We start from the raw sequence: 279,859 nt of genomic DNA, 5'->3' as shown, positions 1-279,859 counted from the left end.
TTTTTGAGATCAGTGCTCTAAAACTTTCGGTGAAGAATGCTACGTTGATTTGCCAACTTTTTGAACAAAACGCCTTTTTAGGCGTTCAAGAGGAAAAATTACCGGAACACCAATACGTTCCGGCGCAAATTTGAGGAACGCTAATTTCAAAACTGGCGTTGAACTCATATTTTCTTCCAATTACACATGACTTCCAAGTTCACCCGTTACAATTCATAAATTGGAATATTTGCCGTAAAGCATTTAGTTTAAAAGCTTACTAGCAGGCTTTTTTAGCTACTAATATTCGAATTTTGATTTCTTTACTGCGAGTAATATCACCTCTGAGGCTAACTAGGCTCAAGAAGTAGAATCGCGATGTTTATTCAAGTTTGTAGATTCCCATTTCATTTGTGCAATGTAATAAGCAACCCGCATAAGCCCTTGTGTACTCAGCCTGGCAGTTCTAATCATTGTACAGAAAAATACAAAAGCCATAGTTTCATGGGGGAATTATGATGCATGCCACGGGGGATCTCCTTTAATTCCGTTCACAATAGAAGCATATACGGGGTGTCCCTACTACCATGCAACAAGATGTAAAGATATGCAAATGCCTCGTAGCTAGACAGAATCAATGTAATGTTGTTTGCAGTCGCTTGGAAATGCTCAGATTATTTTATTGCAATCCGCCAAATTAGGTGGCCTTACTTAATCAACTTCTCTAAAATAATTACATTAAAATTGGGAATGAGAAAACTGCAGAGCAACGTGAAAAACTCCCGATACAGTTTTCTGCTGCTGAGTACGGGCTACATAAAAATAATCGAGTCCCACGCACAGTGGGAATCGATGTAAGCGAGGCTTCATATGTTGTTTGCTATGATTGACGATAATTAGCGGTGATGTTGGCGGCGAATGTGTAATTTCTTCAGCGTTTAATTCAATACGACAGTGGTTAGTTCACATTAAACGTTACATTGCGTGCCCCATTGCGCTTTGTCTGCGTAGTCCACAGTACAAATGGGGAGACGTGTTTGCTTGAGGCGTTGTTGTGCGTCATTGTTCATGATCACTGAGAGTTGAGCATTATCATCGCGTCACTTGGCACATCGCATCGTGGCAGAAGCGTTAAATTTTTTTTTTAATTATGGCGCTATACGTGATTCGCTTGTTTAACATAACATTCTATGTGTACACATAAGCGGTCCGCACCACGTTTTGCTGCGTATCGAAGACCCTCATGTTCCGCACGACGCTTTTTGTCGGGCCTGGGTGTCCTCGACGCTGAGTGTACGCTATGGAGCCATTTTGCTGGCACGCGTTTACGCTCTCCTGCATGCGTGACCAGCACGCTGTTGAGAGGCCAGCTCCCAGCATTCTCTTCACGCTATGTACGATTGTAAGGTTCACCATATCAGAGCCCAGCGTGCGACTTCCACCGCCCAGCACATGCATTCCTCTCGCATAGAAAAGCAAGCACAGCACGTGCCATACGCTCGAACTACGCATCCCGAGCCGCGGCGGCACCGGCCGGGATGCATGGAGGCGAGCGCCATCTGGTGGTGTTGCGAGAAACCCAGCGGCGCGCGCAGTGAGGGCATCGCAGCAGGGCCCGGAATGTCGGGAGAAGAGGCAAAGAAAGTTTCGCTTTAAATGTGTTTTTCTGAGCATGAAAGAAGCGCGCGAAAAGACTTCGAGCGTCGCACCTCGAGCGGCCAGTCGCGCGGCAACTCAGCGGCAGTGCTAATATTGTTTACTGCATGTGTAATCCGGGCCAGTGATCTCTGTCAGAGTGGCACAGTAGAATGGCGCGCTGTTAACGAGGAATCGGGATGGCGCTGCCAATATTGGAACCACGCTATTAGGCCGTCATTTGGGCCAGGCATTCCCAATCAGTTTCGAACACTGACCCGAGCTGATGTGCCGCCTCGGTCTGTTTAACCTGTTCTACGCTGGCCAGTTTTCTGCTGTACTCGTACTTTACAATATGGAGAGCTGAGCCGCACCAACCGAAGGCCGGTGTCAAACTTTGCGGCTGCTCCTAGTGTACGCCACGTCCGCCAGATCCAGGAGACGGAGGCAGACATCGCCAGTTCGCCACCAGGGGGTGGCACCTCCACAAACAACGACTACTTTCGCTACAGTCATCATATAGCAAAGGTTTCATTCTCCCGCTGGTATTCGCCTTTGAGAGTGATAAATAAGAAGCTGCGTCTTTATTCTAGCACAAGTTTTTAGTCAAGCAGTAAGAAATCAACGACATCGAAATTGGCGCGCATGTCATAGCGCCATGACGAACAGCACTCGTTCATCAACAACAGTGGGTTGACCAAGAGGCTATTAAATGTGTGCTATGCAATATTTTACAGCGAAGCTATATATGGCTAGTCGATTCGTTCGTCCATCCATGTGCCGCCTGTACGCAGAAAACTCCTCCTGCGCGACCGCATGCGCATGCGCGAAAGAAAAAAAGAAAGAGAGCCACGCGATTGGCTGCGCCAGAAGTGACGCTTGTGGGATTGGGTCTTAACGAATCAATTCTCTTGTTTAAATTCGAGAGCACATACTTTCGTACGGGGTCAGTCGCGATCTGCCCTAGATCTTACGTTTGCTACCTCGAGCATGTCTGTCACCTCCTGGAAGACTGTAGACTCCGGAACTAACAGTGATCACCTCCCTATAATTTTTGAACTGCTTACCCCGTTAACTAGTTTAGATAGTAATGTGCGCACTTTTGTTAATTACGAAAAATTTAAAAATGCACTAAAATCAGCTTTACACGCTCAGGAGGGCATGGAGAGGGATATCAAAGCAATGAGCCTATGTTCCATTCTAAAACAGTCATCAAAAAAAGCTCAGTTTGTTGTGCAATCCACTAAGGGTGGATCATATTGTCCCTGGTGGAATTCTGACTGCGAACGAGATTTCAGACGTAGAAAAGCAGCGTGGAAGAAACTTTTATTCAACCAAAGTCCTGTTAATTGGGCTGATTATACATATATAGCTACTACATGTAAACGAACAGTCTCAAAAGCTAAGGAGGATTATGATTCCAAGCACTACACAGACCTTTCAAAGTCTTGCAATAAAAAGGCCCTGTTTAAATTTCTTAGATCTCGTAAAGTTATACCGGCGCCCGTCAATGTCGATTCTGTCGTTTTAACTACAAAAGAAGTATCGGAATCACTTGAACAAATTGCTCAAGGACTTGCGCAACGTTTCAAACATAAATTTCCCTAAACCTAAAGAAACCTCCCTTGGCAGACGACTTTGAGATAATAACAGCGACAGAGATAGAACGCATTATTAGTTCGCTGCCAGCGTCATCCCCCGGTCCAGATGGAATTACAACAGGAATGCTAAAAGTCTTATTTGATAATGCACCTCAGGACCTCCTAAACATAATAAATTTCTCTCTCAAGAATGCATGGGTTCCAAGAGAGTGGAGAGTAGCTAAAGTTATTCCACTATTAAAGAAAAAATCAGCTGGACTTGACTTAGACAACATACGACCAATTTCTCTTACTTCCAATGTCGTCAAATTAATAGAAAGAGTTCTTCACGGCCGTATAACAAATTTTATGGAGAATGACACCCTTCTCAGTCCTTGCCAAATCGGATTTCGTCCCGGCCACTCCATATGGTGCGCCCATGTAGACTTAGAGAGCCGCGTTAAACTGGCTCGCCGCAAACGAGAGTACGCAGCTTTGGTGACGCTAGATGTAGCAAAAGCATACGACTCTGTAGAACATTGTATTCTATTCGATAAACTTCAGTCTACGAATATCCCAAAATATATAACCGCTTGGATCTATGAATTTATAAGAGATAGAGAGTTTTATTGTTACCAACGCGGTATTTCGACGTCCAAACACAAGCAGACAAGAGGTGTACCACAGGGTTCCGTTCTTTCCCCTATATTATTTAATATTTTGCTAAGCACAATTGCTTTGTGTCCGGAAGTACATGTTTATGTTTACGCGGACGATATCGCATTTTTTACGTCGGCAAATAATATACATTCACTACAACAGTCGTTGCAGAATTACTTAGGAATGCTGGAGACATGGCTAGAGGGGTTATGCATGTCGTTAAATATTAGCAAAAGTGCAGTAGTGGCATTCCCATTAACTGCACAGATGCAAATTACTTTACAATACCGACAGGAAATCATTCCTCAAGTTGACGAAGTCAAGTACCTTGGTGTCATTTACGATGGCAAACTCACCTGGCGCAGTCACATTGAACATATTAAAACAAAGGCAGAACGAGCCGTAGCTATGCTCCGCCGGCTCAGCCACCGTCGCTCTGGACTACGCATGGATACCTTACTGATGATCTATAAAATGTATGTTCGGCCCATATTAGAATTCGGCTGCGTGATACTTTCCGGTGGCCCCGCCTACAAAATTAAACCTCTCATACTTTTGGAAAGAGAAGCACTACGGTCATGCCTCGGGCTTCCTAGATTTGTTGCCAATGCTGTTTTATATCAGGAAGCTCATATACCCACCCTAGATTGCAGATTCCGCATGCTTACGGTTCAGACATTTTTAAAAATTTATGAGTTTTCAAAAAGACGTACGCAATATGCCTTTATCACTGAACCTGCTGAGTTTTTCCAAGTATCGTGGTCGAGATTGCACAGCCCTCAGATAGTATTCGTACAAGCACAGTTACAAAAACTGGATGTATCCATACGCCAAGTTTACCATTCAAATGATGCCTTTACAGATCTCAAAATTGAGTTCGAGGACATATTTCCTAATCATGCAAAACTATTACCAAGGCAATGTTTAATTAATATCTTACACGGCCACCTGCACCAGCTAACCACTGACAACGTAGTAGCTACTGACGCTTCTGTTTGCAATGAGAAGGCAGGAGTGGGGATCTTCTCTGAATCTCTTCAATGGTCCTACTCCCTTCGCCTTCCCGACTTCACACCTATATTTCAGGCAGAACTATTAGCGATTATATTAGCATTACGAAAACTCCCCCAAAAAGACCCATTAGCTGTTATCATGACCGACTCGCTATCTGTATGCACCGCACTAACTGCATCATTAAATTCAGCAATTCAAAGAACATTTCGTTCCATGATACCTCCGTACTTACGAAAAGTACGTTTGCTTTGGGTACCGGGACATCGTGGGTTGCACTTGAATGAAATGGCAGATTCACTCGCACGAGCATCCCTTAACGGCCCTATCATACCTGTTTTGCCGACATCAGCTTATGTCACCGCGGCAAGGTACAGAAATTTCGCTATATCTCAAAATTCTGCAATATCCATGCTAACACCGTGTTCTGAATTCCACCATCTTGGCTTCCCATGGAATATTAATTGGTGTCCTTCAAGGCAATTGGAAGTATCTTTTACAAAATTGAGATGCCGTATACCTCCTCTAAATTTTTACTTACACAGGTCTGGTCTCGCGACGTCCCCTCTATGTTCTTATTGCAGTGCACCTGAAACTATCGAACATTATTTTCTCTCATGCCGCCGCTTTCTAAGACAAAGAAGAATATTAGAATACTCATTTACCAAACTTGGCCTATCACTAACCTCGACAAACATTCTTTCTTTTGGGGCAACTTCACTGGGAACCAGCCACAGGGATGCTTTTCTTGCTGTTTACAATTTTATTAGAGAGACAAAAAGAGTACCTTGCTGATTTTCTACAATTATCCATAGTTTCTATTACTTAATTCCTTTACGTTAAATTATTTTAGCAAAATTCTTACCAGTACTTTCATTGCAAGTCTAAATTACAGTTCTATCGTCTCACGCTCCACTATTCAAATCTAGTTTCTCTATACTTCTAACCTTACGGAAAACCGCCTGCTTCTTGGCCAATCCCCCATAGTGGGTACGCGCCACTGTCTGGGACACAAGACAAGACAAGACAAGTGACATCGTTGCGCTCCGTCGCACCCCAGCGAAATTTGTGCAGAGCGCGCAGATTTTGGCTCCGAAGTGGGTAGCCCACGCTTCATACATACTCCTGAGGAACAGGCAGTTTTCGATCAGCAAGGCCGCGAGTAGAACCGGGAACGAGCTCGTCTACGCGACGCTGATGCTGCAGCCCGGGCACAAGAACAGGCCCGTGCAGCCTTGTGCAAGCAGAAACTGCGTACCGAGGATGCGGCAGCTTGCCAAGCCGTCGTTTAATGAACCGTCGGGATTAACCCAGTTATAAACACCGGGAGCGCACGTTTCAGCTTCGTTGGTTGGCCATCTGTACGGAGTGCTTGGGCAGTGATGTTTTATTATGCCAGCGGAAAAAACTACAGGAGCCGGTGCAAATACGATCATCATCATTTATTATTATTTCCTTAAACGCCCCTGCTTGGGGTATTATCAGGGGGGGGGGGGGGGTACATTAATGTAATACACTAAAATTGGTCAGTAATACAAGATGGGGGAATACGTGAGAAGTCATTGAATAAATAAAAATCAGTCAAAAAAGGACAGAATACACATGGTCAAACTGGGACCACTAAGACATGCTAGAGGACGTACTACATATTACAACATACTTAAGCCATTTGCGAAAATTTATCTTTCACCAGTTCACGTTCGTCGTTTCTTGCTGCCGCCTGGAAGTCGCCCACGCTTGCCTGTTCCGCGTAAGTTTCAACGACTTGTTCAGCAAGCTGTTTTTGAAGTATTCGTGGTCGAAATTCTGTATGTCTATGTAAAATTTTAAGAAATCATCACGGGTTAGCAAGGTCGTTCCTGTGCTTTATATCTTTAGCTATGCTTTGACACACACCAAACGGGGTTGGTTTCATTGCAACGGCTCCCTCCAGTTGAACCTCACGGCATCTATCGCACAATATTGAAATCTTCAGTTTACCAAAGCCGCTAACGAGTACGTAGATGTATACTCCTTATTTTTTGAAGTGTCAGCTGGCCATTCCAAGACGCATCTGAGTGACCTTTAATTCTTTTTTTCTGCGAGTGTACGCAATGGCTGGTTGACCTGTGTTTTAAATAATTTGCACAATCTTGAAGCGTTAAGAAGAATTACAGTACGCTAATCACCTAGATATTATACCAATTCGTCGCTATTGTCCTTGCGCTTACACATGACGTATTTCAACAATCAGCGCGATTACTTTAGTGTCGGTCTCGACAGACTGCCTCCGCTTCTAAAGGAGATCTTATTCAACATTCGCTGGAAGACCATAAATGTTCCATATGCGAACTCTATGCAAACCTTCCATAAGAACCAAACGCAATTTCACAAAGCTAGAGCGTGAGAAGAAATCACTGCAGCAGTGCAAGTACGCCTAGTGTGCGACTTTCTATTCCATAACATAGCGTCTCGCTACTTCATTCCTTTAGCCTTTGAATGTGTCAATGAGTAAAACAGCGACACCTATCAGTCACGATGAAAAGCGAAGAATATGGGATACGCCGTTTTACAAGACCTCTTCGGCGATTCCAAAACGCCGCATTTCCACTTCTGTTCCACGTTTCTGTTCTTCCTTCGCGTCATCTGTGACTTCGTCTGCGTGTCCAGTAGCTCACATAGGCATGCGCACAGGGGTTCGCGTTCACTCCACAACATGACGGCCGGAACACGATTCTTTCACGGACCTTTCAAATGTTCTTTAGCGTGCAGCGGGCTTTTCTAACTCTCTGCCTTCTTGAGCATTCTCGAGCGCTATTCCTTTTTGGTGACTTCCTTCTTGAGGCCGTGCTTGCTGGGTGAGACGCCGGTCTTCGTTGAGGGCTCTCGCTGGGCTTTGCTCCGTGACTTCGCGGCGAGGTGTCCACCTCTCTGCGCTGCGGTAGTGGAGGGCTTCGCTCGGAGAGACGGCCTTCCCAGGTCCAAACGGGAGGCCAGCCTGTCCGAGCTCTTCGGTCCAGCCTTGAATGCGGCGACGATGTGCCCGTTCACCAACTGCATGCCAGGAGTGAGAAGAAAGTTGAAGGGGCGGCGGGTGGGTGGGTGACGACTGACCAGAGAAGTGCCGAGCATAGTGCGTAAGAATATCTCGTAAGGATTCGTGGGCGTAACGTTGTCTTCCCATTGCATATCTATGTACCGCTGAGCTCATGAATGGGTGCTAACACGTTTTTCAACAGCGAAAAAGACCTACAGATGGAGCAACTGCAAGCCCGGGCTCCCAAACTAACTCCGTCTCTAGCAAACACCTTTACCCACCAAGCAGCGACGGTTAGCAACCATACCCCTCTCCAATCATGTTCGTTTCAAGATAATGCCTCGAAATTGAACTTCCTAGAAAAAATAACTCCTAAACCGCAACAAAATCATCAACCGCATTCTTGTCATCCATATCCCTTCCACGACGACGTCTCGATAGAGAAACTGAATGAAAATAACACTTATTAGGTGCAAAAAGTAGCACTCATACCTTTCAAAAGGGTGTTTGGTGGACCGCATTAAAAAAAAAGGTAAAGCCACATTAAAGAATCCTTGAATTTTATTGTGACCATAGTCACAGTGACAGTGTGACAATAATGACAATGTGTCATTATCGCAGTAAAATTGTGACAATGACAGTATCACACGCTAGCGTGTGATAGGGGCTTGTTTAATTCTCGCGCCAGCCGAACAAAGCACGCCCGAATGCCGCCGGCCAAGATGGCTGCGCCAGGACGGCAGACTGTGGAGCGTGCACTTTTCGCCGGCGTAACGTAACCAGTGACTTTAGGCTTATGGTGATGATTTATTGGCATGCTCTTTGGAACGGGGTGGTGACAGATGGTCACCTAGCCTGCTTGAGTTAATCAGGTATCCTATACATACTTTTCGTTCTGGCTGTTTTGTGTACGTCTCCTTAATATTTTTTCTCTTTATCAAAACGTCACATCTGCTTGTACCGCTGCCTATGCCTTTAACAAATACCGTCATTTTGTTTCATTTCATTTCATTTTATTTCGGCATTATCGTGAATTTATAGCAGGCATGAAATGATATGGGGCACAGGCTAAAAGCCAAGAAAGGCTTGGTGGGGTCTCTACCCGATAATTGCACTTTGACAGGGTTATAAGAAAATGTTCGTATCTGACAAGCATAGAATGAAAGAACTATACATCTGAAATATAATACTAAAGGTCCAACATTAAGAAGAAAGCACTTTACTTTTCTTATGGCGTCAAAAGGTATCAAAAGTTATAAGATCACAAGAAGCAATAAACTTCAATCAACTTCAGCAATCAATCAAGAAATTCCTCAAAAGGAAGCAATCAATCTATCTCTTCGCTGCCTTTTTTGCACCAATACTTTAAATGTCTCTTATCTCGGTGGCTGACCGAGTGATGCTTCTGTCCACTTTAAATTCTAGTGCTTCTGGAAGGTGTACGTTACCTACGGGTCTCACTGCGTGAATACCTTCGCAATCTATTAGCATGGGCTCAGTAGTCTCCGCATATTTGCTCCAGCACACACATGCCTGTTCTTGTAGCAAATATTTGCTCGTATGTTTTTATCCTTAGGCAACTAGCCCGAACTTCAAATAGCAAGGCACTGTCCTTTATCTTACCGCACAAATTTTCTCTTCTAATTTTTTTCTCCCCTTCTTGACCGTGGTCCTTTTTTCTATTCTTTACATTCACTGTCTCGGTTTCTCTCACTTTCTTTTTGATGACTTCTAGTTGTCTACTTACACTTTTTTTGCCAACTTTCTCGACCTCTTCCTCCATTCTGTGTCATCGCTTTTAAAGTACAAATACTTGTGCGCTTGTGCCGGCCATTTATTTTTATGCATGTTCCTGAGTCTTTTTTTAAGGCTGATTTGGCTCTGCGCTTCTCAAACTTCATCATCATCATCATCATCATCATCATCATCATCAGCCTGGTTATGCTCAAACTTCAAAAGAGACCCAACTCCATGTCACTGCACTGCCTCATTTGTGGCTTTACCGTGGGCTCCCAAAGCCAACTGGCTTACCGATCTTTGGTTAACTACCAACCTCGAAAATATCTCTCATTTAAGCTCAGAATGGCATTCGCGAACGTTGGCGGTGGTACCGTTACTCATTTCCTCGTTCTACGCACCATCTCATATGTATTGTAGCCCCAAAGTGCTGTATAGTTATTTGCTGATGGATTCCGCTTCCCCTTTATTTTCAAGTTTCTGATACCAGGTAGTTACTCGTCTCTTCATTAAAGATCACAATTCCTGGCATCTCTGTGGCTAGATTTGTTGCTATGTTGACACAAATATTTGCATGTACAAGCGTAACTACGTAACTCTGACGCGCGTGGTGGACGTTCACATTACGCCGGACTATATCCTCTCCTTAAGAGACTGAAAAACAGCTGAGCAGACTGGAGAGCCAATGGGTATAGCCAATGTTCCAGTTCACATTACGAGAAAGAAATGGGGCTAGGCAGGCCATGTAATGCGTAGGGCCCATAACTGGTTCTCTATCAGAGTTACAGAATAGGTGCCAAGAGAAGAAAAGTGCAGTCAAGGACGGCTCATAATTACGAAACTTCAACGTAGAAGGTGGCGTTATCTGGCGCAAGACAAGGGTAACTGTACATCGCTGGGACGAGTCGTCGTCCTGGCAATGTACATATGATAGTGACGACCTTAACGAGGATTCGAAGCGCACATGTGCTTCGTTGTGTATTGTACATCCTGACCACGATGGTAGCGACATTGCAAGGCGCTTTTTAAGTGTCAGTTAGAGGCAGTACTCACAGCAAAAAGCTTGCCCCAAGCCTCCACAGTGGGTGGCGTCATCAGCTTCTCTTCTTTAGACTTCAAGACATCGACGATGACGTGGCCGAAATCCTCAAAGTGCTTGGGCGCGACGCCGGCGATCCTGGTGTGGAACTCGGCGTTCTTATTCACCAGCATGAGGAGGTTGTCCGGGTGCTCCACAGACTCTACCATATTGTTCAGTTGCATGCCAATGGTCACGCCATGTTCCCTGTGACACAATACTGTTTAGTTAGGTACATTGGTAAAGCGACCCTAAAAAGCATCCTAATATGAGTTTGCACTTAAGGATTTCTTTTTTTCCCTCCTAGGGCTTCAGAAAAAGTACTATTAACATTAAAAATTGAGTCGAACTTTCTTTTTGTTTAATAACACGCCCATACCGCTGCACTAATGGTGCCAACCAGACATCACAGAGTTCACACTATTTTCGCGCATATGAGTTATTCCGTCGGGCGAAAATTCGAAAATGTTCTGAGACTGAGCATTTGCTTTCAATCGCAATGCAGCTCTCGTTTTTTGCGATAGCAATTATGCAGGCACTCGAGATACGTTTTCACCGTCGCAGTCATCGATCCCCACCGGCCGTTCTGTCCAGAATGCGAGGTTCACGCGGCCCAGCACGATGACCGCACCTGGTCCGCGCGTCCTGTGATCGAAGTTGCGCGAACGTTTCGGGTACGGTACGACGCAGCAAGCGAGGCATGCGCAACTATCAGTCGTCTCAAAATCTCCAACGCTGGCCCGATGAGGAACAACGGCAGTGACGCTACGGGCGTCTCACCTACATGATGTGCCAGATGTGACTGATGGAAAACCCTTGGTGTTTTCGAGCACCCAATGAAAGGATTAGATAGTCCGATTAGACTGTCCGTTGCGATCAGACCATCAGTGTGGCGTGCTTCCTTTTCAGCGCACGCAACGTATCGTGTAATAGGTTCGCATGTGCTGCATATGCCCAAATATAAGTGCCTACTGATACGGAAATAAAACCAAAGTACGCAGTGGCTTAACGCTCTCAGCTTACGATGGCTGGCTGGGTGAAGTCGCGTCACCTCCTCGTCTTCTTCCCTGATAATTTAAGCAGTGTCTGAGACGTTCGTTGCTGTGTACCAATCTGTGTGCTCCGGCAACGTGACGTTGCACTATTAAGCCTTCATCACTCTCACACATAAACTTCATGTTATTGCCTACGAAAGGAGGCAACCACGTGACATGGTTGGACAGAATCGCTCTTGTCAGCGCTGCGGGTGCATATCCCGCACTTTGCCTTCTAATTTTCATTCCTTCCAAGCACTTGGTCTACATGATAACGCTGACACATTGGTTGATGCACTTGAGCGAATCCTAAAACTATGCATAGATAATTTTGTTCCCCTCACGCCTAAAACGAGAAATCCTCGTGCTCATTGTTTGCGGCGACTGAAAAAAGGCATGTAATCCTGACAGTATTGTTCGCTTTAGAACTGCTAAGGAAGAACTGCGTATCAAAATGCAAGCAGCTAAAACTTTTATTTTAGTGTTGAACTACCAAAATTATGACAATCTAACCCGCAGAATTCTGGACTTCTATCACACCAAGCAAAACTTCTGCTGCTTCTTTCATATTGGATGAGACAGCTATTTCAGACCCCACTGAAATAGCTCATGCTTTAGTGCCTACTTCTACTCAGTGTTCTCGCATGACAGCAACTTTTTGGCACTATTCGCAAGGGCTGATTCTGAGCTCTCTAACGGCCATGTGGTAATCAGTGAAAACGGCTTCCTAAACTTAATTCTCAATTTAGGTACAAGGAAGTGCACTGGCCCTGACAATATTCCGAACAGCTTTCTGGCCCGGCACTCTCTCTCTGGTGTACACGTTATTTGGCGGTCATTTTTCACAAATCCTTGACTTCAGGTATCGTCCCCCAGTCTTGTAAGCCAGCCTAGCCTCTCCGTAAATCTGGTGGAAAGCAACTTTTTCTATCTATAGGCCTATATCGCTTACCTCCGATTCCGGTAAGCTACTGGACCATATCATACACAAGCATATAACAGAATACCTTCTCTCTAACATACAACGTGGATTCCATCGTGCTTTCAGCACAATACAACTGGTGCCATTTTCACACGACATTACTAACAAACTTCATATTGTCAAACAAAAAAAAAAAGGAGGCTTGATTTGTAGACTTTTCTGAAGCCTTCGACATTGTTATACGCATCTAATTGGACTACATACTCGACTGCAAATGTAACAGAAAGCGTTCCGCAGGGCTCTCTTCTGGGACGCTTGCTACTTTTAATATTCATAAATCACCTTCCCAGTAATACTAAGTCAGAAGTCCATCTTTATGCGGATGACTGCGTCCTATACCAGGTAACTTCTCCTAGTGATAGCACCTTAATTCAGGATTCCTAGACCATATTTTGCACCTGGTGTACTGATTGGCAGATACGCACTAACTTTCGAAAAACAGCAGTAGTGTCATTTACTAACATCTATTTTCCTTCACAGCATGTGTACACTTTCATCAACACAATAGTTCCCCTTGGCATAGGTGTACAAATACCTTGCAAGTATCTTCACCCACAACATGCAGTGGTTACAGCATATTGATCACATTACATCTGAAACACTAAAGCTAATGCAGAAACTCCGCTGCCGTTGTCTAAGTATGCCTAAGCATACACCCAATCTTAAGATGGCTAATGCCCGAATTTCAAGTTGGCCCACCCAAATTTAAGCTGGCCCACCCCCAAATTTAAGTTGGCCCACCACTAAATTTCAAGTTGACCCATCCCCAAATTCCAAGTTGACCCATCCCCAAATTCCAAGTTGACCCAGCTCCAAACTTTAGTTCGCCCAATTCCAAATTTTCAGTTCACCCAACCCCAATCACTACCAATTTCTAGTTGACCCACCCACATATTTAAACAGGCCCAGCCCTACTCTAAGCTTCCCTATGCATTTTCTAAGGAACCCTACGCATCTGGCGCTATGGGTATTTCGTTTTTATTTATTTATTGCTCTAAATTGTTCCTTATCGCTTATAAAGTTACTGGTCACCTTCACTTGCAGTATTATAATTGTTAAATTCTTAACTTTGCAAGTTACATATTTACGTGCAGCTACAAGGCGTTACATTTTTCGCGTGACGGGCCTGGGGTACTCGCCAAAAAATTCGTACGCATTAAAGAAGGAAAATACTTACGACGAACGTTATACAAGTCGCCAAAATATACAAGATCGCTCATGTATAAAACACTTTTTCACCGTGCATTACAGTAGGCTTGATGTGTCTGGAACCCATATAAAGTGTGCGATATAAACATAATTGAACCTTTACAAAGGAAGGTAGTTTATGTGATTTGCCATCACTGCGATCGGGATTGTTCGCCCTGGCCCACAATGAATTCGTCGAATTGATCTATCCTGTGCACCAAGTCGCATGCCGATTCTATGTCACTATTACACTCAGTTGTTCACTCGTCTTGCGGACGATCCGCTGATGATTACATCGCGTGTGCCAGTGCTTTTTCCGACTAGACGTTGTCACAGCCTCGAACTAAAGCCTTCCTTTGGCGTACTAACATTTTCAGACAGCGTTATTTCCGGAGAATTGTCGACTGCTTTAGCGAGTTACTCTGTTCTGTTCGTGAATTGGCGCTGTCACATTTTGTAGAACCACTTCAGGGATAAGTTTACTGTCTTTTTTAATAAGTTTTGCTGTCTTTTTGTCTGCTTCTGGTATCTGCTGTACACCACTCCGGCATTGGCCCTGAATGGGGCTGAAGTATTTGGAAGTCAATCAATAAATAAATGACGCGGTGTTGAGTACACCGCTTTCGCTGGTACCTGAACTTGGCGTCCTGGCGAAGCGCCTCGAGGTCCTTGCCCTTGAACTTGTTGAATAACGTCAGGTATTCTGGGTGGGCCGTGAACAGTGCGTCGAACAGCAGGACGCCGTAGTCGCTGTTGGCATTGGTGAATGTGCGCCACGAATGGAGCACTAGCTGCTTCTGCCGTTCCGTCATGCCGGTGGCCTTGTCGACCTTGTCTTTATTGTGGCCCTGACCCATGGCTGCGACGGCGGCGAGCTCAACTTCTACGACGAGCACATCCGGACACCGAGCTGATGATGACGATGGCGACCGAAACCATGGCCGATACCCACAACTGAAAGCCGATTGTTGCAGTAAAGAAATTTTTTAATGCGAGGGTAAATACCTCGGGGCATACAGGGGTATGGGATGCGGGCGAATAAGGACGATTAAATTAATGAAAAAAGATTTTCGGATCTAATGAAGTCCAAGAGCGGTCGATGATGTGGTCCCTGCGAATCATTATTTTTGGGTTCGGTATGATGGTGGCGATGGTGATGACATCTTACGAGCTGGCGCATATCCAGTAAAAATGATAGATCGTGAACCTGCCGGCGTTGATCGAAAGTGTTGTTGATGATTGCTGCAAAAAACTGGCAGTTTTGCCTAAAGGTCGCAATCATTGACAGTGGCATCAAGGCTTACCGTTGCTCTTAAACTCCACAGACGGCGTTCAATCTATATGCAGGTGCGATGTGTTGGCGCGAAACATACTGCTACAATTTGTCAGAAATGTTTAGGACTACTTACATGCGGGAATGCGAAAGCATTATAGTCCCGTTGGTGAATTTTTCTGAACACGTTCCTTGGCCACACCAAGGAGGTTTTTCATCTGCGCAAGCTCTCGCCTGCGTTCTAACTGCGCCTCGGTAAGGCCAAATCAAAACGCGCCAAGCGCCCTCTCCCCCCCCCTCCCTCCTGGCACGCGTACATCTCCTCGCTCTATAGTTCGCTGTACCCCGCTCCCTCCCCTTGCGCGCGTGCTACCCTTTCATTATTGCCGTTTGCTGTAGGATTCGTCAACCTTGCCCGCTATGTCCTTATGCATTAGAAATCCTATCCCTTATGGCTTCATATCTGGGAGTCACGTGGCCATTAGTCAGCCCTGTATAAGCCTCACCAGTTTTTCTCACCTCACTACGGCCAATAATATCGCACACAATGCCTGATAGTTCCTCAGAGAGTCCTGCTAGGTTAGCTTCTCTCGAGAGGGTTCGTGTGTTGAACGTTGCCAGGTTCAGTTTCCAGTTACTGAAGTACTAAAGCGCCAAACAGACGACACAAGAAGAGACACGGACGTTGTCTCTTCTTGTGTCGTCTGTTTGGCGCTTTAGTACTTCAGTAACATGCACCAACTAGCCCTACAAAAAGTTCTCAGTTTCCAGTGGCGGCCTGTCCGGGCTCGGAGATTCTTAGCACCCTGTGCGGCGCTGCAGGCCTGACCGTTGTCACGTGCTCCGCAGCTGCTGGCGACTGACGGCCATGGGTTGATTGAAGGAGTCAGGAGTAAATGTTATGGAGCGCCTAAGACACTGGAATTTAGTTTTCGTTAGCATTAGGCCCTCTTGCTCAAATACCTGGCAGCCGTTTTGAGATTTCAAAACAATGGATATCATTTGGTTGTTTTCTGGCCACGGTTCAGTCAATAAGTCTTTAACGTGTAGATTTTGGTTGTTCGCGTGCTTGCTTGAATGCTTGTGTTCTTGTTGGCCGCTTTTTTGTTTGCTTGTCTGTTTGTTTGTTTGCTTGCTTTTTTGTTTCTTTGGTAGCAATAAAGCATGCTTGGTTGTTAGCATTGCCATCACTCTGGCGTGACACTCGAACTTGCGTTGTGGACGGCAACACCTGGGACTGTTCGCCCAGAGCCTTTGCCGATTGCTTGCAGGAGCTCTAATAAATGTATCCTTAAAGTTTGCTTGATCGTTTGCTTGCGTGCAGCAGGTGGTGTCCAAATCGCGTCTTCCAGCCACGGCTCCTTTCGAGTAACGGAAGCCGCTCTGCAAGGCCTCGCTGTTGTTTACCTCAGGTACCAGGAGCGACTGGAGAAGCTCTAAACACGGTACGGTGGCCACGCTGTGCAATTTTATTGCGATGTCAATTATATAGACACTCCAGACGAATTTTCGCCACCGGCGTTACTCTCATGTTCCATATGAAGTTCGAGTGCAATAACACCGTCGCTGCGTGCCGTATGCTGTATGTGCGAGTGAAAGCGCGCGAGGGTGAGCCGGCGATGGTGGCTCAATCTTGTGCGCGCAAGGGAGGAAAGCGGGAGGAAGCGCGCCGTCTTCCTCCGCGCGCAATGCACCAGGGAAGGGGGGGGGGGGGGACGTTCTGCGCATATGGCGGCCGTGCGCGGCCACACAGGTTTTATTTTGAAGGTGATCAGCTCGAGGGACAGATAACGCGGAGTGGTGATCGTTTCGTGTGCGCTATGTTCTCGCCGCTTAGTTCGCGTTCTAGCGAAAGGCAGGACGACGATCAATTCGCTCGCCGCTGCTGCTGCGCTTCCTCTCTGTAGCGTTTTGACAGCGAGTGAGCTATGTTCATGCTTGCTTGTGCGCACGTGACACCATGCTTGTTTAGTTAGTAATCGAATATTTACAAGCTCATACGGCCGATAAAACTACTATCCTTACTTCGTATGGCTGTCTATTAATTTACTATCGCAATCGATGCTGTACACGGGGGCCAGATAAACTCATTTCATTCTCATTGCTGAGCTAATTGTTGCATGCGTGCATCCACAGAGTCCGGACATACACCTATCGCGTGAGTGGAGAAAAAAGTTAAAATTGTAATAATATTCCTCTTTATCAGAGCTGGCACTCCCCGAGGGAGTGGAAGTAGCAAGGAATAGAAATGGTGCCTAGAAAGGCGTAGAAGTTAGCCGGAGGTAGTTCCTGTTGGCTACCTTGCACGGGTGGAAGGAGTAGGGGGATAAGAAGACAGAAGTAGCAAGCTGGTGCGCAGCTCATCGGCCGTGGTTCGGAAGACTGAACTGACAGGGTTAGTTCCGATACGTGAAGCCAAAACAAGCGACGATAGGCCCAATAAGCGCAGCCATCTTTCATCAGACGTCATGCCGCTAACAGCGCAAGTCATTTCTTTTTGAACAATGCATCCAGCGAAAGGACGCTGGTTGCGGCAATCAGTAATAGCGATGGCTACAACGCGAGCTTCGTGAGATACGCGGTCCTGCCAACAAGCTGACCTTGCAACACAAATTCGCTTCTCTTTGCCTTTAGGGCACGGGATGCGCATCACAATTTTTTTTTGTTTCCCGCCACAACGAGACGCCTGGTCACATCTCGAGCAAATAAATTTAATGAAATCGACTTTTCCATGCGCAGAAACAATTTGAAGAAGTGGGCCAACAGATGGAGTTGCGCCGTGCAGTATGAAGTTACGAACAGGGATAAGGTGCCTCGGAAATCTTACGTTTCCATAGGTGGGCCAATCTTTGACAAAGGCCTATTTTGGACAAAGATATGCCCGCTGATACAAAAGTACGCCAGCCTTTCTGAGGCACCCTATGTCTTTACGTAACTTTTATAACACAATGCATGAAAACAGGTTATATATTTACAACTTTGCTTGCGCACTGTTGATGTGCTTGCAATACAACAAATAGGTAAGCGAATACGCATGCGCGAAAATAGAAAGAGCGAAGCAGCAAAACAGAACGGCTTCAGCCACGCTCGGAAGCTGACAGTCTGCTTCAGGCAAAGTGGCGCGCCGGGCGACGATGCGTCGTACCAGGCATACCGAATTCCATTGCCTTAGCGAGCAAAGGCCACACAGGCGCGTTTGATCTCAACGCGTGAGATCGGCTCTGCGAGCGGGGCCGCCTACATTGGCAGCGACGCTGCAGTTCATTGTTTACGCACTCCTGCAGTCCCGATACATCAATCCGGTGCCAAAAGCGTCTGTCGGCGCAGCTGTTCCCTTGACGTAGCAGGCCGCGCATTGCTTCGTATAGTTTTCACTTCATCTACGCTTCGAATGCGCGCTCCCTCCTCACGTCGAGGCTTCTGGAGAACGCTCTGGGGAGCCAGTAGCAGCAAGCTTGTTTGCATTGGGTGACCTTATCGCTGACGCAGCGACTCCCCTGAGCACTCGCGGAAACGTGGTGCGGATAAAGACACGTTATATGCTTATCGGCGTGTGTAGCAAGCGTTTTGTGTGCACCGAAGCTGCAGCGTGTCGCGGACCTCTTGTCGAGAGAGTTTTTGAGGACAACTAACATGTCGCGCCACGATGTCAAAATATCGATGCGTCGTCTCTTCTCCTGCGCAGTCCTCAAGCCTCAACTATAGAAATGAGAGTCGCCTTGTCAGCGTGCCAGATGATTGCTGCTCTCATCATCTCGACTCGTAGTCAATCGCGGGCATAGCGCAAACAGCGATAACTGGATTCCAAACGAAGTGGAAGACATGGTTTGATCTCGGTGGATGAGTCATTCACTCTCCTGCAGACAGTGGTCACAGACCCTTCACGATAAGTACGTAATCACTTTGTCGCTGCGCCTAGTGATTACAAATCGCAGTTTAGGCGTGCCAGTCCATTCGGGAGCAACAGGCAAGGACGCTAATGAAACCGTTACCATGGGACTACGATACTCTATCAGTGAAGCCTACGCCGCTCCTGCATAGCGTAGCCGCCCAAGCACAACGGAAAGACAAACGCGGCACCTTATCTTCTACGCATTGATTAAGAGTCGATAACACCCTTCGGAGAATCTCTGGCGAAGTCCTCGGAGGAGCCCCCGGTGGCACTGAGCTCATCGGAACGTCGCTGCAAACGTCGCTCGCCGAGACGATGGCACCTCGGAGCTCCTACACGCTGCGCGGGTACTCGCGAGAGCTCGACTGGAGGCCCACGCGGTTCGTGGGTCCCGTGCCCTCGGTCCGGGTGTGCAGCCTGTGCGGCCTCATACCGGACGCGACGGTGCAGCTGCCCTGCGCACACGTGCTCTGCGGCCTGTGCTTCGACGGTTGTCTCCGCCAAGGGGGCGTGTGCCCCATCGACGGCCAGGGCTTTGCTCGTGAAGACGCCGAATGGATATCGCTGTCGCTCGAGAGCTTCATGCGGAGGAAGGTGAGCTCTTAGGCCTTTTCCTCTTGCGCGGACCTGTTTAACGACAGTGCGAAGTGAGAGACAAAATTTCGGTTTCAAAGCCGGGAGAGTGGGTTAACCAAAGGATAAGGCGCGCTCGTCGGCCGGTAACTGCACGACAATGTAACACGGACACAGGGCCTGATAGGGGAAAGTGCGGGTGGGCGAGGGGCGATGACGAAGTAACTCAATCAGCTACCCACATGCTTCTCGACGCATTACGCGCCCAGTGTCCTTGAAAGGTACATGTCACCTATGCATGCTAGTTTAAGTAGTATACATAGTCTGTAACTGTATATCGCATGGACGTATGTAATTGTACGCAACTCTATAACTGCACTTATTTAACTATGTGTATATAGCTGCATTTCTAGCGAGAGATACAAGTGATCAGCTGCTTGTAAACAAAGGAATCGTTGGGCCAGAGTGAATGCCACAGAAATAAATAAAGTAATTACTTATAAGGGGCCTTGTCTTGTCGGGCTCTAGCTGGATGTATGCCATGTAAATTGTGCATGCACACTATAAATATAAAAGCTCGAATATACACAACCTCCTTGCACAAACTGTAGGAGCACGACACCAGTGCACCAGTTACGCGAAAACGTAGAGTATAGCTTCCTCCTTGTTCAGGTCAATTCTACAATTTTCCAGTGCTTGCCCAATGTTCACTAACGCGTAACTGTGTGTGTGCGACCACTGCGTTTGCTTTATAAACACTGAGGGAGCAGAAAAAAATTACAAAAATAAAATACGCATGTCCGCATTATGACTCATCACATTCATCAATAAAGCTTTCACGTAATGAGCCTACAATGTCTTTTGTTCCGCACAGGCCATGCCCGGTGGATGTCATACAATGCAAGTTTTCTTCCAAGTCGATGACCTCACAATAAGCCGCTCCTTGAAAGTTACGTACCTTCAAAGGCGGAGACGATTGGGAGCTCACTGACTCACAAGATGTTATATACAATTTGATGTAAAAATAAGAAAGCTATGCTACATATGCAAATGTTGCTTCCATTTGCACAAGCCGATCCTTGGCAGACATTGGGTGCGCGAAGCAATTGTATAATCAAAAGCATGAACTATTAAAGTTCGAAATTAGCTATCTTATTAACAAGCTTATGAAAAGCGCGTTAACTGCAAAGCTGAAGCCAGGAAGTGCATATTGGATACTCATTACTCACAACCTATAAATCCTGCACCTAGCACCAATGTTGAGAAATATGCCTTCTCAAAAAGTAAGCCAAAAGGTTGCACCTAACACTCATCAAAACTGCTGTACTAAAATTATTTTTCCTTGTGAATGTTTTAACTGGAGCCCCCATGGGTTTCACTGCCAACTTTTAAACCATTTTTAAGCAGTCTGCTCCTAGCTTGAAAGTATCTGGAGACGGGATATGGTCTTGCCGGCTTTTTACTGCGTATCCAAATGGGCTACTTGACTTGCTGCGCGAAAAGGGATTTACAAACGGCTATGTGCAGCGTTTAGTGTTCCCATGACTGCACCAGTTCGTTAGACGAAGAAACAATGCTCTTCCAGCTTGTGCTTGCTCAGGACGTTGTACTTACACACGCTTGTCGATGAACCTTATTCGACGAAAGAGTTGCTACAGAGGCTTCGACTACCAGGCTACAAAACCGGCCTACTGCTACATCACTCCTACCACGACCTACTAAATGGGCGTGCCTGGTACACTAAACGACTTCAAATTTGCATTAGGCGTATGAATTCTAGGACCCTATAACGTAAAACTATTCCAGTCTGTTATTATTCCTATCTGCTGACGTCAAATCGGCGTAACTACCAACGCAAGCATCGGTTGGTGACCAGCAGGGTTTTTTGAACAGCCCAATAAAACATTCTCCTCGTTTATAGATCCCTTTAGTTTGCTTTCAACGTTAATAGCATAGCCTATCTTGAGACATATTTTTGTCTAATTGGCTGAGAAGAGGCGAGGAGCACGCAGCAGTGGAGAGGATATCGGTAGGGTCGCCCTAGCGCAGCGAAAGCACACAAACAAATGACGAGGGGGGTGTCGGTGTCTGCGATTGGCCCGCTTCCCCTTGCTTAGCTTGCTGTAGCTCGTCAAAAACAGCGGCGTCGTACAACGGCAGGTTAGAGGTGCCCCTAAAACGAATCCTCAGCGATGGAGTGTCAACAGTGCAGTGTTGTATACGTGTCGAAAGGCCTCAATAACGTTCTACTGCCACGCACGAATTTTTATCATACGCAAATAAATTCGTTCTCTCCGGCAGTTCCGAGTCGACAGTGCCATACAAATACCCATGGGCGTGCAGCTGACTTCTGTTCCTTTCGGCACAGGGCAATCTGCGGCTATTCGGAAACAAGCTCAGTTTTGTTCAGCACATTACTGGATATTTAATGCGCACACGCACCTTCGACGGGATGAGTTTTCGCGGTTTGGTGACGTCGCATCACAGAAAGGCGAAGTTACCAATAATCTGGCCAATAAAGTGACTGAAAAGCGATGTTGACCAATAGAGGAGGGCCAATGGCGAAAAAGGTGTGAAATCAGAAATAACTATTTTCTTTTGTTCGGCATGTCAGTGCATCTTTAACGCGTGCACGTCACTTTTACGTGGCGAGTTTTCACGGTCAAATTACGACGTGTAACAGACATGTGGCGTGGGCGCAGCCAGGAAACTCTGGACCAATACCGGAGGGCTAATGCCGAAAAGGCGTAGAATCGGATATAATAATTTTTATATTGTTTGGTCTAATCAGGCATAATTAGTCTTTACATTTCATTTCGGATGGTGAATTTTTGTAGTTTTCATGACGTCACGTGACCGACAGGTGAAGTAGGGGTGGCTCGAAAAAGCTTGACAAATCGTGGAGGACTTATCGCAGAAATGGAATAGAAACATTTTGGAATGCATTTATCTTATAGCGCCCCTAATGTAATTAATGAAGAAATAGCCAATCTTATTTACCGCTGTGCTTGATGAGTTCACCTGTTCGAGCACATTATGCTCGACAAGGAGCATGATATACCTATCAAAGCAGCATTTGCGTAACATCCATTTTTTTCTTAATTACAATTCGAAGAAACGAAACATTGGAGATACAGCACAGGCGATGAATTTCATTCTGTTTCCAAAAAATTCCGCCAGGTTTCAACAACACCGATTAGCCACCTCACCCGTCGTATCGACTGAAGGTTCGATTTGAAACTAATTAACATCGAGAGGCCATTACAATTTCATGTCGTTACTATACCTCGGTCCCCACTGGTGCGATTCTGAACCAACGTAAACAGGTGTATGCGCCTCTGTCATCAGCTGCGCTGCACAACGTATCGGACACCGATTTGATTTGACATTCATTTCGATTCCATTCAATACCGATATTGTATCCGTTTTGCCCGCAGGTGCGATGCTGGAATGACGTAAATGGTTGCGACGCCGTCGTCGAAGTTTCCAAGATTGCAGACCACTTCAGCAACGAGTGTGCCTTCCACGCCACTTCCTGCTCAAGGTGCGGCTTCACGGTTCTTCACAGGGACGTCGTTGAACACCTCAAGTCCGGATGCCGCTCCGCCGTCGTGCCGGGCACGACGGTCCCGGTTATGACGGACGCCCAGAGCCAGTGCAGCGAAGTCGTCGAGCACCTCAAGTCCGAATGCCTGGCGACCGCCGTGCAGGACATGACTGTTCCGGCTACGTGTGACGCCCAAATCCAGTGCAACGAATGGAGCGTCACGAACATGAGTGGACAGACCGACAAAGCCTTGGCACAGGCCACCGCGGCGCTGGAGCTCGCGTCTACGCAGAAGGAATCTCTGGAAGCAGACCTGAAGGAGCTGAAGGAACTCCTGGCGCAAAGCTTCGCTGTTCTGAAGGCCATGGAGAAAAGTTCGGTGGAGGCCCGGAGTGAGAGTTCAGATAGGAGCGGCAAACGGCGATCCTTGAGACACCGAGAGGGTAATGGCAGGTATTCGATTGTGCACATCAAGATTGTCCAGTGCTTGCAGTTTTTGAAAGCGAAGTTTTCTTTGCCTCTTCCTTCGACTTTCCCACTGCTGCTGATGTGAGCTGCTGCGGCTGCCGCTGTCCGGTAGGCCGCTAACGCCGGCCACGTCAAGACGTAGTCGAGACAAACGCCACTAACGCCGGCCGAGTCGGGACGTGGTCGAGACGTGGCCATGCCACAAAAACGTAAAAGGCATGCGCTGTCGGTATTTTGTTTCATGATATTCGTTTATGAGCTGTCATTCTCAAAATCTCGAGGAATAAATTTGTAAAGAATGTAAGAGGAAGTATGTGCAACGTGGAAGGCATGCGCTGTTGTGGTTCAGAATGATTATTTGCCAAGCGACGTCCGCGGCGTCGACACCGGGTTTTCTGCGACATGGGGTCCTTAACGACATTGTTTTAGTACATAACAGGAGTGTGGCACGAAGGAAAGGCGACCAGAGAAGCTCGCGTCAAGATTTACGCCGCGTCGCACCTGCACAATGCCCTCAGGACGCCTAACTAGGCGTGACCCCTCACAAATGCTGTGCAGGAGCTGCCGCGCTTGTCTCCATGCTCACCCGCAACAGCAACGGTAGTTGAGGGACGAGGTGGGGAAAATGTTAGCGAAGGAATAGAGAGAGAGAGAGTAAGAGGAGGAGGAGGAGGCAGTTTTGTGAGCTACAATTAACGCTGCAACCCAGAACGGCGCCGAAGCGTGCACTTAGTGCCGACGAGACGAAGGCTCACATAAAGCGCCGAACGGAGCAAGAACAATGAACGCAAGCGGAGCAGGCAAGGTAACATTTCACATCCCGTCGTGACTGCCGTATGCTGCCTATATATCACCGCCAAATAACGTCAACGAACGCAAACAGCAGACAAAGCTTCGCATACATCGATTGCCACAGTGCGTGGGATCTGCACATTCTTTTTTTTTTTGTCTGGCATGCAGCCTTCAACGTGACGCACCTACACCTACTTTTCGTTTCGCTCTATTCAGGACACTCAAGAAGTGACAATATGTGTAAAATATTCCATTTAGTTACTCTGAGGTATAGGTTAAGAGAAACGCTGAGGTTTAACATATTGAAGCTACTTAAGAGCTCTGATAGATGCAGTAGTGTCGGGAACCGGCTTGTTGTAGACCGCGAAGTGATCTTCATTAATGTTCCCTCCAACGAAATCACGCTAAAACAGCGTTCTTGCTCTCCTCTCCCATAAGAATGCGGCCATCGATGCCGCGATTTGAACCCATGTCCTCGATTTTGAAGTGTAGTGCAGTAAGTGGCGAAGCTGAAATGCTTGTTAGGCCCGATATCTGCGCAAGCAGAGCGGCAGGTAAAAAAAATCGAAGAAAAACTTGCATTTAATCAACGAATCACTGATGACATATTTGACGTTATCCTCTGCCCACCCTGGAAGAGTGTACATGTCCTGTCCTGTGTAACTCAACTCGTGAGTAAGCTGTCACGGCACGTCATGGGCAGAGATGGATTTCTGTCGTCACTGTTGCTTGAACACGAATGAGCATGTGCTTTAACTAGCAAAGTTCAACGCGTAGGTCTTTGTAAGCGGGTGGTGGCAACCATACGGCGCATGAAATCTCTGGACCACCGTAGATTTCGGCGGGAAACTTTGCTCGGGCTATGTTATTGTTCAGAATGCAGCAGGTCACAGTGCACACTCAAAACAAAATGATGTTTTGAGAGCCGTACGGATGACTTGTCCACAAAAGAAACCCGGCAAGGCAGAGGGTTCCAGAACTGTGCGTCGTACGATTAAGACTATTTAAGAGCCTTCTACCTGGTCAGCTTTCCATTGTTAACTTGGTATCACCACGAATCTCCAAACATGAGTTTGTTTGCAGTATAATTAATTACTTGCTGCATTCCTAACAAGGCCCACTAAGCATAACTTTGTCGGAACGCCTCATTGCATCGCGTAGCATAATAGCTCAAACAAATTATTTTGTGCCTCCTGTAGCATGTGACATCCCTCACATTGCCAGCTGCCCCAGTTTTAAGGGGTTTCAGAGTACTTTGTTCCATGGCAGCGCATCGCAGGGCATACATGGGAAAGCGTTCACTGCATGCGTTTCTTACGTGTGCGCTTTAAATGTGAGGGCTTGCATATCTGTTTTGGGCACATCGGTGTAGCGGGCGAGCGAAAGCATTATTTGTTTTATAGGATTTGAAAAATTTTGCCTGGCCTGCGCTGTGTTCGCCTCCTCGTACTGCTTTAGGTGAGAACTCAGATACCTTAAACAACACATTTATACAGAATACACACGAGGAGTGGCATTTATACATAATACACACAAGCACGCAGAGTAATGAGCAACTGTCTCGATCAGCTGAGCGTTCCGGAAGAAGACAGAGCACCATCCTAGTACGCAAAGCACTACCAGGGCTGCTCCTTAAGCGAAGAGCATGGTGGCTGTCAAACGGGCTGCCAGGTAAAATTGAAGCAGGTTTGTGGGTACCTTTTGCAGAAAAGCCTGTGCAGAACTCACAAAACATAACTCATTGCTCAGCAGTGGCCGTTTTATGTAGTAATCAGCCACGCAAATTCGTGCTTTATTTTTGTTTACTCACGAAATGCCCTCTCTTCGCAGCTCGGTCAAGCAGCTTCGGGAAGGCATCGGTGAAGTACTGAGGGCGTGGAAAGACTATCAGGCCAGGAGTCTGAACGCGCATCGCAGCGATTCGAGCGAGAGTTGCAGCGACAGGTCCGAGCCATCCGCGGCTACGCCGGGTCCTGTCGCTTGCAGCGTCTGTCACGACTGGTGTGTCGGAAGCTACGCGGCGCTCAAAGAAGTCGCGCTCAGGGACGGCACAGTGGACGTGCCCAGTAGTTCGGGCTACTTCTTCGGCTACCGCATCGAGCCCATGATCCGCTTCAAAACGCATGGCAGCAGCCTCAGGATGCACTTCGGGCTACAGGTGAGTCACATTCCAACGATCAAGAGGAGGCCTTAGTTTCTTACCAAACATTACTGTCGATATCCCAATGCACGTTTGAATGAATGAATGAATGAATTAATGAATGAATGAATTAATGAATGAATGAATTAATGAATGAATGAATGAATGAATTAATGAATGAATGAATAAATCTTCGTTATTATCGCCCGATTTCAGTTCACTGCATGGCTATGGACTCTCTAAGGCACCTTGGGCCTGCCAAAACTATCTAAAAACTGTTAATTCTGTTTCTCTTTTCTTTATTTCTTTTCTTCTATTTTGTTTGTTCCTGCTCGACGTTTAGATCTTCTTTTTTAATGTTCCTAACTCCTTCATATATTATTTGCATTGTACACATGCCACTTGAACTTTTTCGTCCCCCCCCCCCCCCCCTATGTTATGCCCTAACGGGCCCTCAGGGTACTCAAATGAATGAATGAATAAATAAATATCTCCGTCCAGTCTACTGCCACCCTCGCCAGCGCTTTTCTCCCCGCGGCAGAGGTTCTGTTATTCTCAAAGACAAGTTGTCATAGCAGGTTGTTTTAAAGCTGCCGTCTGTGTGGCGAGACTCTTTTCGTACGGCAATCTTCTAACGCCATTGTTAGCGTTTGTCGCGACGGTGCCTGCGAACCATACGCTGCGAATACGACTCTAACAGTCGCGGGTGCGAGATTCTATAAATAAGCTAGCATACCATCGGCGACTTTCTTCATAGTGACGCAGAACGGCGGAAAGCAATCGTCATATTCTCTTGTCTGGCGACCGACCTTTTCACGAACTAATTATTCCTGGGTGCCTTGAACGACGCTCGAAGTGCGCCGCGTGAAACGAGGAGAGTCGTGACATTTCTAGCAAAGAGCGATCTCGGCCTCAGGTTCACGCACCGCGTTACAAGTGTCTATGTAACCTAACCTAACCTAACCTCATTCCTGCCAACTAGCGTCACCGAGCAATCAATGGTCTAATGGGTACAGCATCGTGCTGCTGTGCTAACGGAAACGAGTTTAAAACGAACTGTCGAACCAACATGGGTCATTGAGTATGTAACAATGGACATGAGCCACTCATCAATGAGCATGTTTCACATCAACTAGAGTCATTGGATAAGTGCCGCTCTCAAGGAAGCTCCTTGAAGCCAACTTCCGTCAAATGGTATACGTGCGACTGGGTACATGTCACTCTTCAAAAACCTGTGTTGACGCGATATTGGGTCACTGGGTCTGTCACTTGTCTTTATTATTATTTATTTATTTTCAATACTGCCAGTCCCATTAGGGACCATAGCATGTGGACATACAAAAATTAAATACGTGGTAATAAACATGTTTTTCCGCTTCATCCTTGCGCAGACTGTAGCTCTTAAACCGCCTGTCCAATTATTAATCATTAAACCACAAAGCATAAGATCACCAATTGTCGCACGCCCATCACAAGACAGATTGCTAATCGCCTTAACGCCGCCAATCATATCCATAAGATGGGTGCGCCGCCATTTTTTTCCTCCTCCCTTACGCGTAATCCAGAGAGGCCGACGCTTACCTCCTTCCAACGTCAAGGTTCTATTTCTCTAATTAGCTCTTCAGATACCTGCGCTGCTCGGTCCAACACTAACCGCGCGCTGCGCACGGTCGAACACTGAACTCATTGCGATGTTGCGTTCAGACTGAGGTTTCAAGTAGCAGTTCCTCGTAAGTAAGGAAGATTACGCTGTGAATGCGTTAACGCCCTCTACAATATCGCGGGAATGACTGTCTCTATTTTTTTTTTCACCCGACAGGTGCTGCGGGGCGAAAATGACCAGCAACTCATGTGGCCGTTCCACCACTACGTACGGCTCTGGCTGGTGGTGCCGTCTGGCAATGCGAGCAGCGGCTTGCCGCTGGAGATCATGCCGGAGACGGTCGACGGCCCGCTCTACGCCAGGCCCGCCGAAGGCTCGCGCGGCAACGGACCCTGCTTGAGCGCAGCCTCGGTCGACCTCAGGGCTCTCGAATCTGGCGGTTACATTGAGCAGGACAAGCTGCGGCTGCGCTTTGAAGTGCTACCGTGACGCGCGACGTGAGGTACCGGCAATCAGCGCGCACAATGTCGATCAGCGGAGTCGGTGATAGAAGGATAGTTTGTTCACGTGAAAGCTAGAGTTGTTGTTCCGAACTGGAGTGCCTGAGAGTGCTGCAGTTCACCAGAAGGAGGAAATGGTAGCAGAGGAAGTGATCTATGATGATCATGGTGGTGTTGAGAAGGAGGAGAAAGACGAGAGAGTGCGTATGTATAAGTACAGTGGGGAGGTTGTCAACAGTGCTCGACAATATGCGCTGGCACTCAGAAAGTATAATAGGTACAGTTTTAAAATCGGCAGCTATTTAGAGTAAGGGTTCGCGAGAAAGTTCCGCCATGACACTCCTGCAGCAATCGTTCATTGAGGGACTGTTTTCCCGCTTCATTCTTGCACAGACTGTAGCTCTTAAACCGCCCGTCCAATCGCTTGATTTACAAAAAATTTCCTACTTGACACTCGATGCCATTCTTCCAGCTACATGATCACGCAGTGGGCCTAAGACGGTGGTACAAGGCGATAATTTAGTAAAAAAAAAATTTCAATAACGTGCCTCCACGAGCGAGGCAAGAACGTATAGTAGCGCTTCAGTTAGCAGTGGTAGTCGATGCCTAAAATGAGGATAGTCGAACATGTGATACCTGAGAATCTTTGCTTCTTCAAGTTTCAGCTGACATGCCCATCAGGCATTCTAGACTCGCGCATAGCCTGCAATGAATATAGTCGTGGTTGCATCACTGCCAATCTCTACATTGTTAGACTGTGCCTTACTCATATATTTTATATCGCCCTGAAAGGCACCTTCGTATACTTACCTGCTCATCGTATCTGAGTTTGCACAAGCCACTGGACTGCGGTACAGTCGCTCATGTTTTGCCTTTCTTCAACAAGGCGTCAGGGGACATTAACGAGGTGCCCGCCGAGGCATATACCTGTACATTGTCCACACCATCCGCTTTTCAAGAAGTTCATTCAAAGATAGTCAACACATGCAATCCTTTCATACGCCTCCCAACCCGTATATATCACTGTACATCAAATATTTGCCGTACTCATGAGTCAATAAAGAAAAACGTAGACGTTTGTCGAGTAATACTTTATACTACGTACCGCTCGACAACAAACTCGTTGTCGGCTTCGCGTCGTCTGGCATAGCATAGAAACCACTAACAATCCTTTTCTGTGGTCTCCTTTCAGTGCACGCCGATTGACCAAATAATGTGTGATCATGGTCTTACGTGACAAAACTATACCTTGGCTGCAAGGTGCACTACAGAACGGGTGGTTCAGGATAAATTTTGGTCTTCTTTAACTTATTTAACGCGCACCCAAAGAGCGGTACACATGCGCATTTGCATTTCCATGGCAACGCGATCTCTGCAACCGAGAATAGAGCCCGCTACTTCGTTCTGAGCGTTGTGTACAGTATGACACAACCAGCAGAAAAAGTAGCGAAAATGCCAGGAACGCCGGTTCGTTTCCAACAACAGAACCCCCACTTTCACTGATCCACTGAGGCTGGTCGAGTGACTGAACGAGTTGTAGTGCTAGTTACTGTAAGCGAAATAAATATGTATGCTAAAGAAGAAGCCGACAACCCCATGCTACTAGCAAGATGTCATAAAAAAAATATATGCTGGTTCCACGCGAACAAAGCGCCACTGGTCAGTAAAACCTGGTCGTGGTTTGAGATAAAACCTGGGGCCCTCGTTTGACCAGGCCAGTGAGCCTACGCTATCCTAACTAGAAGCCTCGCAGTTATCAGAACGGTGGCGCCTTGTTCGGCGGCCATACCATGCTCGATGTGCCAGCTGTCGCCTGATTATCGAAGCCGAGCAGTGTTGTGCTTGGTTTCTGCTCGAGAGAGAGACCACCAGCTAGCGCCGACAGCTGATGGTTCCTCTGGTGCAGCGGGAATGCGCAGGTGCCCGACTTTAATAAGAGGACCATGATCCACTTCCATACCAGGAAGTGTATCTTCCTCTCAAACTCTGTCCGCTCGTTTGCGAAAGAAGCCTCACCATGGGTAGACTGGCAGAGATAAAATTAACGATTTCATTCTATGCTGCAAGGAGGTATGCATCTCAGCCGGCAAGTGAACAACTGCGTAATGGGTAAGCATCAGACGGACGGCCCATAGCAAGCGTACATCACGTGGTTATGTCATTCGTGCTACGTTCCCTTTTTATAGGCTGTTTACCAATTACGTATACGTATGCCGCAATACAGCACATTGGTTCGTACTTAAGTACACTTATATTCTGACATGCAACCAAGAACTCAATCTCGAACAAAACGTCAGCATCTGGAACCATTTTTATAAACTTGTCACGAACTCAACATTGGAATTGGTCTCCACGACAAAGTTTCCCATTGTTTGCGCGTCAATGAAATATAAACCACGGTATTTCTATCCAAATATTGCAGCACGTTACAGGCGTGCAGTGTATCTAGTGAGCAACTTGACCTCTGTCATGCCTCATTGTAAAAGGTACTTTATACTTTCTTTCATGCACGGCCTTCTAGCTGAGATATCCTGTAAACCATAAGTTCCTGACCCAACTAAATAACGGTGTGCAGTGCTTACCCCTTTCTCACTCGGAGTTCAGTTTCTGAAAGTAGGTTTCTAACAGTAGGTTTCTAACAACAAGCTATGCACATGTATCGGGTTCGAGGGCCAGCGCTGCGCAGTAGACATTGTATGTCGAGCGAATGGTTAAATTCAACACATATTTGCTGTTCACACAGTTTCTTCAGTGGAAAGCACTCAGTGAATGTGCTATCACATTCTACGAACATATTCGGGTTATTTCGCGTATACTCAAGGAATGAGCGACGTAATGTTGACTTTACAGTAAAAAATGTTCAACTTCACGTCGTGCTACAATTTCATTCTATAAGAAAATACACACAACTTCATCGATCGCGTCCAATTACATTATATCACACTCTAAAGATAAAGCTATGCCCACAGTTTTTTTTTCTTATCGTGTCCTCGAATGGTCCACAGGTCCACCCCACCCAAGACAATGCGTCAGTCATCGTAACGATACCTAATCTCTGGATCGTATTGCGCGGGTTTGTATCGACGCTACAGCCCTTTCCGGATCCTATCGTCGCCTAGGGCCTCGTTCCAAATGCCCTGGTGCCACAATGCTCTGCGCAGAGTGGTTAGTGCAAACGTGCTCCGGAGATGAAAGAAGATCCACCACCCACCGTCGACGAAAGAGTAGGCCTCTGACTCGCGCCATGCCACGCGACTGCCGAAATCCACGTGACCCAAGCCGACCGCTACAGCCAGCTGACCCGTGACGTAAGCCGCCTCTGACCAACGGGACCAAGGAGGTAGCCGCCGCGAAGCACGGAGCAAGTCGATCAGGATGGGCAGATTCATGATGATGACGCGTCCCATGCAGAAGCTGTGTACCAGCGAAAGAGCGGATACGTCTTCCTGGAGTCCAAACACATTGCTCCAGAGCGGTGCCACTCTGTTCCCGGTGGCTGTGGCCATGACGGCACAGTGGAGCAAGCGTCCTCGCGGTTCCACATTGCTAATCAAGTACTCGGACAGCACGAATGGCTCGATCATGACGTCGTCGTCCACCTTGATGACGTAGAGAGCGCGGGCGCAGTGCTGGCGAATCCACTGCATTCCGAGCAGCAGCTTTCCGGGTGTAGATTCCCGTCCTACGCGAAGGATCAGCAAGACGTCTCCCGTCACCTGGGCTTCTAGAGCTGTCCAGGAGCCATCTGCAGTGTCCCCCGGGGGATGATCCACAACAAACAGTCCTGTCCAGTTGAAGAAGCCCCTTGGCCTTCTCTTCGAACAGCGAGTCGCGTATGGCCGCGCGGCGTCTCCAGTTCTGCGGCTTCGAGTAGATGAAGAACACCACCTCCTGAGCGTATAGGCACTCGCGACGCACTGCCCAGCCACCCAGCGTCGGCAAAGTGTCGAGGCGAGTACCCGCGCCGAACGCCAGGTCGCTGTCGGCCTCTTCCGTGGTTTTTGCGGTGTTCGCTCCTGCGTCTTTGTTGCTCATGTAGCAGCTCACAGAAGCGAGCAGAAAGAGACCGGCGAAGCAGCGCTTCCGCGCTCTGTTGGCTGCCATCTTCGTCTTGCTTGTTTCTCGTCGTACGGTGATGATGATGCTCGTCAACTACTGCGCGAGCCCATAAGTGTGATAGGCCAAAAAATCGGGCCGCGGTAGGAAAATTAAAATGTATAATTGCTCCAACATAATTACTCAAAATGCAAAAAGACTAATTAGGCTGTCGTACAAACTGAAGAAAGATAATTAAAATGCATTGAAAAAACATAAAAGCGATAATAGATCATTTTGAGAATACAATAATTTCAATGAAACGTCAATAAGCACAGAAGAAGAAAACAAAAAAAAACAAATTTAACTGATTACCGACACCTCCTATTTCCTTGAAGTAGAAAGTTCTGCCGACCTAGAATAGTTGGTCATGTTTACCGATTTCCGGTGTCAAATAGCTACGTTAAACGATTATTTGCATCGACCTGTTCTGGTGCTGTCATCCTTATGCTCATATTGGGGTAAGGATGATATAATAAAAGACTTCTTGTCGGGTCGCTGCTTTTTATCATTTAAGAAAACATACTTTAGAAGGACAATTTCATGGGGCTGAGCTGAATCTAGCCAAGCCCAATATTCTATCTTTGGGAGCCTCTTCTGTATGACATAATCATTCGGATGTTGTGCCGCTGTTTCGAGGTTTATAAATGAATCATCCGTTTCCTTGGTAAGTCCTTAAATTTTTTACCTGACTTCATTCTTTTTTAAGTTTTAAGCAAACACAGAGCTAATATTGTAGTAACCAAGTGTATTCTACTTCGCTGCCGGTGCAAATTTTGTGGCCGCGGCGTAAACGCGTTTCTTCTGAAAATATGCACCAGCAGCAAAGTAATATACGCTTGGTTACTTCAATATTAACTGTGTTGGTCTAGTTGGGCTCCACGCCACCAGGTGGCAGCACCGGGCAGGCGGTTCACGTCTGCACCTACGCTCATCCGGTAAAACGCCGAGTCCGATTACGTTTTTCCGAATACCGGACACGCTAAAATTCTCTCTTGGTGGAGCCGGCTCCAGTGTAGACGCCAGCGCATTGACACAACGACGTACCACTCCATCGCTAACGGCATGGTGGACTGTTTTCCACCCCCACTGTAACAAGGCCTGTGCTCCGAGGAGCGCGGGCGGCGCGTTCAAGAAACGTTTGGTTACGCCAAGCCCAGCCGCAAGGGGCAACAGGTCTTGGTGGCGGATTTGGCCGGTCTTTCTGCGTCTTCAGTAGCAGCGTCCTCCTCGCGCGCGTCACTGTTGTGTTTATTCAAAACTGTCGGGCTGAAATTCATTTTTAGCAGCTATAGAAACATTTTGCACACCTGTCATTGCCATTTAGTGAGTTCTGAGATGGACTGCGCCCTCGAAAACATTCCTTTTGGCCTTTCTCGTGCTGGTGCAGACTGTAGTTTGCATTGATCTTAATGTTTTGAGCTGGAGCTTCGGGCAAACACTGCTTTTAAATAATCGCGTGATGCTTTCGAAGCTCCTTTATTTTGTGGCGACTTCTGACTGCCGGCATTTTGTATTCTTGAATGTCAGCGAGTGTGTTCTTTATTTGTGAATGACGGCAAAGCAAACAAGGGATACACATTGAAAAAGTGAATTCAGAGCTCTTGTTTTTGATACCACTTTTGCAAGACAGACCAGGGGCACCTTTGGTATTGTCTTGCAAACTTCCACGCAGGTAGTTTGCTGTCATGCATAACAGATCTAACCGGAGGGAGAGAGGATCGCGGAGGCCTCGCTTAGTTTAGCTGTTTCCGAGGCAAGTCCCTTGGTCCTGCAGCCTGAGGTTGCTGTTAAGACCAACTTAAGGAGTTCATAAAAATCGTCGCAACTACTCCTGCAAGACATACTTGACGCATCGTACTTGCTAGCCCGATGTTCGCCATCGTGTTCAGCAGTCCACGTCTTCATCAAAAAATGAGGACAGAAGTGCTTTTCGCGGACACAGTGCGTTGGTTCTTGGTTCAAGTATGGCCTTTTTTCCATAGCTGCAGCCAGTTCCTTCTTTTTATGGGCTCAGAAAATTTAAAATCTTATCGCAGGAAGCGTACAGCCGCTGTTATACGGCCACAAAGCACTTCTTTCCCACGTGGGTGCGAAGTCGTCACAGACATAACATGTCTGTATGGGTGTGCTGTGTGACCACCCGGTCGTTTTTGCCATTTTTCTCAATAACGGAAAAGCAACGCTTTAATTCCTCGCCCAACACTTCTTCACGAGGGACGGAGCCACATCATGTTCAAAATCAAATTTGTATTGAAATGTTCACTCAAATCTGCACAGATATGAGATGAGAGATACAGAGAAAAAAGAGAAACACGACAAATTTGATCAAAATGCGTAAATCGCCTACCAGACAACCATGCAGAGCACTGGCACCCATAATCGATACCGAGAGTGCAGTCAATGTCACAAAAGATCACATCAGCAGGCCTGAACGAGGCAAGCAGTGCGGCGGGACGAGCATTCGCGCGTGAAATCTGCGTGCTGCCTGCTTGAGGGGACGACAGAAGCCACGGTGGCGGACAAAATTAGCTGGCGACGGAGGAAACGAACAAGAACTTGCACACTCGTAATGTGCGTCTTTTATAGAAGCTCGCAAAAATTCATCTGGAGATCAAAGCTCGTAACGAATACTTCCCAGCTCGTCATTGCCGCGCAAATTTCCCATTGAAACCCCAGCAAAACCAAACGAAGCGACAGGCCACTAAAAGGGGTGCTCCGCCTAGCGACGGCGAACATTCACACGACATCCGCTTCCCATTGCAGCAATGCACGGTTGAAGCGCCTTCCTTCGCGCACTGTGCGTGGTTTCCACTGCTCGCTGAAAGGCCCCTCTCGGTCATCTGGGTCAACAACTGATCACGGCGACTATATGTGGCGGAAGAAAACACGCTTGACGCCCGACTGGACGGTCCCGATATTTGGTTATTCATCAGCCGTTGTCAACGCGCCTGCGTCCGTGTCCAAGCCGACTCCCTCAATAAACATGGCCGATCGTCTCCTCTCAGCCACCACAAGTCGAGCAATTCTATTTCACCGTTCTTCTTTGCCCATGGCATGTGGGTGCGCCTTATTCAGTTCATACTGTACGGTCACTTTCGGACCACCTTTATGCGGCTGAAATGAACACAATCTGGAGCAATTACTAAAAAAGCGAAATTCCTCACGCGGTGAATATACGGCACGTTATGCTTTGACAAGACGTGTCAGGCCACTGTTGTTGATCCACGCACAACGAGGAATAGGCGCTGTGTCAGTGCGTGAGAACAGGCTTCCCACTTCGAAGACGTCGTTTTCTTTATGGGATCGGCTGCTGGCGAACATTGCAGTTCAGGCTCTTGGAAAACTTGAGACGATGTAACGTGGGACTAGTCAGGCAACAGAATTGTGCGACAAGCAGTGTCCCACTTTTCACAACTGCACTCGTAAGGAAAGATGCCGATTTCATTTCACAATTGTAATCCGGCAATAATGACATTTTACACTGAAAAAAAAAAGAAAACAGTCTACAGCAATGTCTCGTGCACCCACCTCTAAGCACCGTGCGACATTTCGCCACTTCATATTGTAAAAATTTTATTTCCGATGTTGGCTTGATTCTTCTTTTGAGCCTGCGATGGCTTCAGCAGCACAGCTGCAAGGCTGACGGATAAGCAACATATTACGCTGTGGTGCATGACAGTTATCTAGCTTATGCAAATAAGGTGAATGTTGAGTGTTTCAAGGGAGCAGCACATTGAAGTACTTCGTGAAAACTATGAATATGACACGAAAAGTCATCACCGGCGGTAGCGAAGGGCAAGTGGAAAGCGCCATGCAAGAGGCGGTAGACGTCACAGAGCAGTACCTGCTACCCACCGGACTCAGATGTTCCCCGACCAAATCTGAGCTTCTCCTTTATAGAAAAGAAAAAGGCCGCAGACCCAAGGGCTGGAAACCGGTCTCAGAAAGTGACATTCACCTGTTCACTCGGAGCGGTGACCCGATACCCAGGGTCGACACCATCAGAGTCCTGGGTATGTTCATAGAATCACGCGGCGGCAACGGCACTGCGTTACGCAAGATAATTGCGAAAACCGACAATGCTTTTCGCCTCGTCCGAAGGGTCACGAACAGACATCGTGGCCTCAAGGAGGACAACCTGCTTCGGCTCATCAACGCCTTTGTGCTGTGTCACTTTACCTACACGGTGGCCATGCACAACTGGCTCAGAGCCGAGCGGGAAAAGCTTAATGCCCTCATTAGAAAATTCTTCAAGAGAGCCCTCGGGCTGCCCGTCAGAACGCATACAGAGGACCTCCTTCGGCTCGGCATACACAACACCATGGAGGAGATGGCCGAGGCTCAGGAACGGGCCCAGCTAACTCGGCTGTCCACCACGCCAGCCGGCAGGCGTATCCTCGAGGAGATCGGACTCGCACCAACCAAGAACTTGGCTGAAGACACCCAAATCCCCAGAGAAATAGGGGAGAAGATCGTGGTCACCCCTTTGCCCCGCAACGTTCATCCCGTTCACAACGCAGGTCGTCGCAAGGCAAGAGCACTTAATATACTAAAGCAAATAAACAAAGACAAAATCACAGCAAGCTTCGTGGACGCAGCTGCATACCGAGACGGCAAGGCTTTTGCGGTTTCCGTCATTGACACGCTGGGCAAAGTCATCAACTGTGCTTCCGTCCGGACGACGAACCCAGAGGTGGCCGAGCAAGTGGCCATTGCACTCGCCATGCAAGACGGTCGGAGAGACAGGGTGTATAGCGATTCGAAAGCCGCCATCAGGGCATTCCAGAAAGGCCGGGTAGCCCGGCAGGTAGTTCGCATTCTGAAAGGCGCCAAACAGGGCAACACCTCCATGCACTCGATCCTTTGGTTCCCTGCACATGTCGGGGCGATTGAGGGGGTTCCTCTGAACCTCAACGAGTCTGCCCACGAGGCTGCGCGTGGCTTTACCGACCGCGCTGCCCTCGGATCGGGTGACTCTCTCCCCGGACACAGAGACGCTCCTCTCACACACAACGAAATCACGAAATTCTTTTACTTAGAGAGAAGGGTTTTCCCCCCGCCTCACTCCAAGCTAAGCAGGCCGCAGGCGGTCACACTAAGACTTCTACAAACGAACGCGTACCCAAATCCGGCGTCCCTTAATAGCATATATCCAGAGATTTATCCAAATTGTTCTTGCGTGGCCTGTGGTGAGGTAGCTACGTTGCCTCATATGCTCTGGGAGTGCGGGTCGCTGGGCCCGACGTTCACCAAGGAAGAGTGGGACGCGCTCCTGCGAAGTCCTGTCTTTGAGGATCAAATCCTGGCCGTCCAGCGCGCCCGCGATCGGGCCGGCAGACTAGATCTGTCAGTCCCGTCGTGGGATTAGCCGGGTGCGCGTTTTATCGCGCTTTGCTGGACCAAATAAAAGTTTATTCACTCACTCACTCACTCACGAAAAGTTTAATTCAAGAAGTGATGCTCGCTCCAAACTCGCACCGAACGCAACACTCACTGATGAGACTAGATGTTGAAAAAAGGACGTTACCTAGCACATATGTTCCAAAACGCATTCCATGCGAAATCGTTCATGAAACACACATTTTGTGCTCCCTTTCACATTGCTCAAAGGTGTGCGGGCAATGCTGGGTTTTAACTGGCTAGAACGTTTGTTATATTTTCTGTACCTTCACTCTAAGCAGGTAGAAGTAGGAATATCACACAATAAGGCAACGTAATCCACACATGGCGTAGACGGAAAACCACAGCCTGAAGAAACCAGAGCTTCCAGAAGCTTCGATAAGGGTGTATGTCTTCATAAGAGACTCAGGCTTCCTTTATCAAAACGTTGGCTCCAGGCTGAGTCTACGCCTCTTCACCCACTGTTCATAAATTTGTCTACATTTTTATGTGACCCTTTTATTGTGTTAATACAATAAAACAACAAAGTAATACATGTTCGACGAACTAAAGTATCCTGCGCAGCTATTTCAACGTAGTTGAGGACAACTCCAACCAAACTTTAAGCCACCTGTCTGCTAAACAGGGAGCCAAAGTCGCTTAAGTAAAATAATGTTGGCGAACGTTTCCACAATTTTTCGTTCATTCTCATGAAAGAACAGACTGTTTGTAGCACATGTTCATAGGATTCCACAAGAACGCTTTGATAAGCATGTTAAGTTGTATAGTTATAATAATATAAAGCCTGAAGAGCAGTCGCATGATGATAGTTATAGCAATAGTGACAGTTAAAAAAATCAACAGCGAGCATTCATTTGGTGGTGCTACGCTTCACCGTAAGAAACAGCACTGTAACTACACGCAGATTTCATTCCATAACAGATTTGTGCATTATATGCAAACACACAGACCTCGTACCTCAAACCTTATGCGCAGTGAAAGTTAAACTCGATAACGGTGCTATTTGTAACCCTCTTGCAGGGGCACTTGTAATCCCTCCCCTAATTTGCCGAACATTTAAATGCTTCTCCGAAGGTTTCGGAACGAACATGCAAAGGCTCCTTCGCAAACATAGAGATTCGAGCAAGTTTGCTATTTTTACTTCTAAGAAGTTCTATCGGCTCATAATGAAGCCACAGAAAGAAGCACGAAAAGATCGTTTCGTGTGAGGCGCTTTATCTGTTCGCTGCATCCGTTTCAGCGTTCTTAAATGCCGCAATATTGTCCTTCAGTTTCGAACAGTGCGCAAGAAAGCGTTTCAGAGGCACCCCAACCTATCGCGAAAGCAAAACAAAAACATTGAACACGAATCCATATCGCCGCACCATGTGGCTCTAATGGTGCTCGCCAACGCAGCGTCACAGCTGAACTGTTGCCACACCACGCAAATATGGGCTAGTTGCGTGTTTCCGAAGACGAGGCGTCTTCGGAAACTCTCGTAGCGCAAGCACAAACGAACACAGAGGGTACAAGGTACAAAGCACAGGGCTTAATTTCAAGAACTTAAGGGGCATTTGTGCACTGTACAAAAGCGCGCACGTGCCCGATGACGTATAATGGTACTATAAGTATGGCAGTGAAAACTGAAATGAATGCGTTGTTGGAGGTTAGTTCTGTGTGTGGTCATGCATGCAGTACGGTCCGCTCTTAAAGAGAACAGTTATCATTTCACTGCTTTCTACAGCAGTAATGTGGCACGAAGACAGGCCGATTACTTTTGAAGCATACATGTCAACTTCATTCGTCTCCTGAGCCAGATGTTTCCCTCGATAAAGTCTGTGTGCTGGAGTTTTTATGGATTTATCATCAACTAAGTCAGGATGAATGTACAGAGCACGAAAACAAGCAGGAAACACAACAGGTCTAAAGCTCACTAACAAAAGTTATTGCAAAAATCACGTCTTATCATCATCAGCCTGTTTTTATGTCCACTGATGGACGAAGGCATCTCTCATCGATCTCCCGTTACCTCGCTCTCGCGCCGCCTGGTAACACTCTTTGCCTTCAAATTTCCTAATTCCATTACATCACCCCGTCCTCTGTCACCCTTCACCACACTTCCCTTCCTCTGGCACCCATTCCGGGACTGTAAATGTCGGTCGGTGGTCCGCCCTACGCCTTACATGGCCTGCTCAACTCCATCTCATTTTAGTGTGAACTGGAATATCAGTTGCCACTCTTCATTCCCATTTCTGTCATCCTGTCTCTTAAAGTTGAGCCTAGTTCTTTTTTTTTTGTTTATTGTTCACTAAAATCATCAATCTTTTGTTCGGGCTCATTTGCAGCACTGCTGAACAGAGTAAGGTTATCCACAAACCGCAGGTTGCCGAGATGTTCCCCGTTCAACCTCACACGTAATCGTTCCCATTCTAGCAGCTTGAATATTTCAAAGCATGCAGTGAACGGCATTGAAGAAATTCTTATTGCCTCTGCTTGCTTGACTTCCTTCTTAATCAGTAATGTCCCGTTCTTTATGTGAACCATGAAGGAAGTTGTGGAATCTTTATACATAAATGCTAAGGCATTCACGAATACCTCCGGTATTTGTTGACTGAGTAACCCCTCGATGACTTCTGGTATCTCTGTTGAATGGAATCTTTTCCTAATCTATGAAAGCAATATAGAGAACTTAGTTATGCGCCTCATATTTCTCGATTACATGATTGCTTACATGAATAGGATTCTTTGTTATATACCCCTTCCTAAAGCAATCCTGTTGTCTGGTTTAAGTGGAGTGAAGCATTGCCCTGATCCCGCATTGCGAATAAACAGTCGCAATCTTTTCGAGTATAATGTCCCCTCTACTCTTCGTCTAACCAACTGTTATTCCATTTTTTCCTACCAGTTTTCCATTGGATATAACTTGCAAGAATTTTCTAACTTTATCGCTACTTGCACGTCGAACTTCTGTACGCCGTTCCAAACTACGTGTGCAATCAAGAGTACGTGACTGCCCGGGCTAATGTACAGTTCAGTATATAGACATCATCTGCTGCTTTTGCTATATCACCGAAATTGCTCATGGCATCGTCCTGCTTATCTTTCACTGCATCGATTTTTTTCGCATATTATAGTCATATTTTGTTCTTCCAAGCGTTACGCTAAGGGTGACGGGGCTTAGATACGAGCCGGCGTGTTTGACATACCTTTATATGACACGATGTTTTCAATAATATTTTCAGTTCTCAGTGAACGCTGGTTGTGTCGTTTACATCTTGCTCTGGTCATTTTGTCGCTCTTTGTACGTTCGTCCTGAAAGAAAGCCAACTTGCCCAGACTGCTGTCCTACTGCCAGCTAGGTGTTTTCTTTAACAGTGGACCGTACCGTATCATCCACAATCGTGTCTTTCTGCCACCAAACAGCCCATCTAGACACTCTTGTCGACAGGGCAGCACGTTTCTGTCTTTCACATCGGGTCCGACACGGACCGGTCGTAGCGAATGCAGGGCCTCAGTCGCTTCTCGCTACCCTGGGCCTCTTTCGGCACGTTGTCCTCGGACGACGTCCTGCTGGGAAGGCCAGAGACCTGCACGCTGGGCACCTCCAAGAGCGGCTCCATGAGCAGGTGCCTTCCCACCAGTGGTCGGTAGGTGGTGTCGTAGGCGCCGGAAATGCCCGATCCCGCGCTGTGAACCGACTGGGAGCTCGTGGTGCGGGACAAGTCCTGCGCACACCAACGGCAAAGAGTGAAGAATAGCAGCTAAAGCCCCTACAGTCACAGATTATGGCCATCTGTTCGTAATGACTACAAGTTTATATGTATATGTAAGGATGGGATATTATTCTCATGATTAATAAAAATCAGGTCCCTCGGTTAACGGCCTTTCTTCTCGCTCAGTGTATATATAATATATATATATATATATATATATATATATATATATATATACTGAATCAGTAGAAAGGGTGTTAACCGCGGGGCCTGATTTTTATTAAGCATATACTAAGAATTTATCCTTTATGTAATTAGTAAGCACAAGTAACTTCCCATTTGTTGTCCTTGGCGCCAGTCTTTGTTGACTTCTTCTGATATGATTATAATATATATATATATATATATATATATATATATATATATATATATATATATATATATATATATAGAGATAGCAACGATAATAAAGCGGGTTAATGGAGGGACCCGATTTTCATTAGGCATATCATAAGCAGCCCAAAAACATTGACACCAACGACAACATAGGGGAAGTTACTTGTACTTACTAAATCAATAAAGAAATGATAAATTAATGGAAATGAGTGGAAATAGTGGTTTTGTGAGTGGTGGCGCTGGCTAACACTTCCAGGGTTCTAGTAAAAAACACAAATACCCAAGAAAGTGGATGGGATTTTGGCGCCGCGGTAGCTCAATTGGTACAGCATCGCACGCGTAATGCGAACACGTGGAATCGTTCCCCACCTGCGGCAAGTTGTGTTTCACTTCCATTAATTTATTAATTGCTTTAATTCATTTACTAACTACAAGTAACTTCCGCTATGTTTTCCTTGGTGTCAGGGTTTGTTGGCTTCTCATGATAAATGCACTGATTGCCAATATTGAGCTCTTGTGGATGATGTGCTACATCAGGAACAGAACCGAAATAGTAGTTGCAAATATACGCGCTGCTTACTAGTGAGCTTAGGCCTCCGTGTAGGAAAATAATCACTGTCTCGCCCAAAAGGCGAGCCGTGGATATAGACAGCAAATTTTTAAACTACACGGGTACTCACAGCTTTAGTTGCTGCATAAATTGCAGTGAACATTGCCAGTGAACTTTGGTCACACTGCTTGTCAGTATCGTAGCCATCGGGTCTCGCTAATAATCTGTTAACTTTGAACACTCGAGTAGCCTGAAACCACGCGAAACTTAGGTCGGACTACACGTGCACTTGCCAGCGCCCGCTCACTCCTGGCCGCTTCTGGCTAGACCCCTTGGTAGACTTCGCATCGTATCGAGCGTCGCATTGCACAAAATACGCAATTTGTATGTGTCTACTCTCCGTCGGCCAAGCTGGTGCAGGACAAAGTTATTCCTCACCACGTAGCAACGTCGAAGTGGAGCCCATGAGCGTGAGCGCACACTCCAGCCCTGTCGCGCGTATAGTCAGCATGTAGCTGACTATACGTTGCATACTGTTGCATGTAGCTGCATCTGCAGCGTAGTGTAGATATCGCGGCCGTCCCGGAGGTGCCGTTCATTGAGCTCGCTGCGGCTAGCTGAAGACAACAGCGTGCTCTGATTCGAGTCTGCGGGTGACCTGATTCGAGGGCTAACGTCTGACCAAAAGGTCGTCTGCTTCCCGAGTTGCACACCCTCGAGGTGTGTCGCCATGATGGTAAAAGCCATTATCATGGTAACGTTCTACCATCATGGTAGAACGTTAGGAATCCGTCTAACGCGTGTCCGGAGTGCGGCGTCCGTCGTTAAGCCGATGTGTGCGCTGCTGACGTACTCGCCCGAGCGAACGACAGGATGAAGTTTGGTCGGCCCTCGGAAATCGCGTGATTGTCGTGGAGATAAGTGCGACAGGAAACGTGCTACTCATGTCAGTCGTTGCGAGGACATCACCGTGTAGCTTTCTAGTAAACTGTGGCACAGCAGAAAGATGAGACGCCCTGAACTCAACCGTAAACGCTGAGCGATAACCACCGAGTTTGTCGCGTCGTAGGTGCCAAAATCGCAAATGGCTGCGTCTGTGCGAGCATACAAAATCAAATTTGAACAGCGCGTTTAGTAGGCGGAGTGCTGTGAATCTCACCTCGCTGCACCGTAGCCTTCTAAGTACCGGGAGCACCGCGAGTTGGGATCAAAGACGATCTCTGATTGGCAAAAACGCTGCTTCTACTGAACGCATTGAAGTGCTTTTTGCTGCGAAGCATTTCTAAAATAGTCTATTTTACCGCCAGATACATTTTACGACTTCAAGAAAAGTCGTTCAGCATCCGTTTGGAAGCAAACCTAATGAAGACAACTGGGCTGATCAGTGGATTTTCGAAGCCTTTTACAAAATTAAGCTCGTGCAATGATACCAGAAGATAAAAAAAGAAACAAGTCATAACACTAACTTCGACTGGTGTTTGCTGATCACACAGCGCAAAGTTCATACATTGCAGACCTGCAATGGACAAACATCATAACTGAGGCACAGTTCTGAAATATACAAGGTGTCAGTCAAGGCATGCTGAATTTCACCAGCAAGACAGTGACATGATGTCTCCCTGGAGAATCCAATGCCATCTATATATATATATATAATATGTGTGTGTGTTGTGTTTGTTAGTTTGTTTGTTTGTGTGTGTGTCCTACAGTTTAGAATGCGCTCGTTTGATTGTTTTTTTTTTCACCAGTTGCCATGCTGCGACTTCAGCCGGTGCACTTACGTGTGGTCCCCCTCGAGCACGCTTCCTGATGTAGGCCACTAACGTGAAGATGAGTACAACCACCGTGATTCCAGCGGCGACGGTCACGGCCACTGCCAGGGTCTTCGACACTGCGGTAAAGGTACGTAGAGGCACGACTCTTTAGAGAGTCAAAATATGCAACACACCGCGGAATCTGCGTAACACCTACATTTATATAGTTCGCGAGAAAAAATAAAAATTGCATTTGAACTGTACTATTTCGTGTCAGAAAGGGCTGTAAAGACTGCAGAAGGAGCTGTAGCTGAGTGACCTGGTTACTTCCATCGTGAATAAAAGCCGCGAGAAATAGGCAATACGGAAGGTCTTGTTCCTCACCCCTTGGCATTTAGTCGTTCGCACTGCCCATTTTTTTAACGGGGCTTAAAGGAGCGAACAAGCCTAATAAAAAGGTCACCTAAGAGGAACTGATTAAAGGTGTCGTGATGTACAGACAGACTAGGGCATAGACCCTACAAATATTTCATTAAGGACAAGTTATGCAGGCCCATTTTGGACCTTCGTTACGAAGAAGACCTGCATATATCCAGGTATAACATGCCGTGTCGAAACCAATATGCAGAAAAAAATGGCGGATCCCACGCACTATGCGAATGAGTGTAATTGAAAATTCAAGCTTTGGATGCTGTTTGCTGTGATTGACGATAATTATCGGTGGTGTTGGCGGCGAATGTTTACTTTCTTCAGTGTTTCGTTCAATAAGCTAGTGGTGAGTTGATGTTAGACGTTACCTTGCGTGAACTACTGCGGTTTGTCTGTGTTGTCCAGAGAACACACCAGGAGAAGTGTTTCCTAGAGCCGTTCTTGTCCGTGATTATTCATAATCTTTGAGAGGGTTGAGCATTATGCAACACGTTTCGCTGAAAAGCGCAGACGCTCCTGTTCCGCGCAAGGCTTCTTCCGGGCCTGGGTTTCCTCGACACTGAATGCAGGTTTTGGAGCTATTTTGCTGGCGCATGCTTACGTGCTCCTTCTACATATGTGGCCAGCACGCTGTTGAGACGACAGCTCCAAGCGCTCTCTTCACGCTGTGGACGATTGCGATGTTTACGCTATCACACCCCAGCACGCTACTTCCACAGCCCAGCAGCTGCATTTCTGTCGCATAGGAAAGCAAGCACAGCACGTGCCACGCGTACAAACTGTGAAACGCTGCCGCGGCGGCGCCGGTCAGAATGCGTGGAGGCGAGCGCCATCTGGTGGTGTTGCAAGAAACCCAGCAGCGCGCGCGAGGAAACCTACAGCAGCAGCGCAGGGAAAGTCAGGAGAAGCGGGAACTAAAGATTCGCTTTAATAGGACATGCATACAACTAGTTGGCAAGCAAGGCATGTCAAACCGTCTGCATGCTTGAGCGTGCCTTCCCAACAATATCAAACCATTATAGGCTTGTTTAATATTAATGATATTTTCTTAGTGAAAGCTTAAGACTAGCTACTCCCTTGACCGAGCGGCACTTAATGACGATCTTGGACCGTGTTGAGGTCAATTACTCGAGTTTTATTGTTGTCTTTGTTGACCTAGTGAGTAATTTTCAATTCTGTGGCGGCGAGCCACTCGCCAAAGACAACTCACTGCAATTCTCGTCACTCAGGTCACCGCAGTTGTTCTCGTTGTTGCAAGTGAGTTCGCGCCAGATGCAGAATTTGTTGCCGCACTGGTATTCGCCCTTGTAGCAGCCGTCGAAGTGCAGGCCTGCATGCGTACAAGGGAACTAGGATCAGTACTTCATGAGCTAACATATCAATCATGAGCTGGTGCCATAAAATGGGTACTAATGACGTTGACTTTGATATTACCTATGGATATCTGCGAGTGTGATAAAATTGTACCTAGTACATTTCTACATTGCTAATTATTGTTATCAGCGCTAAAGTTGAAAGCGCCTAAATGTACCTATACTTGTATTTGCACTGGCGCTCCTTTAAAATTGCATCCTCTATCGCTACTCTCCGCTCTATTCCGCGCTGTGTGAACTTGTCTAAACGTGTCGCATATCAGTCAGGTAAACAGCAGTCTTTCCCCGAGACTTAAATACTTACTACGGCGTACCAAAATACTAAATAAATGAATTGTACTGTGTAGGAGACGAATAAAAATTGCGTCCGAACTTTACCTGACAACTGTTGTTGACCTCGTAGGAACAAATATGGTTGCGCTTTGCTTTACAGTGAGCAATCGGTCAGAAGACAGTTTCCCACCACATGCGGACTTCTTCAACATTACATCACGGACGTACGGCCAATTGCAAATGTGTGTCTGCGTTTTCAGCGTGAAAAAAATAGAAGAAATGCAGAAGGGTGAAAGATCCTCGTTCGAAAATACGTAGGGCCTGCATCAGCATCTGCATCATTGTTCGGTGCAACGAGTCGTTTGAAGCAGTCTGGGCGTGAGTTTGTGGCTCGTTGATCACTGTTCCGATAGGTTTAGTTTGTGATATGCAAATAACGGTAGATAGGGGTAATAGAATATCGCTAGGAGAAGCATTAGTTCCGGCAATGAACCCAACGTAGGCTCATGAGGATGATGATAATGATCATTTTGGTGTTATTCTCGACTGAGCATGCTAATGTTCTACAAGGCCTTTGAAAGCTACTACTGGACAGTATTGCACGGCTTATTTTCACTGATAGTGAACACTACTGAACGCTGGCCGTGATGCATTTACTTTTATCGAAGTATTAAAATTTCTAACGAGACCTAGGTACCACCCCAGGTGGGCAAAATCAATCCGGAGTCCCCAACAACGGCGTCCCTAGAGCCCATGTGTGCTTGGAGGCTGAAAACCTAATTAATCATCGAATAGCACGTATCAGGATCAAAAGAAGCGAATACGATTGCTAGCCACGTAGTATACAAGGCCCTGCACTAACCCCTATTAACGCCTTCGCGCCGGGCACCTCTGCCAGGCTGTCGCGAAGCTGGCGTTTGTACTGGAAACGCTTGTTATGGAAACGCTTTCGAACTCTCTTCACCGCCTCGTGCAAAATTTTAAATCGTCCCTGAGAAGCCATCCTCCTACTACAGTCTCGTGTACCTGCATCCCTGTATAGCCCAACTTTCAGTTGTATTCCGACAGCACGTTATTGCCCAACAGATCACCGGTTTCCCGTGTGACGCAGTGACGCACACTGTAAAATTTACGCAAGAGCCCCCGGGTTTGTCTGTCTTAACATGTCCATTCACGATGAAGGTGCGTGGCGGGAGCGCTCTTACAGCACTTAAAGCTTGTCTTGTCAATAAAGAACTAGTTGCACGTAATCGATTACTGAGTGAGTGAGTGAGTGAGTGAGTGAGTGAGTGAGTGAGTGAGTGAGTGAGTGAGTGAGTGAGTGAGTGAGTGAGTGAGTGAGTGAGTGAGTGAGTGAGTGAGTGAGTGAGTGAGTGAGTGAGTGAGTGAGTGAGTGAGTGAGTGAGTGAGTGAGTGAGTGAGTGAGTGAGTGAGTGAGTGAGTGAGTGAGTGAGTGAGTGAGTGAGTGAGTGAGTGAGTGAGTGAGTGAGTGAGTGAGTGAGTGAGTGAGTGAGTGAGTGAGTGAGTGAGTGAGTGAAAACGTCACCTGGCTAGGGCCCACTCGGGGACCATCAGATGAAACCTGACGACCCTCTCGCGGGCCTTCTGGACTGCCAGGATTTGAGAAGTCTGGTCCTGGGCCCTAATAAGCTTCATCATTTCCTCTTGGGGGAAAAAAGTAATTGAATTACACTGAGCGTTACTGAGCAAAAATTGTGATCAATTAGTTACAAATCTATCAAGATAACGTAATTGATTACAAGTCATTGATTACGGGTAATTCGTTACGTAGAAGTCTGGAAGCATTGGAAGGTTTCTTTTTTTGCCCACGAGAACGGTTCTGCTGTGAAAAAAAACCTGTTCGAAATTAGTGACGTCACCATGATCTACCGCCGTTGTATATGCGCAATTTTCTCCGCTAGTAATGAATGTTTCTCCACTGGAAAAATTAAAAATATTGTCATGAAAAACTAGCTTCATCAGTTTAAACTGATTTAGAGTTCGCCTTCACTCTCCCTATAAGGTCAGTTAGAAAGGCAGAACACTTACTACAAAAAATAGGTTAAAACGTGACCCCTATGTAGTGTCAGTGGGGGTACTCAAGAAAGGTTGGTCTTCGTTTTCTCCAGTAACAATAAAATATTTTCTCTACGTTTGCTACGTTAGCTTCATGTACTCCTTTTTTATATCTTCTGAAGCGACTCAGCAGTAGAGTGCAACTCCGTAGCTGAGATATAAGCGCACTCGCCGGCATAATGCGACCACCGACTCGCTTCGCACCGCGCCGCAGCGATAGGTCTCGGAGGACTCACTTACTCTGCCGGTACGACGTGAGCACGATCTCGAAGGCCTTGCGCTCGTAGTTCCAGTCGTGGCGCGAGGTGACCAGCTGGACCAGCAGCTGCGGCGCGGTCACCCAGTGGGCCTCCTTGCCACGCGGGTCGTCCACGTTGCGGCAGAAGCGCTGCGCGTCCCGGCGGTCCGCCCACAACTGCACTGGACGCAAGGCCCCGAAGCGGCCCCTTATGTGCGCAATGGTTGCCACCGAGGCACAAGGGCAGAGTGCGAGAGTGACGGAAGTTTACAATGCAGTCATATAGGCGGCGGTAAGATTAGATTAAATTAGACAGACAGACAGACAGACGGATAGACGGATAGACGGATAGATAGATAGATAGATAGATAGATAGATAGATAGATAGATAGATAGATAGATAGATAGATAGATAGATAGATAGACAGACAGACAGACAGACAGACAGACAGACAGACAGACAGACAGACAGACAGACAGACAGACAGACAGACAGACAGACAGACAGACAGACAGACAGACAGACAGACAGACAGACAGACAGACAGACAGACAGACAGACAGACAGACAGACAGACAGACAGACAGACAGACAGACAGACAGACAGACAGACAGACAGACAGACAGACAGACAGACAGACAGACAGACAGACAGACAGACAGACAGACAGACAGACAGACAGACAGACAGACAGACAGACAGACAGACAGACAGACAGACAGACAGACAGACAGACAGACAGACAGACAGACAGACAGACAGACAGACAGACAGACAGACAGACAGACAGACAGACAGACAGACAGACAGACAGACAGACAGACAGACAGACAGACAGACAGACAGACAGACAGACAGACAGACAGATAGACAGATAGATAGATAGATAGATAGATAGATAGATAGATAGATAGATAGATAGATAGATAGATAGATAGATAGATAGATAGATAGATAGATAGATAGATAGATAGATTAATTACCTGGGAGGCGCTCTTTACAAAGGATGAAAAAATCAAGATAATTAACCAAGACACACTATCCGTTTCTATTGACGGGGAAGCTATTGTGGTCCCTTTGTCCTAAAAGGACTTAGTACTTATCGCTGGTAATGGAACTCCTCTTGCTACTAAGCAATGCTCCGCATGTCGGAAGACTCACTCCAGCATTGATCCAATTTTTCCGCAGAACTGCGCGCGATATTGTTCTAGTTTTTGAAGCAATGTATTTCTTCCCTGTGGCGCTCTTTGGCCATACCTGGCGCTTGCGCCACTAAACAACGCGCATTAATTCATTCATTTCCACCCTGCCTTGTTACACCTCATCGAAGCTTCCCATATTCCCCGAACGTAGAATTATACGCAGCGGTGGCTCAGTGGCAATAATTTTCTGCCGCTGAGCAGGAGCTCACGGGCTCGAATCCCAGTGGCAGAAACGCTCTTCTATGCAGGCTTAGGTGAACGTTGAGGAATCACAGGTAGGCCTAAATTAATCCGTAGTTTTTCACTAGGGCGTCCCTCGTACACTACGGTTGAACTGTTACGTTAAACCGCATCAATCAATCGACCGATCGCTCGATCGAAGGAGAGGTGTACGCGAATACCTCCAGGTAGGAAAGACAAGTCATGGGCAAGTCCAGGAACGAGATGCTGTACAGCAGGCTCCGGTCCACCCTCGTGGTCACGTTCACCGTGCAGTTGAAGCCATGGTCGATGTGGTGCTTGGTGGCACGAAGCACCACCGCCGACTCGAGGCCTGCCACTCCCACCGTGATGGCAGCCGTATGCGACGACCCGCATAGGTCATCCATGTAGTCTGCGTCACGGATTATGCGAGCCACGTTACCTTTGCAAGCGATGGTATTTCTCCGACTGCTCTACCCTCCTTTGGTAGTGTCTATGTCACCTCGATTGCAACGGCCGTGTAAGAACAGCTAATGAAATGCAGCCCCTATGAAGAAACAAACATGGACTCGCGGTATGGCAAGAAGCACCTATGGTCGGCGTCACGTCTACTGTTGAGAACAGGGACGGAGTACGTGCGACAGTAGACAACACCTCCTAGATAGCACAATACGTGTGCAATCCAATCTATGACGTAATGCTTCCTGGCCCGACTGTCATAGAATCTTCTGGGGATGTTCCCGAGCAAACGGCGGTGATTTTGACTTGATGGCTTTTGTCACGCCGGGCTTGTCCATAGAAATCACAGGCCTAACAGCATGGTGTCATAAGTAGAGTGCACAGGCCTTGAGCGATCTAGCTTGTGTTGCAGTAACGCGGAAGAGCATTGTCACCGTTGTGCTATGGCGATATCGACGTGCATGCGCGGTTGGCGTGTGGAAACTTAGAAGGCCCCCAGAGATGCTCAGTTCAGTACGTTTGGCTGCAAAAGCGTCGAAGCCAAACGCACACGCCTTTACCCTCCAATCATTTCGCTACAATGGAAGTTGAATAAAGAATGTATGCTGTGCGAATGAAGGCTCTCGCACAACTTGGATAATCATCGTAGATGGGTTCTGCCGGATTCCTTTTTATCAAGTAAACAGATTTGCTGAAGAAGATTCTTGTATCACATATTACATTGCAGTGTCAATTCAGAGTAACAACTGATTTATCGATTGAAAGATTACTTTATTCATTAATTGATACTCAAAAATCTGGTAATATTGCAGCAACCATTTAGTTAGGCCCACTAACTTATACGTCGTCTCATAGAAAATTAATTATTCCTGTAGTTCCGACAACACGGAAACAAATCTACAGAACACGACATTACACAGAAGGTGCGAATCTTTGCAGACAGTCATGGGCTTGCTCTTCATTGATGACGTCATAGGCGGGTGAGTTGCGCAAAATTTCAGTATGCAGTGTCAGAGATTATCAGGCTACACGCGCTTGCAACAGCTCGCACTCTCTTCCTGTTGATGTGCTCCCTTCGTTTTCTGACATTCACTCACTAATATCAAGTGATAGAGGTGCCTTACAGTGGCGAAGCGAGTACAACTAATTTCAATCAAGCCCTTCCACAACACTGTATTTACTTTATTCAAGAACGTCGTCTTTGATAATGGTCATTACCACTGCCACTGATTCAGATGAACAACTGAGAATTCGTGGAACGCGTGCTTGAATCGGTGTTAGTTATTTCGTTTACGAATGCCAGAAATAAGCTGCAAGCGGTGCTGAAGTAAACAGTCCCTCCAGTGTGCAGCGTAAACTGGCTTGCTTTGGGCACTTCATTTTTAAAGCGAAGCTGTATTTGCCTCTTCTCTCACGACTTTCCGGGCGCTACTCCGATGGTCTTGTTGCGCGTGCCGCTGGGTTCCTTGCAACAACACCAGATGGCACTCGCCTCCGCGCATCTCAGCCGGCACCGTCGCGGCAGCGTTTTACAGTCTGTGCATACAGCACCTGCTCGTCTTGCTTTCCTAAACCACAATATTGCAGGTGCTGGGCTGTGGAGGACTCGTGCTGGGCTGGTGATGGTGTAAGCATTACAATCGTCCATAGCCTGAAGTAAGTGCTTGGAGCTGGCGTCCCAACAGTGGGCTGGCCACGTATGTAGAAGGAGCACGTAAGCATGTGCCATCAAAATGACTCCAAAGCATGCACTCTGGGTCGAGGTCAGCCAAGCCCGAAAGAAGCGTGGCGCGGAACGGGAGCGTCTGCGTTATGCTGCGAAGCGTGGTGCATACCACGGTTGTAGATGTACATTGTATACATGCACTTATAATATTTAATTCAAATACCATAATTCAATTAAAGTTTAAGACTTCTGCCACGATTCGATGTGCTATGTGGGGTGATGATAATGCTCTACCCTCTCTGACATTATGAACAATGACGCACTACAAAGCCTCTAGCAAGCACGTCTCCCTCTGTGTTCTGTGAACTGTGTAGACAAGTAGCAGTCGTGCACGCAAGGTAACGTTTAACGTCAACTCACCACTGTCGCTTTGGACTAAACGCCAAATAAATTACTCATTCGCCGCCAACACCAACGCAAATTATTGTCAATCAAAGCAAACACCATACAAAACTTCGCTCAGTTCGATTCCCACAGGGCGTGGGCTCCGCCACTTTTGTTTTCTGCGTATTGGTTTCCACATGGCGTGTTATACCTAGATAGATGGGTGCAAGCCTTCTTCGTAAAGTATCTCCGTAACGGGCCTGCCCAATTTTTTTTTATTTGTTTATCCTATCACCTATTATTCCCTTTACGCTTTTCCCCAGCACAGGGTAGCAAGCCGATAAACTTACACTGGCTAACCTTCCTGTCTTTCCTCCCTTTCTCTCTCTCTCTCTCTCTCTCTCTCTCTCTCTCTCTCTCTCTCTCTCGGCACACCACAAACAAACGCAAACAAACTTGGTTCAACTACCGCAGTACTCTGAAACTACCGCAGTACTCTGACACTGCGTGCCGTTTATTTCTCCTTTACAATGACGTGGGCAAGAGCACTGTATCTCCCATATTTCAGTGCCATCAGCACATTTCTCGTATTTTTTTATCGCTCCTTTGACATACTCAAACACGTGCCGCACGCTGCTCGGTAAACAGCGAGAACCGAATGACGTAAAGAGCTGAGGCCTCATTCGAGGGAAAACGGCACTGCGGAATGGTGCGAGGGACGGGTTTGGGGTGAAGGCGTGCATTTGCTTACGAAGGAGAATCTGTGCCACTGCGGTAACTGCTGTGGCCTGTGACTTGTGAGACGTATACGGTTTTTTTTTTTTTTTCACTGGCCATCTCAGGAGAGCGACCTAGTTAGCTTACACCTCGCATTATAAATAATAAGACACGTATTTGCACCTACTCAGCCGTATTGATTTCTTATTCAGTTTTTTTCAGCCTAACGTACAAATGTTCAGCAATATCCCCTTAGAGCTGAAATCAGACATTCCTTTAAACACTGTTGGTTTTCTTTTCCGTCCCTGCCACCATTAACAAAGTTGCCTAAGATGTCGGTGTAGATGAAAAAAGGCTTCTTATTTTTGTTCATTCCCTCATTTTTGGCGTCAGGTAGTGGCATAGCTTGTTTATAACCAGCATGACTGAATATATAAGCACTAATAGAGGCTGTCCGAATCTAAATTCGTGAAAATAATTCAACAGAAGTACGTTAAAGAGTAAACGTGAATTAGTAAAGGACTCAGAAAAAAAAAAGACTGCTATAGCACTATTGTTGATCATTTGTACAGAGTGGATATGCATCTTAGAAGAAAAAATAACTACCATGCCTTAAGTGTTCCATGCTATGCACGCGGCAATCCGAAAGTAATGAAACAAACTTGAACTGAGAGCTCGGAGAACAAACGATAGATTTCGAAGTTTAATTCGTCCGTACGACGATAAGTATAAGCAGCTCCATTTCGACGTATCAAAGCTTTAGTCTTACTAGTTTTCTATGGCAACAATTTGTAATGAATATGTCAGTCTTGAAACGGATCGAAACAGTATGCCACGCCCAAGCCATTCCTCTCTTGACAGCCAAGATCGAACGCCGTAAGGTGTCCGGAAAAACACTCAACCAAACCGGAAGCCGAAATCGCGGAGACCTGTCAACTTGCCACGATTACGCGCGCGCGTGTTGGCATTAGCGCACGCGGTCAAAAAAACTAGGTAAACAGCGCGACCAACAGTCCCTCAATACGAAACGACAGAAACTGCGTAGTTATACTCACAGACTGTTGACTTTGTAGGTCGGTCCGCCTTTACTGCGCTAAGTAAAAACGTTGCTAGCAGAAGCATGGGGAAGCAGCGCCAGCGGCAACAGACGACGGCGCAACAAGAGGATGGCGCCATCTTCTTTTTTATCGTCTGCTTATGTGCCCTTATGCCTTCTGGACAGCGTCAGACAGCACTCCCGGCAAACGACGCCGTACTATCTTGCCCTCGAACTCGGTGGAGGCCCCCTTCCCCCTCCGCCCCCCCCCCTCTCTTCGCGATAACGCAGATGACGGTAACTCCCCTTCACGCAATCACGTAGACCCTCTCTCTCCACTATGCGTGGCATTGCCTGGTTGAAAAATGCTTACCTCTTTGATATGAAGTACCGTCGCCGAGAGAGGCGAATGTGTGGCGTACCGCTTGGAAAGGGACGCCGTCTTGCGTCTTGTGTTTCTTGTGTCATTCGCGGCCCCTGTCGAGAGCTACTGAAAGAAAGGATATTGTTCGGGGACGGTAGAACCGTTGACCTAGCGCCGTTGCTCGCACAGTCGTGAACATGAAACCCAGGGTGGGACTCTCGAGGTGATCACCACTGTCGGGGATAGGATCATCATTCGGCGAGATTTCCCGTGACTCGGCACCATGTACTTCGGCGTGTCCAGGTGCTGAGTCAGTCGAAATCTCGCGAAAGTTGACCGGATCCCCGAAAGTGATCGCTTCAGAATACCGCCCCTGATCTCCTAGCGTAATTAAAATAAGATATCTGACTAGATGGAGTGATGAGAAACGTAAATTTGAAGGCATATAATGCATTCAGCAGACGTACTGCTGAAGCACTTCGAAGATATCTGGGGACATGCCTACGTTCTGCAGTGCACGTATATCGGATGATTAAGATGATGATTACAATCATCACTAATACGATGATCACGATCTTGCAGAGAAGCGTCATATACGACTGCGTTCATGAATCAGAAGCCTCCTCGTGTTTACACCTTCGCCAGATTAAGTGACCTGTATGCTCAAAATGCATTTTGCAGCCTTCTGTGGCAAAACAACATTGGTGCTTCAGCAGTTGGCTCATACTTCATGCCCTGCTTGTGCCTTCTTCTGTACTGATCTCTTTTAAACATATTTGCGATCACAACGAGCTCAAGCCACTGGAGCCTGCCTATGCTGTATGTGCTTCTTTGCCAATGTATTCGGTATTCGCATGTATTTGCAAGCATTTCTCAATGGTGTTATCTCTAGAATGTGGTAGCCCAGCCCCGGGTAGGTGAATGCTGGGGTACATATGTCTCGGATAACATTCACTCAGACTTCCAAACTGACCGTTGTCTTGGAAATCGAGATTAAGTACAGCCGGGGTCATTCCACTGTAACAGTAGAAGCCTATAATCGGCGACTGCTTCAAGAATGACAGAAAACGCAGGCGAAGCCACCTTCCCCCCCAGAAAAAGCAATCTCCCCAGGCCGCAAGTAAACGCGAAAGCCAGTGCAAACCAGGTAGAACCGAGATATAAACTTTATCCTGAAACTCTCCTCCCATAGCTATGAATTCTCGCCCTGGCATCAGGTGCCGTCGAGAGCTATGTGGCGATATTGGTGGCCACGACGCGCTCTGTAAACCGTTTGTTGCCGTTGTTGTTGAGCCATTAAAGAAGTGGCCCATACCCAGCAGGAGAATGAACCACGCAGAACTGAGAACCTAAAACTGTCCATCGAGTGACAGTCTTTTAAAAAGCCAGGAGAAGCGAAACTGAATCGGATCGCGATAAAAAAAGTAACAAACAAATTCGAAAGAGTAAAAAAAATTGACGTGAAGCGACGTTTTTGTAGGCCCCCAGTAATAATATACTATATAACCTATTTCAAGGAGTGCAACTGTGTTTCTGTTCATCCTATGCAACGTCTAACCCCATAGAGTGTTTATGTATGTGCAACACATATACAACACAAATGTACTAAATTTTATGCCATGGGATTTTATATTCTGCACTGTACTATTGTTGTGGTGTCACAGTTGCCTATACCCAATATGGATAGGATTACCCATGAATTGCAACAAACCCACTGGTGCATGCCCAATTTAATATATTTAGAACAATCATAGATACCACTGAACATCTTGCACTGTTCCCTTAAGCTATCTGTGTTTTTAGCGTTACCTATCAGCCAATACTGTATAGGTATTATGCCGTGACATAACGGTTGATTAAGCAGAACAATTAAGGGACGCTGGCTGGCACAATTTTATCAGTTAATGTGTAACGCTGTTAAGCCAGTTTTCGATAGTAGGGGTGCTATAACGTAAAGCTATTCCAAACTTTTCTATTCGGATTCTGCAATCAGTCCTCCACGATTGGTTAAAAAATGTTCAGGCCACCCCCACTTCGCCTGGCTGTCACACGACGTCATGAAAACCGCGAAAACTCACCCCGTCAAAGTTGCATTATTATGCCTAACTAAACTGATTTTTTTTCTTAATAGCGAGAGACTGCCCCGTTCCGAAAGGAATAGAAGATGGCTGCCCACCGATCGCCCCGGCACGGGCTAGTCGCACCTACCGGAGAGCATGGATTTATTTGCGTATAACACACCTTGTGCGGCAGTATAACGTTATCGAGCCCTTTCGGCACGTATACGGCACCCCTCTGCCAACTCCTCCTCACTGAGGATCCGTTTTAGCGACATTCTCAACCTTCCGTTACATGTCATCGCAGTTTTCGACAGGCTACCGCAAGCTAAGTAAGGGGAAGCCGACCAATCGCAGACACCGGACCGGCACTACCCTCCTCATCTGGTTATCTATATTCACTGCGCTGGCTCGGCCCCATCAAAACCCTCTCCACTTGAGCGTGCTCCACGCCTTTTTTCAGCCAATTAGAAAAGAAAAACCGCTAAATGTAGGCAATTTTATTCGTTTTGAAAGCAAACAAAAGTGACGTCCTGTAATCTAAGCGAGCGTTTCATCGGGCAACGGCGCGGGTCACCGCCCGATGCTTGCGTCGGCGGTTACGTAAATTTGACATCAGGAGATTGGAATAAAAGCAGACTAGAATAGCTTTACGTTATATAGGGCTCCAGGGCCCGCGTGCATATCAGGCGAGAAACCGACGACCGATAACAGCCCACCGAGGACGCAACGTCCGTCCACTCTAAGTTAGGCAAACAATGTCTCGGCTTTGAAAGACAGATATTGCCTGTTTACGCATACCTCTCCACTCTCGGCACCTCAACAATAAGCTACAACGCGCTATACGTGCTTTGTCCCTCAGAACAGTAGCATACTGAATTTTTTATTCTGCCGCTCATTGCAGTCTTCTCGGCATCCTTTCAAGCTGACCTATGTGACGCAGTGTGTGCAGAACTGTAACGTGTGGAATAGCCACATAACTTATGTAAAATCTCCATGCATACGAAAGTAACTCTGTCGTGCTTCAGCGGGCCATCTTCTAGAATTATGCGTGGCTCCTACAGCAGATCTTTTTTCCGTGCAAGCATGTTATCTTTCGTCATCGAATTTTGGTAGTTAGGTGAGTGAGTGAGAAAACTTTATTTCAAATCAGAACGATTCTCGTCCGGCGAGTTAGTGGACTGGGGCACCCGCCGAGGTTACAGCCAAGTGTTCTTGCCTCTCGGCGGCTTCCTTGGCCCGCTGGACTGCCCAGAGTTGGTCTTCTAGGTTTGAGCTGAGCAGCTCGGCTGCCATCGCGCGCGTAGGCTGTCACTGGAGGCTGCGCTCGCATTGTCCTGTATTAGTTCCTGGCATTTCCATAGCATGTGTTGTAGCGTGTCTCTGGTGCCACACACTTTGCATCTATCTGTTGTGTATATTTCTGGATAAATTGCGTGCATTAGTATCGGGCTCTTGTAGGATTTGGTTTGTAGTTGTCGCCACTGGACAGCTTGCGATCTAGTGATTTGTGGATGGGGTGGAGGATAAGTGCATCTTTGCATCTTGTAATGGTTGGTGATGTCGCTGAACCTGGTCAATCTGTCTTCCCATTTCCATACTTCGGAGGGCCCTGTCGAGTGGTCTATGTTCATCGCAGCTCGGAAAGTCAGTCCTCGAGCTACGTTGTGTGCCGCCGCGTTAGGGTTGTCCTCTCCCGTTGAGTCGGTGGTGTGGGCTGGTATCCATAGGATTTGGGCGCACCTGTCTTCCCTTGTTGGTTTGCCTTTTATGAGTATGTTTAGCGCCTCACCTGAGATCCGGCCGTTCACGAAGTTGCGTACTGCCGTCTGGGAGTCGCTGATTATATAGTATGCGTTGGTTTCGGTTATGGCTAACGCTATAGCCGCTTCATCCGCTGTTTTGATGCGTGTCATGTTTATAGTCTAGCTTGTGCAGCATTGTCTGTTGTGGTTAAGTGCTGTTGCGACAAAGCTGCGTTTGTGTTTGGTAGCGAGGATTCTGGAAAGAAAACATAATATTCCAGATTTATACGTTCCGCAGTGACTCTTCGGTTATTGCGTTTTCCTGCCGCTGAAGAAGAGGACGCCGGTTCGATCCACTCCTTCGGCGGTCGCATTCCAAAAACGCTTCTGTTGGGAGCACGAGAGTTTTGCATTTAGGTCCTCATGCACGTTCTAAAACCGCACGCGTGGTTAAACTAATCCAGACTTCCCCCCAATAGCGTCCCTTTCAGCTTACAATGCAGCTTCGCGAGTGAATACTCTCCTCAAATTTTTTATTATTATTATAGCAACGGGCACTGCGGCTGCACTGGCATCGTCGTTGACGTAATGTATCGGCCAGTTTCAGCCCACTTCCAGCGGCAAAAGAGAACGCAGCCCGCCCCGACCCCTCTCCCCTCCCCCCACACACTGGCATTCCGCATAAACCACACACGCCTTTCATGTGTACTGTCCTGTCAACGCAAGAACACAAAAAAATATGCAGCATGGACAATGCTTCAAGAGATCCTGGCTATGGTATATCTTATAGTAAAACCATGGGTGCGACAAAAATGAATAAATCAGCCCGTCTTTCGTCTTGTGTCGTTGGGAGGCTCAAGGCTACCTACCGGATGCATTCCGACATGTCCATACGTCGCAGTACCCATAACTCTTCCCCCCCCCCTTCACCTCTCCGTAGCGTACACCATGCAATAAATACTTGTCAACGTCATTGCACTTGCTTTGCTGAAGAACGTCTAAAGCATACACAGACGTTTCGCCATTTATGCGCGTGGTAAATCCCTACACAAATGGTTTATTAGAGCAAATACGCCCAATTTATCTACGAAGCAGCCGCAAGCATGAAGGAGGGACCCACGGTCACGATTGCAGGCCGACCGATCACGAAGGATGAACCATGATTGGACAAAGGTTCCAGGCCCCCATTGCTGCTGCTAGATTATAGGACCATTTGTGTGCTGACGATGCCACTCACATAGGTGACAAGACGCCTGCTTTCTTTCTTTCTGTTTTTTAATATTGTTCAATAACACAAGTGCAACGACGTTGACAAGTGTGAGTTCGCCTCATGTTTGGAACATATTTTTCTAGAGTAGAGCTGACCAATAATTGTTCCATCAGCATATTATCTCCGGAGATTTACTGGGGAGTTATCACCTGACTTGAAAACCATCCTCCGGTAGTTTCTTCTTAGTTACTTTCTCAAAGTTCGGTCTCCGTTTTTTCTCTGTAGTGCTCATTCAACCCCGCTACATGCAGTAAGACTGCAGGGAGAAAATAGGCAGCTGGCCTAGTGCTCTTATTGCATGGCTGCCTGCAAGAGTTCCAGATTCGGCTCGGTGACAGATACACAAGAGGTTTCAGTGCAGTTTGCATGTGGACCCCGTGGTCGACTGGATGGTCAGCGTGCGCACACTCTTTCACTTCTCGATATACAAAAACACTTCGGGCGTAGCCGTCACAATGTTCTCGGCCAGCTCATCCACGCTCATCTTTACGTGGCCCATGGAGACACTGAACTACAGGTCCTGCACGCGGCGTCACAAAAGCAGTGTCATGAACTATACTCTGCAGAAGAAAATAGGGTAATATTCAAGTGCGACCAAATGCTTCAATGTCAAGCCAGTTTTATTCGTCACCAGTGCATTGCTGAACCCTTAAATTCGCCCGAATAATTTGACAAACTGGGTGACTGTGGATTGCCTGTTCCGCTGGCTGCAATTTACTTTGACCTAATTTGAGATTCCTGTTTGTTGTCATTTGTCGCTAATGCTGCTCCGGTTTAACTCTGGTCTTGCATTCTTACTTTGCCGATTTTTTTTTCTTATTTACTTACTCCTACTTCACGGCTCAACAGGGCTGAAGTATGTTTAAGTTCATAAGTAGACATTGATTATAGTGCTCGCAAAATATTTTTGAAAAATACGCTATCACATAGAGATAACCGTGAAATAAGTGACGCAACGTGAATACGTCAGAGACACGGAGCGTCGATGGTCAAAACATCCCAATACCTCTTTCGATACGGTTTACTTAGCAGGCACATACGCGAAGACATGTTGAAAACACTTACAGTACAAAGCGCCACCTTGTGATGCCCTTCTCGGAAACCCCTCATACGAGAACTTATATCTGTACGCGCGTGTATGTCGGCGAGTGTGTGAACGCTTCATACGAGAACTTATATCTGCGTGTGCGTATGTGTGACTGCGAGTGTGCGCGCGTGTGTGTGTGCCTGCGCATGTGCGTGTGTGCGTGTGTCTGTCTGTGTTTGCGTTGTGTTCCTCTTTCTGTCCTTTTTGTTTTTCTTTTCTGCTAGCAAACGTGAATTTGACTTACCCTCGTCATCCACAGCGTAGCTCTGTTTCTGAGCTCGCCGACTCTGAGAAGTACCGGTCTCTGGCAAAAGTAATTCGTCATGTTCAATTGAGCTTCAACAGACATTCCACAGAAGGCAACATGAAGTCAATATAAACACAACATTATCTCAATGGTTGTTTTTATAACGGCCGGAACGGTCGGCTCCGCCAGCAGGATGAACTTCTGTTTCTTATAGAAATTGAGTCGCAGGATTACCTTTCGCCACGTGACCATGGGCCCCAGGAAGGCGTCGCACCTCACCGCTGCAGATAAGATGTACGGTTGCACAGTGTTAACTGAGGGAACCACCCACCGGCCAACCTATCAGGTTTTGCGCTACGAAACTGCTATGCCAGTTACGTAAAAGTAAGATACCCCTCCCCCCCCCCCCCCAAGATGAGACTGTATACTACTTTAGAGTGACTATTTGTAAGTTTGATGCCAAACTGTCGATAATACCCGCAAATTAAAAAAAAAGTAATGCAATGAAAGCAAAAGTGGAATCAGAGAAATGACCTGAAGGAAATGTGCGTGCGTAGACATTTGAATAGGCCCGCACAACAATAGCTCACCTTATCTTTCTTTTATTGAAATAAATATTAGGAGAGGTTGGCGCCATTATGGTGGCACCAGCTACTCCTTGTCACTTGGCAAAGGAACCAAATTTGCATAAAAAGGGAGAATAGCGACACGAAATATGGCACTCAGTAGAACACTGGATGAATAAAAAATATACAATCCAACAGTACATGAGTCGCAAAGTTCTGTGCATTAGTTCAGTCCACGTTCGCTTATATAAAGTCAGATGTTTTGAACAGCCAAAACACACAAGACATGTAATGTACTGCAAGTACAGAACAGAATTATACATATTGCGTAAAAGGTGCGATCACCATATAAACCAATTATGAACCACGAACAATGTTTGTGTTACTCATTTAGCGTATTCGGATCATCTGATACCTAATATTTTCCCAAAATGTTGGTGTCCTCTAAAAACTTTTTCAGAGCAAGAAACGCTTTTTTTTGAAGGCCCGCAGTTGGCCATGGGCCAGGTATATCTTGTGGAGTGAATGATCTTCTGTCTAATATAAACAAATTAGCTTGCAGTACCATTCTTTGTGTATCGCATTTCGTGCACTCGAGAAGAAGATGATGCGCATCTTCGTCTGGATGGCCACAAGAACACTGTGGACTAGAGACACGTTTTATCCTGTAAAGAAGAGAGAGAGAGAGAAGTTTAATGATACGAAATGCCGAGAGGTCGGCCTGAGGTATAGTGTTTCGGAAATGCAGTACCAAGACGCAGGCGGTGTACCAATGTTTCAAGTTTTCTGTTGGCTCTTATATTTTCCGGCATTGATAAGTTTATAATGGGTCTATAAAGTATAACTCCGAGTTTTTAGTTTGCTGATCAAACCAGGTAGTTTTGCTGAGGCGACAAGAAAGCTGTCCCAGGAGCAGACGGACTTCACTACGCAATAAATGAAGATTGGTTGTCTCCACGTTATTGTGCGCCCGATTCGCAGCTGCGTCCGCTGCAGTATTACCAGGAATATTGCAGGGCCCAGGTATCCATTGGAATGCAATTACGTGGTTCATTGCGCTTACTTTTGTAAGTTCATTGAGTGTCTCATACAACAGCAAAGTGTTCAAAGAATTTTTCTTATTGCTCTGTAGTAATGTGAGAGCGGCTTGCGAATCGCTAAAGATAACCCATTTTTGCTAATGTTTTTCTGATGTTATGAAACGCAAAGCACACAGGATTGCAAACAGTTCTGCCACGGTGTAAGATGTCTCTCGGGATAAGTTGAATGTTTGCTCTAGCGCTAAATGTGGAATGACGAATGCTGAAGTAGAAGAATTTTTATGACACGAACCATCTGTATAAACGTGGATGTACTTAATTTATTGCCACAGAAAGCATCAAAACTACTATACTGTGTTTTGAGGAAGGACATTTTTGCAGATAGGTATCTGATTTATACTTTGCTCTCTTCTTTTTTTGCATTTCTTTTATCATGCACGTTACATTAGACACGATAGTTCCATTATTTAACCGGTACTGAGGAGTGGCAAATAACAGCGTTGTACCTTCAGCACAAGGAACATTAGGTTGCAGTTTACAAAAAGCATTATAAAAGTGCTGTTATGTTTCTCTTGACTTCCTGTTACATTCAATAAAATGTATGTTGAGATGTCATTGAATATAGTGCATTATTTCTGTAAGGGTGCTCGGCGTCTGTCGTTTCCTCAAGTTTAGTTCAGCATCACTTCCCGTAAAATGCAAGAGCAGATATCAAAAAGTCCTGGTTTTTGCTGCAGCCTCCAAGCATTTCATTCACTTTAACCCCAAAGAGACCACTGTCAAATCGCCAAGCTCCGAAGTACCGCCCCTGATCAAGACCAACAACCCGCACTCGTGATCCAGTTTTCGTCCTGCCTGCCTCGTCCTAGATAATGTCTTCACACCCGATAAGCACGCAGAGTATTTGTCGAGAGCTTCGTCTCGGCGACCGATAGGATGCGTCGCCAAGCCTGCTCGCTCGGGTTCAGTGATGCGCGTGGTTTTTCTAAGCGCAGGACAGTAAACAACTCCATATTCCTTTTAAAGCAGTACTAACACGATGGTATTAATTTTTTTTTTCATAAGATGATCCTGGACTTAGAGATACTAAGTACGTTGTTACAGTAGCTTTTCTTTAAAGTGTGTGAATCTTAAGAAGCGGCGATCAAGAACTCGCAAAGAAAACGTGCGGTCGCCCGCTCGTTCACTGGGTTGTTTAGTCATCGCTTGTTCAGTTGTTTGCTCGTTCGTTTAGTCGTCCGCTTGTTCGTTCGTTCAACTGTTGCGTCGTACGGCCACTACGTCTCTCGTACGGTCGCTATGCTTTTGTCTGAGGCAGTGAAGAGCTGTTGCTGCGCTCCCGCTTCATGAACCAATGATAAAAAAAAAACTTATTTAATTTTCCATGTACGCAGAGTACCTGAGCACCTACTCGATGATCAGCCGGCCGTATTTCTGTCGACTTTGAGGCACGAGAAACGTAATAGCACCAGTGCCCATCTCGGTTCCTTTGCGCGTGCTTAGAAGATTGGCAAGCACGCACGTTGGCGGCACTCTAGATGGTAATACCAACGGGTGGACAATGGGGCTAGTTTGTTTCACTGGTAGCCAAAGGAAAAACTAGCAACTTTTGCATATGTAGGTGTAACTTTTCAACCTACACAGTAATAAATTAAAGTAATGCAATTATGTTATAAATATAGTGTGTTTTCGGCTATTGTATTTTAGGCGTCCTATATTTTTATTTAGTCGCCTCAATTCCTGTGCCATGCGGTGGCGCTGTCTCTCTTATCGTTTCGGCAGACATTTTGTTCGTCTGCTCTTGCAGCTTTCTATGCACGTTGCACGTTTTTCGTATGCCCTGCAGGTAAACATTTTCTTTCTCTGCCCGCGAACGTTCCGGCAATGTTGTAAAAGCTGACGAAAGGGCACAAGGCGTGCTGCGCGGCTGTGTGGTTCGGCAACTCGGGGAGGAACACAAGGGCTCAATTGTTTCGGTTCCCAGCGGACGAGAGGTAAGCACACCTTTTCTGCAATCGTTATAAAGAAACAAGCGCTGTTCTTATGAAGATAGAAGTATGAAGAAACGAAGCATCTTCCGCGGTTGCTTTCTAGGGATTTTTTTTTTGCGTGGCGCATTTTCTGCGCTGTTGTGAAAAACTGAAGCTACAAGTTTATGGTTGCTCATGAGGGAGCCGATTGATGCTAGCTGACGCAGAGACGGAAATTTCGCTTCCATGTATGTTAGCAGTTGCTCTTCATTACTTTCACGAGTAGAAAGTTTGTCATTTATATTTCCAAAGCTATTTGAAGGCTTTCTGCACAAACCGGTTAAGCTGGCGAGCATTCCGATGACACGTTTTTTGTTGTGATATTAACAATTTCAATGTTCATGAACGCGGCTGAAACAAAAAGAAAAAAAGAAGATAAGTTACGTAGCAGTCACCATTTGCGTTTCGAATTACATGAAGTTCGAATTACTTGCGGGACGACCGAGGTTCGCTTCCCTTTCGAACCTGTGCCTAGAATGACATAATTTTGGGTTGCTTCTTCGTACTCTCAACATTGGTTTCGCTCTTAGGTGTTCTTTAACCGTGACCACGCATTATTTTGCCCGTTTTCCAGGCGTGACATGTGGTGAAATAAGGCTCACTGATAGGTCCTGGCAGGGTCGACACGGGGGGCAGATGTAATACAACGGCTACCCCCTCTGCTCGGACCACTTCACCCCCCGCCCAAAAAAAAAGGGACTACGCCGACCTGACCGAAACAACATACTGTTGTGGTCGGCCATGCAGGCTGTGGGAGCAGAAGGGCGGTCCCTGTCCGACGAAGGTGAGGAAAAGAAAATGCTTGAGGATATATGCATCTGCGATTCACGATTTTCGTACGGAAACAAATCGACCGGGCACGGCCCAAGTGCCACGAGCACGGCGAGAGCTGTCTTTTCCACGTCGTCCGATACAGCACCGGGTTCCATGTCCCGTCGCGCAGCAAAACTTTGTTCTGCGTGCGCCGAGGAACCGCGTGCTTTCCAGTTTCTCGTGATCGCTTGCTCATCCGCGGTGCGTGATGTTCCCGATTGTTGGCTAAACTAAAACCGAACCGTTAGAGTTTTATATTGCAACGCACTCTACGAAGGCAACTTTATCAATGTACTAAGAACAATTAAGCTCTTCCTGTACGGAGACTGCATTGGAGCCAATGTAAGCAGGAGCCGTACAGGTAAGCAGTATTGAAAAGCCTCCTCTCTTGCTCTGCGTAGTTCTTAAGTGTAATGTGCATATCTAATTAACATCGCAGGTGAACTTAACGTCCACATTTTTTTAAGAACCTCTTTGAGATTGTTTCATGCCCTTTAAGGTAACGCTTCCGAAAATCAAAGCAAAAATTTGTGCGAATCCAACCCACATGTTGGAACCTATGTGAAACGAAGCTTCATTAAGGTGCTCAATTATTCGATTCAATTCACCCTATTTCTTATACCAGAAACAGGAGCATGGAATAACGCCCATGTGGCCTGACAGGCTCTCGCTCCGGTTCCCGTTCGGCATTCACATGTATTTTATCTTTGACACAAATATGTTTACGTGCACTGCGGACACACTTCCTGACATACTTTCTTCATGCACGTTGCACAAAAAAAATAATTCACATGAATTGTGCATATCTTAAACTTGAAAGCCAAGACAAAACGGCACATATACATAAATCACTTTTTTTTTCTGCAAGGGTTACAGCGCGGTGAGCATATCCCGGGTGCCCCATTTAATTGGACCAAGATTTTTGAAAAGCAAGAGCTCTCGAGAAATAGTACCGACTGCATAGTAGCCGTAGTCGTGTGTACTTACAGCCAGTATTTTTTTCATAACGAGCAAATAATTAATTGCTTTTAATTATAAAACTATTTAGTTATTGCTTGAATCGGAAACATATCAATTACACAGTTGTAGCGGATGTCAAATAACCTCCGAATCAAGCATATTTGTTTCGTGCTCAGCTTTGCCTCGTTGGTTTTTGCGAGAACAAAACAAAATCGAGCGAAACATCCAAAATACGAAACATATACGCGCTCGCGCGCCCCTACTCAAGCGCTCCCAAGCGAAAAGCCACTGATAAACGGCTTTACTAGCGGCGGCAGCTTGATACAGGGCTTCACGCTATGTGATGGTCGTGGCATCATGAGAACACGCAACTGACCCATTGATAAGCGTAGAGGAGCCGTAGGGGGGAGGGAGGGGGATGGAGATTTCGAAGCCGGGAAACAGTGACAGCGCACTTGGGACTAATTTTGTGCACTCATATCTTATCCTGTAGATAGGCGCGCCCGGAACGTATGCTCCATTTGTTCCCTTTATCAACAGAAACAAGCCTTGCGCAGGCCATGTCCATGTAGTGCGTTTTGGCGAATTTGTGCGCCAAACATATGCTGTTGTTGATTACGTAAATCATTTTTGCTTGACGTGTCAGTGCGTAGGTGATAACGGGAGATCTCTGCGGTACTGCGCCAGTGACCTGCTCTTCAAGAAGACAGTCTTGCCCTTCGCGAGTGATCACAAGGCCAAAATGATCCTGGCTCTGGGGTCGGCGCACCTCATTACTTGACGCTCCGACGAATCATTTCACAAAAAGCCGCACCTTGTTTGATGCCTACTGTCCTGTTTTGGGTCAAACCTTAGTGGCGACACATTCCGACTACGAGGGCAGTACAGCTATTGTTCACCGGAGCCCATATCACGCGTTTTCGAGCGAGCACCCAATCATACAAGATTCCGGAGCCTATATGCTTCGACGACGACGGTGATGATGCTGATGATGATGCCATATTTAAAGGCACAATCCTACTGTGGGGGATAGGCCACGAACCGGGTGGTAACATGGTAAAAAAAACACGGAATAATATTAAATAATCGGAGATGTGAAAGAAACCGATGCTTCGACGGAACATCATATTAACTGCAATATCTTCGTTTTCCTTTTCTTTTCTTGCAAAGCGAAACGTGGCGATCTATTTTTTCTTTGACTATCATACGCTCACAAAATCATTCACCGAGACATTTACCCCGTGCCTCCCCAATGACGACACAACAGACTCTACAGGAGGCCGAATATTTTTTCAGGCGGAGCCTTCGCTCCGGCTTTCGTCAAGTTTAAGCGTGCGCGTCTGACAAAACCAAAGCCGGCTTTGCCATAATTCGTGGACTGCACGAGTTTTCATGTAGTGCTTTCCGAACTTTGCAGCATTCTTGCCACTTTCGAAAGAACTTCAGCTAAACATGAACTGTGATTTTTTTAAGCAAGAGAGAGAGAGAGAGAGAGAGAAAGCAAGGACAGGAAAGACAGGGAGGTCAACCAGACGAGCACCCGGTTTGCTACCCTACACTAGGGGTGGAGGGGAAGGGGAATAGAGGAAAAGAGGGAGAAAGTGAGCACTGAATGAGTGTGGGAGGATGCATTACAGCAAACCTATATCTAAGTTCAGGGCATCTAGCCAGTCTAGCGGCAGGTGAATCATTTGAGTGGTGCCGGATGGCACAAAAAACGATCGTAGTACCGCGCTTTGGGCACAAATATAATCTAGGGCTTTCCACTTCGGCGTTCCTCTTAGTGCAACATTGCAGCATCGGGACGTTAAGTCGCACAATTTGTTTTCAACGTTAATTCATCGTTTCGGGCATTGAAAACAGCGCAGACAAATCGTGCGGGTGGTCTAATACTCTTTATTGCATGGCTGCCAGCAAGGCGTCGTGCTCGGGCGACTCCGTGACAGACACGCCCATGTCGATCAGTAGAGTTTGCAAGGTGGTCCCATGGAGGACTTGATGCTGAGCGCATCCACGTGCTCCCATCCTTTCTTGAGTTTCTCCAGGACTCGGGTCACGGTCGTCATGACGTTCTCGGTCAGCTCGTCAGCGCTCATCTTCACGTGACCCACGGAGATGCCGAACGCCTGCTCCTGCGCGTGACGTCACACAGAAAAAAAAAAGAGGCAATTAATAGTAGTAGTAGAAAATCCTATTTGTTATTTTGTAAAGAAGTCCCAGAGGGCGGAGCTCCCTGTCCAGAGCCCAATTTGCTGCTGCCATCCGACTGGCCCTGTCAGTCAGGTATCACTGCTCGTCCAAGGCTGTTCTGGAAAGAGCGGCTTCCCACTGGGAGGGGGACTAACTGCACCGATAGAATACGTGCATGGCACACGTGCCGAAATTCGAGGCCAGTTTTATCTGGCAGATGCCCTTTGCAAAACTCATTTAATTTCAGTAAATTCAGGAGCCAAGTGACTGTGAGTTGTTTATACACATGGCTACGAGCTAGCTAGATCCATTTTCTTTGTTCATTACTGTTTTTTTCTTGTACGTAATTATTTTTCACCGCTACTTATGTATAATTTGCCCTGCAGGCATTTTTCTTCTTAATACCTTAGCTATACAGTATCCATGAATCCGGCTTTATTATTATCATATAGGGAACTAAATGAATGCTCATCGCAAACAGCACGAAAGGTCACTTCTAAATACACTGTTTTCGATATACCAGAGAAGCGGCAGAGAACGCAACGTCACGACGACAGCTGAAAACATAAACATGCCATCATCTGACAACATGTTCCGACACTGTATTTTGGGCAAAAGAGAAACGTCAGCGACAACGCGAGGAAAAAGCATTAAAGGACAAAGTCCCAATCTCGTGTCATTCTACCCCGAACCTCACCATCATCACGCTCTCTCTCTGTCATTGCTTTCTTTTACAGCGAAGCACTCTTTGCGAACAATCCCAGGCTCTCCTGGCCATGGCTGCTGCGTGCTGCTACTGTCTTTACGAAAAGCGCATACGTTAAAAACGGAATTACGTGTCCAATGGTGGGATCGAACTTCAGTGCCCAAGCACAGGGGTCCGATGCTCTAACCATTAGGCCCCAGTCGCACGTGTACTTCTATCGTGCAACATGCTGCTTGAGATGATCGCCGCATGTGTCACACTGCAGCGCATGGTTACGCGAGGGCCCATGCTCACACGTCAGTTTGCTTATACGCCATAGACGCCGCAATGGAACGGGCAAATTTATAGCGTTGTATTAACAGCTTCAATTAGGCTTACTTTCAATATGTGTGTCTGTGGGGGGCGGGGGCGTGCGCGTGCGTGTTTAGGAGAGGTGAACATACCCTTCTCGCGAAGGCTTAGTTTCACGCAGATTCCAAGATGTTTGTATGCGCTGCCTAATTTCTTCTTGTGTGTGTGTGTGTGTGTGCGTGAGAGAGAGAAAGAGAGAAAGTGTGTGGGGGGAGAGGTGAACTTACCCTTCTCACCCACAGCCTGGTGCTGGTCCTGAGCTCCTTCACCTTCATGTCCAATGGTACGTGCTGTGGAACCGGCGTGATGCACTTCCTCTGCTTTGTGAAATTTTGTGCCAGGAGCTTGTTGAGTAGATTCGTTAGCGTCACGTCGGCCAGGAAGGCATCGTACCTCGCCGCTGCAGCAGCGACGACAACACTTGAATAACGACCCACCAACTGTGTCAGATTTCACGTTACAAAAGAACTACGGCAGTTACTGCTGTAAATTAACTATGCGGAAGACCGCTAAGTGGAGGAAGGTTCGTAAAAAGTAAACTTGCTATCCCGCCCGACTGCAGCGGCAACTTCGATTACAGCTCACCCGTCTACAGCTTCGTGCTATTCCCTGCACTCGTGTGAACAACTTCTTTGAGTATTCATTGCACGATAGTAAGATAGACAAGATGATGAAGTACGATTTCCTAAAATGGCTAACCTGACATTGATATATGGTGCTAAATTTTGCGCAAAATAGAGAAGCACTGAAAACGACAAAGAAAGTAAAAAGACACATCCGCTAAAGGCACACCCATAAACCATCTAATATCACAGGAACCAAAGTATCATTTTACAGCGAAGCTGTTTATGGCTTGGGTTCCATGCATTTCCTGTGTCCATCAACAAATCTGTGAGCAATAACTATCATCATCAGCAATGGCTCGTGCCACTGCTCACGCGTTCGTCGTCATCGTCTTCCACAGCTGGCTCCGTTGCCGCTCATCATGCCAGCCTTCCCGCTCATCGTGCCAGCATTCCCATACTGCCCCTCTCTCTGCGAAGGCATTGACGGCACTGGCCCACTGCCAGTCGGTGCGGTGTCAAATCCTTTGCCTCAGTATATCGCGAAATGAAAGCGCGAATGTATAACATGAACGAAAGCGAATGTATAAAAATATATGTTTGTGCGTGCCTTTCATCGCGATGACCACCAATCAAGACGACAAATGTGTTGGTACCTTTGTTCAAAATTCTGTGTCACCTCTTTGTCGTGTGCTATACAGCTTCGCTGGTCATCCGCCTTCACAGAGTAGAATGGCTCATGATTTTTTGGTAAGCTGAGTTTGATATCCTCAAGACTGATTTAAGTGGGTGAAACTGAACGCAAAGCCAATAGTAGTTTTTGATAGGCAGTAACGAACTTTCACTTGCGGTTTGGTAAACATGCAAAGGGCTAGTTAATTACAGCACTAATTATTTTACTCAAAAAGTATGTATTACCTTATTTGCACAGATGTACCCTCCAACCCAAAAAAGCAAAGGTGAGCTAGTTCCTGTAATTTTCTTGATGTGTTATGGCGTTGAGGGTTTCAGGACAAATGTATGCATGCATTACACAATACACCTTCTAAATGTTATCGACAGTGCTCGACACCCACATAACTGTTTTAATCTGGCGCTTTGCTTTGAGGGAGATCATAGTGTAATATTATAAGTTAATTTCCGCAGCAACGTTTGTTCATTTATTGCTTGGTTTATTCTTCTCGTAAAGGTGATTGAAAAGTGATTGAAACGTGATTGAAACAGTGATTGAAACGCGATAATCTGGCCGCGTGGCAGCGTGCACTTTTTGCTGACCCGGAGAGCGCTCGGTAGTCACTGATCTTCCAAATTCAATCATAAGACTCCCTAACAATCTCTCACTTCCATTGTGTACGAAAATATATCAGCTCGGTATCCGCAGCGGCCACAAGTGGCGCAAGTAGCGCCGGCAGACACGAACCCCGAGTATCGCGTTTGAATTGCGTAGCACACCTTACGTGACTGTAAGCCGTGCATTGCGCCACCGCTGATTCGCTAATAACACCTTTGCACCTTCGGAACGTACATCAGCCCCTTATTTGTGACTCATGTTATCGCAAGTTAAGATCAGTGACACTTCCCGTAATAAGCGCGAAAAGGGTACAAAAAAAAACGAGATTTCAGTTCTTGCCTTCAATCGTTTGAGCACGTTTTCTAAAGCGAGATCATCAAACCGTATCGAACTCTACGGCACAGCCATTAAAAGAGGCCGGCGATATACTTTTAATCTAATTCTCATCACTCAATAATCGCGCAAGTTCATGTGTTCTCACCGAATAAGTTACTCGTACAGTCTTTTGTCAAGAGCTTCGCTTAGCGATAGTTAAGAAGTCACCGGACCGAGACGCATAGGTTCAGTGGCACGCTTGGCGTTTCGAAATTTACAACAGCGAGAAACGCCAGTCCTCTTGAAGGGTGCCGCTCCCGAGCCGCGGAAATTCAACGAACGGGCCCCACTACGCCATTCCCTCCAAACGACCGCTCGCACACTAAGCATTTTTGAAACTAACAGCCCTGTGCAAGATTGGGAGATTGCGCAAGCTGGTAATTTATGCTAAGGAAGTGCTAGTGTTCCCTTCTTTTCCGCATTGTCCCCTGCAATGTGCACATACGTCCCAACAGGGGCAACAGCGCGTATCCTGCACAACGGTGTTTCACCAGCCTTCTGTGCTCACTGCCTCCTTGACCGGCTTACAGAGTCTTCGGTGACCTTCTTAGGCGGAGTTTCTGTTTTCATGGAAAAATTGCGTTCTGCGTACAAGTGACACTGCCGGTGCAATAAAAGTTAACAGAATCTTACATTACAATAACGCATTAGAAGCTTCAGATGTTAATCTCGCTTCAAAATTATTAGGAAGGATTGCTTTTACTATATACCGTGTTCCGTTCAAGTCTAGTTCCATTGTTTCGTTTCACCTAATTTGACTCTAATTAATATAAAACAACACAGCCTCATAGTCATAGGTTGTCACAAATGCCTCACAAGCCGTTTCGCTCGAAGTTCAGCCGGAAGGTGTTCATTATTGCCGCGTCTCCTAAAGTCGCTCACTGCTAGCACTTCGAACTACCCCTGAGATCCCTGGTGTTACTCCGCGGAGCACCATTTCCAAAAAGAAACAGTGCTAACCTTGACATCACAACACGTTCATTCAAAAGCTGTTGGAAGCAATCATCTCAACAGCAAAGTTTGAGGCATATTTTCCTTGCGTTAGAAAACTTTAGCTTAAAGGACGCGAATTAATGATAAACAAATTTATCGTTCGATTTTTTTATTGATGTTGCTGAATTTGATCATTCGACCTGCGTACGATAGTTGCAGACTAACCGGAGCACGCGCAGAGTCTTTTCAATATAGCATAACTTAACCGCCTGTAAGCATCCGCTCCATTGACGGTGACTGCTCTTACTGCCTCGAACTATAAAACGATTTCTGGGTATGCTATACAGGAAACTGCGAGCTTGGTGCACGCCCTGGTTTCGAGCTCTTTTGCACTATGGTATTTGACAACTAGTAAACAATGACAGTGGGGAATCCGCGAGGAGAAAAAGAATCAAGGAACCAACTCTAGCTGACATCAACGTAATGCGACGTTACGTAGATGCCACTGTGTAGGTGTTTGTTATTGTGGTACCCACTGACCCATGTTGCCATCAAAGAGGTTCATTGAAAATCGACACATACTCATTAGCCCCTGGGACATGTGCCACTGGCTATATGCTACTGGGGCCACTGGGTATGTCCTACTATATATGTGCCCCAACGGCTACCGGGTATGCGCAACTGGGCCCCTGGGTATTTGCTATTGGACATGGGCCGCTTTTCAATGACATTCCACAATATAGAAAATCCGAGTGCGGAGCAGTGGGAGAGCGTGCTCTCCAGCGGCGACCCTAGCCTCCAACGGAGGCTGGTGTATCATGCCCGACGAGCAGCCACGCTCAGTGGTGCCCTGGAATAGGGGCGCCAACCATGCAGGCCGAAGATCATCATCAACCAATAAAAGATGAAGACATACGGCCCGGCCGCTGAATTACTCTTTCTAGAGCAATAAAGTTTGCTTCCTCCTCCTCCTCCTCAATGAGCCTCCTTGACGCTAAGTTGGATACGTGCCACTGGGTATGTTCCAGTGGGGTCATTGGGTATGCACCACTAAGCACTCTCCAACGCCCCATCCCATTTGCACATCCCCACTGGACTTTCTTCGGAACAAGCCCATAAAAACGAGCAGATACACACTGAAACAAACTGGATTGACAAGGAAGAATGATTCGCATTAAATAAGTTGCCCTACGAAATTGTTGGTAGCAAATAACACGTACCGAGCTTTTTAATCGCCGTCGGTCGCCCCTTCAACAGCATGACTTCCTCAATACTCATGAAATCCAGGTTGCAGGCCCTGGCTTCTTTTCTATCTATTTTGTAGCCGATCATGCAGCCCCGGAAGTGGGGCTTTACAACGTGCGGCAGCCTGTCCAGGGAGACAAGAAAAAAATGTCGTTAACTGACTTGGGTTACATCGTAGCCTCCGAGACTGGGAGGCAAAACGCGTGTGTGAACTCAGCGGATATGCTAGTACACGTGCAGCTTTCCTTCAGCTGGTCCCCAGTCACGGCAGTAAGACCCAATGAAAAGAGTAGAGTGACTTCTAAATGACTTCTGAAGCGCAGTCTCAATGTACTAATAGCAAATGCTTCAGAGCTAAAGCTTGTGCTGCCAGTAACACACAGGCCAACTCTTAGGGGTGTTCGTCAGATGATGTCGGTCACACTGTTTATGCGATAACGACAATCTTAATAACTTTGCTCTGGCTGCACACTCTTTTCTGGACCTGCACGTACGCGTTCTATTACTGAGTTAACTTCAGATGCAATGCACAAACTGTGACACATTCGCAACATGCGGAGACTGACAAGCAACACATTTTTTTAAGTTTGACCGACTTTTCCAGCGACTTCGTTATCGCGTGCAATGTCCTACTTCGGCATATAAAAATTACACCACAGTCTGGCTAGGTTGGCACGTGGCGGTGTCTTAAACTGCGTTTGCGATGAATGGTGGCCTATTACTTGTGTAAGTTGACGTCGGAAGAAAGAAAGCAGTCAATTTGTGTTCCTGCTCTCGACGTCGTGATACGAGCTTCCCGTTGCATTCCCCACGTATGTGCTTATTAACCACGTGTGCGGAAACAATAAATGGGACAAGAAACAGTCATAACGCTCCAGAGCACTTGCATACGTAATTTTTTGCAAAGGTCGTAATTAAGTCCACACACTTTAAGCTTTTCTTGCACATTACCTATTAAGCTACGCCTTATTTTCGGCAAATATAAGCGAAATGCATAATCTAGTTCGCCGACTACACCGGAGAAGCCAACTAAGGATGTCGGATGACATATGAAGGAGGTAAAAAAAGAGTATTTAGTTAGTATTTCCAACACATTTGGGCCAAGAGAGAAATTTCGTCGCACGTTAGATTCGCTATTTCCCTTATTTTTACCTAAATTGTAGTTGGTATCTTGCGCAGTCACTTTAGAAGTGTGGGAAACGTTGCGAGAAACGGCATTTTGGCAGTCTGAAATGCTCCAATAAGTAACTTTCTACAAATGTAATTAATCTAGACGCATTAGACAATTATTGCTTGTCAATCGCAGCATGCTTCACATCTTCAACGAAATATAAGCACTGTAGTTCGAAAAGTTCACCGAGAAAACCAAGTAAAAGCGAGTACGTGTCTCGTATACGGCATAAAAATTGGACAAAGGCGTGTATTTAGTAATTATTTTCAAAGCGCATAACTAACCTAAAGACTTCAAGCTTACGCTACACACAGACTTATGCAAGATAGTACTTCAAAAATTTATTGAGCATAAATAACTTACTATTCTGCAGAAAAGTACTTTTGTAGCTTACGAAATAGTTTGGAAAAGCATTTGAGTATAGTACTACATGTTCATAAAAGGTATTTTGTTACTTTGAAGATGCTTCCATGATACGCTTCATTATGAAGTTAGAAAGGAAGCACAACAAAATGGTGTACTGCCAAAAATCTTAAATGGCGTGCAAGATGTATTGCTTTTCGAAGTTTTCGTCGGACAACTTGCCTCTGTTCTTAATATACGACTCCCTATTCTGAAAGGGTTCTCAACAGATGTGATCGACGGGACGGCGGCATTGTGTCGCAGGAAGAGCTCATGAAGCGCAGGGTACACTTCAATACAACTCTGACTTCCTCTGACTCATTTCCACACAGGTACGCAGACTACACGTCCGCAGTTGAAAGGTCGTTGTCACCTACAGGTGTCTCGTGCCTCGTATTGAAAAGCTTGTTTGTTTGTCGCTTTCATATTTTGCACTGCATCCGGTCGAAACTGGTAGTCAGAAGGTTCGAACCTTTGTCACCTGGCGTTTATGGACACGTCTAAGATGAGTACTGCCCTGTAGAGTTATGTTCGGCGACTAAAAGTGGAAGCTGCACAAATGAGATTTGGCCGTGACAGCTTCATGGCCACCCCGCGACAGCTCCAGCCCGCTTCAACTTCATTAGCCCACAACCCACCAGGTTGGGCCTATACCCTCACCAACATTATTGCACAAATTAAAATTAAATGTAACTGTTTCTCCCCGTCTTACTGCGACGCTCACTCGACTTCTCACATTCTATAGCCGCAGCCAGAGATGGCACATTATGGCCGCTATTTCGACGTCACTGATGAAAGTTTCCTTTAGAAATGAGAATGCTCGTGCTACAGACACTCGAGAAACATTCCCGCCACGCGGTCCAGATTTGGCGGTGAAATTGCAGCAATCTGCTCAGGACTGCCTGTGAGCTATGCTCGGCAACGCTGCCACAATACCGTTTAGCTTTGTCACCGAAATTTTAACCATAATCTGCTACCCTGCAAAAAACCTTCATTGCTTGTTGCTGAGCTCGAAAACCACGCTCGGTACAAGGTCTCCTGCCCACCACGACGCAGGCACCTCTGCAGTCGCACATTTTTGCACCTGCGCTATCAAGCGGGCCATATGGCATGCACAAGTGTCGGGACGCGACAACGAGGAAGGAAAACCTAGGCTGGCACTTAAAAAAAAATAAGGAGCGGTGGTGGGGATTAATAACTTTATCCTCTCATGAAACTTTATCCTTTCATAAAAAAAAATTCTTGCGTGCGTCCCATCGTGGGCCTGACGGCTCGGTGAAAGAAGTTTGTGTGTACGTAGCTTACAGCCCGCTTGTTTTGAACAAAGGTATCCTGCCTGTAACGGCCAGGTGGATTGGCCTTGTGCTCTCTCGCTAAAGGGATTGACTTTTGCTTCTAAATACTTGAAGTAATTAGTGCAAGATACCCTGAAATGTATTGAAGCTGCAACGCAAATACTTCTCTTTCAATGTACCTTTAAGATACGAAAATACTCTGACAAGTACTTAAGATAGAGTAAGTTGAGTACATCATTTAAGATATGAACAAGTCTGGGTACATGTCGCCCATAAAGTGGCTCCTATTTTCCCAAAATATGAAATCTCTGCTGTTTTTGGTCCTTTGGGAGAAACGGAGAAACTTTTGGAGCGTTTCACATAATCCATCTAAACGGGCCGAAAACTAGGGTTCAGTACATTTTCACTTAGCCCCTAAATGACACACACACAAGACTCCAAAATCTGCCTACTTCCTGAAATGAAAATCGAAATCTGCCAAAATCGAAATCTTCCTGCCGTAGAACCTAACATTCTTCACATTTTCTCAAAGTATATGCTTCGTGAGTGATCTTGCTTTTTTGTTCTGAAAACTGCGAAATCTGGCATACAACGTTTTCGATCGCTTCTGGTGCTCTGGTGTCGCATTCACAGCTTCGCTTTAAAGCTACGAAGACACCTCAAGACACATTGAACACATTGTCTTGTCGTCATTGTTTTCCACAACTCGCTTTCGACCCCGCGAATTGGTGGAACGTTAAACATCACTTGGGAGTCAAGAATGGTGCTTTGGCACGTGAAACCCCAGGATTCATTCAACGCACTTTTGACGAGAGGATGAGGTGTGGTCGTTTGCCATAGGATTCTCTTCAAAAAGCCGTTGGTGAATAGCATTATGCCCTCAAAACAACCAGCTTACATGCTGTGGGTTAGATTGTTGTTACCGTTCCCATGCGCTAGCAATATATGTTGTCTCGTCTTGGTATGTGCGTGCTCGCATTAGCGTTATGCTTTGGCCTGGAGTGCCCATCGCGAAGGTTCATGTGACAGTCGGCCAGGTGATCGATGTTAGACTCGAGATACGTTTTAAAATGCGTGGGTACGGCATCCAACGTAGAGTTGCTTACCTGATGATGCCGTTAAGACGCTTGTACCTCTGGAAGTTGTAGTCCTTGAGCCAGACCAGTAGGTCGACCGTCTCCAAAAATCTGCGGCGCCTCTTGGCCGCAGCGCTGAGCACATCGTTGACGCATTGGTACACCTCCTGCTTGCTGACCCTTCGCAGAAAACTGGGCACACAAGGGATCGCAAATAATTTGATTTGACGCGTCAAAGCGACTTCGTTGAAAGTACGCTAACGGAATATTCGGGTGGTTCTTTCAGAATGATCTAGCCCTGCTGCGAGCGTGGTGAAGACAGCTTTAGAGCTGTATTACGAGAACAACCAAGTATGGAAGTGATGTTTCTGCTTCCTTATCACCAGTACAATCCGCTTGTGCTAGAACGAATGCTGCGTATACGCTTTACGTGCACATTACAGCGCTGCCAGAGCACTCGGCAGCGATCAGGTAAATATACCTGGTTTCGAAGCCGCCATGGAAGCCCGAATGTTCAAAACATGGCAGGTCATCGGCGGAGGGATAGACGGATGTTATGAGCTTCCCTTTTGGAACGGGGTGGTGGGTTGCGCCACCAAGCTCTTGTTATTTTATTGCCTAATGTCCTACATATGTTAAAGAAGAAAAAAAGAAAGGGGGAAAAGCCCACCATGAATTTTCATAACCAAAGTTTCTGAACCCCTATTGTGAACTTTGTTTCTGTACGCGTCCGTTGTTTGTCGTTTCCCTACTTTTTTTCCACCAATCTTCCCATCGCCTCTTACTATTCTCTATTGCGGATATGCTTACTTTCCCCCCTGCTCTCGCTGAACACAAAGACTTGAAAGAGGCCTGTTATGCCTAAGATATCTTCACATTCTAATCAAACATGTTCCATCGTTTCTCTAACTTTACCACGGCAAGCACAGGCTTCTTCCTTCTTATATTTCGCTTTATAAGTTTGTGTTCTAAGGCATCCTGATGTCGTTTCGAAAAGTAATCAGCTTCCCTCTAAGTTATCATAAATTGTTTCTTTCCTGATTTCGTTTTTTTCCTCTTAAGTAATTACTCATGGTAGGTTTCTTTTCCATTGCCGCCACCCATGAGATTATCTCAGCCTCTCATACTTTTCGCTTGACGTTCTTTGTTGCTGTGTTGCTCACCATACAGGCTGCATACTTGGTGGTAAGCTTCCTAGTTGTTTTCGTCCATTGTGAATCAGCGTTTTTCATGTACAAATACCTGAACACTCTCCCAGCCCATTTACTTTCTTCCATATTCCTCAGTCGTTCCTCATAATCAATTTTACTGTGAGCTTCCTTCACTTCAAAACTTGTCCAGCCCATATCACCGTGCACAGCTTCATTTGTAGTCTTCCTGTGAGCCCCCAACGCGAGGCGTCCCACTGACCTTTGGTTGCCGTTCATGGGGCTTAGCGCCATCTGTGTGAGGAGGGAACGCTTCCAGCGGAAGAAAGAATAATGTGGCGCCTCATCCGTTAAAAACAGAAGTGTCGTAATTTTGTTCTCAAAAGCGCGAAATTTGTTTTGGTGGCCTGCCATGAGCTGCATATTCAAATGCCCCACCATTCGACTTGATGAAAGCTTAGAGCTTTCAGCGTGGAAAGCGATACAGCAAAGGGTCAGCCGTACGGGTGTCGAAATCGTACCCCTGCACAGAGCATACTTTCTTTGGAGGCCGACAAAAGCTTTGGGGGTAGAGTGCTGGTCCCATCTCAGGACGCCAAGCCCGTCAGCCAGCCCACTCGCATGAAAACAGCTCAAGTAACCAAGCACCTGGTGGTCGTAGCTCACTGCTTTTGACTGAACAGGTTAAGAAACGATGAAACTACCCGCGCCATCAAATTCAGACAAACGTCGACGAGCAAAACAACACAATGTCTGAGGGGGGAGGCGTATTGTAACTGGTGAACTTCACCAGCGCGCCTTTCTGCACACTTCAAGAGATGCATCCGATTACAAGTGACAGCGGCGTGAACGTGCACTTATGGTGGCCACGGAAAAATGATATTTATTGATAATTATAAAGTAAAATAGAGCTGCCTTTTCTTTTATCGTCCCGCGCAGTTAAGCTTGAATGGGAATTTTATTTTCTTTGAATAAATTCAATTCTGTCTCGTTTTAATAAAAAAAACGCATTTTTCTTTCCCAGTGTTTGTTCCCTCCTCACACAGTCGCACTTTTATCACTGCTCCCATAACCAGCCTTGCCTATTGCAGGGTAGCCAACCGGAACAACCTCTGGTTAACTTCCCTGCCTTTCTCTGCATAATTTTCTTCCTCTCTCGGTGACAATTTGTTCTGAAGCGCTTTGTGCCCGAAGCTTCGCGACTTATTTGTATCGACCTTGGCGACCCCTCGAATATGCCACAAATAGCGCATTCAGATAACGGATGAATTCGCGGACGGACTGTCGGCCCGTGCACGGCCACCTAGAGCTAAAGAAGGCCTCTGCATGACCTCCTCTCCGCAGCAGCTACAGACTGCTCCTAGCTTTCACTCTGTTTCGGTTTTTGATAAGACAGGCGCATAAGTGGCTGGTCGATGCACAAGCGCTATTATTATTGCCCGCACTCCCTATAACCGGCGTGTCTCCGAGGGCTAGAATGAGTCTTCGTAATTGGGCGGCCAATGTGCCTGTGTTTTACACCTTGAGACAGCATGAACGAGTGACCTGCGCGCGAGAGAGCGTGTTCTAGGTCGCGTCGATGCTATCTAATGCAACACGAGTGCGCGCTGTTGGTTCAGCCGGTTCGGTCCGACTCAGCTTGGCCGCGGAAGCGGCACAATGCATCCTCGCTAGCCGCAATGGATCTTCGCTCGCCGCAGGCGGCCATCTGCACGAAGCAAACGCCAGCGCCGTTATCTGTGGTTCACTTCGCTGCTTGGTCGCACCACGTGATCGGGCTTTACGTGATGAAACATCACGGAGTCGTGCTGCGCACATCTCGTTTGCGAATTTTAAATAAGCTGCCGTTGTCATGGCTCTTAATCGTGTGAAAAGTCATTATTCTTGATTTAGCTACGAATGCCGCAAACAACAACGCGAAAAGGGCCATAAAGTTTGTAAGGTTCAAGTAATATTATTTTAAATAAACACTACTTCTAGAAGAGATGATCGCTTTGACACACAAATTTCAACAGCGTCCAAGAGCTTTGCAAACTATATGAGAGCGAATCATAAACAAAGTAATTTAATGGCCCCGAAATATGGAGAAAATGCGGTGATACGCGCAAGCTTCCAAGCTGCATTTGCACATGACCGCTAATTAGCATCACCCGCGCGGCTCGTCGCAACAAAACTTGGACGGAGACTCTCTGACGGCTCAGCACAACGTCACGCGACATCAAAACGACGTTGACAAAACGGTCCTTCCTCTGACGGTACTCAAGTGGTTATTCCTTTAGTTAGCGTATAAAGAAGTTCACAGAGCGACTGTCTCATAATGTCAAAATGTATCCGCGAAACTGCGAGTGCATTGTAGGGGTTCCTCTTCGAGACCGTCCAATTTCTTTTAACCTCTAACATCACAATATTGTTGTCGAGGACCAGAAAAAAAAAAGTTGCCCTCGAGAAAGCCTACAGCACCACGTGACGTTTCATCCTAATGGAAGCATCGAAACGTTCTTATGAAAAGCCTCCAGTTTTCATCACGAATTTCAAAAAAACAAGAAGCGTGACTTGTAAACAGCAAATTATACAGCCAACATGACGAAATTTGTAGAAAACACCCACAGCAGTGATCCAGTACGGGTGACCATATGTACTGTGGCCTCTCGAACTATAAGCACAGAAGGTTTCTCGGACACACTATAAACTACCGCGTCGCGGTTCGAAATACTCTATAGACCCATATGAACGACACAGACCTTGCTTTGAACGCCAGCAGCTCTTCGTGAGCACAGGTAACTAACACAGTCGTGCTAGTGGCAAAACCTGGTCCTAAATTTTATAGTATTGGCCTCGAGCTCCACCACTGGAAAAGCTGGCGCCACCGTCGGCGTGACGTGCTAGGAGGGATCACGTGGACATAGCGGCCGCGTCGGCTGCTTCGGGAGCGCCGAAGCGAGCTGAAAACGAGTTTAAATTCCCTGGTACGCTGTGGTCCTCATTTAGTGGCGAAATTTTCCCGCTTCGAGTGTCTCCTTTACAACACTTGAAAGCACTACAATAGGTAGTGGCTGCCTTTGAAAGCGCGCAACATGGTAGGCTACTGTTCGGTGCCGCAGGGCCGGACGCACGTAACGGAGGCCGGTGTCAGCCTTAGTCACACGTAGCCGCAGGACAAGAAGCTGCGTGAAGCTTGGCTCGCGAAACATAAAACCGGCAAACAGTCATCGGCTACAACTCGGGTATGCAGCAAGCACAGACGCGAGGAAGATTTCTGCTACGGCGCCACGTCTGCGATGTTCTGAAAACGCGCACTAGACGCTCGCCCGAGTCCGCTGTCCGACTAATGTCATGATGGTTTGGTCTATGAACTTGTCGATGCTATAGATACTGGCAAGTTCAGTGGAGTGGAAAGGCAGCGGTAAGAAGCACATTTAAACAAAGCATGGCATATGGTCATGTTTGTGTTATGAATTAATGCACTGGATTGCAAAAAAGGAGCAGCGGGAAATTGCACGCTGAGAACACCCATAAACATACAGTGCGACGCAACTCGAGAAATAATATTGAAAGGTCCAAGAATTTAGAAGAAAAAAAAAGATTGAATCGTCGCGACGGCACATCACAGTCCCCGTAGGCGCCGAAGTCTCTACAATGAAATTATTTTTGAACAGCTCTGATAGCGCCCACGCAACAATGGTTGCTTGTATACTGTCAAATGCTCATATTCTGCAGCCTAAAGCTCATGGCACGGTGCGAAAACGCGCGCGCGGAGAAATCGAAACAGTGCGCGGACAAGCATGCAGACGCGCAGTCGGTCGCTGCGAATCTGCGCGATCGCTGCATTGAGGCTTCATTCTGTTACGCTCCATTTAGTAATACAAACACTATAAGAACATATTTCACATAGTTTGCTCTCAGCGTTTACCTACCTTTCACGCAAGAATCCGGTTCGAGAGACTCCATCGCGGCGACCGCACGCAGTGGCGTTCACTGTACGTATTCGGTAAGGAGATAGCGTCTGTAAACGATTGTGTGCTTTCAGTTTGCCCAAGATTATTATTTAGACAGTAAAAAACTTCTCTCGTTTCGAAAGTACTTACAGAAATGTCCGGGAGAGCTCGCGTGTGGCGTTTTCAGTGAGCGCTGACAGCAAAACCTATGAGGAGCGCGCCACGTGATCCCTCATACTACGCCAGCGAGCCGCTTCCGATAGATGGCGACTCCGTAACTCCTCGCGGCCAATATGCAAATGTGTCCCAGCTAATTTTTGCCAAGGTTTCAGATTATGCCAAAGCATACTAGTAGGAAACGCTGTCACTCCAGGATTGTGAACGTTGCTTTGATTGACATTATCCCTGTATAAAGAAAGTGTCTCGACTACGTCGGTTGCGGATTAGGTGATGCCATCAATGTATAATGATTGCGGAGTGTAATCTGTAAAGCCAGTTTACGTCAGCGCTGTTTCTTGTATTTATTCTCACATGTTCTTTTTTTCTCTCGCGTTTTATTTGTTTCAATTTTCGTTCTTTATTGCACTAAAGTTTGTCTTAGCCTTCGAACACATTTAACATACGAGAGGAGCGTGTCCCGATCCCGCAAGAAAGTTTGGAACGCTGCCCCTTTTGCGTCTTTGTGCTTCTATCCACGACTCACATCGAGTACGACGGCGTAGGTGGCTCTCGTTCCGGTTGAGGCGATGTCGCACGGGATGTTGGCTCTTCCTGACTCGCCTCAGCCACGTAGACACTGCATCGTGAGGGAAGCGGTGGAGTACAACGGAAAAGCAAGGGCAGTTGAGGCACATGAATAAGCGTTAGCAGCTGGGGCGTCAAACCGTAACTTAACCGGTGCATTGCGATTCATTTCATTCCGAAGCGAAACCGTGACGAAAAAAGTAATAAGGCAGATCCGACGCGCATGTTCAATACTTATGTGAAGCGAAGCTATGGCGAAGGGGCCAAACACTGTAAAGCTAAATTTGATGCATAGAATATTCTTGAGCGCAAACAACACAAAGAACGGAATCAGCTTTCTTGGACATCAGTCTAGTTAACGTGAGCGCCGCTACGTGGCGTATTGACCTTAATGTTTTCGGACTTCCTGTGGTGACGCAGGGATGACGCCCAGGAAAAAAATATTATAACTAAAAGCTATCCTTGCAAACATCGCCAAATAACTTGTCCTGCTAGCGATATCGTTGTTTTTGATAGATAGTAGCCGCTCGTCGGCTGGAAATGGCATATCAGCCTTACAGAGTTTATTCGAGACACGGAAAACACAGCTATTATTGAATTCGTGCTGTTCAGAGGCTTCTCGAAAGGCAGCCACATTTTTTTTAAAGCCTTAGGGAGTGTTACAGGGGGAAAAATGCATGTTTGGGAAGTGTGGGAAGCCGATCACGTGGGAGAAGGGTGTGCGTGCGTGCGTGTGTGTGTGTGTGTGTGTGTGTGTGTGTGCGCGCGTGTGCGTGTGCGTGTGCGTGTGTGTGTGTGTGTGTGTGTGTGTGTGTGTGTGTGTGTGTGTGTGTGTGTGTGTGTGTGTGTGTGAGAGAGAGAGAGAGAGAGTACTGCCGGTGGTCCACAAAGAGATGCGATGTAATGCTAACGCATTTCTTTCGCACTTACCGCTAAATGTCGCTACTGACGTTTTTTTTTTAATGGTACGCAATCAAAGCTCTGAGATAATCGTCCAAAGCGCTACGCAGCAGCTTGTCTTCAGTCGGAACGTATTCTGATTTTGTGGGTAAAATTTAGCGTTCCAAAGTCGTGCAGCAGTATGAGAGACTCATGGGCTACCGCAGCAGCTGCAAATTGAGCAAACATGCGCTTCAGCATCAAGACGGACGCATGAACAATTTGGTTTGGCACCTTCGAGCATAAAGCACAGCACAAGGACAGTGCGAGCTCTCTCTGTGTCGTTGTCCGTTAGCATACTATGACCGAAGATGATCACAATAGCAGTTATCTTTGTTGGCCACCGGGCCAGGTAAACCTTTAGGTAGCATATACACATTAATTGCGCTTAGTTGTCAAAATACTGTCAGGTGGCTGCAAATAATGTGCGTGAAGGAAGGCCACCATTTCAGATTATTGTGACATGTGAGATTTGTTTGTTCTCCGTATTCACTGTCATGCTGCTGTTCTGCCTTTATATTATACCCACAAATTTGTAGACTAGCGGATATCGAAAACCAAAAAAGGCTACCCACGTACTCAAAGGCATCACGCACAACATCTTACACTAACTTGTATAGAAGAGCTATGCCACTGTCAAAGACATCGATAGAAATATTGGCAGTTCGGGGAAGGTGGGAGTCAGCACGTGAGAAATTTGTTAGCACTCTTATGGGCAGTTTCCGGTCGCTGACGTCGGCCACAGAACCGAATGGGCCTGTGTTCATCGCCTGCCGACATTCTCACCTTATTTCGCGCCATCGGGTTTCAGGTGAACTTCTTACACAGCCAATTTATTTGCCTGAAATGTTGGTTAACATGTCAACGTTATAGGCTTTTAATTTTTACCCAACAAAGCAACATCTGCTCCAAGATTTCCAGCGATTTCACCTTTCCCATGATGTCCGCATTTTTGTCGGCCTCTATTCATATTAATGGGGCGTTTTTGAAAGATGTAACCATAGCGCGCCCCCCCCCCCCCCCCCCCGACCACACTGCTCAAAAAGCCATTTTACCAATGTGTTAGCATTAGCAGTATTACGAGTGTGTGCGTGCGTGTACGTGTGATTTGGCCGGGGTCCGACCTTTGGAAACGCATATCTGGAAACTGGCGTCGTGCTCAGAAACCGTCCCAAGTAAATGTGGCTTGCTAACTCATCCGGCTCTAATTTGTAAACTACGTTACGTACCATTAAGTAATTAGATAACTCGTCGATTATGAAAGTATTGTACTTCTTCGATAACGAATTTCGATATAACGTGCCAATAATCTCCGCCTCTGCGAGTAATTAGGCTAAAGGAGCAGAACTCTGCTACCTGCCGCTGGCCATATTTAAAAGTGCTACAGATTAAAAAAGAACACGCTACGCAGGTTAGGCCCAGATGCGCTCTCCTAGTCGGCAACTTTGCACAGCCAATAGGAGCACGGACAGGTTTGCACTTAAATCCGAGAGCGCAAAATAGCATTCTGTAAAAATTTAAAATAAATGCATTGATAAGCGAACGGGGTTGAATACTAAATTTCAATTGCCGCCGGAGGGCATGAACAATTCCCCTTGGATAACACGGCCTTACAACATCACGCCTAGCCCTAATGTGTGCGTACAACACCGACACTGCGTCTTAATCTTCTTAGTCGCTTAGGATTCAGCATCTCACAGTGAAGGACGACCCTACGGTGTAATCTGGAGCCACGTAATGTAGTCGGCCCCCACTAACCCTGAAAACAAGAGTGCAGCCATCACATAAAGGCTACTTTGGGACGACGCTTAGCCTAAGCGTATAGTCCTAAGCCACCTCGATAAAGCCAGAAAAAAGAAAGGTTGTCTCAGGCGTCAGCATGTCATACGGGACTTTGCGAAAAGGCAGAATGCGGAATGGCACAGCCAAATAAAAACTGACAACGCAGAGTCTACGTACCTCATGCTGGAGCAAGACCACCCGAACGCGAAATATTTATTATGATGGCGATGGTGATAACTTATTTCATAAGGTGGCACAGACCTCCCACGGGAGCTCGACCAACACTCGGGGAGTGTTTCAGTAGATAATGATGAACGAAAATGAAAGATAAGCTTATTTTACTTAATATGACGTCTAATTCAGCCTTCCAGACTTTCAGAAAAACCGCAAAGAAGTAATAGCAAGTTTCGCATAATTTAAGAAAAAGAAAACAGGGAGTAAAGAGAATCTCAAGATGTATATTGAACTTGTTCTTGCCTACGCCCAGCGACCATGTCGCTCGTACCCACTACGGAGGATAGCCCAAGAAATGGGTGGATTAAAATTAGAAACAAAATGTAAAAGCAACAACTAAACATTTTTAAAATACATTTTCAGGACTGCTAAAAATTATAAGTGCGGCTAATTTTCGTAATTTTTTATTTTCGCTATTCCAACTTGATGAATTTGTGAATAAAGAACTATTTGGTGCGTATATCTTAGAGAATTGCTAAAACGTATGCAATCATTAGCAAAGTAATCTTCATGTTTTGCAGAGGTAATCATAAATGGCTCGGTAAACATTTTCTATATGGCTTGAGAGCAGCACCGATGCTCCAAGTGGGTGACCCACTTATATGCTTCCCTTGGCTTGAAAACTGTCTCGCTATTGAGCGATGGCCGTTAGAGGAGAAAAAATGCGTACCGAGTGGACGTTTGTAGAGGGCACCACAAAAGGAACCAGAAATCAGGTCACTTTGTTTTTTCGAGCGAGTACAGCGCAATCCCAGTACTTTTCTCAACCAAAGAAAGTTTTTTTTTATTTCTTCCTTTCACTAGCTGGGGCAATTGGAGATCGCAGGGAGAGGCCTTCGACCTGCAGTGGACATAAATATGATGATGATGGTGGTGGTGATGGTGATGATGATGATTTCACTAGCCACATTTTCAAGAAGATTTTGCTCGGTTCCTCTTTATATTTACCGTGATGAAATTAGTTTAGTAATAGTTAAGAGAGGGTAAAACGCGCCAAGGACGTTTTCGTCAGCCCTAACATCATTTTTATTTGGCTCATTGCGTGTGGCCGCTCTGTACCATTTGTCTGCTTGTCTAGCTATGAGGGTACGTGTACACTAGAAGAAAACATCCACTGCTTCTTTCGAAGAAAATGGCGCGCAAAGAGCACATGAAGCCGTCCATCACCAGACCCGCATTAATTGAACAGTGACAAAAGTGCTTCGTACGGGGCAGAGGTGCTGGGGAAAACCCCGCTGAGCGTACTAAAGATCCAGAGGTGAGAACAATTATCACCTCATCTCCCTACTAAACCACTATTTTGGTAAAGGCTGCCAGAAAGTGTCTAGCTAAACCAGAGAAGTAGAAATCAAAGAAGACTAAAGAAAGCGAAGGCAAAAGCACAAAATCATTGCACGAGTATGTGAAGGAAGCGTGTTCTGCGAGCCCTACATGCTCGGAGGCAACAGCAAATACTCGAACCAAAGTGCTTGATATGCAAGTTGAGCATAAGTTTTACAAATTTCCGTCTTATTTTGTACCGCCTTACTATAATTCGTTCAACATGCCTCCTCCCGAACAGACGAGATGTCGTCGAACCATGGGTTTCTGAAACCGTGTAGTGAGACAAAATAAGAAAATCCCGATAAAGGACAAAAAAATCATCGCCCGAGCACTCCGTGCAGATAGTTAACCAGCGAAGCGGAAACGTGCGGCCCCGGTTTTTATCACCGGGTTAATCCCGACGGTTCATTAAACGACGGCTTGGTAGGCTACCGGGTTCTCGGTACGAGGTTGCTGCATGCGCTCGGTTCCAAGAACTTGTTCTTGTGCCCGGGCTGCACCATCGGCGCGTCGTAGACGAGCTCCTTCCCGGTTCTATTCGCCGCGTTGCTGATCGAAAGCTGCCTGCTCCTCGGTAGTACGTGTGACGCGTGGCCTACCCATTTCGGAGCCGGAGAGAAACTGCTGCGAGCGGGCTCGGTTGCGACGGAGAGCAACGACGTCACTACTGGCGAAGCTAATCCAGCACCATACGTATAACACCAGGCCTTTTCACTCCGATCCATGACGTCATGTTACCTGGTCCGACTGCCATTCAATCTAAGGATTCTCCCGAGTAGGCAACAGTGATTTTGACGTCACCGCTTTCATCAAGCCAGCCTTGTCAATGGAAATCTCGAGCCAGGTAGCGTCACGCCCTGGATCGGAGTAAACAGGCATTGTGCTATCAGGTGATGTTGACTAATCGCGCGCCTTTTTTTTTTCACGCATGCGCATGAGGTTACGCCAAAAAAGCTTTCGGCGTACCGGCGACCGAAAGACAGGTGGATGAACGGAATGAGGAATCGGCTAGCCATATACAGCTTCGCTGCAAAAGAAAGCAAAACAAGCGCTCTCGCGCGTAGCTTACACGCTAGCGACGTCAACGCAAAGCTGAAACAGACTGATGCTGCTTTCGTCTCTGTTTAGTTTCCTGTTTAGTTCTCTCGTACATAGCACCACCTCTTCCTCTCCGCACTCACTTTCTCTCTCAGTGTAGTCTCTGCGGCTTCCTGTCAAGCTAACCTATGTTACGCAGCTTCCAAGGAACTGCCACCCATGAAATACCTTTGTGACACTGTCGTACGTAGCGGGAAGTTGGAGTTCGCGTAGAATTGTGGAGACTCTTGCAATATGTTTTTATTTTCTGAAACCACATCAACTCTCCTCATAAAGCAAAGCTAGTGAGGTTTCTGCAAGATTAGTATTACACTTTGGCTGCTGTGGCGTGCTGTATTGCTGCTCAGCTCGACTTTAATCCGAAGCCTCGGTGGTCGCGCGCATTCGAATAGTGACGGAAAGCAAAAAAAAAAAAAAAAGACGGCTTGTGTGGGATAAACGCGCAGGGTAAACGTCGGCGTGCCTCATAATCTGCACAGCAGCTTCGTGACGTTCGAGGTCACAGCTTCATTTTGCGCATTATTTTACCGTGCGTCTCCCTATAGTGCCCTTTCAGCGCAGCTGCATGCAATCGAAACAGCAAAAAACAACGAAACGTGTGGGTGGTCTAGTGCTCTTTATGCATGACTGCCAGCAGCAAGGCTTCAGGTTTCGGCGGCCCTGTGACTGGTACGCATGGAGTAGTCAGCACAATTTGAACGCGGGTCCCATGGTCGACTTGATGTTCAGAGCATTGATGGTCTCCCATCGATTGCCGATCCGAGCCAGGAGTGCGGTCTTGGTCGCCTCGACGTTTTCGGCCAGCTCCTGGGCGCTCATTTTCACGTGTCCCACGGAGATGGTGAACGTCATCTCCTGCACGTGACATGAAAAAAAAAACGAAGTCGTGACATCGTAGACAGAACTCGCCTATTTTCCACGTGCTGTGGAACGCCGGAATGCAAGGTTATAAGTTTGATCCGTCAGATGCCATTCCAAAGTCGAATTTATTTTAAGAAATTGGGAGGCTGAGCGGTTGCAGGTTGTCTGTAACTCCTACTACGATCTATTTAGATCTATTATTCGGGTTCACTGTGGTTCTATAATATAGCTCAAGTGTATGATTCGGTACTGTTGTCAGTGCAGATTTTTTCTTGCCAATTGCTCCTACAATAGCCGTGAGTATAGTTAACTTTTTTAATACTTCAACGCAAAATATCACTTAGAAATGCATTGTATGTTACCTGTATGCCATAGTAGTAGTAATCTAAGCAATGTGGTACCTCCGCCTACGAATGTGCTCTCAGTTGATACCTGTTTCGAAACGGCAAAGCTAGCAGACAGGCCGGCGACGACATGCCGCAATTACTTAAAGGATAAAGTGCCGTCTGGTGTCATCATACGCGGAAGCTCGTCAAACGATCGAGTACTTAGACATGTGACCCGCCGCGGTTGATTGGTGGCTATGGTGTTGGGTGGCTAAGCACGAGGTCGCGGGACCACATCCCGGCCACAGCGGCCGCATTTCGATGGAGGCGAAATGCGAAAGCAACCATGTACTTCGATTTAGGTGCATGTTAAAGAACCCCAGGTGGTCCGAATTTCCGGAGACCCCGCTATGGCGTGCCTCATAACCAGATCGTGATTTTGGCACGTAAAGCCCCATAACTTTTTTTTTTAATTAGCCATGTACGTTTTGTTTATCCTTTCTTTCTTTTCCTTACTCTCCTTATTGGATTTTCTTCTCGTCTTTCTCTACTGTAAGGGCGCGTGAATTTAACCCACCTTCCTCATCCACATCCTGGTGATGCTCTTGAGCTCTTCGACTATGTCAAGTACTGGCACACCTGGCGGCAACGGCGTGAAGCACTTCCTCACCTTTGCGAAAATGGGTCCCAAGATTCGCTTTAGGTCTGTGACCAGCGCCTCTGGTACCAGGAAGGCGTCGTACCTTGCCGCTGCACCAGCGTTCGAACCACTTGCATATACCGACCGACAGACCGACTTCTATTAAGTTTGAGGTTACAAAAGATTCACTGCAGTTATTACATTATAGTAATACACTGCAAGATGAGAAAGCAGCAAGTATGACAATATCAAGAAACACTGGTGATCACAAATGCATCCATAGAAATTGAAGTACGCATGCACACAATATGCACTGGCCATAAAGTAAGCGTATATATCCACTGAGTGCTTGAAAACTGTCCTTTAACGTAGCGCAGGGATACAAATTACATTTAGAAATCGTGTCCCTCATTTTTTTCTTTTTACGGGGTAGTTAAGTAATTAGAAGCAAACACTACGTTGTATTATTGCAAGTTTAGTTCAGCATTACTCCCCGTGACAACTGTGAACAGATATCAAAAAGCCGAGATTTCAACCATTGCTTCCAATCATTGCTCCATATCGCTTGTTTATGAGGGCTTTGAAGCGTTAAACTGCATCAGTTGCATCAGTTAATTGCATCAGTTTCCACCAGCCTCCATTGAACAGTCATTCAATGGAGGCGTCCAAATATTTGCGATCCACTCATGTCAGGGGGTAGCGCGGAAAAGACAATCGTACCCTCCGATGTGCTCTTGTCTTCGCTCTACCTTCTGCTGCAAGTGGGTCTAACATCACTATAGGCCATGAAGACGTCTCACTAGAGTATGTGGGATCCAGTTGGCGTTACTCGTTCCTCACGCTCGCATCTTGCAAGTGCTTGGAGATTTTGTCAAGAGCTTCACTTCGGCATGTAATAAGATGCGTCCGTGGTCCCAATCACGTGGGTTCCATGGAACGCGAGGTGTTTCCAAGGTCGAGGCAGCAACTTCGTTCAAATGGACGTGGCGTAGACGGATCCGGCAAGAATTCGTACTGACCCGATCGCGTTTTGATGCACCTTGCTCCGGTTTGTTGAGTCAACCCATCCCTTGCTGGCGCGTTGACCAAACTCGCCTCGACAGTCGCTCGACCCGGCCTCCTCGAGAGACCGGCGGGACGACTCGACCATACGTTGTCGGGTTAGCGTAAACGTATGGCAAGTGAGAAAAAGCTGTTCCTCTCAGCGTGTATGGCTTTGCGGCAACGAACTTCTTACAGTGGAGCGCTGCTACGACAGCCGAATCGCGCGTCCGCTGCCACACTTGGTGATTTCAAAACTTGCGCCGCAGTACAAATGCAGTGCTTTGGTCAAGTTGGTGGTAGTTCGAAACAACAAAACGCCGTCGTCGGCATCAGTTTTGTTTCCCCCGCGGTGGTTTTCTTTTACGCGCTGTACCCGCTCGTTCCAGTTGTAGGCGCTTGGTGACCCTCTGACCGGCTCATACATCGATTACCGGCTTTCACGACGACGTTTCTCACTGTTTTGGGTAAACTAATTCCGCACAAAGGACAAGCGGTACTGCTGACGACACTGAAATTACCGAAATCGCATATTACAATCCGCGCGATGCGGCGTATTGAGAGCTTCAAATGTTCCTCGCCATTCAGAATCAATACGAATGGTACGTTACACTAGGTAGTGGGCGTCATGCTCTGTCAAGGTCTAGTTCCTCTTGTTTCTGGTTGCTTGATTTGACATATATCAATATAAAGGTTGGCGCTCGTAGGTTGCTACTAAATACGTCCTTAGCTACTTCGCTCGGTATTCAGGTACAGAGAGAGAGAGAGATAGCAAAGAGAGGAAAGTCAGGGAGGTCAACCAGACGAGCGTCCGGTTTGCTACCCTACACTGTGGGAAGGGAAAGGGGGAACAGAAAAATGAAAGCGGGATAGAGGGAACACTGTGTGTGCACGCAGCAAAGCGCCTTGAAATCAAAGTATTAAGGTAGAAGGTGCTGATAATTAACAGGCCTTCATGAGGCTCCCAGTCCTAACCGTTAGAACTTCCCCGAGGACCCCTGGTGTCGACTCCGTGCGGCACGCTTTCACAAACGCTGCCCTACAAAACTTTTGGTTGCAACGAACACGTACCGAGTCTCTCGATCGCCTTGCGCCGCCCATTCAGCTTCTTGGCTTTGTCACAATCCATGAAGTACAAGTTGTTGGCTTTGGCTTCTTCACGTTCCGCCTCGTAGCCGATCAGGCAGGCCCGGATGTTCGGCTTTAGAACGTGCGGCAGCCTGTCAAGAAAGACAACGACAAAGTCAGGTGAACCGGCTTAGGTTGCATCATAGCCTCCGAGATTGGGAAACAAAAGATGCCTATGAACTCGGAGGACTTGCTTCCACACGTGCGCATTTGCAGTGACTGGTCGCCAATGGCGGGAGTAAGATACAATGGAACGGATGACTTTCAGTTAATTCTATAGCACATTCTTAACCCATTAATTGCAACTCCTTCCATGCTAAAGAATGTGTAGGGAACACAGGTCAACCATTTGGCTGTGCTCGTCAGGTTATGTCGGTCACCCAAAGGTGCGGTAACTATACTAGTGAAAATTCAAGGTGTCTTTTTTTATTTTCAAGAAAGGTTATATCATCCTTTGCCATTAGAGTAGCACTCGCTCTTCAGTGACCACACGTGCGCTCAATGCAATAGGAAGCTCCTCTCGCGACATCAACAATGCAATCCCAAACGACGCATTTGTTTTTTCGATATGAGCCCACGGAGTAAACAATCGCATGCTACAAGTCCAATTTCAGTCTTTACGAGACTTGCTTATTGCGCTAAACAACACGAAGATAAACACTAAATGCACAGAACTGGCGCTGGACATGAAATGACTTGACTGGCTTTAATGCACCACTGATCACATGCGCTAAAGGCGAACTCGCCTCAAAACTCGACAATTCACGACATATCATCCTAATCTTCCATCAGGCGCGCGCACCGCGCATGCACCTGTTCCGGTGCCTAAAATTTTCACTTATCTCGATAAGAAGTATGGTAATGCAGCCGTCGTCTTCTTTTATGCAAAAGGAATCGCATTATCAATCTGCACTGTGCAGGCTTCTTTCTACCCAATATAGTGGTGCTATCAGACATCGACACGCATTGGCATCTTTTACGATGATCTGAGTAGTCGAGCTTGATTGATTGATTGATTGATTGATTGATTGATTGATTGATTGATTGATTGATTGATTGATTGATTGATTTCTCGAAATAGTCGTGTTAGGACAGAGAACTGATAGTCACGCAAGTCCTGTTTAGCCTTTTGGCGCTGCTGTCAGAGCCTAATAAACTTCTGTAGCTGCGCTTCCTATTGCGAGCTCCAAAATCCTGGCCTACAGTTATGCTACAACTATCGTCATGTAAGGTGAATCCACGAGCGGATGGTATGCCGACGATGGTTGGGATTTGGGGCATGTCGGCGGTACAATGCCTGAGAACCGAGTTATAATGAAAACAGAACCACGAGGACACATAAGACACATCGAACACACATACACAGCACTGTCTGTGCGCTCAATGTGGCATCCGGTGGCCTTCGGCAGTCTTTTTTCCATAGGAATGTCTCCTATTGCCCGTTCGTGAAAATCGCTATGTCCTGAACACTCCCGGATAATGTGCTGCAGGTTAGACGGTTCTTTACGGGACCGCGCAGTTTCGACATCTCTTGTCTCAGTAATTCGGCGCTAGTATTAGTGTTTCGCTTTGACTACGATGCTCGTCAACCTGTTCCTGCGATGGCAGCTTACACGATCAATCTGCGACTCGAGGCGCGCTTGAAACGGCGCGGGTACAGCTTCCAACACGCGTATAGATTTGCTTACTTGACGACGCCACTGACACGCTTGTACTTCTGGAAGTTGTAGTCCTTCAGCGCGACCAGCAGGTCCACCGTCTCCAGGAATTTGCGGCGCTTCTTGGTCGCCGCGTCGAGCACATCGTTGACGCATTTGTACAGCGTCTCCTCGGTCACCCCCTTTGGCTTCGGACTGGACGCAAGAGAGACAGATATGAGATTCCGATTTGTAGTTTCAAGGCGACTTCCCTAAATGACTGCGGCTAGTTGGTAGTCAATAATGATTTCACCTTTGCGCTCGCCACTTCCGTTTTCGTTCGAAGCGCCGGGCGTTCGCCTCAGCCATGCTCACTCCTTAAAAAGACACTGAATAGCGAATCGAGACGATGTCCGACTTCACTGACGACTGTCCCGTGGATAAAACAGCTGCACAGCCCTCCCGACTGCGAAGAGCTCCGAAGAAGGGACGAATTGAACGGACGACGCCCACGAGGGAAAACAGTACTACCGTCGAGAAAGAAATTCAACAGGAAGCGGACACTCGGCGAAAACTGTCGACAGGAAATACGTCACGCTAGTAATAATGACATCTGTTAGCTAACGCGAGCATCGGAAAAACAAAACGAATGTGACATAAGGGTAACCGGAGTGCGTTTTATTTCTTTCTATTCTTTCCCGCTATGATCACAAAAGGTTTGCCTATAAATGAACTTATGCGTTGCGACTTTATTTTCTTGCGTCACCTAGCAACAGGCCAATGACGCGCCAGATGCATGCCCGTTCATGTGCCATGCGCCAGACCAGTGGCAGGACAGGCCACCGAAGCGTGCGAGGCCGACTGCGCATGTGACCGTGCGCATGTTCGGCGACCAGTCTGTCTCTTTTGGATCTGGCCTGGTTCGTTGGTCTCCCGCTGGCGTGTTCTTCCGTTCCTTATGCGCTTCGACACGACACCGCTGCGCTGTTTGACTACGGCAAGGTGAGGAATCTTGTTCGACAGTCGGCGCTGCATTTCAAGCAATTTAGACTTACATGCGGCACGACACCGAACGTTGTGACGCAGTTGCCGAAAAAAAAGAGCTCGGCCGTTGTCGCCAGTTAGTTCGACGTGTACTGAATATCGCTGGGACTTGTTTGTAACGCTTTCTGCGACCCCACGCATTATTGTAAATAATTTCATTACTTTTTTGGGGTACTGTTGAAGCACGGTGCCCACATCCGGCGTTGTGAAGCAGTAAGCGAAAAGCAGCTGGGCCATACGGCCCAGCTGCGTCACCACGTGGTGTGGTGACGCAGTTCCGCGTGCACTGAAGCTTACTGAAACAAGTTTGAGACGATTTTTATGCCCCCCCCCCCCCCCCCCCCCCCCCCGGAGAACATATACCTTCTTTCGGTACTCACGATTGTCAAAAGCGCGACGAGCGATTGCCGAGAGTGATAAGACAGGAGTGTGTTGCTTGCGCGGGCAGAACGTGCGAAAGATAACGCCAAGAAGATGAAAAACCGGCAACTTATTAAAAAAAAAATGAGATTTTACGTGCCAAAATCGCGATCTGATGATGAGGCACGCCGTAGTGTGGAACTCCGGCAATTTGGACCACCTGCAGTGGCGTTGCAACAGGAGGGGGGGGGGGGGGGTCATATACGTCTGAACACACCCGCTTTCCGCCGGCTACACCAGGGGGGGGGGGGGGGGGGGAGGTGTGACAGAAGACCTATGGGCCCCGGGTGCTAGACGACCTAGCTACGCCACTGACCACCTGGGGTTCTTTAACCTGCAACTAAATCTAAGCACGCGGGTGTTTTCGCATTTTGGCCCTTATACTCGAAAATTCCGTCTTCTTAACGACTGAAAACAGGCTCTGCGCCCATGCATTTGTCATGAACGCGAGTAGAAGGCATTCTGTGAGCGTCTGGCTGGGAGCCTTTGTTGTGGCCACGTGTGTATACGTGGCGTACCATTACGTCGGCTGAGGCCAAGTTTTGTCGAAAACAGGCAGTCGTCTGTGTTTTTTGTACTTTTAAAGAGTATGAAATAATGCCTGGGAATAGAGGAATGCTTAGGAATGGGATGTTTTCGCCATATTTCATGTATGGTATTATTTGGGATGGGTCGGGTGTTTTCTACCCTATGTTTGTCTAAGCGAATTGCTTTCTTTTTTTTTTATATCGCCCATTCACCACTTTCGCACGTTTCGCCTCTTTTTTTTTATTAATTTCCTCAAAGGTCTCTGTTGAGACATTACACGCAGCTTTCCTATAAGGTCTAAATACCGAAATGACGCATGCTTGTAATTTACTTTTTCTTTCATCTTATGCCGTCCGATGGGACTTCGTACGGGAACGACTGCCGCGTACCTGGTGCCACGACTTTGGATGAACTCAACAAACGCCCGGCACAAGCTTTTATATTGAACAAAATAAACAGTTCCTCATTTCACAAGGCATCGTGCGTGTACTTTACGAAATAGCACCCGTCGCACAGCGTACATATTCGATGGAGGCTTGCAAAGATCGCTCGCAGTCAAATTCACTTTAAATAAAATAAGATTCCTCACTGAGATTCCGCACGGTTTAGCAGCAGAAGAAAAAACAAATGTTGCGCTGATCAGCGCAGCCAGCGGAGCCGCGCCCTAAACCGAAACCGGAAGTGCGGTTCAGGTTTTGATGCCAGCGGCTTGGAGCGCTACAGTCAGGTCGGCCGCTGTCTCTATGGCGATGGCCGCTGGGCTCTATGGGGATAGCCGCTTGGCTCTATGGGGATGTCCGCTCTTGTTGAATGTCTCTCTCTATGGTACCACCGTGGAGGAAGCGAAGGAACTACGAGGGCCTCGTGTCACGCGACCAGCCTTCGCAAGCCAACTCTCCGCGAAGCCATCGCTGCTAAAGCGAAGCTTTCTGTGTCTAAACTACCCGCGATTTGGTGCGTCGTCGTCTGCGTTGTCGACAGCTGTCTCGCCCAGTAGAAGCTGTCGTGGACGCGATCACTTTTAGCGAGGTATCGCCTGACTCGGCACCGGAGAGGTCGGCTCCCAGTGCTCCTGGCGCTGTGCCGAGCTCGCCACATTGGCGCAGTTTCGGGAACAATTTCGGCCACCTACTTCCACGCGTCCGGCAAAGTAAATATACCTGGTAAGCGAAGCTTCCAAAGAAGCTTCGAGCGGCTAGTCTCGCGGTAATATTGCGTGCATTCGCGGGCTTGTCTCACGCTCGAAAAACTTTTATTTAGCACGTATTGAGCAACAGAAAGCTGCATCGGGAGTTTTTCGTGTTGCTATACAATTTTCTTGTTGACGTTTTTCCTCTAATTATAATGATCGAGATGTTGAATATAAGACTAATTATCTATATAGGCGAAATGCAAAAAAGAATAATCTGAGTATCTCCAAGCGACGGCAAACGTTACCTTGGTTCTGTCCACCTAGTAGCATTTGCATATTTTTGATGTTCGGTTCAAGTTATGTGAAACAGCCTGTATACGCTTATATCGGTTCGGACAGTGGCGCCCAGCGCCTTCAAATATAAAACTTTGTCTTGATTTCATTCCTCGGTGCATCATATAGTTGCACAGATGCTTTCGATCCTCTCCATCGTCCTCTGTCCACTATGCTTTTTCTGTCTCGAATTTTAGGTTTAACACCCTTTTCTCTGCCGCTGTCAACGCGTGCGCTAAATTAATATTTATATGGTTAGCTTCACGACGCATCTTCACATTTTCAAGACTGTGAGTTGGTTTTACGAAAGTTGCGAAAGCTTTCTTTATATCTCTTCTTTTTTCCAGCGTCATCTAGTGCGAACGAAAATGGTGAGTCTGTTGTCAACTGAGGGTGATCGCCAAGATCTCCCGCAAACGTTTGCGAGCATATTTTTTTTGTCAAGCCTCTACTATAAAAGAACTGAGCTCTGCTCATGACAGTCTGCGTTTACGTAATCTACCGTTTCCTCATCTGAAGGGCACGAAGGAAAATTAGGATGCTCATTTGCCAAGCATATGATCAACGGCGTGTACTGCTCCACCTTGAACGTTAACTTTGGCTTAAAATTACGCGTACTTGGAACATTGGTACAAACCCATCATGCCGTTGTCGCAATGATGATGATGATGATGATGATGATGATGATGATGATGATGGCATCCCCTTTGGCACTCAGGCTGCGACATATGTTGCCAAGCTCGAACCTTCGACTTTCTGGTGTGTACAAGTCTTTATACCTTTACAACCCTAGGCTGCATTTATTGCCGTTCACTGAAGCCTGGAAACAAAAACTACATAGCCCGATGCAGTGTCTGTAAGCTTGTTTTCATGCCCATAGAGCAGGTGCAATCTATTAGCTACACATAATACGCAGATGATGCATGGAAGCCTTATGCTGGGCAATCACGACACTGTGCGAAACGAACACGCAGCAATGCAAGGCACTGACCCGCGTTACGAATGGACCACCAAGCATGAGGAAGGCGGCATGAAATAAATATAGGCGAATACGCAACGTATCTTACTCTGATCAGCTGCTACACATGCGGAGAACCCCATAAGCTATTACAGAATTTCGATGTATTATTTTGTTGGAACATGGGGGTGGGGGGGGGGGGGGGGGGACTTTGTACGTGTCGGTAAAGGAAATTCGAAAAGAAGTATGTCGGCTCGCTGGAGATCAGAAATTGGCAAGTAAGAACGTGCAAACTTGCAGCTGCCTCGACAGTGAAGCTGTGAAGAGAAATTAACTAACGCTACATGCTAGTAGATTGGGATACAAATGGCAGTTAATGCATCGGATACAACCAATCCACTTGTATCCGCACTTTAAATACTTGAGGCATCAGTATCTTGTACCCGTATCATGATACATTTGCAAAGTATCTTTCACTGCATGCAGCCCTGCCAGCTTGTCTGCGGACGTATTCCGCATATATGTAATTTTACGCTGCGAGATGCGGCGTGGCTGAAATCCCAGCGAAAGGGGGTTCGATTCCGCTTTTTTACGCGACTGGCGCTCTTCAGGGCTCACCTCGGCACTGGTTCAGGTGGTGGTGGTGGTTTTGGCTGAACGGGCTGGTTCCAGGCGGCACTGCGCCAGAAGAGGTAGAGTAGGCATACCAGCGGCGGTTGAGTCCCATGAATACGCAGGTTAGCTTCCAAAAGATGAAAAAAAATACATTTAAGGAAAAATTAAAACAACAGTAGGATCCTTGTGTTGCGTCGCCCTGACATGTGCTCGACTCGGGAAGATGCTGTTCTTCGCTCTTATATTCCGTTCATCATGGCATCGTTGCAAACATAGCCTCAGAACCCTGCGTGTCGCCGTGCCAGTGGCAGCGTCTGTGTGCATGCGAACTACAATTTTTAAAAGCCCCATCGTAGTCCTTGAGCTGGATTGCCAGAAGAGGGCAGCTTCACTAGCAGAAGAAATTGAAGCGCGTGTTGAATAACTACGGAAACTACGCCAATCAACTTTTCTGCACTCGGTGCTTTAGGGCACACAATGCAACTTAGGAATTGAAGCTAACGAGTCATCGAGGCGCGTCCAGTAGGAAATAATCTTGAAATTAGCACCAGTTTGGAGATAAGTGCAAGGGGTCTGTTTGCCGGTTGTTGTTATCATAGGTCGCCAAACTCACTCATGAGTCGGCTCACTAATACTCACCCAAGTTCATACCTATGCGTTGGTTTGAGTCCGAACGAGCCCGACTGAGTAGAATTCTTGCGAGTCTGAGTCAGAGAGCGCCCGCTCGAGTAGAATTTTGGTGAGTTTGAACCCGAGTGCGTAAAATTGTGGTGGGTCTGAGTCCGAGTGGGGACCTATAGGCAATAAATGTGTTGTCTGAGTGAGCCTGAGTGAGTTCTGTGTATTTTGCCGACCAAAAGCGTTTAGTGATGATTCACCACCGAATCCCTGATCGTGCGTGCCCTTCGCATCCCCCGAGCAGGTTGCGTTGCTGGACAACGCCGTGACCTCTCGTCACCTCAGCCGCACAATTTCATGGGTGACGTCAAGCGTGGAGCCAGTGAAACACGACGTAAGATGCAAAAATTACCGATGGTCTGTTTCACGAAAATAAAAGCTCGCGAGAATCAAAATTGTCTATTCGAGTGAGGTACACCCTATGCGCTAATCTATGATTTAGTCTATAATCTATAACTTTGTTTCAGATCAAAATTTCGGGACTCCAACGCGTCTTTCGTATCTGGCTGCTCATTGACTGACATTTGACACCAAGCGCGGCCCCAAACGTTGTCGCCACTTGAAAGCGATTGCGTAAGTCCCCTTGCCAGCTTCGCTTTCAAAAATTTTTTTTAAGTAGAGGAAATAGGCTTTCTAATGGGTATAAGCATGGCCATGCAGAACTTAAAGGAAGGCAGAAAGCTGAACAAGGGGACCAAAGCAAAAGCGAAAACAGGGGGTCTACGTACCCCATGCTGAAGCGTGACCACCCGAACGCGACGATGCTCAGGATGATGATGATGATGATCCTGAACTGTGCCGCTTAGTATTATGATGATGATGGTGACGATGATGATGATGATGATCCTCAACTATGCCGCGTACCCACAAAAGAGGATACACCAAGTATCAGCTTTACTTATGTTTTATTTGCGTTTGTACCCAAGCGCTGGGGCCTTTGATGCGCATAGCATCCTTGGCATTACCAGGCGAGCTTCCTTTTCGACTATCTAGCTATCGAACCGAAAACCAACTTTGGTCACTGGTTGGGCGCTACTGGGTGTGACACTCGTAAGTGAACCACTTCGACGCCGAACATGAACCACTGGGTATGCGCCGCTCCTCATAATACGCGTAACATTTAAAACATGTCATCATCAATTCCACGCCAATGATAAATAGAGTGTTAATAAAGTGTACAAAATGTACGTGGAAGAACAAACCCTCATTTAGTGCACAATAAAGTATTTTTGTCTTCTTTCATTCCCTTTCCTACGGCTGCTTGAGAATCGAATTTGGGATTTTGGAACAGCCGGCTGTGATGTAGCCTACCTTTCCATGTTTGCACTACAAAAATAGAAAAAAGGTGCGAGGACAAGTCGTCAAAGAAACGAGATTAACGCATACTGGGCAGTCAGACTTACTGAAGCAAATACCCCAAATGAAAATGCGGCTAAAAATCTAAGAAAGTGGCACAAAGGACATAGCGGGAGTTATGAAGATTCCGTTTACAAAAGGCCGGTCACCATACAAGTGACTCATGCGACCCATATGTCTCCCAAGATGAAGATGTTGTCGTTGTTCTTCTTCTCGTGCTCAAGGTATTATGCTTTAACAATTTAGTTTCACATACCGTATTTACGCTCTTCTTCTTTCCTATTTCAAAAATTCTTGTCCAATTTTGCTTTACTAATCCCCTTTCTCTCCCATTTTTTTTTCCTCCGAGATTTGTGTTTGCTGTCTCGCAAGACTTACTATACTGCCCCATTACTCTTTCTCTTTACGGCATGTTCTTTTCTTTCATTCATTATAAAGCACTTCAGGCGCTGCATCTGCAAATGTGCGCGCCAAGGCGTGCTTCAGATAAGCAAGAAGGACAAGAAATAATGAACACCACCAACATTTAAAACGTATACTGCATACATCTCGAGGTTCATCTAATTTCAGCTGTGCTGCGATATCTGTTCACGTGCTCTAATACTGTTCAAGAAAGCCCCGGAATCTAGTCGCTTGCATGGCGGCTTGGGTACATTTTAGAAGCATCGGGTGTCAATGTCTTTTTAATGCTTTATAGACGTCATTTACTGCATTCGAGTCGCCTGAAATAACATACTTTTTTTTCTGTTTACGTCACGCGAGAAATGGTCGACTTCGTTCCGGTACATTTGTATTTCTCAGGTTTCTCGCGTAGAATGCAGATTCGTTGGTACTAGAAAACTCACAATTTTTTTTTTTGTTCGTGAAGTGTACCGCTTCCGCAATTTTTTTTTATTGTACTGAAGATGCGAATTTGTATTAATACTATGCACACAATATCTACAACAACACAAATTGACAGTTTCAACCCGAAGAGTAAAGCATTGACAAGCGGTAGCAAGTTTAAAAAAAAGCATTAATTAGATTTATGGATTTTACGTGCCAAAACCACGAAGTGATAATGAAGTACGCCGTCGTGGGGGGCGCCGGCTTAATTTTGAACCACCTGGGTCTAGCACTACCTTCGGGATTGGCCCACGTGTGGGGTGTGCTTAACGCTTGCGTCACCTCCGCCGCGGGTCGGGCCGGCATTGCACTATCTTCGGGACTTTTTTTCTGCACGCGGATCTATACAGGGCAAAGTATCCCTTAACAGCTTCGCTGTAAACATCTCAGGTTGTCATGTAGGCTTCCACCGCGAAACCGAAAACCAAGTTTGCATACCATTTTAATGCTGCATTATACTTCGAAAATGTTTGTACTAGTTACTTTGAACTCCGAAAATTTGCGATATTTTGTTTAGCAGACGGAGAGCAGTAACCATGAAGACTTTAATAGTCAGTTTGTTAGTTTCCAATATTCCAAAATACCGAATAGTTTCTTTTTGAATACGGATAGGATGTGTGTAATATTTGATTCTTATTCGAAACTTGTACTATTCTCCCGCCCCTAAGTTCAGTGCCTCTGTGGTGTACATTGCTTGGACTAGGTCTAAGTGGCGTGAAGCACGGTGATTTAAATCACGGAAACCGACGTACTGCCGTGTGGTCCGAGACCACATTGCTCCCTTCCGGCCAGAGCACGCAGAGGCTGTAGAGAAGTGGGAAATTCCCACTTCTCTACAGCCTCGGCGTCCTAGATGAATGCCAGATGGCGGCACAACTCCTTACCACGTGACTTCTGACAGTACGTCCAACGTTAACGTTACGGCAACGTGACATTGCGTCGAATCGTAACATTACGCTAAGGTGACATTACGGCACAAGCCCCATAGTGGGTTTGTACCGCTTCCTGGCAGTAACAACCGGCAACAACTACGACTACCGAACGCTAAACCACGAAGATGACGAAGCCAATCGGTCGCTGCGCTGGCCCATCGCATCGCAGCCATCTGCCACTGAAAGCGCCCACCAACCTTCGCTGCGATGAGTTCCCTCGCAACCTACCCGTACAGCAGCCAATACCCCATGGTGGTCCAACCATCGTACCGCCCTATCATGCCGTACGGCATGGGACCGTACGGCCCCATGGGACCGTATAATCCATCTCGGCGTGCCTACGACAACCGCACGTGAGTCGTGTGCCGCATTAGTCATGCATTGAACACACTCGCTTCGCAATACCTGCAATGGGCGCTGGGTGTGCAGCTCGAACTTCACTTGCGGCAGCAGTTTGTACTTCGTGTCTTCGCTGCTTCGTTTATCCTTTCGTTTGAGCCCTCATTTGTGTCGCCTGTGTCATGGGTACCTCCGATTGAAACCTGCGATCACAGAAAGATTCACTTGCGACAGCAAGTTATAAATGGCCTTAGCACTGGTATACTGTTATAATGTACATCCTCGTCTGAAGGCTTTTGTGTGCCGTATGTCTAGCAACGCTGAACGCAAAACGAACAGGCAGGGGAAAACGCCAATGTATGCAGTAGTCTGCATGGGTTCGGGAGAGGTCCGTCAGGTGAGACGCAACTAATTAACTACACATTTGCATTTCAACGCGGACTCGAACTTACAAACTGACTGCATCTTTGGTGATTATTCTAAAACATTTGACCACGTAGCCCACAGGCACCATTTTGGTGAATTATCAGCAATAAAACTGAATCGCCTAAGTTCATCTTGGCTTGGCAATTCTTTTTCTAACAGGCAGCAATTCACGACGTGGTTCATTTTTCTTCGCCGTTTTCTAATGTAGACACAGCCTCAAGGAACATCGCCTCTATGTAGTAAAAAAAAAAACGACCCCTGAGTAAAAACATTCCACGATATCCATGGCGTCATATGAACATAAGTGACACTGCCGTAGATAGGGCGCAGCGGCGTACGGCTGGGTACCGCGCATAATGGTACCGCGCGCTCAGGTCACTGCTTAGCACCTTTCACTCCTCCCTATCTCTTTCGCGCGCGACAAGAGCTGCGCGCATCAAGCCACTATCCTTCTCAGCTCACCCTTTGCGCGTTTCCCCTCGCACCAACAGCGTACAGCGTGCGGGGCGCAATAGGATCTCATCACGCTTTGACTTTATATGGAACAGCACGGCGACGCCGACAACGAAAATTCACCTTTAGTGTCCAAATAATTGCTATCGCATTAAAAAGAAGACAGGGGATATAACAAATGTTTAACCTTAACCAGCTCGTCCAGTTCACTCTGTTTTCTGTAAAATAAGTTCTCCTCTCACGCACTCCCTCCCTCTCTCTCATTTCTTTCTCTATCTCTCTCTTTTATTGAGACCACCTCCACCAACCGTGTAGAGGTGTAACGGCTGCGGATTGAGGGCGGCTAACACGGCGGTCAGTGAGCAGCAAGAGTCCCAACACGAGCGGCGAACCCTGTGCACAGCGGCGGCGATGATTGGCCAGCGTTCGCCGTCTTCACTACACTCTCCACATCTCTCTTTCTGTGTCTCTCTCTCTCTCTCTCTCTCTCATGTTTCCTCCTGGACCTGCCATTCTCCTCCCGGTGACAGCCAAAACCTGATGTTCTACGTCTGCTCGGTGTCGTTCATGTGCACCTTCGTGGTGCTCATGGTGTACTCGTCGATCGAGATAAGGCGCCAGATGCACGACCTCACCTCGCAGGACGCCGCCAACTACAGCACCGCCGCCGCCGGGAAGATGAACGTCACGAATCCGCCGCTCTTCGAGTGGCAGCAGCCAGCCGGCGGAGAGCGGGCCGGCGGAAGGAAGGGTGCCGAAAATGAAAACATCGTCCCGGACCGCGACCAGTAAGTTGGGCGCCACTTCCGACTTGATTTATCGAAGCGATACCGAGTGGGGGAAAAATGGTGGCAGGAACTGTCGAAGACGATTGTCCGAGTCGGCGATGGCTTTCCTGTGTGACTTGCTGCACATCCCCCATGCCACACATCCTCGAATCACGAAGAGCTTTATGGGCACATCATCGTCAGTTAGATAGTAAATCGTTCACCTTGAACAAGATCTTGGGACCATGGTCTCGCATATCGCAGCTACAAAAGGCCACAAAAGCGCTGTTGTGATACTTGAAAGCTACCGGATTGAGTCAGCGTCTGTGATCCGGACTGAGTGGGCCAATGATATCCCCAGTAGAGTTTCTCTCTTTCTTTTAATCCTTCCGCCTACTTTTCCCTTTCCCCAGTTTAGGGTAACCAACCGGGCTTAGTCCTGGTTAACCTCCCTAGCTTTCATTTATTATTTGCTCTCTCTCTCTCTCTCCCCCTATGTGCACATTAGCAGACACACGAAGAGGGACTCTCGCTACCAACCACAGTGCCAACTGATGCCACGACACAGTATATCTTGCTGTAATCGCTCTGCCACACTTGAAACTTCGTATCAATTCCCACTATCCCTAACCTGGCTGCAGACTTCGTTGCATTGGCTATTCATCAAACGGACGCGCTCGATGCGAAGTTGTCCGTTGCAGATGATGCGCCGTCGTTTAGTGTATTTAGGGCTGAATGCCCCATGTGTCACCTTGGCAAAATATTCAAGGGGATAGGATAAGAATGCTGTCGTGCTAATATCGCTTACGCATTACCGAAACTGTGTGTTCGGGCTTCTGTTGGACTCTGTCGGGAGATTACGTCGGACGTTTGCACATCGAGGCTTGGCTGTATTCCGAAAAATATCGCTTGGACCATCGAATCGCATACTCCATACTTTCTTTCTTTAAAAAATGAAGGTAAACACCCCTGCATCAGTGCGAAGATATTGAAGGAAGGTTCCGCTTCAATTTATGTAATGAATCAGCAGATTACCTAAGGAAGAAACATCTTCGATAAGATATCAAACAGCAAGATATTAACAGAAAACAATTGATTTGTTCAGCGTGTTAACTGTAGTGTCTCTCAGTATTGAGTCAGTATCACCACTAAACATGGATTAACAACACATTTCAGGCGACTCTGCAATGTTTTTTTTTCTTCCCCCCCCCCCCCCAGATAACCCCGAACATCCATTCTTATTCTATACTATCCGCAAAATACAGGTGTATGTGAAAGTTCCGAGTATCAAATTCTCGAATCTAACACGACTCAAATGATAGATACAGCATATTCTAATCGTATTCGAAATTTAACAATGTTCCCACACATCTAGGAGGAAATGTCGTCGCAGACAGCTTGAGGAGTGCCTTGGGACCCGTGCACAGTGCAGCTTGCACACCAGCTGAACACGAATACATTGATTCTGCTGTCGCTTGCATACATATAAAAGATTAGATGGTCTACATAATTATAAAAAAATTACGTGTCAAAATTGGATCACGCTTTCCGTCTAATTCACTTTATATCTTTCCTCTCCTTCACCGACCGGACAGCGTCTTAGAGGACACGCCGGAAGAGCGTCGGAGGGCAAACCGCCGGTATCAATTTACTGACGCTTCTCCATACGATACAATGAAGACGACGCTTAGCGCTGCGGGCACCGGAAGTGACGTCAAGCGGTCGCCGTCATTCAGCGCTACCTATCGGCTTACGACAACACCCGAGCGCGTCGCCGTCTCGCATTCGTCGTCTGGAATCACAAGCATCAAACAGACGACAGACAGCAGCAACAGCAACTCTGCCTCTGTAGCCACCGTTCATAAGAGGACGATGGACGAGTCGTTCCGAAGGGGGAACCGATCGTCGGCTAAGTTGCCGACTGTGACTCACTCACCCGGAAAGTTGCACGAAGTGACGAAAGTATCACAAGCATTAACTTCAAGAGCACGTGACGTCAGCGGTAACAAAGCTGGCGTCGGGACAATCCGCACTTTGTCCGTTAGGCGGGGAAGCACTACGATAAAAGCCACGTTTTTGCCGAAGAGGACCGGGATTTGACATGAACAAGTGTACCCGCAATCTCATAAACAACGGTGACGATAACAATTTTAGTAACTTAGTGCGTTCTGTTACGAAAGGTAATAAATGTATCCGAAAGTTGAAAGCACTTCGAAACGTGTCAGCGGCACTTGTGCCGTGCTGCATTCCCAACAGTGCATAGAAAAAAAAATGTCGTTAGCTCTTACGAAATGGATCTCGTGTTCGATTACCTAATTTCACACTTCCCCATTCAGCTACTAATTAGTTCTTTGTGTAACCTTTACCGTTTGTGTTGCCGGCTAACTACTACTCGAGGGGACACTGCGGCCCTATATATTCAAACGTTTCTCCACGCTCTGGCCATAGATGTTTTATAGGCTCAGAGCTTTCTAACGGGGTACCTGGGGGTTAAGCCTCTGATTCGGCACCTAGCCATAGAATTGGGCAGACCTCGAGGTGCGCAGCACTTCACTGTGACAGCAGTAGCCATCATCCCCAGCCTGTTTTACTGCTACTGCAGGAAGATCAACTTCCACGTGTACATTACCTCTGTCTTATGTCAGCCTAATGGTGAATTTTAAGGCAGATTCGGAGTGCTCCGGCACAGATTCGGAGTTCTCCGGCACAGAGTTCGTCGGCCACTCCAAATCTGCCATTGAAGTTATAACTATAACTTCAATGGCGGGTTAACTATAACTCAGCCTACCACTTAATCATCATCATCACCAACAACAACGTCAATATTACACCAATTAGCATCTTTCGTGCTCCGAGTGTATTCCCCTTGTCGTCGCCCATTATTTACTTGAATCACGACCGTTCGATGGAAACGCGCAACAGCAGTTTAATAGACATAATACTAACCCAAAAATTACGGTGGGAAGGGGAGAGGGCGGGCGGCTGCACGTGCCCGGTGTGCCCTCCCCCTTCTGGCTACGCCACCAATTTCGAACAGTCTGTCATGAAGCTGTCGGATCCCCAGTGCCAACCCAGTCTTTCATTTGTTAGCTCATCACTATTTTTTCCTCAATTAGGCCACGAGCTGTCGTTTACGAAATAAAAGGATTCATTCATTCATTCACTCATTCATTAGCGAGCAATGGGAGACAATGCGTCGAAGCAAAGTTTCATTATTTCGCTAGTGGCGCATCGATCGACCCCAGCAAACTCATACCAGAGTTAAAAGCGGAGTTCTGAGAACTGGTACAATTGAAGAACCTTGCGTACACATGATTTGTCCATCATCAAATGCGGGGCCTGGAAATTCCTGCAGGATCTGACAGACGTGATAAACTAATCCGCCCTAAATGATGCCCCTCTCGGCAAAGTATGCAGACCGAGCCGCCCTTCCTGTGGAAATCACTTAAAGCATGTTGTAAAGCCCCACCCCAACCCCCTTCTTCAGATCACGCCCGCAAGCTCCTGAGAATATTACCCAACACCATCATCCCCTTCAACCGAGCCCAACCTTCTCCCCTCTTCTCTTCACCCAGTTGGCTCACAGACGTCGTCGCCCTTACAGACTCATAAAAGAGGGCGGCTACAAAGAGGGCGTAGCTGCCCTGTGTTCTAGATGTGATCTAGACGTGATCTGTGCCTCGATGCGCGCGCCCCCGCACTGGAGTGGTTTACGGAGTGGTTTACAAAAAGTTTACTTGCGTAAGTTGACAGCATTGTTCGCGCTCAGTGTCGGGTCTATAGAACGAAATGCATTTTCTTCAGCACCATAAAATACGGCGTACACAATGTTTTAAGTAAACATAAATATACAGGAATTTCGTAACTCACAATAATAGTTATTCCCGTTTGTAATAAAACTCCTGTAGTGTCGATAAACGTTCAGTAGCTTGAACATTATTCAGAGTAAAATTCCAAGATCACTCGCATTTTAATAAGATCGCGGAATCGGAGTGTCCCGAACTGCATCCCTGGTAAAGAACATTCAGGCCTGGATGACGAACCGATCCCAGACCGACGAATGAGAGGTGGAATCCACTTCTTTCGCTTTGATCGACGGGAACATTGACTTGCTTGACAAGCTTTACGAAATGCTTTATGCACGCATTAGTATGATCAAACTTCATTTCCAGATCGGACTTGATGTGAATGTAACGCGTCCAAACAGAATTTAGCGCGTGTATCCCAAGGCCATCTTTTTCTTTCACCCTCTCTCTCTTAGGTCCCTTTCAACACGTCAACCCCTTCGCCACGCAGAGTACTATCTAGGCGACTTAACACAAGCCGACACAAATCTTCGCGTTTCATTAAAGGACTCTCTCTCTCTCTCTCTCTCTCTCTCTCTCTGTTGGTGGGTAAGTGGTTAGTTTAACTGCTTTTATGAATGGCCCATATCCCCTACGGAGGGATTGGCCAACAATCGGATGAGTTAGAAAAGTTCAGTGGCAATTTAAAGAAAATTGCGAGCGAAAGGCGTTAGCACTGCGTCACACCTGTTTGCGGTCCCGGATCCATGATTTAAACCACGCTCGCCACATTGCCAGGAGCTCAATCGACGAACGGCCTGTACCTCTTTGAGGAGCGAAGCGCAACTCAAGCTGGTCCGGGGCAGACCACCGTCAGCAAGACGAGTAAACACGTCTTACTTACAAAATGTTCGTCGTCTCTTTCCTGCATATGTTACGTCGAGTCTTGCGTGCTGAACTCTGCATACATACGCCCTACACACACACACACACACCCACATATATATATATATATATATATATATATATACCACGTGACCTCTACCACGTGACCGGCTTCCCACACTTCACATACATCGTTTTCCTTTTTGACATTTCTAATGCGAGCGGTGGTGGTGATAAACTTTATTGAAAGGGGGAAGGGTAAAGGGGGACGTGGCTGAGGGTTTGGGCTCAAGTAAGGCCCTGGGCCTGCTTGGCCTTTTCCACCCTTCATGCGAGCATGAAGGGCGATATTCAGCGCATGAATATATTTTGCCAAGCCTAAAGCTTTTCGTCGCGAGGCCATCACCATCATTCCTTCGCTGGCCTTCGTCTTCTCCTTCACGCGAGCTCGAGCTCTCGACGCGCGTACTGGAAAGAAGAAGCGTTCTTGTTCTCCGACAGTCGAGCCCTCAGTCCTCATAACTAGCTTCGCGACGCCGCTTCTCGAAGCCTCGCTTGTTTCTTTTATCGCGCCCTCTTCCCGGGACAGAGCTGCGAGATGGGAGAGACGGAGCAGGTGAGCCCGATCCTATCGATACCCGCCTGGATGGTTTCAAATGTGGTGTCGGCGTTCATTGGTCGAACGAGGATGCGTGTGTTCGATTAAAACTGGGGCTGTTGCGTTTCTGTGACGGACCGCGATCGGAAACTCCGCCGCGCGCACTAAGATCAGCTGTCTGCGACACTGAAAAATGCCGTGTAGGCAAGTGTGTGACAAGCTCACGGTGCCACGTTCATTGCGTAATCTCGAACTTTATATATATAAGAGGAAGTTAACGTTCAAAATCATCAAAAGCGCAACATTACTTCGACTGATTTGGCAGAGGGACGGCCATTTGTCAAGAATACTTTTTCAGGCGCATGACAGTTTTTCTATTGCACTAGTTGCACAGCAATGCGCTACCTTAAGTGTAGTCAAATTGTCGTAAGAAGCCAGGCGCACTCCTCACGACTTATTAGACACCGCATCCAAATAACTACTGAATTTATATATATACATGTATATAATATTTGTATAACTTAAAGAACCTGCAAAATGAAAGTGGATGAATATAGAACTGGGCACAGGGGGGATACGAACCCACTTCTTCGTATTACGCGCGTGATACTCTTTCTGACTGAGCGACCGTGGTGCTGTTTTCCCGTCCATTTTCTTGGCCATTGATCTATGTGTAGGAGAGTTAACCCTGGGAATGTTAGCCAGCGCCACCACTCACGGCCTTGGCGGCGGATGTAGAACATCCTTCTGCCGGAGGGTGTCCCGTGATACGTAAACTTGGGATACGGCAACTGGTCAATAAACCCTCGTAGCTACCTGAAGGCATTAAAGCTGCCGGAAACGAGACAATGGACGTACGACACAATGTACATAAGACGAATCGTGATAACAGCTTTAACAGTGAGTGTTCACTGTCAATGTTAAAGCTGTTATAACGCTTCCGATTGTGGCGTTCCTTTAGCTATTTGTGGCATCTTCGGTTGGTCGTTTCGGAGCGCTGGAGGCTACTAGATCTCTAGAGTAGACTACTAGATTGTTGAAAGGTTGAATGAGACAGCGCGCCTTGTCTTCTAGGGTTTTTTTCTGTGTCCTTTCTTCACGTCGAGCGCTCTCAGGCGCTCCGAGACCTGTTGTCGGAGCTCGGACCTGTTGCCGAGCTTCAAAGCGTTTCTGATCACGTGGTCACAACACAGTGCCACATTGCCTGGGAGCGTCGTGCGCTATGGCTAGGCCTTGACACAGCTTCGACGCCAGATCAAATTTATTTTCTGTAGTCCCGTGGTTTCGCGTCGTGACGCTTCCTCCTCCGAGAGCGAGTCGCTCGTTAGGCTTCCACATGTGCCCTCTGCCTCTGAGCTCGAAAAACGCCGAATGAACCCGACTCTGAGTCGTCCAATCAAAGATGCCGTAAGAAACTTCTTCCATCTGCAAGAGAACACCGGCTGTCAGGGTTGCCGTAGTGAAAAGGTTCTGGTCAGTTTTGTCCATCCGGGGTCCATTTACGTGCGCACAAATTTTGGAATGCACGGGCATGCATCGGTCTGCCGCGGCCGGCATCCGAACCCCAGACCTGTTGCTTGGCTGTAGAATCGCACACGAGCCACAGCGGCGCATGAACTTTGACGTTGCCGACGCCTTCCGCAGAGCGACAGCGAGCTTCCTCCACCGACGCGCAACTTGATGATGTCGATCCGCGTGGAGGCCTTTGCGTGCATCGAGCTGGTCACCATCGTCGGGGTGGCCGCATACGTGTTCCTCACACCCCCTCCCGAACGCGCGCCGCGCAACATCACCTGCCTGAACCTGAGCTGCTTCAACCTGGGCGAGGAGCTGTACACGTCCATGGACCTGCGTTCGAACCCCTGCGACGACTTCTACCAGTACACGTGTGGCCGCTGGGCCGAATACCACCCCGAGTACGAGGACCAGTTCCGGTACCTGGAGGTACGCGCACGCCTGGCACAATGCGGTCTTTCGTCCGCGGCCAGGCGTAAGCCAGTCTTGAGAGCGGATGTTTAGTGCTCCGGCATTACATATTAGAGTCCGTACAGTCCCAAGCGTCCTGAACTCCCGTAGTTGCCGAGCACTGAACCAGGAGCGCGTGTGTGCCTATTCTTGCCAGTCGGTACCCGGCGGCAGCACTTGTCTGCCTCTCTATATATAACCTATATATAAACCTCTATATATGGCCCATATAAACAACCGAGCACAGAGTCGTGGTACATTTCTACCCATTAGAAAACTGGTGTGGTTTAAGGCGGCACCGGGATTCGAAGCCAGGACCTCCCACATGCGAGGCGGGCACTCTACCACACCACCGCACTGCGGTTTGCCAACTCTGTTACCACACGTATCATTCGCGTACACAGCAACTCCGAACGACTGTCACGTTCTAGTCAGTTAGCATACCTGTCCTGACTATAGTGTTCCGGACTGCGCAAAGGCTTGCCGCCGCATTACATAGAGATCTTCTATAGGGAGCGTTACCAATTTCCTAACACATCGGAATCTATCTGAACGGTAAATCGGACATTCCGTGTTCGAGTGGGCAATGTTTTGTCACGGAAATTTGTACAGGAGACTGGAGTGCCGCAGGGCGGGGTGCTCAGCTGCACGCTCTTTATAGTAAAAATGAATTCTTTCCGTCTACACATACCACATAACATCTTTTATTCAACATATGTTGACGATGTGCAGATAGGATTTCAATCAAGTTCTCTCTCAATCTGTGAGCGACAAGTACAGCTTGGTCTTAACAAGGTCTCCAAATGGGCTGATGAGAACGGGTTCAGACTGAACCCACAAAAAATCACCTGTGTCGTTTTCTCTAGAAAAAGAGGCTTGCATCCTTATCCTGAAATTGTGTTGCATGATGAGCGTCTGCCTGTAAACAGGGAACATAAATTTCTAGGCATAATTTTAGACGCGAAATTAACTTTTATACAGCACATAAAGTATCTTAAAAACAAATTTATGAAAACAATGAATACCTTAAAGGTTCTCTCACGCACAACCTGGGGCAGTGATAGAAAATGTCTCATGAACTTGTACAAAAGCCTCATACGCACACGACTAGACTATGGAGCCATAGTTTACCAGTCGGCTACTCCAACTGCTCTAAAGATGCTAGACCCTGTCCACCACTTAGGAATTCGCCTGTCCACAGGCGCCTTTAGAACAAGCCCAGTGGAAAGCCTGTACGTTGAATCGGATGAGTGGTCACTGCATCTGCAGAGAACCTATTCGTCTTTCATGTATTTTCTTAGAGTGAACGGAAACAGTCAGCATCCCGCGTATTACACCATAAACGATTTGTCCAGTTGTCAACTTTTCCGCAACCGGCCCACAGTGGCACAGCCTTTCTCCATGCGTGTTATAGACATGGCTGAAGAAACAAGGGTTCCACTGCTTGAATACCACCTTATGTCCCCTGCTATACGGCCCCCGCCGTGGCAGTGGCAACCAATAGACTGTAATACATCTTCCGTAGCTGTTACAAAGCACGCGCCTGTCGCGCATATACGAATGTACTTCCTCGAGTTACAGCACAAATACTCCTCTCCTGAATTCTTTACAGACGCATCGAAGTGTAATTCTGGCGTATCTTACGCAGCGGTCGGTCCATCCTTTTCAAATGCCGGTGTTCTGCACCCTAACACAAGTATTTTCACAGCAGAGGCGTACGCGATATTGGCTGCCGTTAAACACATTAATGAATTTAATATCCCAAAGGCAGTTATATACACAGACTCTTTGAGTGTCGTAAATACTTTGAAAACTGTCAGGAAATATCAAAACCCCGTAATTCTATCTCTTTACTCAGCATTATGCACAACCTATGAGTCCAAGCAGCATATCGTCGTATGCTGGGTGCCGGGGCACCGAGAGATAGAGGGAAACGTGTTGGCTGACCAGCTAGCCACATCCGTCCACGCGAACGCTTCCAACACTTGCACGACTGTCCCTGTAATGGACCTCAAGCCCTCAATAAGAAAAAAGCTAAGGGCTTTCTGGCAGCGCTTGTGGGATAGAGACAGAAAATAAATTACATGTTATCAAGCCGTATCTTGGCAACTGGCCGCCGGTATCAAAGAATCGCCACACAGAAGTAACACTTTGCAGACTCAGGATAGGACACACATACAGCACACACTCATACCTCTTGTCCGGTGGCAGTCCACCCACGTGTGATAAATGTGGTGAGCCACTTACCGTGCTTCACATCCTGCTGCAATGCACTCAATTAGACGCTAATAGGAAAACGCAATTTCCATTACCACATCGGCAGCTAATTCCACTCCATCCTCAAATGATTATAGGTATAGAACCTCTCTTTAAACATGAATCCCTGTTTCGATTTTTAAGAGATGTACATAGTTTTCATATTATAGCCCCAGGAAATCCGTAGCACAGGCTCTAACAGAGGTTTCTGCTGCGGTACGTGCAATAAAAGAAAGCACCTGCCTCCCAGCCTTTGGGCTGAAAGGCCCCCCGGAGGCATAAGTGCTATTTACATATTCTTGCATTTTAGCTCCATGATCACTTATCACGCGTACTATATCCACAGACCATTACATGTATCACTATCATAATTTTATGCTATATACTATTTTACGCTTCCATGACACTGATTGATTTTAGGCCACTTTACAGCCATGTTACATCCCACCATCGCCACTCACAAATCAGCGCTTAACACAACATTATCAGTCATGGCGCTCTTTGGCCATACCTGGCCCTTGCGCCACTAAACAACACACATCCATCCATCTATCTGAACGGTCTCGAGGTAATTCTTCATCGGCATGAATCTTTTTCGAAAGCCCCTTCACACAGGCCTAGAGTTAACAGTATAGGCTCCCCTTAGAGAAGGGAGCCTACACATTAACTGTGCACAGGCACCACGCTGCGCTCCAGTGTAGCCTTTTCATTGACCATCGTCCTCTAGGATGACACTAAAACAACTCTGAACAGCCGAGATTTACCTCCTCTTTTATAAAAATCACCCTTGTTGTGCCCTCTGAGCGCTCCAGGAGGCACTTCTGGGCTCGGTTCAAGCATCATGTAGCACCGTGCCGCACCTCTTTAAATCATTGGCTTCGAGGGGTTCAGTTGTTTCTGGCGAAACGATTGAATGTACACCTACCACAGCTTTGGAGCAGGAGACACAGCACGCTACTACAGGGTTCAAGAATCCCTTCTCTTTTGATCAAATCACCTGTCCTCGTATACCAATGAGGGTGCCACTTGTAAGAAAATTACTAGCGCCCCCTGTAGGAGCGCTCCTTATATTGTGCAGCAGCAAGCCTTTACAATGGTCTGGGGCACGCCGCGGAGTCTATAATCTGGTTATTCGAAGCTTCAGAGATGCTTGAAGATGCTGTGTGCTCGTCTTTACACGCCTTCGTGGTAATCAGCAATGTGGAAAGTTGGACTAGTTGGTGATTAATCGTCATGCCTTGCTGGTGAAGCATCGCGCTGACACGGACACAGTGAAGACACACCAGAAAAGACGACACACGCTGCACATCGCAACTATTTTTCCACCTCGTGGTAATCATTTATGAGCACACAACTTGCGTGGTAATAATTACGCTGCCTGCATGTGTGGTCTCTGCTGCATGTAATTTCTGAGCAATAAACTTTTATACCTGTCTTCAAGACCTGCACATGCCTGACTTCGGACGTGGACAACTCACTGTTCATTGACGGAACGACCACGTGCCCTTTACAGTCAGCCTTTTGCGCCCTCTCCACAGCAAGCATCTATATAGGGTAGCACATTGTTTTCAAACTGTACGAGATCATCCGGTTTTAAAAGGAACGCTTCGCAGCATCTCTACAAGCGTAAGCGAGCCTGACATTTTTTTTCTCTCTCTCTCTCTTTCGCCCCAGGCTCGCGTGTACCGGACGGCCAACGAAAAGCTCCGCGAGCGCTTGGAGAAGCTCCCTCCTCCGGACAAGCCGCTCTCGGGCACCGACAAGGCGGCCCTCAGCTACCTGGCGTGCGTCGAGGTGCAGACTCGACACATCGACGTGCCCTGGAAGATCACTGAGCTCGTCTTCATGCGGGCCACGGGCGAGGGCGGCAGCGCATCCCTGCTCGAGCCGACCGCGGGCAAGCTGGCCAGCCGGAGCGCGGCCCTCCGCCTCCTGGTGTCGCTGGCGCTCGACCTTGACATCGACGTCCTCTTCAAGGCAAGTGCGGTGTCACCGAGAAGGTTGGGTAGGCCCAGGCACGTACCCAAGGGGGGGCCCCGGGGGGGCCCGGGCCCCCCCCCAAAATTAAGACGCATACCCCCCCCCCCCCCCCCACCTCCCCGCCCACGCCACCATTTCTCACACACATTCTTAAAGTGCCACCAAATCAATGTTGAGGCTTGACAGCCATTCGGCGGTCAACATTTTGCTGCCTTTCTCACTCCTTTTGGATGGCGGCAGTTATTGGCGTCTCCTGGGATGTTATGGCCAGTTTCCTCATCAATTCGGTGCCCGCGCGATTAAGTCGAGATGTATTTAGTTGCCACCGTCTATTCAAATGTCACCCCCATCGTTGTTGCTTCGTATATTCAACCTTCCTCGTTTAGACTGACCCAAAGGCCAGGAAAGGGATTCAGTTCGTGGTCAGCTGGTCTGTGTGCACGTGGAGCGAGTTGCGGCCAGAGAAAATACCAATTGCCTTTAACTTTTCTTCTTGTTCCATTATTTCCCCGAGTGGCGGCTCGCCGCGACGCTGACAGATCCTCGGAACAACATACCCGTGATATGGATTAGATATATGGTGGAAAATAAAATGATGCGAGACAGCATTCATCATCAATCCCTGCAATAACTCTTAAACTCATAGGCAATATGACAGTCACCCGTTAATTCGTCTGGTTTTTCCCTAATTCTACAGCTCTTTTCGTGCAAAATTGCCAACTGGAAACAATAGTCGCAAGGATTTGAGAAATTAAGCGATCTCCTAAGGGAGAGAGCCAAGGCAACAGCCAAACAGGAAGGAAAAGCGAAAATTAACAATTGCAACCGTTGTTTATGAAAATATTTATGGATCAAGATTTTTTTTATTTAAAAAGGAAGTAGAGAAAACGCCGCCGGAAGTGGAGGACAATTCCGTGTGTTCTGAATGACGCTTCTACAGTTATCATTCGAGCCGCTTAACGTTGCCATTTCTCTGCTGTGCTTATGTAGATGTTTTTCTAACCTTCCGCGGTGGGCGCAGTCTGTGTAGAATCGCAGCTTCCTGCGCCATACGTGGTTGTACGCGGCTCGTGGGCACGCATCGTTACGTAGCTTCCCAAATAACAATACGAGTCGGTTGTGGCACTTGTTAGAGCAGTAAACAAGGGAACCAAAACAACTGTGATTGTTCCGCAAATATATATTTCTGTATATTTCTTCCAAAGCTAATTCAAAAAGCGCTACTATAGTCGGAAGCTTTAGCTCGGGCCCAACTCCGACGCGGCCTATTCAAATACATGTAAAACGCAAAAACGTCTTTCTGAGATAGCCCCTGGACCGATTTTAATAAAGTTTGTTGGATTTGAGAGAGACAGCTAAACTATAGTGACTGTTGGAAGCTGAATTTCGATTTAGGGCCTGAATTTTGTTAAAAAGATTTTCAAATATTCGACAGTTTGAAAAAAATAGAAGCAAGAAGTCTACAAATCCATAGCTCTGCATCAAGAACAGATATCGCAGCTCTGTAAACGGCATCCATTAGACCATTCAAAGCGGAAAAATTTTATATGTCATTTTATATTTTATGTAAATTTGTTACAGTATTTACAATGGTGCTGCAAAAGCTGTATTTCCATATTACTAATTTTTTTTTAGATTCATGTGTAAAATATCAATTTTGTACGCTTTAGATCTACTATTAGGTGGAATTTACAGAATTGTGATATCATTTCTCGTTGCCGAAAGACAGAGTTGCAAACTTGAGTCTCGTTTTCTGACAATTTTCGATTTTTGCCAATTTTTAATAAAACATTGACAATCTAAAGGAAAAATTCGAAGCCGACGGTCACTGGAGTTTAAGTTTTTATTTTAAATGCAACAAAGCTTGTCAAATTTGGTGCAGTGGTTGCTGAGAAAAACGAATTCTCCTTTTACATTACATATATTTAGATAGGAGCACCCGAGCTAAAGCTTCCACTTAAATCTGCAATGAAGCCCCGCCCACGCCCTCATAGCCGCCAGCCACTGCTCCTCCGCGAGGCTGCAAATAATTCGTACTTCAAACTCTTTCTGTTAACCAAATAAGGCGGTAACTATAAAAATAAAATTATTAGCGCGTAATTTTATACCTTTCCCCTCGCCTGTTATAGTGGAATGGCGAATGCCTAATTCATTATTGAACTGCAATAACATGCTCGCTTCGCTACAACTATTCGCTGTGAAGTTTCACTTCAGTTGGCAGTGAAGTTTCATGAGTAAAACGGGTTCAGCAGTGAAATGAACTGCACAGCAGATTTTGAAGAGTGAAATGCTCAGATTCCATACATTTTGTCCATGTCTGTTGCACACCTCATTGCTTCCGCCGATGAAAAGACTCTTGAAGAATAGCAGACGCTCCGGAGGTATCAAGTACGACGCCATTTTGAAAAGGCCGCATGACGACGATTTTGTTTGCTTCTGTGATTGGCTGGCGGAGTAACACAACTCCGCGCAGTCCGTATGCCTTTGTTGTCAGCTGCTCTTTCTTAAAGTTCTATTCTACTAAAGCAATACTTATGTTACACGTTCGCTTCTGTAGTTGTTCTTGGCAGTGTTATTCCTGCGCTTCTTTCCTGCGCGAGGCCATTTGACGTGGTTCTTTGTTTGCCAAGTAAGGGAGAGGCGTATCGCACAGGCGTACCTGTAAAATACACCTTATTTAATTTCTCTTTTGTGGATTTACGCGTTTTTATGGCGAATGCTGGGCGCTATTCATATTTGTACTAGTAAAGGTGCCCCCCCCCCCCCCCCCCCGTCATTTGCACAGGAAAGTTACCTTGGGTTGGGCCCCCCCCCCACCCCGAAAAAAATTCCTGCGTACGTGCCTGGGTAGGCCTAGCTGCCTGGCATCATGGCACGGACGCGGAGGAGTCTAGACCAAAAGGAGGCTGCTCGTGGAGGAAGTAAACTATAAGGGTTCACTACGTAACGCAGCTATGACATTCGCAAGCCAACTCTATATAAGTAAAGCCGGCCCCTTCGCTTTTCCTCTCTAAAAGAAAAAGTCGACCGAACACATGAGTCTGCATTTGCTCGGCAAAATCGACCCGGGGTGTGCTTGGTTCCCGGCAAGATTCAATCGACGTACACTTGTTCAGTTGTTTTGTCTGTAGCGCTGTGCGCATTTTCTCCCGATATGCTTGTACACCTCTGGTTGTTTGCTGCGACGTATACTTTTATCAAAAAGTATTAATGGAAGAGATTATGAGTGCTAGTGAGCGTTGTTCAGTACAAGTGATGTGAGTAGGAACGTGAGTAAATACCAACGAGTGTGAGTGAGTAGCGAGTCTGAAAAAATATTGAGTGAATACGAGATATAGTATCCACCTATTCTACCGACCTACGTTGCGAAGGTAGAGTACGACAGCTGCGCGTTGCTGTCGCATCCGTTGTCTTTTCGAAAGAGCACGCGCTGAGCGCGCCAAGTGCGGCGGTGGAAGTCACTAAAACTTTGCGCGACGTGATCACGTGTCGAGCTGATACTTTCTTCTTCCTCCTAGTTCTTTTTTCCTCCTTCAAGCTGCTTAGGGCAGGTAGAGTTTACAAGACAAAGGTACACAGCCGTTGCTAGCGCGACGCAACAGTAGAAGCCTGTAGCAACGCCTGCTGCAGTTCATAAGATGGTGTTTGAAGGCTTAGACCGGGATCCATTTGTCATGCCGTGAAGTGCACGCCGGTTTTCGCCCGACGACCAAAGCTTAGCAGTAGTACCAGGCCCGGTAAGTTGTAGGAAGTAGGCCACCCTGTGCGTCTAGGAATAAATGGTATAAAAGGTGGCGCAAAAGACTAAACAGGGCAGCTGCCAAAAAGACATGTATCTAGTCTTATGTGTCAACTACGTTTATGGCAGTTCTTCTAAAGATGAACCGGCATCAGCTCGGCCAACAGCAAGACCCACTCAAAGTGACCTGCATGCGCCTTCAGGGGCATTTGTGGTCTCCGTGGCTGTTAGCGCCACCACTCCAACCCTTCTCGAAGCCCTAGTAAGGCATGAAACGTTCAAGCAAAAGCGTGATCATTCAAAACTATTCAAAACATGCGCAAAAGCTCATGTGTGAAAAGCACTGCTGTGTGTTGGCCGTGTTGGTATGCGAATTCGCATCATATTCTAGCACCAGCAGACAAGGACAAAGGTGGTCTCTACATCTTCCTTTGTCCTTTGTCCTTGCCGCCACACCCTCCACTGGTTCGCGTGCGGCAATGTGACGAGTCGCTACATAGCGCAGATGCTAATCGCATTAACCTCGACATTGCTCGTGATACGGGTGCTGCCGCAAATTTTTTCGTCATGTTAACATTGATCTCTAAACGTTGTACCTGGCGTCCTCGGCGCCAAGATGTTGTGACAGGGCAGAATTTTTTATAGCGTCGTGTAGCAGCAAGGTCAGGTGTGGTGACGTTGTACTCGTAATTAAAAGGATGTTGTGCTCGTTTCTGCTCACTGCGCTCGCGTGCCGCGGCCACAGCGATCGCAAGAACGGAGCGTCATCATGCATCCGCCTTCGGAGTACCGAAGCCGAGGATAGTCCATAGAACCGAGCATCTAGTAAATTACTTAGGGTACTGGTACGTGCTCCAATGCTTTTTTTTTTTCCTGTGGTTTATAGGATTCGGATTTTCATTTCAAATTAGAACACTGTTTGAAGTATCTAACACCTTCTTTAGAAAATCAATAATCAGGGTTATTAGTCGAGAAAAGGCGAAACGGGAAAGGTATAAACTACGCGTTTAGTATACAGTATTGCCACGCCTCTGCTATAGTTTGTTGCCTCGTGCGACTTTTGAATTATAGATCTGTGAATTTTGATTTGTTTAGCTAGAGATCCAAGCAAGTTGCGCTCAGTATTTGTAAACACCGTAGTGTGATTACGTGCAACTTATTCAGCTTCTTTCTTAAATTTATCATTATGGCACTTTCGTTTTGATGCAATTGTCCGTATTCGTGTATTTGTGCTGCTATAAGCCCATGTGATGGGGCCTGCGGGGTCGTAAAGATGCCGAATGGCGGCTTTTATCCGCCACTCTTTATTCTCGTTTTGTCTCATTTAAATAGACGAAAATTGATTGATTGATTGATTGATTGATTGATTGATTGATTGATTGATTGATTGATTGATTGATTGATTGATTGATTGATTGATTGATTGATTGATTGATTGATTGATTGATTGATTGAACGCAAAGGAAAGACAAGTAGAAAATGTCAAGTTAGTGCTGCTTTAAGGCGACCACTCTGACGCAATTCACGTTGCCCACTTCGGGCACATACTTCTGGCTCTTGACCTGCGGAAATTTAATGTCATTGCTCCTTTAACGCGCTGGCCTGACGTAATTCGCGTTGCCCTCTCCGGGCAGATAATGCTGGCTCCCGACCCGCGCACCGACAGCCGTCGAATCGTGAGCGTCTCGCACAGCGAGTCGCTTCTCAGGTGGAAGAGACACCGCGAGCAGCTCATGACGCCCGTTGCGACGGCCACCTGCATCCGCGAGTTCGTCAACGTCTTGTCCACGGAGCACGCGCTGCGCGCCCAGCTGGCCGCCGCGCTGGTCAAGATGGACGTCGAGGTCACCGCCAAGATGGCGGCCGGGGCGGCCACGTCTCTCGGCGCGGGCGTCTTCGTCACGTTCGCGCAGCTTCCCGCCTTGGAAGCGGCTAAGGTGGCGCCCCCTGCCACTACAGCGCCCTCTACGTAGGTCGTCATTTGTTTGTGCTCACTCTTAGTGATACCAGCGCGGGGGCAGGACCGAATGCGATATCCCACACGAAAGCAAAAAATGTCCGTGTATACCTAGATTTAAGAACAAAGCTAACGTTTACCCTAGGTGGTCAAAATGAATACGAAGCCCTGTCCTGCAGCGTCTCTAAGGGTGCAGCTATTGGTTTGTAACGTTAAAACATCGTCAATGAGTCAGTCGATCAGCGTAACCGCCGTGGTTGCTCAGTAGCTATGGTGTTAGGCTGCTGAGCACGAGGTCACGGGATCGAATCCCGGCTACGGCGGCCGCATTTCGAAGGGGGCAAAATGCGAAAACACCCGTGTATATAGTTAGGTGCACGTTAAAAAACCCCAGGTGGTCGCAATTTACGGAGTCCTCCGCTACGGCGTGCCTCATAATCAGAAAGTGGTTTTGGCACGTAAAACCCCATAATTCACTCAGTCGATCAGCGTAATAATTAGGCTTACGCTGACAATAGTTCTTTCTCCGTAACAGTGAGCACAGTCTTTTGACCGTCTGAGTTTCCCCTTGAGTAAACATCGTCCGAAGTTATCCGCTACCGGAGTCTCTCATGGCCAGACTATTGTTTTGGGATGTCGAACACCATCATTCGTTAAATCAGCGCCATAACTGTTTTATCCCGCTGCCTCCGCAGCCGTAGGCGATCAGATTTTAACGCAGGAACTTTCTGCATGATCGCAGCAGCGGCGACAAAGCGACCGGAGGCGGCGGCGCCGACAAGAACGGTGGTGACGCGGCCAATCCCTGGTTGGCTGCCTTCAACGCTGCTCTCGGCGACAAGGGCAACGTGACGGACGACGAACCGTTGTTCGCGGCCGATCCGAGGCTCTTCGCGTTGGTGCGCGAGGTGCTCGACCAGCACCCGACGAGCCACGTGCGCTACTACACCGCGTTCCACGTGGTGCGCCAGCTGGCGCCGTTCACCTCGTACCGGCTGGTGGAAGCCCTGTTCTCGCCCGAGAACAAGACGGCCGCCATGCTGTACTACGCGGACGCGTGCGCAGCGGCGGCGAGCCGGCTCACTTCCTTCGCCCTGGCCAGTTACGTGTTTCAGGTATGCACCGCAGGACGTCCACCCGGACGTCCGGGAAAGACCTGGTGGAATGTCCTGGTGGAAGACGTCCACCAGAACGTCCACCAGGACGTCCGGGAAAGACCTAGTGGAAAGTCCTGGTGGAAGACGTCCACCAGAACGTCCGCCCGGACGTCCACCCGGACGTTCTGGTGGAAGCCTTTTACCAGGAGTTTCCACCAAGTCTTTCCACCAGGAGGTCCCCACCCGCGGGTCCACGACAAAACCAACGAGCACAGCAGTGCGGGCTTATGTACATTGGCTGGGCATCATTTGAAGTCGGAGAAGCACAACGCGCGAATCGCTTTGACGAAAACAACTCGGGAACGTGAGTCAAGAGAAATGGGTCGCTCAAGTACGCAAATACCTGTACTTCAACAGCGTGGACGCATAATGAAGAGGTCAAGAAAGTTGACAACCTAGTACAGGGTAATGGGAAGCGCGAACAAAAAAAAAGCAGTAGTCGTGAAATAGAAAGTGAAGGAAAGAACCAGCGAATTCGGAGTGAATGATGGAAGTGAAGAAGTCTATCGCGATTTGCAGACGACAAGCAAGAAAGCGGGAGATAACATTTGTAAAATAGCATAAAGGGCAGTGCTTCGCTATTAGATGTCCGCGAGCCTCGCCTGTCTAAAGACAACAACAAATAGTAGCAAATGTTCTCAAGAGGATGAGGCATGTGTCAGCTGCAGAAAAAGTCTTGAGACGACTCAGCACATTATAATAGAATGCCGTGATGTTATTAGCGCGCTCCTGTCGGTTTTTAACCCCAGCGCTTTTTGAAGGTGGACGTTCCCTCATCCGCCTTCAAGAAGCTCTGGGTTTGAACATTGATGAGAGCGCTAACTGGTCATCGGTCGTGATAATCAAAATACGCCTAGACTCTTGGTGGTAGTAATATAAAGTAGACATAAGCGAAATTCTAGACTACAATATCTGTAGTAAAAGCTGATCAGCTTGAACAGGCTAGGTGACTACTTGTCGCCGTACCGTTTCAAATTGAATGCTCTTAGAAATCGCCAATCGTCAAGTATGAGGTGGGGCAACAGTGTTGGTAACATCGCGAGATAGTCGCTAAATTTGGAGACTATGTAGCCACCTTAACGACGACTCCAATTTTTCGGGGAATCGTAGCGCTTTCCTTGGTGACGTTTTGCTGGTCACGTTGACTTTTCGGCAGCACGGTCAAGAGTAACTGCTTCTTGGATCGTCGAAGATGTCAACTGTCTACACGCAGCTAAATCGCGAGATTTTCGCCAAGCGCGCAGTGCCCTAGTGGAGGCGGTGTTATGAATATTGGCGGTTCCCCAAAAAAAATTATTAAATGCTTTACTGTTCGTTAACTTACTCTTGTTTATAGAGTTAAACATTGTGCAAATAAGCAGTACACATTGGTCCAGTAAGATTCCTCAAGACACTTCGACTAAATGCCACCCTTCGCCTCCATATTATCCCAAGGAGGATAGACGCCTCCATTTGCCACTACTTGCCGCTACAATGTTGCTTTTCTAGGCGAGGGAAACTGATGAAATGTGATTCTGCTTACAGAAATCGGGGGTTATTTCGACTCTTCACATTTCTGCCGTTGACTCGTCACAGTAGGAGTTCGGTGAAGCTTTGGCTTCAAAGTGCAAGGAAGCCATCCAGGAACAGCAGAACCATTAAAACAAATAAATTACAAACAAGTCATGACCATCCCTTAACTACACTTCGCTAAGAAAATGGAACGTTCTGGGCTCATAACTCGGCAACGTTGTCCGCAAAAAAAAAAAAGAAAGAACAGGACACTGTCGTGTGAGGCGTGTGAAAAGGTGTCGTGGTTTCTGAAAATAATTGTGAAAACACGGTGACGCGTTTAAAATCAGGATTGCAGACTGCACTAGATATGTTTTTTTAACAGGGCTGTTGAAAGGATTTAGGTTTAATTGCGCACCAGAACAAATGGAGAACGAGGCAGCATATGGGGACATCGGGGGAATCTGTTTCTAAGGATTACTGAGAAGCACGAAAGAAAATAAATGTGCGACTACTGTTTCTGGGTGCCTGCATAGGGAAAAAAACGTAGGTTCACAGGGAAGAAAAAGAACCCGGTAACGGGCCAGAAAATATTACTTTAACGGCACGGACGAGAAAAACAGAGTTGAATAGGTAAAGTTAGAGATGCAGAAACAGCATACCGAATAGATGCGGTGCAAAAGCCAGCAATAGAACTATATATGAAGCAACAAAGAATGAAATCACAAGAAAATGTTTACGATAGTTTAAAGGCCAGCGCGCAACTATTTGAAACAAGTTCAGTTTGTCTGGGAACAAGGTGTCATATCGAAAAATTTCCAACGATGACTACACGTGCATGTGGAAGTAGCGCAGTAACCATAGGGCCCTTTTTTTAGCACGTCGCAATATCTATACACATGTAAATTAGAACGTATACATTTACCCTACCCGATGCCTCATAGTTTCCGGATAACGACGAGAGGAAAGGTTTCGAATTCCTTTTACGGTGGGAGTATTGGTGCCTTAAGTGCAAGGAACACGCTGATTAAAAAAATGCTTCTTTAGGGCAATTTCTTGTGGGTTAGGTGATTTGTTCACAGTATCACGGCATTAAGCGCCAGTAATAAACGCCGCCAGAGGGGTAAAACGAAAGATATTCATGGTAGCAGCAACCATCTTGTTTTAAAAAATGCTCGTAACGTTTATCAATGTAAATTTTACATGACTTCACACTTCACAGATCGATCCACGTGCCCTCCCCCCTCCCTCCAGACCTACCGTATTCTTCTTCGAAGAAGGAAGTTCATAACATCCATCCTTGCGATCTGTTCATGCCATTCAGCTCTATAATTGCGCAACCAGACGATGGATATACACTAACCATAGTTACACACTAGCCGCGAATATACTAACCGTTCTTATCCACTATTAAGCCACCGACCATTTCCGATATCGCACTGTCGAATGAAATACAACTAAATTAACATGCACTATTTGTTCGCAAAGGCACACGAAATTTCGAGTATTCGCCTGCCCCTAAATTTAAAACCAATTTTGTAGGGTCCCATAATATTTTTTTTTCTCGCTGAGGATGTTATGGCTCAAGCGAGAGCGTTGTTGCTAATAAGGAACCCTAACCTCTGTTATGGGGACGGGGTTTTGTGACCTTCAACAGCGTCTGCCTGTAGCTCGAACCAGGTTGACCATCGGAGAGGGCTCGGCAGGGAAGACGAGGTGATCTAAAAACAAATAACAGAAGTCTAATACATCGTTACGGGAGAGCGGTGCGCTCCGAGGAAAATACAAAACATTCAGCGTGCGTTCACCTGCACGCAAGGGCAGAGAATGTGTGACTACACATGGCGGCTCGCTGGCTTATGCCCTCCACCATTCGGGCTACTTCATTCTCTGCTGCTCCCTGGTAGAGGGCCTTGTTAGGACACGTCGTGCCAACCCACACAGAGGGTCATGGGAGGAAAACCACTCCTTGGCGCAGATGGGCTGAACATAGAACAGAGGAGAGTATGAATTGCACATATCGCGCATAAACCTCTCGCACACACCCGACGGACAAGTATCTTCTTGTCGACGAGCATGACCATTAGGCACGCCGTGTCCCAGCTGTTTGGCGTCTGTCCCCATTCACTGCCGCACAAAGTGAACCGTAGCAGCTGGTAAATTAAACATTCCTTCGCATCGTCTGAATTCGTACGTCCAGGACCTGGTGCCGAAAGAGCGAGTACAGGCGGCGTACGACCACCTGGACGCGCTGAAGAACCGGACGGCCGCCGTGGCCAGTTCGTGGCTCGCGCAGCCAGACCAGCGCTGGGCTCTTCAGAGACTCGGCTCCCTCAAGAGCATGGTCGCCTGGCCCTCGCGCTTCAACGACTCGCACGGTGCCGCCGTGGACCAGTTCCTGGCGCACCTGCCCGACTTCCGGGGCTACTACGTCCAGATCTACGTGGACGCCGTCTCGGCCATTAGGAACCGCGAGAAGGCTCAGCTCCTGGACCGGACCGCGGGCTCCAAGGAGAAGATCGCCCGCGAAGAGGACGGTCCTTTCCCGGGGATGCGTCCCATGGTCCGCTACAGCGCCTGGTACGGCAGCGTCCTAGTCTCCCCCAGCGCCGTGCTCCAGCCGCTGTTCTTCAATGGCAGCGACCCGCTGAGCATGGGCGCCTTCGGGCACCTGGCGGCTCACGAACTATGGCACGCCGCGTTGGGAGAGATGCCCCTGGGGGTCGCGCCCCAGTCCGACCTGACCCTCGGCGACGAGCAACTCAAGAGGCACCAGTGCGTCGCCGACATCTACACCAAGGCCGGGGCCGCGAAACGGGACGCCGCCAAGGGTTCCTCCGAGAACGTGGCCGACGTCGTCGGCCTCGAGGTCGCCTACGCCCTCTACCGCGAGGGCAACGGGTCCTCGTCTGGCTCGGCGAGCGGCGGCGATGACGGCGCCAACGTGACCGACGTGACGGGCTTCACGGCACAGCGCCTCTTCTTCATCGCGTCCTGCCTCAAGTGGTGTGCGGCGACGCCCGATGCACTCTCGAAGACGTCGCTGGGCTACGCGACGCCTAGGCTCAGGTGCAACGTGCCGGTCGCCATGTTGGACGGAGCGGCCGGGTTCGCCGAGACGTTCGGCTGCCAGGCCGAAAGCAAGATGGTCAAGATGGCGGCCGGTCCCAACTGCACGGCCGTCGAGGAAGTGCCACTGCAGCCGCCCCGGGCCTACAACTTTACCGGATAGCGCCTCGAGAACGGGAGCTGGGGGCGTCGGGCTCAGTGACGGGCGCCTTGCCCGTTCCTAGAACTGTATGTTTGGCTGGCGACGTCAGTGAACAATTGCTTGCGCCAACCACTCTAACGGTGCCGTGATATACGAAGGCGACGTTTGCTGCGGTGGCGTGCTGTCATCACGGACGTGTCCCACTGGGATTTGCGATTCGTTATCGCAGAGTAGCATGTATACCTGAAAAGTTCTCCATCGGCCGACACTGCAAGAAACTTGGTGCGACCTGGCGACGTGCGAGGTCGCGCCTAAAAGTGCGGCGCTATGTAAGCGCAGGTTGTAGGACTGACGCGGGCGCCACCGCACGCCCTTTTCGCGAATATTTGGGAATGGTTACGTTTGCTAGCGAGAAGATTAAAGTTGGTTTTGTTTTGGAGTTGCCGGAGAGTTACTGCGCCAATTTGGGCCAACTGCCAATAATCGTCTCTAATGGTCGCCAAAATAATGTCGTGAGGAAAGCAGTACGGTAAGAGAGACCGATGTGTGTAATTCAAATTTTCATCTTAGCCCTAGCCAGGCTGCAGCCGAATGAGTCTGACGTGACAAATCGGATGCTCGTAACAGGCCAGACAATGTGACGTGGCCCTCATACAGCTATAGCTCCTGTCAGAGAGCGCCCTCCCCCCCCCCCCCCCCCCACTGGGTGGTCGTCTCGCTACAGTGTCGCGCAGACATTACCATGAAGTACCTTTTCAGCTTTATCAGTGCACGTGTGTGCCATGCGATTCTCCTCGACTGTATGTAGGTCTATATACGGACCGATACGACGAGAGTTTACCGGTTGTTTCCATTATCCTCCCTGAAATCTTCCTAAATTGTGCGAGCAACTGTTGGAAAATGCACGGCCTAGGTACTGCAACGTACGGCTTATCCACACGAAACGCTTATCCACACGTTCGGATTTCAACCGTGGGACCGTGCGGTCACTTTGTGCCACCAGCACAGTGCGTTTGTTTCGAGTGGCACATTTCGGTGGACATCTCAGAGCGCTCTAGTCGGCGGTGCACATACTTCCAAGGTCGTGCAAGACTGCAACTAGGCATGTTATTGTAGAATACGGGCAAGTTGCTGTGGCGATAGATGAATTCTTTTTGAGTCGTTTATTTTTGTAATGCAGCTTAAAATGTGTATTTATTTATTTATTTATTTATTTATTTATTTATTTATTTATTTATTTATTTATTCACACATGTTCTGAGTGGCCTTCGCGGCTTTGCCAGAGTGCTCTGAAAGGACTAGCCGAATGTGGCATGAGGAACGGAGAAGTAACGACACAAATGCTGTTTGTAAGCGTAGGTTCTTACGAGACACGAAAACTGCACAGTTTTGGTGTTAACAATTTTAAAGCGATAGCTTTCTTCGCTGCTTCACTTACCTTGGGTGGTTGACGTACCTCGCTTTCAACAGGGTGCTTCCACTAAATTTGTGCTCACTCGGAATGTCGAGAGCTGGGCCATTCCCACTCCTGAACTGGCTAAGCTCGTTCATTCCATTCCTCCGATTCCGTTAAATTAAGCGCTTTGTCCGCAGTCATTTACTGATTGCGCTTGCATGCCTAACAAAAACGTTTTTCACGTCTTAACAACGTAGAAAGTAACGTTACACTTTTTCGCTATTACAATTACTGTCACGCATTATATTTTGCGCCTAGTATCGCTTTTAGACGCTGTTGTCAGTAAATTTTGCAATTTAATTTGACTAAATCAAAGCTTAAAATAATCTTACACCGTGTCCCCTGCAGAGAATGAACAACATTAAGGTACTGGTCTTCACTGTAGGATTTCTTCACAATTCATAAATTTAAGCATACACTTAAATGCCTCTTTTGGGTCGGTAAGAAAACCGCCACCGCGCGAATATCACCGGGCCTGTCTTTGCGAAAGACATCAAAGTTGGGATACAAGGGCAAGGTTTCGGAATCGGTTTCACGCCGCTGGAGGGAAATCTGGCGCTGGCGTAAGGGTGCGCTGCCAGTATGATGGCTCAACCAACGTTACCAGGTCTAGCAACACTGGACTGAACCCGCACGGAAATAGTGAGGATTGCATGGATTTGCTCAATTTTTCGCCCTTCTGACTCCTAAGCAGTTATCTTGCGGTTTCGTGTATCAACGTCTCTTTTTGATTTTCGCAACAAAATCTTTGAACGGCGACAAAAGGTCTTCGATCCCTCAAGTGCTACCATTGACTGGTTTTGCAACAGTGCAAAGAAAATAATTGCTTGTTAGAATACGACTAATTTGTCTCCGTTGAAAGTGTCAGAAAAACAGACAATGAAACTAATGAAGACCTAGGGTAAATTATTTGTTTAGTTTGAAATTTCAAAAAGAAAAAAAAGAAATGAGATTGGACGACCAAAAAGAAAGAAACCAACTCGTCGCAGGTGGGATCCGAACCCTCGACATTGCATTACCGATTGAGCTACCGAGGCTCCGTTTTCCGCATCAGCTTTCTCGGGTACTATACGCATGTGTACTATAGATCTGGCCCTTGGACTATTAGCCAGCGTCACAACCCACGGCCGGGGCGGCGGATGTGCATCCTTCTTAACGCAGGCGTCACGTAGTAGACGATAACTCGTGAGAAGGCAACGGCATGGCCAATAAACCCCGTGTTGCTTAACGAACATGAGCTATATCGAACTGGAGGCACGCTTTCTGAAAAGTGGCATTGTAGGACTAAACCGCCACACAAATGTGCTGCAAGAAAGAAAAAGAAGCTACAAAGTGCTTTTGCTACAAATTCATGCCAAATCGTAGAAAACTCCGCGTAATATACTCTGTTCCATAAAGCAAGGAAAAGAAAACCATAGCATGGCGTCAGGCAGCTATGTAGGCTAGGCAAGCCAGCCCCGCGTGTAGGAATGGCCCGCAGACTCTCACGACTTGCCGCAATCTCCGCAACACGGCTAGAAGCTTCGGAATTTCCACGTATTGTGCCCTGCTGTAGCTTTCTTGTTTTCTTCCTCCATGGCATATTCCCGTGATGGCTGAACGTTTAGAACGCTGTAGTTCACTCTATAGCAATGGAAATCTGCTTGAAATTGGAACTTGCTCCCCATATTCCCCGTATTCATAACCTCGTTTTATTATACGGCACTCTGTATAAGCAATCGTGTGTTGCCATAGAAACCCGTGCGATCACATGTGATTATGCCACGGGGCATACGGGACTACCTGCATTCAGAGAGAGTGCTAGCATGTCCTTCCGAAAGAACGATTGTTCGTGCCATGTTGGGTACCTTATTCTAACCTTTGGCGAAAACAAAACACGAGGCAGAATATAACTCCGAAAAAGTTTGCGTGTTGGTAGGGCCTTTAAAGTCGCAGCTTTATTTACCGCTATCTTTTTTTTTTTTCAAGCTGGACCACCGAGCGAGGGACGGTCAGTAGATTCGCTGAGCAGGTCCCATGGTGGACTTGATGTGGAGGGACTTGACGTTCTGCCAGTCCCTCTTCAGCAGCGTCAGCAGCGATCTGATGGCTTCGTCAATGTTCTCGGCAAGCATTTCGGGCGCCATATTGACGTTGCCGACGGACACCGCGAGCCACAACACCTGCGTGTCAGGGAGAACGTCACAGTGAGATCTTGCCACGGGCGCTTGACGTCGCAGCAACCGTTTGGCCAACAAATCAGTGGCTGTGGAACCGCAAAGCAGTAGGGCTGTTGCGTCCCCACAAGTCTCAATGGAGGAAGAGGAGGGGGATGCTTGCCTCCTCCCCTCTAATCTTTATTAGCCAACCTACCTCTAATCCAGTAAACTTAGCCTCGGTTTCACAAAAACAGCAAAAATAGAATGTGACAGCGAATCCGGCTCCTGCAACCGCCCTCGAAATACGCTTCCAAAGCTCGCGCTAAAGATTTAATGTTTTTTTTTTTTTTTTTGCTGACGATGTATTATTCATATGCGAGATCAAACTATTGGTGTTCCCCGACCAAACTTTTTTTTAGCGCGCAAGAACCAAGGACGCAGAAGGCTTCTCTTTGCCTTACGCCATCTTTGTAACGTGGTTTTCGCACGATAAAATGTTTGTGTGTGGGGTGGAAGGGGGGTCAAAGTAAACAGTAGTAGCGGCACACTTCCTTTGCACGTTATACGTATTGAGCAGCCTACTTAAAAAGAAATTTGTTTCGCCCTTAACGTGAAGTACTGACGCGATAGCTGGTGAAATAAAATGCATAGTAAACCTTACACTGTTCCATGCGGTGTTTGTTGGAGTGAACATTTGCAGGTACGACCGCGCAATCTCCTTTCCAGAAAAAATGAGAGTCGCATTAGATGGACGGACGGACGGACGGATGGATGCTATGAGCGTCCTCTTTGAAACGGGGTAGTGGGTTGTGCCACCAAGCTCTCGTTTGTGGAAGATGCGCCTCCTGGTGGTGAAGCGATAAAGATCCGGCTTTTCTTCATCTTCGAATCCGGACTTCGCCACTGGTCCCTACTGAAACAACCCTTTAGCTTCTTAGTGCTGGATTCGTTCGGCTTTCCTCAAATTTATATTCGGTCTACCCCGTTAATAGACCTCACGCTATCATTGAAGAAAGCAATACGATGTCAGCGCCATCGGGAGGAGGAGGAGACTTAATGAAGACGGAGCAGACGTGTTCAATCATCGTCATTATATGGGAAAGAAGAAAAATTAATTTAGGACGCACTCCGCAAATTCTGAAGGCGATAGAACACAAAGACGTGGACGCCAGCTCTAACAAAAGACACAGGTGTTGACTGGGCGTTAGCCAATCGTGGCAAATGCTGGCGCAGTCGCACTCTCCAGGATCATTATTCTCCATTGCTGTAGCTTCGGCAGAGTGCCTGAGGAGTATAATACCGAACTGCCAATCTGTGGGTCGTAAACTCGAATCCGTGCTTCACAATGAGATTTTTCGTTGTTATTTTCTAGCAAATAATTTTGGAGTCCAGAGACGGACACCGGCCAACATCGAAAAGCGACCAGGGGAGTGGAGCCCAATAACAGCTACCGCTGTAGGATAAAAACGTAACGCCACCAACTATATACAGGTGCGCAGCTATGTACAGTCGGTCACTTAAGTTTACAGGACACCAGATTGCACAAATACTAAATTCACGCGAACCTCCATAGGCTCGAACTGAAAGTTTCAGTTTGTAGTAGCTACCTATACATAGCAATTTATAATATACAAGCGTTATGCCTTAACAAAGCGGAAACTTACACTTGTGGTACAACCCGTCTCCCGTAATCTATTGTGGTCGAATCTAGACTGCGCAAATGATAAGATCAGACCGGCTCACTCTTGCAGAAACCCCTGCCAGTGAAGCCCCGACAACAGCGGTCAGACAGCAGGGCGGCTGTTTCTAACGTAAGGTAACGCAGTCTAATGCAAGCTAACACGCACTATGGTGATTCTGTCCACCACCCTTAATTACCCCCTAATATCCCACCTCGCCCTACCTGAACGCTGTACCCACATTCCCACAAGTGCCAGGGTGGCTGACTCAAGCCACCACACATGAAGACTAATGGCGACTGGCGGACTTCGCCTACTCTGCTTTGGACATGGCGCAAGGGGAAATGCGTCAGATAATTCGATATACTCCGACAAACTTAAACGAGCTCTTGTGATGCGTTTGTTATATTTGGATTTGTTATTTAGTCGAAAAGGAACCAAGGAAGAAATTTATCTACGGAAAAAATAGCGAGAAGGAAGGAAAGGAGGGAGGTTAACTACAATTTATTCAGTCTACTACCTTACACGTGGAGAGAAGGGAGGGCGTAGTGAAAGAAAGAGAGAAGACATCAGTCTTTCTTACACTTTCACATGCACTAAGCGAGGCGTAGCGTATCCACAGTCAGGCAATCAAGTCTGTTGCCTTCAGGTGCTGTAGAAGTGCACGAAAGAAAAACAAAGTATTACAAAATATATAAATATAACTCCCCTGAACGCTCTGTTCGCGAAATACAAGAGGCTTTAGGGCCCTAGCGGCGGACGCTCCGAATTCTACATATCCAGTGCCCAGTTTGCTGTATACAAGGGACTTACTTTACATGACTATCGGGCAGCAAGTTTTGCCTGTTCGTTATAACAAATAATTTGTTCTATCCGGATTCGTTATATCGAGATTATTCTGCAGCCATAAAATATGGTGCAAAGGAGATCTCACGGCTGGAGAGCCGTCAACACGTGGCCTCCAGCGGTAGCTTCCAGCCGCTTCGTGAGTTGCGCATAGCACGCCGAGAGCGTAGCGGGGGCCGATCGTGACACGGTCGTCACTGACGAACAAAACACTGGCTCGGCACTTCACACTTCCTTTGTGGCAATTCGCTACGTTTCGGGTGAATGTCTCATTTTCCCTTTATTAACTGGATTGACAGATCAGGCAATCGTGAACGGGACATTTTACCTAACATTCAACGCGGCGATGGCGCCCGATTGCTGAGAGAAAGCGAACGCGACGGCGTCAGGAGAGGCTGACTTAATTGCCCTCTCAGGTCATGCTTTTTTTTGTACCTCTCTGACTTCAATGAAATTAGTCGGCAAGGTCTGGACTGACGACTTCTGAGAGCCGAACCACTTCATCAAACAATTTATCTTAAGTTTCCGCTGCAAAAAAAAATATTTCGCAGATGTATGCAAATCCGAGCAACTCGTATAGCAAAGACAGCGAAGCTGCGTAAGGGAGTTTCCACACCTGTTGGAGTCTGGTTTGCAACAGCGTCGAAATATACCTAATTAGCAAACGCTACTTAATATTCGCTGCCTTTCCTCCGATAAACACACGCTGGCCCACATAAAGTGGGAGTGTACGGCTCAGCCAAGCAACGTCAACTCACCTATTCGAAGGGTCACGGACTTCGTACGGCGGTGGGAGGCACTGCTCGCAAGCGAGGATCAGGGGAGCCAACTGGCCCTCCTGGACCAAGCTCAGCGAGCCGCAAGAGCCAATGGAGCCCTGGACTGAGGGCCCCACCCAGACCTGCCATAACTCCGATTAACTGAATAAAGTTTTTTTTTCACTCTCTCCTCCGATATACCCGTGTCCTTTCGTATACTTCCCTATATCCGAATTTTTATACTCTCCACTACATCCGTCGCATGTTCCTGTCACTGCGCTGGCCTTGCCGACGCCGGCTGCACGTTTCGACGGCCCGGTCGTACGGCCTTGAGATGCAGGCTGCGTTAGTGGGCTGTTCTCTAACATTTGTTGTCGACAACGCAGCCGGTACGCGAAATTCTTTGCGAAAATCCCCTTAAAGTCCAACTCTAACTACATTTAGGACCACGTAAAAAAGCCCAGTTTAATGTAGCCCAGATAAAAAGAGGTCTCCTCGCAAAATTTGACGTTTGAAATACGAACGGAAGCGTCACAAAAAGCTCGCGAAAATATCAGTTTTTTGGTACCGAAACTGCAAAACAAAAAAAAAGAACGCCGCCATTACCGATCGCCGTACTGCGACTTACCGTCATAGCGACATCCACCAGGTGCGCGCGTCGTCCGCTTAGCTGTTTACAGCTTGCTAGCGAGAAAACTAAGCAGTTACCAGCCCTGCGGCTTTGCCAACGTGGCTTTAGCGGTGTGTGCTATACCACTCGTGGCTAATCTGGCCAATGTGAAATTTTGTTGCCGTTGACCTCGAACAGCTCCACCGCCGAAATTGCGCACCGCGGGAAAGCCTCGAGACTGCCTTACCCTCTTCATTTGGAACCTCATGGTCGTCTTCACCTCGTGGATCTTCTGGCGCAAGCAATCGTCGTCCTCCAGCGGCAATGGCAGCTTGCCCGCCTTTTTCATCATGGGACCCACGAGGTCGGTGACGTCCTTCAGGATGGCGGTCGACCCAAGGAAGCCGTCGTACTTCTTGACTGTGGAAGAACGAAAATGCACGGCGTGTCGACACATTTCGTAGACATGCGCGCCAGACAATGACGCATGACGTGCGCCACTGCGTCTTTCACGGTCATCGTCTTTCTTGGCGCTGCGTGTACGTCATTAAGCGAGCGCCAGCCAATCCAGCAAATCCAGCTGGTGCCAGCCAATCCAGCAAGAAATGCCCTCCTGCAACACAAGAGATGAGGGTGTGCGGCACCGCCGGTTGATGCCCGCTCTTCGCTCCTTCGCTCCCTTTCGAGATCGACCCTCATTCTCCGTTGCCTCTCCAACAACCGGAGTGAGAGCCAATTGATTTTTATTCGTTACAAAAACAATGAGGTGCAGTTGACAGCCAAGGCATCGGCGCGAGCGAATCAAGCGTACCGTTGTACTTGGTTAAAAATGATCAGATTTCTAAGCTAACATTGTATCCGTGCAAAAAAAAAATCTGTAAGACGCTTAAACCTCCCCTTTAAGAGTGGAACGCGATAGCAATCGCAGATTCTTGACTGCTTGTCACGCTTCCCGGCAACCGCAGCTTTCTTGCGGGTGTGCGGAACCGAGCGCCATCTGGATGGTGTGGCAAGAAATAGAGCGGGCCGCCCCACTCTGTGCATGGTAAAAACGCTGGAAAGGAGGTTTGTGTCTGAGTTTCCGCGTGACCAAATTATGTTGTCTGGTATATTCAAATTACAATCCGACGCTGTAATTTCTGTAGGTTCAGTTTAGGTCACACTTAACGATTTTTCTGACGCATTTTACTTTGAGGAGTTCAATTAGTTGAGTAACGCCTCTGCACCGCGCAGAGGGGCTGCGTGGTTGTGTTTTGGAATGACTTTTCGTGAAACGACGTCCGACGCCGACACAAGATTTTCTTGCGGCATGGGGATACGGAGACACCGAACGCTTGTGCCAGTTGGCTTGTGAGTGGCGTCAATATAGAGGTCGCACAGAAATGGTGGTTGGGCGACGACGAGTATTTGTCTGCTAAAAAACGATCTTATTGGCAAGAGTGTAATCCCTGTTTGCTTAAAATAAAGCAATGCTCATGACGCACTTCACTCAGCGCACTAAGCCAGAGAGTTTCATTCCATAATTACTAGAGGGAACTCTGGCGCTAGTGTCTACGGGACCTGCAATGGGAGCGGTTACGCGAAGCAGCTAGAATGTACCGTTTACCTATTGCGTGGTGAGGGCTTTCATCGCACGAGTCATGGCCTTCGAGATCGGCCGGCGTGCGGTGTTTAATCTCGGAAACCATGCACGAGACAGATCTGTACAAAAATTACTGGAGGGAACATGCACTGGCGCTAGCATGTCTACGGCATTAAAACCCCTGTGCTCGGCTCAAGCATATCAACAGCTTTCGGCACCACCGCGTGTGTGCCAAGAGAAAAAGTATTTATTTGCAGGAGTTCTGTGGCATTAAGCGGCCAACCCTGGAGTTCGGCGTCTATTTTAAAGCCATTCGCTGCTTTTCTCGTTGTGGGAACAAACGAAGAGTCCGGCTATTCCTAAACCGTTATCGTCACATCAAAGCCATATCATATCGAAAGGCACGTTCGGACGCAGACGAGCGCGCCAGTTGATAACGGAGATCGATGCGCGTGAGGCGCTTATCGTGATCATCTTCTGGCCCAAAATACGGCGGGGGGCGCCTAAGTTATCTTCCATTCGCGTAGCTCTGCGCAGTTTTCGCGTAGTTTTCAAAGATCCAGTGTCTTTACGCGGGAGCTGCAAGGAATGACCGTTCCGGTAGCATGGGAACGGTGAGCCGTACACTGATGTGGCTAAGCTACGTCCTTCCAATTCCATACGGCTTTGTGACTTTGAAGATTACCATTCTTCGACAAAACCTTGCGTGTTATTTCAACAATTCGCAATGACTGCGCACTTCTACAGAGACCAACTGCTCCGTCGCGTTTATAGAATCATGACTGCTTAGAAATTCAGAAAGGTAAAACAAGAAAGTTTGAAGCCACAAGCCCCACGTTTAGACAAATCCATGCGCTAGCCCTTATTCCCATGGCAGTGGAACGACCGCAAAGTTGCAATGTCCTTTCTGCGGGAAACCCAGCGGCGACGTTTGCATGAACCCCACGTGAGGGAGCGAGTCAGAAATCGGACTGACCGAGACCGACGTGACTGCGTTTATATGAACTCGCTTCTGACGAGTCTGGGTAACGACGTACGGCACACAGCAACGCAACGGCGAGCCGGAACATCAACGCGTTCGAACTGGGCTTCCGATTTCGCGACGCCATATTGGTTCTGCGCCAGTCTCAGCGCTCGGGCCCAACCTGTCCGCGTTTGCATGCGCGCTGCAAACGGATCAGGCTGGCCAGCGTTTAGACGAAGTTTAGATCGACAGGCCGATTCAATCCTGACAAGCCGATTCGACCTGCTTCCGTCGCGGGTTCATGCAATACGCCGTGCATGTTGCAATGAAAGGACGATTGGCCCCTGCGATGGCTATTGTTCTGTCGGAATAAGTGACTACGAGTATTTGTCTCCCCTAAAACGGTCTTGCTGGCAAACGAGGACCCTGTCCATGCGTATCTTTGAAAGAGTGTAGAAGAAAGGAAGCAAGCGTACTCAAACACTTTAGGCAAAAGTGCAACGCTTGTTGCCAGACTTAGAAAGCGTTGTAAGCTAAACCCGTGTTGTTCGACAGCCAGAATCAGAACGCGAGGAATAGCCCGGCATTTCCAGTCTTTGCGCATCGCGGACCAACAGCAATCTGTGACGTACGAGTAGTCACGTGATGCGCCGTCCGGCGCAAAGTTTATCGGTAAACGCTGTTCCGGCGTGGAAAAAAAACAGATTTGTTCCATCGCGCGAATGAGTGTGCGAGACCAAATTAGGGAGGCGGGTACAGCCACACGCACTAATTCTCCTGGCGAAGCTGGGCCGCTTCTTCATCCTCTGGACGATCTCCATGTCGATGAAGTCGACGCCGTTTGCTCGGGCCTCCTCGCGGTGTTTGTGGTTTCCGATGACGCACACCTTGAAGTTGGGCTTCAAGCAGTGTTTCACCCTGCGAAGTGAGCGTGCAGAATGTCACCTTCATAATCCGTAAGAACGAAAATCTCTCCCAGGGGTGCGATCTTGTACGCGTTCCAAAATAAAACGGAGGCGGTCCGTTCCACCGAGCCGCACACGATTGGTCAAATTGAACCGTGACGAACGCCATGACGTCAATTGTGACGTGTTTTCTGCTGTTAATCAGTCTGTGTCGTCTGCTATCGGACGAACGCTACGGAACGGACCGCCTATTTCGTGACATAAAGAACGGACCGCCTCCGTTCGACTTTGGAACGCGTACAAGATCTCAATTATCTCAGTTCTTTGTCGACCGAACTTGCCTTGATCCCGCAAATTGCTGACGATTATTGTAGCGGGAAAACATATATAAGCACCAACGCGTCTGATATTTTTTAGAGTGTAGAATTAGAGATCGTTTGGTCCGTAAGCGTACGTATTAGCGTTTGCAAAATACTGGGGGTCCTATCTGGAACGCCCGCCGCGGTGGCTTAGCGGCTGTGGCGTTGCGTCGCTAAACACGAGGTAGGTCGCGGGACCGAATCCTGACCTCGGCGGCCGCATTTCAGTGGGGGCGAAATGCAAAAACACCCATGTCCCGTGCATTTGGGGCACCTTAATAAAGGTCCCCTGGGGGTCAAAATTAATTCGGAGTCCCCCACTACGGTGTGTGTCTCATAATCAAATTGTGGTTCTGGCACGTGAAACCCGAGAATTCAATTCAGTTCTGGAGTAGAGCGCTATGTTGGGAGAGTTGGTGCATAGTTAATTCGACTGAAAGAACGCCGTTCTTCTGCCGGTTTCTTTCTTCTTCCACGACTTGTATACTCTGCACCACGATACGTTAGATTAGACATCCCGGACATTGTCATATTCCGTCATATTGTCGAGTTTGGTACTGGCTGCGTTTTGAGCCAATCGGAGAGGCCGTAGTAGTCCTCTGGGCCTCTCTGATTGGTTCAAAATGCAGCCATCACCGAATTTGACAATACGGCGGAATGTGACAATGCCCAGAACATCAACCCAGGGAGGAGTGCGGCAGCAATAACGCTGGTATCCACATCGTGTGACGCAGAGTTTACCGAGAGAACAAAGCCATCCTAAAGTTTCAGTGACCTACGTACTATATTCGATTTAACTAATGTCGTGAAGCATTGGTAGCGAAATAAATGTTAACGTGCACTCATCTTGCGATTTTCATTCGAGGAGAACACTCACGTCAAACAAGCGACGGCGGCTGCACGGATAGCACAGACAGGTACACCCGGCCACAAAAGTGTACGGACCACGGGGTCTCAGAAAACGTTCGATACTCGAGCAGCTTGTAGCGGTAGCCAGTAAAACTGTATACGATAATGTTGTTAGCATATTCTAGTCGAGGCGCCAAATGCAAATACCAGGAGGCACTGTGAGGCTGCGGATATATTCAGCTTTTTTTTATATTTCATAGTCCGTAACATTTCGCGGCCGGGTGTGCATGGAGCAAGAAAAAAGATAGAGAGCATTACGTCACGCTGCGAGCCCTGGCAAGCGAAGGCTCCGTGATGCCAGTCCCTTTGCTCAGCGCATTGCTCAGTCTGTCGGCACAACATGTGACCTCTTGCGTCGAGATCACGGGAGCAAGAATCGAGATTTGCCGAGACGTTTGGTTCCCGGTAGTTGGTTCCTTATTCTATGGCTAGTTTTTTAATCGATGCGCGCTGGGGCGGCAGCTGCTCGGCCTGCTCTGCCTGTCCCCCTGGTCACATGCTGCCTGTATCTTTGGTCACGTGTTTGGACGTTCGACACACTTGGCTTCAATCGCGTTGCTCGATGCTCTCTCCTGTCCTTTTCCGTTCACCATGGGCAGGCGTATATACACAGGCGCAAACACATGCGCGGTCGTTACACATAAACTGCCTGAGATCGAGAATAGCAAATTAGCATTTTTAGCAGTATAGCGCATTTTATTAGCTTATAACATTTCAAATCACGAAAAGGTAGTTTAAAATTGCTCCTGTGTAAATGATAAATGAAAGGCAGGGAGGTTAACCAGGACTGAGCCGGGTTGGCTACCCTACACTGAGGAAAAAAAAAAAGGGGGAGAAAAAGATTGAAAGAAGAAGAGAAAGTCCACTAGGGATATCGCTCGGTCACTCAATCCGGATCACAGACGGTGACTCAATCCGGTAGCTTTCAAATATCGCCGCAGCGCTTTTGTGGGCTTTTGTAGCTGCGATATGCGAGGCCATGGTCCCAAGATCTTGTTCAAGGTGAACGGTATTCTATCTAACTGATTTAGAGCTGCGCAGAGGTCATGTCTTTCATTTTCAAAAGATGGGCAGTAGCAAAGTAGATGTTCTAAAGTCTCCTCGACACCGCAGTCATTGCACTCGACGCTATCAGTCATTCCAGTCGAACACGTATATGCATTGGTGAATGCGACGACCAAGCGTAAGCGGCACCAATGAAAAAAAAAAAGTCGGAAACGTTATGCGGTACACGAACTAGTGAAACCAAACACAGGGCACGTTAGCAAAATGCCCGAATACTAGCACACCTAAATGTGCCGGATGTGGGCTTGGTCTTGTGGGGATTCATGTTCTTGAGAGCGATTTGCATCTCTACCGTCTCGACGAACTTGCGTTTCTGGCTGGCCGACTGCTCGATGACCTTATTGATGCACTCATTGAGCAGCTCTCGATTAACCTTGTTACTGCGCAAAAGAAAAAGGAAGGAAGGAATAATGAATAGGTGGCAGTTAAATGGAACCGCCCACTGCAGCGGCTAATGTCGCGGAGTATCGGTAGCCAATCTCGGAGGAATGGTTTTGTGCGCTGCAAACGCTGAAAGCTATTACAGGATCCGGAAACGCGTCATGGCCGCCATGTTTTGCACATCGCTTATAAGTAGGCGTTGCCGCCAGTGGTGTCACTAGAGCTACTCTGTTTTCGAAAGGACTCTTAATCACCCGCCGAGATGAATCAGGGGCTCTGGCATATGGAAAAAAAACAAAGAATTAAAAGATACCTATAGCGTCATGTGACAAAACTGAAGTGGAAGAATCATGGAGGAAGAAAAAAAGACTAGGAGGGAGCTTGACGCGATAATTTCGAAGCGTAGTCACATAAATTACGAAGGAAAACGTGCAAGTGTTAAGGCATGCGCTAGTTAGTAACAGTCCATTTCAATGTTGTTGACAGCGCACACATACTGATGAAACAAGGGAAAGGTAGAGAGTGAAATGGCCTCGGAAATCTTTCTTTGCATGCCTGCTCCTTGCTTTCTTAAGTATGTGTGCGGTGTAAACACCGTCGATGTGAAGGAAAGATTACAAAGACGGCACCAAATAAAACAGACGAAGGAAGGAGACACGAGACAACCACGTAGGCGCACTAACAACTGAGTTTTAGTTCTTGACGTAGGAATATATAGCTGCTGTCAAGGATCAAAACAACAAGAACAGGGCCGTCATCTGCATCGCACAAGGAAGCCACGATACAGAATAACTTCTAAGTGTCGCTCCCAAGATACGCCAGTTCCTTTATCGAAAGAGAAACTGAGGCTTCACTGATACAATGAACACCACGCTCCTTGATCTCAAGCGCTTCCAATATCTTCCTTGTCAGTTGATCATCAGCTCTGTTCAACTGATCATCAAATGATCATCAGCTGATTCATCAACTGATTCAACTGATCATCAGCTCTGCGCCTACGTGGTTGTCTCGTGTCTCCTTCCTTCGTCTGTTGTTTTATTTGGCGCAGTCTTTGTAATCATGCATAACCAACTCGCTCACCAGAACGTGCTCAATGAAGGAAAGGTTCACGGCAGTTTATGCCCTCATCATGTGACAGGTCCGCAACCATGTAGGGCCTATTTCCCAAGAGTCAATGTGCCCATGGTCTCCGATCCGAAGTAAAAAAGGGGACAGTGTCAGAGTAAGTTGCCTTGGCGAGGTTAGCGCTACTTGAGGTCGTGCTTTCTCCCGGTCTTCTCTTTTCTTTTTTTTTTGCTCCCCCCACGCAAAGATTGTCGGCTCAGCTTGTGGTGAGAACGCGATAGGTTTCATCGATAGGGTAGGTTTCAGTGCCTCGAACTGCCACGCTGTCCCGAAAAGGCAGCGAGTGCAAGTACAACGTGCAAGTGCCGTACTTACAAGTTGCAATGAAGATAAATGTACATACGTTACAAGAAACTACCATACGAATAAACACGTAATGAAGCCAGAGAAATCATATGGGATTATTTTGGTTGTTACGCTTCATTAAAATGTAATAATAAGGTAAGCGGTAAAAAAAAAGTGCACGAAAAGACAACTTGCCGCAGGCGGTAACCGAACCCATACCTTCCGAATTACGTGTGCATCGCTTCGCCAATAAAGTCAAGTATATTTACAACATGTAAATGTTGAAAGCCACCCGGGCAATAAAGCTGTAATGGCACAGCTTGACGAGGCCAGGGAGCCGCCACCAGGCAACAGCAGCATTAGGCTACCGCGGTGGCCTGCCGTCTAATTTCTTAGGTATTTGTGTGTGTGTGTGCAACTTATAGCCATGAGAGTGTTAGCCAGCGCAACCCACGGCCAAGTTGCGCACCCACGTCGGCAGAAAATGTGCACAAACAATGGTAATGCATCCCCGTACAAGTACACGTCAATTATTACCAATATAACCACAACCAAACATGCGTGGGCTGATCCAATCAGCCGATAGCGCTGCCGGGACTCTCAAGTCACATATTGAGCCGACTTTTGGAGGCGCGGGAAACTAAGAGGCAAAGTGGGGACGATTCGACGGTCAGTTGGCTTGAGAAGGCTCGTTGCGGGACATATCATCATGCTCCCTTCCTATATTTCCTTTCCTTCCTTCTGCTGTAACGTACTGCTGCAGTCGCGAATTTGATTCCCGGCCATGACGACCTGCGGGAGGTATTCTTTAACAGTCCCCAAAGTGGACATGTTTATTTCGTCTGCTGCTGAAGTTCTGATTGACTTGGCTGGGCTTGCTCGTCCACAGCAGCCAGGCGCCACAACCAATCAGAACTTCAACAGCAGACGAAGCGGACATGTCCACTAGGTGGACTCTTACAGCATACTTGCCCGTGGGCCCGTATACACTAGAGGCTCTCATGTTAGAATTGTTCGTAAGAGGAAATTACAAGCAATCCTGATGCTGGGCATATTATTGAAGGCGGCTTCCACTTACGAAATCACTTACGAACGAAAAATCTTTGCGAATTCGGGCCACGATTTCGCAGCGGCGGAGTGCAAAAGGCACTCGCACTCTCATCGATTCGCGGCGAACCGAATAAACAAGCGTTATCGCAGCCCGTGATCGCAATGTGTAACAGAGCTAAAACGCGGGCGCCGATTGGCGTCCGCAACGTGCACTAAAACGCCAGAACAGGGTTGTCAGTTTCGTGCAACAAACTCTGCGGTGCAGCAAGATGTATACCGCTGTGTCAAAAAGTGCGCTGGCTACGTTGCTTGCGACCGTCAGGCTTACTACGGACTGTTCAAGGGTGTTCCTGTGGCGCGCCGCAAGTTCAGGAGAACCAAGGGAACGAAAAGAGCCCCGGTACTCTCCATCCAGAACTCTTGAGGGTTCGAGAGGGCCACAGATATTCGAACCTCCGCCTCACAGTCGAGCAACATTTTTGTGGTGAAAGCGCGGTAGTAGCCCGCGTACTTTTTGACAGAGGATGTGCGTAAGCCCTGCCGTTATCAAGCGTAAAACCAAGAAAGCGGTTATTGCGTACCTCATGTTGTTCCCGGCCCCACCCAAACCCGCGCTAGAGGCCAGCCCCGCAGCTCCTCCCCGTCGGCTTGCACGGGCGTACAGAGCGTGCCTGGGAACGGGGCTCGCCGCACCTGCAACCACGGTCGATGATATCCGCCACCATGCGGTTAGATCAGAAAAAAAAAGAGGCAGAAGAAACACGTAGTTTTTCTGTTTAATTTCTTCTAAATACAATCAGCAATTCATTTAGTTTGACTCATCAATTGCACAATGGTCCTTCGTTCCCAGTTCTACCTTTTCTATCCTCTTAATTATTTCCCGCGATTGTTAATATCTGTGCGTACAGACGACGCTCGCTCTTGCCCCATCCCCCTCACCGTGGATAAGTACCGCATTTTGAAAGCTCGTCATCATCATTCATGTCCCGATTTATTTTGATGCGAGAGCATCAAGTGGCCCCTTTAACGGAAAAGCCGGCGTCTGTAGTCTGTAACAGCGAAACGGCGCCCAAGTCCCACTGGCTGCGACGCCACGAGCGCGCCTTGACGCAGTAGAGCGTGCGAAATAAGAGTTATAGCTGGGCCGTCCAGCAGGTCCACGACGCCGCCAGGAAACTCAACCTCCCGGTTCCGTCGTGGGAGACGCCCACTTCATGAGAGCGCAAAGCACTCGTGGCCTGCAGGACCTCGAATAAAGTTGATTTCTTTCCTTCCTTCAGCGAGCCAGCGGGATGAACTAGCATACGCTCACGTCCGTATGTCTCTCTCACGTGACTCCACTGGGCTTAGCTGCTGCGTGCGCCTGTCAGCCTTTGTCATTCGAGAAGCCGAAAACCTACGCCAAACCTCGAGTAGGCTGGCAAAAAAAAAAAGCCTCGCTTTAAAATGTATGCCCATGAAACTACATTCATTGAACCGTACGTAAGGTCATGCTGCTGGATCCTGGCGCAAATTGAAGGCGACAAGCGCTCTTTAGGAACGTCATCCACTTTACTCGTCTTTCGCCTAGTGACCCAAGTTGTCCAGTAGCTTGGGCCACACGGTGTGTGCTCTGGCTGCCGTCCTACCGAGCAGACAGCATGGACTACTGGGATGAATAGACAACCTTGGTTGTCTTGGTTGGATGAATAGACAACCTGGCCTAGTACACAATCTGGGTCATTGGTATGTGCACAAGCAGAAAACTTGGGCACTGTGTATGTGATATTGGTGTGTACCCATTCTTGGCCAGTCTCCCAGGATGGTGACACAAAGGGAACGTGTATCTTAAAGCGATAGTGCCCCACTCCCGACAGACACATCTGTATCGAGCGCGGCAGCTTTATGTATAGCCATCGCAACGAAGTTGCATCCAGGATACTAGTGATAGTGGGGGATTGCTGCAGAATTTCAAATGGAGCGCAGTGATTACAGTGTTGTGGTATTAGTCGGTATTTCGGTTGGCAGCGAGATTCCCACTTCGTGTATAAGCTGGTGTGCCCATATGCGATTTCGTAACTTACGGATAGGATTGAAATACGATACTCATCATAACACACATCATAACTTATAAAACATGTCCATCCCCAATCACGCGGCCATCATAGTAAATCCTCCTCACAGCCATCGACTATTTCATGCTGAATATATTGCGGTCCTCGAAAGATCATCGAAGCTCAGCATATTTGGCTCGCAAAAATTGAAAGAAGGAAAGAACTAGGAAGGAGTGCAACGCGATAAAACTAAAGTCAGAGAGTCGACCCAACGCGTGGTCATGTCGCAGGGAGCTTTGGTGTCTGCCACCGCCGTGCTCAGTGTAGCACACTTTCCCGAAAAAAATAGAAAACAGCGGGTGCTGCAGTAACGCGGCGCGGTTGTCGAACTCGAACGTGCCAACGAAGACGATAAATGTACAAGTTCAAATAAACCAGCCAAGTTGCGTGAGCGAAACGAGGGGAAATGTCCACAGAGTGGATGGCAAAGCATCTTGACCAGTGCGCGTCTTATAGAACTACACCGGGAACCAGGCACTCTAGGCCAAGTTCACCTACAGCGCAGGGTCACGTGTCGGGCCGACTGTTTGAGGGAGAAAAAGCGAAAGGAATGGCTTCCCGGAGAGTTGGCTTGTGAAGGCTCTCACTCTTAGTTTATTTCCTTCATCCGTGGCTTGAACAATACTGGAGAGGGACATAACTAAGCAAACGTCGGTTGCTCGTGGCTTCCCACTATGCCCAGGCGAAATGAGCAGTAGACTTGCAATTTGAAACATACTCCAGGCGGAGCCAAAAAATGCCAAAATTTGGCGAAGAATATCCAAGATTGTTTTATTATTCAAGGTGTTGACTGTCAAAATATATGCAAGTTTTTCTCTTCTTTTCTTGGTTTCTCTCTAGGCCCTCTGCTGTCAAAGTCCGCTCTAAGGCGCAGCGCAGGAATAATCTGCGCCATAGAAAAACAGAAAGTGTGTTTTTCCGTAAGACAAGCCGAAATTTTGTTTCTGTTATGCATTGTTTCTACGGATGGGTGACGTTGCTACATGGATCGTCGCACAAAAAGTTATTAAATATCCGCCATGACAGCCATGGCGAGCAAGCCACTGAATCCCTTACTGCTTGGCAGTCATTCCTTAGAGGGCTTCCGCAACTTTATCTCTAAGGCTATTTTCAAAAAAATATTCGTCAGCACGACCTACCACAAGTTTGCCATAGTCGTACCAGAGTCACTAGGCGATGAATCCCAAAATAACGCTTCAAACGGCTGTAACAAGCGTGTGCATCAGTTCCGCGGCTGCCACTGGTAGGAAAAGCGTGCCGTGCGCAGTGGATCGGCCCGCGGGAAAGTGAAATCCGAGAATTTGAGGAGGAAACCGCGCGCACGGAGTAGAGTGTCGCTACTCTCCAGGCTAGAGGGGTTCTTCGTAGCGGAGCGCGAATGTAGTTTCGCTGCAGCACACGCAAACTAGTTCTTTATTGTACGGTACACACCTCATGCATAACTCGTTCCGACAGTAGCAATACGTTGTCACTTTATTGCTTTAATTCTAAAAGCATTTCGGTCAACAGTCGTCGTGAGATAGGCGCTGCCGAATTTTTTAGCTAGCAATCGTAATAGGTACTCATCCACGTTAGCAAACGTTGGTCGCGCTATGGTGATTAGAAGTTGTTAGGTGACGCTAGTGCGCCTTGACTCAGCCGTCGGCTAGATAGGATCCGGTAACAGTGTTGACCAGAATAGTCTATCCAACGCGATCCAGCGGAGTTGCTCCCGCTGGAGCAAACTAGCAAGGAAGGTTTGTGACGTCGCGCACACACACAATAATTGAACCACAAGTTTCTAACAGACCTTTGTCGTCAAGGCAAATGCGACGCTTGCTAAATTGACACCATAAATCCATCGTAAACTTCATTTTTCCTAAGTGCTCGTATAATAGGATACAACTTAAAAAACAGCAGTTGGCAATCAAAGCACACGGACCGCGCCAGGTTGTTACTCCGCCAGCCAATCACAGAAGCAGATAAAATCGTCGTCATGAGAACATCTCATAATGGCGTCGCACTTGATACCTCCGGAACATGCTCTGGAACGTCTGCTGTTCCGAAGAGTCCTTTCATCGGCGGAAGCGATGAGGTGTGCAACAGACATGGACAATGTTTATGGTGTCTGAGCATTTCACTCTTCAAAAGTCCGCGGCACAGTTCATTTCCCCGCTGACCCCGTTTTACTCGTGAAATTTTACTGCCAACTGAAGTGGAACTTGGAAGTAAATAGTTGCAGCGAAGCAAACGTTTTATTTCAGTTTAATAAACTTTCACCGTTCCACTGTAATAGACGAGTGAAAACGCATAAAATTACGCGCTTATAATTTTATTTTCGCGTTTACCGGCCTATTTGCGTAACAGGGAAAGCTTTTGAAGTACGAACTATTTGCAGCCTCGCAGAGTAACAGTGACGGGCGGTTATAAGGGCATGTGCGGGGCTTCACTGCAGACTTGAATTGTGTCCGACTATGGACACCCTGCAATTAAGTTTGCCTGTACATGTCGCGCCACCAAGCAGCGGCGGTGAGCACCCGCGAGTAGGCTCTCACCGTCAATTCTATGGTCAATTCACCATTGTCTGTGGTGCGCTTGAAAGCTTGCTTTTCCAATGGATCCACCACGGCCTCTTGGCAGCTCCTCCCTGAGAAGTGTGAACAAAAAGAACAAGCGCAGATACTGTTGGGTTAAGGATTGTCGCGGCCGCGAAGATCCCCTTCGCGGCATCGAATTGTACCGCTTCCCTTCAAAACCGGACTAAGCAATCCGGCGGCTGAAGTGGATCGTCGCGGTTCGTGTCGGTTTAGGGGATTTCTGTTAAACGAACTAATGGCGTTTTTCACTGGTCGACCTGGAGCGGCCGCCGAAATCCTCGAGCGAGCGCTCGGGTTTCACAAATCCGAATCGGCCAGCGGAGCGCAAAAACGCCCCGCAGGGGATCTCACAGGTCTGCGTACACGTCGCACAAACCGGTTCCGGAAACCATGCCCCACTTCCGCTCTGTACGTTTCCACGGTAACCAAACTCGCCATCCTCCGTGCGTAATTTGACCGCGGCAGTCGCAGAGTCCGTCATTTCCATGTCGCACCCGCAAGAATTGTACATGGACAACGTGCACAGAAGGCTTCGTACAACACCTGCGTCACCTCGTAATCGCTGTCGTCCGAGCTCTCATCGGTAAACGCGAGCTCTGCAGCAGTATAATGCGTAGAACCTTAGTGCCTAGGAAGCTTCTAGACACTATAGCAGCAGCACCGGATGCAGCCATTTTGCGAAGCAACTGTTGTGCGTACCAACCGGGTACCGATTTCGCTTGAAGACGGAAGTGACGCAAGCTATTTCCGCCCGAATCCGCGCCTCGGCGGCGGAGCAAGTGAGAGCGATCCGGCGCGGAGCGAGTTGATCCGAAACGACCAGTGGAACATGCGAACCCACTCGAATTCAATCTGGCTATGATGCACCTGCCGGCCCAATTGGGTGCTGTCGCTGGTGTGCAGCATGCGCTGTATGCCGACGACATCACCCTGTGGGCCACGCAGGGCTCACTCGGAGACATTGAGGCCAACCTGCAACAAGCGGCGACCATAGTGGACCGTTATGCTCGCCACTGTGGCCTGCAATGCTCCCCTCAAAAGTCTGAATTTGTACACATACGCCCCTCACCAAAGTGTACAGCCAAAATTGAGCTCTTTCTGGAGACAGGACCAATTCCTGAACACACAGAAGTCCGGGTACTGGGGCTTTTCATTGATCAACATAGACGGTCAAACACTACCCTGGCCCAGCTCCGTAAGGTGGGGGACCAGGTGGGCCGCATGGTCCAACAAACGCGGGGGGTTGCGGTGCAAAGACGCCTTGCGGCTGGCGCATGCATTCGTGACCAGTCGAATATTATATTCGACTCCTTACCTCCACCTTCGGAAACAAGACGAGGATGTACTCGAAGTCATCCTCCGCAAAATTATTATGCGAGCCCTCGATCTCCCCGTGAACACCTCCAACCAGCGACTCCTGGGTCTAGGCATGGTGAACACGTTCCGGGAGCTCCGAGAGGCTCACTTAACTAACCAATACACACGCCTCTCTAAGACACTGTCGGGTCGCCGCCTCCTTGCCCGACTCCACATCCAGCACACCACCCTTATGGAAGAGCGCGTGCGACTCCCTTTCGAGTGGAGATGCGCCCTCCACGTACGCCCTCTTCCTAACAACATGACACGTGAGGACCATAATGGTCGGCGCCTGGCGCGGGCGGAAGCCCTGGGCCGCCATTATGGGTCGAAACCCGGCACTTATTACGTGGACGCCTCTGGCCCTCACCATGGGGGATGGTACACGGCCGCAGTCGTCCACCAGTCCAAAACAGTTAACGGGCTTACATTTCGCGCCCGCGACATAACTCATGCGGAGGATGTCGCCATTTCACTGGCTGCTACCCACTCTGATTCCAAAACAATTATCTCCGACTCGCGAGGGGCCTGTCGGAACGTCGAGCAAGGCTGGGCTCCATACTTAGCCTACCGACTACTTCAAAGTTGCACCTACACCGGGAACCCCGCTCACCGGAACATAGTATGGGCTCCTGCTCATATGGGTCTCGAGGGGAATGAGGCAGCCGATGCCGCCGCCCGAGCGCTCTCTCTCCGGGCTTCCTTTCTTGACCCCCTAGATCAGGATCTCGAATTCAATCCCGCGTATTCTTTTAAAGACATTGTCCTGCATTATCAATCTGGCCATAGCCTTTACCCTCGCCCGAGTAAAGGGCTATCTAAAACGGAGGAGCGGCTTCTACTCCGTCTCTATACGAACACTCTGCTGTGCCCGGCAGCACTCAAACATTTTGATAGTTCTTTCACGGGCAGTTGTCCGCACTGTGCGGAGAAGTCTTCGGACATCTACCACATGGTGTGGGCCTGCCCATCTAACCCAGCTATTGCCCCTCACCCCAACCCCACTCGGGAGGACTGGGAGGCGACCCTGCTCGGCTGCTATGACCTGCAGGCCCAAAGGGCCTTGGTCGAGCGCGCCCGGGCAGCGGCCGACGCCACTGGGGTCCCGTACTAGGGATTCCACCCAGTATTTTAAGGGCCGGGCCCTTAAGGACCGGTCCATGTGCGTGCCTCCATGTGCTTCTCGTCTGAGAGCAATAAATGTTTTTCACCACCACCACCACCAACCCACTCGAGATCGACCAGTGAAATTCGGATTCTTTGCCGCGGAGCAAGAAATCCTGCTCCGAATCGACCAGTGAAAAACATCATAAGACGTAAATGCAAAAATAAGAAACAAAAGAAACCAGCAATGGCATCCGTAAGAACACACAATAAACCGTCAACTGCATAAAAACACGTGATTCCCGCTGTTGTAAATTAGTTTATACCTGTGTCACACGGGCACATTTGGAAGGCCTTCCAGTCGACGGCCTTCGAAACGCCACAGCTCTATCGACTCAAAGGAGTTGTCGCGCTGCTACACGGCACTTTTCAAAATCCGTTGAGTGGTTCAGGCGTGTCTCGTAAAATTGTGTGGCGCTGCGGATCGTTATTTTCGTTTTCATGTCACGAAATGTTAAACAACATTAAAACCACTTAAAAGCACTATAATTTTTTATGTTTGTTTATACATTAGAAAAGGCACATGGAGTAAAGGGAGAGTGTACTAGGCAACGTGGAGGAATGAATGAACACAAGCACGTCGCTGTTGTCGAGAGTATGCGCAATTCGCACGTATCAAGTGGCAAACATACTTTATTGAATAATTAATAACACTCATATATAGTATTTTTAGAGTGTTTTGGTCTGATTTGTTCTTTCCTACCGTGAGTACGAGCGCACTGTGAACGAGAGTTCATGTTCGCACCGTTTCCGCTTCCGTTGCTCAAAGGCCATCGAGATGTAGGATGCTCCGTTGACTCAACAGACTATTGACTCGCCGGCCTTCGAAACCGCCCATGTAGCAGCTCGAACTTGACCTTTGAGTCAATTGACTATCGGTTGGAAAGCCTTCTAAACACCCGTGTGACACGGGTTGTTTAGCTCGTCTTGCTCAAAAACAAACGCGCAGTAATTGTCACGTGTCAAAATCTAGCTTCGTAAGCGCACCGTGCGGGAGCTTTGTACGCACTGTGCTTGTTCCTGCGCAAAGTTCAAGACATGATGCTGTAACCGAGCTCATTCGTGCCAATGTTTTCTGGCGCTTAGAACAACGGAACTAAGGTTGAAGTGCACGGCAGCACACGTCGAGTATCCGAAAATTAGCATTTTTCTCGCGCACGCTAGAGCATACTTCAGTCTTCACGTTGTTTAGTCTCAGCTGATTGCTCTCTAATATGCTTCAGCGGCAATGCCCTCTCACATTCGAGCCCGAACGACAATACTGGAATATGCTCGAGGCACTTCGTTAACGGAGAAAAAAGCACTTACCTGGCATTTTGTCAAAACCTCTCTAATTGTGAGGTGCAAGGCAACCTCCAAGTAGTGAAGCTATAAATGAGTTTGTTAACTTACTATTACTTGTTAACTTACTTTGAGTTCGACGTCATAAGAATGCTTGCTTTGTCATGACAAACAGTTCGCGACCTGATGTGGTTGCTTAGCGGCTATATGTTGGGCTGCTAAGCGTGAGGTAGCGGGATCAAATCCCGCCCACGGAGGCCGAATTTTGAAAACACCCGTGTACGTAGAGGCCCACGTTAAAGAACCCCAGGGTGTCCAAATTATTCCGGAGTCCCCCACTACGGCGTGCCTCATAATCGGATCGTGGCTCTGGCACCTAAAACCCCCATCATTTAAGCACTTCACTTCGATGCCTGTGCGGTTTACTTCTTTGACATGATAAACATGGTTGTAGCTGTAAATTTGACGTCCTTTCTCAAGCGTCCGGCTGCCTTAAAATTGCAATTTAGAACGACCGACACGTTTCAAGCGAGCGCCGCAAAAGCATGCCTCCATAGCAGTGGCCGCCTGACCACTGAAGGTAGCCCGTAGTGGTGCGAAGTACACGGCAGCATCGTAAAGTGAGGACACATTCTATTTTCTTTGAGGCAAGACAAAATTGAGGAGTCATTCCATTCTGTGAAGGTGGCTCGCCAGCAAACCTGTAGCACATCACGCAGGATCAGACAAGAGTAAATGTATTTTTTCATCATTTGGTAATGGTAGTTTTGCAATTACTGTCATATACACCAATTGGTTCGGTTACAACTTTAGAATCGTAGCCAAAGCTAAATCTATACACGACCGATGTTGAGCGCCTTGGACTGGTGGGACTTCCAAGTTATTTCAGCTCAAACTGATGTTAAATTCCAATGGCGGAGTCGGAGCAAGTTCGTTCCAATGGCAGAGTGAGGGCGGGAGTAAGGTATTCCAATGAGAGTCGGAGGGGATTCAGAGCGGGAGTCAGTCCGTGGAGCAGAAAAAGATGCTCCGCCAAAATCGGCGGAGTGGACCGGAACTCTGCGGACGTATCTGCTTTACCACGTTTGTCTGCTGGGAGGCGCCACCGGTCGCGACTCGCGAGGAAGCAACAGCTGCTGCACGCTTGGCGAGATATTCATTCCGCACTTTAAAAAAAAATAAAAAAAAAAAAAAAACAGGTGAACGGCGCTGAAGAGACCAGTGACCGGTGCGGCGGTGCTGGGAGCAAACAGCGGAAGGAAATAACACGCAAGGTATCCTGGGTAACTCGGTGATAGAACTTCCGCCTTGCTCCGGCGGCGCAGGTTGTGTTCCACTCGCGGAGTCCGTCGGCTGCTCCGATTCGCCATTGGAATTCAACATGAGTGAACCATTTCACGCCTGGTTTTGAAACGATGATCACAGTTGCAGCGTAATCACGGCTAAATCACAATTCCGTCTTTCGTTTGTGCGGCACATACAACCATCCCCAGTCAATGAAATTGTCCTCTTGAAAGGCAGGGGCACAAATATGCATACATTATGTAGCGAAAACCCTTACATTTTTTGCTTGCTTGGGGGGGGGGTACGAGCCAGATAATGGCTTTTTGTTGACACGAAAAATCGCACAGCCCTAGCCATACACAGCTTAACTGTAAAAATTAGCCTAGCCTCATATTTTCAAACACCTCATTCAAGTCCATTTGCACTGACAGGATACATTCCCTCCATCTTGTCCACACCATCTGCAACGTCCGATTGCACGAACTTTAACTGTAGCCTAATCTTGATTTAATGAACACGAAAGTTACAAAAAGTAACTAGATCAATATTTAAGCCCATATTAGGATACAAATTGCTGTAACAAAGACACTGTTGTGCCGGATGCAACTTCATGTTAACAAGGGTCAACTATCGCCTAGCTCCACAGGAGGACCCACTGCCTGAAGGCAACTGCCTGTGTGCAAATATATGCAACACGCACAACATAAGCTCTGCATCCAACTTGCAGAGCTTGCCAAGCAGTAGAAAAACCAAGACTGCACATAGGACAAAACGCTGTGCATTTAATGAAAGCCACTTAATGCTGGACAACAGAACAGCTCAGTAGAGTCGCTGGGGTGGACCCATGGTGGACTTAATGTGCAGGGAGCGAATGTTCTGCCAGTTTTTCTTCAAAAGAGACACCAGGTAGTTGATGGCCAGGTTGATGTTCTGGGCCAGCTCGTCTGGACTCATCTTGACATTGCCGACGGCAACTGCGAGGCACAGAACCTAGCGCAGAAAAAAAAATTTTTACAGTGAGAACAAGGTTACAACACGGGGAACAGAAAAAGGAATGATGCTCATCAGAGGTGCACAAGTAATCAATGAAAATTCATTGCCCAGTGCTAGACTCATCACGTTTCTTAACAAATGTCCTCAACTTACACAAAAATCACTGGGAGCTATCGGAAGAGACCTCGAAAAACAGTGGACTGCCACGCAAACTTTCCAACTCGTACGTCACCTCAACCTTGCACACTAAGCCACAGAGCAAGCATTCATCAAGCCTGTTACACATACTGGCAGCCAACTGCTAGGGGTGAGCAAATATCCGAAATTGAATATCTGAATAATCACTATTCAGATATACATATATTTTTACAATACTTTTGTAATTTCAAAATGTCAACTACACCCAAATAAACATAAAATTGGAGAAAAGTATGGTAAGCTTTCCTCCTGATGGCATAGTAAGACAAAACATGAAAACCTGCGCATCGGAGCAGGGAAGAAACGTTCATTTCTAACTCCCCATTCATGCTTTTAAAACAGAACACTTCATAACCTACTATGTAATTACAGAAACTAGTCAACATTAAAAATACTGGCATGCAAACATTGTTTTACATTAATTGTGATTATAACTTCGTTATTCAGAACCTACTCGAGTGGGTCCCAAAAGTTGCTATTCGCACACCCCTACCGATTGTGCCACAACAGCACTTATTAGTGGGACTGCTTTGAGTGCGATAATCCACCAACACGAGCACTGCTAACCTTCTTGCCACACTTGTTTGTACTTTCCAGTATATGCTGCCAGACATTCAAATTGTAGTATGGGACCACAGCTTAACCAATTCTGGCACATTCAATGAGAGCAGAGCTGGGCATACCTTCTTCATCTGGAACTTGATGGTGGCCTTGACTTCATCAAGCTTGGCCATCATGGACTCGTTGTGAGTCAGCAGCGTGGGGAACTTGCCTGCCTTGTTCAGGCCAGGGCCCAGCAGACGTGGAATCTGCTTGATCAGCGACTCGGACGCCATGAATGCATCATACTTCTTGGCTGCGGTGGCGAGAACAAAATGAAATGAGTGAGCACAACCCAATCTAGAGGAAGAAAAACTAGCAGTCAAGGAACACCAACAGATTTCATGGGCACGTTAGCAGAGAAGTTCCGATTGCGTTTTTCTCATGCATGTAATTACAGAACACACAAGCCCCACATGCACACGTTACGTTTATCTTGGGCACATTTCAGCTGTTGGCTTACATCGCAACGAGCTACCAGTTCAGACTTCATTGTGTCGATCACAAGAAGTTCAGGTAATACATGCAGTTTTGATTAAGTCATCATTCTGGTAGCAGCTAGCCTTTCCACAGATTGGCTTGGTGCTGTCGACAGTCGTATCTAGTGATGCACCATGGGCAAGGCTAGCACAAAAGTCGGTGAACTCACTATGCCAGTACAACAAGCCCCTCAGCAAAAGCACGCACCAAGTTTCTTGACAAGCTTCTTGCTCTTGTTCAGCTTCTTCAGCGCCTCGGTGTCCATACAGGCAAGGTTGTTGGCCTTGGCCTCGTCACAGTGCTGCTGGTCACCCAAAACGCACACCTGGAACTTGGGCCTCGGGATGTGCTTCAGCCTGTGAGGTGAAAGGTACACCTTTAGCATTGCACATGTCAAAACCAAGCACAAGAATTGCGGTTTTGCTTCCTAAGGTGCACAAACTTCTGCTGCAACTGTAGTGAGCCAACATCACTGTGCATAGCTGTTGTACACAGCAAAAAGCAGAATATATTTTGCAGTGTTTCCGTAGCGCAAATAGCACAAGGATGTAGAATAGAACAGACGCATACAGCGCCTGTATGTGTCTGTTCTCGCCTTGTGCTATAGAATGAAACAAAACGTCACATCAACACTCCGAAATATCTACACTGACAGAAAATATACCAATGTCACCTCGCGACTTTCCTCGAATCATGCCAATAGACTACAAAATGAGTGCATAATCCTGTTAAGAAACCCGCTAAATGGACATGGCTGCTGCCTTGTATCATACGAGATGCATCTTGCTCAGAAATGCACATGTAATCAGCGTAGTTCATTGCCCAGTGCTAGAGTCATCACTGCAATGATGCACACCTGCAACTTTTTCATGTCCCCAGCCCAACTCGAAGCAAAGTCGAGCAACACAGCACTCCAACATGCTGCCCTAATCATTCATCCATAGTACTTCAAATGCAGCAACAGTCGCAGAGAAGGGCATTTTCTTCCCCATTATTCCATTCTGCTGTCTCAGGTTTGACAAGGTGAAAAATTGATCGTAACAGACGATCTCATAATGCCCGTCTGCTGCGACTGAGTGCCGCCTCCGAAGCAACTGGTGTGTTGCAAGCGCACCGGTCATACATACGACAGTGGGCTTCCAGGAGTCACCGGGCGAATATTATTGGTGCCGCCGAAGCGATACACCTCCCCACAGTTTTAAGACTCTGGGTTCGAGTCCGCCCGGCTTCCCGAAACAGAAAACCGAGCTACCTGTTGCGCTACAGGCATTTGGCGTCTTGGTGACCGCAACCAGCGACTAATTATGCACAACGATTATATCGTTAACGAATGCTAACTAGCGCAGCGCCGTCCAGCTCCGCATAGCGCCAGGCGCGCATGCGCTGAAAAAGGCCAAGTGGCCGCATTCACTGCATTTCTGCACGAGTTTGTAACGTTAACATTGCAAGGAAGAGCCCCATCGGTAACGTTTGAATGAGATTTAGGGCTAAGGGCGTGGTTTCCTCAGGTAAAACGACGCCAAATGCTGTGCGTTTCAGGTCAGTTTTTTTGTGCGATGCTTGTGGTGGAGGAAGATGGCGTGCTCGCGCCGAGGCCTACTTGACGGTGCCCGAGAAACGCTTGTCCTTCTGGGGATCGTAGTTCTTGAGCGCGATCTGCAGCTCCACCGTCTCGAGGAACTTGCGGTGCTTCCGCGCCGACTCCTGCAAGACCGCATTCACGCAGTCGTACAGCGTGTCCCTGCTCACTTTGGAGCTGTAGAATAAAACAAAATATTATGGCAATGAGTACCACCGTTACTACTGCATAAGTGCGTGTGAGGCACAATTGAAAGCTTTGTTCATACGAGATAGGCGGGTGCAGCACATTAGTACGATCTTCATACACAAAAACGACGGTAATTAGAAATTAATTTATTTACCGTACTGTCATGCATATAAGTATCGATTGATATACAAACCAGAACGTTAAATACTAATTCAGCCGAGGATTGCGACGGATTACATACCTCATGCTTCGGTAGTCGACGCGCACAAGCGCTCACGATGACGGCAAACGACCAAAAGAACGGTCGGAAGTGGAGGCATTCGCGAGGCTCTTAATGAGGCCACGTGACCAAGCAGCACCCTGGCGGAGAAAATTTTAAAAATATGCAATTTTTTTTCGACAACGTCTTTGCTTCTGTAAACAATGAAAAAATATTACTTGTTTGTAAATTTGTTTTAATTGTGTTGTAAAATAAGGTTTGGATGTTATTAATATTTTGCTGATACGGGAATAAACAATGTGACGCTACCCTACGACCGCCGTGCATCCGATGTGTTGCTCGCTCCGATTGGCCTAGCACCTGCGTTCAGTGACGTCAGGCGGGCGTCTCCGCCAATCACGTGACACGTTATTTCCTTTTCTAAAAACAGGCTGGTCTGGCTCGGTCATGGCTGCGACTGCTGCTGGTGCTGCGGTGAACATCATGGCTTGAAAGTGGTTGTGTGAATACCCCCTTCCTGAACATTTTTTTTTTCTTTTGACGTGCGCACATCGTCCCTACGAAGGAGAGGCTGCCCGAACCCGGCAGACTACACCGCGGCTCCGAAATGACGCCCGGAGAGAACACACAGCCCGTTTCGGACGAGGCAAGTGCCCTCATTTTTTCCCCAAGCGCACGGCTCTCGGTATCGCACGCTTTAACTTTAAAGGGACAGTCAGCTGGCTTTTCGAAGCCCCAGGCCCGCGCCCCTTTCCGGACCTCGGTGTCCGGACCGCTGACATCGGCGGCATTCGCCGCGCGTTCTTCTACGTCTCGTCAGCTGTTACACAACCGTAACCCCGGTCGCACTACGCGCGCGCACACACACGCACGCAGGTGCTGCGAAGTGCGCCGAACTCGTCGCGGCGTTCATTCGGTGCGTGTGCGCACTTGACGCCCTGTGCCGAGGACGCCCCGTGCCTCTTGGGCCGCCGCCTGCGTCATTGCACGTTGTCGACAACGAGCACGTCGTCGACACTCGCTCGTCTTTTGTCCATTGTCTGTAGAGACTGGAGTCGAGGCGAAAACGGTGCCGCTTGCGAGGCGGGTGCCAATCGGGAACCTCTTCGCCTCAAAGCGCTGCGTTTGCATGCCCACTCGCTACGAACCTGCGTGGCTCTTCAATGAATGGGAGAACGTGTGTGCGCGTAGCTGCGTGATACGTTGGTCGCCGCGGCAGCTCGGAGTGGGAGGGAAAAAAAAAGTTTCGAGTGACCCGGCGACTCCGCGAGCGTGTGAAAAGAAAGCAAGAAAACAATTCGTCGGCTGTGCGCGCTGCGTAAGCGGAGGAAAAGTGAAACCGAAAGGAAATAAGAACACAAGACGAAAGAAGCATGCTAAGGGCGAGCGAGTTAGTAGTGCTGCAAGCAGGAGCGGAAGGGAAAAGTTGCAGTAACTGGACAGGCCGACCTGTGCCATGTGGTAGCACGGGGGATCTCTTAGCGAAGCGACGAGGGTAGTCGCCAAAAATGGGGCAGCGCAGTCGGGTATTTTTAGCCGCTTTCAGGCAACGCCAGCCACGCGCCCGGAGTTTAAAATGCGGAGAGGTGTTTAGCTGCGCGGGAGGGTGGCAAAGGGCCTGCGACCACGCGTTCTTGCTTGCTCCGAGGGGTGCAGCTCGCGCCGTAGTTTCGAAACCCATGGCTCTGTGAGCGACAGCGCTCATTTATGCGCGAGCCTTCGGTGGAGAGCTACCCATACTACGCTTTCCAGGCAGCGCGAATTCCAGACAGCGCGTGTCCGTCGCTTGGACATCGCCACCTCCTTTCGTGTGACTCAGAAGACAAGATAACGGAACCTTATATGCCTCAGATAACTGCGGTGCGACAAATGTGGCCCATGATTCCCGTGGTTTAAGTTCAGTGACTTGCTACCGCTGCGCATGTATGGTAGACATCTAATTGCTGATAAACATTTTACTCTTGGCCGAAAACGGTGCTCATTAAGAAAAAAAAGTATTCCACTGTTGTCAGTTAATGCGGGCTTCAGTGCTGTGTTTAGCTTATGTTCTTTGGCCATCACTGGAGTATGAAGCACGAGGGTGGGTTTTGGAGGGAAGGGGTTGGGTTCCAAGCCCTCACACTCCGGTATTTTGCTTATGTGTGGTGGGCACCGGATGGACATCATCGAATATGAAGTCTTGTTTTAGCTAGCTGAACAGTTCTTCTGTGCTGTGCCGATGGTCTAAATGTTGCATTATTTCGCAAGGCTTGCTAAAACAGCTGTAGGAACAGAAAGTTAATCAGGGTTATCGGCAATGTACGTTTAGGACATCAACGTGAGCGCATGTGCGCACACCTTGTTTACAGGCAAATCTAGCTCCTAGTCTTATTTTAATTCCTCCCATCAGGACTGTATTTGCACAGTGTAACAAGTGTAAATTCCCCTTTCAAACGGAATGTTGCCATGTGCCACAGCACCCCAGCATGCTATATTAAGTTCATATGCAACGTAACTGTCAACTGTTTTAATTCCAACTCCATGGTGTCTATAATAAGTGCGAGACTACACTATCCTGAGGCCATGTACCAATCTTTATTCAACGTCAGTCTGTTTCTTTTCTGCATAAGCACCACCAATCTTATAAATGTGCCTTGCTTCCGTTTGCTGCGCCAATATTTACCCTCTCATTACTGTCTCTAGACCCTGAGGCTTCATGGGTATTGACCACTTGCTTACGGAGGTAAATATTCTGAAATTCACACAAGACGTATGTAATGAAGTCTTTAGTTATGCCACCTACACAATTCTGGACTGCAAGAAACATCTCACCACCATATTCCATCTAATGTATCGCTGCACTAGGTAACGAAGTTGCATGTCAACCTATTCGTCTGTGCTGCCTGTAGTCCAGCTTTATACGCACCAATGCACAGTGTCACCGAAACGGCACAGGCATAGTGTGGATGTCTGGACGGAGTTCGTTGACATTCCCGCGGTGTAGGTGAGCCAGGTGCCATCGTCTGGCAAACAGTGCCAAGTTTCGTGTTCGCTGCAGCTTTTCTCTGTTTTGCTCGGATTCTTTTCTTTCCTCTCGTTCAAAGCCTGTGCATAAGCCATAGCCGCTTGCCGACTATTTCTGAATGGGTCAGACGTTTCCTCAGTCGGGAACGCTTCGCTTTCACTGGCATGTCGCCAGGCATGACAGTAAAAACTATGGGACCAGCACTTAAGTGTCCGATGCCATAAAACAGGGTGCCAGTGTACGTCTGGCTGACAGCGGCTTTTTCTTTTTACCCAATGCTAGTGCTTACTTAGGAACCTTTCGGGGATTGTGTCCTTGGTTACATTACGCTTGTGTTCATTCGTGTTGAAGTGCATCAAGCTGCAACTTGATAAACTGGCAGAAGCGAATGCTGTCAAAAAAAAAAAAGAGGCGGGGGTGAGGTAGCCTTTGTCAGCGTTATTTTCATGCATGTTCACATCGGATTCTGTAATGTCCTAGTGTTCTCCTTTGAAAAAGCATGCTCGGTGTATAAGATATCAAACGGCAGCATTACAAAGGAAACGCATGTTGCATTTACCAAAGTTGTCTTAGAAGCGTTTTGCACATTATTTGCTGACACTTCTCTCGACGTACTTATTATTGCGATTAGCAAGTTTGATTTTGAAACCGTCAAAATTGTCAGCTTTGTTCAACATCAAGACCGACCGTTCCTTCTTTCCTGTAGTTTGAGCCTAAGCGTGTACCTCGACACCAATGCATTGTCTTAAACACTCCGCCGATGGTCTCCCTCGATCTATTGTTGGTTGACACGCGTCAGAAGCTCGCCTGTTGAGCACGCCCCATCAGTCCCTGTTGAATCGTTTGAGCTCTGGGCATTCGCTGTGGCTATGGTTTAGAAGCACAAGTCTAGTGCGTCAAAGAGATTGTTGAGTGGTAGAAACTCTGACAAGCACATGGACAAGTGACCACCTTCTCGGGGTAGGTTCAGGAATGAGAAATCCTCACCAAAAGGTTCAGCACAACTTAAGCTGCGCGAGGAAGACAGGACGTGAACAGAAACATACACACAAAGCTCAGACTTCCAACCTGTCTGTCTTCCTCGCACAGTTTAAAATTTTGCTGAACCTATGAACCAACTGGCCCAGCAACATGTCTTACCTCATTGAGACTTGCATTAGGTCTAGGTGTTCATGAGAGCTCATCTGGTCGAGAATGATATTCACCGTTGAATAAAGACGCCAAACACAAAAGAAAATTAAATAGGTAGAAATAATGGTGTTTCGGATTTAGCTTGGAAGCCTTCTTGGCAATGACAGAAGTTTACTGAACAAAGGCCACAGAATGACTATAAGTGGCGTAGACAGTGCACTATCTTTTTCATACTTATTTTCTGTAAACTTCTGCTGTTGCCATTGGAGAATTTCAGATTTTTCATATGGAAATGTACCTTTACAGAGTACCAGGTTGCCAGAGACATGAATGGCAGTAGTTACCGTGGTAGTTGGGCAGTATTCTCTGGTTATGATCTCTGGTAACCCAGACAAGCTAAAGCTCCTTGTGCACAAGTTGAAATGGGATTTGTTCTTTCTTTTAACCTTCAATATTTATGGGGTTCACGTTTTTATGCGACTGGGCTAACGGTTTGGCATACAAAGCTGCCCAAAGCTACTCGGTTTCTTCCAGGAATGGGTACATCTAAATGGGCAATCTCGACACAAGCACATGCTAGACTCACTCATGGAGTTTCTTGTTGAAGTGAACCCTCTGCTTGAGTGCAGGGCATCCCTTAAACTCTAAGGTTACATTACAATAAGATGGAGGAACTCCTGACGAGTGGCTGTATCACGGTTGAACTGCAGGGTCATGTTCGCAGGTGGCCCCTGGTTTATTCCTTGTTACACCAGTTTTGTTTGTGTTCCTTTTATGCAAACTCGCTAATGTATTTTACTGAGGCTTTAGTTAAAAGATCGAAAGCTTTTTTTTATCGTTTAAGTTCCAAGGACGATGAGTCTGTCTTGTCCATGTGTTTTACTTACTCAGGAAGCTACATCACCCAATTGGACATTATTTTAGGGGGATCGAAAAGAATAACGAATGAAAAAAAAAAGGCAAGAAGACAGGCACAGCTGTCACTTGGAACATTGAACTAAAACATAAATCTTGCAAGGATGAGCAAAGCATATAGGGGGAGCAACCACAACGCTCCCATCCAACAGATTCCACTCGCGAATAAGGAGAGAGAATGCATGTATACATCCATACATCTTATTTCTCAAACTTCCTTTATCATGATCATTTCTTTGCGATAAGTAGTATTTGCTCATCATGTGGAAATTTTTAATACTAGTTTTATCATGAAAAATGTAATTTAAAAATTTTATTTTCAAAAGTTTTCTTTGCTGCTGAAGAGCTTTCCAATCTAGTTAATTCCTAATGTAAGTTGTACTGGAATTATGTTGTAATCACAACTAAGCGTGGAGCACGGTTTTGTATGTGTTCAAGTTTATATAGTAACATTTGACCATGAAGTTCCCATGCTGTATAAGCATATTCAAGGATTGGTCACGCATTTGACATACAGAGCTTTTTGGAGCAAATTTGAAATTTCATCTATAGAAATTTAACATACCGTTGGCTTTGCCAGTTGTATAACCTATATGTTTATTCCAAGGGGAGTCAGAAGATAGGCAGCATGGTATTTAAAATGTTCAGTGTGACCAAGTGGGGTGCCAGAGAGGCTATAACAAGAATAGAAAGGCGTGCGTTTTCTGGTAAAACTAATGAAACACTTACGTTCGAATGCATTTTCAATTTTTTGCACCATGAAACCAGTGTCAAGATGACATTGTAAGACATCAATATCATCCATGCAGTGTGTAGACTTGTAAATGACACAATCATCCGCATACATCTGGAAGTTTGACGTTAACAGCTCTAACAAATCGTTAATATAAACTAGGAAAGTAGCAGTCCTAGCACTGAACCCTGTGGCACCCCGGAAGTCACATCAACATACGAAGAATCGTTTACAATAGCAGACTACTTTCTACAAGATAAACACTCAACCAAGCAAGAACAGAAGCAGGCAGGCTTAAAAATGACAATTCATGTAATAAAAAAGCACGCTCAACAGTATTGAGTGCTTTCTGAAAATTTAGAAATACCGAACCAACTCGTAGCTTCCTATCGTGTAAACATAAAACTTCACGAGAAGATTCACACAGTTGTGTAACACACGATAAACCAGATCTAAAGCCATGTTGAACTGAAGAAAAGAAATTATTGGATTCCAAATGTTTTATATGCAAAAGTAGTTGGCTCAGCTTTAAAAAGATCCCAAAAGCTGGTAACGTTCATGATTAAAGAACTCGTGAAATTCGGTCCAATACAATGAAAAATTGAACGATAGGGCATCATAGTTGCCGCTTTCACAAAAATATATTCTTTGCTGATGCATTTTTAAAAACTTTGTCTCCAAAACAATTCTATGGACAACCGCCTCACGCTCACTAATCCTGGTCATTGTTGTAGCTGATTACATAAAAGTCTGGTGTTACAAAACACAAGATCTCTAGTACATTAGCACATGAACAACTGTACCTTGGGATGGAATTAACAAACTAATGTAATGCATGCTCATTAATAAGTTAGTGTGAAGTAAGGGCCAAACCGAGAGTGCAAGACGGGGACGTAACTTGTCCACTCGTTATCCGGAAGGTTGAAGTCTCCTCCCAACAGAACGTGCTCAGCACCTAAAGTAGCCAGTGTCATGACATTAGCCAGTGTAATGACATTAAAAACAACCCACAGCAACTTGTTGCACATCAGACACCGCAATTTTACACCACACAGCTTCGCACTGAAGGTTGTCAAAGGATACTGCATGTTTTTCAATCTGTTATCAACCAGAATGAAAACGCGTCGCCATGCGCATCACAATTTTCGTGATAATCGCTTACATGAGATCGAAAAAAACTTCTGCGTTGTAAATACTGTATTTGTGCCACAACTCGGTGCCTAAATTAACGTCAGCATTCCATCGGCACTGGTAGTAGCCACAAGGTCCAAAAACGCATCCTTTTGTTTGTTACGTTCAGATGTTACCATCTCTTTCCAAGTGCTGGTAATGGACCAGGCTCATCCAATCCATTTTGACAATGTGGTGCGTTTCCTCTATGGCCGTTCAGGTATTTGCGGATTCCGTATGTCTGGTAAAGGTTTTAAAAACAGCGGCTGCCACACTCTTTGTTGCTGCCCTGTACGGTGTGTACATTCTTCAGAAGTGGGTCTTCCTCGTCTGATGCAGGGCACTCTGTTGACTTTGTACCGTATACAGCAGGCAAGGAATATCAAACAAGTTGGTGCTCTGGTCAAAGCAACACTGGCTATAAAAGTTGCAAAGTAACATGTTTCAGGTGTAAGAAGCATGGTATGGGACTCTGCCTCATACCGTTTTTTTGACATATGTCATACCAAAAGCGACATTCTAATCCTCCATAGCCACTTTTCAAGAACTTGTACTTTTTGCAATTTGCAAACCTTCCTCTGCAAATGTTTGCCTAAAACGGGCCTGTATCATCATACGGTTGTGCAGGGAACTGTACTCCTATCAACCCTGAAGTCAGCATGCATGGTTCTTGCTAATTCATCTTTTTAGACACAAGTTGCGAATTTCCTACTCCCATGTTGTATTTATTTTGAATCTTGGAAAAGTATTGTCTAGATGAGCAATCAAATTAATTTTCTGAACGCTGTTTTTTTTTTTTAGGACTTTTTGCCAGCACCCAAAAGGATTAACATAGCAGGTTGTCGTGTGAGTAATGCCTGCCTGTTTATGTAATCCTGCAGACATAACTCTGATTGCACTATCCATGATCAACAATTTTTTAAGAATCGATAAGCCAAAAGAATCGAAGCACCATATTTCCACATTGCTCTATTGATTCAGTGCCACTAAGGTTACTTGTGTAGTACTGCTCACTTTACAAGGAAGTTCATAGATTGTCAGTTTCAAGGCCCTTGAAATGCCTTTGTGATTACGTACATGTTGAAGACTACGTTGGGCATATGTACCAAGATATTCTTGTAATGTTGGGTTCTCTTGAGAACTACTATTTTGGAACATTTATGTGCCCTGTGGTTTTTGCGGAGCTTGTTGGGAGTTCCTAGGTTGCCACCAATTATAATACACTAGGGTTGCTTTATGTTATACCCATCCGTAAAAAACATCCAAAGGTGAGGAGGTTCTTTGTGTTAAATTGAAATCTTTATTTTCCTCTCTCAGGTTCCTGCACCACCAGAACCTCAGGCAATATGCATCATTCGGGACATGACCACAGCAATGGTAAGAATCAGCTCTCTCGCTCTGCATGGGTTTCATTGATCTCCTCTATCAAGGAGCTGTTCGAAACAGTGCTTTCAAAGCTGCTAAACATATGCACAGATAGCGGAGCCTATTCAAGGGACGCTAAAGGTAAAAATTGTGTTGAGTTTGGTTGATAGATTATTCAACTACAAGTCTATCATTGTTTTTTGTATGCCATCATGTGACTTTGTTGCATAAAAAAATGTCGCCAAAGGTCCCGCTGTTGCTCCTCAGTTTGAATTGCCCACGGTAAAATGAACGAGTTGATGTAGTCATTCCTCTATGCCACTCTGTGAATCCACCAGTGCCGAGTCACTTGAAGGGCTACTGTAGTCCACAACACGTGGTGCCACCCTGGCTTTCCATTTCCATAATTTTCTCTCAGAAAGCTGTTTCCGCCATGAATGGCATTCATTGTTACAGAAGCCTAATCTTTCAATCTAGGTCGAGTTAATGGCTTCCTTTAGTGACCCTTAAAAGCATTCATTTCACAGCACCCATATGTGGAACTCTCACTGGTGCTTTCCGAATGCGCTGGCATTAAATTGTGATCCGGGTTTGGGAAACAATCTGCACATGATAGTGCGTGTTCTTTTCTGAGCCTCTGTGATATTCTAGTGGTTGTAAGCCGCCTATACCACTTGGGTGCTGCTTGAATAGTTACACACGCCAAGGTAGTGCTTTAAACGCAGAAGCACTGATCATGTTTCAAGTCTATCACATAGGGCTTGAAACACTTCTGGTTGCACCTTTGTTGCTAATATCTTAACATGTGCAAAGTGTTTAGATAACTCTTTCATTACCGCACCTATAGAAATCTGTCAACTCGATTGACAGTTGCGTTGTTAAACGTTCTTGTTAGAATTTTTCTGCTAGCAACATCATCTGCCATCTGAAATGACAACTGAACTTTATTTGTTAGATATGAACATTTTTGGCAGGTTGGGGAGTCTGGGAAAAGCAAAGCTTTGTCTGGAGGTATATCGCTGAAATTAGCCTCCAGTGCTCCTAGCACTTCAATTCAGAGACACAAGATTTGCACTTTGGTGGACTTGGCAACGTAATTTTTTTAAAAATTATAGCAGCAGTGAAGACACAGAAGCTTCTCTCGTGGTGTCAATTTTCCAATCTGATGTCTGAAACAACAGATGCTCATGAGTGCCTGTTATTTTAATAATTGTGTTCAACTAATATCACGTGCAACTTTATTTTCCCCATCATGGATTGCTTCTATCGATTGGCACTCCGACAGCATACGTGCAAATTGTTACGAGCAATCCTTCCCATCCTACTGCGTTTTTTGACTCGCCTGAGAGCACGCAGTCGATCTGAGACGGACCTTCTTCTGAAGCTTGACTAGCTGTCTAATCTTACATTTTGAGCACTGCCTGTGTGAGTACACTTATTGATTACTGTACATTATTGTGCAACACTCCACATTACTGTACAGTGCTGTACAGGAACTGAACAAAACATGTGGAGGCTCCAGCACCTGTTTGAATGCACACTAGACCACATTGTTTGCACAGAAAAGCCGATCAAACGCAATAATCAAGCATTAGAAGGCTTCTGCACGCTCCCTGACCTGACAACCAATGCATCGCAAGCCTAAAGAATGCAGTAAAAAAATGTAGCAACGATCACGATATTCCCTAATGAGAAATTTGAGCGCAGCTCTATACGCGTTTTCATTCCATAATATATTGACTGATGCGGACAATCTGCCTCATGTGGCACGTTTCAAATAGAGCGAAGTGTGGTGAAACTTGCCTCGCTAATTAGGAGATCGCGGGAGGCAGTGCGTGGGCTACGTGTGGGCGCGATTTACAGCAGCTGCCGCAGACAGACCTCCACTCATGCAGTGCTTCGTTCCCATACAGACGATGTGCGCTACACTGGCGCCACCTTGTAACCATTGTCGCCGCACAGCCCATCCCACATGGCACTGGGCTTTTCTTCCCACGCTTTCGCCGTACCCTCCTACTCCGCTTTACTGAGCAATTTTTACTGCTATACTGCTCAACATCCATTCAAAACACCAGTGATGAGGCTATAATGTAATTCATCACAGTATACGCTACAACTTCTATGTCTTGGAATAAAATGTTTAAGCCAACTGTCTGTATAAATTGTCTAAATACTCTTTCCCAGGGGGTAGAGGGACGGCGAGCAGGTGTAGTACATTTGTGGGAGGGAATAATTTCTCTGCAATTTTTAGCTTGTATCTTGGTCGTAGGGTGAAAGCTGAAGTGAACCAGCAGGGGTAGCTTAGTGGCTATAACTCTTGGATTTTTAGCACTGAGTAAGCGCGGTGGTGAAATGCAGAATGGCTGGCACAAAAGAACCGTTTTTCGGCACCTGTCCTATACTGAGCTGAGAATCTTAAGTGTTACGGATTACTATTTAGACAGATCCAACATCTTTTTGTGTGTTGATGAGATGAGAATGTGTTGAGACATTGATGAAAACAATATTTCCATAATTGAGTGATACAAACCAGCGTGCTGTTCCTGATTTCAGTAGGAATTTTCAATCTAAGTTGGCAAAGAGTCTCAAAAACCAGTAAGTGGCAAGGTCTGGCAGTGAAATCTTGATACTTTAAATGTTGTAAATCAGCTGTACAGAAAATCTTGATACTTTAAATGTTGTAAATCAGCTGTACAGCGTAATTATTGCTTAAAATTGCACTTGCTATATTATTTGACACTCGCACTTTATTCTATGCGTCAGAAATCAAAAGCGCACACATGGCAACAGCGACAAGCTGAATTGCGTATCACGTGTGAGAGCATCATTTTGTTTTCGATCCGATTGATTTCATTTTGACTGTTTAAATACCACAGCAGCTGGACAGGAAACCACGAAACACGTAGCTATTATTGCAGAAATACTTTAATGCTTCTAAAAACATGAATCGCAGGAACATCGACTTGACAAAGAAAACTTTCTCACAGTTATGGCCGCACTTGTCATCTGCCTAGCACTAATACCAACAGATAATCGCTATCGCGCTTACCTATTACTGTTTTCAGCATGCTTCCAGTGAACGACTACATCCTCATTGCAGATAGAAAAATTCTGATAAAACATTTTCCACAGCGTTTTCTGCATTACCACTTCATGATTAGACACAATGGACAGTGAGCTTTCCATTGCATTATGAAAATTGGTTGTCAGTCCCTATAAAGGAACTGACAACTAGCCAGAATGTGTTGGGAGACGTTGATGGAAATGAAATGACCATGATTTGTAGTGATAGAATCCAGCACGTTGTTTGCGATTTAAGTAGTAATTATAATTTTAAATTGGAAAATAGATTCTCAAATACAGTAAGTGGTGCAAACTGGCTTGGTAAGCCTTGGTACTTTCGATGGAGTGTATAGGATTACTGTACGCTAGTCAGCTGTAACCGCATACTCATTGCTTAAGATTGCAGTTCATATATTACTATAGCTTTGAGCGTTATGTGCGTATTACAAAATTTAAAAAAAAGTCCATGCTAATGAGCAACGCTTGTGTGCCTCAATGCATGGCAGCGCAGTTGATTGCTTTTGCATGGGTGCAAAAATGTAAGCACGCATGCCAGCTAATGTCCTTTGTTCTGGCTATCTCGGGTCTTTGAGAAACTAAATACGTTAGAAATGCGTTGGGAAAAAGCGCATGCGTGGCTACGGCAACACACTGAACTGCATATCACATGTAAAAGCGTCATTGCACTATAGAGATCTTGGCTTGGCTAAGAAACAAGTTGTTAGTGACCGAAGCTGTTAGACGAGAAACCACAAAAGGATGTATCTATTACTGTAGAAATAATTTAACACTTCTGAAAACATAAATTGCAGGAACATTGACTTGGTAAGCAAAATAACAAAAGACTTTCTCGCAGCTACGATCGCGTTAGGTGGTGTCGAAAACCCAACCTCTCACGCATATCTGGCTCCCGCAATCACGTCTGGCGGATTCAGCCTGCAAAAGCATAGCCTTTAAGATCTGCATTTTATATCCGGAGGGCGCCACCCTATAGGTCATGGGCGCTACCTTTTGGGGGTGCAAAAGCTCTCGTGTGCTTTAGTGTGTGGGGCACGTTGAAGAATCCCCTGGGCTGTCGCAATAAATCGGGAGCCTTCCACCACCACATTTCATATAGCGTCAGTGTTGCTTTGGGACAAATAAATTGATCAACCCTTATGTGTGCCTCTCACCACACAGGCACCCAGCTCCAAGGTACCTGTGCCAGGTACCGGCGGGAACAGGACAAAGGTGACGCTGACGCTTCCTGCAACGACAACAGCAGCGGAGTTGATGGAGGCCGTGGGTCGCCACTTCCAGTACGCTTTGGACTCCTTTGAGCTGCTCTTTCAAAGGCTCGCTGACGGCGACTGTGTGAGTTGGGCGGCCTGGGGTCTGCTTTCACAATTAATCGCGACTGAGAGTTGGGCTAGATAGCGTAATTCCATAATGTGAATATTGTGCTGTTTTTCACATAATGGATCCCCTCACTTAGGTGGGAAGAATTAATGCTCGCTTTCGTGCAAACAAGCACGAGGTATTGACCGCAACACCAATATGGCTGGTTATGTAGCTGCAATGTTAACCTCTGGCCCCCTAACAGTCTTCTGCCATCTCTAAGGCCCTCTTCTGCGAGAGGCAAGGCCTTGTGAATGGGTGCCATGGTTTTTACTCCAACGAAACACAGGACACAGTTGCATATTGCGCAGCGCGATTATACTGTTTAAAAACGGAAGATACTTTGTCGAGACTAAAGTGGGAAACGGCGGAAGCCTGACGCCATTGCCAATGGTGATTTGTTGTGTTGGAAACACCACGGAGGCACACAACTCGTACACTGTTAGATGAATGTTTGTTTCTTTATTAAATACCTGCAACGTTGTTCTGGACGAAGTGTCTGTTAAAGTAGTTTGTGGCGGCCTGGAACTGTTGCAGCGCCGTTTGTGGATCAGGAGAAGACACGTCTTCCATGGCGGTGTCGGGGTGTAGTTGCCCATCCTCATCATCCACTTTGCTCGATTGACTTGTACTTGCTCGGCTTGCCGCGGTAAGATGGCGGTCACGGCGCTTCCGAGCTTCATTTGCCTTGGTAACCGGAGATGCAGCGAGTCGCTTCAAACGCATTACCTCTCTTGCATTGGCCCGTCGCGTCCCTGGACTCTGCGGTGTCAGACGCGCCTCGCCGCCCTGATGCATGTGATGTGTCCGCTCAGCCTCTCTTGAACGCCGCTTGTGTTCAGCGGCTGCCGCATATCACATGTTGGGAGACACTGGTTTGGCGAGACGAGGCATCCTTCCCATGCTATACCGCAAAGTAAACTGCCGCCACACCACACCCAAGCAGACGGTCGCCACGCCCACCTCGCGACAGTGACGTCAGGCCACACAGCACCCAATCGGGAGGCCACCTCAAGCGCCTGACGACAGTGACGTCGGGGCGCACCGTTGAACACACGGCCGCCATGCGTGCTGATGTGATAAGTCATCCCACGCGGCGCCGAACCACCCTGACACCCGCACTTGACAGTGACCTTGACAATGAGCCATTAAAGCCATACTTAGCAGGCAGCACTGCAGAAGATACACAACTGTAGTATAGCCATAGAAGTCTCACTACATGTGTTCTGCAGTGCAGTTGCTTTTGATCTGTGGTGCTTTTTATGGAATAACTGCTTCACAAATTAAAACTACAACTTGTGGACATAAGATTGCACCACCTCGCGTATTATTTGCACAGCTTTGTTTCCAGTGCACGGTGTAGTATGTTTCAGTCGGAAGTGAAGCCGTGAACTGGGCCCACTAGCTATGAAAACACGTCACTTTGCTAGTTTAGGAGCTAATGGGTGGGGATCTGTGACAACTTTCTGTGTAACAAGTTGCATCATGCAACACAAAAGTACAAGGCCGGTGCTACATGAAGTTGCATGACACATACCTGAATACCTTTCTTTCACATGTGACGTAGTATTTTTTTTTTTTTTGTCGCATGCAAGCAATGAGGAAAGTCCTTCGAGCTTCCATAGCATTGCTTGCTATGTATGGAAGGAAGTAATATTCGTAAAGCCCACATAGGCAGAGGGAAGGGGGGGAGACCTCTGTGATGGAAGGGTAACGCTGGTCACTGTTCTCTTTTTAGCGGGCTGGGTAGCATATCGAGTGCCCTAGACTGAAGCCAAAAAAAGTAAGCCGCCTTTTTCTGGAAGTTGGCGCTTGACTGCTCTGCAGCGACAGTTCACCTGCATTGGAGCTCGGCGTATTTCTTTTCATTCCCCTAAATTGGCTGTCTGTTGTGCCGTAAACCATCAAAACAGGCAGGAGGAGTCTTGGGTCGACGTCAGTAATCGTCCATTGGCGTGCCGACAGTGTCACTAGCATCAGTGGCACATGCTGGTAACACTGGGGATTGAGAAAACATTCTATGTAAGAAAGAAAATATTGCGTATGGGTTCAGATTATCGTAAAAGCCCTTCCCAGACATGAAGAGACAACACCACCCTGAAACATGAAAAACCATGAAAAAAGGTCATTACTGCTGCAATATTATCCAAACGTATGTACGCCCTGCTTCTGGTACAAACCGCCGCACACCCCATCTTCGCTTACTTCACCTGTGCCCCGCATGGTGAGGGGTGAAGTGGCAGCCAACAAAAACGTAGTGCATATCAGTGGTGCTGGCTGCCAGGGATCAATGAGCCATATACAGTCGCCGACCGTTTATTCGGGCCTCACGGAAACTGCGGAAATGTCCGAATAAACAGGTGTCCGAAAAAGCGGTTTAAGAAAAAAAAAATGAAATCCTTTATTTTCGCGCACTTATTCGGGCTCGGCAGTAGGCTTGAAGTAATCGTGAGTGCGCCGTTGCACGCTGTTCCGTTTACGCGCAATCAGATAAGCCTGAATCTCGGAGAGGGTCGTACGGTCACTATAGGCGGCTGAAAGCACAGTCACTGCTTGTGCATGCTCCGCATGCGACGGCAGCGTAGCACATGGTGCGTCATCTTCAGACTCGGAGTCATTGTCCGGCGGTGCAGCAGAAACCTGACGAATGATCTCGCCGTCGTCGAGTTCTGCGCATGTCAGTACAGCAGTGTCAGCACCTGTGAAACTGTCAAGTGAGACGGTGTCCGGAATCGCAATGCAACCACTGCACAGGTTTCGGCAGAACATTTTCCGCGTCAGTAGGGAGCACATCGGAAGGCGACAAATCTTAGGCCTCCCGGCACCCGCTTGCCGATATTCCCCAGCGCAGTCTGCGCGGGCACTGTCGGCGCCATTAGACATTCGACGCGATGTTTCCGTACGCCGCGTTGGATCACCGAAACCTCGACACAGCACACAAAGCAAACACCACCGTGCCGACACCAGCCGCACAAACTAAATACGTGGCCTGCTCGCAGCGTCGCGCGCGAAAGAAACGAATCAGCTGCTGGATTGTCTTGACATGACTTACTAAGCTGAAACCGGAACTGCTGTACGGCCACTCTATCGAGCCAGGCAGAAACGATGATGATGAGCGGGGATCCCCAGTAGCGCCACTTCGTGGGACAGCAAGGAGGCTCCATTCAAAACAAAAATGGCGTTCAGCAAGTCGAACTAAGCGCCAGTCAGAGTCGGTGCATGATGCCCTCGATCGAGTTGGCTCAAGGAGTGTCCGAAAAATCAGACGAGAGGTTGCAAGGTGTCCGAACTTTCGGCAGTTGTTATACATTATGGTCTATGGGGAGAATGGCGGTGCCGCGAAGGTGACCAAATAATCAGGCATGTCCGAATTTTTGGAGTCCGGAAAATCGGTCGGCGACTGTATTGTAGTCCCAATGAAAAAACCTCTCTCCTCATTCATCATCACTGGTGCAGACTTGCACAATACCCACATTGTGTACAGTATGCGCAGTAGTCCAGTGACTATGGCATTGCACTGCTTAGTTCGAGGTCATGCATTTGATCCCGGCCACGAGGGGTGCATTGCAATGGGGGCAAAATGTGAAAATGCTAGTGTGCTTTGATTTATTAGTTTCACGTTGAACGGCCCCAGGCGATCAAAATTAAACTCAAGCTGTGCCATATGGTGGTGTGCCTGAGCATCAGATCGTTATTCTAACGCATAAAACCTTTCTTTTTTTCCATCTTTTCCCTGCGCTCTAAACTTCAAGTGAAAAATGAGGTCTCCTTGCTTTTATTCTGCAATGGTTTCCTTTTCTTTTCTCTGCCTTTGCCTAGTTTTGCAATAGTTCCACATGCAAATATGATATAAAAGTTGAAGGATATGTTTTTTTTTTTTTATGTCCTGTTTATACGCATGAAAACATCAATCTTCATGTGAATGAAGCACAAAGGCAACATTATTTGTGTCAGTCTACAGGCACATTCGTACCACAAAATGAAAGTGTCTTCTATCTCGCTGCTCTGTAAAAGAGCTTATCTTCCTAAGAAAAATAATGCTAGTACAAGTTGTAATAGAGCTACAGATATTGCGCCTTCACTAGTGTAGTTCGTCAAAATTGTAATTGAGAGGGGAGCATGACAAGTCATTCATGTAAATTCAGCGCAACACAATGCATAAACATTGTCGCTTTCATTGAAATCAGTTCGTTAATAAGGACAACTTATTTAAGAGTAAGGCACCCATTCAATACTGTGTGATCTTGTTGATGCATTCTTACATCATCATACGATTTCCCAGCTTGTATGATTGTAGCAGAGGAAATGGTTTGTTCAGATCTTGATAAGTGACTGATTTTCCAAGATAACCTCAACCTCACTGTTTTCTTACAACGAATGGGGGAATTTCTGCTACATTGTGGGATAAAAGTGTAGAAATGAGGCACTCTAATTGGCACACACATAATAATGCTGTTAATGGATGAGATTATTCATTGATGCTATTTGAGCTGTATATTTCTTCACTCTACAGGGATTTTCTTTGCATCACAGTTGCCTTATTCGTAGTCGCACATTTTCCTGGATACCTTTCCGGATGAGCTTTGTAGCAGACTGATCAGTCTGCTGTGTCCTCTCTGTTCCTTACGCAGTTAACATGTTCATAAATCTTCCAACTGCAGGTTCCGGTGCACACGTGCGATGACAAGACCCTCCAAGAGCTTGGGTTCCACACAGATGGCACAAGCCGCAACGTACTAGTCATGTCTGACCGGAACCGCGAGCCCCCCAAGCGGCTGGTGGTGAGTACTTTCCCTCATTTGTTTTCTTTTTCTCAGCTTTAGTTCTGCTTTATTGTGAGGTTGTGCTCGTTCAGTTATGAGCCCGCTCCACTAGTTGTATTGATGTCCACCAGTGGCACTGGTGTCAGGCGTTAATTAGCCCAAAGTGTCTTGTGAGAAGTTTGCAAGTAGCTTAAAGAAAAGTTAGCAGTGCGCTTTGAGGATTTCAACTCTGAACAAAGATGTGCAATTTAAGCACACCGCCAGCTGCCATGATTGTCTGGGACATTCACCAAAAACTCATCCATAAACCTGCGCTAAAGTGAAACTAACCAAAACCATTGGTAAGAAAGGAAAAGCAAGCTAGGTAAAATGAAGAAGCAGGCATCTACACTAGATGGATGCAGCGCTGACTCACAGAACCTGTTGTTGGTGAACACCGTATCGATCTAATCCTCTTTATTTGTTTTTACAGCGAAAGCTATATATGGCTAACCTTCCGTACTTTTTACGGCGTCTTGCAACAGAAACAAACTTGGCAATTTGTAACAAGCCCGTACACAACGGGTTCCATTGTTTGCTTTGTGTGTGATCATGTACAGGTGCAGTGCGGCGGTGCAGATGTCAAAATACGGAACAGATTAGAACGCTCGCTGTGAAAAATGGCGTGACGTCAAGGTTATCACATTATATAAGCAGGAGAGGTATCGGCGCTAAAAACAGCTGCGTTATCGATGGGGTGGACATGTATGTTTGTACAACCCGAAGAACAAATGCGTACGAGGAGCGCCAGAGGGAATAGCAATGAGAATGGAAACAGTGTCTGCGCGAAGCGACCAGCAACAAAAAACATTCCCGTGATGCTGAACGAAACGACAATTGCAAGCCCAGGCAACCATTCCACTCTGTGAAGATGGAATGGCAGTGAAAGCACTTTGCATTTCGTTTGAGAGCTTTGACTGTCGTCAGCTTTTGCTGCCATTCCATCTTCGCAGAGCGGAATAACTGTAATTTTTTTAGCTGTTTTCATAAGTAAGGAAATTAACATTTCTTGTGGCACCTGTGTCCTGTAAACTTTGTGGTCGACTTCTCACCTTTGTACACGGGAGGTGAAAACAAGACTCGACACAGTCCATTCTCATCGTCACCTCTGTTGTCATCTGCTCAAGCTTTGTGTGGTGCTTACAATGTCCCACAAATTAGCCGAATCAAGTGTCTTATCCTAGATCTACCAGGCTTTACATGTTGCACCTTGCTGCCTGCCAATGTAATGGCAGGCATCAAGGTGTCCCACAGGAGGCACAGAAGTTTATTATGATGTAAAAACTGAGAGGTTGGCTTGAATCTAGTTACCGACCAGCTACAGTCAACGTCCGATTTTTCATGCCCCCCAGGAGTAGCGAAAACGTCTGAAAAATCGGGCAGTCCGAAAAAACAATTGCATGCCTTTTACTGCCCCAAAGGGCTCAAATCGTCGCACGCACGTCCGAAATAGCTCTGAAGACCTGCCGGTACACCGATTAGGTGTGTCGATGGTCGTACTGTGATAGGAGACTGCGGGCGCACGCGTTTATAGTTAATAAATACATACAGTGCCCAGTGACAATTGCCCCTTCCCACTGTTGGTATGCTTCACCGCAATACTTTGCATATGCTTCACTGCCTAACATTTCTGTATTGAGGCGAAGCTGACTTTCGGGAACCGGCATTATGCAACAGATCGTGCTTCCTGAGCTTCCAAGACATTGATGAGCAGCGAATTGGTTGAGTGCACCAAACAGAAAGAAGCTTGGTAATGAACTTCAAAATAGCTAGGCCTAGCATTGCTACCATGGTGGCTATGGTTGCCAACGGATCTTCATGTGATAGCCGGTTAGGGGAGGCTAGATAATCAAAATTCCAGCAGTGGTGAATATGATTAATACCGTTTCAGACCTGTGGTCATGGCAAAAAGTCCGGAAAATCGGACAGCCAAGGTTTTTTTGCATCCGAAGTTTCAGACGTTCTTATACACTGACTCCATGGGGTATGTGGCGGTGCCGCGAAGGCATACAAGTTATCGGCCATGTCTGAAAAATCGGGCATTGGCTGTACTTGGCGTTGGCAAAGGGGATTGGCAGTAAGAGAGATTATGCCAAAACATGTTGTTGGGCTAGTTGATCTTCAGAGGTAGGCATGTTGGGCACGGAGCAGACTCCACAAATAAGATGGACAACACTAGTACCACCTGATCATCAGTTAGTAGCAGCGCTCCATTTTTGTCTGTCTCATTCCTTGTGGTGCCTGTTCCATGCTCAGCATGTCTCTTCGTAAGAGAGAGTGTTGAGGATGAAAATGGTGATTTGAACGAACATTGTGCCTCGCCAGGGGCCTGAACCGGACGAGTGCAGTTCTTCCTCCTCAGCAGCAGCCGACTGGGTCCGCAACACTCGAGGCGGGGCCGGCGAGAGCAAGTACTACCCTGCAGACACCAGGGAGGCCATGGGTATGTTTGTTTGCTTGACAGTACATGATGCTGAAACTCGGTGGCTAGAGCGTTGCACCGCCAAGCTTGAGGTGTTCATTAGGTTCGGAGCATTCATTCAAAGTTTGGGGTGCTATCATCAGGTGGTTGGGGGGTGGAGATAAAATGTTGGTGACGAAACTTCAGGGGTGTGATCATTATGCGTGTAAATACAGCATGTTTCGCGTTATAAAACCAAATGCATTTTGCTGTGGTCAACTCGTTACATTAGAGCAGTGTTCATTTTGCAGTATTAGTTTAACGTGCTGTTAGAATGTTGGACGTACTTTGAGAGATCATTCGCTTTTGTGTTTCCGCAAGGTTATGTGGGCCTGGTTAACCAAGCCATGACCTGCTACCTGAACAGCCTGTTACAGACCCTCTACATGACACCAGAATTTAGGAATGCATTGTACAGGTGAGTTAAAATTAAGTAGCAGTTGTTTAAAAGAGAACGTAGAGGCTCGGAAGAAAAATTTAAGTTATTTCAAATTCGAACTAAACAATAAGCGATCACGCTATTTCAGACCAAGCAGTAAGTGAATAACCACTTCGATTTCTAACTTTCACATAATGCTTTAACGCTATGAAATACTATGTACGCTTCTTGGATTGCATGCATTACACCTGTGCTGCCACAGCTGCATATATATTGGCACAATATTATGTGAATGTATCATTGTTGATAAGCAAAAATGGAAGCATGTTTTGGGCTAACCAAAGATTAACCAACCCAAAACATGCTTTGCATATTTATGCTTGCTATTTGTAAAACTAAAATAAGTATTCTGAGGAGAATTGAGTCTTGGCATGACGGCAAACCATTCTTAATTCAAAGATACGGCTACTTATTGACAATGCCACATTCAAAAGGGGTTGTCCACAAATGGCAGGAATCTGAGGCCTAAATTCTTTGGTTTTAGGCTAAGCGTTGGGATACCTAAGCCTAAAAGCTCAGATTAAGTTAAGCTTTATTTTCTCGCCTCATGCTTTTGGCAGCACTCCTGAGCTCCCTCCCTAATTGTCCCTTTCTCCGTTATGTTTAGTCAGGTGTGTGCCTTGTTTGCAGGTGGGAATTTGATGGCACAGAACAAGATGCGGCTAAGAGCATACCTTTCCAACTGCAAAAGCTCTTTCTCTTACTACAGGTGAGCAGGTGTTGAAAGAGCAGAGCTCTCAAGGTCTTGTCAACTTATTAAAAATGCTTTTTGCCTGCCTCTCCACTATTTGGCATGTCGTCAATGGCTGTATTACTTTTGCGAGGTTTCACATCGATTGGCACTGGACGCATTGGCGTAAACGGCCAACGGTGTTTCTGGGGCTGGGCCAAGCTCATTACCTTCGCAGTGCTAGGGCCTCCTATGACTCTACTTGAAGCATCAGTGCTGGGTTACATTCTTTAAAGGGATAAAACTTGCCTTTCCTCTGCAAGGTATGCCACTGTGGCTGATGACTTACGGAATGTGCTCATTGCTGAAATCCTTTGCATGTCTTATCGGTATGTGCTGTTTTGTCGTGCCAGCTCGTCGAAGCTTTCTGCTTACGCCAATTCTTGCAGTGCTGTTAATCTGTAGGATTTTTTTTTTCCTGTTCTAGACGTCGTCCAAACCTGCGATCGGAACAACGGATCTTACTACTAGCTTCGGATGGGACAGCAGTGAAGGTACATTCCTGTTGTGTCAAATGGACATCTTTGGTAGAAAAACCGCGGGAAACTGTGAAAGGCCAGAATGAAAAATTAGACTAATTATGAGTTCTGCGAGTCATGCATCAGGACTGAATTTGCCAGTTTTCGCCAGATTGCGGAAGCTAAGCAACGTGGGCTTGATCAGTCACTCCCTGGGATGGTATTGTCGGCGGCCATGTGATATTGGCAGGTGTTGGCAGCCATGAACTGGCTGGAACGTACAGTCCTTTGCTACAGATGCAGGGGGCAGGCATCTTGTGTGTATTGCTGCCATGGGTTGTCGACAAGTCGTCTGATCATTGTGCCTGGCAAAGCTGGTGGGCTTTGTTGTGATATATTTCCAGCCAATGAAAGGCCATTAAGTAAGGGAGATTACATAACATAGAGCAACTAACTAAGTACAAAATAAAAGAAAGAAAAGCTAGGCAAGCAGGAAGTTAAATGTGCAGCAATGTTGGGATGTCTTTGTATGCAAGATTACTTCAATATAGATGCTGTGGCAAACAGACGTCTAGGCAAAGGCACATGCCTGTATAGAGTAGCTGTAGCAAGCTTATACATACTTAGGCATGAGATGTGTGCAGTTCGTTAGGAAAAATGTCATGGTGAAATATAGGTATAATGTTGTTGGGAAGGTCATTCCAGCGTGCTGTGGCATGAGGGAAGGCCAATAATGTTGAAATAATGGCAACAAGAACAGAATATGATGATCTGGTGATGTCGGGAACATTTTAAAGCATTAAATGCCCTGAGTGGGTGTAGGTTGCCGACATCCTGATTGCACGTTTGATTGGAGTGTCAGGTTCACAGCTGACAGGGAACAGTTTCAAAACTGGCTGAGGTGTCTACAGTCTTACTGTGGCAGAGGATGCTGTACTTCTGAGGCTACAGGCTAGGTTTACTCGTAGATCTCTTGTCTCTACTTGTAACTCTCTGCACATTCCGTGGGTGCCTGACATGTCTTCACCGTACCCTTGTAGCAAGGGAGCAGTTGCTCGCCGATCAATATGAACTTGTCGGACATTGCAACCGGTATGCTCATTTCCTGCAAGCCGGCCTACAGGGTGGTGACGCATTGAGTTACCATGACTGGTCACATGAAAATGCAATTCTCGCTGCCTACATACTATATAACACATCGCACGCTGTGGAAAATGTTTGTCATTGTCATGAGATGCCTTTGAATATCACAAAATCAGCCATTTGTTGGAACAATGTCTTTAAAGTGTCATGCATGAACGATAGCGCTAATGACTTGTATTGTCCATGCATTCGTAAATCGCAGTTGTCATGCGGAGATTCTCAAATTGACATGCCAGTTAATTTTTATTTTTATTACTTTAACAGGGCATCTTTTATAGAACACTGTAAAAATAACCTTTAAGCGTTGTGTATTGTTTTATGTATTCCATCGACACTCACTCCTGCAAGGGTCCAGTGAAGCCTGCTGTATTTGGAACATCACAATTTAATACAGTGAAACCTCGTTACACTGTAGTTGGCCGGAGCTCGGAAAAAGTATGTACTAAATGGTAGTACTGCTTAACCGAAATAGCATGGGATCGCCCACTTACCTGTCAAAAACGGAAGGGAGAGTGTGATGAAAGGGGAAAAAACATGCAGTATTTACTTACTTCGCGTGACAAAAGTGTTATTTTCGTTAGATGCCACGACAGCCTAGCAGCGACGACAGCGGCCTCACACTTACTGAAGCTGCGAGCCAGCTTTTCAACCAGCCCCCTCTTCTCAGCAAACACTCGCATTGCAGATTCCTTGTTAGTGTTGCATATTCTCCGTGCGTGGGCGCGGTAGCGTTGCAAAAGTTGCAGGGCACCTTTTCATTACATGGTGCTGTTCTCGTTTCGACGATTGCATTCGTGAGGCTGATGTAATGCGCAGCTTCTGCCACTGTTGGGCCTGAATCGCCCGTGCTGTTGCTTTCCGTGTCATCCTCATCACTTGCTAGCCGACACTTTGGCAAAACAGAGGCAACGATGGCGAAAAGTCGAACCTCGCAGCCGACATTTCTTCACGGTTGCAGCAGCGCTGCCAAGCAACTTCTTCACATTCCAAATGCCACACACCGTAGTCAACAGTAGACCCATGTTGCATGCCAGCACAGACTTCTTTGTGTCACCTTCGACAGCACGAACGATGTCAAATTTTTCTTCCATGCTGAGCACCCAGCGTCTTTTTTATCTGAGCTTCGACATGACACGAGTCCTCACTTACACGACGCCACGACGCTCTCTGGGACGGCATCGAAATGATGTTGATGTTGATGTTGATGTGGCTTTATGCACAAACGCACAGGGCGTTTGGAGGCCGTTGTTCAGATCTCTGAGGCTTGTTCTGCCGGGCCTAACGATGAAGACAAAGCACCGCGGTGTTTGTGCACCGGAAAGTGGAAAAGCTACATGTTAACCGATATGTACACAATAAGCTGGTAAGGTTTATGCTAATACAAAAACACATTACCTTCAATGGCCACTGAGTCAAGGATTTGACTTCACTACTTTTAAAACAAAACTGCTGTTTAAGCGGGTACGGTTTAACGAGGTTCTACTGTAATTTTGAGCCGTGGCAGCCACATTTCAATTAGGGAAAAAATGCAAACACACTTGTGTACCGTGCTTTGGGTACACATTAAAGAGCCCTCCCCTACAGCGTCTCTCCTGACTCATTTTGCAGTTTCGAGATTGTTGTAAACAGCACCTGCTATTGTGCTACCTTGTAACTCCTGGTGGCACACTCGCGTGATGATTTGGTTTCTTTTCTGATCCCCTTTCACGCCCTCCTATTTTTGCACATACATGCTCAGAGACGGAAATAATAAAACGCTTTATGTTCCAAACCTCGAACTGTGTGTTTTAGCTGTGCAACATGGAGCATGCCAAAATTTGTTCTTCAGATATTTAAGGCAGAATTTCGTTTATAATTTCATTTGTTACAACACTTGTCATTGTCATAACAAAGCAGTAACTTCTTATTTTGTTACTGGCCTACACTGGCAGAACTGAAATTCAAGTATAGCACTTTTCAGTGGTTAAAGTATTCAAGTCAAGACCTCCTCTGTGCTGAAGTCCTTCTTTCTTTCTCTTTCCTGTATTGTCCCGCAATCTCAACAACAGCGTGGCAGCAGCACGATGTGCAGGAGCTTTGCCGAGTCATGTTTGATGCGCTAGAGCACAAGTTCAAGCACACGGACCAGGCCAAGCTCATCTGTCAGCTGTACGAGGGCAAGCTCAAGGATTACGTCAAGTGCCTACAGGTGGGCCACCTTGGAGAGCAGTATTTCTTGGTGGAGCGTTTTGGTGGGAAGTTTTGGCACACCCATTCCTTGATGTGCCCAATCGTTGCAGCACGAGACGCCGACACGTGTCGAGCTTGTGGGAACCGATCCACCCTAGAGTTGTCATATTAGGACACGTGGAAAGCCGAAATGAAATTGAGCTTGGTGGGCCATGCCAGAATACGATGCCGCAATGCCGCCAGAGTGAAACTGCTGCAGGCAAGGGTGGTTCGTTTGGTCTATCGCATGTTAAAAGCATGCAGTACGCTTCCTATGCCACACCCTATGTGAAACGGTTAAGTGAAGATGTTATTGCATTGGGTTGGTGGCAACAGCTGTGAATGGTGACGTGCCATGACCCCCGAGGGGATTAGCTGGTACCAGAACAGGAAACAGTGTGTGGTGGTATAGTCACATGACACGGGCAGGCATTCAAGTGCTGTGGGGAAGCTGCCGTTTCAGGTGCCCACTGCTCTCAATTATGCATGCCTCACGCCTTTTCTTGTTTGCATATGATCTAGCGAGCAAAAAACATAATAAAATCATAGTTTGGCAATGTACTGAACATTGGTGCCAAGAGGTTGTGTTCTCCAGGAACGTGTGAACTGGTAGAAAAAGCGTTACTGTACTGGGTCATTTCATTTTCTGTCGTGAATGTTGGTGCCGTGAAATCATACAGTACAGGATCATGTCAACGATGTTCTGCTGTACTTATCTCTACAGTCCAGTTTCAGTTTTGGTGCTCAGGCGGTCGATGCACAGCTAAGTTGCTATACATTGGCTGGCTTCATTGCTGTGATTTCGGCAGCTGCCACACAAGTACAGCCAGAAGGAACCACATCCAATAGTCTCGTTCGTTTATTTTATGAAAAAATCGCCATACCTAGCTTTATTGCTACATGATTCAAGCCAATTTTCCTGTGTCGTGTCACACTAATGTTGATGCCAGATTCAGAATTCTGACCGACATTAGGGTAAACTTAAAATGTCTTGTGAGCGTTTCCCGAATGGATGTCTCATTTTCCGTTTAATAAGTATATTGGTACCACAGCTGTGTCACTAATAAATTTCAAAGATAACTTGCCCAATTTTTAAGCCATAGAATTGAGGTTTTGCCTTTTTCAAAATATTTACCGCATGTCAATTATTAATAGCGTCATTTCACTTGCTAATTATCACTCTTCAAGTGCACATTGCCAAGAAAGCACTGTCTCTCGTATGCTCATGCCTTGGATGCATTGCTGTCTTGTCCTGACTTGTGCCAGCTGATTGTGTTAATGCAGTTGCAGGAATTACCATACTGAAACTAAAGGTCATGCTAAGCACGATTCTTAACTATAGTGTTATTTAGCAAAGGTTTCATGAAATAAAATATATCATGTGCCTACGACATTGCCATCAATTCCAAATAATGCGTGGCTTTTCCATATAGCTGTGCATGAATGTCGAGGGGACATTCATGCAGAAAAGTGCAGACACTCAAAGTGTGACTGAATGCCCATGTTACTGTAATGCAATTCATTCATTCAAACCTGCTACGAGCAGCTTTTTTCCCCACTTTACCCCCGCAAAGCTGTATTTAGTTTTTTGTGGAAAATAAAGCATACATACATACATTTTTCGTTCAATTGATTGATTCTTGACCCACTGTGGTGGCGTAGGGGCTCTGGTGTTCTTGGTGTTGCGCTGCCAACCCCAAAATTGCGGGATCGTATACCGGCCACGGTAGCCGTTTTTCGATGTGGGAAAAATGCAAAAACGCCCACGTACCGTGCATTGGGCGCACGTTGAAGAACCCCAGGCAGTCGGAATTAGCCCGAAGTCCCCCACCGCGGCGTGCCTCAGAATCATATTAACGCGAAAGCGTAAGGAGCTCGTGTCGCAGAAAAGTTGGCGTCGGCGGCGTTGGCCGTGAGTGATAAATCTCGGGAGGCACTTCATAAATAAAAAACAACTTGCAAGATCGGCTTGGTTGGAATCAAACCAGGGCCTCCGGAGTGTGAGACAGTGATGCTACCACTCAGCCACGAGTTCAATGGTTCAAAGCGGTACAGAAGCACTTCTAGTGGATGTGGTGTTGTGGTTTTGGCACGTAAAGCCCCAGAATTTAATCAATTTTGATCAATCGATTCTTGCCAGTGTGGTTACGAGAGCGCCCGTGAGGACACGTTCCTGGACATCCCGCTGGTGGTGCGGCCATTCGGGTCAAGTCAGGCGTACGGGAGCGTCGAGGAGGCCCTCCGCGCTTTCGTCACCCCAGAGACCCTGGATGGCTGCAACCAGTACTCATGCGAGCGGTGCAACCGCAAGTGCGACGCCCACAAGGGGCTTAAGTTCGTGCGCTTTCCGTACTTGCTGACGCTGCAGCTCAAGCGGTTTGACTTCGACCCCGCCACCATGCACCGCATCAAGCTCAACGACAAGTGGGTGGCCAGTTTTCATTTGCAATTTAATAATTCATCATTCGTTCATTCACTGGTTGATTGACTCATTGATTGATTTGTTGATAAGGAATAGCTTTGTGAGTGTACATGTGAGCATCTACCGTATTTACTCGCATAATGATCGCACTTTCTTGTCAGAAAAATTGATGCAAAATCAGGGGTGCGATCATTACATGGTGAAATTTCCCGCGAAAAGAAAAAGTTTTCATCCCACATTTGCTGCGGGACACCAAAACAAAAATGGCGGCCGGTGGAGCAAGCCGAACGCTCCGAACACGATTTTTTTTTCTTCTCGTGAGTACATTACGTGCATTGAAACAGTTTCTTCCGTATCAGTAATGAATATTATCATTAATATCGTCAAGTTGGCGGCAATAACGAAGCCATGTACACTTTGAGGAGAAACAGATGGGTGCGCTTAGCTGCCAGTGACATAGAAACGCATGGCCAGCATGCTGCAGAAACTGCGGCATCTGTCTTCACTACTATCCTAATACGGCACGTTTCCGCTAAGGGTGGGTGAATATCTTCGCTGTGTTACAAGCATCGGCGTATGAATAGGGTACACTTTTAACGTACAGTGTAAACGTAGCTACTATCGTTGCCGCTCGCGATTTGTTGCGTGCCCACGAGTGCAGATGAGAAGAATCGAAAGGCGCCTTTTTTGTTGTTGACCACAACCATTATAATACCTACACATAATAAAGGCAAGTTTGGTTGCAGCTTTTTTTTAGTCATGGAAGTGCGGAAAGTGATGAAAGTAATGAAATGAGGCATCTACTTAAGAATGTTTGGTGCGTGCAGGCAGCTTGGTTTGTCTTGAAGAGTCGTTCGCATAGCATTCGACAGATGGTAAGCGCGATCAACATTAGCTAGACTTGGCGCACGACATATAGCTGCGGCAAGTTCGGGGTGCAATCATTACACTGGAAATTTTAAAAAATCGAATTTTGACGACAAAATTCAGGGGTGCGATCATTACGCAAGTGCGATCATTATGCGAGTAAATATGGTAATTGCCATGCTACGCACCCTGGCTACAATTTCCCACTCTGTACCTATTGGCAAAGTCCCCTGAATAGAACACTGATCGTCTCCTCTAATCACTGAGTAGGGATGATCGTATCGTGTCTCCTATATTCTACAAAGGATATGAGAATTGGCAGCCAGATCTGAGGCGCTTTGCCGTGCTGTAGCACCCAATCGGATGCCCGGCATTTGATAAAAGTAGGAGGCAGATGTTGCAGTTTAGCATACGAAGCGGCAGTTGGATCCGAGGTGTTTTGCCGTGCCGTAGCACTGGATCAGGTGCACACCAAGCTTCCAATCTGATACCACGGCACAGCAATATACCTTGGGTCCAACTGCAGTGTGGTGCGTTCAAGACCCAATCGCACTTTGTCTCATACTTTTCAGAAGTGGCCTCGGAAAAAAACTCGCTGAAAATTTTACCTCGCGTAACAAACGCACTGCCCAACTCGGCGGAAATTTGTTCTGAAAAAAAAAAGTGCATCATTATGCGAGTAAAGAGAGCAGCAGATGGTACAACAGGCGCTACACTGGATTTAACACAGAAACATGAATGAATTCATTATCATTCATTATTCATTCACACAGAAACATGCCGTGTGTCTTCTATTTCGCTCTGAAGTCAGCTATGTTGAGCTAACAATGCCTGCTCCTGTCCAACCTGACTCCATTGAACAGGGTGACCTTCCCGGAGATTCTAGACCTCAACCAGTTTGTGCGGTCTGAGAGCGAGGCGGAGAGTCCCAGTGATGATGCTGACACAACAGACAGTGGGTCGGCGCTCGACGAGGAGGCTGCGGTGACCTCGACATCATCTGGTCCGAGCAGCAGCCGTCAGACGAATGGGCCGTGCGAGGACATAGGTAGCGACGACGAAGGCATCGACATGGGCAGCGGTAGCGGCAGCAACGCGGACGCCGCGGCCAATGCTCGCAACCTGAAGCGGCCCATTAACACAGTGAGCTCACATTACCAGCCTTGGCTGCTTAGGGGCTTTGGTGCTACTGCTAAGCACGAGGTCATGGGACAAAAATCTTGGGTGCGGCAGTCGCACTTCAATGGGGACTAAGTGCAGGAACACCAGTGTATGGTGCATTGGGTGTGCGTTAATAAAACCCAGGTGGTTGATATCAATCCGGAGTCCCCATCTGTGGAATGCCTCGTAATCTGATCGTGGTTTTGATATGTAAAAACTTCAATTTTTTTTTTGTGCTCACATTCTGTCAACAGAATTTAGCAAGTCGCAATAATTTTTTTCCCCCCTTAGTCCTTGCTCATATTTGCAATCTCAGTACATTTCAGGCTATACAATTGCGGGGACTTAAGTTCTTTGTGCTGACAAATATGGAAGCATTAAAGGGCCCCTCACCAGGACTGGCCATTTTGAGCTGACAAGCGCAGAGCATACATTGCACGATAACAATCGTGGCTGAAAAGTCTTACGTCGCTACGCGCCGCGGAAAGGCCTGAATTTTCGATATGATCGCAGTTTCCCTTTTCACTCGCGGTGAATCCGCCCGGAGAGAGACGGTGACAGTCTGGCTCCTGCACCTACATAATCGTGTCCGCAGTGTGGCGTCGCTCGTGGTGACATGTGACTTCGAGCATGATTCAAGACATCTGTTATCTGTGCGATCTGTTGCTTGAATTGACGAATTGAAGTTTATGAGAAATGTAGGCCAAACAAAAAAGGGAGGACGGCTGTTACAAAATGAAAACATCATTTATTGACTAGGAACGTGCCGAGCTCGTTCTACATCATCATCGCTGCTGTGTTCCTGCAAATACAATCTTCGTTGCGGCGCACGCAAAAAGCATCTCTCATTGCCTCCTCCAACGACGGACGTTTTTCTCATTGATGCCGAAGTCCTGCGCAACTTGAACATTTGATGCTGCCTCTGTGGCCAGCACAACTTTGTTTGAAAGCGCCACTATTGTGGCATCGCCTGTTTGGTGCCATTACAATAACACCACACTGCACGCCAGTACGACACAGGTCAAGATGGCGACGTCACTCGTGTACTTCACTTGGCCACTGGCGCGGCCAGTAGCAGCTGCGATACTGACTTTCCTAGGTGGCGCTAACTATGTGCCATATTTATAAATTTCAATCAAAACTGGCATATCTTTAAATCCTCGAATTAAGCCGACCCAGGAGTTTGGTATTGATTATTTGAAAAAATCTATTGGCCTAAACCCGAGCAAATACGGTACTTTATTAGCAGGCTTTGAAACATTTTAGCTTATTGTTGCGTTACTGCTTGCTATTGTTTTATCTACCAGCTTGCGTGAGTGTGTTACGTAAGCTGTCTCCTGCAAGGGAAGTCATTGGCGAGTGTTTTTATTCCGAGTGTTGTTTTTGCCACTATAGCACGCTTTCAATGCCCATGCTTCCATTCTTTTTTCAGGGTCCATACGTGTACGAGCTGTTCTCCATCATGGTGCATTCTGGGAGTGCCAACGGTGGTCACTACTACGCTTACATCAAGTGAGTGGTTTGCCGCAACCTAATGCAAAATGCGGTAGTACCTTGTTTGGGCAATTACTTGACTGAATGAGTAATCTTTATCTCCTCTAAGATGTGATTTCATCATTGCGCCACTCAGCTGTGAATGTTATAATAGTGTGTAACAGACATGTTTATTCCTTGTATATTTTCTTTTTGGTATGCCAAACAATTTAAGATATTACTTTGTCACATGTTCCATATCCTTGCATATTTATGTATATGTGCCTACTAATGTGTTCCTATATAGAACTGGCCTTCCCTTCAGACAAGCGCTGTAGGCTGCTTTTGTGAATAACACGAAGGAACAAACTAAATGTCTATATTAAACTGTTAATCACTTCTAATAGATGTGCACTGAATCTTTGGAAAACTTAGTTTTCTCAGCATATATTGCAATTGGTGACAAAGAAAAGTGAGTAAAGTGGAAGTGAATGAGGCTGAAAGGTCGAACCTTGCACCACGCAGGTTCCTTGTGCCACTTGAAAACACATTCAAGGCTCCTGTTAAAGGAATCAGGCCCGAAGTCTAAGCTAGCATAATGATGCTATGGCCAAGTTGTTGTGATGCCTTAATCTAATTAGCATAATTATGTCACACTTCTAATTAGCATAAAATAAACCTGATAAACTAAGAGCTTTAAAGAGCTTTTAAGTTTTTAGGAGTCTGTGCAGTAACAATCTGGCCGTTTACTTTTACGCCTTACTTGTCTTAGAGAAGTCAAATTACCATTACCTCAGAAAGAGCGATTAAGAGTTTGTTTTAGGGGTCTTTTGGGGCAGTAACAGACTGAGTGTTTGCTTGTAGGCCTCAGTTGCCTCAGAGTTCTTATCACAATTTGTTTGCACATTTCCAAGGTCCTTTACGGAGGGCCAGTGGTACTGCTTCAATGACGCCCAAGTGTCACGAGTGACGTACGACGAGATTCGGAAGACTTACGGCGGAGGACAGAGTCGAGGTGGCTACTACATCAGTTCCTATGCGAGGTAAGCTTAACTGGGTTAATGCTCAGCTTAGTTGTGCAGTCGACTGACAAGCCACGGTCAGCTCAACAGGTACAGCATGGTACTGTTAATCACACAGCCGTGTGTAGTGGCTGCAATTTGAAGGGATTGGAATCGGGGAAACTGCCAATGTAACATGACTGGAGTACCCTCATTAGAGCACCTTTGTAAATTTGCGTCCTTGAAGGCGATAGCTAGTCTTTTCTTTTAACTGCTCACTGTGGAGCTCCCATTTGGGAGAGCTTAAGGCAGACTGCACCTGGAAATTGTTATAGGCTGACAACCTATCACAATAAAGGCACACTATAGGGGAACAGTACCGTAAAAACCAGAATATAGGTCGAACTTTTTTCAAAAAACCATTGTGAAAAGTCGACCCTAGTTTTAGATGCCGGATATTGGCGGAAAAACTACGGAAGTCTTGCAACAATGGGCTGATGAAGTAAAGAGCCGCCATCAGCAGCAGCGCGTCGTGGCGACATTGTGGCACCGCCAATTTGCGTTTACATTGTCAGTTATATTGGTTAAAGGCTACTTTTTCACATTTTGTTTCAAAATGAGCGGAAGTCGACAAGTCACTGTCGCCTTCAAGAAAAAGGCGATTGAGTGCACGGAAGCCCACGGCAACCTCTCGGCACAGCACGAATTTGGAGTATCCGAAAAGAGCATTTGGTACTGGCGGAGACAGAAGCAGCAAACCAACAGAAAACGTCATTTCATGGGCAGACCGCAGTGGACTGCAGAACTGGAAGACAAGGTGGCGGAGTTCATCCAGGAGCTACATGTAAGATCGCTGCCTGTGACAGCCGAATGCGTCTCTTTGAAAGCGGTAGAGATCGCATGCGCTTCTGGACTGGGCAGCAAGAAGCACTCGTCATCCGACTCTAGTTCGGACCACTCTGATCAAAGGCGTTGCTCTGATTCGGAGTAGCGCTTGCGCACGTCGTGCCCTTCTGTGTACTGTGCACCCGGCCAATTTTTAACAGTATCGCGCGACCATCGACCCGCATGTTTGTCAGCACCTTATCACGGCACAGAGCGGCGAAATACCGAAAGTAAGTGCACGTGTACACCTGCTCGTATCTCGTTTGTTTCGCCACTCAGCGCCGTTAATAAGGTGCTGACAAGCACGTGGGTCGATGGTCGCGCGATACTGTTAAAGATTGGCCAGGTGCACATGCGAGCAGCATTTAAATAAATACTGTCTCTAGTTAATGTGCATGAGTCGCATTTGTTTCAAGGTAAGGGTGTCTTTCGGTACTTTTGCCATTGAAAAGGATTTTTTTTTTTTTCATTTTTAGAATTCGTTAGTTGGGGGATCGACCTATAGTCCGCTTTTTACGGTAAATCGACAGTCGGTACAAAAGGTGGATCAAACTTCCTTCACCTCGTGGATTTCTCTAGAACTTGTGTGGCTAATCTGGACGTGTTGCAATCCAGCTCGACGAATGCGTACATGCTCATGTACCGCCGAGTGGACAAGGAGCAGAATGCAGAGCCGATGACACCTGACCAGTTTCCAGAGCACGTGAAGGTGCTGCTTGAGAGCATGCAAGAGGCGGAGGAGCGGGAGCGACAACAGAAGGAGCTGGACCGCTCCATGTGCAAGGTTGGTTTGCTTTTCTTAACATGCGCCTCGGTATTCGTGCCGCTACCAGCATATTCTTAGCTTATGCATTGCATCCATGTTTCGTCAAGAGTGCCATCGCGTGTACCAGCATGGCTTCCCCGCGTGCTCCAGAATGGGCAAGTGCAGTAGATTTCCCTTAATTCGGCTCCGGTTAATTCGATCCTTCAGTTAATTTGATTGCGACTGGAGGTCTCAGCCAGCACCCATATATTTATATGGGCCCAAACTTTCGTTATTTCAGTCTTAAAATTAGCCTTCGCCAAATATTTTGAGCTTGACTAGTCAACTTCGCCACAGTACAGCCACGCTGTGCAGCGAAGCATATCAAGAATGGAAATGGGGCCATCGTCACGGGACATAGTGTGCATTTCTTAATTATACAGGCATGCACGCACCATCTCCGGTCACAGTACATAGCACCTAGGTGACTAACAATCACACTGGCTGCCATTCAGAACTGTTTCTGACGTTGCTGTTGGGATTTGAGCCCTTGTTTTGCTCGCCATGCGTGTCGTATATGAGAGAGCTTACGGGGCATAGCATGCATTCTATAAGTATACGCATGTGCATGCGCTATTCGCCGAGAAGCAGAAAAAGCATCTGTGTTTGGGGAAAGCTAGCGAAAAGGAATGTGGTATGATAAAAAACTCCAAAAGTCGTGAGGACGTTTAAAGCCAACAAAAGAGTGGGGGTCTATCTGAAACTCTGAAGGCCTGCCAGTGAGCTTACTATGTGTCCCGGTGCTTGCACTGTGACCGGAGACTGCATGTACATGTGTAAATTAAGGAATATGTGCTAAGTCCCATAACAGCAACACCTTTCTCCCCCCCCCCTCTACTTTGTATGCTTCACTGCTTAACACGGCCGTATTGCGGCCAAGCTATTATTCAACTAGACAATCATGTATTGACTGTATGCCTCACATGGCCTGCTCAACTCTACTTCTTATTAATTTCAACTGGTAGTATCGCTGCTTGCACTTTAATCCACAGTGCTGTATTCTCTCTTAACGTTGGCCATATAATCTTTTCTCTTGCTGCACTTGCCTTAGCTTCCCGAGCTTCTTTGTTAATGTTTGGTCATCACTTTCTGGCATACTTAAGCAGCACAGCAAGAAAGTGCAAGCAGTGGTAGTATCAGAGTTAGGTGACAGCTCACCTTGCATATGACTTCATGACCCATAATTCTGACTTGACAGGAACCGGCTAAAAGTCTGAATAATGGATTCCAAAATATATCCTGCGACATCGCATGGACATTGCATTCTCGGCTACTTGCAGTTTGTGTGAGTTGGCAAGCCATTAAATCTAGTGCTGCACTATGCGATAACGAAACTGCCAAAACGCAAAAATGTGGTGGCGCAGAGTCTAGTGAAAACGAAACTTTTCGACAGCGTGCATTGTTGTAAAGGGCAACATGGATTAGTTCTTTATTCTAAATATCAAATTGAACTGGACAAGTAGCATATTTCTCCATCTTATAATGCACTGCAATAATCCTTTCATTACTAGTGGTAGAGAATTAATGACGGAATTATAATTAGTGCCCACGCCATCGGGCTAGCACTTGAATGACCTGGGTGGGTCTCAAATCATGTCCGGCATTCACCTCAATTTCAACATTACTAAAGCTTTGTTCGCAATAAAATTGACACATTAGACATTCTCAAGCGTTAATTTATCACTTTAGCTTGACTTAATACTTGCCTTTATTGTCCCTTTAAGTTTATGGGGCTACCAGCGGTCAGTGCCACGAAGTTGTCCAAATGGGCCCATCAGTATTATCGGTCAACAACTGTATCACCAAGTGCAGCTGAGAAGCCACATCTTGGCATGACAAAGGGCTTGGTCAAGCTTCGACCATTCACCTGTTGTAGTGGCTCGGTAGCCATGGCAACCCACTGCTGAGCACGAGGTTATGGGTCCGAATCCTAGCAGCCACTGCGATGTTCTGATGGGCGGCAAGTGCATAAGTGCATGGGTACTATGCTTTGGGTGCATGTTAAAGAACCCTGGTGGTCAAGGTTCATCCAGAGCACCCCCCCGCCCCCCTTTCTTCAGTATAGGCCGCGTGCACCGCCTATAGAGGCGCCACTGATAGCCACCTAGCGGGCGCTTCCAACAATATGCGTGGGAGCAGTAGCAGACGACAACGCTTTGCAGCAAGGGTGACTGAAGTTCGCGGCTGCGATTTGTCCTTGGTTCGGGCGCCAGACTGCTTCTTCTGCGGTGACAGCTGTAGGGAAGACGCAGACCGCTGTGGGAGCGGGTATGAACAAGGTGTTACCGGTGTTTGGGGCAACATGGTCCACATACGCGCCAGGTGCGTCCCGCAGACAAACGCCATGAAGACCATTTACATGAAGTGGAGCTCATGTAAACTAGCCGACAAATTTTGTTGACTAATGCGATGTCTCGACCGTTTTTTTTTTTTCTTTAATTCTACCCTTGCCGTAATGCTGCTTCTGTACCTCAATAATAAGCACCCGTCGTTAGTGCAGACTTAGATAACAAATCCGCACGGTGCGATGTCTGCATATACCGTTGTGATTTTTCTGCCGATGAATACATGTGACGCCGCCGAATAAGTGTAGTGAAAGTCGCCTGAAGTAGAATAATTGCGAATTTATTGATAGAAACGCGTACACTATAGTCAACGAAGCCACCAAACGCACGGGTTAGTAAAAGCGCGTGTTAGCGCTGTACCGCCGATGAACTGCCGTTCGCGCTGCAGTTTTTGCAATTTTAAATTCCATAAGGGAACTGCTTGGAAACGTACAAAGCTATAGTGTGACTAACATTGCAGTACTTTTTTTAAATGTTACTAGAGAGAATGGCCACATGATATATTTAAAGGCAGAGCAGCGCCAGTCAAATTAGATACAGCGCTGGCGGCAAGGCCGGGTTTAGTCCTATGCGGCGTAATCATAATAACAAATAATTCAGCTGAGTGCAAAATTCACTTGCAAGAAGCGACTACGTTGTGAAACAAACAAATCACTCGGCGTGTTAAGTCTGCTCAGACAGCATCAAGGTATGATGATGTGACGCGAACTACTCAACGAAAAATGGATCAGCGAAAAATAGAACAGAAATACCGTATGCAGTAACTATTAGCAATTCTCGCCCTGAGCTACCTATTTTCTAAACACATTTCCTAAAAAACCACAATATCTAAGGTGCCCTCGGCCGAAATAAATAAAGCTGTTAAAGAAGCACTTGCTTGGTGTCATTCCGATAAGACACAGCGTGATTTATACCCTTTACAAACGAGGCAGGGTGAAAACCTCGCAGCTCAAAAGAATCAAGAGTTATGCATGAAGCAACTAGCAACAGTTAAACATGGGCGAAGCCACGCATAAAATAAATGTAAAAACATGAAGTGCGCGACAGCTGGTGCGAGGATTTACCGGGCCACATAAAACTAACAATTTCAGTTCTTGCAAACTTCTGTAGCTTTAACATGCAAAACAATGCGCTCATGCAGTCGTGCTGCCTAGCTAGCCCAACGCGGTAAAGAAGCGGAAAACAATATAAGCGGCAAACGGCATTCCGAACTTTAGCGAAATGCCTTTCAACCGCAGGTTGCACTGCAGACGAACTTCGTCGCTTACCCGTCTAACTACAATTGAGTAAAAAAATAATAATAAAAAAGAAAAAACACCGAAGCGACAAAGGAAAGGATGAGAACAAGAAATTTCGCGCCGAAGCTACGATCCATTGCCACCGTTGCTCCTGCTGATGAGGCTTTGCGGGGAATAATTAGAACCGTATCACCGGCACGTTTTCGCCGGTATTTGAGCCCCCCCACCCTGCCACAATTTTTCTTCGACATTCTTCGGAAGCTTTGGCCATCCCACACATGCGAAGGGTGTTGCTTATTTTGCTCTGAAAACACAAATAAGACGGAGAAGCACTATCAGCGACGCAACAAACTACGGCGTGCTACGGCGCGCGGCTCGCTCCTCTCCCATGCGTTCTGCGCAAGGCCGCCACCAGTGGCGCGGCCATCGGCGTGCACGCCGCGTATAGTGTCTTTCATAGCATGTATGTTGCTGTTGTATGGTAAATGCAATCAATCTAACTTCAATGCTTTTCATCCCTGTACGATAGATCAAGCTGTTCTGCCTTCACCCGCTCAAGCCCACCATGCAAGAGATGCGGCTCAAGGTCCACAAGGATGCGTCACTGGCTGAGGCCACAGAGACGGCGCATCAGGTGAGAATAACTTTCTTTTTCTCGTGTGTGGAAGAGAGATAATCCGAATGTACTATTAAACTGGCGTGTCCACCCCCTACTAAATTTTGGACCATGCAAGAAAAGTGTACTTCAAGATGAAAAAAGAGAGCGCTACGAAGACGAGGACGAAAGAACAACATGTACGACAGACAAGGCGTCGTACATGTTGTTCTTTCGTCTTCGTAGCGCTCTCTTTTTTCATCAAGTATGCTCAACCAACTCGCCCACATCAAGCTTCTGCTGTACTTCAAGGTTAAGCAGAATTAGAGTGGGCTTCCCTGCAAAATTTTGAAGTTTGAAATAAGAGCATATGCGTTGCAAAAAGCTAGCGCGACATGCTTAATCTATGACTTCAGAAAGACCATGCTAAGAACAACGGCCATACCTGTGTTGCACTAATGTTTTTAGGTGCTCTTTTTCCCTATTCAGTTGGCTCGCATTGATACGAATCTTTTGGAATTTGCATCACCCAAAAACAAAAAAAAACTACGAGAGACCTGGACATAAGGGGACGCGTGGTAGTGAAATAGCTCACTTTTCTTTTTGTAATTTTAAGACCTTCCTTTATGTAATGGCAAGATATTAATACACAGCAGAATTTGAGAAAATTGCACTCTTTTTTTAGTGCTGTCCATGAATTCTGGAATTGTTTACATCCGAGACCAAATGGAGTTGGGACTCATTGTCACGTGAATTTTTAAATATTCACAGGCTTTTTCTAGTTCTATTTCTTTACCCGCACGGTTGCAGTGTTGGGCTCGGAGCGCAAGGTCGCGGGATCGAATCCCGGCCACGGCAGCCACATTTTGATGGGAGCGAAATGCGAAAACACCCGTGTACTTAGATTTAGGTAAAGAACCCCAGGTGGTCCGAAATTCCGGAGTCCCCCACTACGGCGTGCCTCATAATCGGAAAGTTGTTTTGGCACGTAAAACCCCATCATATAATATTTTTTCTTGTTCTTTCTTTTTCCCCGCAAAAAAGAACCACGCAAGATCTAGGTCACTATATGTGCTGTTATCGGTCATTTCTTGACGTATTCCATAACATTTGTATTGGCACCTCATTGAAAAAGTCGTGGTTTTGCCCGAAAGGCAAAGCACCGACTGCGATAGTGAATTAGTAGGCAGCTATACAAAGTAAGGCTAGTAGTTGTATCGGCCATATAAACTTGCTAATGTGAACACATGAGCAAGTTTATAGGACTATAGTATATAGGACATATAGTATATAGAAGTATATCGGACTGGCTGTCAAAACGCTGGTGTTAGCAAGCACAGCTGCAGCAGCTAGCGAAGTGACCTTCAGGCGCTCTATCGCTTCAACGCAAACTGAGCGGTGAGAACACACGGTGCACACAAAGGTATGAGCGGTCTACAGGACGCTTTCAACGGTGCGCCCAACCGCGCAAAACACGCAGTTGCTGGCGGAGTAGAAGATATACAGAACAGCACGGTGATGCCAACGGCAAAATTGAACCTGGAGTGTCCGTAAATTGCCAGTGCAATAATAAGTAAGGTAATAAAAGATAGGTCTGTAAAATTAAATATTAGTTGCTTGTCCACTATGGAAAAAAGACTAGCATAACACAAACCTATGAACAAAGAGTGCGTGCTGTTCACAGAAAACCCTTGGTTATCTTTTTTCTTGGCCACATTAAGTTGGTACATCCGGTATGTAGTTTAAGGGGAGACGCGGGTCTTGAAATGACAAAAAATCGCAAAAAAGTCGATTTTCGGAAAAGTGCGTTTTCGCTACGTTTATACATTCAAGAATCCCTCCGCGAAATCTAGAACCTAAATTTAATCGGAAAATAATAAAAAAACACACTTATACGGGCCAGGGTGGCCGCGGAATTAGCAAAAAATTGCCAAAAATGTTCGAACTTCGCGCCATCATCATTTGCGAACGCGTTGGCCGGCGGGCGCCATTTTGAGCTTGTTTGGAAGCTGCTTTCTTTGTGCGTATTTTGCGCCGGTTCAAAATGGCGTAGGTGAGGAGGAACCGACGCTATCGCGTCATTTCTGAAGGATGCGCCCATGCCGCTGATTGGCCAAAGCACGCACGGCCCCCGCGCGCCTCGCTCCTATTGGTCTGGCGCCGTTTGAGTGCCGATTCCCGCGCGCCCGGCAGGCTGGTCGCTCTCGTGCGCGCTGCCTGTTTGTCTCTGAGGTTTTATCGCGCCACTGTTCAGCCGCTCGCTTCTCGACAACGTTCGATAAAATGTCTTTTTCACTGCCCGAATGGCTGGAAGAGATCGTCGTCTGAAGACTACTACGCGTCAAGCGTTCGGCAAGGCGCGAAGGCGGTCGTGGAATGCGCGATAGAAGACGGATAAATGCACCCGGAGTTGCCGGCTGCTGGTCTGCCTGAAGATTCTGCCGGATCGAGTTCCGAGCTGCAACCCAGTACGTCTAGCATCAACACTTCGTCCACCCACGCCTCGCGAGTTGGCGCAGACCGTGTAGATACCGTTTTCTTCACGACCGAAGATAGAAGCAAGCGCGCAGCGATCGCCGATAAGGCGAAAACGCGCCTGGCGTCGCAGTCTGCAACGGAGCGAAAGTTTGAGCTGCTGGGTGTTGACACGAAAGAGGACGTCAGCGACAGCGAAACGGAACTTGCGATCGTGGATTTATCCGTGGCGTAAGACTTTTTTGGACTTATGCCGTGTCCCGTGCGCGCCAAGAAAACGCTGATGCTTTCAAAGGACCCCGCCAAGGAGTACGGGCTCTGTGCCAAGCTTGTGCTGGAGTGCTCCACGTGTGGCATGCGTGAAAGGATCGTCTGAGGATGAAAAGGATCGTCGGAGGCTTCACATGTCCAACAAGGATCACACAAACAGAAATGCTTTGATAAACAAGCTTGCAAAGAGGCACAAGCCAGCAACAGACTCTGCCTACAGTCCTGGGCTTTTATAGGTATAGGTGTGACCTTCTGCTGAATGCACAATTGTGAGAGTGTGCAAGAGATATAATTTTTTTTTTTTAATTTGAATTCTGGGATTTTACGTTCCAAAACCATGATATGATTCTGGACCAATTTTGACCACTTGGGAAGCGCTACAACACAAGCACATGAACTTTTTTGCATTTCAGCTCCATTGAAATGTGGCGACCACCACTGGGATTTGATCCAAATTTTTTGTTGTAGCCATAAACTTTGTTGAAAGGACATATTTTGTTGTGGCCATGAACTATGCCCAACTTTATTTGCATAGGGATGCCATTTGTGTGCCTTCTGTTCAACAAAGAACTAAAATAGGAATGTGAAGCTCGTGGTGCTAGCTTTCTGGCACTGCTTTCAATGACTATGCATGATTTTGCAACCAATATCTCGGTGTTATACTTGCAAAATGGCCATATATATGTCATAAACTTGTTGCTGAAAGACAGGCCTACATGGTGATGCAATTTATATTGCCATATCGTGAGACCATTAAAAGTTACAGTGAACTGAAAGTTCAAACTTGTTTTTCTCAGCTTCATGTTTTTGGACACTGCACACTGCCTTACGGGGGATCTTCATATGTTCTTTCTAAGTACCAGCAAAATGTTTGGTATCAATATATTTGTGTCGAATGGATCTAGCCGGTGATGCTATTTATTTATTGCTAAAGTTGCCGGCTAAATTTTAATTGCCACTAAATACAAATGAAAATTAGCAAAAATATTGAAATTATGTTTACATCTGTCTTTTTTGCATTATAATTGCACTGAGAACAATAAAAATAGCATCACCGGCTAGAGCTACTCTCTGGCGTTCTGGCTGTATACTTTGATTTTCCTTTTGATAAAGTTAAATTTTTGAAAAGTCCCGTAAGAAATTGATTGAATTTCTGTATTAAAAACATTGCATCGTTTGTTCTAATGAAGATATACAAAATCTAATTAGATATTTGCAATCAGCAGAAAAAACTGAACAATATTGTTAAATATCATCCCGTTCACACTAAAATTAACAAAATTAGTTTGAAGACCCACATCTCCCCTTAATGGTAGTTTCTGAGAAACCTGTAGGGGTTTCCAGCGTAGCTTCATGCTAGTCACGTGGATCACTATTTTTCCTTGACAGGAATTTTGCTCGCCTTGCAGGCTTCTGTAGAACTAATCTGCCATAACCTTATAGTACTCTGCAAAATTAAATAAGGAGTACCTTTTCTTCATATTCTTGTATTTCACTCATATTGACCTTTTCCAAGCTGCTCCAAAACGCTTGTTTACTGCTCCAACGTGGACAATTTGTGCTCCAAACCTGCTCCAAAGTGCAAAATTTGCTGCTGCCAGAGCTGCTCCAAGGCTTCCTTGGCCGCTTCCATCCCTGTAGTGGCGTCTACGTGAACATCCCAAATCGAAATTGAACTGCGCACCACGGTGAAGTTCAGTAGGCGGAGCACTGTAGGCAGAGCGATGTAGGAGTAAGCTGCAGAGGGATGTCATACATTCACAGAATTTCCTAATTGTCATTGAAGTTGTTTTTGGATCAACCTCTCTGCTTGTCATGTGCTAATTGTACAAAATTTGTTGTTTGCAGTACTTAGAGCAATGCATCACTTTTCACGTGTTTAATGTTTATTTGATGTTTATTGCTGTTTTTCTAAGATGCCAATTATTGGGCTGTTACTCGACCCCCTACAATAATGCATTATCGGTGATGTAGGTTACATGTGTAGTAAGTGGTCAAATAAGTACTGGAAACTGCAGATCATGGGCCTGGAAGGGGTGGTTCCGCTGGAGTGCTGTCGTCTCGTGATGTACGACGACTGCGCCGAGTCCCTGGAGTGCTCGCTGGAAGAGGTGGCCCACCAGACCATGGGCCAGATCCTGGGCGGCGTCAAGTCCACCTACCCCTTCGACCTACTCCTGGAGATACGCAAGCCCCACGAGACCTTCCAGCCCTACAAAATTGGCGGTGAGCGAAGAGCAGGGCAGCTTCTGTTGTCGAGGGCAATGAGGAAAGAGGGGCTTCCGGGTCAGAAACAAATGGCGAGATTTTTTGAGATAGTAGTACAGTCGGCGACCGATGATTTGGACTTTACGGGGACCAAATTCAGCAAAAAAGAAAAGGAAAATTATTTACATTTTAGTGTGCCTGAGTCTATGTGCTGCGCAGAGATCTGCTTACTCAGAACCAATTCTGCTAGTATTTCAGCGAGCATAATGCTTTCATTGTACGATAACAAAGCACCGCAAAGGCTTGTGCTACATCTTCGCTCGATGACTACGCAGCAGAAGGCACTCTCGCCTCAGAGTCATACTCGGAGTCATTGTTCACTAGCACAGGCACTTGATTGACGATATTGGCATCATTCAGTTCAGCACAGGAAAACTTTGCACTGTCGACAACGGCAGTCTTCAAAGTTCACTTCAGCCGGATTTGGCTCACTGCTTTCCTCATAGATCGCCCGTCAGGTCATCTGTGCTCACGAGCCCTACCTTGGAGACAGTAGTTGAGGCGAAGGTCCCAGGTCTTTGGCGTCTGATTCACTGCCCGCAACAAATCCTACATGATGGAAGCAATGGGGGATTGGGCCTGGCGCCAACTCGTCGGCAAAAATGTGCATGGCAGATAGCAAGTCTATGCTGCAACTTTTACCACTGTCTGGGCAAGTCGCCATGAGATGTGGTAGGCTTGAAATCGCAAGGCTGATCTGTGTGATAGCAATGGACAAGTGCACCTGTGGCATTTGTATAAGGTGTGTATAGTGCCATAGCCCTCACAGATTTTCTTACAGAAATGCATGAAGTTTCTTTTTTTTTTTGCTAGATTAATTTTTTATATGCAGTGTACTGTAGAGTTTATCCCTCGAACTCAATTAAAACACTGAATGAGATGCAAAACAAATTTAAGCTACAAAAAGTTGTGCAGAAACCATCGATGATGACTGTCAGTGCAAGTGAATAGCCAAATGCTTCAAGAAAGCCATTTGCTTTGTGAAGGAATGTTGCGCCTGATGGTGTGTATTCGTTGCAGTGAATATATTTGTTTCACTGTAATTTTGCAGTGAACATAGCTCTTGACCTTGATCTGTTGCGATAGTATAGGTACACGAATCAGAGAACCATAGGGGTTGGCCTTTGAGCAAGGAATGCAAATTGGTTGCAAGAACACATGCACTGTATGCATCTGTGCCTTTTGTATCAACAGTGAAAATCTGACCATGAAAACAGGCAAAAGAGTTAAAGAAAGCTTTTTCCATTTTGAATGGGGGTGTGCACATAATAAAATTTTGTAATATGAGTACTGAGCATCGAATATCAAATTGACTATTCAGTAATGACATGCACAATGCATCTATTACGAAGTTGGTTTATTTTAACATGTTGGAACATTGCAATTACATCTTCATTGGTAAAAAAATTAAGCTAGTAAGCTGTTGCACTAAGAGATTGTGTATTTGGCTCATGTTAGCTTTGGAAAATTGAGTAATTTCCGCTAGTCGTCTGTCCCCACCAACCTGTGCCTTACTATACCTCATCAATTTCCTGTAAGATCAGGGGCATATGGCCCTGTACCAGTCATCGCTCATCGCATTTGCTGTCGAGCAATAAGCTTTGATTGGGGGCGGGACCTGCAAAAGAGTGCACCCCCGCAGTTCGCAAACCCGTGCCCCTTGCTGCTGAGAGGCTGGCTTTCCTGCAAAGCTGAGACGTCCAGTGGCTAATCATGTTCTACAGGCGAAATTTAGCTAGCAGCATGAAATCATCGCAAAGTTCAACGCAAAATAAGACACTTATCTTAGATTAGGTAAATATAAACGCCAAGAAACATGCTAGCTCTCGCACAGCCAGCAATGCGTGCAATTTGTTTCACATATTCATATCCGATCGAATATTCGAAAATTTTCTAATACCTAGTTTTTGACTCAAATACGAATATTAAAAATATAATATTCGATAATATTTGGAAATTTTGAATATTCACACGGCCCTACTTTGTAATGGTACACACGAGTGCCCGAAGTCAGCAGTTACCGGTGGAACAGGCTAATGCGCTGGACTTGTCGCCACAGCTCAAAGCAGAGTGTGCCACGAAGGAGGGTTTGTCCATTGCAATATTGGTGCAAACTGGCAGGACAAATACAGCTTTGGCTTTGGGATTACAAAACTAGGGATCTTAACTTTTGCGTAGATGGTGTTCTTGCTGATTGTGTTTGTACACGTGGCTTTTCAGGAACAACGGTGAAGGTGCACGTTGTCAATCTGGAGGCCAACGAGATTGGACGGCCGATAGTCGTGCGCGGTCTCAAGACTCAGACGGTCGATGAGTTCAAAGCCCAGGTAGCTCAGGTGTGTTTTGACTCTTGCTCCCAGATCTCTCTCCAAACCATGTACGTGTTTCCATTACCTATTCTTGCAGCCTCGTCGATATTGAATATCTTTCTTTTAGTATACTGCCCATTTCCCTCTTTGATGGACTTGACTGAATAAATTCTTGATTGAATGTGAGATTTTGGTTCAGGTATAATTCTAATTTGTAGTGGGAATATCATTATTGAGAGAAAACATGGGCAGCCAAATGCCTCAAGAGAAAGAGTGCAGCCAACCAAACAAAATGATGTCCGTGCTTTTGTTGTATAAGTGCAGCTCATGTCAAAATAGAAAAAAACCAACCGAACCATTCTGTAGTCTTACAGCTGGTCTCGTAATTGACTGCCTCAGCATTTTCCATTGAATAACTACGAAAGGTAAATCGCTGAGAAATAAGATGCTCCGTTTCTCTAGTAGTTCATTTTGTTACCGTATTTACTCCTGTAGGTTCGCAACCCCGCTTTGGAGCGGGAAAAATTTTGAACAAAAATGTTTCACTGAGTGTCATGCACATACCCACGTTCTGTAACCCGCTGCTAGGTGACACTAGTCGTCCTGCCCATGATGGTATTATCACTGTATCCCACATTCTGCACCAAACAGCAGCTTTGGCCGCGGACTCCAACGAAGCGGTGCTGGGCCATTGGTTGGGCCTATACAGTAAGTGTGGCGAGCAGCAAATTGCGGGAACTTTGCCCTTGAATGTTTGTGCCAGCAGACCATATTGCTGAGTGGGCGTGAGATCGCATGCATGGGCGGGACCTAAGGCTACATGTGTGAAGCAGGGTTTGGGTCCGCATGCAATCAGCTGGCAACTACCGTGAACGCCTAACAAGTCCATGTTTGCGCTTACTGGATGGAACGGCGTAAGCTCGCATGTGGGTATAAGGCTAAGGCAATGAAATGGACATTCCAGGCGCATTTCTGCCGTTGCTGTGAGGTTCTGTATAAAGTCCAAGGGTGATAAAACCGCCTCCGTGCGCTGTGTGCTGTATGTGCGACTGAAAGCGTGCGAGGGTAAGCTGTTGATCGTGGCTGAATCTCGTGCATGTAAGCGAGGGAAGCAGGGAGGAAGCACGCCATCTTCCGTCGCACGCAACTATCCGTGGGAGGGTAGAGAAGGGGTCGTATCTTGAAAGCCATCTGCGACAGGGACAGAGTCCAGCTGCGTGCTGTGTTTTCGGGGCTTAGAAGGTGTTAGTGTGAGACACAGCAAGAAGGTCAAATCGCTTGCCGCTGCTGCTGCCTCACTTCCTCACTTCAGCATTTCGACAGCGGGCGAGTTTTCGCAGTCGTTTAGTGAGATGTGTTCACGTTTTCTTGTGTGCGTGTGACACCATGCTTGTTAATTTAGTTAGGGTGCCTATGTTTACAAGTTTATGCGGCCGATAAAACTACTATCCTTACTTCGTGTAACTAGCGGTCCACTAATTTGCTATCACAATCGATGCTTCGTCTTTTGGGCAGAACTGCAACATTTTTTGCAGAGCACAGCCTAAGTGTGTGTGTGATATGTGCACTCTAAAATGACCCACGAAATAGATCCGTAGCCTCGGCCATTGTGAAATTTCGAGTAAACTTGATTTTAATGGAGCACCGCTTTGAGCAATAGTCTCTGAATTAATTTTATGCTCTGATGTAAAAAAACAATGAAATTGATTATATCCTCGCAATTCGTTTTTATGAGCTGCCCGATTATTCTGACATATTTGCGGTATTTTCGGTATTCAAAATATAGACCGGCGACTGTAAATCTGTTCATGGTCAGCCAACAATGGTTGTGTTTTTTTATTTGGCATGGAAGTCCGAGTGCAGTTTGAGGCTTTAGTGAGTGGCTACAAGCCTGCCTTACACGAGGCAGGCTTGCAAGAAATTTTAAAAAATGTGGGTTTTACACGAGTAAATACGGTACTAAATTGCAAGCATTGGTGACCCTGGCTGGTTGCTTTTCCACCAGGCACTCTATTACACATCGGTGCAGCAGAGTGCAGGTTTAACGTGCTAATACAGGCTTTTGAGGTAGAGCGGGGAAAAAGACAGGCGTAAATTTATAACATGGACAGACAAAGCAGCCGCGCTCTTGTGATAAATGCGAAGAAAATGAATTGAATACAGTGCTTCGTGCGTCCGTTTTCTTAGTTTATTGCCAGTCTTCTTCCGCGCTGTACTTTGAAGGCACGGCAGTGTTCGAGATTAGTGTGTGACCGCACTCGACCGAGCCATTCTTGCGTGCAGCAACTTGGCCTGCCCTCAAGCAACATGCGGATGGTGCTGGAGAACTACCACAACAGCCTTGAGCTGCTCACTGCATCTGGACGTATGCTGAAGTCGGAGGGCTTTGGCAAGAGTAATACGGTAAGTTGCTTTAGTTGCGTTAGCAATGACCCCCTTCAGTCGTAGGCTTTTGGGCTAGTTCTAGTTCGATGCAGTGCATTGTCGTTGTTTCCTGTCTGCGTCTTTCATGCGCCGAGGTCACAGGTACTGTGCCCCTTTAGTCAGGGTGTCATCATGTGTTTGGACGACGCGAATTCGTTTTGCCAGTTCTGGCAAGCAGCGGCAAGGCAGGTAACCACGGAAACTGAGCCGCAAGTGAGATGAACCCTCTGCTTATGCCCAGTATTAATCCAGCTCACTTCAGACTGCAGAGTACTGGCTGCACATGAGTTCTTTATTATTGGCACTTATCATGTTTAACAGAACGTTCAACGTGCTGCGTTCCATCACCAATGGTAAAGTAGTAGTATTTCACTCTCTTTTATGCCTGCAGCTAATAAAATTTTACATGTGCTCTGGGCTGGTAATTCCTGTTTTTATGAAAAATATTTGGCATTATTGATGTTACACTAAGTTGAAATTTAATTACTGTTTAATTGCAAGCATTCGCTAGAAAATGTGAAAAGGATTTTTGTACTGTCTTCGCTTTCCTTCAAGACAGTCTGCGGCACCTGGGAATAACCTCACAACATGCTTAATAACAGTGCTTCGTAATTCGTGATGAAATGAATTATAAGGACACTCCAGCTGTCATGCCTGTTTGTATGCATGTGTGGGCTGTTGCAACAACCTGCAGCCCACTTTGGCAAGCCAAAGGAAAAAAAACTGCAGTGATTCCATTGTGCAGTGAGACCCCCCCCCCTGCCTCCCCTCCTCGATGTTTCCCATGTGAAGTCTGTCTCTGGTTACAGTAGTCTTGAACACAGAGTGAAGGAGTACGGTCAAACGATAATTCGGACGTGCTTGATTATTTGCATAGCCCCTCATTACCACCACTAGCCCCAGGAACTTAATGTATAAGGACAGCCGAAATTTCGGATGCCATTACAGCACATTATGTGGCAATTCGGACTGCAACTGCATCATCGTGTGCTAGTATGGCCACCGAGTCCAGCAGAAAGAGCAATATTTTTGTTTCGAGACGTTGCTGGCATGGTCATTGGTCATGCTGGTGCCTATGATAATTCAGGGCATGCATTGACTGCACTTTCATCTATCTGTAGTGACACCATGACACACGTCTTTAATGCCTTTGTTCTTGCCTTTATAACACCGCGTTGGCCGTGAGCTTTTATAAGTGTGTAGTTGCCATCCTTGATCGCAGCAATAGCAACCGCGGTTTCGACCACAGTGGTTGTGGCAAACACTAGTTTGGTTTTGAAAATTCGCTTAATTCGGACACGTTTTTCGGTCCCAGGAAATGTGAATTCACAAGCTTTTACTGTATCTCTGAAAGTGATGATCCGAGAATACAGCACACCCTTCTTGGCCGTTAGCGGAATGATGTCACTTAATGTTGGACGAATCTGGTATTTTGGACTCCCAATTATGCGTGCATTTAGGCAGTCCCCGTCGAGTCCAAATTATCGGTCAGTGACTGTGGTCGATTAGTTGGTTGGTTGTTTCCCTCTAAATGTGGCTCATAGCCACTATGGGGAGTTAGCTGAGTGGGGTAGATTTAAGTGAGTCATCACTGAATAATTTTCTTCCCAAATAAACATCACTTAGGCTCATCTGCAGCAGTTTACTCCAACACCACACAAAACACTGCAAGACTTACTGTGAATAATATTGCACCAGCTGTCACATCACTGCTTCACATTATGGACGAAAGTGCAACTTCTTTAGTGGTGTCACCGCAGACAACGCACACTTTGGATTTATTGCATGAAGGAAGCAAGCGATCCACACAGATCTGGTATAAAGCCAGACCCACCACGAAATCCTACCTTTGCACAATTTTTTGTTGAATATGAACCATTAGTTTCGCTGGAAGATTCATGCATACTCGTCGCTCCTATTTTGACAACACATGGCAAATTTTTAACACGAGGCACACGCCCACAGTCCACGCATGTTATCAATGCTCAGCTCCGCATATATGGCTTTTGCTGTTGCAACACTGAGTTGCTATTTCCTGGCAGTCTTGCTCTGTCCATGTAGACAACTGTTGTTTAGCCGTGGCTGACATGTACCTCTGTGCTTGCCTGTGCCTATTAATTGTCAGCGTCTGGGTGAAACGCAGGTGTACATAGAATTTCTCAACGAGGAGGATGCAAGCCGGCCCTTCCGTGAGTCTCGGTTCTTCGAGATTATCGATCGGCAGGTCAACACCGTCGTCATCAACGTCCAACTGCCACCAGAAGAGAAAGGTCAGTACTAGACTGGTGTTAACATTTGTTTTTTTATGTAAGGCATGCTTAGGATTGTTTAGGAGCAACAGCAGGCAAGGCCAAGGAAGTGGACACAAGCAAGTGTTAACTTCAACAGAGGCTGTATTACAGGATTGCCTCGAATAAAACCGTGGTGGTGCTGCTATAAGCTACAGCGCCATCAAGGAAGACCTCCAATTTAGAGCTGTGAATGGGCCGCAATTCTGAGCCCGCGCCCGGCCCGGGCCCTACACTACCACAGGCGGCCCGGTCCAGCCCGATGCTAAAGCAGCCCGAGTTCGACCGGCCCGACCTGGCTCGGCCTTAGGCCGGCTTAAGGCCCGGCCCGGGCCCGGCCCGACCTGCAATAAGGCGACGCGTCGAGATCGGGGAGCCCGACCGGTCCATCCGAGACATAGAATGCCTGGCCCGGGCCCGGCCCGAGCCCGTGCATAGCTCTACTCCAATTTCTGATTTTGGAACACCTTAGCGTGCCCAGACTGAGCGGTGAGGTCAAAGTACCCTGCTTAGAACACCATCTTGCCACTGGTCAGAAAGGTCGCCATGCTGGGGCCGCTCTGATCCTTCAAGTAAATGTGGCTGCAGTCACCTGCATTGACAAACTGTGCAAAGCCTCTATAAAAGCCTTTAAAGGCTGTCTTGAAGGACTGCCTCATAAAGTCTTTGCTGAAGTTAGGGCTTTTGTGTGTCCACTTGTGTTCATGTCACCGTGCACAATACTAAGTCGGTGCAAGGCCTACCACTCTACTATGGTGCACTATCACTATGGGTTTAAATTCGAACAATTCAAGATTTACATTTAAGATACGATTTAAGCGAAGAGCTTAATATTAGAGCAATTCAAGATGATGCTTCTTCATACTCTCAAACTAAGTGATGCATGCGGCATAGGTTTAAATTTGAACACTTCAAAATTAGATTTAAAAGACGCCAGGGTAAAATAAGTGCTCGTCTTAAACTTAACAATCCGTGAGGCATCAGTGAAATGTAGGCTCGCATTGTTTTGCGAGAAAATTGCTTGCACTCGTTTCAGCGACATAGCACGGCTTCAAACAGGCATAGCGCAGTTGCAAGCGCGCACACTTTTATGGCTATTGTACAGTACAGTCCAATTTGTATGTAGATAGGAGCGTGCTAGCATGGGGGGGGGGGGGGCCTGGCATCATCCCTATGCTTGACTGAACACGAAAAAAATCTTAAACGAGTTAGTGTAATTTAAGTGTAGTGCACAGGTGTGAATCCGTATCTTTCGTCTGTGTGCAGTGTTACTGGAAAAGCAGCACATGTCTTCCAGCAGCGAGTGCGATCAGAGGTACAGCAACGTGGAAGACGAGGGCGGCACAGGTGAGCGAGACTCCCTTTTACATAATACATGTACACTCAGATGTACAGCCACGAGCAAAAGCGTGCAGACCACCGGGTCGGCGAAGAAAACGTCATTTCTTCGTAATTAATGCACATGAACGGAAGCTGATGAGTGCACTAGAAAATCTGTAATGCCAAGTGTGTGCTGCAGTCCTTAATCTTTAATTTCAAGTTGCATTTGCAGACAGAGGCACAAATGAGTTTTATCACGCAGTCCCTGGTCCGTATACTTCTGCTAACGGGTGTACATAATGTGGCCAAAACTAGAAAAACGATACGTGTCTTGAGCCACTCCTGCCCCACTAGCTCAGCATGTGTCATCTCGGGCTACAGTGCACCGATTATGTAGATGTCAACTATACTCGAGTTTGCCAAATTTTTAGTGACTTCAGATCGTACGTTTTCCAGGTTAGTATGTTTTTTGTCGCATTTTTTTTTTTCCAGATCGTATGAGCGAGGTTCTACTGTACTGTACACTTGAAATGCGACAGGGAAATTTTAAGAACCGAACGAGCAAAATTACTTCAGAGTTCAATGTCACCTCGCTAAGCGCCTGACCTCAAACAGTGCTAGGAACTGATCTATGCATAAGGGCCAAAATTATGCCAATGTAACACAAATTTGAAATGGCAGAAACGCAGATACTCATATTAGTTAGCCCTAAATTGACTTGTTTCATTCTCGAAGTATGCACATTTGATAGCAATTAAATTTTTTTTCAATTCAAGCAAAATAACTAAGTTAGTAAGGACTGCAAGCTACTTCTGTCGTGAAATAAGTGAGTTTATTGCCAGTGGAAGGGTAGGGCATTTGCCATTCTCTGTAGCACGGCCTTGCACTTGCAAGATGCTCAGTTCCAGCATGTTGCTGCACGTGCAGGTGCAGCGAAGTCTACGCAGCAGACGCAGACGTCCAACACGGCCCTGTCGGACGGCTATGACAGCGACCTCTGCGATTCGTCCTCCTCGGGCTGCCATGGCGCAGGCGGCGACCACTCCGAGGATTCTAGTCTCACAGACAGCGAGCGGACCCTCGTCGGCGATGACATATCGCCGCGTAACAACTCGCCCGACCTCGCCGCGGACGACAACGGCTGCTGTTCGGGCGACGAACGTCTGCCCAAGTTTGTGCCTTCTGTTGGTGAGTTGTTTAAAAATGTCTTACGTTTCTCGTCGCAAGGTTTAATGTATAGCATTCTTAAGGTATATTACGCATTTTTGTGGGCTATGTACAGTTGCCAACCATTTATTCGACCTCACGGGGACTGCGGAAATGTCTGAAAAAGCAGATTAAGAAAAAAATAAATCCTTTATTTCCACTCACTTATTCGGGCTCTGCAGTAGGCTTGAAGAAATGGTGAATGCGCCGTTGCAAGCTGTTCCGTTTACGTGCAATCAGATAAGCCTGAATCTCAGAGAAGGTCGTACGGTCATTATAGGTGGCTGAAAGCACAATAACTGCTTGTACACGCTCCGCATGCGACGGCAGCGTAGCACATGGTGCGTCATCTTCCGACTCGGAGTCATCGACCGGCAGTGCAGCAGAAACCTGACGAATGAGTTCGCAGTCTTCGAGTTCTGCGCATGTCAGTACAGCAGTGTCAGCACCTGTGAAACTGTCAAATGGGTCGGTGTCCATAAACGCAATGCAACCACTACGCAGGTCTCGGCAGAACATTTTCGGCGTCAGTAGGGAACACATCGGAAGGCATCAAATCCTAGGCCTCCCGGCACCCGCTTGCCGGCATTCCCCAGCGCAGTCTGCGCAGGCACTGTCAGCACCATTAAATGCTTGACGCGGTGTTGTTGTATGCCACGTTGGATCGCTGCAACCTCGACACACCACTCAAAGCAAGCACCACCACGCCGACACCAGTCACGCAAACAAAAAACGCGGCGTACTCGCAGCGTCATGCACAAAGAAAGAAGCAAATCAGCTGCTAAATTGTCTTGACACGGCTTACTAAGCTGAAACCGAAACTGCTGTAGCCGCTCTATCGAACCAGGCAGAAACGATGATGATGAGCGGGGATTTGCAGTAGCGCCACTTCATGGGGCAGCAAGGAGGCTCTGTTCAAAACAAAAATGGCGTTCAGCAAGTCAAACCATGCACCGGTCAGTCGGTGCATGGTGCTCTCGATAGAGTTGGCTTAAGGAGTGTCCGAAAAATCAGACGAGAGGTTGCAAGGTGTCCGAACTTTCGGCAGTTGTTATACATTATGGTCTACGGGGAGAATGGCGGTGCCGTAAAGCAGACCGAATAATCGAGCATGTCCGAATTCTTGAAGTCCGAAAAATCAGTCATCTGAAGTTTCGGACGCTCGAACCCCCCGCCGTCCAATTTTCCGGACTTTTTGAGGGACGGAAGGTCTTTTGGCTCCTCGCGCAGCGCCCTTGAGAAGGAAATCCACTTGCAGCCGAAGCATATCACCACTTTGAACCACAACTGGCCGAATCTAGTCGTCACACACCAGTTTGGTCTGGCCACGCTGGCTATGTTCATCGCCGCATTTCCGCCTCCGGTGGAGTTTCCGGAGCGGCGCCATTTTGTTTGTTTGTTTGCGCAGGCCACATTTTGGCTAGCGTGGTGTGTGGTTGTCTGTTGTGTCAGGTGTGCTCTGCGACGCTAGGCCTAGGTGCTTCGACGCTCGTCAGCGAACTCCACTATTCGCAACTTGAGGATTTCGCTTGCTTTCGAAGGCGCCCACTCCGTCTTCGTCGTCCTCGCCGATGGCATCGAAGCGCGGAAAGCAGTACCGTCGGACGACGTGATCAACGACCTCCGCTCTGCTGGGGTTTCCATACCCACGAAAATAACTTTTGAACAGTTTGTTGACGCTGACAACGAGCTCGACTTCCGCGCTGAACTGACTGATGAGGAAATAGTCCGTCGGGTTGTGGGGGATTCAGAAGACTCCGATGTTGAAAATGAGGAGCCAATGCCTGCGCCACCTACAAGTGCCGAATTGACGCGAGCACTGTTGACTCTTTCATCGGTGTACAGTGCTGACATGACCCTTGCTCAGATCGAGGCGAATTGATCGCATGCAACCAGAACGCCGTCAAAACAACAATCAACAAGTTCTTCAAGCCACTGCAGCAATAACACTGGCTGCCCGACGATGCACATGTACATAATAAACCGGCAGTCGGCTGCATACAGAGTTTTGGAACGCCTCTTTTTATAGCCACTTCACTGATGCTGTGGCAGGGTTTCGGAAGCCTGTTACTTTGCCCTTTACCTCTAGATCTGAGAAAAAAATAAAAAGGGTGTGTTTTTTTGCATGCATTCATTTTTTCGGACTGGCTGAATTTTCGGACGTTTTTACGTTCCCTAGAGGGTCCGAAAAATCGGTCGTTGACTGTATTCAGATATCTATGTATGTTTATATGCATACATCTGTTATGTTTGTACATAACAGTTTTCCCGCCTGCCTGGGTCACTGGGTAGCCAGTGGTTGAATGGGGAGCATATCGGGCAGCTATACTGAGGAAACGGGATTCTAAAGCAACCTTTGGAACTTCGGTTCACTGATTAGTTTGCACATAGGTGCCACTCTTCAACGAACCTCATCCACGCCAACATAGGTCACTGTAGATGCGGGACTCTGTGGGTCGCTATTCAAAGAAACTCTTTGACACTGACTTGGAATACAGTGAAATCTTGTTAATATGTACCCGCTTAATAAGTAATTCTGGTTCAAACATAGTCACAATGAGTCCCCCGCCCTGTTGCCATGGAACCTAAGGTATTGGTTGACCACCAAGATTTAGTCACTTACGCCGTGCCAAACACTTCGTGTGTACTATTTACTTCATTCTTCGGCACGTACAAGCGTGGGATTGCCAAAAGGTTGTTTGCGCAGACCATAGTGAAATTGCGGTGCATAGACCTTTCCCGGACTGCAGTCACCACCCGTAGTGACATCAAAACATGGTAGCAGTCATGTGTTTCCTGCTCCCATAGCTTCTAGCGCTTCAACTTCGTCGTTATGGTGATGATGACCCTGACTCATTTATTGTCATACTCTCAAGGCCCGGGGGCATTACAGAGAGGAGTGGTTATTATTACAAATAAATTCGTTAACAATATTCTTGAAGTTTGTGGCGTCAGAAATGGCAGTGATGGAGGCAGGGAGGCGGTTCCACTCATTCGTCGTTCTTGGTAGAAAGGAATCAAAATAAACGTTGGTGCGACAAGTTGAAACTTCAACCTTAAAACAATGATCCGTGCGTGACAATATGTATGATGGCGGGGAGATTAGTTCATCCTTAAGTGTTTTGTTAGAGTAATAAATCTTGTGAAAAAGGCATAGGCAAAAGTATTTACGACGTAACTCTAAGTTAGGCAAGTCAAGGGTTAGTTTTATTGATGAGACACTTGCATGACGAGAATAATTCGAAACTCTTTGATGATGACCCTTCCATATCCGACACAGCTAGTGTGTCGACCGTCATGTGGGCATTCGCAGAGAAATGGGGCATAATGGAGAAACTGGCTCGCAGCCTCGCAGAGTTTGAGGATGCCGTAGTCCCTGCAAGTCTGCCACAGCGGCAAGTGAAAATCCGACTTTTTACTGCCTGCTCACAAGAAGTTGTCTGCGTGTGTATTCGAGTGAGAATTAACGGGGTTTCTTTTGCCAGTAAGTCTATAGCCGCTTATCTGCCATTGTTGGTTTATTAGTACATTGTTTAATGCGTACCTGATTCAGGTTTCCTGCCAACTACGTATTAACCAAGTTTTACCGTACCAGATGCCTTCCACTCAGTCTGTGCTGGTCACCAATGAACCTCTTTGATGGCCAACTCAGGTCTCTGGGTATGTGCCAGTAGGTGTCTGCCGCACTTCAATGAATGTCTTTGATGACAGCTTGGTTACTCGGTGTGTGCCAATGGGGACGTGCCGTTCCACAATAACGAAAAAGGTCTGCTAAATTTCTCCGACGCTGGGCGGAATCGTACCCAAGTCGCAAGGGTTCCTCAAGGACAGCAACCCGGCACATTAGCAGGCTGTGCCATAAATGCAGCGTACACGTGCCCCTTTTCAATGAATGCCTTTCACGCCCACGCTTTGGCGAGCCATGCCATGAATGCACTGGGTATGCACCGCCCTTCAATGAACCTCTCGCCAACTTGGGACACTCAGTATGTGCCACTGAGTGGGTGGCACGTGGTGGCAAGGGTGGCACTGGTGGCGCACCAGCGCGCCACGTTTCTAGTCTGAGGCCATGCGCTGTCTTCTCAGTAGTGCCGTTAGACGGTGCAGCGTATCTTGAAAGAAGTGCGAGAGAGGACCCCGGTTGTCACATGACGCATTTCTGAGAGTTCGCATGCACCGAAGGGCCGTGAGTTTCTAAGGCTACGCACAGACTTTGCAAACCGCAGCGCTAGATAGCGGCGGGTATTCTTAAAAGGAAGTGCGAAAGAGAAGTCCCGCTGCAGTACACTCCTCATACATAACTTGTTTCGACGATGGCAATAAGTTTTGTCGCGATATTGATTCATTGCTGACTCATTACCGTCGACAGTCAACGTGAGATGGGTCCTTTAGCAATTCTTTTATTCTTTACTTTCTTTACAAAACCACTTGAGTTTTGTTCCAAGAAATGTTGAGCTTCATATAGACTTTGTGGCCTTGCCTGCCTGCAATTCAAAAACATTTTTTTTTTAATATTGACAGTGAAGGACTACAGAAAATAACAAATTGACTTCTGTAATTGCAACAGGCAGGTGCCACATTCGCTTCTGCCGCATTCAACCAGCAAAAGCATAGCCTTTATGATCCGCATTTTAAATCCGTGGTGCCACCCTATTGGTGGATCCACACGACGGACGGCTCTGCAAAAATCTGTTCCGCGGACACTTATTCCACAGCCCGTCTGGCTGCAAAGCACATTCAGACGACAGACGGAGTAAGCAGACGACCTCGGCGGAAAAATAAAGATGACAGCGCCGCCCGAATCGACTGCCGTCTGCCTCGAACCTGTCAAGTCGTCGTCGTCCACTGTGTGGCCCGTAACTTTCATACGGAGGCTTGTAGTACTTGGTTTAAATTTGTGTCCAGAAGCTTCAACAGCAAAGTATTTGTGATGAGTGGGCACCGTTTCCGAAAGCCATACCCAGATTCTTGGCATGTAGGCTTAGAGTGGCTGTATTGGCTGAACATAGCCTCGAAGATGTTGCGGAGCCTGGGCAGATCTCAATGGCCTTAAGTTACAAATGTTTGCTTGTTTCTACTCGTTCTAGATGGCACCATCGGTGTAATAAAGACTTTGTCGTACGTGTTTTTTACTCTGAATAAAGATGGAGATCGAAAGGAAATGACGGTTGGCCGCAGTGGCTGTTGTTTTGTCCAAATTGGATGATGAGTACTTGTTTCATCGAAAGAGGTCTTGTTGGCAAAAGGACTATATTGCCAACAAGCATCTCGGTATGCAAAACCACTTGTATCGAGAGCTGTTGGTCAGTGACATTGAGGCATACCGGAGGTTGCTTTGAGTGACAAGAGAGCAGCTTGTTCAGTTGCTGCCAAATCGTTTCTCTCGCTCTCGTGTCCACGTAATCGGTGAGAGTCATGTCCTACAACGCGGGGAGCTGCTCCATGAGATGCAAGAAGAAAGTTGCCTCATCGCTCAAGTTCATTGCAGTCGCTCTTGCGCGAGTTGCACGCGCAAACAGGCACGAATGCTGTCAACAGCGATGAAGCTGTTTCAGAAAGATCCCAAAGCCACGCTTGTTGTCAGACTGTAGAGCATGCTAGGCTAAATCCACAGCATTCGACCCCCAGAATCCGGATGCGAAAATAGCTCGACATTTTCCGTCCGTGGGGGTCGCAGACAATGCCCGGACAGCATGAATCCGTAACGCGTAGTCACATGATGCGCCGTCCGCCGCAGAAAAGACGGATTTAGTCGGTTGTGTGCATCCACCACATGGGAAGTCGATTTCGACACAACCTATAACAACAGCTGTTCATAATAAATCAGTTAACAAAAGATTGGGGAAATTTGGGTAGTTTTATGAAAAACAAGAAAATGGCACGGAAAAGGTTAAGCATCTTGACGCAGATTTTCATCCTTAGCATCTGGATGTGCCGTCGTCTGCATGAATCATACTTCTGCCTTCACATTCTAACTGGCTGGTCTTCTGCAACTTTGTAGAGATGACGGACCAGATCAAGCGGAGCATGCTTGAACCTAGTGGGAGCACATCTGCCACTGCGCCCACCGCTGCTGCGGCACCTATTGGCGATGGTGCTGGTGTCTCGGAAGAGGCCAACGCCTTTGCCTGTGGTGACACTGCGGTGAGTGGCTCTTTTTTACTTTGTAGTCAACTGAATAATGCAGCAGCAAAGGCACCTCAAAGTGGATGTTCGTGCAGATTCCATCTTTGTGCATTCTATCCCTCTTTCCATCTCCTCTAGCCCAAGATCTCTCAGATTTTGCCTCTGTCAATTTTTAATAGCCCTTTGTGGTGCAGTAATTTCTTCAGGAATCGATGTTTTGCTGGAAATATCATAAAGAAAAACTAAACTATTTTCAGAAATCTCAGTATCAACCTATTTGTAGTTACATAATCTGTCAACTTTGTGCTGCAGCTACGTATGGCTCTCCCTAAAATTACACCAGTGTATCCGCCGCATCATTGCTAAGGTTAGGCCTCTGTGTTTTATTTTTTTGCAACCTGCTGTCTCATGTATATCGCATGCCTTAGAGGACAAAAATATGCCCTTCAAGTAAACATTGGCCATATTGCTCGCCATTACGATTGTGAATTAAGGTGCAAGCAGCGTGTGGTTCTTCCGAAGCAGTTCATAAAAAGAAACCTTCAATTCATTGCCAGAAACCCCAGCGGGAACTTTTCTTTATTTTTCCCCAACTTTTGTCGCTGAGATGCACATACAAGATCTCCACTGCGTTTAAAAAGTTCTGACCGTAAAAGCTTAATAGCTACAATCATGCCCTCAGACGAGGTTAATAGACGTTTGTTTGTGCATGTGAAACAACCGCTGTGGTGGCATAGTGGCTTTGGTGTGGCACTGCTAAGCCCAAGGTCACAGGGTCAATCACAGCCACAGCTGCATTTTGATGGGGGCAAAATGCAAAAACGCCCATGTCCCATGCATTGAGGGCACGTTAAAGTCCCAGGTGGTCAGAATTAATTACGATGTGCCTCATAATCATATCGTGGTTTCGGCACATAAAACCCCAGAATTAAAGAATCTAATGCATGTCATAGGCAGTGTCACCCATCATTGAAGGCGGCTGTTTAAGCCATCAGTTGTTACATGTTGTATTCACAGCAGATGTTTTCGGTGGTGTGGTAACACTGCACACTTATTCCTTTTGTCACAGCAGCAGTCCCAAGTTGAGGCAGCGGCTGCGAAAGAGGAACCGCGACGCTACTTCCGTGCATGGCCGTACACGGACAGGGAAGATAATGGCCGCGGTAAGTTGCCAACACACATAGTCGGGCTCGTGCAGTAGGGTAGACAGGGACACCAGCTCGCTTACCTTAAATCTGCTGCACGAGTCCCACAGGGAGGAGTGTTGCATGGAGATCCACCATCTTTGCACGCAGAACGAACCAACATTTGCTTGCAACCCGCACATTACATTTGCCAGAGCAAGCTTCCCGCGGCGTAAGGAATCATGGTTGACCCGTCATTTTTGCTCTAGATTACCGTATTTACTCGCACAATGATCGCATTCGCATAATGATCGCACCCCTGAATTTTGCCATCGAAATTCAATTTTTTTTTCCTTTCCGTGTAATGATCGCAACCCGAACTTGTCGCAGCGATATGTCGTGTGCCAAGTCTAGCTAATGATGATCGTGCTTACCATCTGTCGAATGCTACGCGAACGACTCTTGAAGACGTACCAAGCTTTCTGCACGCACCAAACATTCTTTAAAGGGATAGTGAATAAAAAATTTGTTGCCGAGATTTCTGTCTCCAGTGATAGCTGTCGCACCGAGAGCGACCAAAACAACACTCTTTCTGAAGAGAAATGAGCGAAAAGTAATTATTTTAGTGAATATTTCTCAAATCGCAGCACCTACCGGCCTCCTCCGAAAGCTCTGGCAAAACCGGACATCACGTCACGCTTACCCACCTCGAGGGCCGTTGCGATAGATCGTCCACACTGAGCGCACGAAGGGGCGAGTTGACGTTTGCAGCAACACGCTTTCTTTGTTCGACCGTTCTATTCGTACCGCTTCCTCGTGTGAGCTGTTCGAAAACCTCGTCTTTCATCTCGTGGATTTGTGGTTTGATGTGTGGAGCAGCCGTGTCAACGCAACAAAATGCCGAGGGTCTGCTGTGCGCATGTGAAAACGGCAGGCAGCGGTAGTCTTTTTCTCGCGTACTTGTTCACGCTGTAGTTTTGCGCACAGGTGCCGTTTGACCGTAATTTGTCGTTTGCACGACGTTCTGAGCCAGATGTTTGGCCAATTCTGCCAGAATGAATCGAAATCCGCATCGTCTGAAGCGACGGCTGACAAAAAAAAAAAAGAAAAAAAATTCGCCGACATGAGACTGGTAGCGCAATCTCGTGTACACCAAGCGAAAGAGTGCTCGGCTACGATGAAACAACGGGACGCTGAAACCGCTGCGCATGTACTTGTTCACTCTGTGAATAACAAGACGCTCCCTGCTTACAGAGGCGCATTTCAGTCACTGCACGTGCCTGGCTTCAATCTTCACCTGTTGCTTAATCGCATCTATTCTCAAAACAGCTACTTGCGCGCATCAAGCACCTGCCGCGCGAGAGTCGGCAGCCGACTGTTATGCTCACGCTGCCGGCCACACCTGCTCCGATGGCGTAGGTACAGGGAGGTCTACACGCGTCAATATCTTCAACGATTTCTACGTTTTTTTTTTTTTTGTACAGCGTGTACTCACGGCACCTGTATTCTGCATTAGTGGCTTTCATGTTTTACGTGCTAGCAGCTACCCATCCAAGCGGGCGGAGCAAGCCGCCTTGCGCCGAACGCAGAGGAAATTCCTTACGTCGCCTGACATTGCATAGCCTGAGGCATAAGCGTCCTCGCTCTGTTGAAGCCAAACATGGCAAAGCGTTTGCGTGAGCGAATCACGCTGGGCGCACCGCCACGGATGCAACACTGTCAATGAGGCGTGCGCCTCTCGTCTCGCTAACTCATTCGTGACAGGTACGAGCTTGCGATCCGAGCCGCAGGAACCGCGTTTATATCTGGTTTCCACCTATGATGCCGCCCCTGATCTCTCGAGGCGAACGAGTGTACATGGAATGCACAGTGTAAACACCACTTTGCTGGTCCAGACTCTCTCGGCACCGCGGAGGGGGACTGCTGCAGTGGGTCGTCGTCAATTTCGCTTGACGACGCGGACGGATCGTAGGCATACGCCTTTATCGTTCGTGGTCGTTCAGTAGGCCGCTCATCCAAGTCGGAGTCATAAGTTCCGCTCATGCTATCGCTCTCACTAGAACTTTGCATTTTGCACTGCGCAGCGCGAGGAAAACAAAACTGCGCAGCCGGCCAGCTCGCTCCGCGGCTGCTGAGGGTAGGTGTGACGTCAGATCCGCCGGCTTGTTGTCGGGAGCGCTTTGCGAGGGACGCGGTGGCCTCTCATAGAGAGTCAAAAGTAAAGCCATCCGCTCAAAAGTAACCCGAATAATGACTATATACTATATAGCAATCGTGTCTTAGGAAAGAAATTGTGGGGCTTTCTCTATATTCTTCTATTTTTATTCTGTCAAAAGTAACCCGAATAATGACTATATACTATAGCAATCGTGTCTTAGGAAAGAAATTGTGGGGCTTTCTCTATATTCTTCGATTTTTATTCTGTATCCCTTTAAGCAGATGCTCCATTTCATTCCTTTCATCACTTTCTGCACTTCCATGAAAAAAAAGAAAACTACTACCAAACTTACCTTGGCTTTATTATTTGTAGGCTTCATAATGGTTTTGTTCAAGAACAACAGAAAATGCGCTTTTCGATTCTTTTCGTCTGCACTCTAGGGCACGCAACAAATCGCGAGCGACAACGATAGTGGCCACGTTTACACTGATAGGTTAGCAGTGTACCCTATTCATACGCTGACGCTTGTAACACAGCTAAGATATTCGCCCACCCTTGGCGGAAACGTGCCGTATTAGGCTAGTAGTGAAGACGAATGCCGCAGTTTCTGCAGCACGCCCGCCTCTGTTTCTGTCCCCTCAAAGTGGACGTGGCTACGTTATTGTCGCAAGCTTGCTGATATTTACGATATTATTTATTACTGATACAGAAGAAACTTTCAATACACATAATGCACTCATGAAAAGAAAAAAAAATTGCATTTGGCGCAGCCGCCAGCCGCCATTTTTGTTTTGGTGTCCTGCACTGTTCAACGGCAGCCGCCTGTTTGTTGACCTGTTGTCATCCCGCAGCAAAAGCGGGATGAAAAAAAAAATGTTTTTTTCTTTTTCTTTCACGGCAAATTTAGCCCACGTAATGATCGCACCCCTGAATTTTTCCATTTTTTTACAGAAAAGTGCGATCATTATGCAAGTAAATACGGTATTCTCAGCATGTCAATGAAGCTATAGCAAAAAGATTTATGATGATTAACACACATGAAGCCAAGTTATCGGTCAAGGAAACTTCGAAATATGAGCAAAATAAGAGTTACCCTCGACTTTATTTCACACTCCCATGACATAGAACTGTAGTGGCCAATAGCAGCAGGCGTAGACGTTAGGTAGTATAAGTTGGCATGCCATGGTTGTCAAGCCTGCTTACCTTTTTGATGGCGTCATTCGTATCATTACAGCAGCTTCTGCAAGATGGAATTTGGCATGCCGTGTGCTCAGCATGTTGATGGCATTGTTTCCATGGTTGCAAGACTCTCCGTGTGGCTGCCATGAATAATTCAAATAGCTCTAAAATGCAATGTCAGTTTTCTTCACAGTACAGTACCTGTATCACACTAGATTTTTCATCAGCGAGCCTAGTGGCTGACACAGAGTTCCTGTCCGTTGCATGAAATTTGCGAAATTGCCGCATCATGCTTTATCAGGCATGTTGCAGGACCCTTAAAGCTGTGAGAATGAGGTATAGGCTTGAGTTAGGGCGCTGCATCACTTTGAAATGATCAGAATTTTCTGCAGTTAAGGCGTCCTCCTCTTCTTTTTGCCACGACGACTCTACTGCTTTCATTGGAAATAATGCCATTCAACATGAACTGAAGATGGTTGTGTGTCAAGTTTCTATGCCAACCGTAGTTGATCTGTCTATGCAGGGCTTCGTGTCTACGTGGACAAGCGCATCACATTCGGGGCCCTTAAAAAAGAACTGGAGACCTACGTCGGCATCGATTCCAGCCAGTTCAAGGTCAGTCGACATGGAAAGTGTTATGGCTTAGTGAAAATTCACCTCCAAGATGAACTATTCTTTATTGATAGCCATGCTGTGGCTCTGGAAACAGCCCAATAGAGACCACTTACATACAGTTAAACCTCTATGTAACGAAGTCGGTAAAATCTGCAATTTGCTTGGGTATATTAAAATTTGATTGTATTGAAATTCGACCTTTTATGCAAATAAATACAGTCGCCGATCGATTTTTGTTAAACGAAAAAAGGCCGCAGAGTTTTCCGAATTATCGAAAAATTTGAATAGCAAAAGCTAATTTGAATGAGAAAACAATTCATTTTGATAAATTTGGGAGTCAACGAAGAATCATGGCAGTTTCATGCCACGTTTACGATGTCTTCACATGGATGGAAACAACTTTATACAAAATCAAGCAAAGTTTAACGGCCCAGGCTCAGGTCTCCCCTGAGGTACCTTCGAGGCCTTGCCTTGTCGTCGCTTCTGGGGCCTGCTAAACTGCTCTCTTGTCTTGAGGTTGGAGCTGTGCAGAGCGGCGGCCCACTGCGACGTAAGAGCCTGCGGAGCTTCTGCCATTTTAGCTGCTGTAACAGAACACTCCCACATCGTGTGCGAGAGCATCGCTCCAGTTGCCTGACATAACTTGCAAGGAGCACTCGAGTATTGCGCCAGTGAAAATGTGCCGCAATTGTACCGGACTGGGGAAGGTGTGTGTCTGCAGTTGTCGCCACACGACTGCCTGGCGACCTTTCAATTTGGGGTGAGGTGGGGGCAATATCCGCCTGCCTAGCTGGTAGCACTTAGCTATGTCGTCGTATCTTAACTAAGCATTCTCGCGTGTTACGCATCAGGAGGTCTGAACATCTGCGGTACGAATTAAGCGAAGCCAGCCACGCTTTCGCATGCACTCCGCCCCCGTGGCTGGTAGCATCGCCCGCACTGAGACGACGCTATCGGGAAAAGTGCTGGGCAGTGGGGAGCATATGCTTCATCTGCCTCTCGCTCCAATGGGCCACCGAAACTCGAGATTACGCAACCTCCAATACTAAACGCACGGGAAGACAGTTTACATGGTGCCATGCCGTCTTGGCACGCCCACTCTTTGCACATACGACAGGCTACCTCTAAAGCAGGGTGCGCGGCTGCGTATGCGCTCACCTGTGCTTAGTCGTTCACACCCAGGGCCGAGATGTGCGCCAACTTACCCCCCGCCCCTCACACATGCTTGATCGCATTACTGCGAGCTAGCTCCCCTCCCTCTCTTTCCCTTTGCTCGCACGAGAAGGCATCACTCATGAAGCCCACCGTCTTGTCTCAACCACGCACACTTTCACTAGCACCTAAGGCACACAGTGCACTGGGGCAATAGGATCTTATCGCATTTGGACTTTATGTGGAACATGATATGGCTCCACTTTATTTGTCGCTCTTGTCACACAGCGGGGAATTTGAGAGGTGCGTTTACAAGCAGCCGCTTGTAATGCGATCATTTGAACATCTGCATCTGCAAAACTTTCCATTTATTGTCTCGGCATTCCTTTGCGACGGCAGTGAAATTTCGTTACATAGAAATCGCATAGAAACGCACTTTGTTATATTGAAGTTCTAAATACATGATCTATGAACAAGAGGTGATGAAAAGTTAACTACTTCATTATATTGAGGATTTCGTTATATTGAAGTTCGTTATATCGAGGTTTAACTAACACCATTGGGAAGAATGGCCAAACCTTGCATAAAAATAGATAAAGTAACAGGAGTAGCCATAGACTTGTGAAGCAAAAGACTTAGAGTAGCAGTGACTTGGGAGTAGCCAGAGATTTGGGAATTTTTAGAGACATAAATTTCTAGGCTTGGGAATTGACTTGGCTATTGCCAGACACTTGAGAAATGCCAGAGACATAGGCACAAGCAAAGTCTGTGCGTATGTCATCCTAGTCTGTAAGATGTGATACTGACATGGGCTGTCTTTTTGACAGCCAAACTTAATGCACTCAGATTTTTTTGTTCCTCTTAGCACATTCTGGAATGGCTAACCTTTATAGATTTGTTCAGTAACCTACTAATCATTTGATACCTGTGTAATGAGCCACTACCATGTAGCATGCAGGCTGAGTTGCATTGGTTTCCAGAACTGGCCCTGACATTGGTCGTCGCTCCTTGCATAACGCAGGTGTTCCGGGTGTACTCCAACAACCAGGAATTCGAGTGCACCAAGCTGTCGGACAACCTTGCCTCTTACGCAGAAGACACCAAGGTGAGGACACTTGTCAAAGCATGCCATGTATCGCAATAAAGGAGTTAGTGGAATATCTTGCATAGTGCCATACCTGCTAGGGGGCAGAATGCAAAAGCTCTCATGCACTTACATTTAAGTGCGCTTTTGACAACTGAGGGCATGTTCCTATGAATGGGTAGCGCAACCTGGATGGAAAACGAGACGTATTGTGTCCTTCCTCTCGTCTTACGTCCGGGTTGCGCTGCCCACCCATAGGAACATGTTCAATCACCAACTCGCCCAGCTTGCCATGTTAAAACTGAGGGCAGCCAGAATTAATCCAGGGCCTCCCTTCCCCACCCCCCCTTATTACGGCATCTCTCGCAGTAGCCCCAGAGTAGCTTTGAGACGTTAAAGCCCATAATTTGAATGTCTTAGTCGACGCTAGTCAGCATATGAAAGATCGTGCCGGCAGAGGTCAGGCGCACACTGCGGGCACGGTCAAACTGGTCGCATCATGGTTCCCAGTTCGGGATGGTACCAAGCCCAAGTGGGCCATTGTGTCCCTCACAGCTTGTGGTCTGTGCGCAGCTCGTCATCAAGCTGGGAAGGGCGCTCAAGTCTGGCGAGCACCGCATGGAAGTGTACCTCCTGTCGCCAAATGCTCCAGAGGTGAGAGGGCCGGTTTTCCTCTTTTTGCTTTAAGAGCTCAAATTTTCTTGCCATCTTGAAAGTATTGTACAACAAACCCGCATTCTAACAAAGTAATCTGGACAGGAAATTGACTTCATTGTAAGTAGTATATTGTTAAAAAGAAGTGAGGCCAAGGTAGTCATAGTAACGCAGTAACAAGCAACACTTCGAATAAAGCGATATTTTAAACAAAGCGATTTTGCTATATGTGTCGGGGGTTTACTCTAGTTAAAGAGTACAGTAGGCCCTTCTCCTAATTCTCAAATGCATTTCTCTGCATTGCACATTTGCCCAATTTATGAGGGCACTGGTCATGGTCCAAATGAAGTGCTAGCTCCTCTTTTGCTCTTGGTTTTATCATGAGCGTTACATCTATGCCTTTCATGTCCTAAGAGAACACAGGCTGTGCTTGTATGTGTATGTGAATTGTTTGAGGTAGGATGTATGAATCTCCAGATGCATCCATGTATCGACCACAGCATTCCTGCCATTTGCTGTGTGCAATCTACACACCTTTTCTTATTTCAGCATGTAACTCACCTTCTGCTTTTCCTTCTCGCCTCCCCCTCTCTCATGTGAAGCCAAGCAAGTTTCTTCTAGACTGGATCTTCACACAAGGCACGACAGTGCTGCAGATAAAGCAAGAGATTCTACACAAGATCCGCGAGCGCTGTGGTCGGGACATTCCCCTGAACAGGTGATGAAACTGTTTAACCTGTGCGCTGGTCAGGGAGTACTGAAACTGATGCTTGCAAGTGCAATGAAATAAAACACCCAACAAATGCTTAAAGTATAAACCCCATGCCAGCGATCTTGCGGGCGACAGCGACAAGCGCCATGATGGAGATGGCTGTCGCGTTCGCTTGTCGCCTACAAGTCATACCCCATGCGAGTGATGACTTCGAACGACGTCTTCCCAGTGTTGCCGGTATGAGGGAAGCAATATAGGAGCCGAAACTAGCGTGATGTGTGCTTTATTAACTTAAATTAATGTGTTTTACTGTAAAAAGCAGCGTAAAATATTTCTGAAGGTCTTCCAGTAGGTTCTTATCCTTGCACTATAAAAATTCAATCGTTTGCTCGTTCCGTGCCACGATCGGTAGTACTCGAGTGATGTACATCCATTTCCGGCTTCGCGCTATTGGCTAGTCGCTCATAGCACTTCCGGGCAACGAGCGATGAATTCTAGATTTGCAGAACCGAGAGATCGCGCAACAAGACCAAGCGATCTGTTGAAGCGACAGCCCAATCCGTCGCTCGAAGCCGTCGCTCGTCGCTGTCGCGCACAAGATCGTGCTCATGGGGTTTAGCCATAAGGCAATTGTAGTTTGGTATGCTTAATGTATGTGTAAAGTATTTACACCTTGATGTACAGGGGTGGAATTATGAGGAGTGCCTTCTTTGCCTGTTGTGCTCACAGGTGTCGACTCAGGAAAAAGATCTCTGGCAACCCGGGCTCGGTGTACCTCGACTCTGACCGGATAGACAGCGATGCCTCTATGTTTCTCTCACACAAAGTATTCCTTGAGGTGCTTCAGGGTGAGCTGACCTTTCTTCTTATTAGCTTGTTTTTCTTGGCTCTTTATAGAGGTGGCCAGACTTCTGTGGATTGTACAAATGCTATATTCACTTTGAGCTGTTCCTGTAGGCATGGGATGCGGTCAACTTCTGGCGCAATCTCTGTTTTTATAGAAATGCAGGGCTGAGGCCGACAAGCATTCATTCTTATTTTACTTACGATACTGACAGTCTCTTGCGAGATACTAGCAGGCGGGACGCAGAATCAAGTACAGCGCCAAGTCATGAATAGAAACAGGCGAATTCATAATACAGTGTTCTAGTGTAACATAACGCAGTGCGAAAACCTTGAAACATAAGCATTGTAACATCAGTTAACAAGATGCAGTAGTCCAAGTATGTCCACGTTATACTTTCACATTATAGCATCAAACTAGAACATCATAACAATGTAGTACTTATGCAATCATGAATACAATGTGTGTACACAGGAAGAAACTAAGAAATGAAGACAGAAAATTCTGAATAAATAAAATCATCATCTGCATAGCAGATACTTTGCGCAGGCATTAGTGTTACAGCCCGGGTAACAAAGATAACATGCTAAAGGGGAGAAAAACGGTAATAGCAGTTATTGTAACTGAGATGCAAGCAGCCTTTTTTTTTACTAAGGATACAAAGCTGTTTAATGACTCAGTGTTAGTGATTACTTGGTGTAATTTATTCCGTTCTCTAAGTACAAGTGGAAAATATGAATATTTAAAACTGTTTGACTCGGAGTTTGTCCAGCGTTAGGGAATGCTTGTGTCGAGTTGGTCTGGTGGTCTTGTGATGGTTAAAAAAATGAACTTATATGTATCAATCTTAATCTCATCTCTTAAACATTGGAGCAAGAACTTCTGTCTTGCTAGTTTCACTCTGTTTTCAATAGTTAGTTGACTGGCTTTATCATTTGTGTGGGTGAATCAGTTTGTGTGTATTTGTTGAATGCAAACCTGATTGCCTTACGTCGAACAGCTTCTAGTTGTGATACAAGCTTTATTGTGAGAAAACCAAGCAATTGTGGAATATTCTAGGGTTGGTTGAACCAGTGTAGTTGAGGCTAGTAGTTCTGTTTTAGCTGGCGCAAAACGTCTAAGAAAAAAAAAGCTGGCTTTTTCAATGCAGATGATGTGATGTCGCCTACACGAGTTTCAAACCTGGGATTATGTGAAAGTGCTATACCCAAATATTTGTGCTTGTCACCCGTTGGAATTGCGTTGTTATTAATTGCGTAGCAGTAATCAATTTTCTTTTTTTCAGTGTTATTGTGAGCACTGCAGCTTTCTGCATGTTATCATTTGCCAATCTTTGCACCATTTATGAATGGACGATAATGCTTTATTAAGTGTCTCCTGATCAGCTGGTGGGTTAAATTCACCACACAAAATTCAATCATCTGCATATAGTTGAAATTTCACACTGCATATGATAGCAAATCATTTAATGTATAGAAGGAATAGCACAGGCGCTAGGACACTGCCCTGGGGCACACCGGATGTGGAAGGTTCTAATGAGGACGATGCGTCATGAATTGGTACGAACTGTAATCGATCAGATAGTGTTGAATCCTGTGAACGATAGGACTGTCACCTAAGGCAGAAATAAGATTTAAGGTCAACTGTTTTGTAGGACACGTGGTCAAACGCCTTAGAAGAATCTAACAGTATCAAGTCGGTTTGTTTCTGGTTGTCAATAATTAGCTATGTGTTGTGCACTAATTCTACTAACTGTGTTACTGTTGAGCGCCCTCTTCAAAAGCCATGATGCTATGGGGATAGTATGCAATGTTCTTCAAGGTATGTGGTTATGTTTTTCAACACTATATGCTCTAAAAGTTTGCATGATGTACAAGTTAGAGAGATAGGCCTATAATTTGAGACATCAGTCTTCTTTCCGAATTTATGCCTGGGGATGATTTTAGCAGCCTTCCACAACTCACAGGGGACAGAGCAGAATTTTAATGATTTGTTAAAAATTATTCACAAGTATTTAGATATCCATTCTGCATATCTCGGCAAGAAGGTATTCTGTATGTTATCAGGATCCATTCTCTTTTTGGTGTCCAAATTTAGCAAAATACTCCCTGCTCAATACTCCCTGTATGTTAACTGAGGTTCTATAGGCTGGTGCATTTAATAAGCTAGAGGCCAGTACCATTGTAGTGCCAGTGTTGTAGGCATTTCCAAGGCATTCAAGGCGGTAGTATGTCAGCTCAATGGCAAAGTAAGTGTTACAACGCGGCAGCTTGAATTTTCAGTCGGTAAGAGTCGACGGACTTGTGTGGAACTCTCGTCAAAATCATAAGGGCTTTTCGGCGACACACATTACCCTTGCCAACAGCATGTTTCCATTAGCACTCTGTAAACAGTGTGTTTGTATGAAAACAAGAAACTGTTTAGTTTGTAAAAAGTGTTCTTTAAACACCACCGAATGCCGATCTCATGTCACGAAAAGAAAAATACGGATGATGTCTGCGGCCCCATCCCTTTGAAATGGGAGATCAACGGGCAATCCCGGATTGGGCCAGAGAAAAGAAAAATGGGGGAAATGTAAAATCTTCAAATGCGCCTCTGCCGGCACATCTGCTGTCGCTTTCCCACCTTTCACGGAATGCGGCCGCTCGCGCCACCATTCCTCCAGCCGCCTCTTCGTAGCCTCCACTGCATCACTGCAGGGAGGCTCCTCGGAGGCCCGGAAGCCAAGCGCCAGTGCAAGCGCATTATCGCGATCGTTCATAGTGGTGGGGCTCCGGGAACATGGTGCAACGGGATGCAAGCCCGGACACTCAACGACGACATGCCTGATGGTCTCCTCCCCATCCTGGCATTGAGGGCAAGCTGTGTTCAGATCCGCTGTGAACTTGACCCGCAACACGCGTTTTCAGAACATACCACTGCGAGCCTCGCACAGCAACCGGCTGCCTCTAAAGTTGTCGTAGATGGCCTCCCTGACAATATTGGCCTTGCCAGCTCTGTATACCGTGAGGGCAGTCTTCGTTCGAGTTGCCTCCCTCCATCTCTCTGTCTCAGCCCTCTGCCTTTTGCCGCGCCAGAGGGGTTCAGCGAGTCGGACAGCCTCCACTGCGCATCGCTCAGCTAGCCACAGGGTTCGGGCAACCTATTTCGTTCCCACTGAGCGGAGGTGAGCGGAGGCGAAATGCAACTGAGGCAACTCTAGTATGCCAGCTTGGCAACCACCTCCCTCGCCTCGAAAAGTGACCACCCGAGGTCTCCCTGCACCGCCTCATTTGGCAACGAGACAGTGCAGGGAGACCTCGGTCCGAATTAATTTCCGAATTAACCGAATGTCGAATTATAGAGGGTATCAAGAAAACAATAAAGAAGTGTTTGCTGTGTCAACACACTTTATTTACTGAATGAATGAGCAAATCCTATTTCCATATTGCACAAAAGCACTGCAGAAACTGCTATTCTCGTCAACTCGTGGCTGAGTAGCACTCGCTGTGGCGAAGGCCTCGCTACTTCCTTCACAGCGGGGCCACTGCACGCGTCTCCATTTGAGACACGCTTTTCATTGCCGCGCGCACATCCAGATTATTTTCGCACTAGTGAGCTGGTCACCATCCATCACGATGTAGCAGGTGCTCTTCATCCTAAGCAGCTTTGCACTGAGTCAAAACGAAACTACTGTTTGCTGCAACTGCTGCTGCTTCCGACAGGATCATGGACGGCGACTACGCAGTCAGGAAGGGAGGCTACCAGCGCATGCACTGAGTCAAAGCAAAACTACTGTTTGCCGCAACAGGTGTGGACAACAGGTGTGGACAACAGGTGTGGATGCAATCATGGACGGAGACTACGCAGTCATGAAGGCACGCAGCCAATGCGGTGCTATCCACGGCAGTAAACCCAACAATAAATGCTTTAAAGGCACGAATACGGGCAAAGCAATCTGGCATTGCCATCATTCACTTGAGATTTCTACTGATGACTACGGTGATGTGGACTCCGCCACATCGTTGCCATGGATGATAATGCCATTTTTGCTCTTTTGTGAGGCAACTTTGCCACACTCCACACTCGCCGAGCTTTGACAATTGTCCAAAGTAATGTGTGGCCAAATGCTTCCGAATTAACAAGTTTTATTGCGTGATATAATGCACACGCCTGCCGGGACGAGTCCGTATCATCTGATTTTCCAAACTAACAAGAGTAGAAATAACGAGGTTTTACTGTAACACTTCCAATTGTTAGCCAATCAGACTTGTCGAAATATGCGGCCGAGAGTGTTCCTGGCTCTCTGCGCAGATAGCAAGCTGGGCAGAGCACCAGAAACACTGGTGGCTGCGTAAACCAAAACATCCGGTGCCAAATCACCCAAACGTAAGTCGCTGGAGTCTCAAATTTTCTCACAATAAGCAGTGCCACACTATAACCAACACAACCTTTCTCAATTGCTATGCACGTGCAAAGCACGCAGGGTTAAGCAGCTGTGTGTGTCCAGGAAACGAAGCACATGACCGAGATGGGCCTTCACTTTCGTTGGCGAGAGGATTCCTCCGCTTCCTAAGTGTCGTACAGCAACCGTGAAACCTTTCGTTGACTTAGCACAAAGCCCCAACTTTGGCCGCCGATTCCCAATGAGACGGCGCTGGTTTGATGTAGCTGGCGGGGGTGTTGGGCAGCACGCCGTCTTGAAAAGCTCACCCTTGGCATATGTTCGTACCCGTAGACGAATTGCACGGAGATGTGGCGCGAGGTCACGGGCACAGGCCGAACTAGTAGCAGCACGCATGATGTGGCGCTCACAGGTGATCAGCCGGCAACTACCATGAACACTTAGAGAAAAGTTTGTATTTACTCGTACTGGTAGTAACGACGAAAGCTCATTTGTGGACAACGTTCCGAACTGGTGAATTTGTGGAACACAGTTATCCACCATGGTGGGTTAGCAAGTATCGTGTTTTGCACTACTAAGGACAGTCGCGGGGTCAAATCACGGCTGCAGCGGCTGCATTTAAATGGGGGCGAAATTCAAAAATGCCGGTGTCCCATGCATTGGGGGCACTTGAAAGGTCTTCCGGTGATCAAAATTAATCCGGAGCCCCCAACTGCAGCATGCCTCATGCGTAAATCGTAGTTTTGGCACGTAAAACCCCAGAATTCATTCTTGGAACACGGTTCAAACAGCGTTCATGGAATCAAGGTCGCACACAGGATGTCTGCACTTCGCAATGTCTCGCATCGTGACGTGCGAATGCAAAACGCACTTGTGGCCTTGACCAACTTTTTCGTGGTGCTGGAGTTTCAATTCTAACGTCAAAATTCATTTTTCTGGCTTGCCTGATAATTCAGACATTCTTGCGACCCTGTCTATGTCTGAAAAAATCTGTCAGCAACTCTACTTCAATTCCGTACACAGGCTGAACCACCAAAGAGCGACATGTGTACATGTTCTGTGCAGACCAGGTGGCGCTAACAAGCGATCGGAGCAAAAGGCTTCTTCGTCATCTAGGCAACCCCCAGCACACCCCAGCTGAGCCAACAGACTGCTGCTGCATTTTCTTTCCTCCTGTTTGCTCGTCCCATGTCTTATCCTCCACATCACCCTGGTCGCTCTCTCCCCAGCCGGCATACCTAGTTCAGAAGCGCACTCACTGTGTCACTTGTCTGTTGATTCTTCTGGCAACTACATTTGCAACTGGTATTTTGTCTCATGCAGCTGCACTATAAGCAGTATGCATATACAGAGTTCTATGGCAAGATGGGAGTCGTAAGAGACCACATAATATCCAGTCCTGCACTATAAACAGCTACGCTATTAAGGGTCTCAACTGTAATTGGTTTATAATTCAACACTTCATTGCTTTGTTGTTGTTTTGTGTGTTTGTGTGTGTGTGTGTGAGTGAGTGAGATGCAGGCACACAGAGGATTCCTGTCGCGAATGCTTAACTTCGTTTTGCTTGGACCTATACTAAACACTGCAGCTACCTTGAGCTTTCACAGCAGTGAGGCGAAACTGACCAAGTCTTTCTGTGGCATATCTGCTCCTGAAATGCAGGGCCCGAGAAGGTTGTGTCTGCGAACAGCCTGGTGCTGTTTGTACGCCGCTGGCGGCCTTCCACCTTCACCTTCGACCCCCTGGAGGAAGTGGTTCTTAACGAGCGAACTGTCGGAGCACTCAAGGACGCGGTGCGTGCAGCTTTGTTCTCTTTGAAAGATTGTGCATTCACGTAGCAGCCCTGGTTGATTCGACTCGACGCCACCGTGGCCACATTTCACTCTGAGCAAGAATGTCAAAATGCTTGTGTTTTTAGATCTAGGTGCATGTTTAAGCGGCACCAGCTGATCAAAGTTCATCCAGAGCCCTTTACTATGGCGTATCTCTGCCCCAGTGATGCATTGGGACATTAAACCTGTTAACCAATCAATCAATCAATCGACTAATTCATTTTTGATTGGTTCCTCAAGCAGCAGGAGACTGCCTCAGTAGCTGGTGTCGATTGTAGTGAAGCAAGGTCTTGCTGAAATCAGTTTGTTCAGAAAGTTCGTTGATTAGTGTGAATGGTATGAGCACGTGGCTCGCACTTCGTAGCATGCAGACTGCGGCTGTCCACAGAAGTAAAGTCTGTGCACTACGCAGACACGAAAAGCAGAAGTCTGTGTGGTATCGAGCATGTCATCCACCACAAAGCTGATAGCTGGCCTAGCTTTTCAGAAAAGCTAGGCAAATTTTCTCAGCAGCGTCATTTGAGTCAGCTCTAAATCCAGGTGCAATTGGCAAAATGTTTTTCATTGTATTTGGCATTCATAGTACAAGTGCACAAATCAGGGCTAGTGATTGTTTTCACCTGTTTGAACACTGTACAGTTGTGGACAAACAATGCGAGCAAGTTATGGCTAACTAGCATGCATTCTTTCGATTGTGCTCCTGCCCCGTTCCGTGATAGCAGCGCGATTTTGGCTTCTGCACTTCTTTTGGGGCCCACACTATTTTTGGCAATCAGATAAGTACCGGCGCAAGATGGTGCTCTCAAGTTAGTCGACTTCTGGTAAGTCGACCCTGACAGGATCAGCAGAAGAAATAGCAAAGTGCACCACTGATTCATTTGGCAGTATTCGTCCGATTCTAACCTAACACGCACACACTTTCTATCTGTCCCACTTAAAGAACTAACATAGAAATGACATTAAAGCTCCTAAACAAAGTAAAAATCAAACACGCACCCCATTTCTTGGCAAGAAAAATGAGCAAGGATCAAATATGTGTTGTGCAATAGCAACTGGTTTCGTAAAGTCAACTTTACCACACTGTAATTTAGTCAGCTTTGCCGCAGTACAGTTATGTTACGCAGTAAAGCATATGAATCCCATGAACGCTGATTTGGTTTCGTATCCGATTGCACCGGGCAGGCAATTTTTGGCCTAATTTTCTTGAAAAAGAAACAGACGCGCGTTGTAATCGGGTAAATACCGTAATCAGACATTGGTGGTTATTGCTTCAAAATCCTCCTAGGGCAAGTTAAAAATGGGTGCTTTTGACAGGATGTTTTCTTCCTTTGATTTGTTCAGTGCATTAACTGTGTTGGCTAAGCTTTGCTGAGGCAGAAGCTGCCCCAAAGGGGTCGCAGTCGGAGTCACCACAGGGATTGAGAGTGTGCATGCCGACTGGTCAAGTTCAAGTTATGCAGCAAAGGCCAACTTTAGGAACGAAATAATGAAAGTTTAGGCCTAAGGAAGGGCGTGTGCACAGGCCAGGACATTCGGTTGGGATCAAATTAACTGAAAAATATAATTGAATGAAGTCAAATTACTGAACGTCTGCTGTATTACTTGTAGCAGGTGTTCTACTTGATAATTTCTTGTTTTCGTTTATACATAATGGTACCTGCATACCAATTGCTGAAAATGGCTTGCCAGTAAACTTACACCGACCAGTGATGGCCATGTACAGAAAGCCGCTAGGAAAACAGTAAAGCTGTCTTGCTGAAAATATGTTGTTGGGCCAGTCGTTCTATCTTCTAGTATTTTGTTCAAGTAAGTTGGTTTTCATTTTAAGAACATTTATCGTGAAGCCACAGTTTTTGTGTACGTTTGCTTTGTAATATTTTCGTATTCTTCATTGTAGGTTCTCATTTGTATCGATATGAAATTTTTGCAGCTGTCAGAGCTGAGTGGCCTGGACCCATCGGTCATTGAAATTGCTAAGGTGAGTAACCAGGTATCACGCTTAATTTTTAGTGATAGCTTTTGACTGTACTTTCCTAAGATTTCGGGGCATCCGTTACAGACGTCATGACCGTTTTCATTATGACGTTCTGTTCTCTTGGCAGAAGTTTGCCTGCGGAACCCTCGGCTAGAATTCAATCCTGAGTCTGCAGTGTATGGGCTATTGTGCTGTCCTTGTCATTCTATCATTGTCTTATTTGTGATTCCATCATGTCATCCTGTCACTGTCACCACCACCATCCGGCCAGCTCCTGCTTTTTGGGTGGCACCAAATACTTCGGACATTTTTGATGACCATGAGGAACCAACAACTTTGATTACTCCCCAGGAATTGTGCTTCATAGGACCAGACCCAGAACTTAAACAGTATTCAACATACGTAGCGTGCATTGGTTGCACATGTACACAAAGTAATCAAAGCCACATGTTCAGATGACCAGACAACTGACCAATGTGATCATCCTGATAATGCTTGAAACATTTGCCTGACCACTTGTCAGCCAACAAGTTGATGAGGGCATTTCTGCCCTTTTTTCGTGGGACTGGCCTTTGCGAATGCCTTTGACTGCTTGGATACACGTTAGTGTTTGCAGGTTTCATGTCACATGTTCATGTCGCATGTGTGTATGGGATATGTATAGTCTCCTTTCTTTCTGGGGTAATGCAGTGCCCTGGTCAGTTCCCATGCCCGGTGTCATCGCTGACTGTGCACACAGAGGTAGAGTGGCACTGTTCGGCCCCCTCCCTCATCTCTTGGCCACTGTACATAGGCGAGGACGGCCTCGTGGTGCTCTACCGGTAAGCCCTCGACACTACACTCACTGGTACTCTTTTTCTAGTACTGCTACTCTTTTTCTAGATGTGTTCAGGGCTGGAGGCATTATGAGCCAGATTGCAGTGAGAGCAGGGATAAACATAATCGCTATATGAGAGGTCAATCTCTTGATATGTTTGTGCAGGGCATGATCCTTGCTAGTGTGCGGATTTTTGTGAATATGTAATGTAAAGATAGAGCTTGGTGTTGTGTTGGAATTTTGATGTTTTTGTTGCTGTCAGTGCATTTTATTTAATAAAACATACGCCCTACATTCTGTAATCGTGTGTCATCATATGGGACCCTGCTAAAAACTTCAGTATTTCCAAATGAAGCCACAATAATAGAATTGGCCAGATTAATATGTAGAGATTATGGGGCATGTGGTCTTTAATGCAGTTAGCATTCTTGGGGTACTTTACGCACTTTCTGGGGGTTGACTATCTCCAAGTGGTCCATGGTGGAATGGGTAGCGCGTCAGGCTGCTGTGCCAAGGGAAATAGGATTCATGACCAGTATGGGTCACTCGGTATGGGGCACTGTATGCCTATGTGCCGCTGTTTAATGAAACTGATGCCAACATGGATAACTGGGAATGCAGGACTGGGTATGGGGCACTGGGTACGCACCACTCTTCAATTAATTTCGTTTATGCTGACTTGGAGCAACATGTGTGAGTATGTGCCACTCGATCTGTGCAGCTCTCATTGAACTTCTTTGATACCAACTTGGGTAACTGGTGTGCACTCTTCAATGAACGTCGTTGACGCAGCTTGGGCAACTAGGTAATTGCCACTGGTAATCTGCCGCTCTAGAATGACAAGAGATCCCTTTAATTTCTGCGATGCTTGGCGGACATTGCATGGCTTTACGGCACCGCCGCCAGAGGGCACTGTACGTACATTGGGAAGCGCGGGAAAGGAGCCTCGTTTCATTTCGACCAGCCAAACGTACCATTAGAAAACCGTTTAAATTTTCTCATGCTAGGCAGAATTGAGCGTGCTGCACACGAGCTCCTCAAGAACAGCAGCCTGACACTTAAGCGGGCTGCGCCACAAATGTACTGGGCAAGTGCAAATTTTCAATGAATGTCTTTCATGCGGACGCTTTAGCGAGCTGAACGCGATGAATGCAATGGGTGTGTGTCACTGGGTGTGAAGCCAGAGAGGGAACCACTCTCGAAGTTTGCATGCACCAGTGCACAAAGTATACTCCTCTCGGAGGCCATGCACACTCTTCTCAGCAGCACCACTAGATGGCGCAGCGTGCCTGCAAAAGTGCGAGTAGCCCAGCTGCCGCACGATGCATTTCTCAACGTGCACACACGCTGGTGCACCATGCTTTTCATAGGCCAGGGGCAGGCTTTGTGGAGGTGCCACTAGAGGGCCAGAGTGTTCGTACGGAAGCACAAAAGAGCAGTCTCGTTGCAGTACATGCCTCGTACATAAGGAATTTCGACGGTGGCATTACGTTGCATCAGTAATCTACTTCAATGCCAAGTGCGTGTTACCATCAACAGTCATCGTGAGATGAGTTCTGTAGAATTTTTTTAACGAGGTTTTCACAGGACTTTTTTTTTTTTTTTTTTTGTCTTTGAAAGAAGTGTCTACCCTTCCCAAATAAGAAGGGTAGACAGTGGTACCATGAGTGGACTTCCAGTAGTAACTAGACTGTTTAATTTTGACATAAACATTCAGCGCTCAACCTTTAGTTATTGCCCTGTGCACAGTAATGACAGTTCTGTTTACAATGGTGCACACGGGTTATGCAGGCTCGGTGTGTGTCTGTGCCACTGGGGAAATCATGGTTAATGAGTGCTAAGACAGAATGGCCAATCAGTCTAGAGGAAAACCAACCTATAAAGTGAAAGAACAAGGAAGAAACAGTCTTGACAAGGCATAGTTTTGGTAAAAAGAGATGCAAATAGAGAAAAGTTTAATGACATGAAATGCAGAGAGGTCGACTTGAGGTACATTCCTCTATCCAGTTACTCTGTGTTGGGGGAAGGGGAAGAGGGAAAGAGAAAGGGAAGAAAAAGGCGCATGATGAGCAACGATGATGAGAGGATGAAGCTCGCCGCTGTCAGAGGACGTAGCTTTAGACCCTTGGCCAGATGTTAAATTGTGTTTTAACCCTTTACTGCATAATTTTTTGTTTCCTCAAAATATTATCCATGAAATTGTAGGGTAGCATAACAGTAGCTGTACTCCCATGGAAACTAAATTTAGCAAATTCCTGTGGTTTGAATTTGCAGAAAAAGGGTACGTTGCGTATTTGCAACAACGTGCAAATAAAGGAGTTGAAAGTGAAAGGGTAGACTTAGTGCAATTCATATTCAGATGTTTATTTGCTTGTGACGATCATTGGCGCACCAATTATTTAGTGTAGAAAAAAAAAAGCCATTGTACTTGCTGGTGCAGGCACAGGTGGTTCCCACACTTTGTGCAGTACGTCATGCAGATTCCCATGCAGCCAGGAAACAATGCAGTGTTTTCGCGTTATTGTCAAAATTTAGAACATAGAAGCACAGACGTAAGGCTGTGCCCGTGACGACGCGACACGGCAGCGTGCGGATGCACCACGTCCTTCTTTTTAAAAAAAAGTGGGGGGGGGGGGAATTCGACCAGAAAACATCTTGCACGCATATTGAATCGAAACGGACTTACACTCGTGGTTTTCATCACTACTGAAAAGGTCGCTGCATTCACTATCGGGAGGAATTCCTCGGCCGTAAGACGTTTGGGACCATTTCACTTTTCTGAAAAAAATAAACTATGTACACGTTGTTGCATTTGCGCAACATAGAAACGTTCCGTCGCCAGGACCAGAGTATTCGGAAATAAGAATGTTTTTTTTTAATCTTCAGAGTCGGGAGGATGTGGAGCTCAGCGTAAGAGTTTTTTTTTTTTTTTAGCTTTGTCTTATGGAGAAATACATTTACAACTGGCAAAACTTACCTGTATCACTGCTTGCATGCAAGCACAGCCTCCGCCATGTAGGTTTTGGTAGAAGATGCGAACGATGAGCAGAAATGGCAGCACAAAGCAGTGCATTTTTCAGACGAATGTTGCGGAAATGCAACAACGTGTACAGACAGCTCCAAATGGACTTTGCTTCTGTTTTTAACGCCGTTCATTGGAATTTTGCGTAAATGCAACAAGGTGCAGTAAAGGGTTAAGGCCATCCAGGCCTCATTTGATTTTTTTAAAGGTGTGGGCCTGGACTGTAGGCTTTGAGTAGTCCAAAGACCTGCAAAGGTGCCTGCGGTACTATGTAAGATACAACTCTGCGCATCTTGCTTACAAGTTTACCCGCTGACCAGTATTTTAAAGACTGTTGTTTCAACAAAAAAAAGAGCGATTGCTGATATGACTAGTATTTTGAGAACTGCAATACTCGCACAGGGGAAAAGAGCACTTCAAGGTGCACAATATTTTGAAATGGCATAGTGTAAGTGTGGTCTCTTACAGTGCTTGGTCGATTGTGTGTCGTTCGACTTCACGCTGACTTTGCCCCGGTCCTTTCGAATTCCACACAAGAAAAATCACCTGAAGGTGTCTGATTTCTTGAAATAGAGCAGATGGCAAAACGTGGACTCCTGCACTGTCCATTTGCTGTATATATCATTTGACTTTGCAACAGACTCTGCCGGTGACTCATGCCTCTACACATTTCATGCAGCGACCGAACGGAAACTCTCAAGGAGCTAACAGAGGAGGAGAAGCAAGAAATTTCCAGTCGAGAAAATGTCAGGTGTGTTTTTGCCATGTTTCATTTTCCCGGTAGCAGCTGATTGTCGAGCGACTACTGGAAGTGTAAATGCTACCGGGAGAGTAGAATTGGGGGCCTTGCAAGTTTGGAGCAGGCCTATGAGCACGGACGAAACATGTCTGCAGGGCTCCCAAGGGCGTCAAGGCCGTCCCGTCCCCGAGGAAAGAGCGTGCGCTCAAGATCTACATGGGCAGCCCACCCAACGACAGCAGCGCGCTGTCCTCGGACATCAAACCCAGCCTTCACTCTGTGCCTATCGACCTGGACTGAGCGAGCAGTGAGTGCGATTTGCATGTCACCGTGCCAGTATGCTACGATACGGTGCAGCCATAGCTGCAAGGCATGCTGAAGTAGTGATAACTAAAAAAAAAAAATCTGTCGGCATGTTGGCACTTTGTCATGCACAACAAATGGTAGATCACAAGCGGCCGACCATAGGAGGCCTTAGGTTGGAGCCAACATTTCGGCAAGGGGACTTTTGTCTTCTTCGGGACTTGTTTATGTTTCCTTGACGAAGGTAAACCCCTTTGTCGAAACATTGGCAGAGGCGACATCCAGATTTGATCACTGTTTGTCGGACCCGCAGCGGTTGCTCAGTGGCTATGGTGTTGGGCTGCTGAGCACGAGGTCGCGGGATCGAATCCCGACCATGGCGGCCGCATTTCGATGGATTTGACTAAAGCCATAGGCACAAATGCATAAGCACACTCAGGTTCACGATTACTGATTAGGTTCATATTGCCTAACTTAAGCAACAAAAGACAGAATGGCTCTTGCTCGGGCAGAAAGTCCCAAAACTCCTTTTGCGCAAAGCAGCCCACACTGATAGCGTCGTGCAGTCAAGGCGGCACGTGCGATTTATCTGCACTTCACAACAGTGCACGTCATGCGACATGAGACAGACGAACACGGCTTCAACCATCACAAAATTTTAACCAGAGATTCTCTAAACAAAGCACAACACTTGACTAAATTCTGTGAGCAATATTTCCTTGTACTGCTTGCCTTGAAAGAAAGATTGGAGTTTAGCATCGACATTTTTGACAGGCTGTCCAGTTACTTGGAATTTCTGCACTCCCCCTACGAGTCCGAAAAAGTGTCAGTGACTGTCAAGGACTGAATGGGGTGAACGGGTATCTCAAGTTCCTTTGCTCGTGCTTTCATTTGCAGGCTACCCAGGATCACGACACTGCTGCCTAGTGGTATTTTTCTTCAAAGAGGACCGTAGTGATCGACCGAGTGTCTGTGACTTTGCGCGGCAGGACGAGTGCGGTGCCGCGCAGTGAAGATGGTGACGACAGCAGTGGGGACCGTCTCGCCGGCTCCAAACTGACACCGGCGACTTCTCTCTCCTTGTCAACAACGGAAACGTGCGTCCCGGTGCAGAAACTGTCATCTCTTTCGTGTCAAAGAAATTTCGAGGAGAAGCTCGGAAGCGTGCACTCGAAACGTGTCCACATCTTAACGTGCCTCCTACTGTCAGCCTCCTTTCTTTAGCTGCGTCCATTTCTTTTTGAATTTTTTTTTTATATACATGTATCTGCAGTCTAGAAAGGAGACTTCAGCCACTTCCTCAGCAGTTTTGACACCCTTTCTACATTTTCTTTTTTCGAACGCTTTTATTAGCTGCTCTAGCCAATCAGCCGCATCTATGCTGGCAGGTTTATTGATAAAGTGACCAGGCCGACTACGTACTCCCAATACCCCTCCCCCTCCTCACAACCTCTCAGGTACAGCAAACTGTCTTGCAAGGTTTCAGATCTCAGCAGCGGCCCCCCATTCGGCTTCTGATGCAGGGCTGTATTTGTACATCGCCATGTAGGTCAACATGTCACTATGGGTAAATTGTGATGGGGTGAAGAGTTTCCATATAGAAAGTTATTAAAGCTACAAAGCAGTTTTCTTACAGTTCTCTTTTTTTTTCTTCGAAGGCATTTGTAAACAGAATCTTGACTAAACATGCTCATCGAAATAGGTCGTCGCAGTTGTCCATGCCAGGTATCAAAACAGTGGAGTTATCGAAACAGGAGTTCGTGTGAGAGCATCGATATTCAAGAAAAGCATCTGAATTTCAAAGCTCATTTGAAACTCTTCAGCATTGTCATTTTGCAAGTGATTTCCTGAATAGTCAGACTAGTTTTGTCCTGGTTGTGAATGCAGTGTTTTATTGCACATTGTATACCGGCGTTCTTTTTTTTAACTTGTTTTAAAGTAGTTCCATTTCCTTATCAGTGAATGTGCAAAAGCTGACAGTCTAACACACCGGTGAAGTATTTATCAGATGTCAACTAAGGCACACTTCATTTTAGGTTGACCAAAAACAGATACTCTAGTTCTACGACAGTTCATATATGCGTAGTCCTTCAAATTAATGTTGAGGTGTGGTCACTCGGTGTAAAGTCCATTTTAACTACTTCATCACCTGGTTTTATTAGTTGAGTATTTCATAACTAAATGCATGTAACTGTGGCCATAAAGATCAGTTTGGGTCATCCCTAAAAGCGTACAGAGGATGCTACATATAGATTTGACGATTCTGGAACTGCATAAAGCCAACAGCTATGTTTTAATGTGGTATTAAAACATCGTCAGTGCATGATCATGATGTGTGACCATTTTACCAAGGTCGTGGAGGGCTTAAACTGTGTGCCTCATACCACCACAATCTGTAGAGAGAATAGCCTGGTTGCACGCTCAATTTCAGTGGTCATTGTAACCAAAGACTACTGAAATACTTCAGTCTCACTGGCTTCTTTGTGCGAGCTCGCAGCAGGGTGCCAATGGGACTCGTGGACTTCATTGGATTTGAATGTTCTTAAAAGTGAGCATGCGACAGTTGCGTATGATGCAGTTACACAGGAATCCTGTTTGTGCATCCATGCAAAAACCTAAATTGGGCAAATCTTTGGTTGTACGTGTTTGTGTTTTTATGCGGCAGCATGTTCATTCAATTAGCCATTTTCGTCACCACAAATTCTTTCGTTTTGGCTCTGTTTCCCACCCTTTTTTATTATTCTTATTTATTGATGCGTTGCGATAGCTTCTGCAGCCTGCATACCCTGTCTGTAAGGTCTAGTCTGTCCTGGGCATGTGAAGACACAGGATTGAGCTTTGCTTTTGTAACATGACAAAATTTGAAATGGTTTACCCTCGTTCTCTTTTTTTTCTTTCTTTCTTTCTTTTTATTTTGGTGTTTCTATCCCTAGTGAAAGTTCATTTGCCTGCTGCAAAACAGAAAAAGAAAAAGTACTGAGAAAAAGAAAGATGCAGTGTTGTTCTTCAGCATCACCCAATTTGCTCTTAAGCAGGAAGAAAACAGTGGCCTTCATATGCAGTGCTGTGCTGAAGGTTCACTTTCACAAAAAGCACCGTCCAGCTTCCGGTGCATTTGTTTAGCCGTGCGTTGTGCTGTGGCCAACATTGTACAATCCATTCCACGTGCCGACTTCATTCTGGATTATTTAAGCCTGTTTTTAATCAAACAGCTACAGATCACTTTGTATCCTAATGAACAGGGTAATCCATCTTAGGGTTGTTTGTAGGGTTACCAGCACAGCAAAGGGGTGGTATGTGTACTCTGGGCTAGCCTCTTGCTTCGCTGGATAGTGTGCTTAATCCTTTTCCAGCAAGAGGGTAGTCTAAATCTTTGCAGAATAACCTCGTCCAGGTGGAGGCATCGTAAATTGCCATCATAGTCTAGGCTTCGTAGACTATCACCTTTCTGTGCTGGGTACTCTACAACTTCATTTGAGATGGCTCTATTGCTAGGATGTGGTCTGTCTTGCAAGCTTCCGTCTTGCTGTTGAAACATCGAGAACTTATAATAGTTTAGGCTATGCTGTGCGGCGCAGCAATTTCTCTGCTGGTCTTTTTTTTTTTATCCTGAACGTGAATTGGAGTCCTTTTCAACCATTTATTACAGTTTCTCTTAAATCTGCTTGTCAAACACAGCCAGGAGGTTAACTTCAACATGGGTTTTGTCTATGGCTGCTGGACATTTGGAGGCAGTCCATCAACTTTCAGGGGGCGTACGGAGTCGACAGCATTGCTGGGATCGGCAGTGGATTCACATCTATTGTTCACTGTTGCCGATTGCATTGTTCTGTGAAAAGGGGACAGAACACTGTCACCTGAGGTCTCACTTTAACCCATTAGCTAGTCTAGATTTCTAACATTTTTTTTTTCTGAGATGCATTTGTGGTACTAACTTTCATGAATGTGATATGGTGGGCAGCCAAAACAAGCTGCATTGGCGAGCAGCCATTTTTTGCCGTAATGTGTCTAGCTTTCTAAAAACATGTCTAATGTAAGCATTTGCCCAGATGGAGCACCGCGGGTGTTTGTAATGACTGCATTGTTTTCGTGTGAGAGCAGTTCCCACGCTGTACTGGTGATGGTGAAAGGCATTTGTGTAGTTGCCACGCGTGCAAAAAATGGTCAGGTTTTGGTCGTTTCGATAACAGCCGACAGTTTCATGTGCCTTGTGGCATAAGTTTGCGCCTCGCAGTACAGAATAGTGATGTATTGTGATGCACTTAGAGCTCTGCGATTCTATTGGTCATCAAACCTTGCCTGAATACCTGGCTGTCTCCGGAGCCACTCCCCCCTATGACCGGAAATGAGATGTCAGCAACTCTCATCAAATCCTTGCTTTGAAAAGGAGTCATGTGTAAGTGGCTCTACTAGCTAAATCGCTGGATTGTTCGTGCACGGAGTTCGCGCAGATAGCATCCCACGGTAGTTTGGGTGCAGTAGTTATTGCCTGCCTCGTCCAAAATAAAGAGCAAGCGTCACGTCGTCTGGCACAACGCCAAAAAGACGATTTTGTTGCGTATCATGTTTAGGTATATTTGGGTGTTATGTGCCTGCTTTGTCCAGAATTACGCAGAAGTAGTGAATCACCTGGTGCAATGCCAAACAGAAAATGTAGACTTTCTCTGCTAAAGGAACGGCGGCACAACTCGCCACCAGGAGGCTGCAACCACTCGGCATTCTTTTCTACAAGCGTTTTCATAGGGCACATAATGCCACCGTTCCTTCCGCTGCAAAATATATACTTGCAATTCGATCATTTGCTTCAAAACAGGTAGTGCAATCATGGAATTGTACAAAATGCACATTTAAATGCCATTTCTGTATGGAATTTGAGCTCGAATGAGCCATTGATTCATCTGCAAGAGCTGTTTAAACCTGGCTCTCTTATGAAGGAAACATTCAGCTCTCGCTGCCGTGTCGTATTGCCTACTACTCGGCTAGTGTGCAGTTGTAAGTCTAGGTCAGTTGTCGAGTCATTGTCAAGGGCTTAGTGTAATATTTCAACTGGTGTGATTGTAGAGCTCTGATGACATGTGGGTGTAACTTCACAGTGTAGCTGCAAAAAGCTGCCAGGGAACTGCACTTACTGCATGTGGGTTTAATGTTTTGGAGAATAAGGCGAGGCTGCAGTCAGTCCATTCCATAATGGAATAATGGAGCGTGCCACGAGAGAGCGACGTGTTGCACAAGTGTTTAGGGGCAGCCATCGTGAAGCAGCCTTTCTTAACTGCATTGGCACAAAACAACTTAAAAGCAGACCGTTTGCTCTTCTTGTTTCTCTATAGCACTGCATCTAATGTTACGAGAGCTTCTCAGCCACTTTGTGAAACCACTTTCTATATGGCGCCTCTGATGTGAAAGAGGACACGGGGGAAATGCTCTTTTTCAATGAAAGCATGCCGGGGGATTTTTCTTAGAAAATTTAGAAAATTGTTTAGGCTGTGCAATGCTGCAAGAAGTGCCCTGTGATATCATTTTTTTTTCTCGGGCTCATGGTTGTGTAATGGCCCCTAAAGCTGAACGCTCCGATTGTGGTGTGTTCTCTATCTGAAATGAAATGCTTGAAACAACTTGAAGTTTGAGTTGAGGTTTAGTGGATGTCGCCTTTGTTCAGAGGAATGGAACCTGCTGAAGACTGTCACGATTATACATAAAACAAACTGGCCCGAGGTTTTAGGTCGTGAGAGTGTGTGTACCCAAGATAATTGTTTTACCATTCACCGTTCGGAAATGGGGAAGAGACATCTTCCCGGTGTGAAAGAAGTCGGCTGCTTCAAGTTCGTGTGTTCCCGGTTTAGCATGTTTACGTTTTTCTTCACGAACCCGGCACCCGAACTGCTACATAATGCAAGACGGGAGTTGTGTGCATGCTTTTTTTTTTTATTCTGTGCGCGTACACGCACCACGTACGAGATGTGTCTGTATAGTGGCTGCAGTTCATGCCTTGACAGATTGATTACGGTTTTATTATTTATTGATATTGAAGGGGGCACGTCGCGCCGGAATAAAAAAAATATATTGCAGTTTTTTTTCCGAAGTTTTTGAAGCGTTCTTGTTCTCATCTTCATTCACACTTATTGGCTCTTCGCAGCCGTTGTCTACTGACTTGGCTGTGAACCGTCAGAGGAAGAGAAATCTAAAGTATGTGTGCCGTGTTGCAGAATTGTTGATCAAAGATCGGCAAAGCTGTCATTTTTCCCTCGAATGAGGATCAACATCCAGTTCGAAACTGTATTGGCGGCATGTGCGAAAGCTGCATTAGCTTTGTGCTGTATCTGAAAACATTCGTTTGCTACACACGAAGCTAAACCATTTAATCCAGAAAGTTAGCTTCGTCACATGTTTTAACTTACTCACCTCAGCGGCTGTTTTCTTGCTGCTGAGCATGTATGAATGTGTGTGGAGATGTGGGTCCGATCCCCGGCCGCCATGGCGGCCGCATTTTGACTGGGACGGAATGCAAAAAAAAGTCGTGTAAAGTGTGTATTTGGGTGCACGTTAACGTTCCCAAACACCTGAAACACTGGAACACGGACCTGATATCACCCAGCATATATGCCGGAGAGATTTATGCTAGACAGTTTCCTAGCTCGCTAGCGTTCGCAGGCAACCACTGTCGGAGGGTGCTGTTCTCGGCCCATAGCTTGATACTGCAATTGTGAGGCAACACCGATAGCGAGGAAAGGGGGTTAACCGAGGGGCCCAATTTTTATTAATCATGTAAGAAGCCGACAAAGACACCAAGGACAACATAGGGGAAATTGTACTTACTGATCAAATCAAAGAAATGATAAATTAATGGCAATGAAAGTGAATGAAAAAACATGCCGCAGGTGGGGAACGATCCCACGTCGCATTACATGTGCGTAATGTTGTCCTTGGTGTCTTTGTTGGCGTCTTAAGACACCGATAGCGTTGTTTAAGCTCCTGCATGACGCACGTTTTCACCGGTATTTGAGCCCCCCACCCTGCAACAATTCTTCTTGGACATTACTGGAAGCTTTGGCCACCCCACACATGCGAAGGGTGTTGCCTATCTTGCTCCGAAAACGTGAATAAGACAGAAGCCCTATCAATGACACAACAAACTACGGCGCGCGGCTGGCTCCTCTCCCGTGTGTTCTGCGCAAGGCCGCTACCAGTGGCGCGTCCATCGGCGCGCACTACGCGTATAGACGAGCGGCTCTAGTGAGGCCGCTGTCTAAAAGTATGCGCTCCTTCCGTTTTCCTTATCCATCCCCATACTTTCACTCAGTTTCCATCTTCCCCAGTGCATAGTAGCAGACCAGAGCACACCAGCTCCGAATGCCGCATTTCCTCTAGGAGATGATGCAAACCATAACGATGTACATAAAGATTCACATACAATTACTTGTAATCGGTTACATTTTTCGGTAGTTTTCTAATTCATTGGTTACCTTTTAATGCCTAAGTGAGTGAGCATTCTTAGGATACTTCACGCACTTCCTGTGAGATATTAATCTATGTTTGCATCTAACCGTTTTCCTGCCTACCTGGGTCATTGGGTAGTCCGTGGTCGACTGGTGTTAGCGCATCAGGTTGCTCTGCTGATGTAACGCGGCTCGAAGAGAGTTTTATTTACAGAAAGGCAGAAGGCAACCACACAATGAACGTCTTTCACACCAACGTTTAGCGACCTGCGCCATGAATGCACGATCGGTCTCGCGCGATCGGCCTAGGCCAATCGCGCGAGGCGAAACTGAACGTGCGTTTCAAACAGCGATCTCCGATCGCGCCCGTGGCATATATGGAAACAAAGCGCTGCATGAGCGGATGTCTGTCTGCAGCGGCTGCTGTGGATCGCGCCCGCGCGCTGCCTCTCGCGATCTCCCGATTAGCGAGACAGTCTCGCCAAGAGCTGCGCTCAAATTTAGGGAGTATCGTAATCGTCTGTGAACTTCTTGCCCTCAGTAATGCTTACTGTATAGTACCCTTTTTTTTTTTTTTGAGGGACCATTATTACATGTAAACAGTTGCTTTATTGGCGAAACCACCTGTAACGGTTGACGCAGTTTTGCGCAATTCGGCGGGAGCTACAGCAGAGTAACCGCAGTAGTGCAGCTAAGCCGCCTCGCGCATGCGCCTATTCAGACGGGCAAACCCGGTGCTCAGCTGAGGTCACGCGGCCTGTATTGCCGGCACTGCGTTTTGCATCTCGCGATGGTTTCGCGTGTCTGCTTGGCACGAGCACCACCACGTTAGAGTGCCCACATTAATCGAGTTACGAGGAAGCTTGCGAATGCGAGATCCATTACCCCCTGTGCTTGCAGTTGAAGAAGCTTTAGCTCGTGCTCAGCTCCGATTCCGCCCATCCAAACACACGTAAAATGCAGAAATGCTTTTCTGAGATAACCCCTGGACAGCTTTTGATTAAATGTGCTGCATTTTAGAAAGTTTGGTTTTAGTGACTATTAGAAGTCGAATGTGGATTTTTAGTGTTTCAATTTTTTTTTGCAAATGTTGCCAGTAATTAGCAATTTTAAATAGAAACAGAAAGTTCACAAATCCGTATGTCTGCACCAAAAACAAGTATCGCAGGTCTGTGAACTGTATCTGTTGGAACATAGCGGACAAATTTTATGTATTGATTTTTATTTTACGTGAACCTCGTGCAATTTTGTGAGGGCTCTGCAAGAGCCCCACTAGAATGTTAGTGGTGTATTTTAGTCATGCATGTATAATTCATCAATTTTGTCTGGTTTAGGTGCACTATTATAGATGCAATTTGCAGAATTGTGGTATCGTAATATGTTACTGCGAGTTCTGAACATAATAGTCTCGTTCTTGAATATTTGCGATTTTCAACAATATTTTTAAAAGTATGCACGGCCTAAATAAAAAATACGCTTGCTACAGTCACTAGATTTTAACTTTTTTTTTCTTTTGAATGTAATGAATCTCGATAAATTTGGTGCAGTGGTTCCCGTGTATTCAGATAGCAGTCCCGTAGCTAAAGGTTGCTCTTAAGTCTTCGCTCTTTCCACTGTCATTCAATAGTTCCCGACGCCTGTTTTTTTGCCAATTTACACGTCAGGTGTTCGTACGCTAGAACACAGTCCTTCCCTCCAATGCGCACATCAAGGGAGTTTCCAGTGTTGCTGCTGATGCTCTCAAGAAAGCGAGTGAAGATGACCGAACAAAATTTAGAAAAGCAATTGTTAGCGAAGGTGAACAACGCGTGAAAGGCTACATACGGCGCGTAGATAGAGCTAGGCCAGCTTGTTCTATTTACTGTTCGTGCGATGTGAACAAGAGGCTGGAGAAATGGTTACGTAAAAGTACGATCTATTCTTAGTAATTGCACGGGTACTTTCGGAGCAGTAACTGGTCACTGTAATCGTTTACATTTCTAAGTGAAGTAAAATCAGTTACTTCATTCTGTAACGTGTGCAAGTGCGATGTAAATCAAGACTCATTTCGCGCGTTTGCTATATCGCTTTATTTTACATAGCCATGGACAGCAGCGGCGGTTTCAATGGAATGTCTCGTGTTCCGGAAGTTGCGAAACAGCTCGTCGTGACAAAACTGCCGCTGTGACTGCACTCGAAATAGCACAGGTACATTTTGATTCGCTGGCGGAAGTGCAGATCTCTTAGGCCTGAGCGCTCGCGTCGAGTATTCAAGTAGCTCCTCCAGGTCGACTAGAGGCATACGCAGGAAGCAGACGTCCAGGCTATCGTCGATGATGCGCACCCTTGGCTGGACGGCGACATGTCTGGAACCAACTCGACACGAGTCACACAAAGTTCTGCGGCGTCACACGGATGCGGATGAAGTTGCACATTGCGCAGCCTAGTAACGGTTAATCGACGACCTTGATGCTGCTGTGCTTTCCGGCTGATGACCGTACGGCGGTCTGTTCGAGTTGTCCGGACCAACGGCGATGCTGTACGCAGTCATTGGTCCGCCGACGATCGCAGCGCCTCGGCTCGGCGGCCTCTTAAACTTCATCCAGACCGCTGTGACCAACAGCCCTGAAACCACGACAACTGCGACGCATACGCATATGCTCAGTGTCGCCAAGGTGCTGTCTTCATCTGGAATTAAATAAAGAAGTCTACGATGAAGCCCAATGCGTTGAGCATTCATTGGGTTGCACATTGAACAATATAAATTCCGGGGTGTTGCGTGTCAAAACCACGATCTGATGAGGCACGCCGTAGGCGGGGGCTCCGTATTAGTTCTGACCACCTGGAGTTCTTTAACGCTCGGTCAGCATAGCCTGATGAAACATTCTGCCGAAGCTGTATTTTCGCTAATTTCACGGTAATAGTTTGATTAATTGAAGAGGAAATGAAGCTCAAGCTTTAGTATTCAGAATTTCGCGCCGAAACTGTCCGTGTGACGTCACAAATTTCAAAGCGTTTTTTTTTTTTTAAATTTAGGCCGCTGCGGCTCAAAGGTTCTCGATACTTCTTAAGTTCAGTGTTTGGCTCTTTTTGAATACAATGCAGTTCACATTTTACTAACAAGATGAGATAGGCTCGAGCAGACTCCTTCAAAATCCATGACGTCACAGCGAGCTGTCGCGGGAGGGTGAAGGTGGCGGCGCCATCCGTCTTTCCTTTTTGCGTTTCTTCTTGCTGATCACGCCTCCTCTCAAGGCAAGAATGAATGTTTTGGGTATTGCAGCAAGGTAATTGTTTTTTTTTTTCTCTTTTGGGTCCCTTTAACATGCTACAAGTGCATGGTATACACAGGCCTTTTTGCACTCCGCCGTCATTGGAATGCGGCCGGGATCGAACCCGCGACCTTGCACTGCACCACCGCGGCAACGTGTGGGCCAGCTATTATTTCACGGTGGCCTATGTTATCGTGACGTTCATAGCTTAATTTTTCTCGCAGAGCGTACACAGGTACCCGACATGCAGGACACAATAGTGGCATCGGGGAAGGGGGGGTTTGATCAAACTATTCGAACATGGAATTCCCGCCACAAAACGGGGAGTATATATAATCGTGTTCATAATTTCGGGCATTCGCACGTTCGGTACAAATTTAATGCAGTGCTTGGTATTGCTCACCTCGGCAACCTTTCTCGTCCGACGCGTCGCCGCAGTTGTCGCGCTTGTCGCAGTGCCACCTAGCGTCGATGCAGCGACCGTTGTCGCACAGGAACAGGGCGTCGGACGGCGAGGCAGAGCCAGCGGTCGTGCAGTTACCTTTCGCTGCGTTAAAAGGGGGGGGGGGGGGGGAGTGGAGTTCTGCTACAAACTATAAAACGCACAGTTTCCACGTGGACTGACGCAATGTCATGCACTGTTAACGACACCCCTAATAAATTTTGTCTTGACGCCCGTAAACGTATTACGTACAATTTACGGAACATCGAAAGGAAAAAATAAACTCGTGGGTAGCTCCTCCGCTCTGCAGTGGGTGGTCTCCTCAGTCCAGGAGTTGGCATGTTGGATGGAAAGAAGGAAGGTAGGAAATGACCGTGGCCGTCCATGCCGGTCTTATGTTAATGCAGGCACTTTTAAAGCGAAGCCTTCTTTGCCTCTTCCTTGGACTTTCCCACCGCTGCTGTCTGGCACACCGCGTCGGATGGTGGTTCAGAGCAATTGCATACATGACAGGAGCGAGTCTGAGAGGAAAGGCGACGCGAGAAACTCGTTTGGACGCCACCGCGTCGAATGTGCACAATGCCCTCTGGAGCTCCCTGGGCGTCGCATCATTAGCCTCTTGACAGCTGTAATTATCCGTGACTCCCCTCAAAAGCATTGCAGAAACTGCAGCGCTTCCTTTTCTACTAACGTGCGAGTCCAGAGGGGACGTAGATAGAACTGTAGAAAGGAGGGAGGAAAAGAGGTAGTTCCCATACAAATGGGGGGAGAGGTACTGACGTGAGAAGGCAAGGAAACCCTGCTAATTATACGACAGCGGTTGCGGGGAAACTGAATACGGTACACGGGTGTCGCGCGACTGGCCTCTCGAGGCACTTTGCGTGTATTCACGGGCTTCTTTCGCGTTTCGAAAAAAAATTATGTAGCACGCATTGAGCACCAGAAAGCTGTATCGGAAGTTTTTCATGTCGCTCCACAATTTTCTCATTGACACTTTTCATCTAATTGTAATATTTGAGAAGTTGAATAATTATCTAATTAGGTGGAATGAAAAAAAAATCGAATCTCTCCAAGTGACGGCAAACAACGTTACCTTGGTTCTGTCCAGCTACGTGGCATTCGCGTGTTTTTAAACTCTGGCTAAAGTTAGCTGGGACACTCTGTATATGACTGCTGTCAGAGTACTTAATACTTTTCAAAGTATGAAAGGACTCTGCTGCTATCGAGGCAGGACACCTTGAACTGCTAAAAGATATTCCGGCGCATATAAGCGAATAAACAGTATATCTGAGAACCTTCTAAAAGTATATCCCTCCAATTTCTGAACACCACATCAGCCGCATATAATACAACGAATGGTTGCCTTGCATGTGCTTCATTTTCTTTGTCGATCGATCGTGAGGTTGCTTTTCCGTACGGTAATGCGCATTTTCTGGTCGTGTAAACCCAGGCACATATTCCGTCGCCTGCACCTGACGTCACTACCGGTCAATGCATTGCTGCACAGAAACAAATCATTGTGCTTTCGAATCGGAACTGGAAAACAAAAGTGACCTTTACGAGTTCGGCAGCCACAGCGGTATGAATAACTGTACTCAAGAGGATATATTGCTGAACACATTTACAGACACGAACCCTCCCTTCCCACTACACCGGCTGTATCGTAAAAAAAAAAAAAAACTTCGCATCACACAAAATCCGTGGAACAGTTTCATTCATATGAATCCTTCCAGATTATTTGGCGGATATTTTTTTCTACATCTAAAACGAAAAGTCACTCGGTTATCATGTCCTATAGGTTTCATTCACTGATCGAGGAAAAATTTCAATGCCCGCGGTACACGAAAACGCGAAGTGCGTGCTGTTGGCGATTACTGGATGTATACTCCACCTCAACCAACTAGCAACACTGACAAAGGTATGAGGTGTATCCAGGCGATATCCTTCCGCAGAAGAGTATAGTTCCGAACGTAACTGTCTCTATATCGGCGGGATTAAAAAAGTGTTATTTTTTGCTTGACACATGATAGGTTACAGCGATATGTAACTTGTGAGGCCATTTGCGCACGTACGCCCTACACCGTGAATTACTGTGGAAGTTACCAGCGATAACCGTAATAACCACCCTAACCGGGATTACGCTTGCAACATGGTAGCGCTCATATACTGCCCAGACCGCCCGCTTCGATCTGAAATCGCGCAATTGTTACTTAACCTCCGCCATAACAACAAGAAATAAATGGTAAAAGTCATCATCGCTCAGGCTTATCTCACGCTGAGGGCAAATCATTAGTTATGTTTTGTCGTTATTACTGAGATCGGCGGTCTATGGTTTCGGGCTTTTCACCCCATAGACAGTGAAGTGTCCAAGGTACAAACGTGGCCTTCTGCCCAAGTCAAGTTATACAGTGAAGTAGATGCTCGAAATATAATACCCTGTAAAAACCAGCCATCATTTTACGGCCACGTTTCTTATAATTCTTGTCCAGCCATCGAGGTCATTCCGACAAAACGTTTTAATCGCCATTGAACAATGAGAGAAGAGTCGCGAATATCATATGAAAAACCTTACGAAACCATATGAAAAGAACAAAAATTGCTCGTGATTAAACCGCGATTCGCTTGGATGCCGTGTGAAGTACGTGATGTGGTGTACACCCTACAAAATGAGGGCCTGCCATCATTTTGACGGTTAAGTCCTTGGAAATACAGTTGCCAAGATATTTCCCGTCATTTACTGCAGCACATTTTACAGTGTAAGTACGCGCAGTTGATGTGCACTGAAATACCGCCATATATGTACGTGAGCGCATGCAGAACACCGAAGCTAGCCAGCACGTCAGGCACTGTACCTGGCTTCGTGAAGGCCGTCAGTAGCACGGTAAAGCCCCTGCTGTCGGGCGAGGCCGTGTAGAAGTTCCATTTGAAGCGCAGACGGTTGTCCACCGAAGCGTACGTCGTGGGGTAGGTGGCGTCCAGGGATCCGCAGAACCGACTCACCAAGGAGTCCAGCGGGTGGACCTTGGCGATCGAAAGGAGAACCGAGAAAAAAAGAATGAACTTCAAGACCGCACGTGGTTGGCAACTATGCACTTGTAGAATGGGAAGAAGGTGTAGAGAGAGGTTTTACGAAAGGCAAACGCCCGTATTATCAAACGATCCTCGACTCGCTCTTCCTCCAACTCTACCGATTCGAGCGCAGCGCCACCCCTCGAATGAAGAAGGCATTACGTTTCTCAAGAAATTCCGTGGAATGCCGATGAAGAGCAGTGACCACATCTGTCAAAACGCGGCGCTGACATCCATTTCCTCGAGACGAGGTTGAGCGGGGGAGCGTTCTACAATGGGGGAGGGGGGGAGGTTGCAGAAGCATGCATATGAAGGTTAGGCACAGGCAGTCTTGGGGTTCAGTCAGCTCCAGCAGAGGATAATGGGAAGGAATAATAGTCGACTTCACAAAAGAAACTGGGCCTATGCCGAAGGCGGTCTACGTCACTCAGCGTCTCGAAGCGCTGGCTGCCGTGAAGGAAGGATGGGAGAATCTGGCGCGCTTTCGCACGATAGAAGCAAGGTGTTGCTATAGGAGACGTGACGCGCACGTACGCACGAACCATTGCTAACGAGATATATACGTGGGAATGGGCGTGGCAGGTAGTGTCATGTCGCAAGGATGCGTCTGTGGCCTGGGGGACTGTGGTTTAAGTACCACCACCGGACACGGATGTCTTTGTTGAGTGACGGCTTGTATTAAACGCGTTCTGAGGTCTACGTGACGAATAAATCAGCCGCGTCAATACTCAAAGCCCCGCGTTGAGCCTAGCTGGTGAGAAACCCCACCAGCCACGCCAAAACCCCGGTGTTTGGCACAGAGAGAGCTTCTCTTTGTAAAAGGAAGAGCGCGAAGTTACGTCTAGGAAGTCGATGCAGTAGTTCTCCTTGGGGTCGGCGCGCATGTCCAGATCCTCGATGGCCACGGTGATCCGCGATCCCGGCGGACTGGTCACCAGTAGATTGGACGTGCAGCTGTCCCACACGTTCCACCGCGGAGCCAAGTCGGCACGTCGAGACCGGAGCGTGAGTGTGGAGCGGCTGCCCGTGGTCTGGAGCTGGAACAGCGTGAGCTCCTGTTGCTGACCAGACGACCGACAGGTGTCACTCATGTACACTGCACAGCGGGAACACATCGTCGTCATCACCACCCTTTTCAATGTTACTCCATGACAAAGGCTACCCCTAGTGATATTTGCGTCGTTTGAGTCCATTCTACGCCTTGATATTCCCTGTAGACTCCTCACACAAACTGATGCTCGGTCATCCTCGACTGGGTTTTGCGCTTGGTGACCATAAAACGCGCTCTCGCAGATGTTTCTGTTAATTTTACAAGTAGCTTTGCCAAGATTGCTTCAGTAGCAACTCCTACTCATCTGTAACCAGTTTAGCCAAAGTGAAATTTCGTTGCAATTGGCCTTTGAAGCTATACCATGGAGTCCTTCCAGAGAGGGACTCTGGCTGTATACTAAAAAAAGTACGCTGGCGTTTTTGCTCTAACCAACTTCAAAAACGGAGTTCGTACTTAGCGCTACCTTGTTTTCTCACAAATGTTTTGACGTCACTTTTTTTTTTGGTACGCATTGTTCAGTAAAACACTTCGCATCGTTTGATCGATTCATTCGATGAAAATTGAAGGGTTGTGAACTGTTGTGTTGAAGGCATCTGCGCAAACTATATTTTGTTCAGTGATTAAAGAAAGAGAACACGGCGTATTGGGAGCGTTCCTTCAATGGAGGTCTTTTCGATAATTGGCGTGCGCAATCAACATAGAAAGCACAAGCACAAACGAGCGTACTAACACAAACACGCACAAAAACAATTAAATTCTGTGGTTTTACTTGCCAAAACCAGGATCTCATCATGAGACACGCCGTAGTGGGGAACTCCACACACGCGCGCGTATTAAGAAATTCGATTTAAATATATTTGGGAGATTTCTTTTTTCTGGTGGGTGGAGGAGGGGAGACGTTTAAGAATTGGCGGTGAAGCTATTGCATAATCGTGGTCATCGCACTGAGTCAACGCAGTATTTCTACGTTCTCAAACTAGTCGAGACAATCCCGCACATCGACGTTACAATAATTACCGAGACGGCGATACGTCCTACCAGGTCATACAGTCTCTTCGTCGTAAACGTGACAGCGCAAAACCACGCGAAAAAAAAAAAGAACCATTTATGACGTACGTGTCAGTAGTGCATTGCAAGCCCCTCCCCCCCCTCCCCCTCGTTCTCCTTAATCTGCTTCACTGAATGACCCATCAGTCTGCTGACACTCGGCGTATAGTTCCTTCAGTAGTTTTCCGAATATCTCCTGCAACCATGAACGAAGATTGAAATTCATCACGATTACTTCCTGAAGAACAATTTACCCTCGCTGATAACGGCGCAATTTGTCCTGCCTTCTTTTTTTCATCGTCTGAAGAGCGGCTTACGTCAAAGGAGACCGGTAACAGAAAAAAATAATAAATAAGAGGTATCACTCTTATCAGCGAGGTTACCTGTTTCGACGAACAAATAATCGCCATGTCTTTGACCTTTATATAGTGCGATGACATTTGCTGCGACTAGAGTGTAACACAGAGACACACGAATATTGGCAACATTTAAGGTCATCTTCGCAATGCCCGACTGGCGCAGTTCTAGTAATCCTTCAAGTTGTGACTATGTCACAACTTGAAGGATTTGTAACGTACTGCGCAAAACAATCACCGTTAGGTGCGGAAAGGAGAGACACGATAGGAAAGAGCAAGAAAGCACTTCTTAAATAAGTCTCTTGAACTACGTACCCGCACTAACCACAGCTTCCGCATCGCGTATTACATTCTGTAATAAAATACTCGAAAGACTGCAGGTTGGTTGGATATACGCCCTCAATGCCTCCCCCAGTCAATATGCGTCGAATTAGCAACGTAGACGTGCGGCGTCCACCGCATAGCCAAATCTATCAAAGCACATCATTGTGCACTTATATCCTTAAGGTAACCGCACACACGAAGCCAATGGCAGACTTGACAGACTCACAAGTTTCCATGTCCAATTCAACCGCCACGGCGGGGCAGATGAAACCGAACGTGGCGAGCAGACGACACAGGGCGGCCATGTCTTCCCATTGTTCGCGAAAGCGGGGCTTATGCGAACGAGCAGTAGGTCTTATCAGCTAGCCACTGCAAATAGGACCGTTGCTTACGCGACGCATGTAGTTTTCATTGTTGTTTTTTTCCCAATACCTTCGGGGGCTTACATTAAACATCCGCGTTGTTTCGACGGCCAACCATCCGCGTAGATATATAGCGTAGAGTTGAATGAGCGCCAACGGGGTGTAGCGTTATTCCTACGCCATGAAAAAGTAGTTCCTGAATTATAGTTGTGTCGTCAGCAATTCATTCGGTCTTGCGTAACAGATGGTTCATACAAATGACATTTGGACTAATATTTAGCCCATACCAAGTGTGTCAAGGCAAAACAAACTACCTCGGAGAGATAGGACGAAGGAGAGGTGGGAGAGGCGTTTGAATCAGCTTCCTTCCTCCTGATTGGATAACACCTCACGTATAGGTCCCCCGTCTTATATCAAGCCTCGTGGAAATGCCAAGATATGGCGCGCTGATAACACTCTGTTCTTTTTTTTTTTTTGTCGTTATCTCTTCTCTGTTTGCTCGCTTTTTATTTCTTGCGGGTATTTCCGGGGCATATTGCTCCACAGGTTGACAGAGCTCTGTCGCTACACGCGTACCGCTGTGAACGATCTGAAAGAGTTATTCGGCTTTTCTTTAATGTCGCAAGGATAGGTTTTAATGTAACAATGCGATACTTAACTGCCCGTGCCGCAACACCGCTTCGTAAGCGTTAGCGATTCGGTGACGACAATACAGGGCACTATTATTAATTCAAAAACACTCGTGCTCTTAGCTTTTGTTGCACGTTAAAGGACACCCTGGATGCGGGCAAAATTAATCTGCACTTCCCCGCAACTACGGCGTGCCTCATATCGCGGTTAATTTGGGATGTGCAAAACCTCATAATTTTACTAATTTTAATTTAACACTTATCGGAGTTTCGGAGGAGAAAGGTCCATGCACGTGGAGAGTATTGCGATTGATTCTGCTGCAGAATAGCCGGACTTGTGCAGAGCAAGGGGGTTTGGCGCAGAGATACTAGTTCCCGACATCAACGCACCAGTGCAGATAACTTCAACCCAATCACTTACTGTGAAGTAATATCTTGAATTGAGCAATACTTCGTTTCATACTTATCGCACGACACTGCGTACGCAAGTAGTACTGTCACCTAAAATGTATTACTCCGCGCGTTCCGTCTATGCTTCGCTCCTGGCCAACGGCGTTTGCTCATGCGAGCATGCAAGTGAGGCTGCCGGCGACGGGCTGCAAATTAAAGAAATACAACAATAGCTAAAAGCAAATTGATCGAAAACAACCTACCGCAGTCGTACAAGCACACAGTTCTCGCTTTTCAATGGTTACCTTTTTTTCCTCTCGTTTAATGCTGATTCCAAATAAACAAGTTTCACCTGATTGCTGGCAAGAATCCCGAACTATTTGTTGGTGCGAACGCAGCCACTACAGAAAGTTAGCCTCCACAGCGTTGCACGCGATGTGTAGTTGGCTACAGATAGGAAATGCACTTACGGCTCCAAGGACGGGGACGAAAAAGATACAACGACCCGGGCGCCAACTACCAACTAATTTTTTATTTGGAGACACGTGCGCATCCTGCCTGCATGGTGAACGTTGTCGCCGCGACATTAGTTTTTATTTAATGACACCTTCCTGTCGTTCAAAAGAATGCCTTGCTATATTAGGCAGCCTGCGAGTCCGTTGTCTCGGTTTTATAGACCAAGCAATTAGTTTATTGCCAGCCTCGCCACGTTTAAAATCCATTAAAACATTGCGCTGTGCTGCAGTGTCACACTTATCTCTTTGCACAGCGCACCAGATATATATGCATATGAACTTGATGAAGGCTGGCCAACCAGTCTAAACGTTGGTAAACAAAACGTTTCGTACGTGTGTCCTTCTGGCCATAGCCATAGCCATAATCACGGGCCGCCGAAGAAAACACATCACAATAATCACGGACTCGAACGAAGCATGTCGTAACTATACGATGCTAGTAGAATTTCGCTAATATCGATCTCCATTTTAGCCATTTACCCTTCCTGAGAGGAGAGAGAGAAGAAGGAAAGGCAGGGAGGTTAGCCTGTCCAGTTTGCTACCCTACACGTGGGGAAGGGAATGGGGGGCCACGATAGTACGGACAACCGGACACACCACTCTCTCGCTGGGAAACCTGAGGCCGCACGCCTCTCGGCTATGGAGCGCAGACTCTTTCACAGCGAGACAAACGTGGCGAGGAGAGTCCGGAACGGGTCCCAAGACAATTTCACGCCACATACTTCAACACTATACAGGTTACAGCGCAGGAAATGTCACCCCACTGCACGACTCCCTCACGCGCGCCGAAGCAGTTTCGTGGAGGTATCTATACAGACAAACACCTTTCCCCACCGCACACACACAACGCGTACATCGCGCCATGTAACCCCACACAACACCCCGCAACAATGACCACGCCGCTTGGACGTGGTCATTGTTGCTCATGAGCGCCAACCCTACAGCTCCATGAGCTCCAACCCTGCAGCTCCACACCCAACCACACAACAGTGGGCGTATCCTCGCTGTCTATCTAGCTTCAACTCCCGGGACTAGCTCGATCGGGTCGTGTGAGAGTGCCGGGCGGTACCGGCTCGTGAGGTTCTGGAGTGAGGACTCCACCCGCACCCAGGGCCCGTCGAAAGACCCTGCGGTTTTATTTTATTTTAGTAAATGCTCTCTCTCTCTCTCTCTCTCTCCATCTCTCTTCACTTGCGCATCATACCGGACCCATCAAGCTTCATACTCGAATAAATAAATAAATAAATAAATAAATAACATGACAGCAGTGGTTTATTATTATTATCGATATATGTTGGCGACAAGTGTGGCAAGTTGGCCGGTCGGCAAGGTTGCATTGTGGCTGTAAAATAGCGCGCTCAGAAAATACCGAGGACAAAGAAAAGATCGACGTCTACCTTTCCTCTGTCCTCGTATTTTTCTTTAACGCTGTTTTATATTCACAATGTATTTAAGACATAGAAACATGATGTACAAAGATCCTCAGTTGATCAGACTTCCATTTGTGTGCGTTATCATATACTTTAGTTATTTATTTACTTTCATGCCTGTAGTGCCCAATGTTGGGCATTAGAGCAGGGGGGAAGCGTATTCTGCATATGTACAAATACAGATGATTGACAGTGCAAAAGAATAGATCTAATACATAATACAGCACAATATTAAATGTACAGTAATTAACACAACATTACGCTTAAGGTTACTATGAAATACAAAAGAAATACACGTAATACGTAATACAACACAATAATATAAAACAGTGATTAAGGCAACTTTATACACTTGAGGGTAATATTAAAAGCCGAGGACAGAAAAGGTCGATCTCTTATTCTATCGCAAGCAAAACAAATTTTTGTACTAAACATACAAATGTCCTGACAACAAATTTTCGAACACAGAGCGTTGCTGTGACAATTTCATCAGGCAGTTTATTCCCCTAGTCTACAGCCTCGGGGAAATAAAAGCCTTGCCTGTGTAAATATTGAAGAAGTTTAAGTAGTAACTATTTCCGTCGGCTCCCGAGAAGTGTCCATCCCAAGTTAACTCGTATTTGTGATGAGCTCTCTGAGTGAAATCATAGTTGGTGATAACGAGCCGGGCCGTGCGTTTTTGTTTTCGTTCCATTTGACTAACGTATGTTTGCTTCTGGGTCCCAGGCTGAGCAACCACACTGCAAGATTGTACGAATGTTTGTTAAATAAAGTGTTCCCCTTACCTTATGGGGGGGGGGGGGGGGGGGCTCTACGGAAATTACATTTTAGAAAATGCAACATACAACTTGCCTTATATAGTCGCCACGCTCTGTATATGGTCATTCTAAGAAATATTTTTTTTAAACACAACGCCAAAGTACTTATAACTGCTTACCTCAATCAATTTTTCAGTGTGTGGAGAGTAATTTGTGACAAACATTACTCTCTTTTCGTGAAGCGAACGACATTGCACTTGGTAGACTTTAATTTCACGCTACAGCTGTCGCACCACGTGGACAGTGTCTGAAGGTCGCTTTGCAATGCATACTTGAGTCCGTATAGGGACGTGATGGCGTGGTATGTGCAACAATCACGAGCATACAGGCGTATGTGCCTGGAAAGATGCTTCCCTGTGTCATTTATGAACATCAGATGTAACAGGGTGCCCAAGAAACGCCCGAAAAAACTTCAGCCTCTGTTGAGGTCAGCCCCTCAGGAACCACTCGCTCCAGTCAAATACGCCTCGAGCCCTTTCATCAGTGATGCTGGAATTTTGACGGCGGAATGTTTTAACAGTAGAAGGTTATGCGCAACAGAATCAAAAGCTTTCTGAAAATCCAGAGATACGCAGTCTCCCTGGTGTCCGATATTTATTGATGATATCGTGAGTGAATTCCATTAGCTGAGTGTCTCGCGATAAATACTTTCGAAGCCCATGCATGTTGTGTAGGGCAAAAGGATCCGTTGTTCTGTAGGTGACTCGTTAAGTTAGCATAAATTATGTGCTCTATTAGCTCACATGTCACGCTAATTAGTGAAATAGGTCTGCAATTTTTTTTGTCATTGTCCTGTCGCTGCTCTTACGCGTAAATATAGGGACTATGTTACCACTTTTCCAACCTTTGGGCAGGGACTCCTCTTCGATGGATGTTTGAAAAATAATTACTAAGAATGGGGCGACGGATGCAGCACAGCTTTTTTTTTTTTACATATAGTTCGTAATGTGATCAGGACCAGATGCGGAACTAACTTTAACGTTTTTGAGTAGTGAATCAACTCCCTGTTTTGTTATTTCTATGTTTTCCATTTGTTCGAAGTCGGTAGAAATTGGCAAGTCTTCCGCAATAACAACAGTACCGGAAAATATTGATTGGAAGTATAGCGATTGAAGTGCTCAGCATTGCTGGTTACGCCTTCACCGCAATTTAAGCCATCTATATAGTATCAGGGGCAGCTACTTTACTGTGTAGTGTGTATAAAAAAACGTATATGAGCCTTTTTTTTTTCTTTTAAGTTATCTCCGCGCATAATGTACTACGCCATACGCATGAAAATTAGAAAATATTGTTCATTCGATTCGACATTCTAATGGAGCTTTTCCTGGACATTCGTGTCCGTACGCGACTCGGACATTTCACTATTCGAACAGCCCTAATATATTGTTAACTAGCTACAATTCCATTAAGTTACGTTCGCCATGAGCAGGTTCATCTAAACACAAGGTCGTTCACCTTCACCGGTGTTCTTGTTCTCAACTCACAAAAACTTGCGAACAAGTCCAGCTAACAGTCAATGAACGCAAAACAAAGACGTAGCCACAAGCTCCGGCTCCTCGACACTATCGTGCCACGAATGGAATAAACGTGACGTGACGGTACAATTGCATTCTTGCTTCACTAATGACTCCGCCATCTAAAAAAGGAAAAAAAGCGAGGGAGCCTTTTGGAGTAAAAAAGCTTTATTTGCTTTCTTTTTTCAGCGATGTCTTCAACCAACCACAACAAAGCAGACGTTGCACTGGTGTTAGCGCGAATGCCTGTAACGTACTTCAATGATCACGCGGAAAGGTCACTTGACTTCTAGCGCTGAGACTGAGTAAAGGTTTGCAACAGCATTGGTTGGATTCAGTGGCAAAGCCGAAAGCAGTGCGTCTCGAGTAAGATATGAAAGGGGAGGGGGGGGGGGGGGGGGGGCGGTGTCGTTTTCAACTCCGTCTGCCACGATAAAGCTACACTTTTCGCTAGAGTACGTGCCCGAGCTATGTACGAGTTCGTATTTTTATTCCGCCATTTCTAAGAGAAACAGGACTTTCCTGTCGACTGTACTGCACTCCGTTTTAGCACAGACAACTTAAATGCAGTCTGGTCTGGTTCGCTTCTTTGTACATTTTTGTTTTGCGCTGATTAGTAAGACTCGACCCAGAGCGCGCGAGTCACTGACCGCCGTACATTACCTCCGCTGCGTCGAAAAAAAAAAAGGAAAAGGTGGGGGGGTGTGAGAAAAGAGAGTTGGCGACTACAGGTGCTAAAGGGGGGAAAAAAGAAAGAAGCAACGCGCATTATGCTTTACAGGGCGTCCTTGCAGCCTTCGCAGTTCCACACGAACACACGGATTCTCGAGCACGCAACCACGTCCAGGCATACACGCACGTACAGACACACACACGCACACAGGCACGCACGCACAGGCACGCACATACAGACAGGCACGTGGACACATGCGCAAACCGGTAGGAAGACGAGCGCAGGCAAGAACGGATACGCAAGTACAGACACACGCACTTCCCCCGCGGTAAAAGATTAGAGAAAAAGAAGTAAAGATAGAAAAAAAAAGACGGGCATACATCCCCGCCGAAGGTGCGTGATGCATTCATTCCGCGCTCGCAAGCGTTCGCCCGGACGCAATCCATTTGAGTCCGTGCCTGGCGGCCCCCACCACGCTTCGCCGGTGAACCGAAATAAACGGAGACGATGGATACTACCAAGTTAACAACAAAAAGAAGAAAAAGAAATTAAAGGAAAGGAAAAAGAAGATTCGTTCAGATTCCTAAAGTGACGTCACACTTGGACGGACCACTTGTACGCGGTCCCTCTAGTTCTTTTTCTTTTCTAGTTCTTACTTACATTTCTTTTTTTTTTCTGTTGCCGGACCACAAACCTGTGCAGCACACGAACGAGGAATCCCTCGTCCGTGCCCAGAGTACGGACGGAACCACTGCTCGCATCCCAGATTGCCCGAGCAGTTGCGTGCAGTACTACGAAAGCCTGATAGCGCGAGAGAAAGGACGTCTCCTCGATGCCGTCGGTCTTCATTGAGGCTGACGTGTCTTGCACTGCCCCCCCCCCCCCCGCCAAAAAAAAAAAAGGAAAGAAGCCAATTTTTGTTTTATACCTGTTATCGATGCGTTATAATAAAGCAAGCAAGCTTGGTTAATCAGTTTACGTATATGCGCGTTTCTATTTATTTTGCGGCAGAAGCCATTTGTGAAAACTTCATCAACTTTAGAGAAAGAAGCGGAGGTTGTCGCAGGGTTGTATATTATTCTGTTCGCGTTTCTGTTTGTAGACTCCACACAGCGCTGCCAATCCTAGGGAAGTTTTTTTTTTTTTTTTTTTGAGTAATGCGATCTCTCAATCGTTTTTTTTTTTTTTTTAGTTCTACCCTTGCCGTAATGCTTTCTTCTGTACCTCAATAATCAGCACCCGTCGATGGTGCAGACTTATATAAAAAAAAATCCGCACGGTGCGATGTCTGCATATGCCGTTGTGATTTTTCTGCCGATGAATACATGTGACATCGCCGAATAACTGGAGTTGAAGTCGCCTCAAGAAGAGTGATTGCGAATTTATTGATGGAAACGCATGCTCTAGTCAACGAAGTCACCAAACGCACGGGTTAATAAAAGTGCGTGTTAGTGCTCTACCGCCGATGCATTTCTGCTGCATACGCCGACGAACTGCTGTTTCCGCTGCAGTTTCTGCAATTTTAAATTCTCCAAGGGAGCTGCTTGGAAACGTACAAAGCTAAAGTGTGACTAACCTTTCAGTACTTTTTGTTATATTACTAGAGAGAGGTGGGACATGATATATTTAAAGGCAGAGCAGTGCCAGTCAAAGTAGATGAGCGCTGGCGGCAAGGCCGGGTTTAGTCCTCTGCATCGTAAGCATAATAAGAAAGAATTCAGGTGAGTACAAAATTCACATACAAGAAGAGACTACGTTGTGAAATAAACAAATCGCTCGGCTTGTTAAGTCTGCTCAGGCAGCATCGAGGTCTGATGACTTCCCAAACGTGGCGCGAACTTTTCAGCGAAAAATAGAACAAAAGTGCCATATGCAGCAACTATTAGCAATTCTCGCCCTGAACTACCTATTTTCGAAACACATCTCGAAAAAAAAAAGCACACAATATCTAAGATGCCATCGGGCGAAAAGCATAAAGCTGTTAAAGAAGCACTTCGGTTATTTTCGGTTATTTTTTTTATTTGCATAATAATCAGGTTACAAATGGGGATTATACATACATACAGAGGGAGGTCCCATAGTCAACAGACTGTACAGGGGACAGTCTGTTGACTGTCCCCTGGGCATATATCTAGGCATCATTGGCCTCGTGCCTTGTTTAGAAAAAAAAATCCAAATCTGGCGAAGACTCTTCCTCTGACATAGGGGAAAAAACTCATTCTCCCTAGATCTAAGAATTCTTGGCCTTGTGCCGATTATCTAGGGGGAAAAATCCAAATCTAGGAAAAATCTTGTGTTCCGACGTATAACAAAGAAAAAATTGCTACGAGGCCGCAATGAGTGATAAGTGGAAATGCTGACGTGACGGCGTGTTTTGATTTGAGTAGGCCCAAATTACCTTCGCATTAGCGTGCGAAATATGACTTGTGGTCGTACTGCGGTGCGCTGAACGCTTTTTTGTCAAGTAAGCAACAAGGTGTGGATATGCCTCCTTTCGAATATTCATCGAATATCTATCGAATAGTTATGTGTAACGGGTAAAAGAAACTTGATGCTGCCATGCCAAACAAAGCAGCACCTGCCAATCACGGCATAAGGGGAGACACACTGTATGTTTCACTTAACTTGAGCCAAACTAAAAATATGCAAATGTTACGTAACTGGACAGAACCAAGGCAATGTTGTTTGCCGTCGCTTGGAGATACTCAGATTAATATTATTTTTTGCAATCCGGCTAATTAAATAATGTCTTAATTAATTATTCGGCTTCTCGAATATTATGATTAGATGAAAACTATCAATGAGGAAAATTGTAGAGCAACATGAGAAACTCCCGATACAGCTTCCTGTTGCTCAACACGTGCTTCATAAAAGTGTGTGTGTTTTTTTTTTCTTTTGTTTTGTTTTTCGAGCGTGGAAGCAGTCCGCGAATGCACGCAAAATGGCCGCGCGACTGCCCCACTGGAGGCGTGGCCCCCAAATGACGAGCATGACAATTTCTCGGTGTACTTAAACAGGACATCCAGAGATAAGATTTCTTGCTCAAGTAGCTTTATAGTACGAACGTGTGCGTGCGTGCGTGCGTGCGTGCGTGCGTGCGCGCGCGCGCGCGTGTGTGTGTGTGTGTGTGTGTGTGTGTGTGTGTGTGTGTGTGTGTGTGTGTGTGTGTGCGTGTGCGTGTGCGTGTGTGTGTGTGTGTGTTTGTGTGTGTGTTTTACTGGAACACCATACATCAGAAAAATTCCGTAGGGGAGAAGTACGCTAAACTAACGACGTTTGTTTGTCGTACTTCCAGTGGACCTGTCGAACCCGCCTCGGCGTTTACCCTCGAACCCCTCGTTGTCGCGGCTAAGGTAAGCCTGCCCTATTCTTTATATGTTTGTCCGGGTATTGATGGGAGGCTTGAAATGGCATAGGACGTAGACAAAGCTCGCCGTATCAATTGGGCAGGACACGGCATGACTTTCCAGGTTGAGTGGCAAGCTTATCAGCTCGCGCAAATGCGACAGAAACCACGTGATTATCTGCAAGGTATTTTTTGGCTCTTACATTTATTTTCCGCCGAAGATAGTTAAGCAACAAATGGGAGGACGTTTCTTATCGTGGTGGAGCAGGTTTTCACCAAATGTACCTACGGACGCCGATGTCCTCATCTACAACTTCGGGTATGAGTCGGACCGTGCCAAACCCACCACTACGACTTTACGACTTTTTTTTCTGGCTTTCCCTTCGTTTGTGCTTCTTTCTTTAAAAATCAGTTTATCGTAGTTTCGATCCCGTATGGGTCGTAGCCTGCCTTCCTGCAAAAAAAGAGGTGAGGCGTGCAGGCAGGACACAAGAGTAGAGAAGTGGACAACATGAACGCCGACTAGCAACCCTCTTTTTTTTGCATAATGAATCCTTACCAACTAGCTCAGCTTTCTGTCGTTCTGCCTTCCTGCCCATTTCAATATGCGACGCAGGCTCCGAGACTGGCGGCATCTGTGCGTACATTTCGGAGGCCTCAGTATACAATATTGCAGCGGACGAGGAGGACAACATTGTGCGCATCACAAACATATATATCGTACAGCGACAACTGCTATCTCCTTCCTTCGACGATGTACGTGGTCACACTATTCATGACGTTTATCACGTGTTCCTTTACGTGGCCGCGTGACTTTCTGTATCGCGAAAATCGACCGACTAATCTGCTGCCTCGGAGAACATCCGCAGTGGGACAAATGAGCTCCTTTGTGGAAAGATACGAGATGCTTAGAAAGACCCGCTGTGGTCACATACCGATGGCGGCTGAACGGGCAAGAACTCATAGACCTTTTCTTTGAAAAGGACTTGAAATCAAAATATATGAAGACGTGTGCCGTGGCGTAGTCGAGGTTCCCGACACACCGTTTGTAATAACAAGTGAGAAAATGCATTGACCGCAGTTCGCTTTGCGCTTTTTATAGTATTTACATAATTGAAACACCTAATTTCCGTATTAACGAAGCGTGAATTAATTCAAGCTATTAAAGTGGGAAGGCGTAGGAGTGAGGATCAACGGCGATTATCTCAGCAACCTTTGGCTTGCAGATGGCATTGTCCTGTTCAGCAACACTGGGGACAAATGGCAACAAATGATCGAGGACCTTAACAGAGAAAGTGTAATAAGAATAGGGTTGAAGATTAATATGCAGAAGACAAAGATAATAGCCTGGCAAGGGAGCAAGAGTTCAAGATCGCCAGTCAGCCTCTAGAGTCTGTGAAGGAGTATGTTTACATTGGTCAATTACCCACAGGTAATTGATCATGAGAAGCAGACATTGCCAGATCCTGACTGGAAGCTTACCACTGTCATTGAAAAGAAAGGTGTACAATCAACCGTATTTTACCTGTGCACCTGGGCATCGGTAGAAACTTGGCGGTTGACAAAAAAGCTCGAGAAGAAGTTGAGGACCGCGCAAAGAGTGATGGAACGAATAATGTTGCGCATAACGTTAAGAGACAGGAAGAGACCGGTGGGGATCATAGAGCAAACGGGTTTAGCCGATATTCTTGTTGATATTAAAAGAAAAAAATAGAACTGGGCAGACCATGTGCGTAGGATAGATAACCAGTGGACCATTAGAGTTACAGAATGGGTGCCAAGAGAAGGGAAGCGCAGTCGAGGACGGCGGAAAGCTAGCTGGGGTGATGAAATTAGGACATTCGCAGGCGCAAGTTGGAATCAGTTGGCGCAGGACAGGGGTAATTGCAGATGTCCACTGCCTTCGTCCAGCAGTGGACATAAACTAGTCCGATAATGATGATGATGATGATGACGACGACGATGATGATGATGATGAAATTAATTGGGAAAGTTTCGTTGCCACAAGACGCGTCCACCTCAGTAGTCCATATTAGTATTAGTCCATATATTAACCAGTTAGTAACCAGTCACGACTGTAGGGCGAATGTTACGTTCACACAATATGATTGGCCCGAGCACGGTACACCTAACTCGCCTAGAGGATGTACCACGCCTAAACATTCGCGAAGCCCACACTTTCCAGCGCAGCGTGATTGCCGTGTTGTTTGCAGATGAAATTTTCTGCATGCGGTCTCGTACGGACGCAGCAGTGGACAGCGTAGTTAACGCCTACGGTTGCACTTATATCCATTGCCAAAAGCAGGCCGCCCGCATTGTGCCTAGCTGACGGCTAATGCAGTTTCCAGAGAAAACGGCACTGCGTTGTTGTCTTTGGTTTATTTTTTTAGGCAAACTTTATGCATACGGCCTCGTACAACTGCCACAGCAGACAGCGTAGTTAACTCCTAAGATTTAACTTACAGCCACTTCGAAAAGTAGACAAGCCACTCTGCGCTGAGCTGTAGCGCACTTTCCGGCCATCGCCTATAAAACCTCAATGAGGCCCTGGCTTGCTGCATAATGACGCTTAAAAGCGGCTGAGTAGTTCAGACAGACCCTCTGCCAACGGAGGTGAATGGAATTAAAGCATTATCGTAGGTCCTCGAGTACTGCTACATTACAAATCTGCAATCTATTTTTTTTTTTTTCACGTTTAGGCCCAACGATTCTGGCCCCCCAAAAAAGTACATTTGCACAGAGAAGGTCCAGCCTGTACGCAGTAATCTGCAGAGGTCGTAGAGGATGCTTTTTTTTTTCTTCCTGGCACTGTAGACCTTCCGGCTCGATCGTCAAGTAAACATACTTCCTTCGCACTTTTCAAAGCTAAGCGCAAACGTTTGAGCGGCCACGTCGGCAGCACTCTCGGAAACTTCCGCGACAGCCGTCTTACGTCACTAGAGATCTCCCCCCCCCTTCCTTGTCCCCGTCCGCTCCCCACATACCCTGGAGGCAGAGTGGCGCCCACGACGTCAGCGTGCCACGTGACTGCAGGGGACCCCGGGGCCCAAGTTCATTGCGCGACGCACACAGATCGCAGAGGGGGGCTGGGTGCTCTGCTCTGCGTACGAACGCGCGCATTGCAGTGTTTGCTCCGCCGGACCGCCGTATACCGTCTTTTCTTGTTGATATCTATTTATCTCTTCTCTTTGCTGCCGCTTATTTTGCCCCACCCTGCAGCGGAGCTCCACTATGAACTCTTCCTCTTTCGGAGCACTACTACTCTCGAGCGCGGCAGTTTTACCCTCTCTCGGCACCCGCCGAACATCCTCACTCTAGCAATCGATACAGCGTGCCTTCCTTCCCGAGCGCCCTCTGTACGGTGCAGACGACGCTGAAGGGCGTACTTGAGGGAACTTAGTGTTTTCTCCTTCTCATGTTCTCTTTCCTCAAGCACACACACAAAATGTTAACACAGTGCAGCATCTCAACTAAGATGAACTGCAGAGTAATTCATCACCCTTCATATCTATATGTCCATCGATAGGGAAGTGTTTCGAAAGTGCACGGTAATGCTTTTAGAACATTGTTGCATGTCGGCTGCAGGAAGACGTGCGAAGTGTCACCTTCAGCCGGCTTTAGTAGTTGCGCGCGGTCAAATCAAACTGGTCCACACTGCAGTTTCTGCATCGCGTAGTTTCCGGCACACAGAACTCTCGTCTACGGGTTTGTCGACTGTCCGAGCAGACTGCGTTCCAAAGAGCCGTTTCGTCTGTTACTTTTTGATTCCGCAGCAGGAATAAACAAACAAAAAGCTGTATAGTATTGAAAACGCATTGTGGGAAAAAATCATAATTAAAGATCATAATCATAAAAAATCATAATCTCCATGTATTCTTCATTGATAATGCGTTCGAACCACTCACAAACTACCCGGAGCTGTTTGGAAAAAGTTACAATTATTGCTTATCTAAGTGTAGACATCGCTTGCGAGTTCGTCTGCATTATCTACGGAGCATCGTACGACTAAATGGGAGTACTCCCCCCCCCCCCCCCCCCGGATATTCTGTCTTTGAAACTGCGTAAGGCACCGACTAGTCACATGTGCACTGCGGTACTTTCCTCTGCGGGTCAATTCCCGTTTCCTAATAGAGCGAGTGGGCGAGTTGTCGCTGTGCACTGTTGGCATCACACAATTTTTCACCACAGGTGCATAGTTAGACACTCATTTGCAATGTAGAGCAATGCGCGCCGTGAAGTACGAGAAACTTCTTTTCTCTATTCTTGAGGATACTTATGATTAAACTCCGTTAATCTGAGCGCAACTCGCTATACTTAATTAGAAAACATTTTCACACTTGCAGGCCCAAATGACGCATCAATCCCATGTGATGCTACTTATACAGCATACCGCACTCCAGGCTACGAAAAGCTCGATAATGCAGTGCTTTCGATGCACTGTCAAGGCGAAGTTATTCATAATTCCAGGCAGGAATGCCGCGAAAGCCGATATTACACTACACGTGCCGCGGCTGAAACCGAACAGACGATCGACGTCTGCAACCCGCTCTGCGGCGACGTGACGTCACTGACCCGAACGCCATTCCCCTCCGACTCCGAGCGAAGGGGGATTTCTAATTGATTTGCAGTGCGGCAATAAACCACGCTGTCCGAAAGTAGCTACATTAAATCGCGAATAGAAGGGGGGGCGGCAGCATACGCTCCATAGTATCGAACGCAAATTCTCCGAAGGCTCGCGGATGAAGTTCATTACACTACAGCGACCGTGCTGCTTTTTTTTTCTCTCTCTCTCTCTTTTTCCTAGCAGACGACATCGTCGTAGCTGCAGGTAAAAGTCAGATGAGGTGGCAGAAGAACGTCGACGCTAACAAAAAAAAAATGACTAAAAGGAGAAAAAAAGAAAAGATAGCACGAGTTGGAGGAGTCGGGCGATTCGCGCGAACCGAACAAACAAAATCGAAGGTTGTTGTTTGGCGACGTGTCCAATAGCAGGCGCCAGGAGTAATGTACGTTAAGTACGTGGCGCAGGAGCGCCGCAGTACGGCGGATCACTGCGGCAGGCGCCGCGCCCGCCGCGCTGTGCTGCGGTTTGCGCTCGTCTGCTTCCATTGGACGTGTGCAGCAGCAGACGGCCATCCCTCTACTGCGTTGCGTCGTCTGCTATCGACACTGCTGCATACCGCAGCAGTCAGGTAGCGACTGGCGGGCTACGCGGCGTTCTTTTACAGTTATTCATCTCTTGCCTCCTTTTTTATGGCCTTTTACGGAGCGCTGGCAGTCAGAAAGACACGGGAGCCGGTCCATATGCGGCAGCTCTCGACGTGGCTATCCTGCAATTAGCTCGCCTTGACAAAACTGAAGCCGCTGATTATTTTGTCTGAGAGCGGGATCGTCCGGCCAGTCGGGATGGCAGTCGCACGCGGAGGGTAATTGCGTATTGATTTTCTCGCGCTCAGTCTGTCGTTTTTCTTAATCTATGCGCCGACGTATCCGACAGACCCTCTGATGGGTTCGTTGAAAATGTTAAGCTGTGTAGAACACGAACTCGTAATCGATTTCTTCCTTTCTTTCTTTCTTTCTTTCTTTCTTTCTTTCTTTCTTTCTTTCTTGCTTTCTTATTGACGGCAGAAGGCGCCCGCTGCGGGCCTTAGTGGGTACTCCTCGAGGCCTGCACTTCGTCCCACCGTCATAAAAGTTGCGTTCTTTTTTTTTGAGCCACGTATTGATTCTCATTAAAAGCAGATTTCTGTGAACTTGGTCGAACTGGGAACTGCTATCCCGTTTCAATAGCTCCTTGCCTATTTCTTCGCAGTGAAAGTGTTCATTCATGTGAAGGAGCATAGCAGCAAGTTTCATTTTTCTCTCGTTTTGCAGTGTGTCCTACTAGTACATGCGTGCGTGCGTTTCCATCCAGCGCAAGGCCAATGACTAGTGTTGCAAGGACAAAGTATTTTTCTCTTTACCGGCTATATCAATTTTTCTTTTCGCATTGTTGAAACATCACCATACAAGAAACAAGACACCTATCTATCTATCTATCTATCTATCTATCTATCTATCTATCTATCTATCTATCTATCTATCTATCTATCTATCTATCTATCTATCTATCTATCTATCTATCTATCTATCTATCTATCTATCTATCTATCTATCTATCTATCTATCTATCTGTCTGTCTGTCTGTATCTATCTATCTATCTATCTATCTATCTATCTATCTATCTATCTATCTATCTATCTATCTATCTATCTATCTATCTATCTATCTATCTATCTATCTATCTATCGTCCACCCGTCTTATATATAATAATATACATATTATTTTTTTCCCTCCTGTTTTGTCTTCGGGAAACACTCGTCCATAAAGAGTGAAATGTCTAAGGTTAGCACAACACCAGCTTCGATTCGTCGGCGATTCGCCCATAGCCCGTGTTCCCCGGCTGATCGATGCGTGAGGGCAGCTGCATGGTTTCTCCGGCAAATGTTGACTGGGGGCTTCGTATGCCTGTGTAATTGCGCGCAGCACGCACGAAGACAACGGGAAAAAACGTCAGACATTGGAAAGCAGTCGAGCGATGAGAACTGGAACCTAAAGGAGTACTAGCTATATATAGCTAGAGGATAAACTACTTTAACTAGAGGCTAAACGAGTTTGTCCAGAGGTTAAAGTACATTAACCAGGCGTCGAAGGAGTACTGAGCCAAATAGTTTTCGTGCAGGAAAAAAAGAAGAAAACAATAGTAAACAACTGCCGTGAATGTTCTTGAAAGACGATACTGGGCCAAGTTTTCTACTCTACTGGCAAATATAATTGTTCAAAGTGGCAGAGAACGAACGATAAGAAAGGGTCAGCAATGTCTGCTATTCTTGCTTACTGTATGCCTTTTCCTTTATAAGCACCCGTCGTGGTTGCTCAGTGGCTATGGTGTTGGGCTGCTGAGCACGAAGTCGCGGGATCGAATCCCGGCCACGGCGGCCGCATTTCGATGGGGGCGAAATGCGAAAACACCCGTGTGCTTAGATTTAGGTGCACGTTAAAGAACCACAGGAGGTCGAAATTTCCGGAGTCCTCCACTACGGCGTGCCTCATAATCAGAAAGTGGTTTTGGCACGTAAAACCCCACAATCTCTTCCTTTATAAACATGAATCTTATCTACATGACACATCCTCTCTATTTGAGTGTAATGAAGATCCAAACCCTCTAAGCCCTTGAACAAAGTGCCGGAAAGCACCAGACCGCACTAAACAGTTTAGCACGGTACTTTTCTACTAACCAGTTATGATTTCGGCACCCTGGATTTGGCCTCTTCGTGACGTCATAATACAATGCGCTGGCTAGCTCCATTCCTGCGGGACATAGAGCTTCTCACCATATTACCTAGAGGGAAATCTGGCGCTGCTGCGCTATGGTATGCATGGGAATGCCGGTATATTGTGACTTCGGATTGGCATCGTTCTCAGAGGGCCAGGTAAGCACCGTTCCGTCTGTCACAATGATTAATTTTGTACTAAAATAGCACGTAAAAAGCTGTTTATTATGACACGAAAACATGTTATGTTTAACTACGAGAACTTGTTATTGCATGTACAATTATATGAAACGTATGAAGTATCAGCGGGCCGCTATAGTTGGAGGACAGACGGCAAGATTCGTGATCGCCTTGGAACAGTTTGTCGTCTGTTCTTGCTTTTCTTTGCTTGATTATGCATTGTAGGTGAGTAAACTTCACTGGGAGATGTAATATGCATGAATAGAAACATTTTATGAAGATTTTACTTTGATCCGCACAACGAGTTAGCTCCCCACCATGGCGAATATAGTTGTCTCTCTCTCTCGATCTTGCTGCAAAATTTCTCTAAGAACAAAGCCGCGCTAACCGCAATATCATTTCTTCTGCGATTCTAGGAGAAGCAATATATATATATATATATATATATATACGAAGAGAACCAACTCCGGCTGCTGTAGAAAAGTGGGTTTAGCATTCGTGGGGAGGTGGTTATTTGGGCACTATGTTGCATTGTGTGTTATTGGCTGCGATCCCCTTGCCACCGTTCCGTACGCGGGAGCCAACCGGTATTTCGAGCAACACTTCTACACGGACAAGTTCAGTGCAGCGTCTCCAACGACAGCGTCTCCAAACGTTACAGCTGCCACGAGGGAAGAATGCGAGATTGCTCCTTTTACCGCCAGTACCACCTGTGGTGGTATCCCTGCACAGTGGTACGGTTTTTATCGGTGTGTTAGATAGACTGCACTATCTTCGGGATCGGCGGCCCACAAACTAGGTTAGACACGAAGAAATCGCGGTTAGTTCGCGAAGAAAGCTAAACGCCTTAAAACGCACGACTCTGTATTGCGGAACATTGTCGGCTAATGCGAGTCGAGCGGCTGCCTTCGGTAGCGCGTCAGGTGACAGTTTCGTAGGAGAAATCGCCAGACGGACAGCCAAGGAGAGGCTAAGAATGTCTAAAGCCTATCCTGCTGATTATGCCTCCTGGCTGGAGTTCGTAGACAAATAATTCGCTTAAATTGGCATTCTTTCTTTTTCGCATATTTATTTTTACGTCAAGCCGCGCTTCACGCCGTGAAAATGTTATAGAAAGCCGGAACTCTTAAGGAGATTGAATCTGTGCTTTTGAACCAAAAGAACAGGGCTTCGTATGGATAGAATGAAGTTCTCGTACGGCCAATAATGCCAATAATCATAGAAACACCAAAAGAGGAAATAAAGACCGACGTAAGAGCTCTATTAGGCGCAAATATATAATGCCAAACGTTCGGGCCTCTTCTCATAATCGTGATTATGCGAGTTGTTAACCGACCTCAGAACCAAGATGTTGTAACTCCTCGACGTGTGTGTATGTATATATATGCATATATAGTTTTGGAAAAGTCTTTCGTGTTCTTGAATCAATCGTCAGAAATATGCTTTCTCACGACCAGATCTCGAGTCGCATTGAACATATCGTTTTAACGATGGTACATGCGACGCCAAAATATTTTCATTATATCCGATACACTTTATAAAGCTATATTTGTTCAGCGCTGATATTGGTAAGAAACGTTGTATATTTACTTCGTTATATACAATGATTCGTTATATCCCTCTTCGATTGGGTATGCACGGTCCGGAATGATTTTTGCCGAAACGAAGGTTGACGCTGGACGCGGCACGCCGTGTTTTCTGGGACACGGGGCCCTTAACGCTCTCGCATTAAACATACTCATGTCCCTGGAGCTCCTACACACAGCAGTTATTTCGTACGCAGCGGAGGCGCTACTGATACTGTTCATTTATCTTCATGATGCATCTATACATTCCAGCGCAAGATGATGCTTACATCGCAGTTTATTCGCACATGATATCCTCGTCAGGCGTCGCGTCGGATAGCACGCCAGCGTTCCGACACAATGTTCCTCGTTCGTACGTCGTTTTTCACAAGCGCGCACGGGACCACGACCGCCGATGTCCAGATAAAAGCAAAGAAAGGTCCGCGGAATCGTTGCGAAAGAAGCAACGTATTTACTTCGACAGAAACGCGCGAGCTGGTCTGGGTGAAGCGGAAAGTTTACGACAAGAATGTTGAGCACGAAAAGACGCAAAAGGAACGAGACGAAAGGGGCGGGCATACGTCGAGAGGCTTAGAATGAAAACCAAAACAGTCGCGGCGACATTGTTCCCAGATGGCGGCGCGCCTGGCGTCCCCGCCACCGCTGCTCGAACGAGACAGCTGGAAGGATCATCCATCATTTGGGCCTCACGACGCAGAGAGGAGTAAGCGAAACCGCGGCGACGGCGGAACTGCTTACTGTGATTTCTGAGTGTACATTGCTGAACGCAGTCTGAGCGCGCGGCCGCGTTGTCTGCTTCGAACCGTTCGTCTGCTGTAATGCGAGTGCGTTCGGAATCTGGCACTGACAGTTTCGCACGAGAAATTACCGGTTAGAAGGATTTTAAAGGCCAAATGTTTGTAACTTCCATAGCGGTTGGTTGGACGTTAATGCTGAAGTGAATTCGTTTTTTTTTTAATTGCGATAGTAATTATGCAGACGCTCCAGGCTAACTTTTGCTGTCGCCGTGATGCTCCGTATATACTTATGTATGTGTATGCTTAATGCTTATCTGCGCCGTATCTATACTATTCAACCGCCAAAGTTGCTCAATCCAGCGCTTATGGTCCTGGCTGAATTATTCCTTAGATTTTTTTACTACTCGTAAACAAACGTTAAGACTATTAAAAAGAGAAAAACAGTATTAGAGCTCGCAATCTGAAAGAGATTTAATTTCGTTGACACCGCTCCTCGCAGGCAGCATAGTAGCGCCCGTGCGATGCCATTACAGGCGCTACATGATATGCTAAACATTTTAAGGGTGCCAGAAATTTTGCCAGTTAGCCTTAATTTTAAGGGACAAAGATCAGAAAAAAAATTACATCCGGTTAGCCTGACAGGTTATACTGTTTTGACATTGAACTGGACGCTTGTTTGGTCGCAGCAAAAGAAATAGACACTTGTTGAAGATCTAAGTTTAAATCTGTGACGCCACCGGCGCGGACTGTGACGTCACCGGAGCCGAGAATGACGTATGAATCGACCGTGTGTTTAGTTGGTATTTTGGAAACTTCAAGCATGTTCGTTCTTGTTCTTGTTCATTTTTTAATACTACGCCAATGTGTAACATTTAAGTTTTCAAGTATTCCTTGGCATCATGAACAGCGTCAACGCCGGCGAGTAGTCCCTTGATTTCTAGGTGCATGTTTTGTTGATTCATGTGACAGTGCATTAGGCGCTGGAAACGTTGTAACATGGCTGGTGATGAAGTTTGGTTTGATTGTTGGAGTTCCCCGGCTGTTCGTGATTGCGAGCCGTAGCCTGACCGAGGAACAATTTTTACTCCTGGTTTAAGACTTGCGCGTAATCCTGCATAAATTTTAAACGTCGTGTTCAGAAGCAATATTACGATTAGTTACCATCATCTGTTTTTCTTTGCATATCTAGCATATATTAAAAAAATTGTGTACCGTACTTTTGATAATAATGAGGTCATCGTCGTCGTACGCTGTGGCTCTGTGGTTATTTCGTTATGCTGCTGCAAACGTGGGGCTAAGTCAGGGCCTGGGGTCCAGATGATAATTACATTGGGGAAGGGAAGGGAACAAAAACGTTGTAGATTGGCATGATGACAAGGTCGAAGGTGACGACGGAGATACAGGGGGGTATGACAACGATAACAAATGCGAAAATAATGACGACAACCGTGAAATTTGGCTGAAGTAACAGTTGAAAAGAAAGATACGCGAAACGATCGGTGGAACGGAGATTAAGGGAGGTAAAAGTAAGTGACAAAAGGTTGAGTTTGGCAGGTCATTATGTCCATGGTGTAGCTAACGCGGTGGTCTATCACCAAACGAATAGATGCGGCAGCAGATGACTGCAGATCGTCGTGTGGCGTGATGAGATTATATTTGCTGGCACAGGAATCTAGCTGGCCAACTCGAGGGAAGAATAACTGGATATTGCTTGGAGAAGCCTCCAAGCTCTATATAGAGAATATATATAGAGAATCTATAGGAAACGCCGCAGTGGCCATAAGACAGACTGACGATGACGACGGCGAGCAAGGGCTACGTCGAACTGACGTTCTTGCGTTGCCCCTACGCGCACCTCTGAACATCGTCACCACCGCTACAGACTACGAACGTTATTCTGCAAGTGCCCCTCCGTAGGACACCAATCAAGGGCACAAGAGCCGCCGGCCAACCTTTCGCCACTGATCCGACCGAGTCTGGATGACTCAAAAGGGTCTGCCCACACGTTTCCGGGTTTGGTCGGGCAGCGTCGGTTAGCGGCTTCTCGCGACCGGCGTCCTCGCCTTTGTGCGCATATTGTCGGCTCGTTGTCATCCGCCGTGAGCCACCAGCCTGTTTCGTTTACTTCGTTATTTTTCTCGCGCCGTCGCGTCAGCCAGCGTCGGTGTCGCCGGCGCGACGATGCGGAGGTCACACTCGATCATCGTTCGCCGCGGAGACCACACCCTCGAGGATGTAGCGCCGCGCGTGTTTTTTCGTTGGCCCCGTGGCATCGCTCCGTATGTAGATCACTCCGGCAGATCATAAGTTATTCATGTTGCGAAACTTTCTTGCGTAGGCTGCCAGTTTCTGCGCTTCCCCCGGGGAGTAGTAGGCAAGCGAACTTAAGGCGTTATTCATAGACTGCGACTTCGCGTGCGCTCACAGAACAAAGAGAGTGCCGGTAATTCCTTTTTTTTTTTTTTGCGGTGAGTAACTAGCGCCCTCACACCGTTTTCGGAAATTATCGCACTCCCCCCGCGAAGGAGTGGCTTCGCTTCGATTGGGCACAAGCAGATCGAGTAAGCATTCCGAGTAAAAAGGGAGTGGTGGCAACTCTTTTGGTGGGAGTATTTGCTTGACCCATTTTAACTCCATTTTTGGGGAGTTATCGCACTCACCTACGAAGGACTCGGTCAGAGTAAACGCTCTAAGTAGTGCCGGTAACTCCTTTGGTGAGAGTAACTGCTTGATCTATGTTTTTACCCCCAGGTTCAGTAATTACCGTACTCTCCCAGAGGAGTACTTTCACTCTGGTCGGGCGATAGGAGAGTAAACACTTTCCATCGGGCAGTGAGAGAACCCTCGCACATATAAAGTTGTAAACGGGGCTGTATCAGCTATTAATCCAGCAGAAAGGAGCCGGCAGTACTCCATTATTTTGAGTATGTACATGCACTCTCAGACAAAGGTACACCCTTTGAGGTGTACCACACAATGATTATCGTCATCTGCCTCGCTTGCGTTTCCTTTCTTGAAAACGCCGCGCCCGCTACTTTCCTGTCGGGAATGATTGTCA

At 46.8% G+C, this 279,859-nt stretch overlaps 10 protein-coding genes across 15 annotated transcripts; 3 read left to right on the top strand and 7 right to left on the bottom strand.

Annotated features, from left to right (window-relative positions):
- Positions 1-7,280: 7,280 nt before the first annotated feature.
- On the bottom strand, positions 7,281-14,849 carry LOC126544675 (cytoglobin-1-like). Its single transcript, XM_050192123.3, has 3 exons — positions 14,534-14,849; positions 10,672-10,903; positions 7,281-7,898 (listed from the first exon to the last, which is right to left on the bottom strand). Exons 1-3 carry the CDS (start codon positions 14,755-14,757, stop codon positions 7,659-7,661), a joined length of 696 nt encoding a protein of 231 aa, XP_050048080.2. The 5' UTR covers positions 14,758-14,849; the 3' UTR covers positions 7,281-7,658.
- A 3,728-nt stretch (positions 14,850-18,577) lies between these two features.
- LOC126544660 (uncharacterized) lies at positions 18,578-29,766 on the top strand. The gene is made up of 4 exons (XM_050192107.3): positions 18,578-19,659; positions 23,076-23,638; positions 26,276-26,603; positions 28,405-29,766. The coding sequence occupies exons 1-4, from the start codon at positions 19,381-19,383 to the stop codon at positions 28,675-28,677; spliced, it is 1,443 nt and encodes a 480-aa protein (XP_050048064.1). The 5' UTR covers positions 18,578-19,380; the 3' UTR covers positions 28,678-29,766.
- Positions 29,767-41,359: 11,593 nt separating this feature from the next.
- On the bottom strand, positions 41,360-54,841 carry LOC126544667 (uncharacterized). 2 transcript variants are annotated; one of them, XM_050192115.3, is made up of 6 exons: positions 54,654-54,841; positions 50,573-50,784; positions 48,970-49,149; positions 46,218-46,337; positions 44,606-44,715; positions 41,360-41,890 (listed from the first exon to the last, which is right to left on the bottom strand). In XM_050192115.3, exons 2-6 carry the CDS (start codon positions 50,766-50,768, stop codon positions 41,633-41,635), a joined length of 864 nt encoding a protein of 287 aa, XP_050048072.1. In that variant the 5' UTR covers positions 50,769-50,784; positions 54,654-54,841; the 3' UTR covers positions 41,360-41,632. The 2 variants fall into 2 exon arrangements, with proteins under 2 accessions (XP_050048072.1, XP_050048070.1); XM_050192113.3 differs by having other exon boundaries at positions 48,970-49,144.
- Positions 54,842-68,695: 13,854 nt separating this feature from the next.
- Positions 68,696-87,236, bottom strand: LOC126543627 (large ribosomal subunit protein uL1-like). The gene is made up of 6 exons (XM_055061092.2): positions 87,137-87,236; positions 84,198-84,290; positions 78,442-78,603; positions 74,443-74,591; positions 70,288-70,460; positions 68,696-68,945 (listed from the first exon to the last, which is right to left on the bottom strand). Exons 1-6 carry the CDS (start codon positions 87,139-87,141, stop codon positions 68,775-68,777), a joined length of 753 nt encoding a protein of 250 aa, XP_054917067.1. The 5' UTR covers positions 87,142-87,236; the 3' UTR covers positions 68,696-68,774.
- A 1,995-nt stretch (positions 87,237-89,231) lies between these two features.
- Positions 89,232-101,709, bottom strand: LOC126544658 (large ribosomal subunit protein uL1-like). Of its 3 annotated transcripts, none has more exons than XM_055077797.2 (6): positions 101,684-101,709; positions 100,281-100,340; positions 95,299-95,463; positions 93,554-93,702; positions 91,472-91,551; positions 89,232-90,469 (listed from the first exon to the last, which is right to left on the bottom strand). In XM_055077797.2, the coding sequence occupies exons 1-6, from the start codon at positions 101,686-101,688 to the stop codon at positions 90,299-90,301; spliced, it is 630 nt and encodes a 209-aa protein (XP_054933772.1). In that variant the 5' UTR covers positions 101,689-101,709; the 3' UTR covers positions 89,232-90,298. The 3 variants fall into 3 exon arrangements, with proteins under 3 accessions (XP_054933772.1, XP_054933771.1, XP_050048062.1); XM_055077796.2 differs by having other exon boundaries at positions 89,241-90,469; positions 91,379-91,551; XM_050192105.3 differs by lacking the exons at positions 100,281-100,340; positions 101,684-101,709 and adding an exon at positions 95,561-95,760 and having other exon boundaries at positions 89,831-90,469; positions 91,379-91,551.
- A 21,249-nt stretch (positions 101,710-122,958) lies between these two features.
- Positions 122,959-129,576, top strand: LOC126543626 (uncharacterized). Its single transcript, XM_050190733.3, has 3 exons — positions 122,959-123,290; positions 124,021-124,393; positions 128,127-129,576. Exons 1-3 carry the CDS (start codon positions 122,959-122,961, stop codon positions 129,156-129,158), a joined length of 1,737 nt encoding a protein of 578 aa, XP_050046690.2. The 3' UTR covers positions 129,159-129,576.
- A 2,928-nt stretch (positions 129,577-132,504) lies between these two features.
- LOC126544657 (large ribosomal subunit protein uL1-like) lies at positions 132,505-145,963 on the bottom strand. The gene is made up of 5 exons (XM_050192104.2): positions 145,831-145,963; positions 142,633-142,788; positions 139,940-140,088; positions 136,872-137,044; positions 132,505-132,755 (listed from the first exon to the last, which is right to left on the bottom strand). Exons 1-5 carry the CDS (start codon positions 145,833-145,835, stop codon positions 132,585-132,587), a joined length of 654 nt encoding a protein of 217 aa, XP_050048061.2. The 5' UTR covers positions 145,836-145,963; the 3' UTR covers positions 132,505-132,584.
- Positions 145,964-155,765: 9,802 nt separating this feature from the next.
- Positions 155,766-159,371, bottom strand: LOC126544656 (large ribosomal subunit protein uL1-like). Its single transcript, XM_050192103.3, has 5 exons — positions 159,284-159,371; positions 158,875-159,030; positions 157,482-157,630; positions 156,878-157,050; positions 155,766-155,993 (listed from the first exon to the last, which is right to left on the bottom strand). Exons 1-5 carry the CDS (start codon positions 159,286-159,288, stop codon positions 155,823-155,825), a joined length of 654 nt encoding a protein of 217 aa, XP_050048060.1. The 5' UTR covers positions 159,289-159,371; the 3' UTR covers positions 155,766-155,822.
- A 308-nt stretch (positions 159,372-159,679) lies between these two features.
- LOC126544655 (ubiquitin carboxyl-terminal hydrolase 47-like) lies at positions 159,680-246,412 on the top strand. Of its 2 annotated transcripts, none has more exons than XM_055077793.1 (34): positions 159,680-159,908; positions 167,533-167,592; positions 171,823-171,996; positions 176,682-176,801; positions 179,148-179,265; positions 179,605-179,701; positions 180,353-180,431; positions 180,880-180,946; positions 184,102-184,241; positions 186,402-186,685; positions 188,414-188,693; positions 190,144-190,223; positions 191,099-191,227; positions 192,686-192,854; positions 196,988-197,092; positions 201,817-202,024; positions 204,287-204,402; positions 206,659-206,778; positions 208,943-209,069; positions 210,354-210,434; positions 211,335-211,595; positions 217,615-217,757; positions 218,812-218,902; positions 222,724-222,815; positions 224,989-225,072; positions 225,625-225,705; positions 226,308-226,423; positions 227,147-227,265; positions 233,308-233,438; positions 235,408-235,455; positions 236,143-236,273; positions 239,971-240,042; positions 240,186-240,337; positions 241,231-246,412. In XM_055077793.1, the coding sequence occupies exons 1-33, from the start codon at positions 159,870-159,872 to the stop codon at positions 240,328-240,330; spliced, it is 4,107 nt and encodes a 1,368-aa protein (XP_054933768.1). In that variant the 5' UTR covers positions 159,680-159,869; the 3' UTR covers positions 240,331-240,337; positions 241,231-246,412. The 2 variants fall into 2 exon arrangements, with proteins under 2 accessions (XP_054933768.1, XP_050048058.2); XM_050192101.2 differs by having other exon boundaries at positions 218,809-218,902.
- Positions 246,413-249,811: 3,399 nt separating this feature from the next.
- LOC126544654 (uncharacterized) lies at positions 249,812-270,152 on the bottom strand. 2 transcript variants are annotated; one of them, XM_055077794.2, is made up of 5 exons: positions 269,968-270,152; positions 255,368-255,624; positions 254,312-254,480; positions 251,421-251,564; positions 249,812-250,433 (listed from the first exon to the last, which is right to left on the bottom strand). In XM_055077794.2, the coding sequence occupies exons 1-5, from the start codon at positions 270,101-270,103 to the stop codon at positions 250,189-250,191; spliced, it is 951 nt and encodes a 316-aa protein (XP_054933769.1). In that variant the 5' UTR covers positions 270,104-270,152; the 3' UTR covers positions 249,812-250,188. The 2 variants fall into 2 exon arrangements, with proteins under 2 accessions (XP_054933769.1, XP_050048054.1); XM_050192097.3 differs by lacking the exon at positions 269,968-270,152 and adding an exon at positions 257,533-258,481.
- Positions 270,153-279,859: the final 9,707 nt, after the last annotated feature.

Source organism: Dermacentor andersoni, chromosome 10, assembly GCF_023375885.2.
Source record: "Dermacentor andersoni chromosome 10, qqDerAnde1_hic_scaffold, whole genome shotgun sequence".
Taxonomy (NCBI): domain Eukaryota; kingdom Metazoa; phylum Arthropoda; class Arachnida; order Ixodida; family Ixodidae; genus Dermacentor; species Dermacentor andersoni.
This window is presented reverse-complemented; position numbering and strand designations above follow the sequence as displayed.

Excerpts from the sequence above, each read along its gene's own strand:
- LOC126543626 (XM_050190733.3), top strand. The coding sequence starts at position 122,959 with ATGCTGGCTCCCGACCCGCGCACCGACAGCCGTCGAATCGTGAGCGTC. Across the intron at positions 123,291-124,020 it reads GCCACTACAGCGCCCTCTAC|CAGCGGCGACAAAGCGACCG; the intron begins GTAGGTCGTCAT and ends GCATGATCGCAG. Across the intron at positions 124,394-128,126 it reads TGGCCAGTTACGTGTTTCAG|GACCTGGTGCCGAAAGAGCG; the intron begins GTATGCACCGCA and ends TCGTACGTCCAG.
- LOC126544658 (XM_055077796.2), bottom strand. Across the intron at positions 93,703-95,298 it reads CGTGTCAGTGGCGTCGTCAA|GCTGCCGCACGTTCTAAAGC; the intron begins GTAAGCAAATCT and ends CTTTCTTGACAG. Across the intron at positions 91,552-93,553 it reads CAAGGCGATCGAGAGACTCG|CGGCAAGGTACGACGCCTTC; the intron begins GTACGTGTTCGT and ends ACGCTGGTGCAG.
- LOC126544675 (XM_050192123.3), bottom strand. The coding sequence starts at position 14,757 with ATGGGTCAGGGCCACAATAAAGACAAGGTCGACAAGGCCACCGGCATG. Across the intron at positions 10,904-14,533 it reads CGCCAGGACGCCAAGTTCAG|GGAACATGGCGTGACCATTG; the intron begins GTACCAGCGAAA and ends ATTGTGTCACAG. Across the intron at positions 7,899-10,671 it reads CTTGGGGCAAGCTTTTTGCT|TTGGTGAACGGGCACATCGT; the intron begins GTGAGTACTGCC and ends CCTGGCATGCAG.
- LOC126544667 (XM_050192113.3), bottom strand. The coding sequence starts at position 54,774 with ATGGCGCCATCCTCTTGTTGCGCCGTCGTCTGTTGCCGCTGGCGCTGC. Across the intron at positions 46,338-48,969 it reads GCTCACGTCGTACCGGCAGA|GCCTGCACTTCGACGGCTGC; the intron begins GTAAGTGAGTCC and ends GTACGCATGCAG. Across the intron at positions 41,891-44,605 it reads GTGCTCGAGGGGGACCACAC|GACTTGTCCCGCACCACGAG; the intron begins GTAAGTGCACCG and ends TGGTGTGCGCAG.
- LOC126544655 (XM_050192101.2), top strand. The coding sequence starts at position 159,870 with ATGACGCCCGGAGAGAACACACAGCCCGTTTCGGACGAG. Across the intron at positions 180,947-184,101 it reads CGGATGGGACAGCAGTGAAG|CGTGGCAGCAGCACGATGTG; the intron begins GTACATTCCTGT and ends TCTCAACAACAG. Across the intron at positions 202,025-204,286 it reads CCAGCCCTACAAAATTGGCG|GAACAACGGTGAAGGTGCAC; the intron begins GTGAGCGAAGAG and ends GTGGCTTTTCAG.
- LOC126544657 (XM_050192104.2), bottom strand. Across the intron at positions 140,089-142,632 it reads CCCACATCCGGCACATTTAG|GGTGAAACACTGCTTGAAGC; the intron begins GTGTGCTAGTAT and ends CTCACTTCGCAG. Across the intron at positions 132,756-136,871 it reads TGAGGTTCCAAATGAAGAGG|GTGTTGTGGCTCGCGGTGTC; the intron begins GTAAGGCAGTCT and ends CCTGACACGCAG.
- LOC126544660 (XM_050192107.3), top strand. The coding sequence starts at position 19,381 with ATGGCACCTCGGAGCTCCTACACGCTGCGCGGGTACTCGCGAGAGCTC. Across the intron at positions 19,660-23,075 it reads AGAGCTTCATGCGGAGGAAG|GTGCGATGCTGGAATGACGT; the intron begins GTGAGCTCTTAG and ends TTTTGCCCGCAG. Across the intron at positions 23,639-26,275 it reads CACCGAGAGGGTAATGGCAG|CTCGGTCAAGCAGCTTCGGG; the intron begins GTATTCGATTGT and ends CTCTCTTCGCAG.
- LOC126544656 (XM_050192103.3), bottom strand. Across the intron at positions 157,051-157,481 it reads GAAGCTTGTCAAGAAACTTG|CCAAGAAGTATGATGCATTC; the intron begins GTGCGTGCTTTT and ends TCGCCACCGCAG. Across the intron at positions 155,994-156,877 it reads TCAAGTTCCAGATGAAGAAG|GTTCTGTGCCTCGCAGTTGC; the intron begins GTATGCCCAGCT and ends TTTCTGCGCTAG.
- LOC126544654 (XM_055077794.2), bottom strand. The coding sequence starts at position 270,103 with ATGCGCGCGTTCGTACGCAGAGCAGAGCACCCAGCCCCCCTCTGCGAT. Across the intron at positions 255,625-269,967 it reads GGCGCCACTCTGCCTCCAGG|TGTACATGAGTGACACCTGT; the intron begins GTATGTGGGGAG and ends CCCGCTGTGCAG. Across the intron at positions 254,481-255,367 it reads ACTGCATCGACTTCCTAGAC|GTCCACCCGCTGGACTCCTT; the intron begins GTAACTTCGCGC and ends TCGATCGCCAAG.
- LOC126543627 (XM_055061092.2), bottom strand. Across the intron at positions 78,604-84,197 it reads CCTACGCCGTCGTACTCGAT|TTTTCTGCGAAGGGTCAGCA; the intron begins GTGAGTCGTGGA and ends TTGTGTGCCCAG. Across the intron at positions 68,946-70,287 it reads CCAGGCTGTGGGTGAGAAGG|GAGCAGGCGTTCGGCATCTC; the intron begins GTAAGTTCACCT and ends CGTCACGCGCAG.